Below are 231,916 nucleotides of genomic sequence, written 5' to 3'. Positions count from 1 at the left end.
GGGGATGGTTAAGGCCTTATAAAACTAGTTAAAGTGTACCAACCGCAGACATGTGACTGCCCAAAGTCAGGAGATGTTGGTCATTCATGTGTCTTCGTGTCGTTATTATTTTTAAGAAGTGTCGTCGTTCTATTACCGTTGATTTTATATTTATTTGTCGGGCCTTTCAGAGATTACTTAAAGGTGCATTTAAACTTTTCGGTGATCTCTGTAAGTACTACTATTTTTATAAAGGTTATATGTTCCCTTTGCTATTGTGATCGTCTAGTCTTGCAAATTATATAGGTCATACATTGTATAACCAATTTTGAATTAGGCTTGCTTTTCTACCAAAGAAAACCACCATTATATGACATAATAGTGTCTGTTGACGGAGAAGAAGATAAGTTTTTGGTGGTGACATGAAAAATCTCAAGAACCTAAAATTACTCTCCCCGAAGAAACTAAATCAACAAGCCGACCTATAGTAGATCTGAAAAAGCTCGACCAACCAATGGCCATGACATATATGTAAGTCTCGTCATGTGACTCCGTGGTTTCACGAGTCACTCAGAATGGGTCCTAATCTACCACTCAAATGCACGAAGATTCGTAATTTAGTGAGCTTTTAGTTCAGTATTAAAAGCAAAACATTTTTTGTGTATAAAAACTGATAGAATAACAAATATCTATTTCTACATGATAGGAACAAGAATATAACAGGAGATTTTGCATTATAAAACAGCGTTTCCAGATCCCGGAAGTAAACAATAAAATGCAGATCGGTCTTCGGTTTTCAATACGTTCTACATCGGAAATACCGTCAAGAAAAAAATGAAACTAGAAGAAGACTTACTTAGTATTTAAGTTAAAAATGCTTACAATAAAGTATAAGGAGAATGTGTATGGTGGACATTTCAAAGAGACACCAACTCCATGAATGGAATTTAAAGAGTCAGCACAAGGCCACTACATCGTCGGAAACCCACGAATGATTCTGATTCATAGCTTACTCCATCACCTGATAATACTGATATTACACAATTAAACATATGTACGTGTAAATTATCCGTTTCAGTAAATACCCATGAAAACCAAAAATAATTAACACGATTGCATCGTAATATGTTGACTCATTTTATTTGCAACTGAAATTTTAACTTCCAAATTAAATTTTAAGGTTCATCAATACATTCCAACAAATAAGGCCCCAAGTACACCACTAATTTCCCTCTGACTTCAGACAAAACTGTGCATCTAGATGAATTAAGGCATAGCATCCGGTAGATATGAGAAAGTTGCATTCATTAAATAACACTATAACAATAAAGTTGAAAATGATAGCACTTTCCGTATATTCGTTACACCCTTCATTTCGTGCGTTATAAAGCTAGGATATCGTGGCTACGAACAGATAATTCAACTGTCTTTTTAGATATAAACCACTAAAATCCCTCAAAATCTTTCGTAACACAGTGTTAGCCAATCAATCGTACGATATGAGTGAAGCTGTCCATCAGCTGACTGTTCCTATACTTGGTTTAGTAGACCCTTTTGTGCTAACTGGGATAGTCGATGAGCATGCCCAATATACACTTCCGCGAGAAAAATTCTTTTGTTCTTACCAAAGCCCTACCTCGCGGAAGTGTATATTAAGCATGTTCATCAAATTACAACAAAAGGGTCAATTGTCGTTTTCTTGCTAACGTACATGTATATACTCAATACTGTTTGACCTGGTTTGCACTTATATGTGGTATTTGTAATACATGACGGACTGAGGGGTTTCTTAACGCCCTTGGTTGTCATTTAGGGTCCCTAACGGACGGTGCAAAGCATCAAACCGGGGGACTGTGTAAATGCTTTGAAACCGTTTACAGAGTCCCCCGGCATAGTTATACCCGTGAATGTGGGTCATGGTGTATTCGGAGAAATAAGTTGTCCTGTGACCACGTTCATTCATTAAATTCATTAAAAGCATTACACGTGATTTAATGTCGATCCGTGACCCAGTGATCCAATTTGTGATCTTAACGCTGTACAGCCTATAGCATTTGCTGAATCTTTGACCCAGCGAAATGCTATTTGGGATAAAATCAGCACTTTCCAGTGCAAAAAATAACTTTGTTCCGATCACCATTCTAAAATTTTGTAGAGTCGGAAGGTAGGGATTTATTTTCATTTTTATATAAATTTTTAAATGAAATAAGTCATAATGACACCAAATCAGAATACGATGAAAACCAAATCTGCAAAGACTATACATATATATAAACATGTAACAGACTTAGTCCACGGCCTAATCCCTTTTGGGATTTGGCGCTGGAGATATTTTTTGTTTTGACTGTGTTGGTCAAAACAAAACAAAAAATTCATGACCAAGGGCACACTCCCGGCATGCGTGTTTACAAGCAATTATAAATACAATCAACCAGTATTTCTAACTCTTTGTTTCCATCTAGGATAGAAAAAATCTTTTGCTTTAATTTCTTCTTCAAAATTACATTTTATTAAGTTGAATATGGTCCATATTTCTTCACATTTTGCTGGAGGAAAAACCTGGGGTCCAAGGTTAAATAGGATCTCCCTTTTATATGTCTTTTATGAGTTTACGTACATGCGCATATCATGCATATGTCATTGAACTTTTTGACGTTTTGTTGCAAAAAACATGGCATTGGGGAATCTAATAAGTCGGGGTAGTTCCAATTAGATGCCCGTTACTGTAACGTGAAGTTTCGGGACTCTACATTATACATATAGAGGTTATGTACACGTAAAAGTTTAGTGTACATGTAAGTACATTCCATGCAAAGAGCTCCAACGATTTTTAGTTTTGCTATATATGTACATGCCAGAGTGCATGTACTGACAACACTTTATATGATTTTTCATTTAACCATTTTCTGTTTATGACTTCGTGCCAATAAAGTAAAATTTGTACATGTACATAAAAATATAATATAGTCTCCTTCATACTTAAATATTGTACACGTAAAAATTACTGTTTTGTTAAATTGTGAAGAAGATTTACAGGATTTAATGAAATTGAGATTCTAAAGAAAAGTTAATGACAGTGTTGTGAAGTGCTGAATGTACATGCATGTTATGTTTGTTCTGAAACTAAATAATATTGGCAGTGCCTCTGGATATATTGTGTACAGCTGCAAAACAAGTACTATAGTATACAGTTTTTGTCCTAGGAAATATTTTTCAGGCTACAAATGTATATATTTAGATGTTGATGAAATTGTTTGATACAAGATTTAGTTGAAATATTGACTTTGAAGTGTTAGCTGTGAGCCAGTATGGATGGATTTACCCATTAAGGCGATCGTATACCGGTATTGTAATTTTGTTTCAAAAGAATTTCGAATGTTTTCTGTTGAGTACGTGACTGTAACAGTTTTTCCGTTTTGCAGTTTTATTATCTTTTGCTAGAGAACTGTTCAAACTAGGGCGAATGTGAAAACAAAGACCTTATAGATGTAAATTCTTAGCAAATCACACACTACTAATTTGTATATATATCTAAAAAACACGAAAAGGGGTAATGTATTCGTAAGGAAACGTTTATTTCAATGCAAATGAGTTTAACTGCTACGCTTAATTCATATTTGAAAATAACGGTTTTATTATGAAATTAAGGTATCAGCATTATTAATTCAACTGAAATCCAAATAATTGGAGGAATCAGTTCATGAATCCTGTTTGTTGTGATATCAGGGAAAATTGCACTTTACACCTTTCAATGTTTTCATTTCTAGGAAAACTTGGACGTGAATATACAGCAAGAAGACAAGCAGTGCTTCAAAGACGAGAGGAAAACCTTATCCTTAAAAATGAAGTCGCCAACGAATAAATCAGAAGTGAATTCAGGCGCTTGAACCAAATATCACAAAACTGAAAAATGAATATCATACTAATTTTGTTTATTTGTTTTGTTTATTTGTTTTTTGTTTTTGTTTTGTCATAATCTTGTAAAGAAAACATTAAAATAAAGATTACAACGATAATTGTGTTGTGGTTATATGCAAGGTTAACAATTAAATATCATTCCGTGTAAGAATCAGGCAATGGGTGGCACATCATTTTTTCTCATATATTGGTCTTTTTTTTTGCCTCAAATTTAGTCAGTACATCTAGTTGACAACCGAAAAGCATGGTGATTTACAATGTTTGATTTACATTTAATATACCTATCTAGAGTTAAATGGTTCTGTCACTTTGAAAATATTCATTGCACGAATATTTCCTATATGGTACAAAAAAGTTCCGATTGATTGATTGATCGAACAACCCCGAACAGACACAAAGCTATATTTTGAAAACTGCTACATTGCAGGATTAATCCGAAAAGGGGGACGCTAATTGACCTAAGAGGAGTGATTTCCAGAAATGTTTGAGAGTAATGGGGCTAGCTGAGTCCTTACCCCGATTTTAAAATACAGCGAAGAACAAAAATCTCTATATAAAACACGTGAATCCTGGTTAAAAATCGTTATTACCAATATCCCGTATTCAACTATTGTAACATCTGTCACATGACCTATGAAGCGACGTAACAATCGAAGGAGTTGCACTGCTCCGTAGAAACGTCGCCGATCGACTCCGTTGATCTGCAACCGCAGTATCAGACATGGGCGCAAAGTTGGCTAAAGTCAGCTGTTTTAGGTGTTTAGACAGGGTAAAGAAAAAACGAAAGAATGCAGGCAATAATGAAAGAATCGAAGATCGAAGTAAAGAATGCAATTCAGAAGAAATACTTGAGCAACTGAGAATAGAAGGAATTGTCAAAGTGGAGAACACCACTACAGCCACGGCAGGTGTAGCCTTCGACGTCGTTGAGCCTCATGATGAAATTCCAGCTAGACCACCTCGAAGGCTACCATCATTAAAAAGAAAGAATAAAGTCCATCCTTCAGGTTGGTATCTTGAATGTCAAATTACAATGACAGTAGAAATGATCATTCAATATGAAGGAAAGTGTATATATTTCTTTATACAAACGAACTGTCTGTAAATGTGACATTATTTGATGATTATTAGTTACCATGGAAATGTTTTATGGCTGTATTTTGTTGAATTTAATAGGAATTTATCAGTGAAAACAGTGATAAAAATTGCCGGTATATGTTTACATTAAATGCAAATTCTTTTAAATTTCCATTCCAGTTGTCTATACAAACGCTGAGAAGATGATAATGGCCGATATCAGACGTGATGAAGCTTTGGCAAACCGGGGTAAGTTTTCGCCATTAATTCATTATTGTGTTACTTGAGTATATAGGGGCAACTCTTTCGATGTACCTGTGTACAATGATGTTCTGGAGCCAGCTGCAGCCTGTCTTATGGATTCATGGTTTCCACGTCGTTCAATGGGTGGCTTTGTGTTGACATTCTCACTCCGGTGGGGTTTGCTGTTTCTTTGACATATTTACCATACTTGTTCTCATTATATAGTTAATGTACTTTATCACCCCCAAAATTGAACCCGTGACCAATACATTTGTATATATCTTTAATAAAAAACACGAAAAGGGGGCATGCATTCGTAAGGAAAAGTTTATTTCAATACACGCGAGTTTAACTGCTACGCTTAATTCATATTTGAATATAACGGTTTTATTATGAATAAAACATCAGCATTATTAATTCAACTGAAAGCCAAATAGTTGGAGGAAATAATTCATGAATCCTAAATGTTTGTTGTGATATCAGGAAAATTGCACTTTACACCTTTCAATGTTTACTTTTTTAGGAAAACTTGGACGTGAATATGCAGCAAGAAGACAGGCAGTGCTTCAAAGACGAGATGAAAACCTTATCCTTAAAAATGAAGTCGCCAACGAATAAATCAGAAGTGAATTCAGGCGCTTGAACCAAATATCACAAAACTGCAAATGAAAATCATACCAATTTTGTTTATTTGTTTTGTGTTTGTTTTGTTGGTGTCATAATCTTGTAAAGAAAACATTAAAAATAAAGATTACAACGATAATTGTATTGTGCTTATATGTAAGGTTAACCGTTCATTACTTACAATTAAATACCATTCCGTGTAAGAATCAGGTAATGGGTGGCACATCATTTTTCTCATATATTGGTCTTTTTTTGCCTCAAATTTAGTCAAAACATTTAGTTGACCAGCGCAAAGCATGGTGATTTACAATGTTTGATTTACATTTAATATATCTGTCTAGAGTTAAATGGTTCTATCACTTTATAAAAAAATACATGAAAAATTGTCCTGACTTTTATCAATTCTGCAGAAAGGGCGAAAGTGAATTAAGTGTGGATAATGTTTTGATATGTTCCCTGTGTATTAAATAAGATAAACTCTATTCACATTGACATGCTTCTCACTTTTGGTGATTAAAACTGTGTTAATGGGTGGACCTAATCAAGTGAATCGCATGTGTTTGAATGTTTATTTCTGCACTCTCTGTGGAATTGAAAAAAAAAAACAACATTGCAAAGTCAGGTCAGTTTTTGATACAATTTTACATAAACTTGATGTAATTTTTTTATATCTAGGGGATGCTATGCCTTAAAAATGTTCTCAAGACTTCAGCTGTTACATGTAATGGTTTTGACAAATCAAAATAAAAGAAAAGCATGCAGTAAGATTCTCATTTAGTTATAATATAATGCATACTGAGCATATAATTCTGTAATTCGTATGGACACACTATCCAAATATAAAGACTGGTAAAAATTCTTCATTGTCAAAGGCAGAATCGAACACAGAAACTTGGACATAGCTAATGAAAAGAATATTAGGTTCTTAAACGAGAGCGTAGTGAAGATATCCCGGATTTTCACTATTCATGAATACAGTCAAGAGCCCATTTCTTTCATTTAAAATTAAACTATATTAATGAATAACGTTGAAAAAAAATGTGCCCGTTTGAAATGTGTGTGTGATGTCAGTTAAAATAAATACCTTAAAATAAAATCCTCAGTAAAATCAATTATTGTGTAATTGCTAAGAATTATCAAATAGAGACGCAATGGTAATTCAATAGAAGAAAGTTTTGGAAGATTGTTTTTTCTAAAATATGGCACTACAAAACATTATTTTTTTTTACCTTTTATTTATTTATGAATATTTTTGAGCTTTGCCGGGACTACTTTTGATTGGTTGGCTTTGCTAGTGAAGACCGCTGTCTCCACTGGGCTGTTTTCACCGGAAATCGATCAAAAACGAAAGAAAATACTAATCCGTGAGTGAAATTTACAATCACCCACTCCAGATAAAATCAGACCAAACTAGCATGCCGAATGAAGCAAAAATTGAGAAATTTCTTAACCTTGCCAATAAAATAAAGCCGATTGGAAAGAATCTACTTAACAATACTGTTGTTCAGAGAAAAAGATGTTAATAAAGATTTTTTTTTGTATAAAAATAGCAAAACATATACCATGTATGTCATAGGATTGAAATTCCAGATTTAATGAGCAGGAACATTCCATATCAAGTTCATATCCAGTTGGTTATAGGTAGTTTCAGAGGAATTATATATTTTAGACATAATAACAAAATAGCATAAAATGTCAAAAAATGCTATTTTAGATGAAATATTTTTTCTCCATAAAAGACCATCTGGTTTTTTAACAGTTTTGTTGGATCGGAGGTATCGTCCTCTTTATGGTAATACAGTTAACTTATTGAAGTTAACTTATATAATGTATCGGGTATCATTCTTCCTGTTTGTTTGTTCGTTGGATTTTTCTTTTTTGTTTGTTTTTTATTTTGCTTTTGTTTGCTTTGGTTTTTTGTTCTTCTTTTTTTTTTGCTTTGTAATGTTTTCAGGACCTGCGAATCTTCCTACAACTAGACAGTTGTCAGTCGGTCACGACCTGCAGATAATCCTGCAAGTAGACAGTGGTCAGTCAGTCATGACTTGCTCATCATCCCACGGCTAGACAGTTGTCAGACGGTCACGACCTGCAGATCATCCTATAAGTACACAGTTGTTAGTGGGTCACGACCAGCGGATCATCCTACAAGTAGACAGTTGTCAGTCGGTCACGACCTGCTGACCCCCTTCACAGAAAACAGAAGATAGTTACGTGATCATGACATCTCAGTGCCAGTGAAAAGATGCAGGTCCACGAAATTTTGCACCTACATTACCGAAACCAGAACTATATCCAAATTCCCATAGTCGAACCGAGCACGCTCATATGGAGCTACCAAGACATAGGACACTGATATAAAGGCATTTACTTTTGAGTAAACCCAAGTTTGGCGGAGCCAACTTTGATAGATTACTTTGGTCGTTTTTAATACCATCCTTTTTTGTTGTAAGGAGATTCTAAACAAATTTAGGGGGAGTAATGTACTGTATACATTTTACTTCCATATCTCAAACTCTAATAAATATAGGCATAATTAATCAAATATATATCAAATATATATCATATTGCCGATAGCCCAGTGAGCATAGAAAATAATCAAAGAAAGGGGGGTTAGTATGAAAGAAAAACAAAAATTTAAAGACCAAGTTTCTGTGAGACTGACATTCTCTATCTAAAGTGTCTTCGATATAACCATCTTTTACAAAATCAGTTTTCCATCTCCCATGTCTCGTAATGCACCTTTCATTAACATCAGATATGGCAGCGGCCGTAGCTCCACCGGAACGTAATGAATGAAGACCTAGATTGAGACTAGGTGCTACTGACTTAAGCCTATTAACAATATTCTCTTTAGCTGTAGTATAACTAATTGGTTTATTTTTATATATAAGTTTACAAACATCTTTAGATCTAAATATCGGTTTAAAAACAAATTGTTCAGATTGAGGATCTAATCCAGTTAATCTTAAATAACGAACATACATTTTATATGGACAGGCAATAGTTTGACCTTTTGAAATATAAATCTCGTTGCCTTGTCTGTATTGATCTGTTTTACTACTACCAATCGTGATTTTTAAAGAGTAATCAAGGGAACCAAGGTTATAGCGGTAATCAAAAGAATGTAATCCAGGGACAAAGACCAGACATGGAAAACAGACATACACAACAAAGAACATAAAGTAACTAAAATCATACATACAAAGTAACAAAAGTAAATGAGCAACTCGGACTCCACTAAAAACTGGGAGCATGGACCAGGTGCACCGGTAGGGTAAGCATCCTCTGCTTTTCTAGAAACACCCGCCGAGTTGCTCATAAAAAGTCAAGTCCGGGGTAGACAAACGAGGAAAAGAAACTATGACCTGTTGAATAAATAAGTTTTCATGGTGCTGATGGATACACCATAACGATCCACGAGTTCATGATGACGACCGTAAAACTTCTGTAGTGATGACTTCAATCTTGTAGCAACATAACCCTGTTCCAGAAGCCTATTTGTTAGAGTTCCAGCGCGATACAAAAAGTCTGCGTAGTCCCGGCAAGCTCTGGCATAACGTATGAGTTGTGATATGAACACTCCATACGCAGGAGCCGAAGGGATGTTGCCACAGATGAAAGGAAAGTTGACAATTCTGAATGAAAAGTCATCACGTTTGTCGTAAAGTTTGGTCAGTAGTTTTCCTTTACCATCGATTTCTAAACGTAGGTCAAGATATGAGGCTGACTTCACAGTGTCTGTAGTATCTTTTATCTCAAGTTCTTTTGGGTAGATGCGATTATCAAATCCCCGAAATTAGGATTGTTTAAAGATAACACGTCATCTATATAGCGGAAACTGAGATTGAAGGATCTAGCCAAACAATATTCTTTCTTTCTGATCAGATCAGCTATAAAGTCAGCCTCATAAGAGTGAAGGAATAGGTCAGCTAGTAAAGGAGCACAATTCGCTACCATCGGAATGCCGACCGTTTGTTGAAAAACACGTCCACCACACTGAACAAATATGTTGTCGATTAAAAATTCCAGCATTTTGTAAACATCTTCCTCTGTATATTTGGAAGATGATTTGGAATTATTTCTTACAAAGTATGAGGAATCTCTACCAAGAACTATATATTTGTATCTAGGTGTACCATCTTTTTTTGAAAAACAACGATGTATAAATAATTGTCAAAAATATGAATATCTTTACATTTGATCTTACTGGTTTCATCAAAACAAAGAAAACCGGTATAAGACAATAAAATCTTAGTAAGGTCTCTGACTACTAAAATGTCCGTAGAATGTCCGTAAATAGAACAAAGTTCAATGAGCATGTCATTATTTACTGGATCTTTTTTGTTTACGGGTTTACCGTTAAGTCTTTTAACTGATTCTAATAATGATATAACAAAAGAATTGTTTGTAGGATCAATGAAACCGTTAAGATTGTGTGCCCATTTCATGGAATAAACAGCTGAATTTACTACACTAGATGAACAGTGTTTGTCTATTAATTTAGTTATATAAAGAGCTATATGTACAGGTTCAGCTGGTAAATCGGATAAGTTATGTTCTTTTGCAAACTTCTTCCATCTATTAGAACTATAGAAATACAATAAAAGGTGTCGTTTTTCCGGCTAACATGTACAATGAATCGTCTATGGTAACACCACTCTGAGTTATCGCTGTTTCCACATTTTGTCTGATATTTAGTCCTAAAAAACGACATAAGAAATAATCAAAATACAATTTTAAAAGCCATCATATTGAACTTAAGTTTACGTTCGCCAAAAATCCCTTTACTACAACTTTGTTTTCTCTCAGATATTCCATATCTTTTTATAAAGTGAGCTATTCCTTTTTGTGTGTAAATGAGAGGCCAAAAAGGAGCAGATTTCCATTCTGGAATTATTAATGTACATTATGCCTGGTCTTGTTCAGCTTTTTGTAAAGACGAAACAATCAAGTGAGGGGTGGAACAAGCCAGTTTATTTCGTTACTCCAATCTTGTGTGAATGTATCTATTGCTTCCGTGTCGGGGCACCAATACTTGGAATTAAATCTCTTACATTGTGTGTTATAATGTGTAGCAAATCTATCGATACTGTACGGTCCCCATTTCTTGTTAAGATATACAAAACACACACATCATGGTCTGATTGTCTGCTCATTGCATCAGTTTCTTTGTTTTCTTACCTGGGAACCCATTCAAATTAAGATTCATATCTCTATTGAGATATAAGTTGTGTATGTCTAGCTACGCTTTGTAATTTGGATTTTCTGCTACCCACCTTAAGTATATGGTGAACATTCATATTGTCTGTATTTACGTCTATTTTCTTACTTTCTAGAACATTTGCGTTAGTACGCAAAACTCTCCTGACGCATTCTAATTCGCGCCATGTTGAGCTCTCTGATTTTTCATCTCTAGTCCAATTACCTGTTACCTGACCTACGAAGTAATCACATACTTCCTGGGACTGACAAAATCCCGCAAAGCCTACATCTGAGGCATCACAAAACATGTCAAAGTCTGACACAAAATTTACATCCACACCCGGTCGTTTATCTTTCTGAGTTATCCCAAAACAAAATTTCTGTCAATGCTGACTGTGAGATTTTTACTTGAGCATCCCAACCTGCTCTACCCATAATACATTCATACAAATATCTTGTGTAAAATCTGGCTTTGTCGCCAATGACAATTTGCATTGAAATTAACTGACCAACTATGCTGGCTAAAAATCTAGCACTAAATAACCTGCCATTAGTAATTTCTTTGCATAACTTTCTTATGCTGTTTTCAACTTTACTAATTCTTTCTTCTCTGGCAAAAACTTTCCCTAATTTTGTGTCCCATATGTAACCTAACCATTCAATTCTTTGACTTGGAAACCAATGACATTTTTCATGAGCTATTATTAAGCCCAATTCTTGTAATTCATTATTGACTTTAGTACTAGTTTTATAGCAACTATCAAAATCGTCATCACCTCCTAGACCGTCGTCTAGAAACATGACTATACGTTTTCCTTCTGATCTCAAGTGTTTAACTACCTCCCTCAATACTTTTGACAATATATACCCTGCTGTAGCCAAATGGTAAGACATAGAAAACAAAATATCTAGTTTTTGTGTCAAATTCAAATGAAACCCAAGAATGTTCTATGTATATCAATAATTTCAATATGATGATAAGCAGATTTTAAGTCATAACTAAAAAGGAAATCATCAGTTTTAAATAAATCTCTTGCAATTTTCGTATCTTCACATTTGTGTCTAAATCTAAATAGATGTGGATTTATATGTCTGCAGTCTAATACTAGTCTAGACTTATTTTTATTGTAGGCCACAGTGAGTGGATTCACAACAACTGGTTTTTCTGTTACTTCAGTAATACATCTTTTCTTTATTAATGTCATAATCTCAGATTTTACAAATTCCGGATTATCTAAAGAAGATTTGTTATTCTTTAAAAAATTGGATCCGGTTCTGTTCTGAACGGTATTCTGTATCCGTTCTCGATAACATCAATAATATGTGTATTGCTATTAATTGATTTCCATTTACCTATGTGTGATTTCAATTGACCCACAGGTGTGATGATAACCGTTTCGTCTCTCGTATTTTTTACGTTTTTTGACAAGTGTTCAGTTTTGTCATCATGAATACAAGAATTTGAACATTGTGTGTATTGACTCTCATTCTTGAGCGACTTGTTAAAATTATTTTCATGTTTCATATCACCAGAAAAATTAGAAAAACTATGATAAAATTTAAAGTTACTTATCTTTTTCTTTTCAGGACAGTCATCGGCCCAATGGCCTCTCTTGCCACAAGTAAAGCATCTCCCTGGTTTCCAGGATGTTTTATTGTCGTCTTTTTCTTTTGAGTAAGGAACTATCCTGTTAGTCTTCAGTTTCTTTGTCTTTTCAGCTTTCTGTTTTCGTTCGGCCCTGTTTTGTGCTCTGATCATCTTCTTTTCGTCTTCCGAATCCTCGGCTATAGGATTGGCAACATATTCCGACACTACTTTCCATCCTAATTCCGATGAATCGGCCAATTTAATCAACTTTTGTCTCTCTCGAATTAAATCCATACATTCTACGATTTTCTGTTTAGCGGTTTGTACTGATTCGACACTCCAATCCGGTCCCTCGAGTTTAGCGTCAGTCTCCTTTAACTTAAGTAACATTTTTGCTTCGTTTCTGTATTGGTTTTCGTTTCCTTTCCTTTTGAACGTATAACTGTCACCAATTGTCTGTTCTATTTTAGTCATTTGTGACTGCGAGATGTCTTATTGTGACTGTTTAATGTTAGTTTGGAAAGCGGACAATCTACTATCCAATAATGTAGAAAAGTTCCCGAGTAAATCTTGTTGAGCATTCGCGACGGCACTTTTAACTTCCGCGGAAATGGCTTCCTTAATCGTGGTGTCCATCTTGTGAGTTGCCCTCACTGACTTTGGCTAGATAGTGACAAACCGGGAAAAATTTCCCGCTCAAAATTGATAACACGTGATAAATATCACTACGCCAGGTCTCGTACCGTTAAAACAATAATTTCTCCCTATACTACGAAACGTGAGAAATTATACTTATCTGTTTTAAAGTGTCATGTTCACTATTTCCATACCTCCAGTTTAATATATACATGTATAAATTTTCTGAGTTATTTTATATGCCATTTTCATAAATGATATTAATTGGAGACTGATACCTTAATCATTGCCCTTACCAACTGAAAAAGAACTAGTGGAGTAGCTTAAAGAAATTTGAACTGGAACTTGGTGCAATACAAATTTACGTTTCAACTAGTTTTCTTTAACAGTTTCTTTCGCTTACAGAAACAGCGATTATTCTTTGGGTACAGCTTGTCTTTTGTTTGATTTGTGTATTCTACATTGATCCCAAGAGTTAAATTCAAATTCGACAAATATTAGTGTTTTATTGTTGTATTTTCCCATCACTGTCCCCGGTTAAAGGGGGGTGGCCGCCTACAAACATTTTTAACCCTTTCATATATTTTATGCGCCTGTCCCAAGCCCAGTGGTTGTCTTTGTTTTTTTATGTTCATTGTTTTTCGTTTTACGTTTCTTTGTATAGGTTAGGTTGCTGTTAGTCTTTTTCGTGTGGTGACCTGTAGAAGTTTAATTGTTCGTTACTTTGTATTGGTAATCATACCACATCTATTTTTATATTGTGAGGATATTATTACGTAAAGAGATTTTTTTCTGATTTCAGAGCTTAATTGAAGGTGTTTTTACACGTATTGAAGACCTTTTGGTGATCTCTATAAGTATTTACTATTGTCTAGGGCGCATATTTTGAGTTTCATCATATCTGTTCCTTTTTCTGTGGTCTAAAAACTACTTTCAGGTCATGTTAAATCTTGACAGTAGTTCAAATTCGCTAAAATACTATTAATTCTTTCCGCTTCCACGGTTACGCTAACATAGATCAATAACAATAATCCGGAATTTAAATACTAAAAGAAAAAAAAGATTACGAGCGTAGAGTGATTCACATAGATTCCTTTAATACAACAATTAATCACTTAGATGTAAGTCGCTATCTCGATTTATCAACCCTAAAAAATGTCACATTAACCTTGCCTACGGCTTGGTGAACATTTTCTCCTGTTGATAAATCATGATGGGGACTTATATTAAATACACAAAATGTATCAAAGTCATTAATTATTGTATAATAGTAGGCTACTTCTCGGGGACACTCAAGAGTCTGTCTATGAGAAAACCATGCAAAACTGGAAAAATCGTCCGAAAGTCATTTCGGAATTGCCGTAAATTTTATATTAGGAATGAAAGAAGGTCAAACTAAAATAATAAATCATATAAATTATGTGTTCTCCTCCCTCTTTGTATGATTTGGATATTTAGTGTTTACATATCGCATCGGTGAAAATGTAACACAATTTTTCTACCCATACATTTTATTCATTTTCTGGTCCATGTTATTGCTACATGTAGGTTCAGTGACGTCATTAATACATGACTTATTATATGTCCCCGGATCAATTCTGACATAACGAATTGTAAAATACATGTACCTCTAGATCTTCACTTAGAATTGGAGTGTATTAGTAAACATGTAGTTAGTAGTGGGAACTTTGTTGACCTTATCATCGAGTGATGGGGTTCCAAAAGTATTGTGTTATCTTTAGCATGTAATGTCACCTACACAAGCAGCACGTCTTATCACCCGAGAAATGAGAATGTTGTACGTTGCACTGGATGTATTATCAAGGGAAGTAAACCAGATGATTTAGTTCCTGGTTCAAAAAGGTCACATTTGCGTTGGTGATCAAATCACCATTAATGTTGAAAGTCTTAAAGGTCAGAAATATATCAATTTTTAGAGTTTTGAAATATATGTATATTTCTACATTGATTTAACACCACATACACAGTGTAAGAACAGAACTGTACAGGTTTGCTGTGTATAACACAAATTTGTTGATACTCAATGACAATGTATATTTCGTACAGTTATTTCAGTTTCGTGAAGGTATTTTCGAAAAAAAATTCATGAAACTGAGATCCATTCTGGGCTCCTAGACTCTCAAGAGACAAAGGATGTGTGGCAGAAATTATGCTTCTTGTCCGTTGTTTTACATCTCCGAATCAAAATGTGAATGCTGCATTTCGATTTTTTCTAAATAAACATTCAATTTGAAAGGTCATTTAATACTATATATATTATTTATTGTAGTATTATTCGTATTTTTTAAGCGTACACGAATACAGAATGAATTTCAGTTTTGTGATTTCAGGGGTATGACAGTTTACAACAGCTTTTCGTATTTCTTTGTCACGACCCAGGGCAGTTTCAGTCAGGATCTGTCAGGGAATAAGGCAAAATATATTCTGACCCAGGACAGCTTCTGCACATGTCAGACCTTGTCAGGTTCTGTCTGGATTTCTGTTCTATCTGCTGTCATAGAACAGTTTTCCTGACAGTTTCTGACAGAATTAAAGAGAGACTAGAAGTTATCGCATCATTCTGTAAATTGATGAAAAGAATAAAACAAGGATCAACGAAACATTTAGTCTTATTAAAAGCCAGATGACAGTGCTCCAATTTTCTGTTATGTCGCGTGTGACATAACAGAAAATCTGGGACTTCGGGATCGTCTTATAACTAGAATGTGAAACATAGAATGTGAAGCATGTATGTGGGATTCTATGTGTACAAGATGTGTGCAAGAATATTACCAAACATTGTTCTGGAAAACTAATTTGCGTACGAAATACGCAATAAGTTTACAAGAATAAATTGAATGAGTTTGTTATTTTCTATACTGTAGTTTACAATGACCAGGCTTAATTTAAGAGTCAATTCATTAGATATTGTATTGCTACATGTATGCTACATGTTTTATAGATTATAGATTCATGACTCAAGTAATAGATCAGGCAGACTCTATGATAGGGGCAGAACAGAGTTAATTTTATCTCAACAGTTTATTATGATGTCAAAAGAGGAACAGGGATTTTCTGTATAAAAAGTGGATGATTAAGAACATGTTCAAAGTTCTCTAACAAATCAACTTAATTATGAACAGACCAAGAGTTACGTTTGTGTATTGAATACACAAATTACATAAAAAGCACTATAAAATTTAGAATGAAAGAGTAATCAAGGAAACCAAGGTTATAGCAGAAATCAAAAGAATGCAATCCAGGGACAAAGACCAGACATGAAAAAAAAAACACACACACACATAAGAAAGAACACAAAGCAACCAAAATTATACACACAAAGCAAAAAAAAGCAAATGAGCAACTCTGCTTTTCTAGAAACACCCACCGAGTTGCTTATAAAAAGTTAAGTCCGGCAGACGAAAGAGAAAAGGAAAATTATGACACCTTGAACAAATCAGTTTTCATGTCGCAGATGGCTACACCGTAACGATCCACGAGTTCATGATGACGACCATAAAACTTTTGTGGTGATGACTTCAATCTTGTAGCAACATAACCCTGTTCCAAAAGCCTATTTGTTAGAATTCTAGCGCGATACAAAAAGTCTGCGTATTTTCGGCAAGCTCTGACATAATGTATGAGTTGTGATATGAACACTCCATACGCAGGTGCTGAAGGGATGTTGCCACAGATGAAAGGAAAGTGAAAGAATTTATTTCATTCAAAATTTTGCAGTGCTTTGTAAGTAATTTATTTCATTTTTAGTAAATTACAAAACAGGATTCATTTTGTTTAAGGAAAATGAGTATTGATCTCTTACATTGTAGGAGTGAACATCTTGTGAAAAAAAATGGCATGGTTTTACCTGAACACCCTCTAAGATCTAAATGGGGCTGTCTGTCTGAATAGAAATTATATATTTAACAAAAAGTTAAGTAGCAGTCTTTGTAAGAATTATGCAAATTCTGTAAAATGTGATACACCTGAAAATGGCTACATGTTTTTATTTCTGTTATCAAATTGCTTTATAGGTCTTTATGATGAAGTGTACGATTATATGTATAGTTATAAAAGTGTCCAATACAGAGTTATTTCCCTTAATTTTGAATTCTACAGTACATTGTATAAAATTTTCATCTCCTATGAACAAGGATAATATGAAAGGCTACACATTACTTTCTATTTGCTATACAGGAAAAATTATTTCACGTAATTTTCACATGAATTTCACATGATTTTCACCAGAATTGAGCAAATAAACTTCGTGATAATTTTCACGTTAAATTCAGGTGAATCGAGTCTTCACATGAAATTCACGTGAATTGATAACATGAAAGTCGTGTTAAGTGAATTTCATGTGAAAATCACGTTAATTTCACGTGAAGTTCACATGAATTTCACGTGAAACTCGATTAACATGAACTTCACATGAAAAATATTTGCCTGTGTATGACATTTTAAACAAATTGTCGCAGGGCATATGGGCTGAGACTAAATCTTCATTGCCAGGACAAGTTCCACCAACCATTAAGAGCCAAAATCTTTTTAAACTGTAAATATGAACAAACTGGACATATTTATTCATATTTCGGTTGTTGGTTTGTTGGGATTTAACGTCCGAGCAGCAATATTTCAGCTATATTCAGACGATGAACATGAAATTAATAATAAAATGAACATGAAATGATGATGAAATGAAAAAGGGATGGGACACAAGGACAATAGGGTCGACAAATTTTGATTGCCACTGGAAATAGGGAGAGGTGGGTAGGGTCGGGCAATTTAGCCTCCTGTGGCGGAGCCCTATGGTTCCTACTCCGGGAGAATACCACAGTAGGGTTCTTTAACGTGCGAGGAACTTTGCATCTTTCCCAACACGGTGCACCACTATGGTTTGCGGTCAGGTTTTCCGTATTATAGCCTGACAACCTCAGCATGTAACACACCAGGGGTACCCCATTCAACCATCTGGGGCACACATCCCAGTTGCTCTGTGGGCAGAGCGCCCTAGCCCCCGGCTAGGGTTCTGAGCACTATTTAGTCGCCTTTTACGACAAGCTTAGCGCTGCTGCAGGCCTATTCTTTTAACACCTGGACCAGCACGGGGCTATTCATATTTCGGAAAACATTCAATAACTCAATTATGCACGTTTCTATCGCAAATTTCAGCAAATATCTGAATAATTCCTTAATATAGACAAACATCGAAATGTAGAATCGCAAAATAAAACAAATATCTCATACTAAACCGGAAACTAAATTATAAATGAAACTTTCATTAAACTTTAGAAAAACAATGCAAATTAACTATACCTGTAACTATATTGCTTCGGCATTGCCCAGTCGAGCTATGCCTGGGTGCGCATAATTCATTTCACCCCTAGCGTGCAATGTTATTAAGTAATATGCATACGACAATATAAAAAATGATGGGTATGATGTATGATATAATAATACGTAATGAAATTTACACATCGGTGACAAATATAAAAAAAAATATGTAGGCTTTCCAACCATGAGTCACATTTTGCATGATTCTTATGTGGAGTATTATTTTAAAACACAATGATCGAGCAACCTACAAATCGCATTGCAGTTTTATAAACCCCTGTTTATGTAATGTTTCTCTGTTTTCCATTTGTAGTAGATGAATGTACTGTTGTCATTGCATGTATTATATTTGTTTTCATACATGTGCGATATGTAGGATCTGAAGAAAGGTTTTACATTTTCAGGGATAACTTTGTAAAACCCTTAAAATATTACAATTGATCCTTCATATTATTTGTACGATGAATTTTATATTCATGTTCAATTTAAATTCGTAAATAAATTAATTACTAATATGACCTTTTTTCAGAATGGCATCTTCCACCAGACCATGTGATATATGTAGTGAGCAGCACCAGACATCCACAGCAGTAGCCTGGTGTGCTGAATGCGAGGAAAGTTTATGCGATCAATGTAGAAAGCATCATGATGTAGCAAAATTAACAAAAAAACATGACACAATTCCAATACAAACTTTTGAACAACTACCTGACTTCGCTAAGGAAATGAAAAACGAATGCTCAGAGCACGACTTGCGTTTTGAATACTTCTGTAGCGGGCACGATATTTTGTGTTGTGTCCAATGCTTGCGGACATCACATATCGAGTGTCGTAGCATCAGTCCCATACACGAAGTTATTAGACGGGACAGGTCAATGACAGCATTAGAAGAAATAGAAAACATGTTTAAAGATGTATCTGCTGATGCAGATCTATTGATTAATGATCGCGAAGATAACTTAGAATCCTTAGCAGAGCAGAAGGACAAATGTATGGATAAGATTGAAGAAGTGAAAAATAACATTTTGTTAACTCTTGACAAGCTTGTCGAGAAACTTCAAAATGAACTCGAAGATATTTACGAAGAAAAGAAATCCGCTATAGTAGATGTTATAAATGATTTGGCAGTTCAAAAGGATAGCATACAAACAATGATACTACAAAGTCAGACCGTTCGAGACTTTGGGTCTGAATTACAAATGTTTCTTTCTCTATCAGCTTTTCAAAATAGACTAAGCGAAAAAGAGAAGTATCTTGTGTCTGTTACGCAGCTGGACGCATCTAAAAATGCAGTAATTGACCTTACATACAAAGATATAGAGAATCTTGAAAACTCGATGTCAGGTTATTACGATCTCTCTATTAAAGAGAGCTCATGTAGGATCAGACTTCCTGGTAGAAGGGCGAAACAAGCACAACTGTGGTCGATTTCCGATAAAGATATTGATGTTTCAAAAATAAGTTGCACCCCAGTGATAGAACATATGTCGATAGACACTTCCTACAAAAAGCATACTATATATAGTAATTGTTTCTTAGACGATGGTAGATTTGCGTGCTGTGATTACGAGAAACAACAAATATTGATATATAAAGATAAACTATTCGACTATCTTATTCAGCTGTCAATCAAACCAGGGTGCATTGCTCAATTAGATGACGTTCAAGTCGTAGTAACAGACTACAGTAATAAACTCCATATTCTAAATATTAACTCACGGAAGACCTCCATTTTATTCGAGATGGATGACAAGCTGGACTCTGTTTCGGTTCATTCTAAGGGGTTTTGTTTCAGAGCAGGGTCCGAGTGGTTTTGTGTAACAGATTTCTCCGGTATTATGCTACATAAAGTAAAATTTGAAGGCGAAAACATTCTTGCAGCTGTTTTTGCTGAGGAAAAAATCTTCTTCTCTCAGTGGTCAACGGAAAAGGTTACATGCTGTGATTGTACTGGGCACATAATATGGGAATTCAAAAATTCTCTATTGAATACACCGGTCGGTATATCGGTCCACAGAAATATTCTGTTTGTCACTGGATTTAAATCCAATAATGTAGTTGCCCTACAAAACAATGGAATTTATTACAAAGAATTGTACTCTAATTCTCTTATGGGAAAAACAGTTAGAAGCGTAAGTTATGACAAAAACAAATTGTTAGTGATAACCGAACGTGGGAAGATTTACTTACTGAACCTTACCTTTTGAATCAATGAAGTTAGTGCAAACTGATTCTTGTTTTTCCTTTGGACCCAGGATGAGCAGCATTAAAATCAATCAATGTGGTAACGAATGCCAGTGTGAACAATCGCCATAACTGTTGACCTGTCATTGTCTCCTGATATCATAGAATTAATCGCCTATATCCACTGCGTAATGTATTAAAATGTATACACGTATGCTGACCAGCTGTAACCATGACTGCTTATAGTTAGATAACTTATTTACATTCTTCGGCTCAGTGTTCTAAAAAAAATCAGTTAATGTGCAGAGAGTCTACAAGAGATAAAAAGCATGAAAAGCAAATATAATACACTGTACATAACATTCATGAGCAATTATTCTCTCCTACATATTTTCAAAATTACCGTGTTTGTAGCGATGTTTTAGACTTTAAAAATGAACGAAATATCTGTATTAAGTCAAGGTTTTCGTTCCCATAAATTAGTAATAAGGGACTTCTGGTTGTACTTGCCGTAATTTAACCATACAAAGCCTGAAGTCTTCAAAGTCGCTAATCGTCAAATATTCTCTGTCACTGATTTTGGCTTACTTTCAAGATCCGAAATGGTACGAATGCGATATGCTCTAGAATTGGGTGATTTCCGCTAAAATCTTGGTTCCCTTGATATTATTGCGTATTCTTTCGTAGCGGTGATGTCCCGAATGTTTTCAATTACACGGAACCAGATTAAACAGTTGGCAATGACTATTTATAGATATTCGGGTCCTGATAATATATTACTCCTTCAACGTAAGAGGTTGGAATTCCATTCTTCCATACCCCAACCTCTTCCGAGCGCCATTTTGCATACCACTCATTCCGACGTTCTTTGAAATCGGCAGAATTATAGTAAAACATTTACGATTTAAAACATTTTATACAGTTTCTTTACCCAAACACGGATGAAGGTGACTAAACTGAAGATACCTGATGAGAAAATCCAGCAATCCAGGAAATCCTTTGTAGTTTAAACGTCACCTTTGGTTTTCAACATTTGTAATGGGGTACATTCGGTTGATAAAATTACGGATTTTAATTTGCGAAACGAAAATATTGAATTAACCAACGAATTGCCGTTGTCAACTTGAAATTCGTTTTGTCAAAATATATTGTATTTCGTAAAATTATTGACCTAATTCAAAATGGCTGGTCACTTTGATAACTGTCTTCATTACAAATGTTTTCTAGGTATTTAACACAAATTTAAGATTTTTATCGCTTGATTTCCGGTAGTTTTTTTTATGTAAATAAAAGACGAAAATATCTTGGTGTTTGCACGAAGACCTTGTATTTCTTAGACATTTTATGATAATTTCACTAAATCCTGTTGGACGTTTTTTATTGATACTTTTGTCTGCAAAAACTAGATGTGCTTGTTAGTTGCATTTTTGAACTGTTTCGAACACTCGGTGTAGGTACAGCTTGTTGCCTTTTGTAATAATTATTAAGGTATTTGTATTACATGTATGTACTGATCTCAAGAGTTATAATATCCGAATTCGACAAATTTAATGGTTTGTTTTATTTTCTCACTTCTGTCTCATGTAAGGGGGAAGGTTGAGCGCTCACATATTTGTTAAACTCCGCCACATAACCGTCTGTGCCTGCCCCAGGCCAGGAACCTGTAGTCCACTGGTTGTCGTTGTATTATTCTTTTTCCGTTTTGTCTATATACTGTAGATAAGGTCGATTTTCGTCTTTTATGAATAGTTTCACATCTGTTATCTTGGAGCCTTTTACAGCTTGCTTTATGGTATTGATTTTTCCCATCTCTGAAGACCGCATGGTGACCTGTAGAAAATTAAATGTTCGTTGCAATGACATTTGGTGGATGGCTGTCTCATTGGTAATCATACCACGTCTCCTATTATTATATTTAATACGGTCATTTTACATTGTAACCATAGCCACTTGTATTTCTTTACACTTAAAAAAATGTAAGACTGAACCAAGATAGTTACCTTGTAACCGAAGGTTGCTCACTAGATTTATTTCAAGAATTATTCCGGGTCCTGACATGTATACCAGTGCCACCTTTGCTTTAAACTGCAAGTAATATTAGAAGTTTATTATACGTGTAACTATGTTGAAAAGTTCGTGTTAATAAAGCTAATCTGACAATTCTTTTAGGATAAGCGGTCTTAGTAACAAAAATAAAAATATGTAGTCTGTTTGGGGCGTATCACGCATTACATAACTTACGCGATTCTTTCATTTTTAAACTTGAATTACCTCGCTTTAAATGACACGCTAACTTGACATGAACTCTATCAAAATTCAGTTGATAAAATTATTGAAACCCTTATTCCATTTCAAGTGATAGTTTTTGTTTTAACCACACAAGTATTGTACATTTATGGGAAATATCTGATAAACGCTATAATTTACGTGTATTTGCGATTAAATGAGTACTTTTTACTCAATAATTACAAAATATAGTTAAGGCAGCAACCATTCGATTTACTGGAAAGGGGGTGGAGCGGGGTGGATTGCTGCGGATTTTTTTTCCAGAGACGAATTTCACAACAGGTAATTTTTTTTCAGACTAGTACGGTTAATGCTATTTATATATAATGTAGGTAAGAGTAAAAGACACATACTGACGACATTTTTGTTTAAAAACTTTTGCCCAGGAAAATCCAAAGCTCTCCCGCAATAAGAGTACGCTTAGTGCAGAATATTGCAGATGTGTCAAAGCTTTGAAATACCAAATAAAAAGCTACACACGAAACGTAGAATATCCATATGCCCGCCTCCCCTTTTGCGTTTCTCAATCAAATAACTTTTAAACTTAATTCGGAAGCTAAATCTGTGGTAATTTCAAAATTTTAACTCCACATCGAATTTTCTATCCTGCCTTTTTATTTTGAGTAAGGACATACCTGGTAGGCCCCGCTTTTTGTCGATTAAATCTACCGAAATACTATTTAAAAAAAAAAATAAAAGCTACAATGTAGGACATAGATAGAGCCTGCCATTTGTTTTGTCGTACGACCTGTTCTTCCTTTTTTTCAAATTCCATTGTACCATCCAATACAAATCTTATCTCTTATACGACAATGGTTGTTAGGTTGATGTCAAAATCAAAATAGTAAGTGGTTAAATTTGAAAAGTTAAAAATGGAGTTACAGTGAGCTGGTAATATTGGAACAAAATACAAATCGTACGAAAGAGAGACAAGGTTTAAAATACATTTAAGCATTGTTGAACAGTGATTTTGCGTTAAATTGTGTCGAGGCCTTTAATAAGTAAACAGTAAATACAAAGGAGTAAATAGACCAGGATGTTAAGTCGGTAGTACATTCAAAGTGTATTTATAGGGACCTTGTCATCTAGTTAATAATAAAGGAATAACGGTAAGTCTTAGAGAATTTATATATAAAAAAAAAAAAAAAAAAAAAAAAAAAAACGTCTGATATAGATGAGATGCCACCATTTTTTTCCGTACAAATTCATTGCATATTATTTCGTAACATTAGAAACAATCCACAGTCGAGGGAGCTAACATGTTCGGAGTCTGGGTAGCTATAGCTAGCTTGGGTATCCGTCCAATTCGGTATTACTAGTACATATTTGTATATGGAGAAAATCTGTCATGTGATATGCAAAACTTCTTCGATGTTCCGGTCGCCATAGCAACGAATGGAGAGTACATACAATATAAACCTATACAATCGAAAGTCGCATTGAATATCTTTATCAAGAACAGTAATTATTAGTCGAATTTCTGATTTTTGAAACAAAGCTAACATATAAATGTTTATATTGGTAGTAACGGGTAAATAAAATAAATATTAAAAACTCTGAATATCAAAGTACAACCAATGACAAAATTAATGTCTTTGTATCAGGAAACCCCGAAAGTCATTTAGATCATGTTACACTATGAAACGCCTAAACTGTCTGATGAGATACACATTTGTTTACGTGTTGTCAATTTTATATTACTTGCTGTGGTTTTATAATTACATGTTGTCATTTTGTATTTACGTTATATAGGAACATCTTTACATTATGTCTTTTCGTCTTTACGTTCTGTCATTTCGTCTTTACGTTCTGTAATTTTATCTTTACGTTCTGACGTTTTATGATTACGTTATATCAACATTTACGTTATGTGGATTTATCTTTACGTGCAGTGGTTTTCTTATGACGTGAGGTCGTTTCATCTTTACGTTATGTCGATCTCTAAATACTTTATGTGCATTTTCTTTTCTTCACGTGCAGTGATTTCTTATTTACGTGATGTGGACAAAAATTTCACGATGACGTGTGACCCCGGAACTGTTCGATCATGTAAACTTCAAATCAGTTCGTTAAAGGCAAAACAGACGTCACAATGCCGATTAGAAAAAATGCTGAACGAAATACACTTGGGCATGTTATCCAGTCACCCTAGAGTATTTATTCTATAGTAAAAATAGCTTACTTATTATTTACGTTCAATATTACAATTGATACACCGGGGACTCTGTTGATGACTTGTGGCGATTTTCGTAATCAGAATATATTTTTTTTTAATTCCAAAAACATAGGAATTTCGACTCTACAAGTAATTGCGTGACTAAATTAATTTTCTGCATTAATAAACCACCAAAACTAATTTTCAAGAAAGAATTTTTTAAAAATGTTAAAAATTTTATCCCTATCCCTCAGTATCAAACATAATTTTCATTCACAGCATACCGACAGTGTAAAACTCATATTTTAGGAATTCACAATTAAGATAATGATTTACTCAACATATTTGATCAATCCAAAACAAAATTTTTTTTGTATTTTGGCTACTTTTTATACCTCATTGAGGCAAAAATCATTGTTTAGCTCACCTGCCCCAAGACCATGTGAACTATTGCCATCACTTGGCGTCCGTCGCCGTCCGTCGTCGTTAACAATTATACAAAACTCTTCTCCTCTGAAACAACTTAACCAATTAGAACCAAACTTGGTATGAATGTTTCTCTGGTATCCTACATAGAACTGAAATGGGGATTTTTGTTCCGTCGAAAAACATGGCCGCCGTTACTAATAATAGAACAGAGGGGTCATACTGTATTTTTGCACATAGATCTCCATAACCGTTAAATTTAGCCGCATTTTGACAGGCTAAAAGTATTTTGCATGTTTAGATCTATCTGTGGTAAATTTTTCGTCGTAATCTGTTCAGCCATGATGGAGTTACACGTATTGCCATTTTTCGATGTTTTTTTTGCTTATTTTAATGTTCAAATTATTTATTTCCAAAATTTTTTCCTCTGACACCACTTGACCAGTTGCAACCAAACTATGTTGGAAAACACGACCGCGGATACAAAAAATAAAACATAGGGGTTAGACAATAGTTTTTTGCATATATTTCCAAAACCGTTAGGTTTTTCCAAATTCCTTTTATTGATGAAATGATCCTTATTATAAGGCTTACTAAAGTCTCCAGGGAGAAAAAAAATTGTCAGACGTTTCCTTGTAAGAGTTATTGCACTTGAAAGGTGAAAAATGATTATTTTTTTTACAGATTTTAGCCAATATATTGAAAATTATGATAGATAGAATAAAACTTTAAATTGTTGAAATGATCCTTATGACACGACCTATAAAATTTTGTGGGGATCAAACTTGTTGGATGACTCCTTGTTAATTTTTTTGCCCTTAAAAGACAAAAAATATGTTTTTAGCAGTTTTCAGCCAATATTTTGAAAACTATAATAGATAGAATGAAACTTTCAATTGATAAAAGGATCCTTCTGATAAGTCCCACCAAAGTGTTTATTGAGTCAAAATTGTTGGACAGCTCCTTGTTAGAGTTGTTGTCCTTGAAAAAAAATACCTAGGTGAGCTATTTAGGGTCATTGGAGCATCTTGTTTACGTTTTTTATACTTCTAACTTCTTTTTTTCTGCAAAACGAAGTAAATTCACATATGTATGTATCAATATGCTGCCAAATGCCTCAGCTTTACAATGATACCAAGAAAGTTGCGGTAACACTTGGGTTTTGTATCAAAATGAATACAATGGGACTCCGTCTCATAGAAATCGCTTGAATTGACACATTTTTCAATGTCAAAACACCTAGAGTATTCATTCTTCAGTAAAAAATGGCTCACTAGTATTTGTTATTTATGTTCGGGATATTCACAACTGATACTTCTTAGATTGTGTTGGTGACTTGTGGCGATTTTCGTAGTCAGAATTTATAAAACCAAAACTAATAATAATAATAAAAATGCAAGAAATGGGAATTTCAATTTTCTCGTAAAAAGTTGCATAACTTCGACTCTACAAGATGTCTAGATACAAGACTCTAAACTATCTGAAAAATTCAGGCGTGTAATTGTTTTTATAGGGTTCCAATTACTATAAAATCGTGAAAAGTGGAATTTACAGAATTTCAGAATTTCTTCTATATCATCCATTATTATCTCTTTTCAGAATACCGTAGTTTAAACAACTTTTGTGTGATAAAGTAGATTTGTACAGTGTCTAAGGTTTCAAATCGGCCAGGTATATAATATTTGAACTTTTCCAAGTAAAGTTGGTGCAAAAATTACCACCCCTACCCATGAAAAAATACCTCAACATGAACCAAAATGTTAATTTTTAACATATAAACGGCGTACACTGGGCATGTTGCAGGCGATTGCTTTCATTATTGATGCATCCAACATATATGCTAATTTCAGGAGCGTAGGCGACAATAATGTGTTTTTGCATGAAAAGGGAAAATTCCGGAATTTCATTTTTCTTCCATTTCACCGTTAATTGGCGTATTTTTTTTTCAAATACCGTAATTCAAAAGAGGTTTTGTATATAAAAATACAACTATATAGTGTAGTAGCTTTTTAATAAGCCCAAGATATATAAGTACTTGAACTTTTCCAAATCAAGTTAGTGCAGAAATTGCCCCTACCCACGTTAAAAATACCTTAATACGGCTCATCGCCTATGCTTATTAGAAAGCTGTGATGCTGAATAAATATGTTCAAATATGCAAATGCATGTTTGAAGTACGGTGCTTAAAAAATTGCACATAACAAGTTTTAAAACGAAAGAAAATATAAAATTTAAAAAATCCTCTCTTTACTATGAAAAACAATATTTTCACATTGGAACTGGAAACAGCACGCCCCTGAAATGAGTAGATATGTTGAATACGTCGATAATTAAAACACTAGTACCCAGCATGTCTTTTTAACATCGATTATATGCTAAATATAACATTTTGGTTCATGTTGAGGTATTTTTTCATGGATAGGGGGTACTCCTTGTACTAACTTGACTTAGAAAAGTTCAAATATTTATAACCTGAGCTCACAAGAAAGCTACTAAACTATATACATGTAGTAGTATTTATTTACAAATGCTTTTTTGAAGTACGTATCTAAAAAAAATATGCCAATTAAAAATGGGATGGAAGAAAAATGAAATTCCGAAAATTCCCCTTTTTACGAAAACGCATTATTTTCGCCTTGAAACTAAAGTAATACGCTCATGAAATGTGCAGTGATGTTGGATATATCAATGATGAAAACAATAGCACCCAGCATGCCTAATGTACTCCGTACTAAATAAATTTAAAACTAACATTTTGGTTCACGTTGAGGTATTTTTTTTTCATGGGTAGGGGTGGTAATTTTTCACCTTATTTGACTTGGAAAAGTTAAATTATTAATTACTTGGGGTCATTTGAAAGCTAAGGCAGTATATACATGCACTGTATCACACAAACACTTGTTTAAACAACGGTATTCTGAAGAAAGATAATAATGGGTGATAAAGAAATTCTGTAAATTCCCCTTCTCTTGATTTTATAGTAAATGCAATCCTATAAAGAAATTCAAACAACTAAATTGATCAGATATGTTGAGTAAATCATTATCTTGATTATGAATGCCTAAAGTATGAGTTTTACGGTGTCGGCATGCTGTGAATGAAAATAATGTTTGATACTGAGACCAGTTTTCTAGGGGTAGGGGTAATATTTTTTAACATTTTTTGAAAATTCTCTCTTGAAAATTAGTTTTGGTGGTTTATTAATGTAGACAATTAAATTTAGTCACGCAGTAACTTGTAGAGTCGAATTTATGCAAATTTTCGCGGGAGTCGAAATTCCTATGTTTTTGGAATTAAAAATTATTCTGACTACGAAAATCGCCACAAGTCATCAACAGAGTCCCCGGTGTATCAATTGTGATAATATTGAACGTAAATAACAAATAAGCTATTTTTTACTATAGAATAAATACTCTAGGGTGACTGGATAGCATACCCAAGTGTATTTCGTTCAGCATTTTTCTAATCGGCGTTGTGACGTCTGTTTTGCCTTTTTCGAACTGATTTGAAGTTTACACGATCGAACAGTTCCGGGGTCACACGTCATCGTGAAATTTTTGTCCACATCACGTAAAGAGAGAAATCACATCACCTAAAGAAGAAATCACTGCACGTAAAGAAAAGAAAATGCACATAAAATATTTAGAGATCGACATAACGTAAAGATGAAACGACCTCACGTTATAAGAAAACCATTGCACGTAAAGATAAATCCACATAACGTAAATATATGTCGACATAACGTAATCATAAAACGACAGAACGTGAAGACAAAATTACAGAACGTAAAGACGAAATGACAGAACGTAAAGACGAAATGGCAGAACATAAAGACAAAACGACATAATGTAAAGATGTTCCTACATAACGTAAATACAAAATGACCACATATAATTATAAAACCATAGCAAGTAATATTAAATTGACAAAACATAAACAATTGTGCATCTCATCAGACAGTTTAGGCGTTCCATATTACACTCCTTGAAACGTTCACGTTTCCCATTTTAGCGTTCGTGCATCGTTCATCGTGCGTCTACACATCATTTTTCGTTTAAACGCACGATAGAGCGTTCGTTTATTTTTGTACTTTCCTTGATTTAAAAGTTATTTTTATATTTTTTTTCTATTATTGTTTTATATAATTTCATTAATTTCATTTTTATTTTTTTCTGTCTATATTATATGTCAAAATTATTATTTTTCGTCGTTCGTCTATCGTGCGTTTGGGTGTCGAGTGTGTATAACAACAGCATAATATGCCTAATAGGTTAATTAATTGGAAAAAGTGAATAATTAACCAAAATATGACCACGAGTGCCGAAGAACGCCTGGATTTAACGAGTGTGCGGAACTTGTTCCACGCACGAGTTAAATCTTAATGCGTTCTTGGCATGAGTGGTCATATTTTGGTTATTTATGATAATCGATTGATTATCCTATTTATTAAAAAGATTACCTCCATTGTTCATTGTTATTTTCAACATAAATTCAAAATCTGCTGAACGGCGGATTGATATTCGTGTTGTGACGTTTTGGTGGGAGAAAGCGCGAGAGTGAAATTACCGAATTCATTTCACAGTGTGCATTGTCGAAAAAAAAACTACAATGGGAACATCAGGTAAATCACTGCTTTCTATATAATAAACTACTATAGTAAGCAAGATAAAACAAAAACATGGCGCTGGGATTATTATGAAACAAATATATATTCCAAACTTGAGCAAAATACTTCTGTATTCAGTCATGACAAAAAATAAATATAGTATTCAACATTACTTACGGTTGCTGCTGAAAAAGAAAAAAAATCACCTTTGTGCGAAAATAATCTTCTAACTCAACATAAAATTCCAGTTCCCTCGAGAAGAAAATGTTATGTGCCTTAAAATATTCCTTATGCAATTCTAAGTTAAGCCACGTAATATTATTTTGTGTACTCCTGTCGCCAGCTTTGACACAATAAATGGGTTGGGCGTTGTAAGCATTAAGCGGAAGAGCAGATTAACTGTTTATTGGTATTAGTATTTAATTTCGTGATTTTTTCGGTATCGTATTCAGGGTATATCATGTAATGAGTATTATGTTACATGTACATAATTAAATGCAAGGTTTTGCGTTTCAGATGCTACGTACACATGTACTTTTACTGACCGCAGTGATTTACATTTTTCCGCTAGTAGAGGGTGGTATCAACTGGGAATACTGGGACAAATGTAACTGCTACTGGGGAACGTGGAAAGCATGGAGCACGTGCAACAGCGAGTGTAACGGGCAACAGAAACGGTCCAGGAGTGTCTGGCTATATGAGAACGACCCAAACTGTCCATTTGAGTTCGAAACTTGTGCTTCCGGTGATATGGGTTGGGATTATTCCAGATGTAATGCATTTTGCCACAATGGAGGAACATCCGATAGCTACTCTTGCTCATGTGTAACTGGTTTCTATGGGTCATGTTGTGGATTCCGTAAGTAACAACAACAAACAGATGGTTCTTAAAAGCTCTAATTCTCAATATTTGATAACAAGTGTATATACTATTTATCATAAAAAAAACTATTTACACATATAACTGTAAACATATATGCCACCAAGATAAAATATTTTAGAAAAAAATGTTTAAAAAACTATATATGTATAATGTACTCAAGTTAAAAGCCTTTTCAGCCCATGATATTAACAACGTATTTGATCTAATGATATGTTTCAGCTTTATAAAACTTATTATACTTACAGAAACTGTCCCATAGTACTAGTCGTTTATTCGTGAAATAAAGCACTGCATAAAACATGCAGATAAAGTCCAATGGATGGTTCAGGAACTGTATTGCACTGTTGAATTATTAATATTGTTCTGCATGACGTTCTTGATTGGTCAATACTTACGTGTATTTAAGAGTACGTTGTGGCGGCGTAACGTTGCCTATACCAGGACGGAAGTTGAATTTCTGATGTTGTCCTTAAATATCAACTTTTATCTTTCTCTCTTTAGACATGTTAGAAGGTATGTTGAACTTTTCGACCAATTGGCATAAATCGTCAGGAGAACGACCCTAGCATTGTCCTGCTGAAAAATAAAGAATGGTTTGAGACACCATATACATGTATGTGACAATGCACATAACAAATCCTGGCGATTCTAGATATTAAGGACAATCCATGACGTTTCCTGTATATTTCTGACTAATCTAATGTTTGACTACTTTCACATTCGCCATTCAGGGGGATACCATTTGATTTTTATAGGAGCGGCTAGGATCAAATTTGAAATATAAAGGCAAGAAATAATAAAACTAGGACAGGCCATAAGAAAAACAAAAAGGCAGGATCTGTTTTACGACCCTCCTTTTTATAAATCTAGCATTGTCCTGGCTGACCCCCATGACAGAACTGTGTCGAGGTTATAGAAATAATCAAAACTGTATTTCAACATGTAAAATATGATATGAAAACTATAAATGTCGGTGTTTTGATTATCATTTCTTTCCAGAGGTAAACTGTGGTGATCCGGGCTCTATTACAAATGGATACAAACACGGAACAACATACACTTATGGGAGTACTATATCTTATGGGTGTAATACCGGATACCAGTTGATGGACGGAAGTACCACAAGAACGTGCCAACTATCAGCAACTTGGAACGGGACAAAGCCTCGCTGTGCATGTAAGAAAATGTGGCAGATCAAGAATTTCAGAAAAAAGGGACCTGCTGACAGGCTTCAGAGGGACCCAGTACTAGTCTAGTGATTTCCATAGGTTTTCTATATATCCAAACACATTTTCGAACAAAAGGGAGGGGTAGATCAACCTGTGGGTAACAACTTATTGGGGTGCGTAGCACCGTATATTCATCATACATTTGTAATTATGCTTGAATTTTGTAGTATTTTAGGACAGATTTTATATGCTGTCAACAAACAATATATCTTCCGAGAAAGCGTGAACTTGCAAGTTTTTTTCAGATATGGACTCTTGCTCCAGTAGTCCCTGTAAGAACGACGCACCATGTACAAACATACCTGATGATTTCAGCTGTACATGTACACCTGGTTGGTCTGGGAAACAATGTGACGTCGGTGAGGTTTCATTTTTTAAAATGATTCAGATCCAGAAATTTCACAAACGTGGAAAGGGGGCGTTCCAGTGAATTCAATAGATTTTCTTTTGACCACCCTCCAAGGCTTTATTTTTATTTTAGTTATGGACTCAAAACAAAAAAAAGATAATAATCCGTACACTTACTTAAACATAGCACAAGGTACTTATGTGACATTTGGAAAAAAAACTGGCTCAAGATTAATGAGATTTTTTCAATCGATCAACAACGTCTTGTTTTCGATATAAGCGTACTAAGCTTTTTCTAATACCAAAACTATGTATGCAACACAGATCAACATATCAAAGAATCACTCAGCCATCTTTCCAATCTCTCATTGATTTTGAAATTTTCTGTCCTCCTCAACTGTTGCATTGAAATTTCGATCAAACTAGATATGGAGGCTTCGCAAATGCAGTAAGGTAGTAAATCGTCGATTGTTTGCCTGACTTGGGGGGATGGTTCTCATTACTCGTACATATACTTTGTATGTACCTGTTTATATGTATTCAAGCGGGATAACTGTTGTTTAAGTGTTACCTTATACAGATATACAGCCTCCAATTGTTACAAACTGTTCGGAAAATATTCTTGTGAGAACGTCGTCGCTGACTGATACCGTCGAGTGGCAGATACCGACGTTCACCGACCCGCACGAGCTTGATGTAACTATCTCTGGCAACTATCCGTCAAACAGATTCGAGTTTCCGTGGGGAGACTTTGTTGTTAGCTACAATGCACTGAAACCAACCAATGGACTGACTAAAGATTGTACATTCGACATCAAACTTCGACGTGAGTTGTAATTGGGGTGGGGGGTGTATTGACCTGTAGATTACAATTATGTCATGGAAAGTACTTTTATACTGATCCACTATTTCCCTATATATTTCGAAGTTCAAACATTGAAATTACATGTACTTTAACATGTAAGGGCGCTATATTTAATTCCTGAAAATCCACATATTTATTAATAATTCACAAATAATTCTTCTTTTCAATGATAATGATTTAGAAATAGAAAAGAGTCGTTATAAAATAGCTTATGAGTAAGTTATGTAAAAACGTGGGGAATGCAGAATACCCCACGGGGAATGACGAACACTTACATGTAGTCTTTCTGTTATTATTTGGTACATGTATACAGACTGTGAAAATGATTTATTTTTGTGTGTAGTCAAACGCCGTATTATTTATTGTTTTGCAATTTTCAGTTCAGTCTACCTAACCAGAGCACTTCGTTTTCTTAAATGGTGCAATGTCAGGTTATTTTACGCTTTAAATCTTTCAGCTCACCCATGCGATCCTTTAGAAGTACCTTCCAACGGATCATTAATATGTAACAACTGGAAGACTGACTACGGCATGATATGTATACTCTTTTGTAAAGAGCACTACACAGTCCCCCGAGGAACAGACCCCAGCGACTTTTACGTTTGTGGAGCGTCTGGTGCCTGGACACCGCGCAGTCAGATGCCTAATTGCTCTGGTAAATGCTTTCAAAGGGTTTTTATTTTGTTCTTTTTATAACTCAATTTTCCAGTTGGGAAAGCTTGTGTAATATGTATATATAATTTGTTTTCAGAATAGTTTTTACTTCTCGTCTCATTTGGAATTTGTGAATGATTCGGATATCCCGCCAATAACATACGAAAATACATGTATATGACCAATTCGACAATTCATATTCATGAATATTTTTTTTCTTGTTTTTTATTTTGTTTTTCTTCTCAAGTGGGATTTGTTCAACCTGCGAAAAATACGAATTACATGCACAAAAAGTACAACAAAAAAACTTCATAAAAGCATGTTTAATATTGACAAGTATACCAAAATGATAACGCGTGTTTCTTTTTGTAGTTCGCCTTAGTAGCTATGTGTCGACCACTGGCTACAAATTAGCTCAGACATTTGCCAGTTGTTCCAGTGACATCCGGACCATGCAGGAATATTATATAGAAAAGCTTAAACAGTCAGATTTCAGTTACTTTTGTGATAAATATACGGATGAATGTATTCCTGAAAATGTAGACGTTCAGTGTTAATCTTTGTTTCATATAGATATTTGTCGAAAGTGCATTTTGTATACACTACCGTCAACCAAAATTACAATTTTTCTACTCTTTACAATGGAGTCACTCCACCAAAGTAGAAACTGGGATAAAAATTCTACATATTAACAATTACAATATATTTTCTATCCTTTACTGAAATATTATTAAACTGCTAGAACCATTAAATACACTTTGGTATGAAGACAAGAGAAGTTTTATATTACAGACAGTTTTTGAAATGGTGACAAAACTGTGGAGAGTGGAGACTATAGTAGTGTATATGCATATGATTATCGTATAGTCCACTTGAACATATTGTTTAGGGAAATTGACTTCGCAATATATTTTGCTAATTTTCTAGTGATTGTTACTAAATGTTTTCCTTGTGAAATAATGATAAAAACAATAACAACAAAAATAAAATAACAAAACAAAAAGAAATATCATCTGATCTTCCTTATTCAGTTAAACAGGAACATAATGATTATCAAGAAGGAAACTAATATCCTGTTTTAAAAGAAGATGATACACCTCTGAAAGACATTTGGTTAAACTAAAATAAATACAGAACGTAGAAAATTTAAGCACAAAAGATATCGTAAAATGTCAAGGAATAAAATGACAGAACGTGTCCCATTAGACATTTGTCCAGTGTGGTGGGCGCGTTTGTCAACAAACGGTCGGCATTCCAATGGGAACAAATTGTGCTCCTCTACTTGCTGACCTTTTCCTTCACTCTTATGAGGCTGACTTTATAGATAATCTGATCGGAAAGAAAGAATATCGTTAAGCTAGATCCTTTAATCTCAGTTTCCGTTATTTAGATGACGTATTATCTTTAAACTATCGTGATTTCGGGGATTCGATACATCGCATCTATCCCAAAGAACTTGAGATGAAGGATACTATAGACACTGTGAGGTCAGCCTCATATCTTTACCTAGACTTTTGAAATCAATGGGAAAGGAAAACTATTGACCAAACTTTTTAACAAAAGTGATGACTTTTTATTCAGAATTGTCAACTTTCCTTTCATCTGTTGCAACTCCCTTCCGCACCTGCGTATGGAGTGTTCATATCACAACTCATGCGTTATGTCAGAGCTTTCCGAAATTACGCATACTTTTTGTATTGCTAGGGTTATGTTCCTACAAGACTGAAGTCATCACTACAGAAAGTTTATAGTCGTCATCATTAACTCATGGGTCGCTACGGTGTATCCACTAGCGCCATGAAAACTGACTTGTTTAACGTGTCATAGCTTTCCTTTCCTATTTCGTCTACCCCGGACTTGACTTTTTTATGAGCAACTCGGCAGGTGTTTCTAGAAAAACAGAGGACGCTTACTCTACCGGTGCACCTGGTCCATGCTCCCAGTTTTTAGTGGAGTCCGAGTTGCTCATTTACTTTTGTTACTTTGTATGTATGATTTTAGTTACTTTATGTTCTTTGTTGTGTATGTCTGTTTTCCATGTCTGGTCTTTGTTCCTGGATTACATTCTTTTGATTACCGCTATAACCTTGGTTTCCTTGATTACGCTTAGTACTTAGTTAAAATTCCAGTAAAATCACTCACACCACGATTGATAAATTGTAAATAATGTTTCCACGTATATAAAAACATAATGCTTAAACCTAAATTCCATCAAAGTCAAAAAGTGTAAACTTTGAAATGTTAATATAATCACTCTTTTACAAATACACTTATCTTTTGAAACACAATAGATAGATAGAACTAGAACACACCCGAGCTATCGCGGGCATTTAGAGCTTGGTTGAAAGTATGTAAACTGTAAAAGAATTTATGAATGTAGAAATTCATGAATGTCTTGTTAAAAGCCCTTTTTCAAAGAGAGGTGTGCAGACCAGATAACGGAATCGTAAGTTCATACAATGTACGTTACACAAAGTACTGGTTCATCGGGCTGGGGTCCAAAGAAATCGTATTTTTCTCGTTTCCAGGAGCCGAAGAAATGTTTGATACCGGTTCCTATAGCTCATATATCCAAAATATTCTATGTTATCGAGTTAGAAATTTAAGGTGGCTTGTAAATGTACAAACATTCTGTGTATACCGATAAAACAGGTGCAGTTAGACGAAGCGGAAGTGTTGTCAATGAATTGATAGTCCGACCGATGAAAGAAAATATCCGGACGCCTTAATTTTTGCTTTTCTTCCAAAATAACCCACACAGAATGATCATAAGTGAGAATGACAAATGCGATTATGCATGGGTCCTATAGCACTCAAAGGCATACTTATTAATTTATCGTGGAAGGGAGAGAAGCGACACACACAATGAGGTCATCTCTTTTAAATGTATAGATATAGAAGTGAAAACTGAATAAAACAATCATATTTTCAATTTAAGTTGCATCCCCTTTTAAGCTTGAAAGTCTTTTTACATTGAAGTCTGTATATTAATTACTCTCATCCTAGGGCATACATTTACAAATACTTACAGCTTTTAAGATATGAAATAGTTATAAATACGTCAAAGCACAGCTGGAAACTTGTCTGGATGCTTTCTTGAAATTATCGTAGAGTCAAACATATCTCTACTTCGTGTAGCCTTACTTCAGAGTAGCAATCAGTCTTTCACGACCCAAGCCCACAGGAGCGCTAATTGGGATATTCAGAGTACGCAAATTATCATACAGCACAGACTAAGAATCACACAGTGATGAAATGGCATGACATTTATTGTTGAAATCTGTCCATTCTTCATAATGATCAATGATATTAACTACTACAACTTCTTGAATTATCATAGATATCAAAATGGTATGACAAGTTACCTAAATTGTCATTTTAAGTAATTTAGGGAAAATATCACTGAAGGGGCATGATATAAAAAAAAATGACCACTTCTTTGTAGTCCCATATCTGATTTTGATAGTTTTGTTCTTACTAGACTTGGTATACCACAAGCTTTCATAAAATGTAAAAAAAAAAATGAAGACATAAAATATCATAAAATGTTTTTAAGGTCTCACCAACCACTTCCTGGTCAAATGGCCACCCGTATGTAGTACCAAAAACACACTGAACCTAGATCTATGCATTGTAAGTGCATTATTTGTGTGTATTCTGGTTAAAAGTAGTCCAAATAAAGCTGAGGATGTGTACTTTAAAACCATATATGTAATTTACTACAAGACTGTATGAATATTGTTTACATGTGTGAGTAATTTGCCTCCATGCTGTCAGTTGCAGAAAAGGTAAAAATGTGGAGTTTCAGTATTATTTATTCAAGTAAATTTGGGAAGAATTTCTACAATCATCGTACCATTAGCATAATGATTTTAATTTGAAAGCCCTATTTTCCAGGCTTTGCAATGGTATACAACTTTAAGATGTCATTTGTTCTGGGAATTCACAGTAAAACTTTGAAAATTACTTTTCTATTATGTAAAGTAATGGAAACGTTAGAAGTGGTTAGCGAGACCTAGAGTAAGCTTGTAGGCTGAATTGCCCGACCTTACCTAGCTCTCCCATTTTCTAGTGCCAATCGAAATACATCGATTCTATTATCCTTGTGTCCCATCCCATTTTTCATTTCATTTTCATTTCATGTTCATTTTGCATCCATTTGATGTTAATCACCTGGATAAAGCTGAAATATTGCTGCTTGAACACCAATCAATATATCAATCAATCAAGCAAGTAAGATCCAAAACATAAGAAATTTCGTAAACGACATTTTATTCGTGTTGTTATGTTCAATCAGTATTTACGTGCATTTAAAAGGAGGATTGTTATATTAAGGGGAGTGTAAATAGTACGATTTTATTAACCTTAATAATTTCTGTATCAGTTTTAATACCTTAATGTTACATAATGTTGTGTGTTATCATAAAATTACACGAATTATCTTTCTTTCGTCACAGATAATCCTTTAGCTATTTATTACTGAAAGATGTTTGCATAAATAAATATATTATTCAATCTTGAAGGTGTAAAAATGAAAATAAAAACAAATGAAATAAAATAGATACATGCAATGAATTACTTCTGTTGATTAAGAGTTCATAGTACACTGGAACCTGTCGAAACCGAACCTCTTAAAATTCGAATGTTTTGCTACGTTTAAGTATTTGTTTGTTTGCACAGGTTGAAAATGTGTTAAAACCTATGAATATAAAAATAAACTGTATCAGAATTTAACAATTGAATTTAAAAGTTTTCCATTAAATTGTGGCATTTTTCATCAATGAATTACATTTATAAATGATTATGTTCAAACTTTAATATATATAAGAAATATAATCAAGCGCAAAACTAAATAAATAAAAATAAATGAAAAACATACTGCAAAGACGGATGCAAACTGTAAATAATAAGAAAAAAAATACAAAACTAATATGACAAAATGTATATGATATTTGAGTAGTGTAAATTATGAAATGGGAACAGACCAACTTTTGATATTGTCTTGCCACCGATATTATACCTCACACGTTTTGTTACAAATACTTAGTAAATACATGCACTACTTAAAATTTTAACGTTTTTATATGTATTTATAGTAAACTCACACGTATACTATATTTAGTTTCATGATGAAATTGAAGATTGGTCCACTCACGAAGATGATTTTACAAAGGAGGGCATTTCATGCACTTATTATGTTTTAAATGTACAGGTAAAGTGGTGCTGCCTTTTGTTTAGCGACTCCAGTTAGGAAAAAATATAATACTTTACAATTCTCAAGAAAAAAAACCAATAGAAAAAATATACCTCTATAACATTCAATGGTAATTATAATTTCAGAAATGGAAACAAATCTCCTCAGTATCTACATATATAGCACTAGTTTTGTCGATTTTTTGCCTCTCATTCAATATCATGATGATATAGGACATGAATATCATCATAATCAAGTATTGAAACATTATGCTAAGTATGGAAGCTTTTAATCAGTATTTTTTTATGATTAAATGTTTTGTAAGTACGCACGTTAACTGGTTCAAGTATCACTGAACGTCATAGACCGAGTTTTATGTAAAAAAAAACCAATAGTTTCACTTCTAATTCTGCACAAAAGCCATTATACAGAGTTACTAAGGCTGTAAAGAGTAAGATGAAAGACTTTTCCATATTTATAAATAAGTCAATATGCATTTGTATGCATAACGAGATTTATGACTTCAATAAAACCAATTCAATGATCAAACCAGGCGTCTTTGATCAATATATCTCTGAAGCAAGAACAATGATTGTTTGTGTCTAAAGCAAACATTAAACAGGTGGTATATAGATTAATTTATAGGAGTTACACGTGCTATTGTACAACTTGATATTTATTAGAGCAAAATTTGCCCCCCACAAGTCTTTGAACTCTGTACCTTTATTTTAACAATCATCAATTGAAATGAATATAAAGTGATCATAAAGTATAGCTGTGTATCCTATAAAGGACCAACTAATGTTTATATTTGTGTTTTTAGTTTGGTGCTGAATATTTTTACATGAATTAAATTTTTTTGACACATCAGACATGTGAAAATTCTGGTGCCCCTAAGTTCACCACTGTTGTTAGTGCGGTGTGTAGTAATTATTTATGGTTGTTTTTCCAGGTCTGCAAAATTTTAATATATTGTGTACCAAATTTATATAGACATCTTTACTATTTTCGCCATGTTGAATAAGTAAGATTGTCCAGAAATATCCTAAAACACTTATTTAACCTTTAGATATTGGTAAGAGAAGCAATTGATCAGCTGCAAATCTTAAAGATTCAATAACTACGAGTAAAGTCTGAGGATAATACAAAGGCTAGTTGTCTGGTTGAGAGATTTGAAAATGGTATACATGTAACAATCTAGGTTGTTTGGGCACGGTAAGCAGTAAACAATGAACACTTAATGTGCATTTGTGCTCATGTTGTGATGACACACTTAAACTCAAAAGTTGGATGTAAAAGACGTATAATTCTTTTAATGTAAAGACCAACTCAAAGTAGTCAAACACTTAATATCTTTATTGTTTATCATAAATTAACAACGCAAAGTTTTTCAAAAGTTTGAATAAAGCCATTAATAAAAAGAAAGTTAATTGTTTATTTCATATATCAAAATAGTTGATATGCGATTGGTGCGATATTTATTTTTATTTACAACCCATTTTGTGATGAGTTCAGTTGCCGAGACACGTATTGTATACAGCTTTAGAAACAAATATTTACTCCCATCGTTTAAGAACTTGCTATTATTTGCATACCATTAGATGCATATCAGATTGACCACTCGAATGGTGCATTGCAACTTAGGATTGGTGTATCAATCAAAGCTTTTAGAAACGCAAATAGCCAAAACTACATTGGTATACTTATTTTATTTTTGTTTTTCGGTGTGCAATAAATAGGTCAATGACTAAGATTATTCAAAAGGGACATAAGTATATTGATGCCCGTAAAATTACATGGCATGTCAAAATAATTCGAAACGTTCCATATTCTGATGATATTGGCAACGTTTCTTGACGCATGTCTTACGCAGGAATGTCTAAAATACAGCAAACACATTTCGATGATATGACGTTACATAGAATATCAGTTTGATTCTTCATATCAAGCGTCAGGAAGAAGAAATCGATATGACACTAAATGTCGCGCAAAGTATAGAAAGGGGAAGACAGACGAATCTGACTTATTTACTCGATTTAAACAAGTGAAGCATGTTCTCATATTATCAGACTTATGTACGTTCGATGGATATTCCATCATACATTAGACGAGCCTTGCGTTCGTTTCAATTTTCGACCAACGTGCGGGAAACTAATTGAGAGTGAGTGTAGCTTACCTCTGACGTTCGTCTTACACTTGTCTAACGTACAAACAAAACATTGGCACACATTCAAAAACCGTCTTCGAAGTTCAACAATGTATGATAACGTGTTTTAATGTGTTTGCAACGCGTTCAGAACGTGTCAGTTGTTTCATATTAGCGTTTTGGAAAAGTATTTACACGTTTGGGCTATGCGTTATCACATGAAAAGGCCATTAGTTACATAAACGCACAGTTTAAATGCATTTGTATTTAGCGCTAATACATTGGAAACTATAAATGCGTCCACCGTTCATTGGGCAATTTTGTTGAGAGTTCCGAATTTTTGTACAATAAAGTTTAATTAGAAGTGTTTGGAAGAACCATGCACATTCTGTGAAATGCGATACACCCCATACAAGGCCACACGACTTTTTATTTTTGTCATTACGTTGCGTTATGGGTCTGTTTAATGAAATGCATAATTATTTATTCTTCTAAGAACAAGGTTTATATGAAAAGCCACATGTTACTTTCAAATTACTTTATTTTTTAAAACAAAAATTAAAATGTGGGCCATCTAACCATGAAAAACACTTTGCATTATTCTTACCTGGATGCTTCAAAGGTTATTGTTTGCTTATTTTTGTTTTGTTTGGGTTGTCTGTATTTGTTTGTTTTGTATTTAATTGTTTTAATATTATATATCAATATATGTTAAACTTATTTTGGGGTATCTTTTGCTTGCACAATCGTTTATTTTGAATTACATAGAATAGTTTTCAGTTGAACAAATATGAAAAAAAATAAATGTAGATATTGATTACTGAATTATGTTTTGATTTGTAACAACATATCTGATAATAAACATTTGTCACTAGTACTTTATATCAAAGAAGACCGCATATCCATCTATTTTCATTGATAATTTTTCAATACATTGACCCAACATGAATTGTGTGTTATTTTAAAGTTCAAAACTTAATTTACACTAACCTAGCGCTATTACATACGCGCATGTATGTTAGTTTATTTTCATGACTGAAAGTGCTACATATGATTATAATAGGTTTGTGACACATATAATTGATAATGTGATAATCATATGAACTTTATATGTAAACTGACGTATACGCTAATCATTGTAAGCTTGATTCATTTGGTACTCATACACTGAATTATGTGTGGTGCTTAAGCTATGTACCAGATACATGCGCATTCTGAATATTCATAACTATGCATAAATCGATTGCACAAAGTTGCTTGAAAACTTCCTTCAAATCCAAATAAAATCACCAGCATAAAAACTTTGCCATATATAGCAAAGATGAATACACAGGCAAATGTGCCACACATGAGAATCATATGGTTTGCAACAAATGCTTATCATATAAATCGCGCACCATTTATAATGAAATGTTTCGGTTTACATATGATAGTCGCATGATTATCATATGATAATCATACGTTTTTCACAAACATATGATAGTCATATGTTTTCAAGCCAAAATTAACAATGAGAATCATATGATAATCATATGACCATATGTTAAATATAATATGATTGTCATATGATTACCATATGATTATTATATGTAGCACATTTGCCTGTGTATTACACATTTTTCCATTGCTTACAATATTTTAAACAAAAGTATCAATCTGTCAAAGAAAAAAAAAATAGAAAAAAAGTCTATAAATAATAAAAGTTTGATTTATGACAGTACAATACCGTTCGATTTGATTTGGCGAAGGTTATTTTGTTAACAAAAGAAAGTGATATTTCAAGATTAATAGGAACTATATAATATTTTCATTTTCCTTGTATTTAAGTCTGGTAGATTAGCATTGAATGTCTATTTTCAAAAACATGGTATGTACAGACTAATTTACTTTCAAAGAAAAAATGGGCAATTTGTTATTTAAATATCAGATCACATCATATTTAACAGATAAATTATACTTCTTCAAAAACGTATTCAGTTACTTTAAAGATACAAAACTTAACACTTCGTTTTACTAGTATTTCATACTCTTATGTTAGTTAATTCATTACATGAATCATATTACAAAAATGTATGTAGATATAAATAAACAGAAAGACTATACATTCATTACGGTATCTAATACATCCACATGATTTATGAACTTTTTATCCAGAAGTCCTGACTCTCGTTATTCAGGCATATTCTTGAAATGTTGTGTAGTTATAAAACATGTAAAAGATTTCGTTTTATTTCCTATTGGTGACTATTGAATACTTTTTGTTGGTCCAATACTACTTTTTTTTTTCTTCAGCGCAAAATTTTTTTGTACATCGACTGTAAGTGTTAACTTCCAATAATTTCCATTTTTTGCACTTTTTTAAGTTGACAAAAATGTGGAATTGGTTTTGTTTCATTCCTCGTTTAAAATTTTACAAATAAAAATTTTCCATGTCATGAACAATTGAGTTTGAGTTAATATGATAAAAAACGTTGTTTTACGCTGAAGTATCAACGTGTTTTTCCTAGGCAGGATAATGAAGGTTCCCCGACTTTCCTGGTGAATGGCAAACACACCTTTGTTACTAAATATATATCATTGCTGGTAAACTACAGTTGTAGACTTATTTAATATTTCCGAAGTAGAAGCAACAACAAAGGAAGAGCAAGAACAACTAATACGCACATACACATCAAAATCTCAACACAAGAATCGGACCGCAAGAACTGCACTTTAATCTAGGTCAAGTTTTTGGAAGAAAATGTATAACAAAATATTACCCTTTACAACGGTCAAACAAATCATAAGGACGATCGCAGAACTTTTTACATGACGACTTTATTCCATGGGCAGCATATTCGTGTACAATGGTTAGTTAAAATGTATAGAGAGCCCCTGAAAGCCCGTTTAATGATCTCAAATTATATTTCACTTGCCGAAAACGTATTGCCGATATCAAGGGAACAAAGCTTATAGCGGTAATCAAAAGAATGTAACCCAGGAACAAAGACCAGACATACAATACAAAGAACATAAAGTAACTAAAATCATACATACAAAGTAACAAAAGCAACTGAGCTAGTCGGTGTATTTATAAGTGTCATCATAATGTATAATGAAAGATCAAACTTTCTTTTGAATTGTTCTTATTTAAAGACAAATTGCCTTTCTTAAGTTTAGGTAAATGTATAAAATACCAGCATTTTAAGGTGGACAATTATTGCCCTTATTTGTTGACTAACTAATCATCCAAAATATATCATAAACAAGTAGTAGTATTTCTTGCATTATCTGCTTATTTTGATAAGTCTCCAAATTATTTTGCACAAAGTAAGATTGTTTTTTGGACAATGTAAAGTTCTGTTGCCTGAGTTTCCCGTATTTTGAGAAATCAGCATCATAGTATTAAATTTTGTAGTCTGTCTCTTAGTTTCGGAGGCTCAAACACTTATATGTGTGGTCCTGAAGGGACTGGGCTTGTCATGTGACATGGGACATCAAGGCTTCGGCTAAAACAGAATATTCGAGGAGCTACAGTATTATGAAGTTTTACGATTTTATGTATTAATGATTAGTTTTGTCAATACCTCTTGATTATAATACCTTTTGTGTTTGGATGAAGTGTCTTTATAATGTATAATGTAAACCTATATTGATAGGAAAGAAGTCTTCTGATAGATATCTGCTTTTCTACTTCACTTGTTGTTTAAAACGCCTATAAACATGAATACGTAATCACTTACACGTGTAGTAGAAGGTTCAACACATTTTCTGACTTCCTGGCTTATAAGGATTCAACAAAATCTGGGTCGTTTTACCTGTAGGTAAGATGATCGAATTATCCTCATATTAAATGTAACTGTACGAAATTATCTTAAGTATTAGAATAAGTTTGTAATGGTCAAAAAGAAAGATGATAGACTGTTATGATTATTTTAAATAAATATAAATGATTAAGTGTAGACCACTCAATCAACGATTCGCCAATGAGTTATTCAAATTGAAGCTTACATTTAGCGGGTGCTTCTTATTTTTTTTTTTGTACTTTTAGACTAAGAAGAATGATTTTTGCGAGAGAATTGATTTCATTGATATTGATAGGCAGCTTAAATGCGGAAACAGGTCTACTGGAAGCAGCGGTAAGTGGTGTTGACTTATAGAACATGATATCAGATCAACAATACATTTAACTTGCAATTAAATATCAAGTGATATTTTCTGTTTGTTCATGTATTGATTTTGTTTGTTTGTTTGGTTTGGTTTACAATATGTTTGATGATTGGTTTTGTTATGTTTCTTTTTTAATTTTTGTTTGCATTTATATTTGTTTAAGTCTTTAGCGAAACATGTCAATGAATATGTTGATATGTAATGTAACTGTCAAACTGATGTCTTTTAAAAAAATATCAATGTTGCTTACTATCTATATGCAAATAATCAGTTTGACATTTTAAGGTTATCAAATTTGTCTGTTATCTGTACCAAATAGAGAATATACGGATCTTTTTACATAATGTCATTAATAATTGTGGTTATAGAAAATGGGTTTAGGCATGGGAACAAATTCTGATTCACTCTTAATTTTTTCCTTCTAATTAAAACAAAAATCTCGAAAAGTTTTTATTGCGAATTCTTTTTTCTGTATATCATTTTGGCTGAATTTTTTCTGTATTTCTTTTTTTTGTCTGTGTGTTTTTTGACTTGCCGGCTATATTTTTACTACGAATTTGGACATTCTCGCATTAACCACTTTTTTTCGTTATAGATATGTACACGATGATATGTTTTGATATAATAAAGTTTGTAATTTCGTATAAAGTTTTGATAGAATTGATAGCATGCATTAAAACTTCGGTTACATAAAGCGAAGTAAGAAACATGCTGTTTTTAATAATAAAGAATGATTCTCGTTTATACTATAATTGTAGAAGAGATAAATCTATTTTTTCATTCAATTTGAAAAAAAAAGATTTTCTCAGATTTATACTTTAAACTTTGATTGTCGAATGGCTGTTTACGCTGCATTACTCATTCAAAAACAGTATTGTTGGTTCTGTAAAAATTATATATGTACATATGTCATGTAAAATATTTTTTAAAGTTTTAAAAGTTATTGCAGCATTATGTCGAAATATACCTTCGCTTAGAAATGAGGAAATATATAATCAATTCCATTTTTAAACTGGATAGTTTGTTGCAAATACTCAACATTCCTGTAGGATTATACATTTGCGTTCCCTATGATTATTCATTGAATTATGTTTTCTTGACTGAATTATGGAAATTACGTGTTTTCTGATGAAAGGTGAATGCTTTCTTGACCTTGGCTATAACCTTGATATCTGAACAGACAAAAGTCGTACATGCAGTGTTTTGAATTCGTTTAGTGAGATAGTTTTTAAAATTAACGGTTACTTCAGAACTTATTTGTACAGCATGCATATTTTGACAGGAATCGATTAATCCATCTGCTTGTTCCCTTGAACAATACCAGACTTATCAAATACAGTGTAATGTTCCTTCGAAGCAAGGTATCATAAAGCACAGGGGAACTTGTATGTACACAGATATGAAAGGCATAAAAAAACAATTATATTGTATGAATGGTTACTGGTTTGAACAGAATAGTAAAAATTCAGGTATGCAGAACTAATGATGAACCACTTCACCCCATTAACTTAAAAGTAATGATTAATGGCAAAGAAGGAATATATGTTATATATATATCAAATGCATCTTATAACTATTTTCGCGTCTTTTTAAATAATACTATAATCGTCGTTTTATCATCGTTCCATTTTCTGAGAATCGACCGTTTTAACGTCCTTATACCGACATTGAAAATATGTGTTGAAGATAATGTATTTTTAAATAGCCGGTGATTTGCTTACTATCTGTATTGACAATTGTGGAAGCATTTTTTTTTTATAAAACAAGTTCTATGACCCCTTTATACAAACGTTCCGAACAGAAATCCGAACTATAATCACTAAATTGAAAAAAAAAGGAATGTAACACAATCAGTATTTTTTTTACAGTGAGGCGAAAACGAGGATTTCGTCTATCCAGGTTCACCAAACCTTTAAAGAGAGTTGTAAATCTTGGAAATAAAGTATTTGACGGAGTTAAAAAAACTGTAAAGACAGTCAGTGGGTTTGTTGGAAATACACTGTCACGCACATCTTGTTTCATTTTTGGTTGTTCATCTTCGAATGTTGAAATCAGAGGTAAACTTATAGCCTTATAGCAAAGTACCTTATAAGATATGTTGATTTTAGTTTATTATGCGCTTGATCAATCATCGTATTAACAGAGTGATCTGGATTGGTCAACAAAAAATGGCACAGTTATATGTCGACAATATTGTTTTAATCAAAACACTGATGTAGAGAATTGCATTGACATTCAAGTCATGCATTTACATTAAAAATTTGACTAAATTAAACTGCAGGAGATATTTTCGAACAATAATCCAACATTTAGCTAATCAGAAAAGTAGTAATTTGTATATTATAATGGTAATGGAATGCTGTCATAACAGTTAGCTTGATTAAAGCATAAGAAGCAAGGTTACTGTTGTTTTTTTTTCAATATTTAAAGAAATGTATGCAGTTAGTTCTGACTTTTTTCAGTGAATCGTCCACCATCAATTACATGTCCTGCACCACAGCCTTCAAAGGATGTATTTGCAGCTCCATTAGATAAGTTTGCAATCGTAACATGGTCTAGTCCTACTTACAGTGACCCAGAGGGAGATGCTATTAGGTGTATAAATACACATTTCCTTTTATAATATTCAGTCATTTGTTGAACCATTTTCTGCGGATTTCGTAACTTAAAGTTTAACTTATGATCGGTATAATCGAAATTCTATAGCAAACCAAAGTGGACAAAAGTCGATATTTTGTAATAAAGAAAATAATTTCTTTAATATTACAAAATCATTTTTTAATATCAGAAAACATTTTCAATATCAAAAATTCATTTTGTAATATTTAAAAAAAAATCATATTCTAATATTACAAATTCCTGATTTAGTAATATTACAAATTGAATTTGTAATATAAAGATCACTTTACAATATTGTGAAATTGGTCACATTTTTTAATATTACAACAAGATTTTTTTTATATTAAAAAAAAATCAATTTCTAATATTAAAAGTGGTTTTACAATATTAGAAATACAATTAATTTTTTCAATAATAAAAAAGGGTTTTGTTATATTAGAAATCAAAAGTGTAATCCATTTGTATAAGAAAACGAATTTGTAATACTAGAAAATGAAATTTGTAATATTAAAATTATTTAGAAAACATTCTTTTTTGGTTTTACAAAATCATTTTTTAATATCAGAAATATTTTTAAATTGGAAATTCATTTTGTTATATTAAAAATTCATTTTGTTATATTAAAAATTCATTTTCTAATATTATTAAAGGACTACTTTTAACTAGAAATCTGTGAGCAATCTCAAAAAGAGAATACCCACGCTTTAAATGGACTCAAAAGTAAAACCTTTAATTTTGATTTATCTCCCTATTGAGTCACCCAACAGTATTTATAACCCTTCATGGACATCTGCATATGATACACAACCGTTTTTGATAACATCAAAGTTCTTTGAGCGGTTTAGGCGGAATTGTGCTTACAAGTTTTAAACATGTAATGAATTATCTCCCTTTAGAGTCTTCTGACTGTAATTATGCACATCTACATCGATCAAACGTTACGACAAACGTGATGACTTTTCATTCAGAACTGTCAATTTTCCTTTCATCTGTGGCAACATCCTTTCAGCCTCTGGAACAGGGTTATGGTGGTACATGGTGCCAATAGTGGACCGTTACAGTGTAATAGTTTGAGTTATTGGTTAGACTGGGAGAATTTTTAAACAATTGCAACATGCCAAATCTTGACACATGTACCCCGAACTATCCGTTTGTTTTCCCAAAGTATCCGTGTAACTCAAAATTGAAGTAGGTACCGACAAGAACGATACTTTTGCGCTTTAAAAACAGCGTATGAGTCAGCTCTAGTAGAACTTTCAGAAGACTTTGCTTTAGTATTGTTCTATGACATATTCATAACTGCCCTAGAGCCGGATCTTCTGACATGCAGTTGTGAGGTCAGAACAGATATCATCTGTAGAGTGTCTTACGCTTAAGTATTGACAGAAGAGGAATCTTATGGCCTACATTGGTCTAGAACTCACTGTTAATAATTATAGATAAGATGTGTTGCAATGCGAGTCAAATTCTTTCATAAAGGGTACAGCTTTTGTTAACTCTTTCAGTACTCCTGATTATAAATTTTGCTTTTATATTGGTGGAAATTAAATTTAACAGTTACTTTCAATGGTTTTCTGTTTAGTTTGGTCCTTGTTTTTGACTTGTTGATCAACTTATTTTCCGTCTTTTGATATTGTAAATCAACTTTAACATAAGAAACTATGCAATTCAAATTAGACATCCATAACCAAGAATGCTAATTTATATCAGAGTTAGTGGTGGACATCCAGCTTCAGGTTCAGAGTTTGAACATGGATATCATACAATACAGTATACAGCCACCGACACACATGGAAACAAAGATTTTTGTACCATTAAATTCCGTGTCATCGGTAAATGTCTGCAATACAAGTTTAGAAATACCTCATCAAAACCTTCCAATTTCGACCCTTCTTATTTGTTCTATATCTAGCAGATAATGCTTGCTATAGATAAAAATAAATACCTTGAATACTTATTAATTTTCATCGTTTATTTAGTATTTGATTTTGCAACACTTGTTGATAACAATAATAATGATGATGATATTTTGTCAGGAATAAACATTATGAAATGTAATCATTAAATAAAACATTTACACTAAAAGAATAACTCTTTCGAATTATTAGATTTAATTTTAAATAGAAATAGAAAAAAAATCATTCAAGAAGTTTTTCCTGAAAAAACAAAATGGAGCTTGAATTTGTTACTTGCTTCTTAAGACAACGGACTTTAATTCTGCGTTATCATTCATTTAATAATACATTTGTTTAACTAATGATGATTCATGTAGGGTTTTTTAAGCTGCTAAAATTTGTTTTTCTTTTAGTCCAGTACTGTCTCCAAAGTTTATATGTACGCAATGGTCGAGCAGTATGTGATAGGGTGGATAGAATTCACGGAACAATATGTAATTTCTACTGTGATGATGGGTATGAACTTACTGCTGACAGTGTTAAGATGAAGAAATGTGCAGGAACATCATTTACAGATGGGAAAATCGAATGTAAAAGTAAGTATACTTGCTCTTGGAATGAATACAAATGCCCAATACTTTGATAACAATTGAATCTGCCCACACAATTTTACATCCCAGTGTTAGTATAACCTATTTTAAAGCGATGAGATCGAAGGCTTTGAAAATGGGGTTCCATATTATGTAAATCCCTTCTCAGTCGTATTACAGCCATGGTGTTATTTAGAGTGAAAAGCATACCGTTCGGATTAGTTAATAAGGTAGAATGCCAAACGATATGTGCAATGTTTAATAACATTTATACAGTCAAATATTCAATAGGTCTTTGTTATATCCTCATATGAATACTGAACATGGTTTATTACTTGATAGTTGTTATCACCACTAATTTTAATCTTTTATTGTGAACATTTGCCTCAATTTGTAAGCTTTTTTTTCTACTTTTTTAAATCTTTGCACAGAGAAAACATGCAAGGCACCTGGGACTCTTTGCAATGGTGAATTTCTATGCAGCAATGACGATTATGCTTACGAGTCAGTGTGTTTTCCAAATTGCGATTCCGGATATGAAACACAGCTAAGTCGATTTCTGAAATGCAATGGCGAAAAATGGGACGGTTACAATACAGTATTAGAATGCAAAGGTATAAAGTACAAAGATAGTTTGGTATACAATTTGATTTAAATGTTATAAAAATGTACTTTACGCATTTTGATAGCGTTCATATCAAATTATATAAATACGGGATAAGAGTGAAAGTTTCGTGTCTCTAAATAAACAATATGTATCAACACCTTAAACAAATCTAAGAGTGATTTATGTTGGGAGCACTGGGGTCTAGAATACGCATTATGCGAGGGAAATAGTGAACAAAAGCATGTTACACAGAGCTAACATATTTTTTATGATAAGCAATATCAATGTGGAAATTATTCATAACTTTTCTAGATTCTGAACCACCGACGTTTGACGAATGTCCTTTGATTATAACAAAATACGCCGATAGAGGAAAATCGAGTGCTTCAAATGTAACGTGGGACACTCCAGCAGCAAGTGATAATTCCCAACATCAACAATCCTGTAGTAAACAGATTTCTACTGATATTGTAGTTACACAAAAACTTGGACTTCCCCAAGGATCTAATTTTCCGGTAGGTGTTTACACGATTTCCCATGAGGCAAAAGATGGGCAAGGCCTGACGTCGATTTGTACATCAATTGTTAGTGTGACAGGTACGGAAACCTTTTGCAATACTTCTAAAAAGTTATTTCGATATTTTTGATATTTAGAATAGTGTAAATTAAACATTTTTAAACAATTTTCTAAAATCAATTTTAAATGATAATCTTATTCTAATCAGGAATGTACTTTGTGTTAAAGATACTGGTGATTTTAAATGAACATGAGATGAAAATAATTTTTTATTCAGCAATATCATGTGACCCATTATTGCCAGCAGATAGCTTTCTCAACGTGAGATGCCCTACAGGATACACATACGGTTCTACGTGCTTCTTTTCTTGCTTCATGACATATGTTGTGAAAGGTGCTAAAAGTGTAACTTGTGAATTAGACGAGACTGGTCTCCATGGTCGATGGGCTTGGCCAAATGATATCGAAACTTTTTGCGAGCGTCTAAGTAAGTTTTTTTTTGTGAATATTTTTTAATACAATAGCAAAATTACGATACGCAATTTTTCCTTTAAATCGTTCATCTTAAATTTGTTCCACATTGATACAGCTTGTACAAAAATATCATTGAAAATTGTAAGCCTATCTCACGATTAATAATCAAACTGTTAACAAGACAAGAACATAAATTCATAACTTCCTTAACAGGTTAACATTTTTATGTCTATTTTGTTGTCTTAAATGCAGAATGTCCACCTCTGCCCCCTCCTGTTAATGGAGCACTTACATGTTCGACAGTTATGGGACATGAAGTCTGTACAATGGCTTGTAATGAGAAATTCCAACCTCCTTTAAAACCTCATGCACAATATGAATGTGACGACAACCAGGAGTGGTTTCCCGGACTGCCTCCTAACTGCACAAGTACTTATCGTTAATATTTCAGGGCCAATAAAACAACTTACATTAAAGGGCCTAAGAGCATTAAACAAACCTTTTGTTATATGACTAATATGTCAAATAACTGTGATACATTTCATCAAATTAGTTGCGTCGGGAAATTTTAAAGTTTATTCCAAAATAAACAAGTTTTTTAGTAGACATTATCAATCGCAAAATTTCACAGTTTACTATAGGGAGACACATGAAAACACACATTGGTGCAAGACAATGGAAAACTGCATTGGTGGCACCCTTGGTGTAATCTCCCGGCACATATCTTCTACGCCTAGTGTATCTCGTAGTTTTTTCTGCCTCTTTATCAAAAAAGGGGTTATCTTTATGTTTTAGTAGGAAAAAAAACTAATATCTTTGAAATTATAAATTATGTTGAATATACAATTCAAAATTTAAAGACAAACATTTACATATATTGAATGGCTAGAAATGATAAACTATAGAATATTAATACACGTTGTCTTTTAGAGAAAAGAAATCCGAACTTAGTTGTTACTGACGGAGACCTTGTTTACTATTATTCTGGAGAATGTAATGATATGGGAACACAAATATTTCTAAAAGATAAGTTTGAATCCGCAATGAACGATTTAGCAAACCAGAAGAATTGGTCAAGTACCTGTCAGTCAGATTGTAAAATTAGTGACATTACTGTGTCTTGTGGTCCAACAACTGGAAGACGGAAACGGGAGCAACTGCGGTGGTACAACTTCTATCGATTTAAGAGGGCATCCAATGAAATTAAGATATCTTTTAGACTTGAGATGAAATGGTTGTTAGATGGTGATTATTGGTACAATGATGACAATATTGTCCTTGTGAATAAGGAAATTGAAAAAATCGTCAACAATGGCACTATTGATTACAACGGGCAAACACCTAATTTCGACTATTCTTATAGCTCTTTTAATTGCCTCCAAGGCTTAGTACCAGACTATCATACTGATTCCTGTCGTAAGTTTTTTGTTCGAAAGTTATTATAAGCGTGTTCAAGTTTTAACCCCATTTTTAAAAATATTTTTTTAGATATAATTTAGCGATTTTGTACATAACTAAACCCTATGCCAAGAGCTGGCGAATTGTACTTCATGATTAAAAGATACCAAGCTAATCAACAATGATGTAACACATACTTTTAGCACGCTAAAAGGTACATTTTCTTGACAGGATACCACTGATTCATAACTACCATTCACACACGCTTTTTCGTGTTGAAAAAAAAAAAGAAAAATACAATATATTTTCTTTGTTTTTTATGAACATATTAACCCAGACTTTAGGGAAAACCACACCATTTCAAGTGTTAAAACCAGACACAGCATTCTATATATATCTGTATGGTAATGAAATGTTGTTTCATAACACATAATTCAGGTGGTTGTGTCCCTGGAACATACCTAGATGTAAATTCCGAACAATGTAAAGATTGCTCTCAAGGTTCCTACCAAAATGAAGAATTTAAAATATCATGTATCGCCTGTCCACCAGGGATGTCTACTGAAAAAGAGGGATCTACTAGCCCTTTTGATTGTATAGGTAATATAAAACTCTATTACAAAAACCGATAGCGTTCTAAAATTGTGGACTTATCTTTTACACTCTGATATCCTTGTATCGTGGTCTTTTTCCTGAAAGAAAAATGATTTAAACTTTAATGTGTTATAGAAAAACTATTAACGCTGCTTCATGTCATTGATAGTAGTTCTTAAAATAATGATATTTTAATGATTTATTTTACATAAATTTCTAACATTATTATTATATGGTTTGAATGTAGGTTTTATAAGACGCCGAACTTCTTTCTTCCATTGCTTTGGGAGTATATCGCTCATTCCAGCATGCTAGTGTCATTATCGGTAAATCTGTAGTCACATCAGCAAAGGAATAATTTACAAAAGTAATCTTTATTCATTGTTTTAGAAGAATTTTTCAACCAGCGAGTGATATCTAAAAAGAATTTGATAAAGACCTTTTGAGATCCTTTTCCTCATACCCCTGATTTAGGAGTCTTGTACGCAGATATTTATATCATTCAAGGAAATCAGAGTAGTTAGTACTTGCTCCAGAGTAGAGAATCAATCGTGAAATATAAACACTATATACAAGAGATGAAGGTATATTGTTTCACAGGTAAGGAAAACTTATAATTATAAAACTAAAGTCGTCATTTGAGTACTTAGATAATCACTGCTGTCAAATTCAATATGTAGGTAAATCTGTTTTGATTTAATATACTCCTCAATCATTTTTGTTTCTATTTTGCTGGCGCTGTAGAAATGTGTGAACCAGGATCTTACTCAAATACAGGAGTAATTCCCTGCTCTCCTTGTGTAGTCGGCAAATACCAACCCTCAGAAGGATCAACTTCGTGTCAGCAATGTGATAAGGGAATGTCTACTATAGCCACAGGTTCAAACGATTCCAACAACTGCACAGGTATGTGTTGCGTTTTTACAAGTACAAGTAGATACTTTATACTCCATTATTCTATATGATACTAGTGGTACAAGTTACCAAGAAATCAATTATGTTTTAGTTGAGTATAACATAAATTAATTTGACATTGACGATCCCAAGTAATATTGCTAGATGAACTTAAATTACATGTACTTTCATCTACATACGATGGATATCTTTTCAATTTATTTCGCTTAAAAATTAATGACATTTTTATATGTGTTTGATTACTAGTATGTCAATTCTTATTCCAGCTTTTGATGTTACTTTACCTCTAAATGAGCAAACAGCATTCAGGCCTATACAAAGACATTCTGCTGATTTTTCTCTCCTATTTTGGATATTTGCGACCAATATGTCAAATGATATAGCAACATTGAATTTGGGTGCTTTCACCTTTTCCATAGGATCGGAATGTTCGGTTTCGTATTCAGGGTGAGATAGCATTGCGCTTTTAGTTACATTATGTAGGACTACTTTATTACAACATTGTTTGAGTGTTCAATGGAAATTTAAGACATTACACTCAGAATACGTGTACATCACACTCAGTCGAAATAAAATAAACAAATAATATATTTCGGTAAGCATATTATCATACTCAACCTTTATTTTAATTTGTTTCTATGTGACTTAATACATTAAAGAAATAAATGTGCAGAAAAAAAAACTTCAAAGACATTTTTGATTTATTTAAAAAACAAAACAAATACAAAAGTGTGCAATAAAGTAGTCTTTCATTCGTAATTAACAGAGAATTTTTTGTTATATGTAATTGTTATGTGCTTGTTTGTTTTTGTTTATATATTTTTATATTGGTGTTAACATAAGACTTAAATTTGTACATTGTCACTCCGGCTTTTTTTTGTGTGTGTGTCATTTCAATAAAAAAAAGCGCCGCAGTCACTACATTTTTACTCATTGAGTCATTAAATATGCTGTATATCATAATTCTAGTTTCATTTTTATTACAGCAACAGAAAGGCACAAGTTGTATACTTAAAAGAGAACACTTGGATTCAAATTGCACTTATATGGACAAAAAAAGAAAGCAAACTAGATTTCTATATTGATGGATCATTGAAACTATCAAATGCATTTAGTTATAATGCTAGTGCACAACTTTTCATCGGTGATATGTTAACAGTTCATCCAACTAACAGTGCGTTTTGTAATACAATATTGATCTTTTTTTTTTCAACTTTTATATAATAATAATGATACGATAGAAGAAAAGACAAGCGCAAACTATTTACATTATCAGCTCAAGTGGAAACACATTTTTCAAACAATGTCTAAATTACATTATGTAATAACATATAGTCTATATAGTAATTTTTGTTACTTTTATAGCATTCAAATTGTCTGGGTTGATTCTTTATCCGACCAGTTCACATAACTTATTGAGGACATGCTTTCCAAATACGACTGATTCCATGTTTACAATGTCAGAAATCTTAGCTGTTACGGGAATCAAGGCAACCGAATCAAAATGTGATGGTATGTTTTTACGGATGCAAAAAGAAGTCATTAATTCTTTAACATTATAATTCTTAGATTCTTACATATAACAATACGAGAAATGGAACACCTTGTGAGCAACGTTCTAGAAATGTAATTTGTTTTTTAAATTCTTTACCGTTTATTGAATTTAAATGTTCGCAAGTAGCATTATTAAAACAGTGAAATGATTGTAATTAAAACTAATTAAATTTTTTTATCCGTCTGTCAGTCTGTCCTTTTGTCCGTCCATCCAGCTTTCAGTCACAACTTCTTGTCGCCTGGATAGCACGTATTTCATCCAAACTTAGGTGAATGATTTTAGCAATAAAATCTTGGACAGGATCGAATTTCTAAAAAAAAAATGTGAGAGCGGGACTTTGTAAAACATCAATCAATATGGCTTGTGGTTTGGAGAGCGACTCCATTTTATGACAGAATTCCTTCAAACTTTGGTGAATGATTAGTATCAATAAAATATTGAACAAATCAGAAAAGAGCGACCACTTTTTATTGTGTATAGGAAGAAGTTTTTCGCAAATGGATGCGCATGGGGAATTGTGATCAAGCTCACTAAAGTTTTTAATTATTTATAAAGTGTTGACCCCCGTTTCACATTGAAGCAAACGAGTATGAGATAAATTACAAATGCAAATGTTAGCTGTTTAGCTAAACTAATGAAGCTATGGGATACAAGTGTAAGTCGGAAATGAAAAATAAGGATATTTTTTGTTGTTGTACATATCGTACATTGTACATTATATCTTTGTAACACGGTTTTTATGACTACTTAACAACCAACATTATTAACCTACTATGCTTTGCAGAATATGATGAATGTAGTTCTAGTCCTTGTAGTAATGGAAACTTATGTATAAATGGGATAGGTGGATATACATGTAAATGTAGTAAAGGATTTACTGGGGAACATTGTGAAAATACAGTTGATTTCTGTTCAAATAACGTCTGCAGAAACGGAGCCACATGTAAAAGCTTCAGAACCAATTATACATGTTCCTGTAATGCCGGTTACAAAGGTCATTTTTGTGAAAAAGCAATTGGTAAGTTTGTACACATTATGATTTAATCTCGATTCACGGGGTTGTATAGAGAAAAACTGACGAATAGCCCCCACTTTCATTGAACTTGTCAAAGCCAACTCAACCTCTTGAGACTTCTGATAATACGACAGATATACCGATTTTTTGGCATTTAGCAAAATTGATTGCAGGATGTTAAGTAGCAGTCCACCTATGAATCATGCAGCGGGTGATTAATCGATGTCAGACAGATGTTTGAACCAAATTAGCTTGTATGATTTAATGGAAAAACAAGAATTAATATAAAAAAATGAAAAATGTTTTTTATCGTAACCATAGCAACGATCATTCCTTAGCAATCACCAATTTTGGGCCTAAAAACACAAAAACATCACAATTTGAATGAATTTTTATATCTAATGGTGGAAATTTGTCAAACTACATAATTATATCAAAAAAGTATTTCTTAGGAAAAACAATTTACAATAAAGTACAAAGCAATCTGATTGGTTTAGATCTGGTTACCATAGCAACCAAAATTCTTAATTTTGACAATTTGAAATGTACGAAAATAGGCTATGTTCAGACCCCTTTTGCTAACAAAAACAAGAAGATGTTAATTAAATGTATGCATGGATGTGTAGTAGGTGCTTTCCGCTGAAACATATCAAAAATAAAAAGTATTGTTTTTTTTCATCTTTCTACCAAGATATCTGATTTTTGGAATGTAAGTAAATCACATTAAGGTAGAGTGTAATGTTCAAGATAGGATAACTTTGACCTTGACTTTTGACTTCGAGGTCAAATGACATACAAAATTTTGTCTGGGCTAAAATTGTTTTGTATTTTCTTTGAGACATCTGATATTTGGTATGGGATTATAAAACCTGAAGGCCAGACATCACAAACAAGGGTGGTTGACGTTTGAACTTGACTTTTGACCTCAAATAACATACCAAAGTTTGACGCCATTCATACAAAGTTTGTTCATACCATAAAGCTTTTTGTCTTTTAACCTAGACTTCTAATATTTAGTATGTTGGTACATCCTCTCAAGGTGGAGTGTTGCGTACCAGAATTGGTAAAAATATTTTTGCCGTTTTACATTTGGTATGTGGGTATTTCACGTCAAGGTTACGTGTCATGTACAAAGGTGTGTGACTTTTGATCATGACCTTTGACTTATGGTCAAATACGATACACAATTTTGGCGTACGTTAATGACTGATTTCATGCAATATTTCACCTCAAAGTATGCCCTTTATCACCTGATTGTGCGTAACTCCAGTAACAGTACTAATCTTTTACATCTGTTATGGAATTTCAAAGGAGAAGAACTCTGAGCTTAAGTAATTATACCCCACGCAATGCAGTTGCTCAGGGTATAATGTGTTTGACCCGTCCGTCTGACCGTCAGTCCATCAGTCCATCTTAAGTTTTCCGGACTTTTTAAACACTTGCAGATATTAAAATATTTTTGTTTGGTTAATAAGTTCACCTTGATATGTTAAAAGTCAAGTTTACTTTTCGATAATTTTTACCGAAATTACGGGCTTTGTACTCCTCAAAATTCACAGAAATAACCGTTTTCCAAACATTTTTTTCCTGAACATTTGCAGTTATTGACATGATTTTTATTATAAGTGATAAGTTACAATACAAGCTTCGATGATTTTACTGATATTACGGGCCTTGAACTTAGCAAAATTTACAGAAATAATCGTTATAAGGACTTGTTCCTAAACGCTTGCAAATAATGACATGATCAGTTCACAATGATAAGTTACAGGTCAAGTTTACATTTTGTTCCAATATGATGATACTTAATTTAGATTAATTAAAACTTAAATTAATCAAAGTCTGGCGTTTCTGAGTACATTCTGACATTCTAACATTCTGAGTAACAGAATTTAGGTTGGTCGTATATTTAAGCTCATCGGGGACGAAGGTCAGTGTGAGCTATTGCCATCACTTTGTGTTTGTTGTCGTTGTCTGTTGTCATTGATGACGTTTTTAAATTTTATTTTGTCGCAATCTTTTCTAATGCCTATAAAAATCATTTTCAAAAATCTTTTTTTAATTTCATTTTTGTTGCAATTTTTTTATACCTGATTTAACACTCTAATTCTTTTTTTATCTAGATCCTTCTAAATGTATTTCTCATATAAATCTACCTACATATTTATGTCTGTGTTCCAACATAGTTGAAAATATGAAAAATATATAAAGGAATATGCCAAAGAAGACAAAAAAACGTATATTTTTGTAAAAACATCACGATTTAGTACTTTTTCTATCATACCTCATTAAATATAAATATTAAATATATATACGGATGCATCAAGGATATTGAATCAGCATCCAAACGAAGTCTGCAACTTCTGCAACTTTTACATTTCATTGACTGTATTAAAGTTTACTTCTGATTTCATGTATGGGCAATAATAAGTAGAAAGATCATGTAAACTTGTTGACTATAAACTAGTATTCTGCATTTACAATTATGCAATTTATTCTTAAATGCCACGACAAGATGAAATGTATAATTTTAGGTTACCCATGTTTGGTTCTCACATAGTTTCTAGACAGCTACAAGTCATAGATGTAGGGTAAAAGGCCAGTAAACAAACATTTGTTATTTTTAGCTCTCCTTGCCAAAGACCAAGTAAGTTTATGCCACCACTTGGCGTCCCTCGTCATCGACAAATTTTCGAAATTCTCTTCCTCTAGATAATTGTGCACAAAATGACCGTTGGAATTTATGATCAGTGAAAAAAAACATAGCCGTCGTCACTAGAAATAGAACATAGGTGTCTAAAGGCATTTTGTTAAATAACAAAAAAACCCGTTGCCTCTTGCAAAATTCTGGCAGGAGATAATATTGTCAAGGATTAAGAGAAAACCTATGCCGAAATTCTTCAAACGATATTTACAACTGATGTAGGAGTTATGGCATTCCTTGTATTTACACTTTTGAAAATATTCTCCTCAGAAACAATTGTTCTGCTTGGTATTCCACACAAAATAAATGTTGGGATTCTTGATCCATTACAAAAACATAACCCCTGTTACTACAAATAGAACATACTGGTCAGAAGACAATTTTTTGCAAACAACTCAAAGGTTGTTGCCCTTTTTTGGAGGGTTATATAGTTCAGCATTATAAGATTGACCAATATCGACATTTTCGAAACGATTCGTCTACTAATGTAGGAGTTATGACTCCTGAAACAATTCCTAATTTTTCCACATGTACATGTACAATTATGAAAATATTCTTCTCTCAAACCATTTAAGATCAGTTAATGGAAATGAAGCATATTAATTCTTTAGTGTATTGTGTTTTAAATGACTAGTGTTTTTTAATCCATTCAAAATGTATATGGCTGCCTATACTAAAAATGGACATAGGGGTCAGAAGAGTTTTGTTTTTAAATAATTCAAAAATTGTTGCCTTCAGCAAAATTCTGGTTCAGGTCATAAAATGCTATTAAAAGCATTTCCTGCATTTGACTATTCTATTAATTTTAACTTAGCCTATCTCATTGCCATTTTTTCTAATAAGCAAATGGTAAACCAGGTGAACTATTCAGGCTCTCTTAAGCCTCTAGTCATCCATTTATAATGTTTCTATAATATATCTTAAATGTTGATTTTCCAATTGTTCTTATCTAAATTTCTGACATAAAATTCCATGTTGAGTAAGTCACAGTACTGTGACATTATGTTTAAACAACAAAATTATAAAACATTTTGAAATATTCTGTAAACAAGAACCAACATGTTCATGTTTACAAGAGTAATCATGGGAACCACGATTCTAGCGGAAATCAAAAGAATGTAATCCTGGGACATTTTGATAAGAAGATATGCATTTAAATAAAACAGGTGTTGAAAATGGAAATGGGATATAATGTCAAGAGTTGATCAACAAAAACAAGAAATATTTTTCTTGGGTCTGATTGAATTCTCTCAAAATACAGAAATTAATAAAAACAATTTTGTATCAGTCATATGACATCATTCCTCATTAACATTCAAGTCAAAATTTGATTAGTTATTTGACCATGAGGTCAAAGGTCAAGTTCAAATGTCAAATGCCTCGCCTTGAGAAAACATAACTCCATACCAAATATCAGATGTCTAAGTAAAAATACAAAAGAAAATTATGGCCCGGACAAAATTTTGTAGGATATTTGGCCAAAATTTTGTACTTTACTTAAATGTTAAACAGGTCAGATATCTAAGTAAAAAGACCAAAAAGTAATGGCACAGACAAAATTGTGTATCGTATTTTGCCAAAACTTGTATGTTATTTGACCTTGAGGTTATAAGTCAAGGTCAAAAGTCACCCACTCTGGTACGGACACTCTGCCCCGAGAGGATATACCAACATACCAAATATTAGACGTATAGGTCAAAAGACAAAAAAGTTATGATCTCGACAAAGTTTGTATGAAAAGCGTTGAGAGGAAGAAAAGTCTTTACGAGGGTGAATTAAGGTCCAAATGAGCAAAAAAACAATGATATGCTACATATTTTTATTTTTGATATGTTTCAGTGGAGAGCATCTACTACACATCCATTCAAATATTTGGATAATATCTTCTTGCTCTTGTTAGCAAAACGGGTCTGGACATAGCCTATTTTCGTATATTTCAAATTGTCAATAATAAAGAATTTTGGTTGCTATGGTAACCAGATATTAACCAATCAAATTGCTTTGTATTTTATTGTAAATTATTTTCAATAAGACACACTTCATTGATATAATTATTTAATTTGGTAAATTTCCACCATTAGATATAAATAAATACATTCAAATTGTGACATGTTTGTGATTATTAGGCACTAAATTGGTGGTTGCTAAGGAGTGGTCGTTGCTATGGTTACGGTGAAAACATTTTTCATTTTTTCATTTTATTCATTGTTTTTCTTGAATATCCAATTGATTTAAAGTCAATTTGGATGAAATATCTGACATCAATAAATCACTTTCAGTGAAAATTGCATGATTCTTAGGCGGACTGCTACTTAATAATAATAATAATAAAATAAACTTTAACTATTCTTGTAAGAGCATCATTGAGGTTGGGAGTTCATGAAAAATCCACTTAGTGTAATATATGGATCATGCTTCCCAGTCCTTGAACATGTTTGTAAGTGTTCTTGTCCTGTTTGGTTTTAGTTCTTTGATACTGCGACATGTATGCTATCTTAAGTCCTTCGTCCATTCTTCAGATTTATTGAACAGCGAAAAGAATGTTATGACATCTTCAACCGAATAAAATTGTCCTCTCTGGTATTGCACTCTAATTACTGACAGCGGTATTACTTTTTTTCGAATTTATTCCTTGGATATTATTTTCTCTAATGTAAATGCAAACTTAATTTTAAAGTAAAGTCCGGATAAATTTCTTTTTTGTAGTAAACGGGGGATGGTCGCCATGGTTGGAATGGACTGATTGCTCTAAATCTTGTGACCATGGAACAAGAAATCGTATCCGCTTTTGTGACAACCCAACACCGGAAATTGATGGACAGAATTGCTTTGGAAATGCTACAGATATTCAGGAATGTGCGACATATAGCTGTCCAAGTAAGTACTTCGTTAAAAAACCTTGCGTATTGTCTTTATGAAAACTATTTGTATTCAAAACATAAACATTTACATTTGTGAAAAGGTATAAATTATGTATTTCTTATGTTCAGTTTTATTTCAGTGTGGGGATTTGCATAGGCTAGTTTTATGGTTAAATATCAGCAAAGTATAGACACAACATTTATACCTCTTTTCATTATCCATGAGCAGTCCGGGTCCTGGTGTAAATGAGTTCATCTGAATTTCATAATTAAAACTATGTAAAGTTTTGAAAAAAAAACTGTAAAAAGACAATATAATTATGATTGTTTTATTTATTTATTTTTTTTGTTTGTTTTTACTTCTGCAGCTTGTCCATCTTATGAAGACATTCCAGGAGCCAACAGAGCTCATGAATTTAACTGTTCTGACAGTAAAGATCATATCTCTTGTAAAGTCTCTTGTCGAGATGGCTTTATATTTGCACCTGAAAATTTACCCCCAGAAAAATATGAATGTGGATATAACACATCATTTGAATGGAACAGTGCTAAACTACCACAATGTACAAGTAAGAAAAAAAAAGAATTTTTATTTGATTTCGTTTGATACTATAAATAAGATTGTACTACAAAACAACATCAAATCATACACATGTTTGCAGCGCTATTTCCATCCATTCATGATATAATTTTTGTTTACGGTCATCTGATAATTATACATAATTGCATTACATTTGATACAGTGATAAAGATTTAGGATATGAAGTATATTTAAAAAAAACAGATTTCACAGAAAGAAAGTGAACTATAAGAACAAAAAAAGCATATAAATATTTAATACTTTCAATATTGTATTTGTAGGATTTAAGTTGCCGAAAGAAGTTGATACAAAGTTTACAATTTCGTACGATGCTTCTGCCTGTAATGATAAAACAGGTATAAGAGACGAATTAAGTAAAAAGATTAAAAAATTGGACTGTGTTTCAAAACAAACATGTAATGCTGAAGTTAAGTACTCCGGATGTGAATCTGGGAAAAGGATGAAACGTGCCACATCGGACCTAGCGCTGATTGTTTCTTACAATGCGTCATTTACCAGTGCTAGTGATGACGAAATTAATGATTTCTTTGAATCAAAAATAGGTATGATTAAAATTTTAATGCTCCTCAAATATATATTTCGCGATATCATAAATATAATACATGAAGTTTGCAACGATGAGTCAAAAGGATTTCTTCCTAAGGATAATACTCAATTTTATAATGTGTAAAAATTGGCTTCTACATTAAATCATTTTGCCGCTTCCTTGCAAACAAATATGAGGACACCTTCAAAATAGATCAAAATAAGCGAAGCCACTAATCGAGACTGGTATTGAATTTCTGCATGCCATAAAGTAAAATCAAATATGTCATGTTCTTCTGTATACACAGTATCATGAGTATTGTCAAGTATTTTTTTTTTGTCTGATCGTTATAATTGTCTGTTCATTGGTCCGTTGTTGCTTCTCTTTTTGCACAATTGACGTATTTTCATTTGATTTTTAATAGAAAGTGTTTCATGGAAATGTCCTATGAACGTTAATTTTTTTTCAGTTTCAGAAGGATTAGCGGAATGGTTAGAAGAATACTCGGACGTACTTTTAACCACACAACAAATGATAAACGACACAAATTTTTACACTGTATTGGTGAACGGCAAAACATTCGAAACAAGTCTCTCAACAGTTAATTTAACTTCAAGATTTAAATGTTCAGTTGGAATGATTGCTCATGATGCAGTTTGTGGTAAACACACATGTTTTAAGATACTTTGAAGTAGTTAGATTCACAAATTTTACAAGTGCAATTATTTAAATTTTAATTGTATGTGGCTATTAGAGACACAATATAATGCGTTAACATACATTTGTATATCAATAAATTCAATATGTGATAATTTGTTATAGTTAAATAATATAATTCAATAAGCTTCCATCAATATAAATAATCGATTTCATAATGCCAACAGTATTTTGTCCTGCTGGGACCTATTGGAAAGATGGGCTTTGTGAATTGTGTCCTATTGGTACATTTCAAGATCTTGAAGGAGAACAACACTGTATTACTTGTCCAACAGGTTTGACAACACAGTATGAGGCGTCTATTAACTACACGGACTGTTTATGTAAGATTTTCTCTTAATAGCTACTAGTTTACCGTAATTTTTAACTCTAAAGTTGTTTTATCTATTAAAGTAATATTTCATTCGACATATAATGATCAGCTTTTCGTTGGATTGTAAGAAAATACATATTATTACCGCATATGGAAACAAAGTTTAGCCAGATGATAATCAAATTTACATGAAAATATACACAGTAATAATGCATCGAATGATCTATCTGACCCTTAGATGAAATCAGACGAGTATTGATAACTCATGCATTGTGTATGCTTCCATGTATGTATTCGGGTTTACTTTTGATAACTGGGGAAAATAATCAAGACAATACATCACCACAAAACATTTTTAAAGAAGCATTTGATATAGTAAATATTTCATGACTCAATGTTTTGAAGATTGCAAAAAATATGACATGGCATATGAAGTTAGGAAATTAATATATAAAACTTCTTGATTGCTTAAGGCTTATCCATAAGGGTATGATCGCAGAATCCGGCTAGTCATTGAAAAAAAATGAACATTTATAATGAATTTATAGCTGATCAGAAGTGTACATTACTAAATAAGAAAATCTTAGTACATTTACCGATTAGCGATATGCAAGAATTTTATTTTTCGTTTAAAATTTTTACACTGTAACTTTTCATAATTGTACTTGTTTAAACAGCATCAAATAAATACTTTTTTCGGAGGAAAGTATTTTGCAAAGATGTAAGGAAACATTTTAAAAAGTATGCAATTCATATACTGTATCAGCACATAATAAAACTAATCAATGTATTTTAACAGTAATAGCGGATGTCGTTAGTTCAACACCATCAGAAGATAAAAAAGTCAAGCTGGACGATGACAAAGGATTAGGTATGAAATAAATACAAAAATCCTTTCTTATTCATTAAACCGTTAGAAAAAAAATTCATATAAAGTCTAAAGTAGTTGAGAAATACGATTTTAACTTTAGCATTCTGCATTTGTATATATTTTTTTATCAATGTCAATGACCCATCAAGAGCTCAATGTGTCTTTGAAATGTCACTAATACACATAGACTTCTTTCTTTAAGATACAATAGTTCTGTTACCCGTTATTGTCAGTGTCACTCTTGCAGTTATAATTGGTATCATTGTTGTTGCGCTCAAGAAATATCAACGTTCTGTGAGGTATTATATTCCTATTTAAAAACATACTCATTTTATGTATAAAAACACATCTCATTCATGATAAAACACGCTTGAATTAGTAGCGTGTACATGTGACTTGTTAGTTAACAAACCCGTATTACGGAGAAAGGAAAATAATTCGCCGCCAAGCATACAGACATTCTTTACCAAATTATTTTACATATTTTCGCAAGGTAATGACTATACAGCTAAACTAATATCCAACAAAAAGGAATTTTTGAAAACACAACAATTTTTATCATTTAAATGATTGTAAATGTTTTGAGATAAAGAAATATAAATCATAATGCTCTGGATGCTTACCCTACCGGTGCACCTAGTCTATGCTCCCAGTGTTTAGTGGAGCACGAGTTGCTTATTTACTTTTGTAACTTTGTATAAATTATTTCTGTTTTTTTTTTATGTTCTTTGTAGTATGTGAGTGATTTCCATGTCTGGTCTTTGTCCCTGGATTACATTCTTTTGATTTCCACAAGAATCTTGATTCCCTTGATTACTCTCTCTGAAAGATGACAAAAACAAACTTCATTACGGATATCATTATGAATTTAACATATGACCTTAGAACCACTGAGAGTCTGATCTCAGTTTGACCTTTAGCGATGAAGTACTATGCAAATACTGATAAAAACTACTCACCTTTGCTGGATACACAAAATTTAGAATGGTCTAGTAGTTTATTATGTAAATCATTTGATAACTTAGCCCCAGGCTAGGTGTTCCAAGTCTAGGCCAGAGTTTGGATTACTGACATATATCTATCACTAATTCCTTTCTAGCTTTTAACGTCGTCCTCTTACAGGTTACACGGAAACACGTCTTAAACTTTTTTCATTATTGTAGACAGAAAAATGTAAATAGAATGAATAATAGTGTGGCAAGCCTAGCAACAGTAAATAAGATTTTCCCTACGTTATCACCAAGAACAATCAACGAGTCGCTACGTCCGATAAACCATCGATCAACATTTCTACAGTCAGATGCATGATTGTGTTTATATATTGTTTTGCTGAACTGACACCCTAGATATATATATATTCGGATTTACTTATTATGTCAATAATTTATATAGATTAACTTGTGGTTAATGTACTCTGATTCATTATAAATAAAAAATGAATAAATATAAATACAATGAGATATATAAAAAATATTAAGCAGGTAATTTGTTTAATGGTTAATTTAATAAATAAATATTTATATTTTGATTTGTTTCATTATCAAAGTGTTGTTACATATTAGTTTTACATGAGTTGATTATATTAAAAATCCTTTGATTGTATGATTTTGCTTTTCCAAATCTTTATATAATTATTTTAAAAGTATTAATGTATAACATTTTATACATTTGCTCATGTACATATGAACATATTGCAACCGACATTTTCTTGAAATATTGTAGAATTACGTTTTATGACTTATTTTGTATCTATTCACATAATCCTTATTCTGCACACAGGCAAAAAAAACATTATTTCTGAAGCCATGCTGATATTGTTGCTACTTTATTGAAATGCACTGGCTGACAGAAATAGAACAGTATTATAATTGTTTAATTATAACAAGAATGTATTAAGTAACTGTCTTTGTAAGAATCATACAAAATCTGAAAAATGTGATACACCCCAAAAAAGGTTACATATTTTTATTTTTGTAATTAAGTTGTTTTATGGGTCGATACTATGAAATGTGTAATTATTCATTCAAATCTTCCTGCTCTTATGAGATAATCAACATTGAAAATTCAATAGATTCTATTGTATTTGGGTGTCATTTATAGAGTTATATCCCTTAATTTTGAAATCTACAGTGCATTCTATATAATTTTTATCTCCTAAGAACAAGAGTTACATGAAAAACTGAATGTTAATTTCTGTTGACTATGGCAATTCAAACAAAATATCAAAAATAAAAATATGTAGACTTTTTACCCATGAATCACATTTTGTATGATTCTTAGCTGGAGTTCTACTTAAAATATTTAGCTGTGTACTTACTTGATTAAAATGTGTTACAGTTTGATTTGTTTCACTATGGCAAACTGTTCTATAATGATTTACGATTCATCACTTGATAGGAAAATAAATATTCATGGAACTGTTCGAACCATTACTTTAAAATTCTGAATATACGTCCTGTTAAAGTAATAGTGTAACACGAATGGGCCGATCATACACCTTAAATCAACGGTTTCGAAACTGATTATTTTGCAAAAGAGTAATCAAGGGAACCAAGGTTATAGCGGTAATCACAAGAATGTAATCCAGGGACAAAGACCAGACACGGCAAACAGACATACACAACAAAGAACATGAAGTATATAAAATAGTACATACAAAGTAACAAAAGCAAATGAGTAACTCGGACTCCACTAAAAACTGGGAGCATGGAGCAGGTGCATCGGTAGGGTAAGCGTCCTCTGCTTTTATAGAAACACCCGCCGAGTTGAATGAAAATTCATCACCTTTGTCGTAAAGTTTGGTCAATAGTTTTCCTTTACCATCGATTTGTAAGTGTAGGTCAAGATATGAGGCTGACTTCACAATGTCTGTAGTATCCTTTATCTCAAGTTCTTTGGGGAGATTTTTTTTGTAAAAACAACGATGTATAATGCTTTTAAGTCGGGATTTTAACTGAGTATGGGGAATAGAAGTATACAGTGTTGAAAAATCATAGATTTTACTGCCATTATATTCAGATATTAGTCTTGAACTTATTGTGTCCAAAATATCTTTCGAATTTTTCAGGATCCACATTGAATTAATACCACTACGGGAGTAACAAGTATTGTGGTAGGACTGTAGACCCTCTTTGACAGTTGTAAGTAAAGAATAGTAGTTAAAAGTTTTGAAAGAGGTTTGGTGGTACATTTTGCAGATCCAGCTATGAAACTACTATTCGGACAAAGCTATATTTTTTCTAAAAACATTTTTTGCCGAGTTTGGAAAGCTAGACTTTGTTGACTTTTAAAATTGAAACAAATTTAAAAGTTGGAACAGCTTTGTATACCTGAGTCCTTGTGATGATAATAAAAGATTCTTGGTCTACACTTTCAAGCAGAATAAATTTCATATATGTTAGCAAAACGGTTTAAAATGATCAAATACCCATTTACAATGAACGAACTTATATACCGCGTTGTGGCAATTGAGTAAAAGTTAATGAGTTCAAATATGTGTAAAATATATTTACATATATGTACTTAAAAATCAAATGAGATATAGGAACGTTGATTCAAAGAAAAGGCAATATTTTTTTTTGATTTATTCAAAAATATGAGACAAAACGAAAAATTTCTTATGTAAAGCAAAAACAATAGATTCATTTGTAGCCAAGTGATATGTGAGCCTTACATTTATAAATTAGCTACTTCACTAAAATTGCAGTAAAGAATATTTGTCCGATATATAACTGCATGTATTATGGCCATCTATTTATTCAATTAAAACTGGTAGGGAACTATTTGTATATAATTAGAACAATTTGACCAATACTTCTGACCTTGTTGAGCTGGATAACTCCATAAAAATACCAGTTTTTTCTAGGACGAGTAACATGGAAGCATAAATTATGTGATCATTTAATTATATTCATTAATTCATGCAGTTTAAAAGCTGTAAGCAGGAGATTTTACCTACGAAGTAGGAATTTGTTTTATGCCTAGGTTAAGTTGTCACCAATGAGCATTGCTTGCAGTTCTTTTTACGATGGCTCACTTAGAAGTCAGAAAAGAAGGATATACCTCCGCAATACCTTAGCAATTGAGAAATAAAGGCACTATATGCTATATGTTGGAGAAGCTGGTGCATGTGTATTACTGCACATGAACATATTAATAATTAAAAAAATCAAAATAATTTAGTTTGTCACATATTATGGTACTACTTTTGTCGTCAAATTCGAAGAGACAGTCTTAAAATGAAGAATGTTTTTCATTATTGTCTTTGATTCCAAGTTTTTTTAAACATGTTTGTGTAATAAAGTTTGTTGAAAAGTAGAATCAACGCCATCAATAAAATTGCAAAACTAAACAAAAGAACAGAAATTGTTACAAAGGCGTTGGAATTTAAGTAAATTCATTCGGTCTAAGGCAATTAATTAAACATTAAAGGTAGGAAACATGATTATATTTTGCAATTTAAACTTGTGTTCAAATATATAGACACATCAGCGGCAACAAAATTACATTGCGTCGTGTAATTCATCTGTGTATACATGTAACAAGATTTTATCATTGTAATTTTGAATTAACAAAGAAACACAATCTAATCGGGGACCAGTTGATAATCACATTTCCATATGATTTGGTCGATGTATCAACTATTAAGACGACTAGATAATTGTACAATGCAACAAGTGATGAAAAGTGATATACGACTTGACCTTTTGCACGTAAAAAATCTTGGGACGTCACAGATAGTCGATCGTTAAAATTTCAACCATTGTGATACGAAATGCGAAGCTGTCAAACATTCCAGGGAACATATAGAAAAATATTGAAAACAAATTATAACTCAATTATATAATTATAACTGAAACTGGCTGATTACAATTTCAATAGCATAACACACTCACTGAAGCTCTTTTCTTAAGATGTTATAATCTAACTAATTGGGTCTGTATTCTATGATGTCTAACTTTAACTCATTCAAACACAAATTATTTCGATTTGCATGCAAACACTAAGGTTTATGTTCAGATGTATATACTATAAACTTTCAACCGATACCATTCCCTCATTTCCCTATTCCCCATAGCAAAATTCCCATTCCCCAATATAATCTCCATGGCATCTTTACTTTATAATGTCATATTTTCAAATCCGTCAATATCAAACTGTTATATTGAATTAAATTTTATACATTTTTCATATCAATAGATACTTTAAAATCTTATTTCCCCATCATCCCCATTCAAATCCTCATACACCACCCCAATGCCCCATTCTCAACTTTCCTATTCCCCATTCACAATATATCAAGGAATGGAAAGTTTTCCCCGTACAAGTACTGAATAATGTGTCCTTACTTTGGAAACAAAACAATTTCGCAATTTATTCAAGCATTACATGGAAACCTTAGTGAAAAATGCAGCCAAAGTATGTAAATTGTTCAAAATTGGGGAAAACACTTGAATTCATACCTTGTTTCTTTGCAGGAGTTTCGACAACTAAAATATTACAACCATAAATACCTATTTTATCAATACAACATTTGACAACAAAAATAATTTTTGAATCATGTGCCAAAAATTCCAGATCGGGAAAACAGCGGCTAATCCTTATATTGAAGAAAACTAAAATAAAAGCTGCATATAATCAATACTTTTGTTCGTATATTTGACGTGTAAATGTTTTACGGTTCGTAAGTCTTCATTGTCTGTATTAGATATCTTTCAAACATAAACAATATCCCAATAAGTCCTTAATTGGTAATTTAAAGTTTGCAGTAAATATCAGAGCAAGGAGTCGATATAAAAGAATTTATCCTTTTATTTCGACAGCTTCTCGATTGTTTGAAGTTTTAATGTTACGATTGTACAAATATATAACCAAATGGAAACAAGTGCGATAAGAAACAATATTTTTTAGACTGTTTCTGGAAGTTTTTTAGCGTACAAATCGCTGACACTTTGTTTTAGATAAAGAATGAAACACAAAAAAAAAATTTTTAAAAGAAATTACGAATTTTACCGATGATACTACATGCCTGAATTAGAAAATTCCTATATAGTAAGTACGATAACGCTATTGACAGTATTTAATATATGTTATGTGTACTTCCTTGTTAGGAGAACAAGTTGATTATAACTTTGGTGTTTAAGACTGTGTAGGTTTAAACAGATTATTTGGTTTGAACAGAATGCAAGGTACAGTAATTTGTTACATTTATAGACAAATACGTAGGTAGACTCTAGATCTTTGATTATTATTTATAATAAAAGATTAACTATACAATACTTTTGCCGAAAGGTCGAATTGAATAAACAACTAATTTTTGTACATAAGACAGTAAATGAAAGAATACAGTATAAAGGTTATGTTTCAATTGTATATGCATGCGTACAAAGCGCTTTATTCTGTAGTTGTATAATTATTTAACTTAAGAAGCATTGCCATGATGTATATTTTTCATATCTTGAAATTAGTCGGTTTTTCTAATACCATCTGCTTTGCGGGAACATGTAGTCCGTTCGTCCGTCCCCTGTTATTATTCGCTTTTCCTCTGACACCACTGAATGGAATTTGATAAAAATTCTATATTTTTATATTGCATGATGACAATGTGCATTTTATATTATGGAGTTTCTTATATGGTTTCTAGGGAGGAAAGCGGCGGACATCATCCGAAAATTTTGTGTACTTAATTCTTCACGCAGGAAAAAAAACATTATGTATGAAGTCATGCTGATTTTGTTACTACTTTGTTGTGATGCATTGGCTAACACAGAACGAACAGTATGTTGCTTAATATATTTGTTTTACTAAAAGTTTGATTTAGTCACGTCACCTTGAACAGATTGAGAGTTCTACTATATAAGAACATTGAGTACATATATCACTGATGACCCGGAATGACCACCCGACCAAATCAACGGTTTACCCGAATACGTCATTATTTCATAATTTGTCCTCATGCGTTTGTCAAAACGAATATGATATTTTGGTACGCTCATCTCTCGGCCTGAAAAAATATTTTTATCTTCTTTCTGATATAGAATATCAAATGCATTGCATAGAGAAGTATTTCCATGAACCGAAGCAGCAAGAAAACTAGTGAATTTAGTTTCATTTGAAGTCAACCTAATTGACAAATTTGATGTTCACACATCCATTTACACTTTAATCAAGTTCGTTTGGAACATGCTTTTACATGCAATGCAACTGACCAAGACTTCCATTTACGGTTTATCATGCATGTATTGATTGATATTCCCACGATTCAATCATCATGTTTTCAGTGCAGTATAGTTAAACTGACGACTGATTATCACGTTCGGCAAGTCAGAACACCAGAGAATAATCTCGTTAAATCTGAAACAGCAATCACACTGCGATGATGTAAGCGAAACAACGAATTTACATGGGCATATTGCAAAGACGGAGTTTGGATATATGGAGACAAAAACACTTGTAAGAGTATGGATATTTATTTCGACAAAAGAGTACATGAATATCAAATTACGTTCCTTAGATTCGTGTTTGAGTTTGTATTCGAGAATTGGTAATGGCTCCAAAAACGAAGTTTAGGAATCCTATTGATTTTATTCCGTTTCTTCTTCTTATTATTATTCTAATTGTAATTCTTCGACATTCCACTCAACATTCAACAAAATTTTGTTAGACCAGAAACTCAGAAATCACACAGTGAAGTCTCACAAATTTTTGCAAACTATGCGGTACTACCGTTAAGTTCTGTCTAAGCGTTTAAAATTTCAAAAAGGGCAACCGTTGTGAAAGGGCGGTTAAAAAAGGTGAAAGATCAATATTTAGGATATTGCAATATTTCAAAAACCTAGATGGCCAAGAAGTTTAAACTTGGAAAAGTTGTAGAGTTCTACATGCTGAACAAGATTATGTAAACAATTATAGCCGGAAATGATATATTACCTGTTGCTGTTGCAACTGATTTGCCGGTTAAAATGTCAGTCTTGTATAGTCCAAATTTTGAGGTACTTAGATGATTAGAAAGTCGCTAATGCATGGCAACCACCTTTTCTGCCAAAATTTCAATATGTTCTGATTTGACTGAAATTTTGAGGTTTCTAAGAGGTTTAAAATACACAATTGCTATGACAACTGATTATCCCGCCAAAATTTATAAAAGCTCCGATTTGACTGAACTTTGGCTTTTATGGAGAAACTGATATGCTGAATCAAAGTATGCAGTCTTTGAATCTATTTGGAGTAACTCATTAGTCTGGTTTAGAGAGACTTACATTATCCGTTAGATCAGTATCATCTCTTGTTGTTCTGAAGCTTTAATGAATCCCCATATAGTGTTTTGATTAAGAAATAAATCATGGAAACTCCATTTTATCATTGTTTTATAACGGGCTGACCATTTATTTGGCTGTACACTTTACGCTAGCTATGTAAGTATTGGTTTCATACACGATGGATCACGTGACACGTTGCACGTGGCGAGTGCTATCGAGTATGTGTGCAAGTGATGTTTACGAAATATAATATAACTTTCTAAAAACATGACATTTAATATCATCATTGAATATTTAATAATTTGATGTTCATTCACGCTACTGAAAGCAGCTGATACACATCGGAATGCTACGTGTGTTTGTTTACATTTTTAAATTGAACAGTAATTTACAAACATACAGCCACGCCCAAATCTTGGAGCTCCCAAACTCAATGAACGGCCACAGGCCGCTCATGTTATGTTTGGGAGTGGAGAGATCCGTTTATACATGCATGAACGACCGAAAATAGTTGTTTAATCCTTTTAATTCTATCCGGCAATCATAGTTAACCTCTGGGAGCCTCAGTCACATATATTGATACACTGTGTTAATGTTTACGCTTCAATACACACACTGCCTTGTACGCGTATGTATATTGTTTACTTTAGATACAAACAAAGTTGTTCCGGTAGTAAGCGTAAAGTGTTCATTTAATACTTCCGTGCTGAATATTAAAATTTTATTTTAGTCTTTTTGATTCCTTTTTAAAAGGCATCGTTCCAATACTACACGCCGGTCATATTGGTTTCAATTTGACCGTCGTTTATGCATGTAGGAACGATCTGAAGAAGTTAATGCAAGTATGAACTTTCTGGCAAAGACTTTCTTGACTAATCAAAAACGGCTATAAGAATGAAGAATCTTATGATAAGAATTATATTTCAATAGACATGGAATGACTACGTAAAAAGTTTCAAGATAATAAAACAAGTACTATGAAAGTATTATTGTTCGTGGGGTAACAATTTTCGTGGTTTTCGTGGGTTTTGTAAACCACGAAAATTGGTTCCCAACGAAAAGGACCTTTTCAATTAGTTTGCATGTGTCGAATCCTCGAATTTAAGAATCTATGAACTGATAAATTTTCCTTAAACGACGAAAATTGGTTCCAACGAATAAAAGAACATTTACAGTAAATTTAATGGTTGATATAAGTCTAAATGTAGAACAAAAGTAGATTGTGGTCATTACAAGTCTGTTTTTTCGACGCAGTCGGTATAGTTTCGCTTTTTACCCATTGACGCGCTTCCATGGAAACGCAAGTCACCTGATCGCAATTCTGTTTCCCGATTGGCCAAATACCGATAAATTAGTGACGTTTGAAAAAAACTATATCGAAAATTAAAATTGCATGCCATTTGTTATTTCCTGGTTGAATTTAAAAAAACATTGAAAAAATTTTACTGCGTCGGTTATCTTTTTTTTTAAGATAGTACTTGTTTTCTTTTAGTTTTTGGTTTTTTCCTTTATTTTATTTAGGTGCAATTGATACAGGAGAACCACTGGAGAGGCATAAAAGAGGCTGGGGGCGCGTCAGAGTGAGATTCAGACGTGTCAGAAATGAGTTTAACAGGTTTTCGTGCTCTCTCTTCAGATGTCCGAATCATTCAATGAGTAAGTTTACATTGGGCATACGATTTTATAGGTACAAAATGTACGTTCGTCTATTAGCAAATCGTTAGTCTGGGAAGATGATTATCACTTTGTGGACATAAACAGGAGCACATACAAAACGTCTAATGGGAAGTCTAACGGAAAGAGTGCATACATTTAAGGTTAGTATTTTGTATTTAAATGCATAAATGTAGTAGGCAAAGAATGTGAATATGTTTTAATAATAAGGAAACGAAAAACCATATACAATTCATACTATATCACCATTTTAAATTATTTACAGGAGACAAGACCCCACCCGAAATACGAGGATGTCCTAGTGATCAGACTGTGTATGCCCTTCCATTACAACGTCATGAATTTGTGCGCTGGATACAACCGGTCGCTTGGGATAATAAAGATGGTCAAATAAGGCAATAGTGTTTCATTAATATATCAACATATATTGACTCCCACAAAAAGCACTTGATAAAATTTTTGCGCATTTTTTGTGCCTGTCCCAAGTCAGGAATTTCTGGCCACTGTATATATTGCTTCGTTTTCGCTTTCAGTTTACTTTTGTTTTGCTGTAGTATATAGGGACGACTATTTCGCAATGTAAAAAATAAAAAATAAATAAATAAAATAAATAAAAACAAGAAAAGGGGTAATTTATACAGTCAAATAGAAATGTTGATAATGCCATATTTTAATTTTGTTTATTCAGTGTGCATTTGAATGGCCGTAAAGGACCAGGAAGTCCATTTTTTGAACTAGATGACGGCAGACCAACTCCTGTAGGTTACTGGGCAAAGGATAGTAGTGGGAACATGGCCACTTGTAATTTTAATATTTATATTAAAGGTACTTTATTTTCTAATGAAGGTAAATCCAATTTGTTCTTTCGTATACATGAATAGTAAATTCTACAAAGAAAAATAGTACCCCCAGCTTTGTTGAATGGGAATACCTACTGGTTTCTATGTCATTGTGCGTTATTAGTTGTCGTACCATTGTTATGTTTTTTTCTATATGTTGAAAGAGTAACCAAGGGAACCAAGGTTATAGCGGTAAGCTAAAATCTTACATACAAAGTAACAAATGCAAATGAGCAACTTCAACTCCACTAAAAACTGGGAGCATGGACCAGGTGCACCGGTAGGGTAAACATCCCCTACTTTTCTAGAAACACCCGCCGAGTTGCTCACAAAAAGTCAAGTCCGGGGTAGACAAACGAGGAAACTATGACCCGTTGAAAAAAAATAGCATTCGCTGTTCTATATTCAATTAACTGACTATGTTATTTGGCAGATAAAACCAAAGTGTGAATGTTGTGATACGATGATTTGAACAGTGTATGCTAATAGGTCATAACATGTTGATTACTGGTCAAATAGGTGCAGGAAAGATTAACCTTCTAATTTCTGATTCTCGTCTATTTTGTTTGTTTTTGGTCGAAGTAACTATTGAAAAAAGCCCAATATCATATTTTAAACCTTTTACTCGTTACCAAATCCTAGTGATGTACGATGTTGAAATAATGGTAATTCTGTTGCAGAAAAGCAAGTGTTATTTTCGTTCATCATATCTTACAAAAGGGGTTGACCATGAGTGCATAATATTTTTTTTCACATCTACATTATGGTTAAAGCGCAATGCAATTCATACCTCTTCCACTAGGACCATTTTTTGCGATATTTTTTTCAGTCAAAAGATGCAAGGTTCGACCAGGTTTTGTACAAGACGGTTACCGTGTATGCCACTTAAACAGTGACATGAGACTAGGGACGGTGTGTCGTTATGGGTGCTACCAAGGACATACATTGAAAGGAGCACCCTCTGTTATAAAGTGTTTAGATGCCGGTGGAAGTCATGCGATTTGGTCTAGTGATGCTGAGCCTTACTGTGAAAGTAAGTGAATAAATATCTTAACCATTACAACCATTCCGTACCTAGCAATGATTTGTAATTTATTGTTTTTCATAATACGCGAGAAATGGTGTATCACAGCATTTTGTTACGATATATATTTGTTAAGTTTTTCTTCTGTAAAATCTGAGGAAAAGTGAGCCGTGTATTATACAATACTTGAACGTTGAGACTAAGAGAATGTCTATTATTTTTTTGTGAAGTTTTCGTATTGCTTGATGTTTGTTTTTAATTTATTTTAAGGTTGATTTATGATATTGACTTTAACCATACTTAATATGAATAGCTAAACTCAAAAACATAGAGTATCGTTAACGCTTCTTTTTGATGTAGAAAATCAATGCATGCCAATTGTTGAAAGAGGACAGCTTGAATTTTCATGCAGTGAAAACTTCCTATTTAGATCTATTTGTGTTTTTCACTGTGGGGATGGATACGATATTCCTACAAATCAAAGGAGAACAAAAGTTTGTCTTGCATCCAAAACATGGGACGCAGATGATCCTGACTGCATTGGTAAGACGGTTGTAACTAAAGAAATACATTATTGTTGTGATTGAATGTTAATGTTATCTTTATGCAATTATATTTATAAAGGAGCTATCAATTCTTTCACGTTAGTTATATAAATCTAGAAAAGTCAACTTACCCCTCCCCCTAAAAAAACAAATGAAAGCAAAAATATGATGTGATACGAACAAGAAAATTTACATCTATATACGACGTCCGAGGCGTTGCGCAAAGCATATGAATGGCACTGTTCTGTTATCATTTCACATTGATTACCATTTGTTGTTACCGTTTTGTTGTGTTAATGTAAACTCGGGTTTGGCATTTGCATACGCATATTTACTGTATCTTCGCAACACCACTCATTGGAATATCCATTTCTGCACGATCATTTTTATTTATTTTCGACAGGTAATAAAAAAGCTAGGCAAAAGGAGTGGTATTTGTTGTTTGCTGCATAAGTCAATCGAAATTAAATTCTTTCTATGTATATCATTTCACAGATATCGAAAAACCAAGGTTTGAGCAATGTCCTGGTACACTGATATTTTATCCCGAAGACAATGAGGATATTGCCTACATCCACTGGGATAAGCCATTAGTAAAAGATTACAAAGATAGTGGACTAACGGCATTTCAGTTATCAGGCCCAGCTCCAGCTTCACAAATGGGAGTAAACTCGTATTCGATCAAATATGGAGCATCTGACAGAGCAGGAAATGAAGCAGTAACATGTCAATTTGACGTCATTGTTAAACGTAGGTACATGTATAATGTAAGTGAAAACAAAGCTGTGCGCATTTATATCTAGTAAAAACAACACGTAAAGCATAAATTTACAATTAACATAATTCTTTCCACAAACACAGATATGCTGCTTTTCTCATTAATCTTGTATTCAAATCCATTAAAAACCTTAAACTGATGTTCAAAATTGTGAGTTTACTATCTGAAATATCACTTTGTAAGCAGCTCTGAACTTTTAACAACTATACCGATTTGCATGATTTGAGAATTCATTCATATTCTAAGAACTGAGGTGCCCAAGAATGTTTCCTTCACCTTACATGACACTTAATTGTACTGGAACTAGACGGGGGTCTGAATGCTCATTTGCTTGCATTGAACATGCCAAAGTAGTTGGAAAAAGAAACACCGTATGTAGACGTGATAGGGATCTTCCATACGCAGAATGGGTCATGGATTTTCATCCTTACTGCGAACGTGAGTTCAACAGATTATATAACTTAATTTGTGTTATAATTATTAATCAAACCAATGCTCGCATCCATTAGAATGTTGCTGAGTAGGACACAAAATATCTAACACAACGTTTTTGTGCGTTGAAATGGACAACTTTTGTCTACCATAACGCAAACCGTGTTGATGTAGATATTTTTTGTTTAACTCAACACAAAAAGCGTGGGCATTGACATTCATTGACTAATTTATCCTAAAAAGTTTTGACATTGCCAAAAAATGTCTACATGTCACGTTTCATTTTGTTTAGACTGACTAAAAATAGACAGATAATGTGTTGATTGAGACATTTTGTGTTGGTAACAATAAAAAAAAACGACTGACGATGGTCATGTCAGTCAATATTTTGTCTAGAAGTGTTAGATTGTATTAATAGCTAGAATACTGATGAAAACAATCTATATCAGTCTATATCCCATGCACATACCTTAATGTGTTACATGTAGTAGTAATAATATCTTCAAAAATTCTGACTACTTGCCAAAAACAAATTAAGCCGTTTTGAGTTTTTCGACCGATTAAATTGCAATACCTAACGATTTTCGATTTCATTTACCATTTTGAAGTCATATTTTTGTTTACAACTCGGTTTACGTTTGGTTTACGTGTACCGGAAAACGAATATTTTGTACTTGCAATGAAGTCATATCAATCCATATTGATCATTGATATTTATAATATCCTGTGATTGAAAATCTACGTAATGCATTTTTTATTATTGCAAACTGCTACTAAATATATGTATGGTTTTTATTTTACTGGCAAGTGTCAAAAAGCTGTCCAGATCTTGAGCCTCCAGAACATGGAGCCTTGTCATGTGACATCTGGTTAGGCGGTCGTTTTTGTCATCCCTTATGCGCTGATGGTTATTCCGTGCATGCTCCACTACCAAATCTGATGATATGCCAGGACAACAGAGAGTGGACAAAGAAAGACCAAATGTCTGACTGTTTCAGTATGAAATTTAGCTTTCGCACCCTTCTCTTATTGTTATGTTACTTATATCGCTGTCCATTGTGCAGACCATTTGACAAGATATACCAAGGATGACACAAAATTTACACATTCCTCGAATTTCAAATTAACGTTATATTTCTCCTCCGATATCAACAATAAGACTGTTTGGTTCAAATGTAACCATAATATCAGATATTTAAACTTTTCTTATTACATTTTATGATTAGATCTTCATTTTTATAGAATCATCATAAAAATTGTAAAATTTGTACGTAAAATAGTTTTGTGCGTGGCTAATAATTTCAATTCATGACTTATATTTATTACATAAAGTATTCCGCTGGACTTTCAGCAAAATAAACATTGCACAATATGTTTAACTTATTAAATTGTCACTGTGTTTCAGGCATTACAAATCCTAGAAGACATGTCACGATGTCAGCAGAATTTTACTTCAGTGGTGACCGCAACGACCCTGATACACAAATGCAGATTAAAGAAAAATATATTGAAGCAATTCAGAATTCAAATTCTTTTATTGTTAAGAAAATATGCCAAGAACCTGAATGTAATATCGGAAACGTCAAAGTATTTCATCTCCAAATTTTTTATTTATTTTTTTATATAATACTGATCAACATGATAAAGAAAATATTTCACAATATTTCTGAATTGTCAATAAGCGTTCGATCTAAATACTCCCAAACTCCTGGGTCAAGTATAATCAAAACTGTTAGATATTTTCCTCTAAGCAAATATCACGTAGGAAAATTGTGTTCGAGTAAGTATGATATGCCATCCTGCAATATGTTGAAAGAGTAATCAAGGGAACCAATATTCTAGCGAAAATCAAAAGAACGCAACCCAGTATTTAAACAATATATCTAAATAAAAGGTGAACAATACATTTGAAGCCTGGTCTACTTGTTGGTTAGCAAATTGATCCACATATGACAAGTTAATAGAATTACATATATATTATTCAAGAGTTTGGTAGAATAAAAAATAATTGTACGTACCGCATTTACCGTAGATGAGCAATTGTAGAATATTTCATTATTTGGACATTTTTTGTATCAATTACAATGTTTACTGTGTTTTAATTCCGTTCTATATCTTATAGCGCGACTTTTTAATCCATTTCACCAGTTTCTTTCTTGTTTACGAAGAACTAATTGTACGACAAAATATTTGGCAGGTTGTATGTGGAACTTCCAACACAAAGAGGTCAACAAATAATTTGGTCATTGAAACTCATATTCACTTTCTATCAACTAATAAAACACTTACATCGCAACAATACGAAAGTGAAGTTCAAATGATTTCAAGACTTATGTTGTCACTGGAAAACGAATTCAAGACCAATAATTTTACAATCGACAATGACAGAGATCCATTCTACTTTCTTGATATGACATCAACCAACTTAGAGTTGGATTGTCCAGTTAATTCAGTACCAGTATTTAATGATATTGTGACTTGTAGTAAGTAAATTTTATTTATCTGTTTTACCTACTTTTTTATACTTAAATATCAGGTGGAAAGCACAATAAAACTATCTTGTCGTCCAGTGCAAAGGAAATGGCAACAATTTGTGGTAACAATTTCTATACTTTGTCAATATGTTGTTTTCATGGACTCGCGAATCCATAATAGTTGTTGATCGGAATATACTATTCTGTTGGCAATTTGTTGGAAAAAATATTTTCCGTAGTGTAACAAATTTTATGGTTTGCAATGTCCGTTCAAGGTGAAAATTCAAATTGCCAACAGAATAGTATATTCCGATCAACAACTATTATGGATTCGCGAGTCCATGAAAACAACATATTGACAAAGTATAGAAATTGTTACCACAAATTGCATTTTGACGATTTTTTTTTTTTTTTTTTTTTTTTGTTAAGAAAATAACAATTGGTGTTCTCAAAGTGTTTTGAATGTTTGTTTGTGAAAACAAAGAGTGATTTAAGCGAAAAAATGTTTTTTTTTTGGTTGCAATTGATCACTTACTTTAAATAATGTGATTTGTTGAACGGAAAATATCTCCACAAATACGTTATGCTCGTAATTTATATTTCAGTCCAATGTCCCATGGGAACGTATTATGATGGATTATTTAAGACTTGTAGTAAGTGTCCAAAAGGTTCTTACCAGCCATTTATTGAACAGGGAGAGTGCATTCTGTGTCCATCTATGACCACAACAAGTGGAATAGGAGCCACTGAATTTTTGGAGTGTGAAGGTAATGCTAATTCACTATTAATTTATTTATGTCTTGACTATTTGAGATAAAAAAAATCTTGTACCAAGTCACAATATAAAACGAAATGAAGAGCTCAGCTACATCTATTGCAAATAAATGGTAAAATTTTAAAGTTTTAATCTACAGAAACATTATTTTTCGATATTCAAGTTAAATTTGGTATCTACCTTATATGCTAATGTGAAGTAAATGTTATCTGTAAGCAGATACTAATTTTTGACATAATTTTCATTTCAAAAATCATTTTGTTCCTTTTCTATCTTATAAAAATAAAATAAAATCCCTAAACATTGAAATCTTTACTCCTATACTAGTCAAACCACGTGGTATCCTGATGATATGAATATAGCGTTTTAACAATGTGATAAGTCGAGTCACACGGATTTTCAATTTACCTCTTTTAGTGTTTTAGTTTGCAGTGTTTCCTTGTCATACTAAAATTAGACGGCGGTAATTAAACAGTTGTGTGCTAAACTTATACAGATTATCGTAATGAGAACGTTCTTCGCTGTAAATATGATACACACAAGAATAAATTAGTGGACATCAATAAAACGCTCTTATTGCTTTGCGTAAAGGAATATTATCTTTAAATGCAAAGAGAAAAGATAGTGAGTGAAAAAATACACGTCAAGAATGAAATTAATTCTGGAATGTCATGTTTTTGACGCTTCGGTACTTTTTGTCGAATTTTTATATTTTATTTACACTTTAACGTTACACTTTACAATATAAAGGAAGATTTCATATCAATGAAATAACACTTGTAGATGCGTGTCTACCTGGTACATGGTCAAAAAATGGTCTTCCACCTTGTGTTGAGTGCGATATAGGTTATTATGAGAGCAAATATGGATCTTCTGGGTGTAGAAAATGCCCTGGCGATACTATAACGCTTCACGAGAGGGGTGACAATGTTATAGATTGTGTTGGTAAGCTTCACATTTTGCTTTCATTTTTTCCATTTCTTTTATCTGCTCAAGGGCGAAAACTGAAGAAAGGTACTGTTTTCTTAATCGATAATGACATTGTTGCAATATTAACAAATTCTGTACTCGAAATTCGAAATTCTGTACTCGAAATAAATAGAAATGACTGTTTGTAAAAATGTAATTATACATGGATTTGTATTTATTGTTTTTTAATTGGCAGATTTCGACATTGTCTTTTCAACTGGATTAGAAACATCAACAGTACTGCAACTTGAAAATGCCAATCTGATGTATCCATTTGTTATCCTTTTCTATATAAAATGCAGTATTGCTAACAATGGAACTTTTTTTAGACTCGCTTCACCTTCAGGGTACACAATTCAAATGACTTCGGAGTATTTTAGTCTTAATGAGTATGTTTACGTCTTCATACAAAAAACATGTAAACGTAAGAGACTGTTTCTGCGAAAACCATGCAAATCGTCAAAAAGTGATTTCAGGAATTACTAATAATTTATAGTGAAGTGGGTAGGACCCCATGTGAAACAAAAAACTGCAAAATATTTTTTCGTAAAATCCAAGATGGCCGAGATATCGCCGCTATTTTGTTTTCTGAGAATTTACAAGGAAAATGACAATTTTCAAGTAAAAAACATGCAAAATTAAGACATCATTTATTTAGAAAGTTTTGAATATATGATGAATGAACTTAGTTTACTGAATAAAGTATAATGAGCCTTTGTATAAACCAACAGGTCAATTGTTATAATCAGTGACCAAAAGTCTATAAATAGGTTTGGTTTTAAAATTTGGAAATTTGACAAATATTAAAAATTCTTTATTTTAACCACATTTTGACTTCTTATAATTGCAAAAGTAACGCTTTTAATTTTTATGGAAACATGAAGATGCATCCTAGTAGTATAAAGAAACAAGGGCTTCAGCTGGGAATTTATCAAATGACAATTTCATAACATGATGGATTTGGCATGGTGGGGCGGAAATTGCTAGCAAACAAAATCATTCGGGTGTTCATCATTGACCCTTTACCTCATTTAATTTAAAGTGTCCTTGCAAGTAAGAAAATCTACAAACAGTTTTGCAAATTCATACTTTATGCTTATAACATAAGTAACTTCTATGTACTGACACATAATAGCAAAACATAAGCTGGGAAGGTGTGGCCTCAAACACCGAATACCCAATTAAGGTATTCTGCCTGCATGTTTTAACAGAAAAGAAATAACCATGAATAAAATGTATATATCTACCACAAAATCAAAAGCATTCATCATCATTAAGAATATTTTCACATAAAGGCACTTATATATGGTACATTCATAAAACTGACAATGAATCTTTAACAATATCATGTGTATCATTTAAGAGGGAAATAATTTCTTCAGAATGGATTATAGAAATGTAGCAGATTTGGATTTACATGAACAAGCTGCACAACGTGTGTCCCCAGTGGCAACTTACTATACACGGCGTCACATAAATAACATACTGTTAAAATTTGAATAAAAATATTTTCTACGACTTTATTGACACCTACCGTCGTTTAAATTGTCTTAAATGACTTGCTCATTCGTTTAGCCAAACGGCTCTCCCTATACAATGAATCGTTAAATTCCGGTCAGATTTTAATTCTCGGTGCCAATATTTACATTGTAAAAAGTCGACCATGTTTACAGTGATCTAGTTGCTAAGAGATGTTCTTTACGTTTAAATGGTTTGTCCAAAAACCGAAGAACCCAGAATGCATTTCGGCGTTATTTCGGATATCTCGGATTTATTTTACGCGAATAACGTACAATACCGAGAAGTTGATCAAGCAGACGATTGTCACCGGAGTTCGACGGGAACTTACGAACTTCGTTTGTAAACAAATCGCCCCGTAGAAACCAACATGGCGGATATTAGTATTGGATTTTCCCGTAAGGATTTGTTACGCATGATTTAAGCTAATAAGCGACTCGTTGGTACTAACACGTCATGCATATATGCGAACTATCTTCATATTAAATAAAAGAGAGACAACTCTAGCGGTAAGTCCCGACGGTTTAAAAAGTAGAGCTTCAATTCGAAAATATGTTGTATGTGACGTCGAGTATAAACTTCTTTATAATTAAAAGGGAGATTCACTTTTAATTTCCATAACATGACATACATGTACATTTATGTAACACCGTTTGACAGTCTTACATGTACATATATATGTAACTGTAACTTTAACATGTATGTGCAATACAATTTATAAATTTCAAACACATGAATATTTTATACATTTGTTTTTATAACAAGGTTGGTAATGTTTTATTCAGTTTGTTTAAAAAATCCCATTACAAATTTCAGAATTCAAAGTCTGGATTTATCCATTTTGTCCTTTTTTAATTGGAGGCTCTTAGCATTTTAACCCTTTCTACTCCCTCACACTCTCCTAGAAGACTCATTTGCTTGTAATAGAAATGGACAAGCTCATTATTTTGCATGTTTGTTTAAAAAAAATCAATTTTTCTTTTATAAGCAATGCCATTTGATAAAGAAATTGTATTACTCTGAATTTCAATGAATACTAGGAATCACCATTACATGTACATTGTATGTACATGTACAAGTATAACAAGTAGGAAACCTCATGAACATTTATTATTGATGAAGTGAATGATAGATGGGGAACTGAAATTCTTCAATCACCTTCTTGCATTCCTTCATGCTTGTAATTCAAACTCATTTCTTAGCGAATGACATTTTTATTATAATCAAAATCATTAAGGACTTAATTCATTTCAACAAAAGATATAATGATATGGACATTCATATGTCCAACGTATCAGCTTTAAAATATATTTACAAATGCAAAATATATGGTGGATATTTTGCTGTAGGTTATATTTAATCCTTTTTGGCCAGTGGGCGGCCAAATCAGAAAAAACAGCCACTCACACTGAATCCCAAAACTGAATAGAGGTTAAGTTATACTGTAAGAAAAAATACAAAGAATATTCACCACATTGTTGGGATTAGGCTTATTCCATGCCTATTCAGTACATTGTTCAATACATAGTACATTTTTGTACATGTGCAAATATAAAATGTACATATATACCTTTTAGTAGTAATCAATATGTTTTGGACTATAAGATTTCTTATTGTTTTATAAAATAATGATTAGATCTGTACATTTGTCTTCCCTGTCTTTATTGAATCCATTACTGACGTAAGAGTTTCCGTTATTCTGTCCACATTTATAAATACAACATTTTGGTCTATCCTTCACACACATATATCGCAACATTAAAAAAAAATGTTGTGCTGTGTTCTCTCAAAGCCTTTTAAGCATTGCTATAACTCATGCTAAATGACAGTCAGCGTTGGGCTCAGAACTAAATTTTTGAATGGTTAAGCTGTGTTTCATAACAACCCACGATATTCACCACTCGAGCATTACCACCCATAATTACGTCGATATTTGTTCGTGACAAAGTTAGATACAGACGCTTGATACAGATACTCAAGTTCGAGTTTATAATCTTATTTAAGCCGTGTTAGTTTTATTTTTTCGTAGATTATGTACATTTTTCAAACAAACAAACGAGGAACAGAATGTAGGGATGGGAACATCTAATTTTTCAATTGACCAAGTCGGTACACAGTTATCTCGTTCCAAATATTGCTTTTATATAAAATATTGTTTTTCAACTTGTATTTAAACGATATACGGTGTTTCTTTGATTTGAATCGTTTTAATGTACATATTGTACAAACATTGGCATTGGGCATATAAAACATATGAAAAAAACTGCCTAACAAATTTCCAATTTTCACGAAAAATACTTCTTTTTAAGTGCATAAAAAGTTATGGAAATGTAAAAATCTGAGCTCGACATTTTGCAACTAGGTAATTTAAAGCAACACTGATCTTTTAAAAGTAACTATAGTCAATTGTAAGCATTACTTTGGCTATGACATACTTCCAAGTTACCAATATCAAAACAGAAGGAAAAAAAACCTACAATATTCATTAATTGGCAGCGTGCCAATTTTCAAAATAAACTATAAAACTGACTTTCTTTAACTTAAAAGAGCCTTGTTTTACACTTTTTCAAAATTATTTTGTGTTCAACATTCTAACACTTTCATTTATTTACAATGAAAATAATCTAAATTTAAGGATGAAATATGGTGGAAAATAAAAAAAAAAAAGTAAATACCTGTTACTATAAATGGCACAATGTTTGACAAGAATAATTAGTATTTTTGGAAATCTTAACTTAATATCTTCCAACCCAATTTTCAGTCAATGCAAAAATGATTTTTGGACAAAATTTGAGATTTTGCATGGTTTTCTCAAAGACAGCCTCTTGATAACAGTTATTGTCGTAATACAGCAATACAGTATACTGAAAATACGTATACTTTAATACACATGTACATAGAATTTGTTACGGCATACGTTTGGATGTTCATGTGTTCCAGAGTTAACTGATAAATTGTCAGGAAATCTTTAAGAAATACTCTTTTGAACTTCCAATTCAATTGACCTAAACGAAAACTTTATGAAAAAGCGAGAATTTCAAATACTGCAATGCAATCAATCATTACCGATACAAAGTCTAGTTCATAAAGATGTTTTGCAAAATATAAAAATGAAAACATGTATTTTAGACATTATAATTTTGTGTTAGAATTTTTGCTTCATTAAAAGTGCATTATTTCCAAAATGTCGGTTTATTTAAATTTTGTAACCCATTTCAGTCGGTCATTTATGTTGGACCTTGATAAAGAAAAACTCACAAAGAAATGGTATCACATAGAGCTTCATATTGACGCAGAAAGCAGTTATTTTATTTTGGATGACGTTCTCAGAAAGACCTTCGACATTCGTTCAAACTTTACCCTGACTTCAAATTTGAATATCAGTCTGGGAGGTATGTGTAAAGTACATGATTTGGTAAATGAATTTCAAAATATAAAGTATTAGTTATAAAATATTTCGCATGATAAAGTAGAAAGGGAACTTTTATGAAATTCAAAAATATGTTGTGCTAATTTTTTTCATCTAATTTCTCCGATGCAAGATCCTGTTTTTCTTTCTTTGTTTATAATCCTAACATTTTGGTCTTGTTAGGTTTAACAATTTAATACTGTTTCATTTTGACTGAATGAGTACGTAAATTTAGACACATTTCCTATATATATTAAATTAAATACCCGTAATACATTGTCTATTTGCAGGAAATATGTTTGCTGGTATTATCTCGCAATTCATGGTGTTGTCTGACCAAGATTTTGAAAGCCACAAACATACTTTTAAATCATGTAAGAGTGCATCTAGACCTACTGTAATTATCAACTGGAATGACTTTGCATATAGCAGTCTTTGGAATGCATATATAAGTATACCATCGGATTGTGACGGTAAATGTCATTTACATAATGCTTGAATTGTATGCCGTTTCTAGTTAGATTGTGCAATTTATTTGGTAATATTATGAGATATCGTCAACTTATTCAACAAGTAATGTCATATTATACGTTACGTTGTACATTATAAAAAATATTAACATTTTAACATGATTTAAAAAAAAATTTCTTAGTTGTTGGTTTCTTAAAAGACAGAGGTCTTAATGTCTTTCATAAGAAAAGAGCATGTATTCATCACAGCAAATGCATTGGCTTATAATAAGCAGTTGTCCTTATTTGTACTGCACTCGGCTCATTGTTTCTATTTTTGCAAGCGATTAATTTTCTATTTTTCCGCAGTGAATATAACACAACAGAAATTTCCGCGACGCGGAATATTGTCTAATACAGTGTCGTCTACACATATCTTTGAGAGTACAAAAATACGTGAGAAAACGAAGTTGAAAAAAATCAATGAGTTTATAATAAACGATTTAATTGAATGAGCCTTGTCCTGTGATAGTAAAGCTTTACTGGTATCAGTCATTGTATTTCATTGTAGACTTCGACAATTGCAAACCAGATCCATGTCTCTATGGGAATTGTACAGACATGATTGAAAATTATTTATGTGATTGTGAAAGAGGCTTTAATGGCAAAAATTGTGAAATTAATATAGATGACTGTGTAGCACATGCTTGCCAAAATAATGCTTCTTGTGTTGACGAAGTTCTGAAATACTCATGTGCATGCAACTATGGTTTTACTGGGAAACTATGCGAAATAGCTATGGGTGAGTTTTTTTTTGAAAATTTAGGACTTGTTTTATATATTAACTTAACTCTAAAAGTACCATGATATATTTCGCAAAATACCAACTCTGTGCGTGGTGCACCACAGCATTGACCAGAATTAAAATCTTCTGCATGTTTTGTGCCTCAAAATTGCAAAATTGTACACCTGCTATACGGTATTACAAAAGGTAAATGAATGGGGAAATGATCTTACAATGTCTTGAAAAAACATAAAATTCATAGAGATAAAGAAACTCTCCCTCAACCTAGATGATGAAGTTATGGCTTACAGTCATATCGGAAAACAAAGCGTCTTTGTTATAGTATTAATGCATGGCCTTTTCCATATTGGCTCTGCAGCATGCCCGAGGCCATTATCAATAGCAAGGGCACGTTACAGGGCCAATATTGAAAAGGCCATGCATTGATACTTTTTGTAACCAACTTTATTTCAGGACATAGTCAGAGTCTACTATTAAAACATATGATTTCTCCATAATTTAAAATAAGTTTACATCTCGATGAATCAAATATTTATGAAAATAAAACATGAAGGTTTTGTTGTCTTTTCCAAAATAACCCCCCTAAAAAAATATAGTAAATTTATAGTACAAGATTAAACATACCTAAAAATTTAATATTCTCAGTCCCAGTACCATCTTTCAGCGACTTTATATCTCATAATCTTATTAATTGAATAATTAGGTCACTCTTAATTAAAGTTGTCACTTATTGTAAGAAATATATGCCATTTTGATTTAGTCCATAATGGTCCCGTATTGATGCCCCGTTTTAAAATTCGTAATGTATGGCTGTGATTTCGTAATGACCGGCAGTAGAAATTTCCGGTTTGTAATCACCAGTTGTCGAAATTTTCGGTTCATAAAGGATGTGCATTTGTAAACATATTGTAATAATGTACAATATTACGATTTAAAAAATAATATATAAATGTTTGTAACATAGTTCTTTGCTTTTTGTTTGTATCTACTAATATTTTTGTATTATATTGTTCTAATATGTATATCGTACGTTTATATTTGATGGTCATTTGTTTTTTTTTCTGAGTGTAGTAGACGGTGGTTGGTCAATCTGGGAAAACTGGACAGAGTGTAGTGTCTCTTGTGGTAATGGTACAATACAGCGTAAACGTGCATGTGCCAATCCTCTGCCGGATAATGGTGGACAATACTGCAATGGTTCGGATACAGAGGTTGCAGAATGTAACATTGAACCTTGCCAAGGTATACTCGATTGCTTAATTTTGTGCATTCTTTATTTTCATTATAACATAGTTTTACTGTGCATAGTCATGTACGGAAATTCGAATGTTAGCGTTTGTTTAGAGGCTTGCCATGCATGTACGTCGTTACGTGCTTAATCTCTGCTATGCCTATTGTCACATAGGGCGATGAATAGCTTGATAAAACTTGGTAGAAACTTGGTAATAACAAACTATTCTTCCGTAAATGGTGGATTGTTGCACGTAATTAGACCTTACACGTGAGCTCATATCGCATCCATACACTTCATAGTTTATTGAGTCATAGTTTGTAATTGAAATGCCTGAGTCAGAAAGAAATATTTGAAAAAAGTGTTGTTCTATGTAATTTGCTTTAAATATATTTTTTTTGCGGTTTAAGTAAATACTCTGGAAATATTTATATCACAATCCATTATTTCCTAGTAAATTTGATTGGTCATGTATTTGTCAGAATGTGAAGAATTAGTTGAGCCTCCGAATTCTACTCTGTCTTGTGAAACAAATGACGAAATGACACGCTGCCAATTAAAATGCCACGTTGGGTTTGATTTTGACCATGACGCACAACAGAGATTTCACTGTGGGAATGAAACTTATTACCAGTGGGATTTTCAGACAAACAACAATCCATACGGACGTTTACCATATTGTATAGGTACATGTACATCGTATACTAGTTATAAATTTTGAAAGGTGTGACCATGTAAGCAAATGATAAAAAAATATTAATAAACTAAAATGTATTTGACTAAATACGGGTATAACTACCAAATCCATAATTTCATCCTATAGGACAAATACCAGAATCTACAAGGCAAATACGGAATGTTTCCCTTTAAACCCAGGTTTTAAGTCATTATTTATATATTCGAATACCTCTAGAATTACTCTTGAACTTTTTGATAATTAAAGAGAGTTCTAGTGTGTGTCGTCTATACTATAATCGTTACTCATTGTTTTAGAAGAAACTGAGTATTTTTCAACCAAGGACTGATATCTAAAAAAGAATATGGTAAAAAACTTTTTAAGCCGCATTTCCTCATACCCCTGTTTCAGGAGTCTGTAACGCAGATATTTATTGCGTTCAAGGAAATTGGATTAGTTAGTACTTGCTCTAGAGAAGTAGTGAATCAATTGCGAAATATACAAATCATATTCAGGACATGAAGGGGTATTGCTGAAGATGTAAAGATTATTTATGATATTAAAATTAATGTCGTCTCTCTTATCATAAATCTTAGTGCTGAGATGATCACTCTTGTCAAAACGTATAAGAAGAAATCTGGCCGATGACAATTGAGATTAAAAGTTGGAGCTTGAGGATATAAACAATTATCCGACGGCGACTGATTACAACTTTTACAGGGAGATCGATGAATCAGACAACGAGTGCCAAGAAGTTTCCATCTGTTACCGACACAGACTCTTTTCTATCTTTATGTATAGACTAAAACCCTATCAAAACTAAAGAGTGACATGAAAATCATACTGGAATTTTGCGGAATTTCCTTGGGTTCTGAAGAAAGACGGTGAGGAATATGAGCCTGACTCGTTATCACCCTATGCGCAAAAGACATTTGAAGTACATGGGAGGTGTTTTCAACATCAACATATACTTCGGGGAACAAAAGAACACTATAAAGTGCAGTACATACATTGATTTAAAAGGTTTTAATAAGTGATAAACTTGTAGATTCTCAGGCAGTCCCGCATCAGTCCAATATGACTGATTTCAGACATATAACTAAGCCAATATGAAACCTCTTTTACTTTACGCAATAATACTCAAGTATGTTACAGGTGATACGGGTTTACTGATTGCCGTCCGGAGAAGGCTTTGTCACACTGGTTTATTTGTGCATTATTTGGCAATTTTCTTTCAATTGTTGTCGCTTCCTAGTCAGTTTGTATGATTATACGTTCCTTTACTTTGTTCTCTTTCATCTTTTTCCAGAAACCACTGTAGCAGGTGCAATGTATGTTCATCATGCTGCATTTTACAATATAACAGATTGCAATATTAATTCTGCTGAAGACGTCATCAACAAAATACAATTGACAATTAAATCGGTTGTACAACAACTCACCTGCTATAGCTCAAATATCTGTTCTTATACAGAAAGTGAAGTTTTTTATTGTGGCAAATTAAGGCAGAAAAGGGAAATTAAACAAACAATTTTCGGATTTAATGTTACGTTAATGTGCAATCCTGATAAACGTAAGTATTAAACTTTTGTCTTTGAATTCCAAAGTATTTGAATCTGAAGACTTATAAATTTGATGTATGACAGAGGTATTTTTAAAAGTTATTTATTTTTCTTTCTTATTTCATTTGTTTTGGTTTTGTTTTGTCCTTGTTTTATTTTGTTATTGTTATTTTTGTATTTTGTTGTTGGTTAGTTAGTTTGTTTTTGTTTTAGGTGTTGGATTTTGGTGCTACTTTTTTATTTGCTCATGTATTTCGAATGTGTAGTATCTGTATTATGATCTACGAACTGTTGATCGTGCCTTATACAAATGTTTTGCAATTTTATTTACTTCTACATATTAAGAAAAAGAGGTGTTTACCCATGCGCATCAACTGAAGCTTTATCCCTCTATACAGGTGCACTTTCAATGACATTTTTTTTATTTACACAACTGTTCAATGACAGAATTGTAGGTCAATCAAATTTATTTGTTTTTTTTTTCATCCTTTTCATAAAAGATTAGGAAACGTGACCTGTATGACACACCATTAGTTATTGCTTATAATATATGCAGAATGTATGTATTTACAGTTAGTACAGGTACTTGCTTTCATGGATTTGAAGATGCAGTCGAAGAGTTAGAAACCTTGGAATCAGGAGACGAATTTAATCTTTTTCATAACAACAAAATATACAAAATCATTCGAAACTTGTCACAGTCGGACGCAGAACTGGATTGCCCAATTGGAACGGTCCCAAGCATTGCATATTGTGGTAACATTAATATTTGTCAGTGAATATCGTTTGTATCAGTAATTTAACATTAATATTTGTCAGTGAATATCGTTTGTATCAGTAATTGTTATATCTAATTCATATCAGTATATTTATAAACGATTAGCAATAATCAAAATTAATGACTGTGTTTATATTGGTAGGTTATGTGTTTATATTTGTTGCAATTTTTTATGCAGTGTTTACTCATTGACTGAAGAAGCAGTCTTTATAAAACTCAGACATGAGGTGAGTCTTTCAAGGTTTTTTCTACACCATGAATCACCTTACCATAAACAGTGTCGGGATTGTATATGGACTAGTACTTCATATTTAAGTTTTTGTTAGGATATAATTTTCTGTTTTTAAAAGGTGACATTAAAAACTCACTAGAACTTATGTGAATCTACCAAAATATGCACAAAATTGGACACGTGTACGTCAAAAGCTATGTATTTTTTTATTGTAGTCCCATGTAGTTTTGGACATTACTACTTGAACAATGAATGTTTATCATGTCCGATGGGGACTTACCAGGATGAAATTGGACAAATTACTTGTAATCGCTGTCCGGACGGCTGGACTACACAGGGCACAGATTCTATATCTAGAGAAGATTGCAAAGGTTTTTATCATTACATATTTTTCTTTTTTTTCCTTTCCTTTATAGGGAAATACTAAATATGATTGCGATTACAAATATATGCAATATATTTGATATTCATATAAGGAGTGGTTTCTGCAAGTTCACCTTGGGTTTTATTATGTCAAAATTTATCACAGTTTGCATGCTTTGTTCGTTCGTTAAAAAAAAGTTTTTTTTCTCTTTTTTTTTAAGTTGAAATACAAGTTGAAGGAAAGGGCGAAAAAGCAAGTAAGACATTACATGTATATGTTTGCAAAGTAAGAAAAACGTGTGAATGATTTTTAATCTGCACTAATAAAGTCCTGCTGTGGCCGTTCAACGGCTATTTTGATTTCTTAAAGAAACATGCATTTAACAAAATACATATATTGATTTCTTATAAAAAAAAATTACAAGAAAATAATTAGCCGGAGTAGTTATGGATTCTTTTCACATTTATCAATATATTGCAAAGTGCAGTACGCTTAAAAGTTCAGTATTTGCTGTTTGTAAGTTCATGCTAATGCTCATGTTATCTTAAAATACCTTAAAAAGTTTACTATTGCTTACACTATTTCATTCATGGTAACATCTTGTGATTTTGTAAACCTGCAATGCTATTGGTATCGCCAATTTAATGGTATATGTTTATGCTTAAAAACGAATCAGTCTGTTTAAAGTCGAGTTTTATTAAGGAATAAATTTCAGTATGATCTTTTATTTTTTTAATCAAACCCATGTTGTTTTCGTCTTTAATTGTAGTTGGAGTCATTGTTAGTTTAACAGTCACGATCCCGGTGATAATTATCATGGTTGTTTCTATATTAGCATACTGCAGAAAAACTAAGTGCGTATCTATATATACTTATGTTGAATATTGTAAATAAATCACAAGATAACAAGCATTCTTAAATTGAAGAACTGAGTTACAATTTTGAGAAAGCAAGCATTTATTAACATTTGTACAAAGAAAATGTTGAGAAAGGGAAAAAAATTATTAGATGCATCATGTAAAAAAAATTACAAGAAATTGCTTATATCTGAATTATAAAGAAATTCATATTATTAGCTTTGATGTTTGTTTTCAAATCAGTTCTTATGTAACGACACGAGTATAAAAATGATGGCTTAAATGATTTACAGTAATTGTACAAGTAGTGCAAAGTATTCAAAACAAAAAAAAACTGGACCATAAATACAATTTCAATGATTACATTTTTTTGTAAATTTTGACCCTTCACAATTATTACTCAACATTTTTGTTCAAGATTTCGGAAACTAAACAACCAGCTGCTTGATCCAACACTTCAAGATAAAGACAAAATAATGTAAGCGTATATGAAATCAGATTGTATTTAGCAATCTATTTAAATGTGCAATTAATTCTATTAAAATCACTGAAAGGGTAAATACATTGCGATTCCTTGTTCAAGTAGTGTCCAATGACAGCCTGTATGGTTTCATGTCGGCTTTCGAACGATGGCATATGACATATATAAACATTCTTCAAAAAGGCGCTTGCTTTTTTGTTCTTGATTTTTTTTTTTGTAAATTTTTGCCTTATTTGGAAATTTGTACATGTTGTAAATAGGAAAGTTATTTAATATTGATGAGAATATTAACACATATTGGTTGTTTCTAGGGAAGCGGTGGATACTTGCACAATCGAAAACCTTCTAAAAAGTAGTGTATGTTCTTTTTATCTTTGTAAAGTCTCCTTGATATTTTATTGTAAGATCGTTTCTCCCGCTTTGTGTTTCATTTTAGATCTTGTGCTTTTTTTAAAAATAATAACGACCTGCGTGTTCGAACGTCTGTTGTGATAACACATATACGTCTTGTTACAAATATATATACTAATAATTTTTTGTGTTTAATTTTTTTTTATCAATTTATTTCAGTACCGTTGATAATGAATGTTTCAATGACCATTATTTGGAAACCATTACTTTAAGGGTTAACGCGCCGCCACCTTTACACCGTTGCCTCTCAGATAGAAGCATTGTAAGGCAGAAAACCTTTGAAAAGGTTTCAAGAATAGAATGCTGGACACCGGAGAAATAGGTTGCAAAAAACTAAAATTTGTACTCGTTTAACATAAAGCTGTTTTTAGTGCTAATTAATTAGTGATAGTTCCTGGGTTGTGATATGCTGCTTTCCATGTTCTCTTCGTATAACTTCTGATGTTTGTCTCAATGTTTATGTTGTTTACATACATATCTATAAAATACGATTCTTGAAAAGATACTGGCTTATGATTTGGATTCATTCAAAGAAATAATAAATGTGTGTGTGTTTTTTTTCTAATTATTATTTGTCTTATCTTTATGCCGTGGTACTCTACCATGGCCACATGTCCTGAATTTTAACGTTTTACATTAAATTTTCCAAAGAGTACCAACAATTTATTCTTTGATCAGAGAAACAACTGAAGCCCGTCTAAAGACTCTTTAGTCAGAGGGCATAATTCAGTATTGCAAAATTAATGTTCTAGATGAACTAGATGCACTGTTAAACCTATGAGTTTGTGACAATTACTCGAAGTAACTAACATGAGATAATGTTCGTATTTTGATCAAATGATACAGACTGTTTAAAATTGTGTTTAATGCCTAGGCACATTAGTACTTGAATTGTCATAATCCAATGACATTTAAATCCAGTCTCACAGTGTTTACAATGAAAGTCAAATCGGCCGCGATAACCAGGACAAATTATAATAAAAATAAAAAATTAAAAAATAAAATTAAAATATGACAAATATATATGTAAATCAATGAATTTTAATTCTGAAAATCTCTTAAGTTAATTAAGTAGTTTTGATAATATTTTATTTTTGAAAAAAAAAAAAGATTTATGCTGTACAGTAACAAAGAAAAAAAAGGACGGATGTGGAGACTGCAAAACAAAAAACAAAAAAAAACTCCAAAATAGTAAATACTTTTAGAGATCACCAAAGGTTCTCAACAAATATAAATACCTTCAAGTGAGCCCTAAAATTCACGGAAACAAAACAATGAAAATTCTTCAAATTCAAATTAAAAAAATAAAATAATGACACAGAGACACATTAAAGAGCGCAGGAAAAGCTCATCTGTGGTATGGTAAAACTAGTTTTATATAGCCTAAACCAACCTCCATTACTGTAAGGTCATAAATGTACTGAGAACAACAAACACACTACATTCCCTCAATGCAATTCATCAACATACACCATAGACACAATATGAGATATCACCTAATAGAACGCTTGCAATTACTTAAAGCTAGTTCAAAACATTCAAGAATTATAATACCCTCAAATTATTAGAAATGATCGGGCACTATTATTCCAGTGAGCTGGGTTTGGTTTGTTTGTTTGTTTGTTTGTTTGTTGGGGCTTAACGTCCGAGCAGCAATATTTCAGCTATATTCAGACAATGAACATGAAATTGATGATAAAATGAACATGAAATGATGAAATGAAAAAGGGATGGGACACAAGGACAATGGGGTCGACTAATTTTGATTGCCACTGGAAATAGGGAGAGGTGGGTAGGGTCGGGCAATTTAGCCTCCTGTGGCGGAGCCATATGGTTCCTACTCCGGGAGAATACCACAGTAGGGTTCTTTAACGTGCGAGGAACGTGGCATCTTTCCCAACACGGTGCACCACTATGGTTTGCGGTCAGGTTTTTCGTATTATAGCCTGACACACGCATGTAACACGCCAGGGGTACCCCATTCCACCACCTGGGGCACACATCCCAGTTGCTCTGTGGGCAGAGCGCCCTAACCCCGGGTAGGGTTCTGAGCACTATTTAGTCGCCTTTTACGACAAGCTTAGCGCTGCTGCAGGCCTATTCTTTTAACACCCGGACCTGCACGGGGCAGCTGGGTTTGGAGTAGTAACCTAAGTATACGTACTAGAAAGGTAAGATTTGGTGTGATGCAATACTAAAACATGACTTAGTTCAGACGTAGGATGCAATAAGGGATCTTATATCTCTCTTTTGAAAACGCAAAAGATAAGCTGATGACAAACGGCCACTCGAATTCATCGAATACCGCCTGTTTTCAAAAATTGAAGGTAACCAAAATGAATGCCAGAACTTCCCTGTTTGATACGGCAATAATTCAAAAATGTTTTAACCGTTCAGCATATCGCTAAAACATGATTTTTAAAATTATTTTACTTAAAGTCCTTAGATTCGAAAAATAGTCGCCAATTCCTTGACATGATTCTAGCAGTGATGGAGGGCTTTTTTGTTTTTGTTTTTGTTTTGTTTTTTGTTTTTTGTTTTTGTTTTGTTTTTTGTTTGCTTGTTCCATTCAAAGTGCTTTCTTTGTGTTTAATATAAAAATTGGGTTTTTATAAGCACAAATTACAAATACAAATATTCCTTGTAGTTGATTCAAAATATAGATGCAATATGCCTCAAGAATTCAATTTGCTGAAGGTAATAACACAGTCTATAGCAATTCATATTTCAATCATTTTAGATTAAAGATCGGAATTGATGCAGCAGTCGGCAGAGCTTTTAGATTTGTAAAGCCTATTACCTTCTACAACTATCTCTTATACCACCACAGGAAAATAATTTCATTTGCATGCCCCTTCTCCAAATTCGCTGAGTGAAGTAGGTAGACATCCTCCAAGTGGCATGGTTATGCCTGAAAAGACTGTAAGCAGCATTGCGGAATGACTGCTCATAGTCGATGAAGATTGTAGTTGGTTGGTTGCAAGTTATAATGTTAACAGATCTGCTTTAGTTGTCTACATTACCTTGTGTAGATTATTACTAGATAGAAATGAGTGAACTGTTGGGTAGATAACAAAGGCATGCAGCATATGCAACTGAGTAAATATGTATAGAGACATGCATTTTTTATTTATGTAGAATGCTACAACAGCGCATATTGTGTCGTTCATCTCACCATGTATTGTTGAGTTGAAAATACTTATCAGAATCCTGTCAATTTTGCTTAGACGAAGGCATAGGAATATTGTGAGGAAAGGTGTCAGCCTTTGGTCGGGTGATTTTGCTTTTGTTTGCAATATTCATTATAGTAAGCTATATGGTCATGTGCCATGTGTACTGAAAATAGAGCTGTAGGTCCTACAAAGACTTAAATTGAAATCGAATAGTTCAACATTAACAATTTATAACAATAAGTTTGTGATTAGATGTGTTTGAAGTAGATGCCCATTTTTCCATTTCTCTTATCTTTTTTTACAATTCGGCGATTATTTGAGGCGAAAAATTACAAACAGTGATGTAAATTGATTCAGTACATGAGTACTTTGGTTATTCATTTAAATCTATTTCTGCATTATTGAACAGCACCGCTTTTTGCGTTTGTTTATATATTGTAAATGAATATATATTATGTGAGGGACTTTTAAATTACAAAACGTTTGGTAGACCAGGAAGTTTACTAGGCAGAAGTGTATTCAAAATTTATAAAAAAAAAAAAGATAATACCTTGTCATCCAGGGATTATTCGTAAAGGAAAAGTAAGCGGTAAGATTAATCATTAATTTTTATACAGTGAAACTCGTCTAAATCAAACCCCCTTGGAGTATAGAATTTATTCGGTTAATACAGGTGTTCAGTTTGCACTGGATCAAAAACATTAGAATTGATGCGATAGGTGAATGGTGTGGTGTAGAAAAGTTTGCGTTTTCTTCAGGGTTCGGTTTAGACGGGTTTGGCTGCATAAATAAATTATCATGGCCATAAAGCAAACAGAAACAGTTCATTTTATAAAACTATTTGAGCACATGTATCTGATCAATGGTTTCTGCGTTGTAACTGTCGGCACGTTTATTTATTGACTTTAAATTGAAAATTAATTTATTTAGTTAACGGTTACTTACCCTACAACACTCAATATTTAGCACTGTGTCGATACAACTCTTCTTACCCTCTGTCCCCGTTGCACCCACCTTCTTTTCATCATTCGTTTCAACATGTTCAGACTTTTCTTTCAACTCAAAGAACAGAAGGTTTTGTTTTATATTCTCTGTTTGCATGTCTATTAGTTTGTCTCGAACAAATATTGTGTCTGTTTTTGTGGAATCAATACCATTGCTGATATAATCTATCCTCTTTTTAAGGGTTATGTGTTCATCTTTAATGTCAGATAAGAATTGTGCACTTTCTTCCAACTTGCTTATTCTGTCTATGCATTGGAGTATTTCGTTATCAAGCCTATTATGTTTTATGTCCATCTTTTCTAAACGGTCTTCAATTTTATCTAGAGTGTTTAGTTTTGTCTCGACTCTTGCCATGCGATGGCAAAGCTGTTTAAAATAAGATTCTATAGCAGGCAGGATGGGGGATGGTGGTATTGGTGTGGTCATCATCGGCGGAAGGTACGACATGTATTGAGGTATATTTTGAAATCCCACATTTGGTGAACTTGTCAATGGTGTGCATTGGATTCCCTGATTTAATGAGTTATTCATTGCCATACTAGATTATTGATCGATACTTGAGTTGTCTTCACTTAGGTGTGTTTGAACGTACCTTGTTCTTGTTCTTGTGATTGTTTTCGTTGTTTACGTCCGTACAATGTCTTTTGTACATTAAACCAGATTGGTCCGTTGAGGAAGAATTTTCATACTTGTATTTATAAGCTGCTGAGCGCTGTGGTCGTTTTTACTTACTCCTGGGCATCACTTAAAATGTTTTATTACAAACTGAGTTCATTGTGACGCAGGAAACTAACAATAATCCATATTTTCTAAGTATTTTTTCAGCTATTTAAAATTCCTGCCATTTTCACTGACGCATGCGCATACATTTTCATTTCATGATTTGTTTACGTTGTAGATAACATTAATATTCAATACATAGACCACCCCCGTAAGAACGCCCCAATTGTTTAAAACTACATTACGTGTCATGGAAACGTGTTTCGATTTCATAGGACAATGCTCGTGCACAAACGTCTAATCGTTTACCTGATATTTTTGTGATACAATTAGTACGAAAAATATACAAAAAAGTAACAGGTAGAATCAAAGAAAAAAATGGACATATTTACGATAAAAAAAACTTTAATTGATAGCTATGATAATATCAAAAATACTCTCCGATATGTGACAGAAACAGTAAAAAAACTCTAATTTATGACTTTAACACGTACACTGCTCCAAGATAAACATATTCTTTGACAGATACACGTAGTATTTAAAAAGTTACTGTAACATATATTAGCCAAATTTATCCGTATTTAGCCGTATTCACGATATTAATATAGTTAGGATCTAAATTATTTCAGATGCTACCAATAGTTTCGCTAGTAGTCGCGAGTTACTTTATACCAACTGTGGAAGGGGGAATAAACTGGACTTATTGGGATAAATGCAACTGCCATTGGGGTACATGGGAAGCATGGAATACATGTAACAGCGAGTGTAATGGCAGACGATCCCGATCGAGAAAAGTCTGGCTTTATGATAACGATCCAAACTGTCCATTTGAGTTCGAGACATGTGCCTCCGGTGATATGGGTTGGGATTATTCCAGATGTAATGCATTTTGCCACAATGGAGGAACATCCGATAGCTACTCTTGCTCATGTGTAACAGGTTTCTATGGATTATGTTGTGGATTCCGTAAGTAACAACAGTTTCAACTCATTGTAAAAAAAAACTATCATTGTTTAAACATGTTTGTAATTAATAGCAGGAGTACAAACTATTCAATACTTCCACTATTGACATATTAAACTCGCAATGATATATAAACCTAAGCTTGCATAATATACAACAACTTTTCTGGGTCAAAATATAGGTCCAAATAATCCGGGCTAATAATATTCTACCCCTTCCCCTAAAAGTGTTTAGGCTGATCATTACAGAACAGTATAGAAAATATAACTTATCCAAACTATATTTAAATATGTAAACATAACATTGAAACTGTATATAACGGTATTTTGAATTTTTATATCTTTCCAGAGGTAAACTGTGGTGATCCGGGCTCAATTACAAATGGATATAAACAGGGTTTTATATACACTTATGGGAGTACGGTAACATATGGTTGTAATACCGGATACCAGTTGATGGACGGAAGTACCACCAGAACGTGCCAGTTGCTGGCAACCTGGAGCGGAACAAAGCCTAGCTGTGTATGTAAGTATGACAAAGAGTTAATACTCCTGTGAGTAACAACTTATGGGGGAACGTCGTATTGCATGGCCGTCTTGTTCCAGTTTGCATTTCGCCTTTGCGTAATGACAACAAATGATCGCTTACACTGGTACATCTAACTATCTTACATATATATAATTTATATATTAATATAACTTATCTAATTTTCAGATATGGACTCTTGTTCCAGTGGTCCCTGTAAGAACGACGCACCATGTACAAACATCCCTGATGATTTTACCTGTACCTGTACATCCGGCTGGTCTGGTAAACAATGTGACGTCGGTGAGTTTTCAATTTAAGAACTTTGCATGCGGATTTAGAAATTCCAAAAGCTGGGTGGTTGGCCTTAGGAAGGACACGCTCCTGTGAATTCAAGGAATTTTCTTTATAAAAATCTCTTTTAGCATAAGGGGAAAAACCATCGGCATATATCTCCGTCCCTGGATACGCCTATAATTCCTATGATTCCACTCCTCCCTGCGATATAAACAGTTTATTGGTTTCATTGTACAGTACAGAAGTCTCAAATATGCTCATTTACGACATGATGTCAAAATGAAGAAAAATGGTCGTCGTTAACGTCCGGTAACTTTAATTAATTAACGATAACTTACATAAACCTTGTCCGGTTTTTTTATATTCCTATAGTTTTTGTTTTGCCCCACTCCTTTTGGATATAATGGGCTTGAAGGGAAAAAAACTGTTGATCATTTGAATTGTTAGGAACAGTTTTTTTATCCGATTTTTATGATTCAAAGATCTCAATCTATTCCTTTTGAAATTTTGTTTTAAATATTGTTACAAGGTAGGCCTATCATTTACCGTTTTGGAGGAGGGGTCACAACCTAAATTATCGACTTTTTTATGTTTGGTCATATTTTGAAAATTGTTCATTGAATTTCAAATTCAAATTTTCAATTTCAAAATCAGTTATTGTGTCTATAATGAACTGAAGGTCCCAATGATTAAATGTGTCAAAACAGTCCAAACTTGCCCTAAATAAACATAGTTTGACATGCTGTGGTCATATCATGCTGCGCTCCGCGAAGCTATTTATTTTTGAAGCTACATCTAAGTTTTTGGTAATTAAAGTTTTATATTATATTTTCTGTGTAATCCAATACATGTTAGAATTCTGTCTTTTGTTATGCAGATTAACATTGTATATCTCTTATCCGTTTTGCGCAAACACCTTTGTTGAACGCTTGCATCGTCATTGAAGCCCTGATTAAGTGGAGAATTATAGATCTAGTATTTTTATTTCTAGCAATGTCGTACACCTATATTCTTATACACATAAACTCCTCCTGAAACATTGTATTATGGTTCTATCAAACTAGATATAAAGTTTATCATCCTATGGAAATTTGCACTAAGCAAAATAATTTTGTTCTGGGTGTTCGCAAGGGCATACAAACCGGTTTAAAGGTATTTGCATGTTTAGAGCGTTCACATGCACACATCAATGCGAACTCTTCATAAACAGTTCAATTTACACCGTTTTGCGATGAAACTTAATAGAAAGTTTAGTCCTCATACATTGTATGCGTATGAAAACAGAATAATATAGTTCTTGTCGATTATTTTGCAACATAAAACATCTACTTGTTAAGTATGCATATTAAGCGGGGTATCTTTTTGTGAGCTTGTTCTCCTTATTTCTAATTGACTGTACATATACTTTGCATGTTGCTGTTGTGCATGGCTGTGGAGATAATTATAGTAGAAAAAATCTTTTAAAACAGATGTACAGCCTCCGATCGTTACAAACTGTTCGGCAAATATTCTTGTAAGAACGTCGACGCTGACCGATACTGTCGAGTGGCAGATCCCGACATTCACCGACCCGCATGAGTTCGATGTGACTGTCACCGGCAACTACCCGTCAAACAGATTCGAGTTTCCTTGGGGAGACTATGTTGTCAGCTACAATGCACTAAAACCTACCAATGGACTGACTAAAGATTGTATATTCGACATCAAACTTCGACGTGAGTTGTAATTTGGGTATTTAGTTGTAATTTGACGTGAGTTGTAATTTGGGTATTTAGTTGTAATTTGACGTGAGTTGTAATTTGGGTATTTAGTTGTACTTCGACGTGAGTTGTAATTTGGGTATTTAGTTGTAATTTGACGTGAGTTGTAATTTGGGTATTTAGTTGTAATTTGACGTGAGTTGTAATTTGGGTATTTAGTTGTAATTCGACGTGAGTTGTAATTTGGGTATTTAGTTGTAATTTGACGTGAGTTGTAATTTGGGTATTTAGTTGTACTTCGACGTGAGTTGTAATTTGGGTATTTAGTTGTAATTTGACGTGAGTTGTAATTTGGGTATTTAGTTGTACTTCGACGTGAGTTGTAATTTGGGTATTTAGTTGTAATTTGACGTGAGTTATAATTTGGGTATTTAGTTGTACTTCGACGTGAGTTGTAATTTGGGTATTTAGTTGTAATTTGACGTGAGTTGTAATTTGGGTATTTAGTTGTAACTTCGACGTGAGTTGTAATTTGGGTATTTAGTTGTAATTTGACGTGAGTTATAATTTGGGTATTTAGTTGTACTTCGACGTGAGTTGTAATTTGGGTATTTAGTTGTAATTTGACGTGAGTTGTAATTTAGTTGACATTTATGTCAAGGAAAGTATGTTTAAGCTGTTTTATCATTTCTTTATACATTTCGAAGTTCAAACATGGAATTTAAATGTACCTTTACATGTAAGGGTGCCATATTTAATTCCTGAAAATTCACACAAAGTGAATAATCATTTTTTTTTCAATGATAATGATTTAGAATAAAAATGAGTCGTCATAAGATAGAGTAAGTTATGTAAAAGCGTGGGGAATGCAGTGTAGTCAAACTGCGTATTATTTTATTGTGTTGCAATTTTCGGTTCAATCTGTCTAACAAGAGCATTTCATTTTCTTAAGTGGTACATTTCAGCTTTATTTTACACTTTTAATCTTTCAGCTCATCCATGCGATGCTTTAGAAGTACCTTCAAACGGATCAATAATATGTAACAACTGGAAGACTGACTATGGTATGATATGTATACTTTTTTGTAAGGAGCACTACACAGTACCCCGAGGAACAGACCCCAGCGACTTTTATGTGTGTGGAGCCTCTGGTGCCTGGACACCGCGCAGTCAGATGCCAAACTGCTCTGGTAAATATAGAAATGTTGTTTGAAAAGAACGAAAAAAAGCCCCTTGACATGAATGCATAAAACTCGCTATTACCATTTCAAGATGTAGTTTTTTATGAATGTTACACGTAGAAGGGGAGATAATCGTAACATCACTCCTCAGGTTACTACGATTTTCTCACATTCAAAATAAAATTCTACTAAAATGTGTAAATGCGACTTATTCTGCTTATTTTGAATCAGTTTCAAATATTTGTGACAGATAATCATTTATTTACCTATTAATGAATAATTCAAAATAAATTGACTCTCAGTGCGTTTTTATTTTGTTGATTTATAACTCTATGTTCCAGTTTGGAAAGCTCGTGTAATATGTAAATACTTTTTTTTTCAAAATAGCAATCTTTAACTTCTCGCCTCGCATGGAAGTTGGGAATGATTTGAATATCCCGCAAAGAATATACATCATATAAGACTAGTTCGACAATACATATTCATGAATACTTTTGTTTCTTGTTTTTTTTTTGTTTTTTTTTTGTTTTGTTTTGTTTTGTTTTGTTTTGTTTTATAAATAGGACAATTAATTGGAAAAATGCCGAAGAACGTCTTGATTTAACTCGTGTGCGGAACTTGTTCCGTGCACGAGTTAAATCCCAAGCGTTCTCGGCGCAAGTGATCATATTTTGGTTATTCACGGTAACCAATTGATTATCCTGTTTGTTGTATGGATTTTCTTCATAATTTAACATGAATTTTAAATTACGTGATTAGCGGATTGATATCAAAGTAGTGACGATTTGGCGGGAGAAAGTCCGAAACTGGAATTACGGAATTTATTTCACAGTGAGAATGATTGAAATTGTTTACATTCGATAACACACTGCTACATGTATCCATATAATAATTACATTTCTTCTCGGAATTTGTTCAAAGATTCAACCAACCTAAGAAAAACATTTAAAAAAATATGCACGAAACAAAATCAAAAACAAAACGTTCAAAGGTAAAACAGTAACACGTGTTTCTTTTTACAGTGCGCCTTAGTAAATATGTGTCTACATCTGGCTACAAATTAGCTCCAACATTCTCTAGTTGTTCCGACGACATCCGGACCATGCAAGAATATTATATAGAAAAGCTTAAACAGTCAGATTTCAGTTACTTTTGTGATAAATATAAGGATGAATGTATTCCTGAAAATGTAGACGTTCAGTGTTAATCTTTGTTTCATATTGATATTTGTCGAAAATAAGTGAAAATGAACATTTATTTTATTTACATGTAATTGAAGTTTTTAACGAATTGTTTTAGTAAATTACTCCGCTTTAGTAGATCATCTTTTACTAATATGTCTATCACAATAGCTATGATTAGAATTATTCGGTTTTCATTGTTTGATAATAATAATAATAATAATAATAATAATAATAATAATAATAAAAATATTATTATTATTGTTGTTATTGTTGTTGTTATTGTTTTTGTTGTTGTTTTTGTTGTTGTTCCTCCGTATCAGCGGATTGTATTTATCAATCACCTTGTCTGCTCTAAGATACTCTAAAAAAAATGCTTTATGGAATCTGATGAAACTGTTTTAAATTTTTTATCACATGAAATTATTTTGAACCTCCAACTTTGTTGACCACCTGAATGATTTTAGTGGTTTCTTGGTGCAAAACATTAACTTTGGGGTTTTTTTTGTCGACCAAGGACCACATCTTCCACAAAATCTTTATCTCATGATGTATTGTGTCCCCTATTGGTTATCCAATACGGTTCCAGGGGAGGGAATCGAGGGATATCACCCGGTGTGCATTGCTCATCGTTTTCTTTTAGTAAACAATTGTTTTTCTGTTATCATTATTATTTTTTTTCATAATTATAATTGCTTTATGTAGAAATCGGACATGTCCTGTAGTAATAGAGATGCATTAAAGTAAGTTTAACTTATTTACTGCTGTGTTTACTTCACTGCAGACTTTATAGGTACATGTTGACCTATATCCCAATAGATGTAATAGCACACTAATATACTCAAAGGCAAGCCGACAGTGGCTCAAAGTATTTCTACAGATATTTAGTATATTATGATTAAACTATTGTATTTAAATATACGCGTGTGCTTCTGTCTAAAAACTTTTCTTTCTGAACTTTGCAGCCACCCTTTCGTATGAACAATTTGCATTTTGGTATGAATCTTCAACTTAATTGGTTGAAATATTTGGGGATCGGTCGCATTAATAGAATTCTTCATAAGAACGATTTTATAAGGCAAGGTCAATGATAAGTAAATTTTTGTTGTAACTGTTAAAATTTGTTGTGTTTTTTTGTAATATGTTTTTGACTTCATCCTGCTCCTGTTTTATGCTTCTTTGTATTTGTGAGATGGAGGGAATAATAGTGTCTCTTCAACTGTCACATATCGCTTCTGGTACTCGTATGATCCTGAACGGAATAAAAGCAGGAACGCCGGAGAGGATGAGACATCCAGCGGTTACCAAACTATCATGATTTTACTAGTAGAAAGTCAAAATCTACATAAACATAAGGTAGTTGGAATGCTATAAATCAACGCCAGAGAGTAATCCACTAATAATATCCTTGAATAGCAAGCTGCGATATTTACATTTGTCATTTGAGTACTAAATTAAGATCTAGAACTACTCTGGTGTCATGGTCTTATTACAAAAAGTAAGTGACTTTACTTTACATGTAACAGTGTACATTTCAATGGCGTTCAGTTGAACGAGAATTAGCCTTGTAGATGACGGATCAAGGTCAACAGTGCATAAAAATAAACATAAACTACGTTAAATCGGCATCCCACTGCTCTTCCTTTGTTTCGCTAATTAAGTTATTGGCAGTTAAGTACCACGATAATTAGTCACTATAATCCTATATGAAATAATCAGTACGTTTAGAGCATGAAACGTCATAAAGCATAATTTTTTGTCGACGTTCGTGAACTCTATAAAAAATTACGAAGTACAAGTATTTGTAAGATTCATGGTATACATGTACGCTGCTCCGAAAAAAAACCTGAAAGGGGTGTATTGAGACGTATTAATTTTGACACCTACTACACTCTTTGTTGTCTAGTCACACAATATTTTCTATCTACTAAACTTGTAAATTCGGAAATTTAAGTTGTTTTTTTTCGCGCAGAAGAATAATCTGTCCTTAACTATATAGTACATGTACTCTGACTTGAATCTTAAATGTTTAAGGATAATAAGTATTACACTGTAATACCTTGTAGCATAACCATGTTTTCCAACAAACGGCCTGACTCTTAGGGAGACGTCTATCATGTCTGGGGTCAAAATTTTTATTGCATCACTTGGGGTTCATTAAATACATAAAATAAAGAAACGGACAATTATCTTTTCTGATACTTTCCTCACTATCTCTTAAGCAATCAGCAAGATGTCTTGGAAATTCTCCGGTTCCGACCGTGATGCTAGATTGAAACATAACTCTGCGGTAAGCATTTTTATACTTTAAAATATCGCTCCACTTCGAACATTCAACTAATTGCAGTTTTATATAACAAGTGTAACGTCCGTCGTACAATAATTCGGAAGATGACTTAAAGCACGTCTAATTTTCCACATGTATACATGTAACAATTTGGCCACCTTTTCCTATTTTCGCCCATTAAAAATGCAGTGGGTAGTTATTACAGTGCATCTTATATATGATATAAATAACAGTGATTCACACTGTGAAAAAAAAATCGGTAATTTGGTAAATTCACTCGCCAAAAGTCACAACGCAAATATAAATCCGCAGATAAAAAAAATCAAAATTTATGTTGAAAATCGCCATTATTATTGGCGAGAATCTGTATGATAAATATGATAATTAATTGGTTATCGAAAATGGCTAAAAATGATGCATTAAGATTCAAACTCGTGCGCGGAACAAGTTCGAGACGTTTTGATTATTCACTTACATGTACCAATTGATTATCTATTATTCACTTACATGTACCAATTGATTATCCTATTATTCATTTACATGTACCAATTGATTGTCATATTATCCATCACAGCATTGAAATCAACTCGCCGGACGTACATCTATTTAATTTTTAATTTTTTTAATTTTACTATTTAATTTGTTTTGTTTTTGTTGGTGACATAAATGTGTACGTGTATTTCGCTGCTCTGCATTGTACTTGCTTTATTTTCTTTTTAAGTTTCTTTGAGGTGACCATACATGTGAATAGTATTTCAGGTTAGAACTTATCGTTGATTTAAAAGCCACACTTTTTTGTTTCGGTGTTTTAAATTTACAGGTTTTTTCTATAAAATTAAGTGATGTTGTTAACTTTTGAAGAGATGTTGATAAGTGTGGCTCATCTCATGTAAATTGAAGATGTTATGCCCATGTATCTTGCTGTCATGCAGTAGAATAAAAGGTCAAGGCCAAACGCACCGAGGGAATATCATGCCCTGCTATTTATGCTCTACCAGATAAAGTGTAGAGATATAATGTGAAACCCTCTGACAAGTTGCTTGTCCGGTCTTCCGTCTGTCCGTCTCCCGACGGTTTTCAGATTTTAAATTGAGAACGGGCGATTTTTGTTGAAACTTTGCACACACAGCAAAATCCAAAATGTAGTTTTCGAGTAAGGCTATTTTAAACATTTTGTCATCCTTTGATTACAATTACGTGGCGGAGTATCACTTCCTGTTCCATCAATGCCCCTTTTTTTTTGCTAATACAAGTATATACTTCGATTTTCATAACGATGAAAATAGCTAACAAATTAGCAGTCGTTAATAGTAATCTGTAATATAAAATCGGAGGATTTTACAGAGTTTTAGCCCACGAACTTCGTTTTTTCATGATGTAAAAATTTCTCACTATTCGAGTTTTTTTTGTAACATGTTAGTTTGATATATTGACTGAATAGAGACACACTTTTTATGACGGTAATTTAAACGAATATCCCTCAGCATCACATAGGGTCTGATTAGGTTTATTACCACTATAGAGGGGAAGTAACCAGTCGTCTGCACATATCAGAAGTAGGTCCCTTCTATAAAAATACTTATGCCTGTACTATAAAGATTTTAACAAACTTTAAAAAAATGTAAGTCAACTAGGTAATTTCTGAATTTAACACAGAAAGCAACGGGGCTTTCAACAATGGACATTACAACCATTTAGTCTGACAGGAAGTGATCTAATATAATGAAATATGAGACAACTCGGTCCGCAGAAAGATGTACTAAGTCTGCTAGGAACAAGAACACCCAACCTATCTACCGACAAAGCCTCTCTACTTTATAACAGTGTCCACTTCCGGGTCACACCTGGCTCATATTAATTTATTTTTACGTGTAGTAAATAATCTTTCTTTTTTCAAGTATTTTTTTAATTAATTACCATTTAATGCACAATTCATTTTACTAATTACCTGTAACAATTAATTCGACTACATATGTATTTCATTTTTTCTTATCGCTTTTTTATCTAGAAAAGAAAACAATGAAAGTATACTAATAATATATACGTATAGAAGTACAAATTAAATTTAGATGTTAACTTCCAACATTTGTTTTTACAACTTTTTATAGAATGCATTTCAATCTATGGTTTTATACAGCGGTTGCAAAAGATCTTCTACTATGCACGATATCTCCATAGCAACTGATTTAAAGATGAAGATGCCCCAAAGAATTCATCACTTGCGTAGGATAGTAAATAACGTGTATTATTTGTGACATTGACTACAAGTAAAACAAAAGGAATTTTTCTTCCGCTGTGATTTGTCTCTGTGTGATAAGTCGTGCCAAGGCACAAAATAGTTCCTTTTCTCTGTAGCGTAGCTGAGATCGAGGTTTGTGCTGACATCGCTGATATTTCAAAGTAAGACTTTTATCATTTCTCGCTTAAATTTTTTGTTATTTTTTGTTATAATTTTACCAAGCAAGATTTTTTTGCCAAATTCATATTTTTTTAAGGCGGAAAATGTATAACAAGTATTGACCTTGAAAAACGATGCCAATGTATTTCGATGTACAATTTACAGGTACATGTAGACTGATTGATTTCATTTCTTTAGCAACAATTTTAAATTTTAAAAAGACAGCTCGATTAGTAAAGTAATCATGCGACAAAAATAACAAACTTTCATTAATGTACATGTGAAATGGAGATAGGTTAACTACTAGGTTTACAAGTCTATTGCTTACTTTATTTAGCTAAATGCGCCAACAGTAAAATGAAAATGTCATAATTATATTGGTATCACTCAAATGTAAACCAATTGTTGATCATTGCATTTGTTTTCAAATTAAGTTACACACATAAAGAAAATATGTAAAAAGATGTAAAAAAAGGTGTTTACAATTGAACTCATTCGCTTTATCGTCTAATGATGAGGCACGTGCGAAAGCTCACGAAACTGTCAGTTATTTAGCGTTTTCTCCTTCGCTAATGGGTTCATATTGTTATTGCAAAATAGAAATATTTTTTTTATTTTCAAAAATGTACCAATATTTACAAATTAATATATATTAAAGTCGCAAGATTACTTTTGAGACTAATTCCATATAAATCTTCAAGCAGAGCGTAATAGTATAATTAATAAGATGCAGACGATCAACAGCCGCGTGCGATATATACTGTACACAGGTATCTGCTTGGCTAATTATAATCAATATGGCGTATTATGACTAATAACGAATTTCCATGTCTTCTAATAAAGAAAATTGTTTTTGTGCATTATTTGTGAAAATAATCTTCAATTAGCTTGATATTATCTGTCTGTATCGCTTACCCCTTTCTCGCTCAACTGAGACTGAAGCTAGGTAAATGTCTAGTATTTTGTTTACATAATTGTCATGCTAATGAAATTAACTGATTTTGGCCACACCGCTGAATTATTTTTCTTCTCCGTTCCATAACTATCATTGCACGTACTTTTATTTCCTGTAATATTAGTAATGCTTAATGCATTTTTTCAGTTGTTCATGTACATGTAGCTATAATGTATGTATATACGTCAAGATAAGTTTGAAAAAATTGACCTTAAAACATAGGCGATAAAATGCGAAATTTGGCTTACTTTTTATTATTCACTATTTGCAGCAAGCAGATCATTTTGTTTGTTTCTATCGCAAGCAATATATACCTATAAAGTCTTATAAAATTCGCAGTTTTCTTAAATTCTTGTGCGGTCACAAAAGGATCCGCCCACAAATTGGATCCGCTTCTACATGGATGTGCGTGCATATAGTTCAATGGTTAATCTGCTTTGCTAGATTAGTACTGTAACATATTTTTTTTATAATATGAGCCATGTAAGCTGAAAGTGAGGTTTATTGAACGGGTGAAACCGGCGTTCTTACCTACAAAAGTCGTAAAACTTTTACGACAATAAAATGGAAGCCGAGATACTACAATCCGTAATTATATTATTACATAAACACCTTACTTCCACTTAACTTGCTGACTAATGTAGCGTTCTGCTCAATATGAGAGGAAACAGAAGCACTCCATTTCTTACATAATGCGGTTAATTAAAAGAAGTATTTGTTATAAAGGCCCCATCGTCGTTGATGGGTTTTGACAGAAAGAGATTGGGCTAATCCACTGTCTTCTATCAGCGTACACTGCGCTAATTAAAACCATCACCGCAGACCCCCCATTTATATTTCTGTGGAGGTATATAAGATAGCGACATTTATATTGAGGTAACATTCCCAATAAATAATTTGGAGAGCGAGCTACACACGCTTAGGTATGTCATACTTTATTTATAGAGCTACATGTAGTATATAAGTATAGTTTGACAAAATAATTCGCATACTGATGCTTTTTTTATACTAAATGAATCAAAGAAATTAGGTTCTTGGTCACTGATAAAATAAATCGTTGTTTATTCATAGCTAGATTTTCTATTTTTATAAACTGTAAAAAGATAGCAATAGAATAGGATTATGTGACTTAAACAAGATTCAGAATTATTGAAGATTTGCTACCGGAAGTAGTTTATGTCCAGACCTAATTTCACAATTTCGTTTTGGATTGCTTTGATTTGGTGGCGCTTTGCTTTTGTGCAAAATATCACTTCATTTGCGCAAAAAATATTTTTTATGCTTCATTTTGTTTCCTTACTAATGACATGAAAATGTATTGAGGTATACCAAACAAACAGTTATAAAACCAACACTTTGGTTTCGAATTCCAAACCATTTACAGTTAAAATCAAAGTCAATCTGTTGGCATTACCCTGTGTTCAAATGAAGATAGTTTGTTATTCTTTAAACCAATATACTTGTATTTTAGTGTGATTTACCCAATTTAATATACAGTATTCATTTCCACCAGGCTGACATATAGTGCCTATTTTTCGCCAAGTAGTCTTTCTCACCTTTTGAACTCGGACAGTGTTTTTTCTATCCATTCAGAAATCAACATACAAATGTATTGTCTACGTGTTTCAAATATTATTTTAAAGCGAAAATGCACATTAATATTGAGGAGTGTCTGAGATCTCTCTATAAGGCTTTACTTACATGTAACCATTGAAATCATGTGAAAACAATCGTTTGAAAAAAAAGCTCCCGTATGAACGATAATAGCATTCGCAAAAACTTTTTTTATTTATTGATTTCGAATTTGCGTGTCCTCATTTCAATAAAGTTTTATTTTAAACATGGTCTCTCCTTTCACCTCAATGGGTTCAAATGTGTACTTTAAGACATGTACATATCATTATGTTCTCTTATTCTTAGATTGCGCCATCGCTCGCAGGAAAAAAAAACATGTTTGTCAGCATTCCGAAAAGGATAATCCTATTATTAAACAATAAGTGATATGGTTAAAAAACAATAAATCTCATAATGACTGACTAGCAAGGAAAATCACGCCGAGGAAATATAGACATTCTATTTCTTTATATATTTGAATCTTCTCCTGCATAGTTTGTACTAGTGTATGTGTAATAGTTTATTATTTTTCGCTCTATTTCCTTTGAAAGCAATTTCAACACCCGGCTACAAACAAGTTAAGTCCGCGGATTCTATTTTAATAACCAATCAGTCATACCATTCAACACACCCCTCATTTTAGTATGTTCCACCGAATACTACTTTGATGATATTAGTGCTCATTTGTCCAGTATACATGTATCTAATCACTCGAGTTAATCGGATTCGATGGGTTGTTAATTTAGATAATGTAATTATTGTTATGCACACTCTCTCTCTCTCTATAATATTCAATGTTCATGTGAGTGAAATATTTGAGTAGGTTTCAGGACACTTGTTATCCTTTTGCTATTACCGTAATCTATGTTCAGATAATTTGATTTGATATTATTTTCTACACACAATTTATCAAAAGGAGGCACACCAAATTAAAATAAAGCATATTTATAAGATATTTTTCTTTCTTTTTCGGAAGAATATATTATAGGGGAATTTAATTTTTGTCATGCTTCTGTTAAGATCAAAGATAAATATTTAATTTGTCATATATTCATGGGTTACACAGTTTTGAAGAGCTAAAATTGCCCTTTACACTCCGTTAAGATTTTTATCATTTTTTTTACCCTGCCTAAATCGAACCCTTGTTGGTATAATCATTTGGTTCATTTAAGGTCATTTGGATTTAATGGGGGTTTGACGTTAATAGAAGCTACACCGCTGCAACTATATACGACAGGTTGTTTGAAGGGTTATTCTAATAAGACATCCTTAAAAGGCTTTCAGACCACAACTGGTTGTTTTTCGATTGCTATACATGTATGAGCAGCACGCGACTTATTGGGCATGGCTTGTGTATGTAAATTACAGCCCACCTGAAATCATGTAAACAAAGAGTAATCAAGGGAAAAACACACACACACACACACACACGTAACATCCCGATGTGTGTCAGATGTTTTCATTCATTTCGAACATTGAATTCATAGTTAATAAAATTATTAAATGTTATGTCTTAGAAAAGTTATATAATATTCCGTAAAAATCACTTACACATGTACACGGTAGCACTCGCCACGTGCGCCATCATGTATGAAAACAAACATTGTAATCCGTTTTATTCTGAGTTTGCTTAAGACAGATATCAATCTATATGTACTAAAATGTTAAAGTACGATTTATGGTTCTTTCAAGACTATATAGAACCTTTAATTTTAATCTAATTTAATTTTAATTTAATTTAATCTTTGACTTTAAAAGCATCAGTCTTACAGGAAGTTAACATTTTTATACAGAGTAAGGATTTTTCTAGTTTCGTATCTTCAATACGAACAAAGTATTAATCTGCTTAAGGATTTGTTAAATGAATCCTAAAAGTAGTTGATTCAAAAATTGTAAAAGGTGTGCATACAAATGTACATGTATATATGTAATTATTCATAAAATATCAATTTATATTTAACTTCATCCTCTTACAGGATACACATGCTTCATAATACTTTTTAATCCAAGCACAGCAGATGCCATTTGTCTATCGATTACAAGCATAATCAAGTCTTGGTAGTTACATGTACATGTATTTATGATTAAATATGCAATGTATACAGTCTAATCCAAAACACACTCAAGTCATTTGTCAGAATTAATCAAATGGCTTTGCCATTAACATCTCATCATGGCATCAATGACTTAGTGACCTCTCTATACTGTCGTGTTTATAACTCTCGTCAGAAGTTACCTTTGTAGAACACTGACATCAAAGTATCGAAGATATGTAGAAGCATGTATATTCTCTGCAGCAATAATTGTGTACACACGTTTCCAATTATGCTATTGCTAAGAGCAATGTAAGAGAAACTTGCTACATCTCTTTTGCTGACTATATGATGAACAGTAAGAGACATTAAGTATGGCGATATGATTATAACACAATGTCTTATTCCGTAATGTACTTAGATTAACACAGATTCTAGTCTCACAGTCCGCGGTCTAAATATGGCGCGGTGATAGTTGCGGTTGCACCTTTTTTGAAATTGAATTTCAAATATTCGAGTAGTTCATAGTTCAAAAACAGCTGAATACTGACAAGTTGCCTACTTTAAAACATTCCGATCTGTCAAAGTATGGTATTTTTCACTTTGAAATATTTTGAATCACTTCTAAAACATTTCGATAATACTTCCTGCCAAAATTGTTAGAAATTTATACAGTAAAACATGTCTCAACCGAAGCCTGAAAAATACAAATACCTGTCTAAACCAGACACTTAGGAAATTTCTTTAATTAAGTTTAATTGACTTTTGAACCTCGGTAAACTGAACACTTGTCTAAATCAAAACAAACTTCGGATTAGACACGTTTCACTTTCCATGGTATATTTATTTCCTTTACATTAGAAACTCCGGTATGTGTCAGTTTCAAATTCTTGAGAAATCACTGACAACTATTTCAATTTCAGACAGAAATAGAACTGAATACATGTACGTGCTGGTCATGAGTTCACCGATGATTCAAGATTCAACTTTGTTTTGAGAATAGAAGTCACGTAAATCTGAATAGCCAATCAAAAGTAGCGTTTTATAATTTAAATTACATAACAATGTGTAGTACATTGAAACCTGCATTAACAGAACCTTTTGGAATTCAAAGTTTCGGTTTAGACACGTGTTCATTTTAGCAAGATTCAAAATATCATTAAATTTATATTGGTTTAAAGGGACTTTAGTATGTGTCTGGTTTAGACAGATCTTGACAATATCCAGGGATCAATTTTGCACAGATTTTACAGTTCATGTTTATTTGCACACGCGTGTAATCTTTTCAACTTCTAACAGTGTGCAATTATGTAGTTTTAGTTCTCATAAAGAACAGATAGAAATTTAAAATTAACGATCTTTGTCAGGCCATTCTTACATTTTTTGGTAGTTGACAAGAACTCCACTAAGGCTTGGATATGCATATAGAGTTGACCGGGTTGTGTTTGCGCATTATTACACTTCCGATGGACAGTGTTGCCAATGTATAATGAAGACCATGCCTATATACTTTAAAGACTAGTATAGAAAGGGCAAACTCAAAGTTGTGGCATATTATTTGTGGTCTAGTTTCAGTATGTATTGTTTATGCTACAGGAGGTTGCATTCATTCGTGTACATATAGACGGGTAAATGGCAGTAGACTGATTCTACACTACATATCTATATAGACAAAATTCGAGAAAATTGAGCGGCAACGCATTAACTATAAAATACAGAAATATGGCTTTGTTTTATATTTGCGACTAGCATTCATGGTTATAATTGCAGTTGTAAAAACTTACAATTAGAACAATTTAATTTATGTAAACGAAGGTCTTTTTTATTTCGACCCCCCCCCCCGAAATTATTGAAACGCGTTTCAATTTTAAAATAAAGCAATCATAATTACATGTATGATATATACAGTTTATCAGTGTAAAGACTAGAAATATCGCAGACAACTATTTCGTCATATGATATACTTTTGAGAGGAAGTGAGCGATTGAAAAGAGATAATTGTTAATGCCAAGATAGCATGCAGTCTGCACCACGAAAAAAAAAAACAGTTTCACCACTAACATTTTGGCTGCACTAAATGAAATCTATTATTACATTCACTACATAAAGACAATAATAATAATAATAAAAAAAAAAACATATATATATATATATATCAGTTTTAAATGGAGAGATAGAGATTAAAAAGCCGACACCACGAAAAATGCAGCTGCACTATGCATAGTTCGAATAGACTGCTTGTAGTGTTTATTGCATCAAAAGAGTAAAAAATACTGGGAAAATCAATATTTCATCTTAACCAAATCAAAGCAGTTTTGGCTAGTCTAGACCAGCGACTACTGTTTTTTTCGTAGAACAGGGCATGCAAATTATTGCTTAGGTGAGCTCATCTCATTGGAAAACACCATATATGGTGACTCTGGTAATTTAAAGTTGATTGAAATAAAATCGTAAATGTACCACATTGAAGTCTTCATTAGTAAGTGATTTTGGATGATGGATGTGGTTTCACGGTTCTGGTATGATTTTGTTTCTTGAGGTAGTTGCCATGGTATTCACAGTTTTCCTAAAAGAAAGTTGAACTTGATTGTTTCGAAATTCAGATTGTATTGTGTCGATAGGGAAAGATAATAAGAACCATTAATTTATCTTACTCATAAATTTTTGCTTATCGCATTCATGATATTAGAAACATCTCATATTAGCACCATATTATGCTTTTGAATAATAAAAATGCATTTCATTTAATATTAAAACACTATATCAATCAAAAGAAAATATTGAAATCGTTAATTTTCACCCATCGGAAAACCATCTAAATTCTCTTTGATGGTATCACAGATAATGCAGTAAATCACATTAGGTGCACAGGTACCACATTATCTTTGATCTCTATTTCAACGACCGCTTAATCAAAAGAGTTTGTTATCCTTTCTCAAGACCTCGGAGTAATTTAGTAAAAGTTATAATGTGTTAACATTCGATTTTGATATAACCCTCGGCTGTTAATGAAAATGTGATAAAGCTGGAACAAGAGATGTATACAATGCGTTACATCTGTGAACATTACGAAAGAGGATCTACATGGAGTAATGAAGATAACATTCTAAAACTTATTACTCATAGATACCATGGAAGTTTAGAAGTATAATATCTAGCTATTATAGTTTCATGTAGATACTAAATGTGCAAAGTTAATTGCAAATTACAGTGTAACTTAGCTTGGTAGTTGGGGCGTAAACTTGCCTAAAAAGGGGGAGGAGCGCTCCAGATATTTCAAGTATTTTTTACATGAGTAAAACATTAAAGCATCATTGAGCAGCCTCCCCATCGCCTTGAACCTGCCTAAGACTTGGTCGAGTTGTACATGTACGTTTGACAAAAATGCCAGTTTAGGAGAGCGAGGCAAGACTGTTTTAATTTTGCATTGGCCATACAAATAAAAACAATTCTCTCAACGCGTTGTGGAATCTAAATTTGTAAATATCAGGTTGTTTTACATGTATCTCGTGTCTTTTTAGAGTTACACCCATAATTATATATTTGGGTTTTTGGTCGGTTTTTACTGATACTGACTTCACTGATTGTTATTATTTTGTTTTTGTTCCATAATGATGCGATACTTATACTACTCAGTGAAAATTCAAATGTGAACTGTCAGTCATTCAGTTGCACAATTTGTATTGGTGAACATTGCGACAAGTCATAATTATGCAAAATATGCTCTCTGGTCATTTTCTTGACTAATTTTACCAGGGATCTGTCCATTTTTTTCTGTACAGTTCATGTATTTAACAGCGTGAACGGAGCATGTTTTCACTTTTGCCTGCTGAACTGAAATAGAAAGTTAAAACTGACTTGATATGAACTTGGTGGGCTAATTCGACATTCATCACATCATACTGTTTTAAAACCATGGGAAGCGTCCTTTTGCGGCAATTACATAATCTTAGAGGTATCATTTACGCCATAAACCTTTTTGATAATTGTTTAAACTGCACCAGAATAGGATATTCATTTGTGCCAGTCTACCTGTACAGGTATCGTTCATTATATTACGTTTCTGTAAAAGTAGATTGCGCAAATGACGCACTGGCGATAAAAAATTGTGGCGCAAAGGACGCAAATTTGGCGCTAACAGGTATTTCACAAAACATCTGGGTTTAATTCCAGCTTATATCTCTCTTTTACTTTACACCGACTTAGCTATCATGTAACACGAGCTCTTTTAAAGACCCTCAGTTCTTTTATCCGAGTAGTAAAAGCCAAATTGAAAGCAACTAATCTAGAATTACAAATATTTATTTTAATTAAAGATTATCAAGCAAACATCACTATAATGAAAAAAACGATGAAAGAGGTACTTGTTTGATCTTCGTTTTGTTCGCACCATATAAAAAGTAGAAAATTCCTGTTAGATTCACTCTTTTCTTTTCGCCAAATGTTTTATGTTGCTATGTTATTTTGTAGCAAATAATTTTAAAGACTAAAAACGTGTTTTGAATTGTTAAATAAATTAATTATTAATAAAATTAGAAGAAAATTGAAAATTAGAAGATAATTGAACTAATTCAGGTTCGCCATGGCTTATATGGACTATTTAAGTTTTATGAGATATAATACTAGGGATTACCTTCGAGATTTTGTAAGTAAGTTTATTCATTTAACTGTGTCTCCTTAGTTAATTTTTATGAGTGATCTTGAATACGGAAGTACTTTTGGAATTTTTTTGTCATCGAAGATTAGCATTTATTAATGTAGGGCTAAATCAAGTTTTACTCCAGTTTTATGGTCCTTTTCAATACCTGCAATACTTTACATATAGTACTTGGTGGACAATCATGACTGTGGATTGGAAAAAAAAATGAAATAAATATTTAGACTCAGACTTTTTTGAAAACCGACCTCCCAAATCACTCTGATCTGAACATTACATTGTACGTTTTTACATAATAACAAAATAAATACTGGGAAATTTGGTTAATTCTTCATGTACACAAATCATAAATAAACCCGAATAAAAAAAACTTTCTAATGTCTACAGTTGCACTTTACTTTCAAAAACTGAGATTTCCTTTAACTTTGTGGACGTTTCTCGTTTTTGCTTTTCAATCTTTTTAACAGTTTTATTAAGCAAAACACAGTACCTTAATGATAGAAAACCAATACTCATACAACTATTTTTTATCAAACCAGACAAAGTATTGAAAAGATGCAACTAAAATCCGTTAATTTTTTTTTCTTTTCTTGCTCAATGAAAACAGATTTATGTTTTTATTAAGTTCCTTAGATCCATAATTTGTTTCATTAAAAAGTTTGTATAATGGCTTTTTACCAAACACACCACTTAGTATGAACATGCAATGTTCAAATACAAAAGCACGAAAGCGATATTTGTTCAATACAAACGTCCATATGTTTAATTAGGAACTATCATATTCAGTTATTTTGCCCATAACCCTTTATTTTTTTTTTGCGCATTGTACATTGCTAAATTATGTACTTAGGTTTAGATTTAACGATGACCAAATTCTCCTAACGAATGAAAACGTCTTAACTATGCAATTACAGGAATCTCATAATTGAATTTTTATGCTTACCTATGGTTTGCAGCCAAATGTTCGGTGCAAGTAAAGTTTAACGTACGAACGTTGACATGCTGCTTTTCATAAGATGGTCCAATATGCATGTAATAGTCATATATTTTTTCGGACAACCACGCCCTTTTGTCCGGTCACTTCCAGGATTTGGTATAAACTTTCTGTTCTGCTGTGTCTGCACAGATAATGCGATGTTTTCCTGCCGCAAAAATGTATACATGAACTGGCAAACCTTTCCTTATTTTAATTGCGAAATAATAACTAAAATGATAGATTATTAAAAAAATAGGAATCGCATAATGTCCTTTGAAATACAAATGTTAACGGATTCATTGTTTAACTTGTTTAATTTTAAATAAAGTTTTAATATTTATTTATGTACAGATGTAGTTTTTTTTATACAAAATCGTGAAAGGATAATGACGATGTGGTTTGCTTTGTTCAGAAACGAAATTAACACAAACCTTTGCTATGTATAGAAACTATCATAGATCACTGTCTAATCAGAATAATGATAATTGTTCATGCATGGATATCTGACATTCCTCTCTTTAGCGCATTGAATGGTAGATTCAATGCATTTAGACTTCCCTTGATTTGGTTTGTTATCATATGTCTGCAGGAATATAAATTTTGAACCCACGAATATTCAATGCTTTGCGTAAGTTTTCAGACAAAGAAACTGTCACTTTTAAACAGTGTCAAAACAATAGCAAATTATTGGCTATATACATTTTATATCTATATGAGCTCTTGTAAATTTATTTATTTTTTTTTTACATCTTTTCGTTTTAAAGAGACGGTCTGCCTAACCAGTCTTCTTGTTATTAATGATATTACCAGTGATTTAGCTATCATATTTAAAGTATTTTTCCCAACGTTAACAGCCTATATCTACAGGTAACCATCAAACTCAGATTTGGCTGTAGATTATTTTTGCACTCGAAAGTTCTTTTTTTACTTCGAAAGATGTTTATTAATTACATGTATAATCTTCAACTCACTTTATTATTATCACTTTAAATAAAGAGAAAACGGCCCATATAATATTTGCAAGTACATGTAAATTAAGTCGACTTTATATCGCTTCTGCTAATGGTATGTAGTTGTACATATCTAATTATGTAAACAAGTTTTGGGCTAGTTACAGTGCATTCATTGATGATGTTCACGGGATAATTGGTCTTGTGTACCATCTGATAAATTTCTTAGGCAGTTAATCGGAAAATTGAGAACGAGATTTACACCTTCTATATTTTCAAATGTATTTCAATCTGAATCTGGTAGAAAAATGCATTCATTGCCCATGATTGTCAAAGTAAATGCATCTGAAAATCATCATTGCATGCACTATAAGCGAGGTGGTGATTTCTGTGTTGTTGTGTTATTGGTTCGAAGCCTGATGCTTCGGTCTGAGAGAATAAATCTGTCATATAAATAGATACCTATTCGTTTTTACAGTACAAGATGCCTTCTGTCGAGGGACTAAAGCCGGATATTAAGGACTGTGACGATGGGTCCATTATCGTACAGTACAAACCATCCAAAAGTGGAACCCATGAAGTACAGATGGCCTATGAGGGTTCTGCCACAGAGGGTAAGTTTGGCTTAATTATTTTCGTTGTTACAACACTGTACGAATAATGTACCAGGATTAGTTAAAATAGCTGTTATGCATGCAGGTAGCTGCAAGGTCGAAATGAAAGAGTGTTTAAAGTTTTCATAATGAAGAAGAAATTATAAACATAGAAACATTTTACATAGTACGTGTACAGACAAAAACTCGAGCTTTACGGTAACGCTTCACCAATAATTTTGTCGGTCATTTGTCCCTGTTCTACCCATGGTAAGTATAATTTACATGTACGTCAGATTTATATTTTGGCTATGCTATACGACAAAATAGAATGCTTTTATCAAGCCAAATATTTGTTTTGAGGGGCATCAGAGTTGATCCATCACGCTCTTCCATCTTAGTAGTATTTCTGTATATTTTATACTTAATAACCCAAGTCTGCTCTTTCAGAACCGTGGCGTGGTAATACACACAATCCCATTCTAATCCTGGGCGAATCTAATACACAATGGCAGACATAAACTCACTAAATCTTTCATTAGTTAAATAAACAATCGTGTTTGATTTATGTTTTTGCTTTATTGTATTAATGCCAAACGTTTGTTTGTGGGTTGCCTTAGCTTTTCATTTTGTTCAGCTTAAATTAACAATAATTGAACAATAAGATCTTCGTCTCCGGATAGAAGTAAAACGCCAGTTATAAGATGTTTCTTTAATTTGCTTTTGAAAGTCATAGACTATACATTCTCGTTATGTGATTTTCCATCAGAAAGATTAAACATCACATTTCATCACCTATGATTTTCAAGCCAATACATTTTTTAGTTTTTTATATCCTTTTGAACACATCATTTTTTCCATTGGACTACGTGGGTGTTTTTCAGATTAGCATTTTTACTTCATTATTTGTATATTACTAGTTTGTTGATGGTATCATGGACATTTTCCATACACATACTTAAATTGTTAATGTTGTTCGATATTTGTTGTGGCAATACAGGTTTCCGATTTAAACCGATTCGTAATAAGAAAGGACGCGGTAGATGTGTTAACACATATTTACAATACATGTATATCGAAACACAAGGAAACCAGTGCATATTGGCCATGGTCCCAGAATTTTATTGAAGTCCGAGTTGCTTATTTATTTTTGTTTCCTTGTATGTATTATTTTAGTTACTTTATGTTCTTTATTGTGTTTGTCTGTTTTCTATGTCTGGTTTTTGTCCCTGGATTGCATTCTTTTGATTTCCACTATAACCTTGGTTCCCTTGATTACAATTAAATACCAGGTCATATTCCGCATCCTAAAGCCATAAACATACATGTATTTTCGGTGTATCCAGATTTCAGTTTAAGACAAGTTTATTTCGGTAACACAGGCACAATTACATGCTACAAGAGCAATTATATAAAAATAAAAACATGTATATAGCAATGTGGTAAACAGTAAGAAAGAAAACATGGATATAGTTTAGACGGATGTTTGAAACATTTGGTCGGTTTAAAGACAACGGCTGTTATTCCGACATTTCGCATCCTTTTCTTGATGTATACAGTACATATCAACTTCTATGATCAGCTGCTTTCTATTTTCCTACACGTGTAGTTTAGTTCCTACACATGTAGTTTAATTCCTACACATGTTGTTTAGTTCATACACATGTAGATTAATTCCTACACATGTAGTTTAGTTCCTACTCATGTAGTTTAACCCTACACATGTAGTTTAATTCCTACACATGTTGCTTAATCCTACACATGTAGTTTAACCCAACACATCTAGTTTAATCCTACACATGTAGTTTTAATTCCTAAATTCCTACACGTCTAGTTAAATTCATACACATGTAGTTTAACCCACCTTCAGCATGATTGCTTTTGTTGTACATGTGTGCTGACATATGAAAGTATAGTACTCCTTAGGAACCCGACAAAACTCAATCAAACGAAGAAATATGTCATAATTATTAAAAGTTGCAGAAACTAACTATGCAGCATCTATGTTTTTAATTTATTTGTAATAAATCGACAACGGATGCCCATTTACACATCTGTATGCTCTGCAATAGTTTTGATAAGCAACCGGAAAGATCTAGTTTTAAAAAAGAACAAATAAATCAAAAAATTATTTCAGGAAGAAATATATAGCAAATTGAATGGAACTGTACCTAAACCATGTTTCAATGGAGAATGATATCAATTATTCTAACGATAACTTCACGAATGATATATCTATTATTTGATACCGACCTTGAGTTCGAAACGCTGAAACAGCAATCAGCGATATTTATTGAACTTCGTTCAAGTTGTTAAACTAGCAAAAACATATGGCGACCCTATTTTGTTAAAACAGATCCTTCTGAAAGAATAAACGTTAATTTTAAGATTAAAATGATTAAGAGGAGCAAAAGTGCCGATGTAACAACATTTTGTGGTAATTGCATTTTATTTTAGATTTGATATCATCTATGTTTTGAAAAGAAGAAAGTCATGATGCAAGAAACAACGACATAACGCTACAAAGTTTAACAATCTCAAATGCAGTTTTAAATTAATTTTAAAAGAAATAATGAAAAACTTAAGTTGCAGTCTTTGTAAGAATCATGCAAATTTTGTAATATGTGATAACCCCAATAAAGGTTACATATTTATATTTTTGTTATGAAGTTTCTTTATAGGTCTGTATGATGAATTGTATAATTATCTGCTCTTAGGAGATAATCCACATAAAAAATCCAATAGTTTCTATTGTATTCCAGTATCATTTTCAGAGTTACCACCTTTAATTTTGATTTCTACAGTACATTCGATATAATTTTTATCTCCTAAGAGCATTTGTTATATGAAAAGCCAGATATTAAATTCGGTTAGCTATGACATTTTAAACAAAGTATTTGTAGGCTGTCCACCCATAAATCACGTTTTGCACGATCCTTACCTGGAGTACAACTTAACACCTGCAATGTAACGTCAATCCTAGGCAACAATCATTTTAACAACCGGTTTGTTTTATACAGGTTCCACATTTAAATAAATTCTCGTAATTTTTGGTCTTTCTACACTATGTAAGAGTCACGTGAAACAGGTTCACGAACAAATTGATGTTTACTTGAACAGGTTTTATTGTACATGTGTACACATCAGCGCTCTTCACTTTGACCTTTGAGTAGAAAGTTCAAGATCAACACGTGAAATTATGTTCAATGAAATATAAACGTATGGCGAACTAATTACTTTTCAAAGTGCCTTTTAGAAGAAATGTGATCAAATACTCGTGATAAAAGTAACATGCTAATTAAGATTCAGAGTTCAATTAGTTTTTTTCAACTTCTTGGCAGTCTAATATATTGAGGTTTTTGTTGTTTTTAGAGCGTTGCCTGAAGCAACCATCGCACGTAGAACATTTATGAAGGCTTGTCTGTACTTTTAATTTTCGCAAAGTACATGTATCTGTGATCTTGTCGGTATCAAACAGTTTTATGTCATCTTTTTATCGCTTTTAACAATATGACGGTAAAAGATCTAAAACAAATATCTTTTGAACGATACGGTATTCTAATAATGTATTATGTAGTCTTTATTTAACGATTAATTGCATTTTTGTTTTTGGTTAAGAAAAATATTAATAAGAAGATGTGATGCAAAACAGAATTATCGTTTGATATGAACCAATTGTTTTTGCGTTACTTTAAATAATTAGAATAAACAAAATATTTTTTTATGATTTTAAAACACCATTTATGTATGAAATACAACAATTTCTGAGAAAAATACATTTAAAATTGTGAACGTTATTATACACGTACACAGCCTAAGGACATTTGAAGGTCACCATATACTCATCAACCAAAAAAACTTATAACATTTAAGTCAAGTTAATCCGAAATGCATTTGCTGTTTGTACGAGATGTAATGATAATGAGGTTTCAAGACACTATAAATGTTTTGTATAAAACTGTTGGGTGTTAATAAAGAACTCTGTGTTAATTATTACAAACAAATATTTGCAGCAATAGCAATTTGTCTGTCGAGGGTATGGATTACGTAACATGGTTTCTCAGTAATTAGAACGAAGCCAGAGTCAATATTTACATAAGAACCATTCTACCGTATTTGTTAATTTGATTAATACATGTAGTGTTATTTGAATAACGTCATGATATGACGCGAGTCAACGTCTATGACCGTATTTTGTCATTTTAGTCTGAACATCCAAGTGGTTTGTGTATATTTAGCACTTACATGTACTTAAATATGTATCGGTCTCTAATCAGTAATTCCGTTTTTCTCAGTCTTCTGTTCCAGCTATTTACTCAGTCATCAGTTGTTTTTTTAAAGAGTAATCAAGGGAACCAAGGTTATAGCGGTATTCAAAAGAATGTAATCCAGGGACAAAGAACAGACATGGCAAACAGACATACACAACAAAGAACATAAAGTAACTAAAATCACACATACAAAGTAACAAAAGTAAATGAGCAACTCGGACTCCACTAAAAACTGGGAGCATGGACCAGGTGCACCGGTAGGGTAAGCGTCCTCTGCTTTTCTAGAAACACCCGCCGAGTTGCTCATAAAAAGTCAAGTCCGGGGTAGACAAACGAGGAAAGGAAAACCATGATCCGTTGAATAAATCAGTTTTCATGGTGCTGATGGATACATCATAACGATCCACGAGTTCATGATGACGACCATAAAACTTCTGTAGTGATGACTTCAATCTTGTAGCAACATAACCCTGTTCCAGAAGCCTATTTGTTAGAGTTCTAGCGCGATACAAAAAGTCTGCGTAGTTTTGGCAAGCTCTGGCATAACGTATGAGTTGTGATATGAACACTCCATACGCAGGAGCCGAAGGGATGTTGCCACAGATGAAAAGAAAGTTGACAATTCTGAATGAAAAGTCATCACTATTTGTCGTAAAGTTTGGTCAACAGTTTTCCTTTACCATCGATTTCTAAGTGTAGGTCAAGATATGAAGCTGACTTCACAGTGTCTGTAGTATCCTTTATCTCAAGTTCTTTTGAGTAGATGCGAGGTATCAAATCCCCGAAATTAGGATTGTTTGAAGATAATACGTCATCTATATAGCGGAAACTGAGATTGAAGGATCTAGCCAAACGATATTCTTCCTTTCTGATCAAATCAGCTATAAAGTCAGCCTCATAAGAGTGAAGAAATAGGTCAGCAAGTAAAGGAGCACAATTTGTTCCCATTGGAATACCGACCGTTTGTTGAAAAACACGTCCACCACACTGCACAAATATGTTGTCGATTAAAAGTTAAGTTATTATTTACCAGCATGGATACAACCACTGACAGTTAAGTTGTGTTTTCTTGATCAGCTGTCTTTTTAAGTACATCACATACTCATACAATATAGACATGTACAAGTATTTATCATTCCTGATGCCGACCACTGTTTTAATTTTGTGTACTCTCGTTATGGGTATATATCATGTTGGACATATGTCTACAGTTCATGTCGGTATAGTTTTAATACACATGTATGATCAGTGTTAATCAGATTTGATTCGAAGTTTAATTTTTATCGACTATGACAATGGCGGATGTTACCACTGCCTCCTAAACGTACTCGTATAAAACTGGTCATCTCAGGCTTCTGCCCCTTTGAACTAAAATAGCCCAAAGTATAATCTCCGTTATTTGTAATTAACAGTGAAATTGTCATCTGCGTTTACTGTCGTACGGTTTATCATTGTCATCGTTTTTCAGTGCTGTTTTCATTGTACACAATTCACCATGCAGACAAATTTCCACCTTTGTCGAACTATATAAATATTAAACGAGATGCACACCGGGTATCTTGCATGAAACATTACATACTGTGTACCTGTTTTAATGCTATCTACACTATACATCAGATGTGTTTCCTCCTTGGCCGAACTGTTTGAATATTAAACGAGAAGCACGGTGGGTACCTTGAAAAAGCAAGAACTTCCCTTGCAGACCACCTGAGGTCACCTTAATTTTTATTGTGGTTCATGCTGTTTGTTCTATGCTACTCTGGCCTTTTTTTCCGACACAGTATTGAGTTCGCTTTGAAATCACGTGGCATCCATGATACTTAATCATGGCAACCTCGCCGATGTAGCTTACAAGCTCGAATTTTATTGGACAAATGTGATAGCTACCGTGAAATTTAAGACTCCACTGAGGGCATAGGTGTCCGCAATATTTTCAATCATGTTATTCTGTAATATTGAATAATAGGAAATACTTGTTGAACCAATATTATTGAAATACGAAACATAGCACAGTGATCACACGGTTCACCAAATGAAATCTTAATCAATTTTGGGCATTAACAAAGCCAGAACTTGCGCCGATTATCTTTTTTAAAGATAGTACTTGTTTTTGTTCTGTTGTTATATACGATATGTTCTATGTACGATATCATTATTTTTGGTGTTTCGGTTGTGGGGAATAATGTTCTTATTTGTCTAATGTGAAAGCTACAACTTATCGTCACTCATAAGAATTCTAGAGATTTACAAAAGGGGACATTTTTCAGTCTTATGATATAAAAATTATGTATTACCTTTAAAAATGCTCAAATTCTTAAGATGTTACGTATCCGCTCTGGATAAACGCTGATGGATCTCTAAATCTATCGTCAACATATTTTAACAATTTTATAAAGATTACACATTGTACCGAATACGCCCATTCGCTGGTAAAGATTGTTGATAACATTACGCGTAATTTGATTACTTAATCAAAGTTTAGTTTAATTGATCCACTTAGATGCATTGTGGAGTGTGTTGGAGTGCACCCATGACATTTGACTGTTTAATACTAAACAATGTTAATTTTCACACATTGCTCAAATCAATCAACGCTAAAATATTCATTGGCATTTTTGAAAGGTTGAAATAATTGAATTTGATGGTTCATAGCTGCATGCTTGACTTGGAGAGCTAAGAGATTAATTATCTCTCGTCAGATGTTCCTATGAGTATAACTCTAGTTGTCTATGGATAGTTCAAAAATCTACCGAAGCAATAAACATAGATTTGAAGGGATACCAAATTTGTTTTTGAGAGTAAAGTCGTATACAAAAATATTAGTCAATTATTTACTTCAAATCAATGACTACATCAACAGACTCATCGAACTTCAAACTTATCGTGAGGTGTGTTTTCCCGTCACGAATCATAGGAATTAAGAAAACTAAAAATTGAAACGTTTTTGACAATAAATGAAACCTATGATTAACTGATAAAACAACTGATCAATTAAAATCAAATTACAATGTTTAACTAGAGTTATCTTTTACAAACAAAACTTTTTTTCTGTTCATAGGTAGTCCATTCTCATGTGTGGTCGACGAAATTGGAGGAGGCTATGTTACAGCATTTGGTGCCGGCCTTGTTGGTGGAATGAGTGGCCAAAACCAGACTTTCACTATCACAGCTAAGAAAGGAACACTTAGTAAATATAACATCTCACTATTAATTGAAAATCATGTAAAAAACAAAATAAAAAATCCAATAGTATTTTAATATTTCAGAGCAATACTTTAGCCATTTGAATTCTAAGACGTAAGTGAGTTTGCTACAGTCCTTTAGACATATATACCAAAACATAATGTTCTTCGCGTGACAAGCATCTCATCACGAAGACGTTAGTATATTGAGCCGTTAATACGTCTGGATTATACAGAACTCGTGCAACTTCTCCACATTTGTTGAATGTCGACAAGTTGTTAAAATTGAAACTTCATTCACTGCCCTCCGTCATTTTAAATGCCAAACTCCATTGTATTATTTGTGTCATAAAATATATATGTATACATGAATCTTCATCGATTCGATCAGAAAAAAAACGTAATCCACTTACCATGTACGTCAACTTTACATTGGTATTTTCAAACACACATTTACAGATATTGTCTACTTTTAACTCACAGGTGATATTGATATCAACATCGATGGACCAACCAAAACTGAGTACAAGCGTTCTGATCATGGTGACCGATGTGATGTCACATTTATGCCAATGACACCAGGGGCATACAATATTAACATCAAATATAAGGGAAAGACAATTAAAGGCTCGCCATTTGTATCAAAAGTTTCAGGTACGTGTTGGTCTTTAGTACAGATTCTATAAAACATCGTTTATCTTTCCTCTGTTTGCTTTCTGTCACCCACCAGCTTTGTTTGCAAACACAGTATTCAACATATTGCTTATAAACTCAATTCGTATTTCGTTTTTGCACCTGGTCGTTTTTATAAAGCCGCAATAAAATATGATCGTATAATGTACGTGCTGCCATCTTTGCCTGTAGACATTAAGTGTCCAACAAATCATGACTATAAGTGTACGCATGTAGATCCCATGTATGAATTAGAAGAGAACAAAACAAATAAGAACCAGAAACAGTCAAGCATATTTCTGATGTCTAGACTAAAAACTTAGCAAAAGAGAATGGATCTAAATTGTAAGTCTATCTGTAATGCAATCAAAAGAAGATTTTGACAGTATTTTGTGTTTGTAATTTGAACCATTTGGTAATTAGATGACAAAAAAGACTTATTATGTGCAAAATATTCAAGTGCAGTCTTAATTGAGAAATGTAAAAAAACTTAAATGGTGTGGACAAATGGGCCTGTGCGGTCGTATCTAGCTACACCCCACAAAGCATTTGATTATAAATATAATTAAAATCCTTTGTTTTTTTTAACGTTTTCCATTTATTATTGTTGCGTTTAATAATGTTCATCACCTAAGGCAGCAACTATATAATTTTCATGAGGGTTGTGGTTTTGGTTTTTTCTCCGCAACGCGTCAAAACCATTTTTTTCTTTAAATATATGGTTCAACTTTTAAAAACTAATCACATTGTTTGCATATTGCTGGCGAAAACCTTTTTTTTTTCGTCTAAAAAAAATGGAAAACAACCCCCTCCAAATTCCATAGTCCCTTCCCCGTAAATCAAAACGTTGCTGTTTAATGCATTGTATTTTCATATTATAATGTAGCACACCTGAATAATTTCATTGCCATTACAAACGCCCACTTTATTGATGTCAGCGGCAGTGGCGTTTATGTATCATGTTCTTTAATGTCGAGTTATACTTTACTATTTTAATTAGCTCGTTCAAAAAAGTACAATAAGGTAATAATGTACGGATATAATGTCTTCAATACTTCCAAGTAAATTTTCGTACATAAAGTACATGCGTTCAAAACATGTTAGCAATCATTCGAAACTCAATGCTAGCCCATTGTTTATTTCTGTTATTTCTGCAAAGACATCTGTTTACAGGATAAATAACTGATAATATACATGTTTGTATATATGTATCTTTGTGAAAGCAAGATACATCCTACGACGACAATGAATACCACAAATGAAAACCTCCGTGTACATGTATTCGCTGTAAAAATTTCTTTTCTGTATTTATAACCAACGATGCCGATTCCCTTGATCACCCCGACAAAAGACTCCATATACTGCATGTTAATAAAGATAAAAAAATAAATAATAAAGATAAAAAAATAATCATGTCAGGGATCTAGTAACAAGACTACAGAAATGTTATACTTTTATGTTATATGTCAGCAGAGGTGGATCCAGTTTGTGAGAATTGGGGTTTAGAACCATGCCCCGTGTTGAATGATTATGTGGAATATGTTGTCCAAAATGACCAAAATGATGCTCTGAATCCCTCAGATCAAAACCACCCTTTTATAACTTTCTGGAACCGCCTCTGTGTTAACCCTGTTGCTGTTGTTGCTGTTTTGTATCATCATCTGCATATTCTCTGTCAGTTAGTTCTGGCGGTCTCTATCATAATGGCGTTCTCCTCCAACCCGGTGAGTGATACTAACCAATGCTTGTTTACTATAAATTACTATCCACTGCGATAAATGTGTTAATCGACAGAATCCTTTAGTTGAATTCAAATGCACTTTGCACTACATAAACATGATTATATTTTAATTAACGATAATTAAACGTGATTGATCATGATAAAATCGCTAGTTAATTGAATTCGGATTCAATATGACAGGAAAGCATTACTAGAGTTCACTTCGTATTTGGGTACTATTTAAAAAAATAATATCTATAATACTGGAAGTGTATGATGCATGTATAATACGCTAATTAACAATTTGATCTGTGAAATTAGTTTTTAAAGTTTTAAATTTCCAAAACAAAAATTTGATATCGGAAAACATTTTGTCGATTAGACACTTATCACAGTGATTATAGAAGTGATACTGCCAAAACATAAATATTATGAAATATGATACATTTTTTGTCTTAATAACATAGATAAAAAATTCAAACTCTGTTGGAAGGAGATTATCACTGATAACCTATAAACATCAAATTGCATTTTTTTATGTTTTGGTGAAAAGAGTTAAGTGACAGTCGTAGTAAGAATTGTGCAAATTCTGTAAAATGTGATACACCCCAAATAGGCCACACATTTTTTTATTGTTACTATGTTCCTTTGTAGGTATTTATGATGAAATGTATACTTATTCTTCTGTCTGCTCTTAGGAGATAATCCATATTGAACATCCAACACTTTCTTTTGTAGTTTAGTATCATTTACAGAGTTATCTCCCTTAATTTTGAATTCTACAGTACATTCTATATATTTTTATCTCTTAAGAAGGAGGTTTATCTTAAAAGCCACATGTTACCTTCTGTTTACTATGACATTTTAAACAAAATATCAAAAATACAAATATGTACGCTTTTCAACCATGTATCACTTTTTGTATGATTCTTAGCTGGAGTGCTACCTAATTTCACACCTACTAATGATGCTTCGGTATTTTTTTGCCGGTATTTATCAGATTGGAGTGTTTTTTAGCTAAAAATGATATTTTATTTTAATGAAAAATGTATCATAAAGAACAAAGTAGACTTCTTACTCATTAATTGTAAATTATATCTGTGAATTTTGAGTTTAAAGATTTTTTTCATTTGATTTTTGTAGAATGAGGTGCATATATATTGTACAATAACTCAGCGTTTAATTCTCTTAAGATAATAAACATATATAAATCTGCATGTTTCATTTTATTTTATACTCATTTTATAATGCATCATTTGTATAAACAGTAAACGGACACCTTTTGGACGGAAATTTGATACTGCCCTTACAGCTGTTTGGTTTACCACTGTTCAAAATTCATTTAAATTTATACAAGTGGGTGTCTGGTTTACATAGGGTTTGTTTTACAATTTAGGGTGTCAGTTTAAAGAGGTTTCCTTGTATAGATATTATTTTTTAATTATAAGATATACTTAAATGCATCTTACCTTGTCTTTGAACCAGAGGACTGAAAGAAACTGAAGAAAAAAACTATGTAATAACTCATTTGTACATATATACCCAAACGTTTATACAACAATTACAAAAGAATACGATTTATATAAAAATATACAATGTGAATAACTGGTCTGATTAGAACAGATTCGTTGATTTATCAAATATGTTGAAGTAATTTGATTTAGAATAAGAAAGAAAATCGATGTTTCAAGAGAAAAAAATAATAAGGTTAATTTCGTATTCCATGTTTTAAATACAAATCCATGCAATTCACGAATTTAATTTTAGGAGGTGTTTCATAATTTTTAGCACATTTTACAAAAAAAACCCAAAAAAACTGGATGGCAAGTTTCTAAATACATAATTTATTGAAATACACACTTCAATGATGTTTTTGTTTGTTACAGGCGAAGGACGTAAAAGGTCTCAAATTTCTTTGGGCAATGCAAGTGAATATGCTTTGAATGTTATGGAACCAGATATAGTCGACTTGGTCGGCTCTGTTAGAGGTCCAAAGGGTGGATTTGAACCTTGCATCTTGAAGAAATCTAAGGATGGTCATTTATGTATGTATTACTCAGAATGGGCTTTTATTGTGCATGTATCAAAAAGACATGAATAAAAAGAAACTCTAACCGTAACCTGTACCCTTTTTCCATCTAAAGTCATGCATAACTCTCGATAAAATAAATGCCAATGATTGCACTATACCAAAACTACAACTTCTGTACGTAATAATAAAAAGGAAATGAATTGGTTTTGATATTAATATAGTGCATTGTGGCAAACAATTTCGTGTGTAATTCTTTCTTTAAGTATACAAATACCAATCATATTTAAATTGCAAATTTTGATATTTCAAGACAAAAAATCAAAATAGGAAGCCATATTTATCACCAAGAGGTTCTGCCATTTGCAATACATGGAAAGATTTTACGGAGACCTTTTGGCAAGTGTTGTCCTAAAGGTACAAATCTTGATTTAAAGTGGAACAGTGGTGTTGATTTTCTTTCCTTGTTTCACCCACTGTCTGAATCTTTCGAAAGCTTGCACTGATACACATAGTTAATCATATGACAAACATCATGTATATCACACAAACCCTCCATTTGTTCGTCCTTTAGGTGTATCCTCCTTCAGTCCAAAAGTAGCAGGAGATTACAAAGTGCAAGTTTACAGAGACGAGAAGAATATCAAAGGCAGTCCATTCAACGTGAGTGTGTCAGATAAAGATATCGCAAATGCTGGCAAAGTTAAGGTCACAGGTGCTACAGAGAAAGCTGTCGCCAATGAATCCAACGTCCTCAATATTGATGCTTCAGAGGCAGGTAGGTCACACTTCTTCGCAGCATAGTGTAGTACTCTTTTTAGAGGTTTTATCGTAAATCAATTTTCCAATGTTTGATAGTAGCTATCTTGGAATTGAATCCTCACTAACTGATAGATAGACTTCAATAAAAAGCGTGTTTTGTAAACTCAGGATGGTGGTATACTTGTTGTAAACATGTTTTGTTAAGGAATGAAACCTTAAAAATAACGATATACCGGTATTTGTGCATATCGTTACATTTGTATAGAAATACGAATTTTTAGGTGAAGAAATCTTTGAATTAACGTTTTAAATACCTTAAAGGTTATGGTGGAATCACAATGGTGGTCGAAGGTCCTCACAGATCAGAAATGGACTATGAAGAGACCGGAAACCGCACCTTCAAGTGTACATACAGTCCACATGAACCCGGAATATACATTCTCAATGTTAGATTTGCTGATGAGCACGTTAGAGGTAGAGAGGGAGAATATTAACTGATTTATGAAAAACTCAATAGATTATCGACTTTGTTATGATGTATTGACTATAAAATATAAGATATATTTTACTGGCTTTGCACACAGCAAAAACTATTTTCTTGTACTTTTTTTAAAATTCAAGAAATCAATTTTTTTTATGTCATGTAGTGAAATATAAAAATGTACTTGGTATCTTATTTCAAAATAAATTGGATATGTATTCATATCAAAAGTTTGCATAATACTTCAATTTCACATTTTTTTTATTATACCGGTAGTGACGTGTTCTCAAGTGTTCTCAACAAAAGAATCGTTACTTATTATTTTGAATGCTCTGTTCTCACTATTTTACATGAAATAAATTAGTTCAAAGGCAGTCTTTTCTCATTAAAATAAATGCTCATTATATCATTTTGTTCACAGGCAGTCCTTTCCTATTGAATGTTGGTGGTCAGCCATCCGGACGTATTAGGGAGACTGTAGAAATTGACATGGAACAAGCAGAACCTGTCAAAAAGGGAACTAAATGTGAATTTTTACTTAAAATTCCAGGTAATGTCAACTATTCGTATTCCTAATTACAATGTATAATGTACAATGTTTATGACAACGAAAGCTTGAGTAGCAATCTTTATAGATATCAGACAGGAGATGATTTATATTTGTCAAAAACCCATCAAATTCATTTAGGTGTTTGTTTGTTGGGGTTTAACGCCCGAGCAGCAATATTTTAGCTATATTCAGGCGAAAAAAATATAATTCAGAAACAATTGCAGATCACATAACAATCTAATTTTGTCAGATGTTTAATTTTGGGACAAAAGTCATGTAGATTATGTATGGAAAAGTTATCACTCCTTCTGAGCTTGATTTAAGAGACAAAGATGAATTATGATTTTTTTTGTTTCAAAATCTTGGCAGTGTGTCTGATTGATGTGGATTTAAGTTAAGTTAAGTTATCATATATCAGTATATATAATTTTAATATGGTATAAAATCATTAACATATTTTTTATATTAGCTATGTCCTGTCATATCATTTCAAGTCTTAACATTTGAATACTAATAAACCATTTGCCAACAACATAATTTACTATAAAAAAAAAGGTTTAAAATTGCACTACCCTAATGATTTAACTTCTTAAAAAATACCTTACAATAGAAATAACATAAAAAAGTAACCATATATTAACATCAAAATTTCAGGAACCAATCCATTTGATATGGAGGCATCAGTAACAGATCCCGCTGGTACAACAGAATTGTGTGAGGTCATGGACGAGGATGACTTCCATTACAGAATCAACCTTACTCCACATAAAGATGGGCTCCATACACTAAGTATCAAACACAAAGCACTTCATATTTCAGGTAAAACATGGTAATGCAGCAATGTACTTAGGCACATCTGTGCGTTTCCAACTTTTTTGTTTTAGGTTTAACTCTGTCCTACAGGTAGAATGCAGATTTTTCGAAGTCAAAATTTAGTCAAATACAGTAAAGCAAAGATATTTGTTATTTGTTGTAAAAATTTTTTTTTTACATTTTTTAACCACCCTTTGGCGGATGCAGGAGGTAAGGATAGATGAATTTGAACCATCTTTTTTTGTTGGAAAATGTTGCCAAACGAGCTAAAATGAGCACGAGTTCACTCTATTCTTGATTTTGAACTCCTCCCTAAAGCATCCACACAGTGGCAGACGTTCGTTTCGTCTCTTGCTAAACGCTACAGACAGGCACTTAGAAATTTACGAGCGTTATCTTAATATCTTAATCATACATCGTTAGACAATCGCATAACGTCGCGTAAAATCATTCACTTTTCCCCTACTGCAAGATTCTTGCATTTTCTGAGAGGGCTGACTTTAGCATTTAGAGTAAATTTTGAACGTCAGGCGGAGCTCGGAGCTTGTCCTTTTTCTTGTAAAACATTAAAGATCTACCACTTGCAGCCGTTTGATATTTTTTATATTGCAAAATGTTATCGTATGGTTACCACAAAATTTTCAATGTCACTTGTTATTTCCTGGTTTTTTTCAGTTCTAATAAAATTGTTATCACCCTGTTCTTGTAGGATCTCCATTCCAATATTCAGTTGGGCAGCTGTCTTCAGGAGGCTACCATAAGGTACAAGTCGGTGGTCCTGGAGTCGAGAAAGGAGAAGTCGGAAAAGAAAGTAAGTTAGCAAACGTTAGAAACACTATATGTTCAGACTGACCCAAATATTTTCTGCTACTAGCCTAAACCCCTATTTCAATGATTGCGAAAGAGATTTCTACAAACCACTATTACCTTACTTGCCTTATTTCCTCTAGCCCTCATCAATGTTTATTACTCCCAGACATAGAGCAAATGATCAAAATCACAAATTGTTTTATGCTCATTATAGTTGCTAACAAACCCTCAATTGTGTCGATATTTGATTATATTTATTCCACTACTTATGGTTCTATAGTGTGGCTTAATATATTGGAATATGTACCTCAAATTTGGACTATTTCCAGGTGTTGATTTAACAAATTAACTTTTACTGTCAAATGTATAGATAACCCTGTTTTCTTTAACATTCCAGATCACTTTAATGTTTACACAAGAGAAGCAGGAGTTGGCAAACTATCTATTGGTATTGAAGGACCCTCACCGGCCAAAATTGTACAAGAACGTAGGCCTAATGGTTTCCTAGGAGTATCGTATAAAGTTGAAAAACCCGGTGAGAATTTGAAAAAAGCTTAACTGTTGTGATGAATATGGTTATTCAGTTTTGTATTTTAATAGGACATTTTTTATTGTATTTGGCTTAGTGAGTTTTTTTGACGGAAGACGCATTAATTCAGAATATGTTAGGAATCTGCAAAAATGTTCATCATTTAAGAGGAATCAATCCACGCAACACAAAACTACATGAATGATTATTTGTGTATACTTCAGGGGAATGTAAATACTGAAATCTAAAAGACACTGATTATGTTTTACTAAAGCAGTTACTAAATGTTTTTATCTTCTTTTATATCAAAGATTTTGGCAATTGTTAAATCAATTAGCGAATTCCTGAAGTTACACTTAAATTGAATAGTTTTAGATTTATGAGTGTAGAACGTCACGTAGATTTCTTCTCTTATTGTAATTATCACTGACACAACGTACCTTTTTCAAATCGGTAGTTTTGCTTTGTGTGTGGGTGGTCGACGGTTTGATCTGCCGTCGTCGCAAGAGAGCAAATGGCTAAGTGTTTGGCATTTGATAAATCAATCGTATATTCATTCAATACTATAGTATGTGTATAGGAAAGGTGGATAATAAGCACAAAATGATACATGCAAATTAATTTTGAACACACTGAAGCGCAAATCGCTTCTTAAAAGTGACAAAATTGATACCTTAATTTTTTTATGTGACAGAATCCGCAACATTGATATGTTTACAATGTAACGAAAAATATTATATACGCTATTATATGAAAATGATAACAATCGTGGAATATTTATCTTTCCCCGTAACTCATACATTACTGCAGGGTGTTGTTTATGACTAGCAGTAATTCCACGGGAGAGTAAAAAGCCCTTTAGAATACCGGAAACACGGTTAGAATCTTGCTATTAAAAGCATTAATCAATTTTATTTTATTGAATTCATCTTAAGATGACTGTTATACTTCATACAGGCTAATATCAGTGATCAATATCATAAGGACTGGTCTGTATTTCTTACTTTTTTGAAAAGCTAATGTAGATGTGAATCAGTTGTATTTTTTTAAGGAATGTACGGTATACACGTCAAGTTTAATGATGAACATATTCCAAACTCACCATTCATGGTCAACATTGCTCCAGACAGTGGTATTGCTAGAACTGTAACAGTCCATGCACTCAAAGACAGAGGTCTTGCAGTATGTAACATTTTTTTCATATTTTTATTTTGTTCTCTATGGCCATTTCATTTCCACTTTGATATGATGTACGCAGAGAAAAATAGATAGTGGAAAACATAACTCATTATAAATAGTAACATACAGAAAGGAAACACTTATTTTACTTGCAATTTTCTATTCAAAATTAGAATATACCTAGAACGAAAAACGATTTTGTTACATGCTTGTGTCATTGATATTTAATTATGTCAAGAGATGATTATGTCTTTTTTAATCATTTATATAACGGTTGACTAACTAAAAATTGTTGTTTATTTCTGTGCGCATACAGGTTGACAAAGCTACCACATTCACCGTTTCATACAATGGCGCCAAGGGTAGACTCAATGCCCATCTTAGAACCCCATCTGGCGGACATGAGGACTGTTTTGTACAGGAAATGGACGACGGTATATATGCGATTAGATATATTCCTAAGGAAAATGGTGTTCACTATATTGATATAAAACTCGATGATCACCATATTCCTGACAGTCCTTTTGCCGTCATGGTGGGTTCTGCCGCTGCTGATCCAGCCATGGTTCACGCCTATGGCGAGGGCCTGGAGAGCGGAAAGAGTGGTAAGTTTAGTTACTTAAACTAGCTGGTGAAAAACACATGGTCGGTTAAAGGTGTAAAGGTATAATTCCTGCTTTTCTTTTTTTGCACACTTGTTCAAATGTTCCAATTCACACACCAACAATATTAATCAAGCAATTTTACATAAACTACATGTTATATTAGTATGAGCTGGTTATCTATAATTTTAGAAATAAATACGTTTAACTTTATGACGTTGTCCGCCATATGGTAACTAGCATAATGAGCTAAGTAGGTATGTTATAGTACTAGTCATTTGATATACATTTAACAAATCGGAGTAGGAAAGGGAACTGATGCTAGGTGTATATCTAATATATAACTGAAAGACGAAAAGACGATGGTTGACTTGAAACAGCTGCAAATTTTGGTAATGTTTCTAACAATACCATCATCTTTGTTACAAAACCAATCCGACCATTGTGTATTTTTACCTTAGTTAATTTTTTTAAGAATTGTTTTCAGATTTAGTAATTTGAGTACCGTTGGTATTCGAATGTAACAATTAAAGAAAAGGTGTGCACGAAAAAGCTTAAATAAAATGCGATATCGATCAGATTAAAATGCTATCAGTGCGACAGTTAAACATAATAGGTGGCAAAAGTAATGTAAAATGTTAATATTTAATGCCCCTTCGTCACGAACCATTATATATATAGCATACCAAAGTAGGTTTGAATTGTGTTTTCATTATTTGCGTTTTAATAAGCGAACTTGAATTGGTTGGGACTTATTTTTATGAACTGTAATTTATGCAGAACCAGGTGAGAAAGATAGGTAAAGTTACAGGCATTTTCCATTTCCATTATATCTTACACGTGCACTACCTCAAATATATCATTCTCACGTGCCCAATATTCACTCATTTGTAACATGTTGAGAATTATCAATGATCATGCTTTATTTTTACAAGTGTACGTCTTTCTTTTGTCAAAATAGACCGTTTTGTTTTGCTCAACATGCTACAGTTCTAGTGTTTCACACACTCATTTCTTTTTTGACAAAACAATGCTCGTCAAAAACATCGCTCTCTCTTCTCATCCTACGGTTTCACAGACCTATTCCTCTTTGTAAAAGCTCATTTATGGCCGTGGACATATTTTGAAATAATAAAGATTCCAAAGCAAAAAGAAAAAAAAAATAAAAATTGGAACATAAAAGTCTTGTAACATAAGAAATAATCGGGAAGTAAGAAATGAGCTTTTTCAAAATTTCCAACCTGGGATGAGGCAATTGTATTTTCCACTCAAATTACATTCAGTTTTCTAAGTAAATATCTAAAGGAGGTAGACCTAAGGTAAAGGGCACAACTGTTACAAATCATTGGAGTGTTTGTGTTCATGTTCTTTCATAAATCTCATGTAAGCATCAAAGTAACTTGATTTTTTTTTCATTCTGTTGCAAATGGAAGCGTGATAGGCTTTAGTGAAATTGAATATGATACAAACATATCACTGATTTCAAGTTATGCCCATTAGCCGAAGTCCACCTAATTAAGTAACTCTATGTCATTAAATTAACGTGGTTCGGTCACATGTTTAAGAACAGATGAATTATTTAATTGTATGTTTCGAAATGCAACCGAAATTACTTTCCATATTTTTTGCTTGAATAATTCTGCATTTCTGTTCAATGCTAAACAGTTGTACGTATATTAAGGGTAAACTGCAATTATTTAAATACTCATTTCCATAAAGTAATAATTTTCTATTAATATCACTTGAAATAAGGAATATAGATCCTCGAGCCTTGTGTGTTTACGCATTACTAAATAATACTAAAGAACATTTGGATATACATATATATGCTAATCAGTGTTAGTAATTGTTGCATTTTTTCGTGAAATGACATTGATATTTGATATTTAATAGTTTTATTGCAAATAACATTTCATGACTGTAATTATTAGGAATGAAAAACAAGTTTGTAGTACGAACTGCTGGAGCAGGGTCTGGCTTCTTGGCCTTGACAATAGATGGTCCATCTAAGGCCGCTCTCAGCTGTAAAGAGGTCGACGAGGGCTACGAGTTTAGCTACACACCATTCTGTCCTGGAAAATACCTCATCGCTATCAAATACGGAAATATCAACATTGCTGGCAGTCCATATGTTGCAGATATCACAGGTACTTATTTGCATATGTAGAAATGAATCTTATATGCACTTTTTTACCAAATCAGCATGGACTACAATTTCTAATATTTTCAGCACAATACTTTCGTCTGCAAAACCGTACACATCCATTTCCTTCTCTTTCAGTTGGATGTGCTGATATTTTCTCTTGTCTTTATATTACATTGTTTAATAGCTGTTTTAAAAATATATTTAAAAAAACTCAATTTCCCCATCAATTTTCAAAGCAACAAGCAGACTTCTAACTACTTATCTTAATTATATCATTGAATTTACTTATATACAGCACAAAAAATGATTTTTTTTTCAGTTTCAACATTTATTTATAGATTTTTCATTTTCACTATCTTGTAATTATTCTTATTTTTTCTCCTGGTGGTACACGTACCGGAGTTTCAGGTAGGCACAAAGGGATTGTATCAATATTGCTTTGCAATGAATTGACAGTTCTGCAGCAAATGCAATGATGCAAATTTCCCCTTAAATGCCCCATCCCGATTTGTCTGTAGAAAGAGAATTTGTTTTACTTCCCATCTTTTATGAATTAGCCTTTTGTCGTTTTTAGTGTTAAAATACGAGCTGTTTATTTTTTTTTCATTAGCATTGTGCGTTTTGTAGTCAATTTCCCAAAACTATTTCTGTAACGAACACGACTGTAATTCCGGAATCTTATATGCCCTTTTATTTCCTCTCTTTTTCCATTGTTTGCTTTTGATTTTCGCAAGTTTTTACCTGTTCTACCTTCGAATATTTCTAGGTCTGTATTGACTTTAATGTTATAGTTGATGTTTGAACCCAGCTTTCTTTCAGCTTTTATTTCAGGTCTTAACAAAGATACATATTACAAATGTTTTTTTTCTTTTAATTAACCAGATGTACATACTTATCGACAAAGCAAAAACTATTATTACTTTTGAAATGTGCAATATTTATTATACTTTTTGTTAACGAAGCATGAATCTTTCTTTAATAATAATATATAAAGATACGTTTACTTAATATACCATATTATATGTGGTTGAATAAATTTCCTTCATACATTGTACTATGACATAAATGACGAAAACGTGTGTTCTCCATTTGTTCCAAAATGTTATAATCGTTATTATTCATACATGTATATCGATATGCATTTGCTGCTTTTCGTTCCATTTTTATCTGATAAATTTGTGCTTCTTTTGTCTTAGAGGAGACAGGTAAGACAAAAAAGCTAACAAACTAATAATTGCAATCCTTAATTAAAAAAAACATCATTTTTGGAAAGTAATGCAGTTTCATTTTTTAAGTTAGACCTATTTTTATTCTCTGGTCATGATACTGAAATGTGCGAATGAGTGGTTACAATTATTGGACTTAAAGTCGCACCTGTGAGACCTTAACCCGCTCAAAATTATATTTCTAGTTTTTATGGGAGAATTCGACACTACAACAAATACGACGCCAAGAGAAAATTTTTGGTTTGTTTTTGCATTTATAATGAACGATCAATTTTTAGAACCATTTCCTTTATTTTATTGTTAAGGATTGTGGTTCTGGCAGACTTGGTTAGGATTAGAATTACATCGCTTTCAATGCAATATTTTAGCCTTGTTTTAATTTGCTGAACATAAGCGTATCTAAGTATTAAAAAAAAACGAATTACAAAAAACTAGGATACTTTATCAGCTTTTTGTGCAAATGTCAAAGCTTAACAATCATAGAAGTGTACGCAAAGTACAGAGCTGTTTTTCAGCTTTAAATGCGCAATAAATGCTTAAAATATTAACAGAGCTGATCACTAGTCAATGCGCTGCATTGAAGTCGAGTTGAGAAAATTGCCTTATATGTGCATTTTCTGCAAAATCCAACGACCATTAAATGGTCTATAGCAGGATGGTTATATGAAGTATATGGGAGCAGGGAATTTTAATTCGATGCGCATGGGGGAATTGGTTAGAGTGGCATCAGTGGAGCATTGGTATATATTTTTTCTAACCGATGAAGTCGCGATAGTTGTATACTTGATTGTCTAACATTTCTTAATAATTCTTAACACTCGAAAAATAATGTTATCTACATCTTTCTGGTGTTCTAATGCGATTCAAGATTATTGGATTATTGGGAAAGGGTTAGCAAATGACTTTTCCATAAAACATTTCTGTTACTCCAAAATCACTATCTTGAAATGAATATTGATCCAACTTAGTCCATACTCAAAATCTTTATAAAATTGATTTTAAGGATGTTCGATGCTCATGATCAGCCATTTTGTCAGATTTTTGCGGACTTTTATGTTTAAACCGATTTCTGAGAGTTGATATTTTTAGCCAAGTGACCCCCATTTTTCTTTTCAACGCACCTTAAAATGTTAAAAAGGGAGTTTCCGATAGATGAAACCTGCATGCACCAGGACAATTCCGTTGAAAGACTAAGAGAAATCCTTTTTTCGCTTAAGTTTAAAATGTTTATACTTGTATACTTGTATCCCAAAAACGAGCTTACGGATCCTTCAATTCATTCTACTTATATTATATCTGTAATCCTCGTTTTTTCTTACACCGATCACTGAACATCCGCAAGATAATATGTTTATGGCGAAAGAAACAATATCCTCATTGCTAAGCGGTTGCCTCTCTTTATCTAAAAATGTCATGAATTTGTCTGTAATGTCGATTTGAACTATATCAGTACAAATAAGTGTACAGATGTTGTTTTACGTCAATCATTTATAGGTAATGATTATCTTACATCAACCATATAATTCATTGCATTGATAAATTATCGGCTTTGTGTTGTATTACAAAATTGAAATGCGCCTTTGAGGGAAATGAAGACCAATAATAAATATAATATTATACAGAATCAAAAAAAGGAAATCAACAGAATAAAAAAAAAACAAGTTAAAACTACTGGAGGCAATAAAGTAACTGAATGAATAAAAAAACATTTATTTGATACTTTTTATATTGATAATGGTTTATGTTATGTTTAATTTGATTGGTCAACGTCTTGATAATCAAAACGTTTATTTTTGTATAAACGCATGTGGCGTATAAATGCCTTCAGAGACAAAATAGTACAATCAACAAGGAAACTGAAAACGCAGTTTTTCGTCTAAAAAGATTTGAATTATAAGTAAATAAAGTTATTTACGGAGACCAAATCACTCCCAAACATTCCATTAAGTCTTGTTGGCCGTTTGTGAGTGATTCGGTTACGTTTACAAGCCAATAAACTCCTTCAAAATATCTACTGTTTATTTACCTCTCTATCTATAATATCTTCCTTCTTTTTAATTAGATGAAAAGGGTAAGACGCTTATAACGAACTAATCTAGTTTTTAACTGAAACTGAAACAATCCTTAATTGAAACAAATATAGATACAGAACGATAAATGACTTTGTCACTAATTTTACTGTAATTATTACACAAGAAATGATTTTAATCATAGGTAAAGATGTTTTCTTATTGAGTTATTTTACTTTCAAATATTATTTCATCAGTTGTCGATTGGGCTGTTCTGCAATCACATTGTCCTTCCATCCTGTCGTCCTTACAAATGTTTAACAATTTCGAACACAACTTTCTATTTTCTTGGAAACTAAATTGATTGAGTAAGCGTTTGGGCCGTTCGAATTTTTGTTTATTTCAGAATAACTTGCTATTCAATACTGAAGATTAGCATATTGCGTAATTTTATGGTTTTAAATCATGGTTCTGTCTGTAAAATTTAAAAGAAGTGGGTATTGTTAGTATGAAGTTGTTTGACATTTTTAGTTTTTGGTAAAGCATTTCTAAAAATTGGCCATTAAGGATTGTTGTAAACGACATTTGCCTAAGCTGTTAACTGTGCTTTTAAGCAAATGTTTCAATACCATGTTCTACTGCAGAACAGCAATCATCTTTGGGTATATTGTAGAGAAACTAAAGCTTTTATTGCTAATTTCAAGCTGAATAATTACAGAATGCATTGCATATAGAAGGCAAACCTATGCCAAGCCATCCTGTCATGAAATTGCGTTTTCAACTCTTCAATATGACAATAATATGGAAAGCAAAACCTTCCGAATCTTTAACAATGTGCTAGAATAAAAGAAGTAATTATCATAATGCTTAAAAACATTCCCAGGAAAATTAACTGTTTTATGCTGATCATATACTTATTTTAATTCTTTTTTAATTCCCTTGATTTATTTGATATTTCAATGTTTATGTTACACATTAACAGTCATCCTCCCAAGTCAGGGTTTTGAGTCCAACTTCGCTCCCTCAAACCCCTGACATCACTTATTCATACTGAGCGGTTATCCTTCAATGCCATCTAATGAGTTACCTAAATTTAACCCGGATCCAATATCCAGTCACATTACTCGTAATAGAAACTCTTCGATATAACTCTACAAAATGGATGCACTTAACATCTTTTTTTCTTCGGTAAAGATTCTACAGTTATCTTCTTTGCTCATATTGAATTATTTGTTACTATATCAGGTCGTCCATCGTTATATTGTTTACCTTTCCACTGACATTATATGTTAAATCGATTTTCATTGGTGCTTCGTGCCCAGAGAAGTAACCAGAGGTATTGGCTGGACGATACCCGTTAAATATAATTGAGTGATGTCAGGGGTATGAGGGAGCGAAGGTGGACTCAAACCTCTGACTTGGGAGGATGATTAACAGTCGGACTACTTCGGTCATTTTAATTAACATTAACAATTCTATTTTTTTTAGTTTTGAAAGCAGGGTAACCATACATCGTTGACATTTTTTGTCGTATAGGTATATCCGTCACAATTTAAAACTTGTTAGACATACAAAGTAAAGCATGTTTATTTGTGTACAGTAATAACTTCTAGTGGTTTATTTTGAAACCTTGAAGGTCCAGAAACTAGTTCACGAAAATGCTGATTTTTTATTTTTTATTTTATTTGAAATACATCAGAACCTTTATGTTTTCCCTTTTCTTACGTTTTCTAATTGTATAGTTTTGTTGTTTTTAATTTGCCAGTATCATATTTCGTCTTCTAATGGTATAGTTTTGATGTTTATTCTTAGCTGGTAATGGTAAGGTACTCATTTTTACATTCTTTATTACGCTGCCATAAACGGCTATACTCATAAAAACGCTAAATATCATTATTTCTTAACTACAATGAGAAGTATATTATGTCCATATCATAGTAACAAATATTTCTAAATCAGTAAAGGATGAAAAAGAAATTCTATTGACTCTTGAAGTACATGTCCTTGTTAGAATCAGGCAAAATTAGAAAATTTAAAATACGTATGTACAAAACAATGGATCTGACAATATTTGTTCCGTCAATAAATACTTCTGAATTGCAGCAATATAGAAAATTCTGTCGTTGCTTCCTTGATTTGGATGGTACAAATTGTGATATTACAGTATCAAAGAAGCGGGTTATTTTATTCAATGTCCTACCAACTGTCTGATTCTTACATAGGCTGACATTTAAAGCATTATTATAATTGTTGTAGTCTTCTCAACTGAAGTATAAAATATATTTTAAAAAATAATATTGAGAATTTGTAGTTAAGAAATAAAACTTGATAACAATCTATACAGCCAGTATGTAAACTGATTTAATCCTAAACAGACGTTGTCGCACTGAGGTCGTCTAATGGCCTCCAGAAATCGTGGATTCAATGATTCTGCTTTCGAATATGCGATTTCAATTGCCTGAAACGTGCCAACGAATGGATAGGTCATGTCATGTCCGGTAGTTTCAACTGACAAACTGCTAACACGAAGAAGGGGTTTTAGCCATTTATATCGTATCTAATACAGAAATGAAGAGAGTATGAACAAATCTTTGTGAATTAACATTGACTAATACTGCAACCATGTTATATTGACAATCAAAAAAAACATTGATTGTGTAAATGCAATTGATATACTCTTACTGACTGAATAGACATTTTGTTTTGAGGTCACAAATATATAAGAATTCTTCAAATGCCAAAATGTCGCCAGTCCCAATCAAAGCCATTTCCAGGAATATTTTTTTATTGTTGCAGTATAAGGGCAATAACAGTGCACTGACTTGTTAAAAAAACTTTGATTTTCACGAGTTTATTGATAGAAACGCTGCTTCTTTGCTCAGTTGCGTATTTTCCCGTGACTTTAAGCCTTCACATCGGTTTTATGTCAAAAAGTGCAGTGTTACTGGAAAAATGCGAACTACATTTATGACAACTGTACTATAAATTATATTATTTTTTTTGTTAAATTTAATAACTGATCCAACAATACAGACATTTGCTTATATGCTATAAGTATGCCTGAATGAGGTATGGATAATTGACGAAACGTTTGCATTTTGTGAATAACACTCTGTATTTGGATTTTACATTGTAAGTGGTACATAATACTTATTTACATTCTTTTATTTTTTCGTTTAGATTGTAAATTGCATGAACATTTCTTTCTTTACTTAATGATGAAGTTTTAAAGCTTTGTTTCATTAGCTGTTACTTTTTATTTTATTTACCTTTATTATTTAATTCTGGAGATTGTGATTTTGATCTTTGATTTTGAAGATTTTGAAAATGCAAACAGGAAAAAAGTCGACAAACATTTCCACTAGTAGATAAGTTGTGGTTTCTGTCAAATAAAGAGGGCGTGCAAAAAGCCAGTTAGTAGGTGGCACATGGTAAACTTCGTTTTAAAATATTTTTATATGTTTTATATTACAAACTTTCTCAAAGATGAATGCTTGGTTTTGATCAACCTCAACGATTAAAAAATGAAAATACATTAAACAGGATTCATTGATAGAGTAAACTAGAGAACTAAGATCGAACAGAAACCAAATAATATAATCCATTGATAAAGATCAGACAGGGAAACCATTCAGATCAAAGAAAATGGAAAAAAAAACAAAATAACACTTACAATAAAACACAATGGCAAATGAGCAACTCGGACTCCACCAAAACTGAAAGCCTTGAATAAGTGCACCGGTAGTGTATGTGTGCTCTTCTTATCAAGAAAACCGACCGGCTTGTTCATAAAGGTTCAAGTCTGGGGTAGAATTAATTAAAAAAGGGAGATTACGCACTATTTTGTCCAATTTTATTTTATTTTGGTTAAAAAAACCCTGAAAATCATTTTCAAAATCATCAATTCTCAATAATTTTTACAGTATTTGACATTTACATCATATAAAAATTAGACTGGATATACGTGGGAAAAATTGTTGTGCCACCATATCACAGGAATTCAAGCAGGATCAACAAAAACATCGTTTTAATACATTTTAATGACAAAGTTCCCATTCTTTGCATGTACTTGAATACAAAGCCCGAGTATGCAAAATCACTGTAAGATATTGCCGAATGAAAACTTAACATTTTTTAAACAGTAAAATGACCGAAATGTTTTGAACCAATGATTTTTAACAGTTTCTCTGAAAGATAAAATATATAGTTTATTTATATTAAATGTTTCTGTCAAGACTATGACTTGTTCAATGCAACATTTGTCAATATATAAAAGTATTTTTGTGTGAAAAAAATCAGTACATGTTAAAATTTATCTGTATTTCCTGTATCTTTTTTTGTAGAAAGGAGTACTGAAAATATGTGCAAAAATGTCCATAATCCTGAAATACTTTTTTTCCGACGCAGTCGGTATAGTTTCTCTTTTTACTCTTTGACCTTAAAGACGCTCTTTCATGGAAACGCAAGTCACCTGATCTCAATTCTGTTTCCTGATTGGCTAAACACTGATAACTTGGCGTTCGAACAAACTGTATCGAATATTGTGTCCCAGGTGTTATATTTCCTGAATGAAATGTAGAAACTTATAAGTAAAAGAAAGAAAAAAAATACTGCGTCGGCTATCTTTTTTAAAGATAGTACTTGTTTACTTCAAAATCAGCATCTTATAGGACAATGATTTTAACTCTGCCAATGTTTGCATAATATTGATACACTTTAGATGATTTTTTTTATATCAGCTTGTGTTATGAAAAAAGTATTAACCAATTTCAGGCAAATCTTTTTCTTTCTTTACACTCGAATGTCTTACTTGATCAGCATTTTAAACTCACATAACCTTATTGATAACTATTAACTAATTTTAATATTAACTGTTAGTTTAGTATTATATTAGGTTGTTCTACACTATATAAAGCAAACCTGCTTCTTTTCAGATTATTATCCTAATTTAATTTTGTTCAAATGCTTAATCATTATGTATTGAGTGAAATCTTTTATTATTTACTTTTACGCAATTTAAACCAAGTTATTTTATATAATGATCGTTCAGCTTTGTAGAGTTAGACATGTTTTATAACTATTACACATCTGTCTCTTTTGTCAGTAATTTTAATCAATTCGTTTTGCAGGAAGTGGTCGTAAGCCATCCCCTGTAAAGGAACAGAGCACAATGGTTGTTGAAACAGTTGAGAAGCAACCAGGTGCCAAGTCTTTGGCACGTTTTAAGGGAGATGCTGGCCGAGTTAATGTGCGTGGACCTGGACTCAAGAAAGCTGTACCTGGCCGTCTACAGAGCTTTACTGTTGATGTCAAGGATGCTGGTAAGTTTTGTAGTCAAACCTGATAGCAACTGGTGGTACACAATCTGAATATCTTAATTTGTTTCTCCTTTAAATGAAATTGATTATACGCATTGCTGTAAGAAATGACAAAATTGCTGTCACAAACACACATCACGATTTGAAAATAAGAATAATTGGTCAGTTTTATAAAAACCGACCGAGGGATATTTTTTTATGTTTTTACATTTCATTATAAAACCTTAAAACACTTCATCTATTAACACGTTATTAAATTTATCCATTCTATGCATCGTCACATCACAAACATTTAAAGATACAGCAAGCATCCACAGTGCAACTGCACCAATTTCTAATAAAGCATCTTCTTTCTCAGTTCTATTTACATTTACAGCAATATGTTTTTTTTTTTTTTTTTTTTTGTATTTAAACTTTATCATTTCCTCACATCCCACATAGGAAATAACTTAAAAGAAGAACATATCCATTTTCCTTTTTATCTGCTGCAGCAGCATTCCTTCAACTCCTGTGTATTGATTGTTTTATATTACAGCTTTAACATTATGTCAGAGCTACAGTGAACAATTCTTCGAGTGTAAACAATGTAGTCCTGACCGCTAAATTATTATTTAATGTTCTTTGAGTACTTTTACAGTATTTTAAGGGAGAAGGATTACGACTTGTAGTCTCGGAGGCCGAATAATGTGTCAATAAAAATTACAATAAAATAAAATTATTGATCAGTATATCGTATATCGGATTTGTACACAGGGGGTTCTGATTTGATTAGCAAATAGTTCTCATCCTGAAATGCATGAAATATCTGCCATAGTATGTGAAACCATAATCAATCAATCAAGTATATTATTTTATATTTAAATAATATTATAAATATCCTGTTAGCTTTCTGTTTATGGTCTCCCTCCTTTTCTTTCTAACTCCGAATTTTCTTCGTCGATTCTCCATTCTCCCGAAAAAAAAAGGTTAAGCTTTCCCAGTTCTGCACATGTATAGGTCCATTGAAATAGCTACATTATACTACTTTCCATTTTATTTCAGGGCATGCAATGCTAATGGTTGGCATGGTAGCCCCAAGTGGCATTGCCGAACCGGAACTTGCCGTGAAGAAAAACACCAAAACCGAGTTTACTGTTAGTTTCAAAGTACAAGAACTTGGAGACCACACATTATCAGTGAAATATGGAGATGAAGACATACCGGGAAGTCCTTTTGTTCTTCATGCAGCATAAATTAATAAAACAAACTTGCTTATGTGAAAAAAGTTGTAAATTATACAAAATTATTTATATTTTGCTACATTATGTAATAATTATTGTTCAGATTAAGTAATCGTTGGATTAATTCCTTATTTATTATAATCATTATGATTTTTGTCCATGACATATAGAATAATCTATCCACTTATGTGCATAACTAAAGATATGTTCTTAAACCTCTTGTACACAAAACTTATAACCGATTTTCCTATCCTAGCATTTAAACCTTTACCCTCAGTTATTTTAATTAAAGTATTTTAAAATGTGATATTCATTTTCTAATAGCAAAAAACACCTCTGAATCATAAAAAAAATGATATACGCAATCATTGGAAAGTAATAACTTTTGCGAGAATAAGAACAATTTATGATTGCGACTTTTCCCGTGTGGTAGTGAGAGATATCTGTTGGCACGTGACTCATTTACGAGTACAAGGATTGTTGTACAATACGTGAATAAAGATTGATATAAATGTGATTGGGTGTTCTTTTTTTGTAGTGTTCTAGATTCTCCATCTAAGTTTTATTCTAGGTTATTACGATTATAAATGTTATGAGTTCCTAATTCAACCCTTTTTGGGTCTACAATAATGTTTAAATCAAGGAAAGGCTTAACAACTTTACAACTTTATCCTTCATAAGATTCTAGATTTACTTATATGGCGAAAATTTCCTTTTCTATGGTATATCGGGAGATGGGTAGATTGGGAAAGATGTATGAGGGATTTTGTTTGGGAAGGAGGGAGATTTGAATTTTTAAAATGCTTATTGAAATGAACAATATATAAAGTTTATTACAAATGAAAATTAAGATGTTAAAGAATATGAAGGTAAAGAACTCAATTTCATACCGTAAATAATTGATAAAGAAAAAAACTATGGGGATTCTATGGGGGAATGGGGAATTCTCTAAGGGGAATGGGGGATGGTATATACTATACATAGGACGTTTATACTATTTCAGAGCTGTATGAGAGTTTATTTTACTGTGGTACATACCAATAACAACACTAGTATTATTGTAAACATTCTTTCTTTAAAAAGAGGCTTGTTTTTGAAATTAAAAAAAAAAAGATTTGATAACCCATAAAAGATCCCTATCAAGCGAAAACATCGGATGAGATTTAGGAATCAAAAATCGCGTATTTACACTGAAGGAGATACGAAACTTCACTTTTAAGCAGAAAATGGAGCATTAACAAATTGCATTCATAGGATGAACGTATAGAAATATTAAGAGAGGAAGACAAAAATATATGAACATGCATAAACGTAGACAATACAATAGGGAATACACAACATATCTTAAATAAGACACGAGTGAGTCTATACCCTTGTATACTGTAGTAACACCTAATTCGTCTATACCCATGTGGAAATCTGAACCGTTTACGATCCCCTATACCTAAATCGATACTGTAGATGTCATACCACTATTCCTGGTATCCATTACTTTCTTAGTTAAATTCAGTTTTTTATAAGGCTCCATTTTTTTTATATCACTGCAGATGATGCTAGAGGGGTATCATTATGATGGTCACCCTTTACCTTAACTTTTATATAAAAAAAAACAATACACCTTGTGTGCCTTCTAAGAAAGAACGGTAAAGCGGAAGTAGAAAGGAGCAGAAATCACTACTTTCATTTTGAAAATTTAATCAAATCAAGGGGCCTACAGTTTTGGTTCAGAATTGTTTTACCCTACACTGAACAAAGAAAAGTTTTTAGAGTATTGCTGATTCATTTAGCTTTCAGATGACACTACGTTTGTATACCTCTACTAAACAAGGAGAATTATTGGGTGCAATATTGGGACTACTTTCATTATGAACTACTTTCTTGTATGCTCAGATGACTGGTTTCCAAAATAGTGGTACAGTGAAACTTCTCCAAACCGGCCACCACTGGGACAAGAAAAAATGGCTGGTTTTGTGAAATATAGCAATGCATTCCAAGAGCTGTTTCCATTAATGTGTTCTATAACCCTACACCTTGTCAGTTTGTTGGTCGAGACATTGAATGCCAATTCAAAACTTTTGGCTTTTTATTTCATTTCATAGCTTGAATTATTTGTAAATGATTTGATTTTACAAACGGTAATGCCGATAACATAATGTTCGCGGTTTTGAAAGAATGTGTATTAAAGATCAAAGGGCTATTGATGGTAACTTATTATTTGTAATGTTTTCGTAAATTACTATCAACAAAGTCTAATAACTTCACCCCTATGTTGTTTTGGCTTGGGCATAGGTCACAGTAATTGACGGTTAAAAAATCGTAAAGATCGTACCATTAAATGACCCCGGTTGCCCGGCGTGTGTACACCAATTAACTGCCAACCAGTGACAAAATGTAATGTTTGGATTAAATGTGTTGTTCAAACTACTGTCCCCTTCAATTTTCATCTGTCCACTGATGAAGTGAATGAATTATTAATTACGTAATCATTGACCGTTTTGTTGACATATTTATTACATGTGAACAATAACCGAGAGAGGTTGTTTTATTTGAAATATGTAACTTAAACTGTGAAAAAAACGGCCGGTATACGGTTTTAGGGGTTGGCCGGTCTATTGACGAAGAAAAAACTCACAGGTTTTAAGGTATATCGGCCGGGACTTTTGAAATCGGCCGGTTTGAAGGGAAGACCGGTTTTCTGAGGGTCCGGTTTGGAGAAGTTTCACTGTATTACATTTATAGGCAACACCTGTAAAACCACAATCAAGTCATAAAATGTAAGGACTAGCATTTCAGTAAATGCTAAGATCAGCAATGCAATTAAAAATTAATTGTATTTATACTGAAATTGATAAAAGAGGATTACGTTTGCACAATATCGAATATTGATAGTTCTTTTTCAAACTTTAAGGCCGACAAACATCTCGATGTCGTAAAGTTTATTAACGTATCACTATACACAGTTCATAAATCTACTTTAGCTTTGAATAAGATTTCTGTTTTTGTCTTGCTTGTGCTGAATGTTGCGAAAGGCGAAACTAAGGTATTACTTTTTCGAAGTAGGCGTCCAGATTATGTTGTTTTCTGATTAGGTCAGTTTGATATGATCCGAGTGTGCTAGGTCAATATTTGGTATGAAGTTTTACCACAAACATGTATTCGATTATCACATTTGCCCCGACAGTCCCGTATGTAGACTTCAAAATTTCAAATTTCACGTGAAGATTTTATGTTTAGTTTTCTGATTTTAACAAACCAACATCCCCAATAGACTTTTTCTAAATTAGTGACTAGATTATTTTTCTCTGCATAACTAAAGTCTTCAAATGAAAAGACTTGCCGAACTGCAATATGAATAGTTTTATATATATTTTGGAGGCCTTGTACTGCATGATTTATAATTTTGATTTTGCCCATTATCGAAGACAGTGGTGACCTGTAGAAGTATAATTTTATTGCTTGGTATTTGGTGGATGACTATCTCATTGGCAATCATACCACATCTCCTATTTCTAGATTTTATATGAACACTAACGGGAAAGCCGGTCACATTACAGAGATTTGAAATTTCTGGAAATAGGTATGGTTTCGATCGTCCTCAATTTTACGAACAACTATCGTTTATGTCGAAAATGCATGTTTCAAAATCGGATAGTATAGCAAGCGCCATGTAGCGGAATTCAGAACAATCATCTGTAACCAACCGCTGCAGACAGCAGGCTTTTCGAAGTTCTCTGACATTACTTCAATCAAATCGCGCTTACCAGTCGAATAACGTCGCGTAAATCATTCACTTTTTTCCCGCCTTTGCAAGATTCTGGAATTTTCTGGGAGATCTGGCTGCAGCGACTAAAGTAAATTTCGAACGTCAGATTAATTAATCTTATTAAAAAGTAATTAGTGTTCACCTATTAATTTTAAAAGTAAAAGCATTAGAACATGACCGTACAATAAATACATTGTGCAGATTTGGTGAAAGAAAATTTACTCATAAAACATAATAACATAATAACACAAATTGACGATCGTTCCAAAATGCATTTCATTTCCTTCTGAAATTGCCAGTTGTAATTCATTATAATCATTTCGATTAACTGTAATGTGAGAACTACTTTGTTCGTTGACAAAAATGCGGAAGTCAGATTTATGTTGCAAGAGTTCCAATAAGAACGTTTGGTGGAATTAGAGCCATTTCAGTATTGATTTTAATATATTGTGGTAGATAACTGAAACATGTTTAAACACATACAAGAGATTACATATTATTGCATTTCGGTGGTTGTATAATACATTTGTATTCCTTGAAAATTATAATATTTCAGGCAGGTGTTATATTATAGACACCAATAAAAATGCAAAAACTAAGTATTGAATGACTTATTGTTTAGTGAAAACTAAGACTTGAGATATGTCAGGTGATGATGAGATCTCGTAAATGTTTGGGCAAGCCATCTGTATCTTATGCACTTCGACCAAGTAATGAATTTAACCAGTGATTATCAACTTAATTTATCGTTCCCATTTGTTCGTTTGGAGATGTGTATGCTGGTCTTGGATCATTCATTTTGAATAGCCCGATAACATCAACCCCGTATTCTTCATTGAAAACTATTGCATTCTATCTGCTTTAAATAGGGCAGCTGCTTGGATGGCTGTATCTTGGATACGATCATGTCATGTAAATATTGATTTAAAGCTAAGTCTTTTATTCGAGTGCAATGAATGTAGTAGAATAACAGAAGTATCAAATTTCGGCAACAAAAGCCGAAGCATCGGCTATGGGAAGATTCAAATACATTAAAATCCAAAAAACATAGCCTGAAGGTGAACATATGAAAGAGACGGTCTGCACGAACCGAATAAAAAAACTACACATAAAAGTTACATATAAGGGAAACAAGACTTCACACAAAAAGCTAAAGCACTTGCAGTATGAACTGACACTATAAACCGGGGTGACACCATATGCTCCGAAGGGAAAGCATGTCCTACTCCGCATGCAACACCCGCCATATAATAAATGAGTATAATCCAGTCATAAACTAGCAACAATCATGCAGCTGCACGGTACGTGTCAAACACTATTCACACTAGGGCGAAATCATTCATTTCACCTGAGACTCATGATGTAAACATAGTAAATTACTTTGAAATTGTGGAAAAATATCCGGAATTGACAAAAGTTGATTAAGGTAACAAAAAAATCACCGTAAAACTTACGCCATTACCAAATATTGCTTTAACACCGCGAATTTGATATCACAAATCAATAATCCATGCGATAAAAAATCAATATATAGCCAATTTTACACTTTAATGATGATTTCAAAAGAAATGGTATGTATATCTCCCTGAGTACACTAACACGACTTTTCAAAATAATAGATGAAACTAGTCTGATGAAAAAAAAATTAATACTTCTTTAATCCGGACCTGCGTATAGATATCCGTGCATATTGAATATATGACATAGTTTAAGAACATTTTATTTAATTATATATAGATTAAAACTCAAAATTAAATGCTTTTGAAAATGCAACGCCAGGGCATTGATACAAAAGCACATTTATTATCATAATGCACTGTGTCATGATTTTAAAAAAAATTATCAAAATGAAACACATCCATTACCTTGAATTACCATGAATCTTATCTCTACTGACATGGGCATGTAAACTTATTTTTTTTTTAAATTGGCAAACATTCAACTGACTCTGAGGATATCAGTGTCATTAATAATTGTAATAGAGAACCGTAATGACTTCTATGACCTATCTACTTTCACTTTGTGTTAAAAGAGCTACTTACTGCGGCTATTTGTTAATTTGAAAATATTTAAAATTTGCAAGATCTACCGTATTTAATTTGGTTAAAACTGTAGATTAGAGATAAATGCATAACTATTTTCAAACTACAGATCTATCTGCAGATAGAATTATATTAAGAAAGAGCATAGTTTGTACTGTGGGTCTTATAATATATTTTACTATTGGCAGTGTGTTGTATTAAGCAGTTCATTATTGAAGAAGAAATAAGCTGAAACCGATGTATTTTAATTGAGAGTTTCCTTGACTCAGTGTTTAAGTACTTTGAAATTTTCTTTCACACAAAAAATCTAAAGCTATTTGATTTATCAAATATCAACAAAAACTACAAGCTAGTACATTTTAGAGTACAGGGGAAAATGTAAAAATGTGAACATATGGTGAATTGAACATGCGCGCATTTGAACACGCAAACCAAACATTATCATGCAATCTGAATCATCGTCATCATGTAGAATATGAAAAAATACTGGTAGGAAATCAATCAGTTTTGGATCAGGCAGTCCATCATGACTTGTTTTTTACTAAATTTAGTATTGGTGTTAATGGGAATTTTGGTGACAGGACAGCACATTCATACGAAAAAAGACTCAGGTATAATTAATGTTTTTTGTACATAATCGTACGATTTCTTTAGATATATCATGTATATATAACAATTAACAATAGAATTCTTTGTCACGATGACATTTAAACTTGAGAATAGTTCCCTTAACTTGAATATTTTATGATTTACAAAATCAAAATATATTCTTGATTTAAAAGAAAACAGTTACAGTTGATAATGACATTTTATGCAATATTCATTTTCATATTTTTAATTTTTAATTCAGTCTTATATTATGTGTGATGCATAAAAATCCATAGTTTTTTTAGGACAAGAAAAATATTTATATTTGTCACATTTAAAGCTCTATGTTTTTCTATAAAACTTTTAACTCTCCCCTTGGCTACGTTCCTTATCCTTATTGCCCCATTTCAACACAATAGCCTAATTCACCATGACCTTTTCCACATTTTCCTTCCTTGTCGTAATTTCCCCTTGTCCTATACGTAAAAAAATATGGATTACGAATGTAACAAATTTAAGCACTTATTTTTATCAAATAAAATATTTTACATATTTCTATTTCAAATTTGCTTACCATCAATCAGTACCTGATTAACACTGAATCATCATTTCCGTTGTCTTCCGCACAATTCCCATTTGACTCATGTCTTATCCTCACTACCCAATACCCAATAAAATGGGGTGACGGTACTATAGAAGCTAATATAAACCAAAACAAAAAACAAAACAAAAACAAAAACAAACCCAAAACGGGTGCATGTGTATATCAATGTATTTATCTCACTTTCAGTTGTGACTTTTTCTGGTACAGCTGCAGACAATGTAGTTAAACTTCTGTCTAACAGCTGTAAATGTAAAGACCCGAACAGAAGGAAATGCAAGAGTAAGTTTTAAAATACAAGATTAACTCCGCTCAATAGTGTGTAGATGTATTTTGTTCTTCCTTTTTGTTTAAGTTATTTTACTAAGATTTCCACTTACTCATCAAGAAGGTACCAGGGTACATTTTACACTCAGTCACATCATTTTCTTATATAGGGCGAACAAATACTACTGGTTATTTCCATCTATATAGCTTATATACCTTTTTTCTATTTTGTTGCCACTAATTTCTTTTAAGAAGTAAGGCTTTTAACTATGTTATTTAATTGTTGCAATTCAATTATTTTTTTAGCTAAAAGACCTTCAGACTGTGGCGAACTGGACAAGAAAACATGTCCAAGCGGTGTTTACACAATTTTTCCTGGTGATACATCTGAGATTGACGTATTCTGCGAAATGTTACTAGATGGCGGTGGGTGGACGGTAAGAAATTATAGCTAATTTTCTTAATTGTTTGTCCAAAATTTTTAAAGAGTTTAAGCTAAATTTTTTGATGTTGCATATTTTTAAAGGGAAAGTTTATGGAATCCGCATCATATACATTGTACTACACCCAAAGGGAAACTCTTCTGTTTCTTCTCTACTGTCTATATAGTCCATGGGCCACATAGGGAAATTTTTTTTCCCTTTTTTAGGCAAAGCTGTAGCTTTATGCCAAAGGAGACAAGCAAAATTTTGAAAAATAACATTTTAATTGCTACTGTGTCATAATGAATTGTTAAAACTGACATTTTTGTCGTGAAAAGCTCAAAAACAATTTTTCTGTTCATTTCAAATAACAAATTTTGAGGATATGAATTGATTCCTTACAAAAAAGAAAAAAAAAGGAGAATTCCAGATTTTTAGCTGTTGCCATCATTTGGTCCGTTGAAAAAAAAACATGGCAGTCGTTTCTAAAAAGAGAACAGACAGAAATTTGTGACATATAATGTATGTATCTACAAAACCGTAAGGTATAGCAAAATTCTGAAAAGGGTAAAAATAATCTATCTGTGGTCAAATTTTCGGGTTAATCTGTAAAGCTAATTAGACTTATTAGAACAAAATTTTGTATGAATGTTCCTTATTGTGTTATTCAAAGAACGTACGTGGGGATTTGATCCGTTGAAAAACATGGCCGCCGTTTATACACATAGAACATAAGGGTCAGACAGAAGGGAATCTTCAAAACTGACAGAGTATAAGTGTTTAGCAAAATGAGATCTATATATGGCAAATATTGCATGTGGATCTGTTTAAGAATGTTTGAGTTATTGCCCCTATTCATGATTTTTTATTGTTTTCTTAATGTCATTACTTTTAACAATTTTCTCCATAGAACCTACTGAACGGAATCTTATAAAAAAAGATATGATTATTCCTTGAATATGAGCGTTAAGAATTATATCCAAGAGATAACATGGCCACTTTTACGAAAATAAAATGATGCTTATCGAGAAAGGTGTGCGACAAGAAAAAATATTTCAGTACATTGCTCCTTGAAAAATCTCATGATATATACTGTCAATTGATATATATATATATATATATAAATATATGTATATTCATTGCTGAACATTATCAAGTACTGCATATGATCCGTAGATAGTTATTGATACTTACAGTACACCATAAAATTGGACTCAACAAATAATGATTAAAGATAACTCCCTGCAGAAACTTTGAATAATTCTTTTTTACTTAAACAATAATGTGATAGATATTCACACATTTTTTGCTAAGTTAAAACGTAATTTTTGTATTTTCATGGTCACACAATACAAACATACAATTATATAAATATTGTAAAGTTAGGTTTGTTGTACACGTGTTTCAAGGAATGACGTCTCATCAGCAATATTAAAACCCAATGCCAAGAAAATGCTCTATTCAATATTAGAAAATTACAAAAAGTTCTCAATATCAAGAATATCGAAATGGGAAGCCAAAACCAGTTCAAAGGTTAAGAGAGATATGTTAAAGTGGAATAAACTCTCAATATTTTATGGGACTTACCGCAGTGGAATGGTGCCTCTGATCGATTTTCTAACGTAAAATGTTGTACTTGCCTCTCATCATCCATTGCAAATTTTGATATACTTCACACGTGTTTCGTGGCTAACCTCCCATCAACAGGACAAGAACTAAACATATAGGAAGGTCTAAATCGGAAAATTACTTGTATGAAGACTTACTCATCATCATAACCAGAAATATTTGAAAAGGAAGAAAAAAATCAGTACCGAGAGGTTCTACCAAAGAATGAAGCCTCAGAGATGAGTGGTGTGGTGATTTTTTAATTGGTAATATAATAAACTGCAAACTTTGGGAAATAGTCTGTGATATATTCGGGATTAGCCAATTGTCATCAATAGGCAGATAAATACCCCAAGGGACATTTCCACGCTGATTGTTATTTTATTTTGTTAATAGGAATGAATTGTAAAGGAGTTTTACCTTAACAAAATAAAATAAAGATTATTTGAAGCACGTGTTTGAGTAAAATTAAGGTATTAATTGATTTAAAATTAAATCATTTAATTACTGCTATTGTGGAAACGTAAACTATAATAAATATGTAAATAAAAGTACATCCAAGAACTCCAATATTGGAGTTTAACACATAACAAGACCTAAATAAGTTCTATAAATTTGCAATGTGTCGTTTCAGGAAAGTGAATAGATAGATTTTCAGCAATCTGACATGAACCAAAACAAAAATGAAATTTTGATGCTTGAAAAAATTTTTTTGTCTTTTATACAGTTGAAAACGACATCTTTTTGAATTTTGCGGTGACAGTATAAAATCATCGATTAAAAGCAATTGTTGCATGGCAAATATTAGATATACATGTATGAGCGAACTTCTAAGATGTGAAATTTCCTTATTTTTCAAAATTGTGCTTTATATTATGTTTTTATACTATAAAACTATACTTCTATACTCAAACTTATGTTTTTTACTGAATTTAATCTAGATGTCATCTACTATTGCGAGTTAAATATACAATCTGAAATGTAATTTTTTAATAAAATCACCGATTTGTTTTGGTGTAGGGGAAGGTTTTTCATTTCAACTGCCATAAGACGTGGCTAAATATATTTTAAATCGCCGTAAAGTAAAAATGCTGAAAAACAAACTTATTTAAAGAAAAAAATATAGAATAAAATGATCACAGCAGTGGAATATTTTGATATGAATATGTTTATACTTTGTAGTAACTGCCAGATGACAATCAGTTCAATACTTATTCCTTAGATAATAGAAAAGTAAACTAGAGTCGAAAATTCTACTGGTAGGATGGGTCACCTAGATTGTATCTTGTTCATTGACTATTATCAGTATGTTGCATTGTTTGAACTGACACCAGTTGCTTCGGAAGGTTAACTGAACTAATTTAAGTTAAACATTAAAATATAATTAACAATATCTCACAGGTTATTCAACGTCGTCGGGATGGATCAGTAAATTTTTACAGAAATTGGGCGACATATAAGGCAGGATTTGGTTCGTTCAATGGAGAATTCTGGCTTGGTAAGACTTATAATATGCTCAAAAACAAATTGTGCACGAACGAGTTTTGTAAAAATCTGTACAACACTTAATATATATATGCAACATTTAGTAAAGGGTGCCACATTGAGATATGATCTAATCAAGTTTCCTTCAACCACAATCAGTAATAATAAAGCACTACAATTAACTGGATAACTTCTTGGTCCCTCTTCTTATTTCAGTCTGATTTTTTTTTCAAAAACAATATAGATGTTTATATTAACTTCTTTTTGTTTCCCTTTAGTTTGAGCTGCTTGAACATTTTAGTACAATTTGTTTAGTTATTATTAGTTATTTCCTTTAAACTTTTTTATACATTTTGCTTTATCAAAAAGTAATTTATTTATACAAAACAAAAATGTTCAGCAATTTATCTGTTATATATTTTATTTCAAACATTGCCGATATGTTCGAAGAAAGAATAAAATATGAGCCTGATAGTTAATATTTTGTCAATTTAAGTTGAGAGTGTTAACTACTTTTTCATCGCTGAAATCAATCCTTTTCTTATGACCATGTTTTTGGTGTATGTACTACAACATCGTGCATACTTTCTGCAGAATCATTATACCTTTTATTTGATATAAATGCATTTTTGTAGGCAACGATCATATTCATCAAATTACGTCCCAAGCATCTTACACTCTGAGAATTGATATGAAAGATTTTGAAAACAACAAAAGATATGCCAAATATTCCAAGTTTTCTGTTGGGGATGAATCTAGTGGTTACATGCTTCACGTCACAGGATATCAAGGAAATGCAGGTAGTCTACTATAAGTTGCTATAAGGTATTTTTTTTAATCAGTATAAGTAGTCCATTGTTCAAGGCTGTATCCAATAAAGATGTTTCTACTGTATATCATGTAAAGAGTGTAACATATTTGTTGATGAATAAGTAAAAAATAGAGATTGCAAGTTACTGAATGATGTTATTCATATGGAGAAATATTTTTAAAGGAGCAATAATTATATTTCTTTAAAACGCCTTTGATCAGATTTTGCTTTATATATTTTTTTTCAATATTATTTCTGAGCTGATTTTTTATTTATCACTTAACGGTGTTCTGGACTTACCCAAATGTTTATCTTATAACTGTGTGTAACCGTTCATTATCTTCCTGCATTTTTACTTCAAATTTGATCCTTTACCCCCTCACTCCCCCATGAAATGAAATCAAATGGTTTCTCTCTTAGTTCTCAGTACATTCCTAATGAAAGGTTAAAGTAAAACCAAGACATTCCTTTCGCAGTGATTCAAATATTCAAATATATAACAGGTTTCTTTTGAAAAAAAAGATACATGTGACCAAGGTGGCACAGAAACTGATGAAAAGGCTTGCTCTCTTAATGGGCATGCAATACAGTTGCATTTCACTTCGTCACAGATTTGATTTGGTTACATATTCAAGGCTTACTAAATTGTGTTTTGAATATTTGTTTTAGCAATTCCAGGGTCAGGTGTAGACGTTGGCTACACGGTTTTATCTAAATTGTTACTGAACCGTGCATGATGTTAAATAGAAGTTAACTATTCGATTAAATATATTTTAAATTTAAGCGAACAAAGGCCACGAAATTATTATAGCGTAGTATTTGAGATTAAAAAAGTAGCTTTTTTGCATATTTTGTGCAAATGTTGTGCATATTCTATAACTGTATTAAGAGAGGTTTATGTATTAATTCCTTGAATTACTCAAATACAACAATATCTAAACACGTGTACAATTTCTAATAAACGTATATAGAATGAAGTGATATACCGAATGTTCCCTGTGTAATAATTTTCAAAACTTCAGTTTCAAAATGAATTCTGTGATTGCACTCTTAGACTGCTAAAACGTAACAACACGAAAATCACTTTGCCAATACAATTATTTTTAAGAAAATCCACATAATGGAAAGGTTAATCATCAATAACCACAATATAACTGCTCGTACCAAAAACGTTTGAAAATTTCCTTCTGCAAGGATCATGTTCAGCGCGCTCGTTATATCTGGGAGTTTGTAGGCAATCGTGAACGTATTTTGGATATTCACTCCTTGCAATAAATAATTCGGTCAATATTACCTCAATGTTCTCAATTCGTTTATTTACTTGTGAACAAACTAATGGTACCAGGTTAATCGTAAAATATCATAGCATGCTAACTTTCTTCAGGTGATGGGATTAAAAAGTACCAAAGTGGTCGTAAATTTTCCACAAAGGACACGGACAATGATGAATCACCAAACAGCTGTTCACATCAATATAAAGGCGCGTGGTGGTATGGTAACTGTCATTGCAGTAATCTGAATGGATTGTATCTTTCGGGAAATCATAGTTCATTTGCTGATGGTGTTAACTGGTGTCAGTGGAAGGGATACCATTATTCACTGAAGTCTACAACCATGATGATAAGACGAGGTTGAAACATTCTGTCAGATTAAAATAAAGTTTAAGTTTAATCTTAATCTACAGTTTCATCATTTAAGAAAGCAAGTATGGGTAATTAAGTACAACTCCGCCTTAAAACTAGACAGAGGCTAATATTTAGTGAAAATTGCATTTCTTTATTCCAAATATACTTTATTGGAAATCCTTTTGTAGGCCCCATAAAAACTATATAAGGAGTTCTAGCGCGATACAAAAAGTCAGCGTAGATTCGGCAAGCTCTGGCATAACGTATGAGTTGTGATATGAACACTGCATACGCAGGAGCCGAAGGGATGTTGCCACAGATGAAAGGAAAGTATACAATTCTGAATGAAAAGTCATCACGTTTGTCGTAAAGTTTGGTCAATAGTTTTCCTTTACCATCGATTTCTAAGTGTAGGTCAAGATATGAGGCTGACTTCACAGTGTCTGTAGTATCCTTTATCTCAACTTCTTTTGGGAAGATGCGATGTATCAAATCCCCGAAATTAGGATTGTTTATAGATAATACGTCATCTATATAGCGGAAACTGAGATTGAAGGATCTAGCCAAACGATATTCTTTCTTTCTGATCAAATCAGCTATGAAGTCAGCCTCATAAGACTGAAGGAATAGGTCAGCAAGTAAAGGAGCACAATTTGTTCCCATTGGAATGCCGACCTTTTGTTGAAAAACACGTCCACCACACTGGACAAATGTTGTCGATTAAAAATTCCAGCATTTTGTAAACATCTTCCTCTGTATATATGGAAGATGATTTGGAATTATTTCTTACAAAGTATGAGGAATCTCTACCAAGAACTATGGTAAAAACAACGTCAAAATTCGGTTATGTTCTACTACAGAATAAGTACAGAAAAATTTCCCGCCAGAGAATTTTTACACTATAACAAGATACAAGAACATGTATTGCAACACTGCCTGCACAATGTAAGAATAAAAGGGTCTGAAAATTCCCAACGATGTAAGAACTGTCAAATGCCCAAAGCAAATTTTTTGTGGTTTCCTCTGCGGCACTCGAATTCGTTCCGCTTCGATATCTATGGCAACACTGCCTGCACAAAATCCAGCGCCCTAGACCACTTGGCAAGCTAGGCTGTATAAAATATAGGTTTCGCTAGCCGGGTCATTCCTCCTCGTAGGATTAATCTAGGGATGTAACTTAGTACACGATGTATTGTAGTACGGGACAACTCATCTAGGTGTTGTTATGTAGGATAGAAGATCAAATTAACGATGCATGCAACAGCAAATTAATATTATATAAACGTCTCAGAATATGACGACCCTATTTGCTATACTGCTCCATAGGATCACATTGATACAAGGAAAACAAATTAAGTACAGAAGTGTCTGAAAATTCGACAGTTCTAACATCGTTTGGAATTTTGGTCGTTCCCATCGGTCAACGTTATCCAAAATGAACAGTTAACTGATACATACAAAAAAGCAAGATAGTTCAGTCTAACAATTTCAGCTTCCACTTTATTGGTGTTATTCTTCAGTTTATCAATCCTCGGAATATTCTAATCTGAGTTATCCCACAGAGCTCGATATCAATGACACTTCAGAACACTTAAGTCTACCTCGTATCTTGATCTTAATCTCGAAAAGGCAATGGAAGAACATAAACAAAACCACCACTTGACTGACGTGACAAACTTGATTTTTCATTTGGTAGCTATCTATTCCTATCTTGTATTATACTACACATGTAGCTGCTCTGGAGTATGGAATTGTTATTGAAAACCACACACGTTTTTAATAAAAATATAGTCAGTATGTTAATCCTCTTATTGGTCAGGAAGCGGTTCGCACAGAAACCGTTGGAACAAGAATACTGATATTATCGTATGAAAGACAACCGTCGTCACAATGATATCCTTGATCTTTATGGCCTAACTGATTCAATAATGACCAGTGAACAGCAGTTGTCATATATTGATTTCCTTTTCATCGAGAATGATCCTTATCCGTAGCTAGGCAAGTGTCGTGCAAGAAGCAGGAACTGTGCGCACTTCCAACACGTGTATTGTCTTTTGTTCTTTGTCGTTGATAATTCATATGTGCTGGAGCGCGTCTTTAAGCAGTGAACAACTTTTATATCCCCTTCTTTCGTTGTCCCTCAGGCATTTTTAGCATAATTTTACTTTGGCCAAGACATCTTCAATAAGATATTAGCTCTTGCCGGATTGAAATCTAGCCATGTGCATTAGCTCTGATTTTACTGATATGACCTTCTAATTAACGCGTCGATATATTTTGAAATACTTGAACAAGATTACGATATTTGTGTAGTTTGAAATTTTGGATTGATGCATATGCTCTAATGCCGTACAATATGTTCGAAATGATATTTGGCATATGAACATTTCTAGGGTCATTTTCAATTAACTTGAAGAGTAGTGGTCATCAAATGACTTAAATCTTGTTATAAGTATCTGAGCGGTACTATCAGTCGATTTTTTAATAACAAAAAAAATCAATATCATTATGGTCATGATCAATCTATTTGACTGCATGACTTCAAATCAAGGTAAAAAAGCTTTTTTTAGATACGGTGTCAGCTTTTGTCTAGGATATAAAATTGTATTGTATGTAGGAGACTTGAAATTATATATATAGTATATCTGACCGAATGGTCTAGGTTTGGTTTATTGCAAGCGATAATGCCAACGATATCACAGCGGTACAAGTTCTCCCAGAATAGGAAAAGACCAAACGTTTGGTTCGCAAATGTTATTCTAACATCCTTAGGGAATTTTTTCCGACATTTATGTACTTACAGAGGACGCTTACCCTACCGATGCACTTGATCAATGCTCCCATTTTTTAGTGGAGTTTGAGTTGCTCATTTGCTTTTGTTACTTTGTATGTTTGATTTTAGTTACTTTATGTTCTTTGTTGTGTCTGTCAGTATGTATGTTTGTTTTTTTTTTTAAACAATTTTATTATTATTATTATTATTATTATTACTATAATTATTATTATTATTTACGTATAGAAATGATGCAGTTGCTTCAGATGAGCAATTGTTTTTTTATATGTAACTTAATTACTGTTAACTGAGATATAAATTCACAAATTAGTTTGAACACTTACAGTCAAGAAAGATACTTACACTTTAATTTAGCCACTCATGAAAATGAACAATAGTGTAGATTTAACAGTACAAGTGGTGTCAAGAAATTAGCTAATTTGAACTTTCTTTGAACCCGAAATATTTTTTCTCACATCAAACTAATGAAAATTAAACTTTGATCATAGAGAGTTTACGACTCCTGTCTTTAGCGTGCCTTGTATGAGCATATTTTATTTCGTTAAGCATAAATAATTGGACTACGCTTGATTTCCATTTTAATTTACTTGGATTTTAATGCCATTTCAAAATGGTAATGATAATCACTTTTCTCATTTACTTAATGTAAAAGACTTCTAAGTAGTAAATTCAATTGTTATATTTTGTACATGTCTCTAACAAATATATACTACCACATCCAAGTTTATCTTTGCCATCAAAACAATCAACATAGAAATCACACTGTCTACTTCCTCCAATAGTTTCCGGACAGGTTATAATCTGACGTAAAATAGATAGGAACAATCTTAAAATTCATGAACTGAAACCAAAAAATAATATTTTTGACAGCGTTATAATCAATATTCTCCTTAATAAATTTAATTATTAAATATACTAAATATCGCTTCTACCAACTATCGAATGGTGGGACGAATATTTGTAAATTCATGGAGCTTTGAAATTTGTGTAACCTGGTATGATATCAACGAAAACATTTTGTTAAAAATTCTAATATTTGAATTGAGTATACAAATTTGGTGTCATTAAGAAAAGGTTTTTATATTTTATTTCGAAACAAAGTATTTGGACGTATGTCAATGTGCAACGTAAGTACATTTACCTAGGAAAAGGTTAGGACGTATGTACCCGACCGTCTATGTACACCGTAAGTACATGTACCTAGGAAAAGGTTAGGACATATCTACCCGACCGTCTACGTACATCGTAATTACATAAACCTGGGAAAAAGGTTAGGACGTATGTACCCGACTGTCGGTGTGCACTGTAAGTACATGTACCTGGGAGTAGATTTAGACGTTGTATGCGACTTTGGATGTAAACTGTAAGTACATGTACCTTGGTAGGAGATGAACATGGGCTTTAATTTAACACTTAAAATCTTTTGATGCTGTTTATGATTATATGATTAGTATAGACGTAAACGAAGGTAATTAGTATTTTATTTACGCACTACCAGGTGTTTTGTTTACATTACATATCTAAAATCTAAAATGTCTTTCCATTGCTAATTAATTTTTAATTAAAGTTATAATAAATTTTAATTATAACTGTTTAACTTGTTTTTGAATGCATTCTGATTTCGCATAATAAGCTAACCCACATCAGAAAAAGACTCTTACTCCTAACTTGAATGCCAAAATATAGACCATTTCAAATTTGTTTCGGATATGTCAGAGGAGTTTAGGTAAAACTAGTATTCTTGAGAGCTTAGTCTCATACTTATGATGATAAGTAATATATGTAATATAGGTACCATTTTAAACATATGTCATCATATAAAAACTCACGTTGACAACTTTGCTCGTCTGATGTATCTGAACAATTAACAGCACGTAGAAATCCAACAAAGATACATCTATTATCACTCTTACAGCGAAACTCGTCGGTATTGCAACCTAAAAAAGAAATAGAACTTATTTGATTTGGTGTGCAATTTGAAAACTTTTGATACAAATTTGATTGATAGTAAGTAAATTTTATGCAAAATGTAACTCACATCCACATCCAAGTTCATCGTCCCCATCAGAATAATCTATATAGAAATCACATTCACATAGGATGGGAAACAAGTTCCATCTTTACACTTAAATTTCCCATCTAGACAACCTATAATAAATGGTAAATTTGAGTGAAAGGGAAAAATGTTGTTCATTTTTATGTTTTATTGTGATATTAAGTTGATCACATTTGTACTTTTATTATATTGTTTAGCTATGTTAGATAACTATTTTTCATTTTGCCCAGAATGTTCTAACATTGAAATTAAGTATCTAAATGGACCGAAGAGAATTATGTTAGTATGCATTAAAAGAGGTTTCCAGGAGCAAATACAGACGACAAACGTCTGCGATATCCAGCTGTTTCGGATCTCAGTCTGAATCTGGAGTATTTATTAGAATCTTTCTTTTTTATGAAACAATTTTTTTTTCATTTTCCCACAGCATCGTCCCAGGTCCAAACTACAATACATTTCTCACTACAGAGTTTTGCTTTTTATTGAAGTGTGACAGTTTTACCATTACAGCCTCCTTTTCTGTCCATAACACATTTTGTTTCTTCATTGTGTCTTCTTCCAAAAGTTGAATTACAACTCGTAAGGCGTACGACCATGAAGCAGAAAAATGATAATATACTTAACTTCATTTTCTATTTTAAATCCAGAAATAGTGAAAAATCCAATATTATCATAATTTTGAATGTAAAATTCAAACACATTTCAACTGTTTATTTGCACTTAAATTAATGCATAGATTGTTTATTCGCTCCACATCCCATCCCCACCCACGGAATTTAAAAGAAAATAATTATTTAAGAAAACCTCTTATTGTCGACTATAGCATTTGTATCTTAATGATTCGATAAGCACATATAGATTCAGATTACTGTGAAGGTGTCAAGAGGATTTTTTAAGTAATTTTTGTTTATGCGCAAGAAACTTTGCAATAAACATATGTTTTCAGGAAATCATAAAGAAAAAGAAATGATTTTCAAAATTATATAGCTACACAAGCTGAAAAGTCATTCCAGAGACCTTGTGTATGAGGCCTTCAATATATCTTTTTCTCAAAATGTAGTGATTTATGCGAAACAGGTTGGGCTGGATATAGTGAAAAATTCAATATTACCATGATTTTTGAATGTAGAATTTAAACAAATTTCAACTGTTTTTTTCCACTTTAATTGTGGTAAATTGTGATTATTCGTCCACCTACCCCCATGGAATTCAAAAGTAAATAATTATATGAAAGAGTAATCAAGGGAACCATGATTATAGCGGTAATCAAACGAATGTAATCCAGGGACAAAGACCAGACATAGAAAACAGACATACGCAACAAAGAACATAAAGTAACTAAAATCATACATACAAAGTAACAAAAGTAAATGAGCAACTCGGACTCCACTAGAAACACCCGCCGAGGTGCTCATAAAAAATTAGTCCGGGGTAGACAAACGAGGAAAGGAAAACTATGACGCGTTGAATAAATCAGTTTTCATGGTGCAGATGGATACACCATAACGATCCACGAGTTCATAATGACGACCATAAAACTTCTGTAGTGATGACTTCAATCTTGTAGAAACATAACCCTGTTCCAGAAGCCTATTTGTTAGAGTTCTAGCGCGATACAAAAAGTCTGCGTAGTTTCGGCAAGCTCTGGCATAACGTATGAGTTGTGATATGAACACACCATACGCAGGAGCCGAAGGGATGTTGCCACAGATGAAAGGAAAGTTGACAATTCTGAATGAAAAGTCATCACCTTTGTCGTAAAGTTTGGTCAATAGTTTTCCTTTATCATCGATTTCTAAGTGTAGGTCAAGATATGAGGCTGACTTCACAGTGTCTGTAGTATCCTTTATCTCAAATTCTTTTGGGTAGATGCGATGTATCAAATCCCCGAAATTAGGATTGTTTAAAGATAACACGTCATCTATATAGAGGAAACTGAGATTGAAGGAACTAGCTAAACAATATTCTTTCTTTCTGATTAGATCAGCTATAAAGTCAGCCTCATAGGAGTGAAGGGAATAGGTCAGCTAGTAAAGGGGCACAATTTGTTCCCATTGGAATGCCGACCGTTTGTTGAAAAACACGTCCACCACACTGGACAAATATGTTGTCGATTAAAATTCCAGCATTTTGTAAACATCTTCCTCTGTATATTTGGAAGATGATTTGGAATTATTTCTTACAAAGTATGAGGAATCTCTACCAAGAACTATATATTTGTATCTAGGTGTACCATCTTTTTTGGAAAAACAACGACGTATAATGTTTTAAGTCGGGATTTTAACTGAGTATGGGGAATAGAAGTATACAGTGTTGAAAAATCATAGGTTTTAATGCTATTATATTCAGATAATAGTCTTGAACTGATTGTCTCCAAAAGATCTTTCGAATTTTTCAGGATCCACATTGAATTAATACCACTACGGGATAAATGAAAGAACCCCATAATAATTTATAGCTTAATGACTTGATAAGCATATAAAAATTTAGATTGCTGTGAAGGTGACACAAGAGGAATATATTTTCTAATTAATACAGATACAAACTTGCAATAAACTTATGTAATCAGGATCAATTTGGAAATATTTGCGTTTGTTCCAAAATTATAAGAATCCCATATTCTTGTCATGAAAAAGTCCTATGGAAAACTGTGTTCATGCCGTTCTCGTATTTTCTAGTTGTGGTGTTTTTCAAAACATTTTGAAATCATATGTTGATTTTGTAGAGGGCGTTATTTCAAATCTTGGTCTATAACAAACATAAAATAATTTTGATATGTTTTATATCTTTGTCCTTTATAATCACAATGGAAATGATTTACTGACAATATAACAAAAGTGAACATTAATTCATGTGCAATTTTCATTTTTTTTCAATAAAAAATGTTGATATTTGTGTTTATTAAAATTAAAAATTTATCGTAAAAACAAGACTTTTAAAAAATGTACGATTTAACGCAATAAATGAAACTAATAAGTCCAGTACAAACAATTAGATACTGAATTAATTTTAACTTACATCGAAAACTTTGGTTTTGACTGGTCAATAAAGCCCAATGTTGGTGCTTTAAATATGTTTCAATCGGTTATGTGCATTCGTAGGTAAACATGTTGGCCTTCATGATTGGACGGGTGTCCCTCCGATAATTTATTCATCCCAATTTGAAGAATCTTATTAAAACTGTTTTTACATTAGTCAACATTTTTTAAATACAACAGAATCATTCGGGCCCGTCGATAGAAATTATAGTTTTTTAGGTATGACGAGGGTTGGTTTGGCAAAAGGTTGTGAATTGATTTCACTTATTTCTAGCTCGTTCTGGTTTAAATCTTTATACGATTTAACTTCCAAAGGATTTAGCTTTCTAAGGAGGAATCTTTATTTCCTGTCTATGGGTATGTCATTAAACAGCCGAATACTTCAGAAGCAGTCTAATAAAAATCAGAAGGAGGTGATATTTGCATGTAAAAAAATCCACCAAATTCATTTTTATTTCTAATTCAGAATCATATACGGACAACGTACCAAGTCTAAGTTTTTCCTTAGGGTGTTTCTAACTTTCTATTGAAAAATTTATAAGCAAATCCAGATAGTAAAAAACAGCTATTTTCAAATAAAGAAAGCATCCTTGATACGAATTTATAATGTCAGGTCAGTAGATTTGTGATAGACATGTTATTCCTTTATTTTTTCTATTGTGTCTGATTCTTACAAAAACATAATTTTTGGTTATAATACTTGAGTTTGTGTTTAGATGGCTGAAGGTGATTGATGTTTTGTAAGTGGTTGCTGAAGCCGACATCTCAAATCATAGGTTATTTGTGAAAAGTTATAGATAAAACTACACTGTGAATATTACCGATGTATAATATTAAAATCAAATCTATGAGTTCAAAGCACGACTTTTTTTCCAATTTTCTAAGAACACGAATTCTTTGTACATGTATTTGATGAATATTCTGGAACATCGCCCAGGAATCATAAAAAAATCCTGGTCAGAATCACTGAAACTGAAATCTCTTTCTAACAATCTTTTTTAAAGTTATTTTATATTACTATTTAAACGCTTGAGTGTTTGTTACAATAAGATTGTTCTTGATGTTGAATGTTTTTTCCGGCACAGTCGGTATAGTTTCGCTTTTTACCCTTGACCTGAAGGACGCTGTCCTATGGAAACGCAAGTCACCTTATCGCAGTTCTGTTTCCCGATTGGCCAATTACTGATAACTTAGTGGCGTTCGAAAAAAAAATGTATCAAAATTGTTATTGTGCATAGTGTGTTATTTTCTTGAATGAAATGTCGAAACTTATCAGTAAAAAAAACAACATTTTACTACGTCGAGTGTCTTTTTTAAAGATGGTACTTGTGTTTTTGTATAAACTTTGAGATTTTTATTATTTTATTTGTTAAAGAGTAATCAAGGGAAAACAGATTCTATCGGAAATCAAAGAATGCAATGCAAGGACAAGGACCGGAAATGGTAAACAGACACATACATCAAAGAACATAAAATAAACAAAATAATACCTGCAAGGTAACAAAAGTAAATAAGCAACTCGGACTCTAAAAACTGCGAGCATGGATCAGGTGCATCGGTTGGGTTAGTGTGCTATGCTTTTCTAGAAACAACCACCGAGTTGCTCACAAAAAGTCCGGGGTAGACGAAAGAAGAAAGGAGAGGAGAGAGTTTGTTAAGAACCCCTAATTTGGACATTGGTGAAAATTTTAATAAAGCTAATTTTTAGGTAGTAGTAGTATACTAAAATGTGCACAAATACTGAATATAAGATGTGACGTTATTTAAAAAAAATAACAGTATGCATTTATGTAATTTTTACAATAACCTTCAATTTATAACATTTGTGCAATATTTAAGATGGTTTTTGTTTGGAACGGAAGTGGCCACTCATTTGTTGACTCAAAATATTTTTACATGAGTTATAACTGACAACTATACACAAAATATATGAAGCACGAATGTCAACACGCAAGTGGCCATTGTTAAAAGAGTAAAAGAAATGCACAAAATTTGGTGTTTTCTAGCCTTTTTAGCAGATTTTCCTAATCTCAGCCAAGTTTGAAGAGCATATCTGACCGTATATGTTCAAATAATGACCACTAACCAATCGAATCAACTATAAAACACATTAAAGACCTTGAGAAACCACATAATATTTTATTCATGAAAACTGTGTTTTTTTTGGCCAAATTTTGCCCTTACCGAACCAACTTCTTTATGGAATGTTGAACAAATCAGTTTGCAAGGTGCAGATGAGTACATCGTAACAACCCATGAGTTCATGACAACGACTATAATACTTCGGTAGTGATGTCTTTAATCTTGCGGCAACATATCCGTGTTCCAGAAGCCTAATTGTAAGAAGTTCGCGTAGTTGCGGCAAACTCTGGCATAACGTATGAGTTGTTATATGCAAACTCCATACGCATATGCTGACGAGATGTTGCCACAGGTGAAAATCAAGTTGACATTGTGGAAAGAAAGGTCATCGCATTTGTCAAATAGTTTGGGCGATAGTTTTCCTTTTATTGATTTCTAAGTGTAGGTCAAGATATGAGGCTGACTTCACAATGTCTGGAATATCCTTTATCTTAAGTTATTTGGGGTAGATGCGAAGCATAAAATCCTCTAAACTAGGATTGTTTTTATTGATAATATGTCATTTATAGAGCGGAACTCGATATAAAAGCATCCAGTTTAATAATGTTCCTCATAAAAGTGAATGAAGAGGTCAGCAAGTAGAGGCGCACAATTTGTTTCCATTGGAATGCCGACTGTTCGTTGAAAAACGCGTCCATCACACTGGACAAATATGTTGTTGATAAAAGAATCCAGTATTTTGAAAACATCTTCTTCGGTTTATTTGAAAGATGATTCAGAATTGTTTTTTTTACAAGGTACAAGTTTGCATTCATTTGAAACTGTAAACGTAACCTGTGGATCACATCCCTTTTCGGGACATTTATTCAATGTATCGGTTGCGGACCTTCTTCCTACTCAAAAACACAAATGTCAATAAGATGTTTTGTTATGTTTTTTTATTCTCTGTTTTCTTGTATTTGTAGAAATCTCTTCCAAGAACTACATATTTGTATCTTGGCGTACCGTTTTTTTTTTTAGAAACAACGATACCTAACAAATATATATGCAAAAAATATCAAAGCGTCTTCTCTGCAGTGAGAAGGTTCAAATACGTCAAAATCAAATAACATTGCCTAAAGGTGAACACATGAAACAGAAACGATCTACATACAGCCACCCAATACAAAAGAAATTACTCATAAAACTTGAGATTAGAGAGACAAACCAATTCATTGTAATAATATCTACAAGTATCTTCTTATCTGTCTAAGCTTCACCATGCTATATACCAACAAAACAAATAGAAGCGTTAGATAATTTTATCGCATTTGTTTTATTTTAATACTGCAATATATGTATGCAAATACACCTTTGCATACCACTATATTTATATTAGCTTGCTCGACTGTTGTTTTGCTATAAATCAATGCTGAAGTGAATATCACCATCTAAACATGAATTTTAATAATACTGATTCCGAAAATTAGAGTCGACAAAATACTTCAAATTACATCCTTATTTTATCTAAGTACATTAAACGAATGTTGAAAGTGTACCCTGAAGGTTAAAAAAATATGTTTACCTTTTTCATTTCTTACAAGAAATCATTCAGAAAATAAAACAGCTCAGATTTTATTATTCGAATGACATTCGTAAACCACGTATGTTTAGGATGTTGTAAAAAAACCGTGTCATATCTGTCAAGAGAATAATAACCAGGACTATGGATAAAATGACAGTTCCAACATATCCAATCACACGTGATGATAATCTTTTGTCTTCAGCTGAAGAAAGGCTACGCATAAAAGCACCAGTCTCCTTCTTTTTCACTTTTAAAATTTCTTCAATTTGTCGTAGTTTTTCCTCGTCAAAAATTAACGGCGCGTGTGTAGTTCCACATGGGCATAGGCAAGATGGATTGATTTGTTCATGAATATTTGGTGACGTGTTTGGTGCAGTGGTTGGATTATTGGTAGATATAGTTGATATTGAAGTGGAGGCAGTGCTGTTATGGGTAGTCGATGTTGTTTGTATTGTTGATGCTGAAGTAGTTTCAATGGTCGTCTGAGAAGTTGATGTTGATGTAGTCGTTGGTATGTTTGATGTTGAAGTGGATGTTGAAGTGATTTCAATTGTTGTTGGAGAAGTTGATGTTGTAGTTGTCGATATTGTTGTATCAGATTGATCCATCAGGGTAGATAATGTTGAAATGGTGGTAAGAATGTCTGAAGTTGATGCGATTGTTTGCATTAAAACCTCGATCGGAGTATATGTAGACGATTGTGTTGTCAATTTGTCATCACTTGCTGTGGTGTTAGGTGTTACTGAAGTTTTGGGGTATGTGGTGATTTCAGACGGTTCGGTGGTTAAGAATTGTGTCGTTTTTGTATTGAAATCCGTTGAAACTGATGATCTATTCTGAATAGATGTGTGAGTGACTTCTGTATGAAAGGAACGTTTAGTTGTTGTTTTATCATCAGTTTCGTGGGTGATATCTATTGTTGGTGTTTCCTTGTTTGTTGTGTAAGAATCTTTGGTTGATTTTTCCTTGTTTGTTGTGTAAGAATCTTTGGTTGGTGTTTCCTTTGTTGTGTAAGTCTGTTTTGTCCGAGTCTGTTTTGAAGGAGAGTTTTCTATCAATGTGTCTTCGTTCGTTGTCTGAGATAGTTCATTTGAGGTCAAAAACTTGGTCGAGGTGCCTTGTTTTGTTGTGAAATTTACTGAAGTGGGGATGTGCGTGAATATTCGAAGGGTTGAGTTAAGGCTTGTTGTTGGAATTGTTGATGTTGTCATGTTGATCGTTTCAAGGTTGGAAGCTGGCCCTTCAATATAGAAAATCACATATATACTGAAAGGGTAGCCAGTAAGAAATAACTTCACACTCAAGAAGATTGAAAGCATCAAAGCACCAGGACTCATTTGAGATACTAAAATCTAAGTACGTTCCAAAAGTGAAAACAAGAAACAGAGATATTCTACATATTTCCTACAAAGAAACGGAGTGATATTCCGTACTCCGGAATGGTAATTAAATCTTGGTCTGCCAAAGGTATCCGCCGTAATGCAAGTGAGTAGAACCGGACAGCGACCAGTTCCATGTGTCTTTAAACATGTTTGACTTGAGATAAAGATTCTCATCTACGAAATGACATTTTAGATAGGTCGAACAAATCCTGATGACGACTTTTAACTTTTTACATAGAAACCTTGTATTTGCTTTATACGGCAATCAAACATATATATATCAATCTCAGTTTCCGCTATATAGATGACGTATTATCTTTAAACAATCCTAATTTCGGGGATTTGATACATCGCATCTACCCAAAAGAATTTGAGATAAAGGATACTACAGACACTGTAAAGTCAGCCTCATATCTTGACCTACACTTAGAAATCGATGGTAAAGGAAAACTATTGACCAAACTTTACGACAAACAGTGATGACTTTTCATTCAGAATTGTCAACTTTCCTTTCATCTGTGGCAACATCCCTTCGGCACCTGCGTATGGAGTGTTCATATCACAACTCATACGTTATGCCAGAGCTTGCCGAAACTACGCAGACTTTTTGTATCGCGCTAGAACTCTAACAAATAGGCTTCTGCAACAGGGTTATATTGCTACAAGATTGAAGTCATCACTACAGAAGTTTTATGGTCGTCATCATGAACTCGTGGATAGTTATGGCGTATCCATCTGCACCATGAAAACTGATTTGTTCAACGGGTCATAGTTTTCCTTTCCTCGGCGGTTGTTTTTAGAAAACTAGAGGACGCTTACCCTACCGGTGCACCTTGTCCATGCTCCCAGTTTTTAGTGGAATCCGAGTTGCTCATTTACTTTAGTTACTTTGTATGTATGATTTTAGTTACTTTATGTTCTTTGTTGTGTATGTCTGTTTCCATGTCTGGTCTTTGTCCCTGGATTACATTCTTCTGATTACCGTTATAACTTTGATTCCCTTGATTACTCTATCAAACACAACATATTGTATTCTCATTCTAGGTGTAAAGTATGTGTAACCTAAATTATAAGACCTAAAACAAAAAAAAATTCCATTAAATATTATACAACCACTAATGATGATTGACAACTGTAAAATGAAAAGTAAGTATCCTTACTTTTAGTTGAAACAGCGGAAACTGTACGATTAGTTAGTTCGTCGAAAGCTGAAAGAATAATTCTGAATATTATAATTGGCCATTTATTTATGTTTAAGACAGTCTTGTGACTCAAACTTATGCCACTATAAAACATTGAATTATTCCTGATTACAAAATATATTTATTGTTAGATGAAATTTTAGTACAATTTAGTTTTATCATTAGCTTTATCTCCTTCTACGACATCTATCTATCTATCAAAATATAGTTTCCTTCACTACACTTGACGTTCAGAATGAATCATTATAAGTGTATACAACTACGGGAGCAGTTTACACTTTCATATATAGCACCTTTTTATTGTTTACCTTTGTGTGTAATCGTTTCGTTCTATTTTCTAGGTATATTTCCCTATACATGTAGGTTTTCTCGGTATTGCTTTTTCAACAGACTCCGTTCATACTTTTACCTTTAGTATAGCTAAATTTGCTGTTACAAAGGTTAAATGACATCACTAACTTTTTTTTCATATGTATTTCTTTTTGTTTTAATTCAGTCTTCTTACACCATGTTTTACAAAAACTTTCATTTATAAGCTGTTTATGATATATATTTCATTCAACAGAGATAGAAGATGAAAACGCAATAACATTGACAGGTTAAACAGATATTTCATTGACGTATCAATGAAATGGCGTTATATCAACTTCTCTGTTCGTTCTCAACTCTCCCTGGGCGATCGCTTGTATTTCAAAAAAGAACATTGAAATGGCTGATATACACATTGAATAATTACTTACAGCCAATGCAAAGTATCGGAAAAGGCCTGGTACACTTTGCAGTTCTCCATTCAAACATTCTATAATCTACCTGCGTCATTTTGACACAATGTTGGTCTGAAATACATGAATGATTACCAATGCAATCTGGTTCCCCACTTCGCCAATATGTATATAAACTCAATGCATCACCATCAATCCAATTAAACATATTTTTGTTTTCATTCCATGAAAGCCCAATCCATGCACTGTGTTTATACCTGAATAAGCAGAAAAAATAAGATAAAAGAGATGCGTTTATTTTGTATGAATGCAAAATAAAGTTTTTTAGCTTATTACAATTCATATAAATGTGTGTGTTCTGTGAAAACTTCAAATATTAGGTGTGTTTGATCATTACATTAGAATAATGCATTGGACACAAAACATACTCGTCTTTTAATGATAGAAAGATTTCAGAAAAATCCCGCATGGTAAAAGGGTTCTTGATTGTTGCAAATTCCATTCCATAAAGTTCACAATTTGATGATCCATTCACCCAGATATCTGCTGGTAAAAATCTGTATTGGTTGGACAAGATGCAACCTACAATGGCAAACAGACGTTTATGAAATATGTTCCTTTAAAATAAAAGTAGTTTTTTTGGTATTTCTCCAATACTGTGAATACAAAAATAATGACTAAAACATATTATGAAAAAAACTCAAAATTTAAAAAAATCAGTAAAATTGATTCTTTTCTCAAAATTCCTTTTTTGTTTCTATCGGCGAAAACATCTTCTGAATTTCTTATTACGTTTTAATTTTTATCATATTTTATCATATTTTATATTTATTTATTTTTGTTAAATAGTACAGTCCTTATCAAAAAGTATCCAATTTAAACACATTGCTATATTTGCTCAAGAAAACATTTAAGTTATATTTTATTTTTCATCGTCAAAATCAGAATATCACAACAAACATTGTTTTACGTCATATGTAATTGGAATTTTGTTTTTTTTTAGAAATAAATGACATAAGAACTATTACTTGTATCATTTCTACTAATAATTTACACTGTACCGTTCTTTTTTTATTAACCATAGCCTAGTAGAAATATAACAACTTACCAAATATTTGAAACAAAATCATAAAAGTGTTGACGATTGCCATGTTAGGATGAGCATATAATACTATGAGGATACTATTCCATAATCGACTTTTGGGAGGCAAAAGAGAAATTGTTTCCATTAAATTTAAAAATATACATGTACTTATATCAAAAGAACAAAGCAAACACGTTTTATTTTGTAATACATACTCATCCATCTAAAAGCTTTCATTATCTTATATACATGATCCTAACAGATGTTTGATTAGAACAAAACTTTTCAATAATTCTGCATTGTAATTTGTTTTCCTTTTGACGCTACGAAACATTTCACTGAAGTTGATATTAAATAAACGTACAGTAGTTTGTATGTCGATTTGATCTATATCAAGCCATTAAGAACTTGTAAAATTGGTTTTATTTTATAAAATGCAATCCATAAATATAATTTTTCAGAAATGTTCCTATTGTAATGTCATTTTAGACTTAGAGATGCACAAAAAGGATTTTATCAATCATCTGATGATTCCTTTCACATACTGAAAACCAGGAGTTCGTTTTAAAGATTGTTTGCACGATTATATCCTAATGGCCTTAATATTTATAAACTAATATTCCAATTAAACTAGTCCCGATTTTGGATAGGGATATAAAGGCAAAAATGAGAGAAAAAATGCTGAAGTTTTGATTAAGTGGTGATAAAAACCAATTTTAGTCCATACCAGACGATATTATACTCACTATTTGTTCTATTATTTTATAGAATAATAATTCCAATATAATTAGCACATGTCTTTTTGGTGCATTTGATCGGTTTTTAACATTTTAAGACCTCGGCTATGACATGTTTTACAACAATGTAAAGTCCATGTACATATCGTAAACAAGCATAACTAGCATCTCTTTAACAAAAGGTATACAATGGTCGATTGAAGCGGTATTCTATGTTTTATTCAATTCATTTTTCGGCCATGTATATTCAAAACAAGCATCATGGAAGAATGTGGTTATCAGTAGTTCATATTTACTTCGAATATTAAAATTAGCAACTATGTCACTTTGTCGGATGAATACAATCATTTCAATGTAAATTTTTGGCGTCAAATTCACTGAATCGGAGTCTACAAGAAAATAATAATTTAATAATAGTATAAATATATTTTAAGTAGTTTGGATTGGAATTATAAAGATTAAACACTGTTTGTCCAGAATTTATGGATGTGTACAATCGAACTATTAACTCACAGGAATAATGATCTACTGAACAATGGTCATGTTTAAAAGGTAAAAAGGAACTAAATACAAATAAAATGTGAATAAAATATAAAAATATTGAATATGAGCCAAATTTTTCGGCATTACAGCCTTCGTTAGGGGCAAAATGTATTGACGTTAAAACTGTCTATCCCTACCACAGAGACAAGGTATCCTTCAAAACTGATCTTGATCATTATGAAATACGCGTCAAGTTCAAGATGAAAATTTCTAAAACGAAAAGCAGTTGAAAACCGGATTATGGTGTCTAACCATTTACTGATAAATCTGTCATAAAAGTCGTCGGATTTTTGTTTGCTTTGTGAGTGAATGGTCCGATTTTACACATTGACATACATTCTAGAAAAAAACGTGTGTATTTATATAGAACATGCATTCATCTTTTAACAGTTACATGTTGTAACCCAGTAGCAATCATGTTTTGTAAGCATTTAAATGACGGAGCGTTACTTTCTGTCATCTTACAAAATCATTCAGATACACATATATGTATTCTTAACTAATAAATTGTGCTTAAAGAGTAAGCAAGGTAACCAAGATTCTAGCGGAAATCAACAAAATGTTATCCAGGGACAAAGACCAGACATTGAAAACAGACAAATACAACAAAGAACACAAAGTAACCAAAATCATTCATACAAAGTAACAAAAGTAAATGAGCAACTAGGACTCCACTAAAAACTGGGAGCATGGACCAGTTGCACCAGTAAGTTAAGCGTCCTATGCTTTTCTAGGAACACCCGCCGATATGCGCATAAAAGGTCAAGTTAGGGGTGGGATTCAGGAAAGGTAAACTATGACACGTTGAACAAATCAGTTATCATGGTGCAGATGGATACACCGTAGCGATCCACGAGTTTATGATGACGACCATAAATTTTCTGTAGTGATGACTTCAATCTTGTTGCAACGTAACCCTGTTCCAGAAGCCTAGCGCGATACAAAAAAGCTCCGTAGTTACGGCAAACTCTGGTTTAAAGTATGACTTGTGATATGAAAACTCGCAGGTGCTGACGGGATGTTGCCAAGATGAAAGGAATGTTGACAACTCTGAACGAAATGTCATCACGTTTAAAATGATGGTAAAATATATTTTTATAGTAATCGTAAAAAGCCTACGTAAATTAAGAGAAAATTCTTTAAAGGGGAGTTTATTGACGGATAAAGTATTTTAAAGTATTGTTTTTTAATTTTACGAGGAAAAGAGTTCGATTACCCCAAGTTTTATTTCCTATTTGAAGTATGAATATACCAGTTCTTGATAGTTTCCGAAAAAGAGAAAAATCCCTACAGATTAATTTATATGAAATGTTGTAAAAAATATTTTTAATATGGCTCAATTGTCTCGAAATCAATGTCGATGATCATTTTTTGTACATTGAAATTCATATGTTTATTCAAGAACATCATTTAGAAAAATTAGGAAAGCATATTTCTTTAATAAATTAGATATGATCTACTTTAAAATAAATTTACTAACAGTAAGGATCTGTAAGCATTAAACATTATTTATTAACAATTATTCCATTTGGGTATTCAGCATGTATAATTCGAGATGTTTATTGAAAATAGTAAGTAGCAATCAATTTCCTTTTCATCTTTTTTATTGTAATTTGAAAGTCACAAAGATTTTTTTAAACTCAGATTTTGAAACTTGCAAAATTGTTGGATGACATGAAAATATATTCATGCTGCTTAATATTACGCATATACGTTTAACGGGATGTCTAGGATAAAGGGACATTGTATGCATGTCCACGTTAAGGGGATGACCCGGGATAACCTACCAATCAAGTCAATGAGATACCTCATTATTACACGTTTACTAGTTGAACTCACATGTTTGTATATAATTTCAAGGCACATTTTCAATTGATAACACCTTTGACTATTGTCTTCTTTTTCACGTAGAATATTAAATATAGTACAGTATTTCTAGTGGTCTCAACCTGTGTGTTTTGTGGTGAAGAAAGGGACTGAATCAGGTGTCAATTACTCACTTGTAACTATATTTACACATTTAGGCCATCAACTGTGATTACTTCGTGTACATTAAATGCCAATAATTGTGTTGGAAGCTTGTTAATGGATCTGTTGGTAAAAATATTTTTTTTCTTGTTTTGACTTTACTCCTTTCCTTGTTGAAAACTAAAACTTTTTTAAAACTGTTTAAAATATGTTTTGTAGATTTTTCCAAACTTTTTATTTAACTTTTGATTTTTATAGGACAAGACAATTGTTCTTATTGTTCTTAATGTTTTTTTTAAATCGATATTTCAACACGTGACTGTATATATTGACTTTAAGAACCATTTAAAATTTATCCAGTTCTATGAAAATCAAAAGTTACAGCAATAACCGGAATATAGATCTCACTTCCGAAAGTCTTCAAGCATGATGATTCTTGGGTTCAAAGGAATCAAAATATTCGAATGATATTGTCTTTTCTATATATGGACTTTATTAGCCGTCATCTTTGTGTGATAACATTAAGCTGTAAGAATGTTTCTAGACTGTAAAATTTTGTTATACTTGTATTTTAAAATCACAGTGAAACCTGTCTAACCCAGACCCACCCCTTTTTTGAGAGATCTGTTCAGGTAAGGCAGGTGTTTGGTTTAAACAGGTTCAAAAAGTATTGAGACTTGTTTGGTTTATACAAAGTTCCGATTTGTCAGTGCAATTGTGTAAGTTAACAAAAAATAATAGAAAATTTTCCACCATTTTGGTTGATTAAAGGAGAGTTACATGGTATAGCCTGTACTTTTGATTATAATCTTAACAAGCAAAAGCAACGTATTTTAAATATTAGAAAACAAGCGTAGTTAACAGATCCTACAAAATATTCTTTATACACTTTTTAAAGAAATTCTGCTTTGTGAAATACAAAAGATAATATTACAATTTATCATAATATTTGAAACAAAATTATAAATGTCTTGAGGATTGCCATGTTTGGATGAGAAAAAAAAACTCTAGGACCCCTTTAAAAATCAGAGATACTAAATATATTTTGTTTCTTAAAAATACTGATTTGAACTGATAATCATATCCAAAGTGGAAACGATTTATACACAAACATTTTCTATTTATATAATACGTAATCGGCCTAAAGTTTTCTTTCCTTTTTTTTTTCTTATATAAACTTGCAACTTCAGAATTTTTATTGTATTTCCTTGTTTAATAGAGCAATTTAGATATCTTTCACTATTAAGTTTTAAGGAATGATAAATTTTAGAATTTGAGGAAATTCAAACAGAAATCTATAAGTTCAAATTTCGGTTAAGGTTTGCAATAAGCTAAATTCTTTATCGGAAAGCAGCATAGACTAATACCAACTGGAACATTTTCAACAAATATGCACAAATGTTTGTTCCAATTCTAAAATGATTTTGAAGAAAAGCATAGATTATACTATTATAGAAAACTGAAACTACACACCATTTATTATTATTATTATTATTATTATTATTATTACATTTTAATCAATTGGTAAGTAACATGCAAAGTTGTTTATCCTTAGTCAATAAAACATGGGTTTACGTTAACTTCAATAAAGCCCCGATAAGATTAGAATTCAGAATATGACTTATCAAAATAATTGAAAGAATAAATCTGTAATATTCCTCAAACTGCAAAATTTTGGTCATCAAGGGTAAGTAAGACAAATCAATCAAAAATATTGCAGCTACTAGAACAATGGAATAGATTCGGATTTATAGTTATATTAATACAAAAGGGAAAAAGTATGGTTCAATCAATAGAACCTGGATTACAGCCTCTAGCAGATTTTTAAATCTCGGTTTTACCAGAATAGATTTTGTTTATGAAATGTACATATTTACATGCATCAGGTGCCGCTAGTTGAGCAGAACATGCTGACCTCCGGAACACCTGATATCACCCCAAATTCTTTATATTCATATTACTGGTGTTTTGGGTTTTCCTTATTTCCATATTTATTTGTAACCTATTGTATTCGGTTCGCAATTTGTTTGTTTCCTGCTTTGACGTTCAAGACATGTATGTGGAATGTTATGTATTTGAATTGTCAAATTAATGACACATTGGTATTTTGTGAACGATATTTTGTAGCCCAATAAGTGGTGCAGTGCACACAAACTACCATTTACTTGTAATAAATGAAAGTGAGCGAATTATTGCGAGCTAACACTGCAAATCTCGTTCTTGACAGCTTAGGATATATTTCAAAATATGTTAATTTTTGTTTGTTGTTTTTGTTAGCTGTTCATTTTTAGAAATGGTTCATGCATGCTTAAAATATTTTCTAATAAAATATGTAAACATTAAAGTGTTGGTCTTTTTCAAGGTATTACACTAAATAAGAATCATGCAAACTGGATAGAATTGAAAATCTTTTAGCATCTTCCTATCCGTCGAATATATAATTTATCACTAAAACGTACAATTTGTTTTCAAAGTCTATTAACACTTAAGTACATATTTACATCCTAGATACATGTCCAATGATCTATGAATTGCTGTGACGTCACTTTTGCATCCTTTGAATGAACAATCAGGTTTCTGTAATATTTGATTCTTGATATGTGTGCCCCTGGAGTGTCCAGAGTTGAAGCTGGTAAGTCTTCTTGAATGTCAATGTCAGTGAAGTTTTTCAGAAGACAAACCATTAATGTTATATCAAAATTAGCTGAGATAACTTCTTCACCTAATTAATAGATAAATAGTGATTAAAATGTGACAATAATTTGAAAAAACAAGTTATAAAAATACAAGATAAATCTCTACAGAAAACATTGGAAAGGTGAACAGATGTATCATCGTATAAACTTTATAAAAAGTAAATACAGAGATCACCATAAGGTCTTCAATAAGTATAATCATATTTTACATGTACTTTTCTAAAACAAACGCTACTGTACAGATTTACCAGGAACATGCATATACAATATAATAAGAGGTTGATACAATGGCTTCTTCTCTAGTTTCTTAATCACAGCTAGTCGACCGTCCCCAGAAATCGGTAAGGAATAATTCAGATTGTATCGTGTTTACGTGTTATAGTATTCTGTATTATTAGTACTTACCATGTAACGGGTATAATAAGTAAAACTGCTCCTTTGTAGTTATTCTTTTCCTTTTCAGCTCATTTATTTTGCTACTATTCTTTCTCAAAAACTCACCAAGTTGGGTTGGGTGAAATTCGATGTCCACTTTCGAACCGCTCCTGGACCTATCTTTATTAGCAGGCAAACTAAACGTAAATAATCTCCTCTTCAGTCAAAGATTTAACGTAAATAATCTCCTCTTCAGTCAAAGATTTAACATAAATAATCTCCTCTTCAGTCAAAGATTAAACGTAAATAATCTCCTCTTCAGTCAAAGATTTAACGTAAATAATCTCCTCTTCAGTCAAAGATTAAACGTAAATAATCTCCTCTTCAGTCAAAGATTAAACGTAAATAATCTCCTCTTCAGTCAAAGATTTTTCATTTCTCTCCATTCTGAAACTTTAAATATCAACTGAAAGGGTAATCTACATATTGTGTAAAACATGGGGGGGGGGGTAACATGCAAAACTCGTTCTAATAACGTATTGGGCCGTGTTTAATATGAAATGGGAATGATATTTGGGGAATTATACATGACAAATCGGGGAATGGAAAATCAGACAATTGGTAATCTGAAATGTGGTATAAGGAACGGGGGAATGGTAAGTTTTAACCCCAGAGAGATGTATGGATAAGTGAAATTAAGATATTTCCTCCGTTAGCCATCCTGTATTTCACAAGATTTTGAAGAAACTCCAATTCATAAATAATTCATATTCCAACTGAATAACGCAAAAGAAGGACAAGGAGAGGGGCGCAATTAACGCTCATTGAAATATTGATATTTTGCTGAAAAAAAATTGACAAATATGTTGCAAGGAAGAAACTCAAGAATACAGATCACCTTTTGGAATAATTGAAATAATAAACTTAAACAACATTTTTTCGTAATAAAGTGAAAAGAAAGGGCGCTTTCCTGGTATATAGACTTCAATGATAGACTCTCTATTACGCATACTTTAATGAAGGAAAGAATTTGTGTAATATTTTAAATCTTAAACAACAAGAAGCATATGTAAAGAAGAAACTCAACTTGACCCGAAAAAAAACAAAAGTACACTTTCCTTTCAAAACTATCAATCCTACACTCCTTGAGACGTTCACCATTCCCGTTTTAGCGTTCGTGCATCGTTTATCGTGCGTTTACACATCATTTTGCGTTCGTTTAAACGCACGATAAACGCTCGATAGAAGAGTTCGTTTAAACGCACGATAAACGCACGATAGAAGCGTTCGTTTATTTTTGTACTTTGATTATTTCCTTGATTTAACTGGTTTTTTTTTATATTTTTTGATATTATTAATTTATATAATTTCATTAATTTTATTTTCTATTTCTTCTGTCTTCATTATATGTCAATATTATTATTTTTCGTCGTTAGTCTATCGTGCGTTTAAACGCATGATATGAGTGTTCGCTATCGTCGTGCGTTTAAAATTACGCTAGGAGTGTTCGTTTATCGTGCGTTTAAACGCACACTTGGAGCGTTCGTTTAAACGCACGATAGAAGCGTTCGTTTATCGTGCGTTTGGTGAGCGTTTAGCGTGCATTTAGGTATCGTGCGTGCGGGAAACCTAACCGTCTCAAGGAGTGTATCTACCTAACAGTAAAATAACACTTAAGTCTATATATTTAATGCCAGTCAATGAAAATATAGAAAAATACATATAAAACATATTCTTCGTCATAAAGCAATTTAAATCTACTTAACAATATTACTTCCCTAACATCGAAATTTTTTGTCATATTTAAACACCAAGATTTGAAGAAATTATAAACTGAACCTTAACCCTCACAAGTACATGATAAAATTCAATAGTCTACATGATAACATTTCGTAATTTTTTAAGTTCAACTTAAACGATGTATTACGACATACTATGTAGTCGTACTATATGATAGGGAAAGGAACTGATATGGTGAAACGCGGCACAGCCACCAATGTCTAAAATACGATATAGTTAACACCTTCAGAGATCACCAAAAGGTCTTCATAAATCTTAATACAACCAAATTTAGGTACGCCTTTAAAGGCTCCAACAACAAAAGCAGTATAATTTACGGTAACAGAACGATGACACATTTAAAAGAAACTTTAAAAAATAAATAACGACCGAAAAGACACATTAACTCATTTTGACTGTTGAAAGACGCAACCATGCAGTGGGGTAAAATAAAGATTCTCATCCAGTCTCGAGGGGATTACAGGATTTCTCCACAGGAGATATTTAAATTTTTAGATTTTAACCCACGAGCTATAACGAGTGCTTTCAAATCTAAAATTCAACTATCGAGAGTGGAGAAATTCTTTAATCCCCTAGAGAAATGAGGGAGAATCTGTTTATTCTATGAAAAGAATCACAAAAAATAAATCTCCCCACATCAACTACATCATCAAGGACCTTCCATTCAGTCATTGCGTCTTCCATATCACTACCATTATGATTAGTTGATACACTACCAACTAATCTTTTAAAATATGAATAACATTCGTTAATCAACAAGTATTTAATTGATAAACAATATGAATAACAACTGTAAAAATGGTACACATGGAAAGCGTGAAATACGTGGGAGTCTTTAAGCAACATTTAAATTTCCTGGCATGAGGCGGGAAATTAAATATTTTTAGTCACTCGCTCGTGTGATGTGAGAGATCCTATGAATGGGAGAAACTTGTTTTATACGGATATTTACGTGATATTACACGGTTGTCTATTTCGGTACAAAAACGTTTGTGTTGCATTTCACCATATATTTACCCCTTCCCTGTTTACACATTCCCAGACAAACATTGTCCTTCCAAAATAAGAACTGTTGTGATTTTCTTGTTTCTTTTAAAATTATTTAAAGGTTCACTTTATGACAAAAAAATTGACGCATTGAATACAAATAATCCATGCTTTCGGCTTGAAACAAGCAACACAGAAAGAAAATGTTATACCATTGCTTTTTGCTTTATACATGAATATGTCAATTTCTAAGATCGTCATCACACGCCCATGAAATTAATATGGAGATAGATGTAATTATTTTATTTAGCAATAGGGACCAAAATAACCGACGGAATTAACGGAGGTAGGTGTGTGGACAACGGACAAAACAAGATATTATGTTTGCGTATCAAGTGCAGTTGGCTGATTTCCCCCTTTTTTTTAATTTTGGCAACAAAAAATGACCAATATTTGCTTGGAAACTACCCTTTTTAGTAATTCTTGGTAGTTGATCCCTTTCGGCATTGATCACTATGAAAGTAATATAGACTTCCTATTTTGAAAGTGACTAACTGATTTTAATTTGTCGGTCTTTTTCAGTGCAGTTAAAATTTGATCTATGATGTTACGCGAGGTAACATATAAAACTTTGTCAAATGCAAAGCTTGCGTTTCTGTAAGTTGTTCAAAGGCGTTGAATTGCATCATTAAGATTGCTCATGTGAAAATCTAGAGACAAAACAACCATACGATGTGGTAATGTAAAGGAGACAAAGCAACATTGTTACAGGTGATCTATACGAAAAATTGACTTATTTATAGAAAATCAATGGAGCAACAAGTATTGTCCATTTCGAATAGTAAAACTGTATAAGTGAAGTAATACAAAGGTGGCATGCAGAGTAACTGCAACATCAATTGTCAACAGACGATGACAATACTTCAAAAGTTGTCTCATGACAAAGTGTAGGTGTTCACATTCAAGCGCAAACAACTAGTCTTCAAAAATGCACAAATTTCCATTGGCGCCACATTGCCATGAACAAAAAGCAATTCTATCAACTTGAAAAAAAAGATCTTTTATTTATAATAGTCAGTAAAAATGGTCAAGTCCGGGGTAGAAGAAAAAGGAAAACAAAGCTATGACACGTTGACACGTTGAACAAATCAGTTTTCATGGCACAGATGGATACATCGTATCGGTCCACGAGTGAGTTCATGATGGCAACCATAAAACTTCTGCAGTGATGAATTTAATCTTGTAGCAACATAACCCTGTTCCAGAATCCTATTTGTAAGAATTCTAGCGCAATACAAAAAAATTGCGTAGTTTTGGCAAGCTCCGACATAACGTATCAGTTGCGCAAGTGCAGAAGGGATGTTGCCACAGATGAAAGGAAAGTTGACAATTCTGAATGAAAAGTCATCACGTTTGTCGTAAAGTTTGGTCAATAGTTTTCCTTTACCATGGATTTTGAAGTGTAGGTCATGATATGAGGCTGACATCAAAGTGTCTGTAGTATCCTTTATCTCAAGTTTTTTGGGGTAGATGCGATGTATCAAATCCCCGAAATTAGGATTGTTTGAAGATAATACGTCAACTATATAACGGAAACTGGGATTAAAGGATCTAGCTAAACGATATTCTTTCTTTCGGAGCAGATCAGCAATAAAATAAGAGTGAAGGAAAAGGTCAGCAAGTAAAGGAGCACAATTTGTTCCCATTGGAATGTCGACCATTTGTTGAAAAACACGTCCATCACACTGGACATATATGTTGTCGATTAAAAATTCCAGCATTTTGTAAACATCTTCCTCTGTATAATTGAAAGATGATTTGGAATTTCTTACAAAGTATGAGGAATCTATACCAAGAACTATATATTTGTATAACCAAGGGAACCAAGGGTATAGCGGTAAACAAAAGAATGTAATTTGGGGACAAAAACATGAAGTAGCTAAAATCATACATACAAAGTAACAAAAGGTGTATCTTTTTTAAAAAAAAAAACAACGAGTTAAGTCGGGATTTTAACTGAGTAACTGGAATAGAATCTCTGCCTCTACAACGATGTGTACTGCTTTTGAGTCAGGGTTTTAACTGAAATTCGAGAATAGTAGTATACAAAAAATGAGAAATCATAGGCGTTGATCCTTTTATTTTTCAATAATAATCAGTATTGAGAGTTTTCAGAAGATCTTTTGAATTTTCTATGATTCCATTTGACGTCCTCACGCTATTACGAGATAACCATATGTCGTGCTAAGAGTGGAGACCCTCTTTCACAACTGTTAGTATGGAATTTAATAGTTTTGAATTAGATTTGTTGGTACATTTTAAATATGAATTTCGTTGCATTGTGTGGAATGGTGATGGTGTGGAGTTTTGGAATTCAATACATGGACGAAATATCACAATCATCGTCTCCTGTAGAGAGATCAAAAAAAGATAAAAAAGGATTTATCATTTATTAGTATTTTCTACATCCCATTCCGATAATAAACAATTGACCTTTAACATCTTGCAAATTAAAACAATGCTGTTCTGGGCCTTGGCGTCTGATACAACAGCATACTTATCATGTATTGTAGACAACATTTTGGCTACATCGGGATCTATAAAAATTAATGTTGGATGAATACTTATTGACTTTCAATGTACTTACGTTCTAAGATTAAAAATATCATAGCTTTCATCAACTGACAGAGAATCACGGTCTTCTTATTTCTGTTTTGTCCTTTTTGTGGCAAAGTCCTCCAGAGCATCCGTTTTTTCTTCCATTGATGGAGTTTGGTTTGCATGGTATTTGGGATCTTTAGCGAGAACATTACTGGGGATTCATTTTCTACGATGTATTATTTCCCGTAATGGTGCAACCAGAAGGACCACTCAGGTAGCCATGCAGTCTTCAATCTTGATGTCCCTCCAATCATCTGCTTGGGGCATTTTGTTGAAGTATAGGTATATGATATATACAGTATAGATTTGTGTGTATAATACGGCGGGATTTTGTCCGCGACAGTTTTGTGTTGGGGTATATCCAAATTATAATGGCATCGATATATCTATTAAGCAACACAAGAAGTGTAAATGACAGTTTTTCTTCCTCGTGACTTTAAATATCAACGGTCTTAAAAAGTCTACGATAAACAATATCTTAAATATAATGACCAGTCCCTATCGGTAAAAACAAAAGTCCAAAATAAATCTGGCAAAATAAATATTACACCATCGGAGCAGCTGGTTCTGCTATGGTCCTGACTTGGTACAATCATTTCAAACGAAATAGTGGGTAAAATCTAGGTTTTACTGCGCGCTATACCTCCTTTTTCCATTGCGGAGTGATGATTAAAAAGCATTAGCATGATATTTCCATCATAAATCAGCGGTCACAATAGTACAAAGAACAATCTACAAAAAAAAACAATCATTACTTAATATTTTAGAAGAAACTAATGAAAGGCAAAGAGTAGAGTCAAGTGCGAAGGAAGTGAATTCCATGAGGTTTTTGGACTAAAGAAAGAAAACCAGCTATCGAGACTTCATACATATTTGGCAATGAATACCTCCGATTGCCATGACATCATATCTGACTTGAATCATAATCGAACAAAATTCAACAAATGTACGTCGTATTGACTTGAGAGATTTTCTGTACTTCTGATACCGTCATTGCATTCTAAAGGTATTGAATTACCTTGTCTGTGTATTCCTCTCTTTTCCTATGGTAGTTTTAACTCAGGATAGAACTCCGTACTATAGAATAAAGTATTCAATGATTTATTTTTGATTGAAATTTTGATAAATTTTAGGAAGTTTGTTGGCTACATGTAACAAAATATTGCGTATTTTGCTTTTTTTAATTCTTCTTTATTATATTGTAGTGTTGTTCTTCATTTTTGTAGTCGATAATATCATTCAAAGTAATAGAACATGGAAACACATTAATTGGATTTCTTTTAATATGCTTTCAACACTTGAATTCCTGTTAGACAATATTTTCGTTTGCTTTGACGATACCGTTTTGTCGTTAAGTCATTGAAATTCTCATGGGGACAATTGTGCACCACTTCTTGTGAACCTTTTTCTGTATTGTAACGAATCACAATTTATGTCCACTTCTCACCACCATGTAGTGTGTAAATGTAATATCACAATTGTTTCGATTTGCTTGTATTTGCAACAATGTTTCGGATTTTAACGAAAACAATCTTTAAAAGTTACTACATCAAGGTTTCCAATATTAGAAGGTCGTAAAAACATTCACAAAATTGTTCAACCGATACTGGGTACTCATTCGCAAATGTAGATGTACTTGTAAAAGATTGATACGTGCGGTTACTTCTCATCCTATATTTTATGTCAATATTCAACACAGAACACGGAAAGCTCAATACTCACCCATTAAGTTGACTAAACGTTGAAAAGGTTTATTCGAAAGGAATGTAATTATTGTATTGTTGAAGACAGCATTTTTATGGTATCAACATTTAATCGCTCATATTGTCTTCACATAGAAACTAATACAATATATTTAAAAGCAGTTGTATAAAGGCATCCTTATTGTATGACTTCTGATGTACCATGGTTCTTAACCCCATATGGAAAGAATTGAGATTGATATTTCATACGACGAAGACATCACTTTTTATCAGATTGAATGGTCTGGAGCTGACATGTCAATTTACTGCTGGTAGTCCTTTGTTTGTACATTTGTGTAAGGTAAAATCATTTTCATTATTCCGCCTTCAACAAGGGACTCAGACCTTTTTGAAGTTTTAAGGCATGTTTAATTGTAGTTTGTAATATTCTTCATAGTGGTCAGATTTAAAAGATGGAGGGTTATGATCACGCCAAAGTACTTTAACCCTGTTGCTTTTTTTGTTTTTAGTTTAAGGTAGGTCAATGAATGCCAAGGTTACATCGGTTTTCAAAGACCCCGATGTAGAAAAAAACATTATCTACTATACATGACAAATATGTTGTCGTACCAGCAGATAAAGCCCAAAACAACATTGTTTTTGTCTATGTTTATTATCAGAGATAGACGTAAACCGTTTTAGATACACACAAACTGAAAGCTCCAAATTGTTCAGAAACAAGGGGCAGTACTATTTGACAAGGTTTCGTAAAGATTTGAGGTTTCCCTGGTAACGAGTTTCCGCGACCTATAATTCAGTTGTTCACCTAACTTTAAAAACGTAAGTCGTACAGACTTGGGACCTTCACTGTTGATCTTAGATGATATGTTGTATGTTGTATGATGAACCACATTGTACCATATCAAAATGTGGTATGAAAAATGGCAAAACATGCAACATTCTTATAACCTACCCTTACTTCTCCAGTTCCCTTACAAACAAAACCTTCCATACAAGAAGTCACGATGACGATGATTGCAAATCAACAAACTTAATATATGGATTAGAAAGCAATTTTTGTGGTTTAATATATGTCGGAGAAACGCAAGAACGATTAAATAAAAGAATGTGCGGTCATCGTTCGGGAATTAACACCACAAAATTCCCGACAGTTTATCAACACTTTAATCAACAAGAACATTCAATCTTCTCCATGACAGTTCGTATTTTAGAAAAAATTTTACAATCCTACGGATAGTCCCGTTCTAAGTAAAAACTATCGGTAGGGAAAGAGAGGAGTACTGGATACGCAGACTAGGTACCGCAATACCTTACGGATGCAATGACAACATCAAAAGTATAGGAAACCGTTCAAGCCAATATAACAATAGCATAAATGTGATGAATTTATTTGACAAAAATCCAAGACGGGAAAGAAATCATGGCCATCGCCACTATACGTCACCTAAGTTAGATGGTGTCTCCATAGATAGTCTCTTTTCTTTCATACAGAAACCTCTTGGACTTCATCACATTAGAACCAAACTGTATTCTATACCTCTCACTGTACTACACTCCCTTTACAAAACAAGTCTTGACCTCCTGTTTCTGACCCCACTTCATCATTAAACAGACTTTTTGCCATCAATATGGATATTGGTTTCCACAGACTCTTTAAACCAGTTTGTGTGAAAAGTCCAGATGAAGAAAAACGATCATTTCTTCCACTACCGTTAGTCAACAAAGTTATAGATGCAATTACTTTGGCTAACATCCTCCATCACAAAAACGTTACCAACAAAATTCCCCCATATTTCAAAGACAAATCCATACCAATTATTTCATATTCTTATACTTCACCCATTGCATGCAAAATTCTCAATTATAAAAGGTTATTGCAGCACCTCGAGATTGAGGACTTCAAGGCTAAACCACCTGACTGTTCTTGCAAAACCTCTCCATTCAAATATGGTCCTGGTCACGTCGTTACGGGAGATTTAACCATTATCGAAAACGAATCTCTGCCTAATATCCTTTTTAAAGGTCCCAAGTACCGTGAACCACGTTCCATAAATTGGAATTATAACTTTAAAGTTCTTATGGATGCCGTCGAGGACTATGCAAGAAAATGGATAAAACGAGAAGAAGGAGACATTGATTCTCTGTCAGAGTGGTTAAAGGCCGTGAGGTCTTCAAGTTTGAATCGAATGAAAGTTTTAAGTAGGTCAATGAGTGCCAAGGCTACATCAGTTTTCAAAGACCCCGATGTAGCAAAACATTGTCTTCTATACATGAAAAATATGTTGTCGTACCAGCAGACAAAGCCCATAACAACATTGTTTTTCTCTGCAAAACGTTTTATATCCAATGTTTATTATCAGAGGTAGACGTAGAAAAAAATAGCAGTGATAAGACCTATACTGCTACCATTCTCTCCAAAAGAAGAGATTGTGGAAAACCATAAATCTGTGCTATCCTTTTTTGGTCTCTCTACCAAGGACGATGATTGTGATTTACCGTCTATGTACTGGATTCCTAAACTCCACACGAATCCATACAAACTACGTTACATAGCTGGATCTGTAAAATGTACCACCATATCTCTTTCAAAACTTTTAACTTCTATACTCAAAACTGTCAAGAGGGTCTACAGTCATACCACAATACTTGTTACTCCCGCAGTGGTATTAACTCAATGTGGATCCTGAAAAATTAGAAATGTCTTTTGGAGACAATCAGTTCAAGATTATTATCTGAATAAAATAGCAATAAACCCTATGATTTTTCATATACTTCTATTCCCCATGCTCAGTTCCAATTGGAACAAATTGAGTTTTTCTACTTGCTGTCCTATTTCTTCACTCTTATGAGGCTGAGTTTATTGCTTATCTGATCCGAAAGAAAGAATATCGTTTAGCTAGATCCTTTAATCTCAGTTTCCCCTATATAGATATGACGTATTATCGTTAAACAATCCTAGATAATTCGGGGATATGATACATCAAAGAACTTGAGATAAAGGATACTAAAAACACTTTGAAGTCAGCCTCATATCTGACCTACCACTAAGAGATCGATGGTAAAGGAAAACTATTGACTAAACTTTACGACAAAAGTGATTACTTTTTTATTCAGAATTGTCAAATTTCCTTTCATCTGTGGCAACATCCCTTCAACACCTGCATATGGAATTTTCATATTACAAGTCATACGTTCTGCTAGAGCTTGCCGTAACTACGCAGACTTTTTATATCGCGCCTGACTACTTACAATTAGGCTTCTGGAACAGGATTATATTTCTACAAGATTGAAGTCATCACTACAGAAGTTTTATGGTCATCATCATGAAGTCGTTGGTGTATCCATCGGTACCATGAAAACTGATGTATTCAATATATCATAGTTTTCTTTCCTTTTTCGTTCACCCTGGACTTTATTTAAGTAATTCGACGGGTGTTTCTACGAAAGCAGAGGAATCGTTACATCTAGTTCATGCTACCATTGTTTAGTGGAGACCGAGTTGCTCATTTAATTTTGTTAATTTGTATGTATTATTTCAGTTACTTTGTGTTCTTTTTTTGTGTTTGTCTGTTTCCCATGTCTTGTCTTTGTCCCTGTATTACAGTCTTTTTGTTTCCGCTTGAGTCTTGGTTATCTAGGTTACTCTTTCAGCATTTAAAAATAAAGTTTTAAAAGAATCAATATATGCTTATATAAACATTTATTAAAATGAACTTCGCATTCCGAATTTTCCCTTCCCATTCTTGAATATCCCATACGATGGGATGTTGCCCTATACAACGGTTATAAGACGAATTTAGGGAATGGCTTTCGTTTATTTATCAACAACCTGAACTAGAAATAAACGACTACTGACACAGCTTCCTCTGCGTCATTTTAAACATCCCCCTAGAATTCGAACAGTAGTCATCTCAGTACAAATATAAATAACAAAAAATTACTTCCTTATCTACTTTCAGGAGTTCTAATAATCTCTTAAACTCTTCCTCCTTCACGACAAAAGGGTTATGTGTTATACTACAATTACACTGACAAATTGGTGTTGTTGTGGTAGTCTTAGATGTAATTGCTGAGGTTGGAGAAGGTGTTGCTGTGGTAGTATTAGGTGTAGTTGCTGAGGTTGGATTAAGGTTCAGATTGTTTGGCCCTGTTGTACGAGTTGTTGACAGGGATGGTGTTTGCCCTACCACAAAATTATATGATTTTATCAACGTCATATTTGACACATTTAGGCTATTTATGAGGATGTCCATAAAATAACTAGGTATGCGGTGTCACATACCAATCTTTGTTTCAAACAATATTACATACACTACAAATCACATTTCTATGTACTCTGTTGATTTGTATGTTTTTAAAGGAAGAATGAAATAAATCACATTGAACACACTTTAAATTAGGGAAAATAACTCCTTGATATATTCATAATATAGTTGATTTGTTACGGAACTTTGAACTTTTGATACAGAGAAATCCATGTTCTCTCTGACACCATAGTGAATGTGACTTTTCGTTGAAACGGAAAAGCTTACATGTCTTCCATATCATAGGATCTGTGTGGTTTCTACGTGGACAGTCTCCTACATCTTGTATTATTTCAATTTCAAAGTCAAAAAGTATATCATAGTATATATAACTTTAGCTTATGTCGACCATTTTTGTTTTACTTATTATCCTATATTTATTCTTTTTTACCTTTGTATATTAAAACGAACAGTTATAATATGTAGAATTTCATAGCTATAATTATTCCTAAGAGAAAAATACGTTAAATTCCGGGAGGAGAGGTGGATGTCTACATGTAATTTTTAAAGGCCAATCTCACCAATAGTCTTCGTTCTTGAAAATATTCAATACAAATATGACGAAATCCAAAATGAAATTTTTTACATGCATAGGTCATGAAAATTAAGAAGAGAATGATGTGGTCGTACAATGTAGGTTCCTGGTATATTTGAACATGAAACGTTTAAAATACTATAATATTTGCTAGGTAGACACCCCACAAAACAAAGGCAAACGTTAAAATTGTAATTTCATTAACTACGCTCATATTTAGGGTTAACTGAATGATCAAGAATGCTCAGAAAATACATAAGTATTTTAACAATAGTAAATGTTATGACTGGGTTCTTTTCTGGTCCTGCAGAAAAGAAGATACTGTTATTAATAAGATAAAACATGCTTACATAGAATAAGTACTTTCTAACAAACATAAATTTTGGAAGGATTATGTTGCTAAAAGATTAAAGTCATCACTGCAGAAGGTTCATGGTCTCATTTACTTTTATTTCTTTGTGCGTGTTATTTTGAATATATCATGTTATTAGTTGTGTGCGTTTGTTTTACCTGTCCTGGTATGGTCCTTGGATTGTATTCTGGTGATTTCTGCTCGAATCGTGTTTCCTTGATTACTCTTTAAAAAAATTATCTGTACAAGAGAGTGAAACATCAGTCCGCCTTATGTTCCTTTGTTTGTTCAATAACACCTTAAGTAGGAATTAAATATGTGTTTTAATATGTATAGAGAATGGTTAGAGGATAAGCATTTGGTTCTAGGGGAAGGCTGGCAGATTTTGAAAATAAATATATTGGCCTTTAAAAAAGGCTGTGAATATATTCAGAACAAAATGCATTTTTGGATACCACAACAATCCACACCCCATGCAAAGAATCGGAAATTCCATTCTATGTTCTTTAGTACTCCAATATGGCATTGCAATTCGGACACAATTTTTAGAGAAGAATCCTAAAAACTGTTCCATATGATTTGGCCCGTCAGACCAATAAAATGCGTCCCTGTCGGTATCCCAAGCCAGTCCGAACCAAACTTTCACTGAATCATTGCTATAATAAAACAAAAAAGATCATATCATGTTCGCATTATATTCGTGTCTTTTTAATAACCATACTATAAGGAGGCAATCTTTGATTGTTATTGAGAGAATGCTTGGGTAGTATTTTTTTATATCAATAATTGTTTTTGAGAAAATATCTGCTCAAGGCCAACTATGGATCTGTAATGAACGACGATGAAACCCTTACACCACAGGGCAGGCTGCAGCCGGCACTAAAACAAAATTATACACAGGTACAGCGACATAATTGCCGATATATATTCGAGCATTAAAAAGTAAACTGAACGTAAATACGAAATAGGACACACAAAAAACCAGAATTTCCTGACTTGTGACAGACCACAAATGCGGCGGGGTTAAAGTACTTTTGCGTGATCACAACACTCCTCGTGGCCACTTTGGGATAAATTTTACACAATTAAACACACATAAAAATCAGTTCAAAACGATTTAAGTCCCTTTTTGAATCATATATTATAAAATGATTTAATGTTACAAGATGCAAACTAAGGACTAATAGCAATAAACTGCCATGCATGCTCAAGACCATCTCAAACCTACAAAAAATTATGTAATATCAATTCCATTTGGAATATGTTTTAATAAATATGTGATAATTTGTTTAAGGTATGATACATACTTATTGTAATTTTGATAAAACTCTTTGATAGCGACGAATACTTGCGAAATATAATAATTCAAAACAGATGAAATTTATTTCAAATTAAAATAAAGATGTCTATTTTCTAGGGAAAAAAATTGTGATCAAGTGTAATAATGAATTGCATTGGTCATATGAAGAAAACCTAACGATTTATAGTGGGCAAATGTGTTAGACAGCGCCACACTTTACCCAAGTTAAAGATTTTGTCTGTAAATTTCTTTCAAATTTTTTGTCTCGAATTCGAACTCGTACCGCTGTGACATCTATGGCAACACCGCCTGCACAAAGTCCAGCGCCCTAGAACACTCGGCCAGCTAGGTTATATAAAAATATAGCTTTCGCTGGCCGGGTCATTCCTCCTCGTAGGATTAATCTAGCGCTGTAACTTAGTACACGATGTATGGTTGTACGGGTCAGTTCATCTAGGTTTATTATGTAGGATAAAGGATCAAATTAATGATGCATGTCACAATAAATCAATATTATACAACGTCTCAGAATGTGACGACTCTATTCGTTACACTGCTCCTTCGGATCAAATTGATACAGGGGAAATAATGTAAACGTATAGAAAGGTATGAATAATTCCCAACGATGTTTGAACTGCCAAATTTGCGATGCAAATTTGTGGTCGTTCCCTCCGCGGGACTCGAACTCCCGAAACGGATTATGCTGTGGACTAAGTCTATTATATGTTTAGTCTTTGAATATTTGGTTTTCATTGTATCTATATGACTTATTTCATTTCAAAATATCAAATGAAAATAAAAGTCCCTAGCTACCGATCCAACAAAAGTATTTGGCATACACCAATACCTGTCTTACATGCACTGGAAAGTGTTGATTCTATTACAAAAAGTATTTTGTTGGGTCAGCAGATGCTGCTGTAGGCTTTACAATGCTGTATATAGCGTGTATATTACAAATTGAATCATAAGGTCACCGAGCGACATTAAATCACGTGATAATGCATTAATTTTAATGAATTTAATGAATGAACGTGGTCACATGACAACGGAATTTCCCAGAGTACACGATGACCCACATTCACTGGTTTGACTATGCCACGGGGACTGTGTAAACGCTTTGATGCTTTACATCGTCCATGTGAGACCCCAAAGGATAGCCAAGGACGTTGAGTTGAGAAACACCTAACCTGTCATGTATTTCAGGTTTAAGTGCGGTCCGGGTCTATCAGTGTTGAGTATATATGTTAGCACGAAAATAAAAATTAAACCAAGTACAGGAACAGTCAGCTGATTGTCAGCGTCACTCATATCGTGCAAATGATTGGCTAACACTGTGTTACGAAATATTTCTTTGAGCTTTTAGTGTTTTATATCCACAGACAGTCGAATTATCTCCTAGAAGCAACAATGTTCTAGCTTTATAATGCACGAAATGAAGGATGTAACGGATATACGGAAAGTGCTATCATTTTCAACTTAATTGTTATAGTGTTATTTAACTAAATTGTATAAGATCGTTTTTATTTTTGTTTTTGTTTTTTGTTTTTGATTCTTATTTCGTACTTTTTAGATTTTTTTTTCATGAAATCGCCATTTCCCATTCCTTTCATAGATCTACATGTGTAGGGATAATTTACCACCACTGTCATTCCAGGACCATTGTCCAGGAATGTGCTTGCTGTTGAAAACTACAGACCAGTAGACGATTGTTCTGGACAGTTGCGGTGGTTCTCCAACTTTCCAATTTTTGCCCTGATATTGCCATTTATTATACGGACTTTCCGTAAAGATTTGATCAGTTTTCTGTAATTTTGTTATTACCCTCCAGAGATAACCATTCTTGGTTCCGACCTCTTGAAATTAGCGTCGTAATTTTCCATATGTTCTAGAATGATTCATACTTAAAAACACTGAGAGTGTTCAATTGTTAACATGTATTTAAAGTAGTACTCCAGCTAAGAATCATGTAAAATGTGATACATGGTTGGAAAGCCTAAATAATATTATTTACATTTCGATCTGATATTTTGTTGTAAAATGCTTACGTAAACAGAAAATAGCATGTGGCCTTTCATAGAATCCTCTTCATAAGAGATTTGAAGTATGTAGAATGTACTGTAGAATTCAAAATTAAAGCAGATAACTCTGATAATGACACTAAAATACAACATTTTAATTTTTGTGAAATTCTGGATTATACACGTCATTGAGCAACATTGTCCATTTCGTATCACCAAATTTGGTATCTTAGCCACGCCACCGAATCACGGCAGTACTTCAATGGGGTATCCCAACACACTGAAACCATGCATGTAACTTACAAATGATGCAGCCAGTGTTGATCCGCGTTAACAAAGATGTTGATTTCATATTATAAAAGCAATATATCGCTATTTTACTGTGTTTCCAATTGTTGGATAGATTATAAGATATAAACGTCTTTGGGTCGGTTTACGCTGAAAAATGTGTAGCTTTTTTGCGGAATGTATCACATATTACAGATTTTGCATAATTCTCACACAACGATTATTACTTAAATACTTAGGACAAAATGAATTCTTACAAGAAAAACGTTTTACGGGTGAAATTACTAGTGAAGTGGCAGAATTAACATTGTATATCTCATAATTAAATTTGATTTTCAGTGTGAATTATTTCCTAAGAGCAGACAGATTGAAATAAATAATTATAGATTTTATCATATTTACCTACATTTGTATAGAGCAACTTAATTAAAAAATAGAGATTTGTAGCCCTTTCGCGGGGCAGATATTACAGATTTTGCATAATTCTTACAAAGACTGTTACTGAAATACTGAGGACCAAACACAAAGTGAATTCTTACAAGAAAAAAGTTTAATGGAAGACAGTACTAGTGCATATTGTATTGTATTGTATTCAAGTGAACAATCATTTTTTGAAACATCATTCGTCTTTTTAAAGCGTGCACGAATGCCGAATAAAAGTTTAGTTTAGGTATAGAATAGGTTTGTATTTCAAAGAGACAACAACTCCATCGGGATGGAAATGTCAGGCCACACATTGGTTTTCAATTAACGACGAGGAAATCCTCGTACCACAGGGCAGTCTGGCCTCAAAACATCATTATACACAAGAAAAACTAAAGGGGTGCCCTATATACTCAGGTAACATAAAAATAAATTAAAGGTGAAAACGAAACAAGACAAACAGAGGCCAGAACTTTTAGAACTTTTTGAAAACCTGGCCACTGTGGAAAACATATTTAAACACACCTAAAAATCAGTTCAAAAAGGTCAGAGTCCTTTGTTGCAACGGAACTAAAGTAACTGATTTAGAACATAAATTTCACAAATGTACATATATTAGTAGCAGTTAACTGACATGCAAACTACGGACAAGTTAAGCATATACTAAAAGTTATGTCCCCATCGTATTTAAATTCAATCACAATTCTTGCCATGTTTGGTTTTTGGTATTTTTTCGTCACTACAGAAGTATTATGGTCGTCATCATGAACTCGTGGATCGTTATGGTGTATCCATCTGCACCATAAAAACTGATTTATTCAACGGGTCATATCTTTTCTTTCCTCGTTTGTCTACCCCGGACTTGACTTTTTATGAGCAACTCGGCGGGTGTTTCTAGAAAAGAAGAGGACGCTTACCCTACCATGCTCCTAGATTTTAGTGGCGTCTGAGTTGCTCATTTGCTTTTGATACTTTGTATGTATGATTTTAGTTACTTTATGTTCTTTGTTGTGTATGTCTGTTTTCCATGTTTGGTCTTTGTCCCTGGATTACATTATTTTGATTACCCCTATAACCTTGGTTTCCTTGATTACTCTTTTAAATATCTACAAAAAGCTGATATGAATGTACAATACATATATGTTGTCAACAAAATTATGGATAGACACAAAATGTGTACGCTTCTGTTGTTCCTATACTGTAGTTATACTAAACGCAAATATATACCCAATCTCCTCCTTAGACCTATAACCGCTTCCGGATTTACTATGTATTACTCCGCTATCTTATAATGTAAAGCTTTGAAATAACGAATATACCCTATGTTCCTATATTCACACCGTATCACTCCGCTAGCTCTAACACACAGTTGACGGAGAATCAAAATGCCCTAAACTTTTACTTTTATTTTTTGAAGTACGACGTGATCAATTTACTTTCCTTGAATATGTATCAAACAATAGGTAAGAAGTTAAAAAGAGATAAAATCACCGAAAATGACGACGGAAATCATAGTAGCTATCCATATCATATTAGCACCGTATTTTTATCATATGTGAACGAATTGTTCACAATTAAGATCTAAAACATGTATTTTTCCTAAAAACTCTGTTTTTCCGAAATGAAAGCTTTAATTGATTATATGTAATGCAGATTTTGTTCAGATATCAAATTAGAAATAGGCTGACAATTTTGTACTTCTATATGTGTTGTATGTCGTTTGACAATAATAAACTATATGCTTTTAAAAAATAGTTATACGTAAATTGGTATTACTTTTGTCTGATCCATTTGTTAATTTTCCAATAAAAATGTCAAAATGAACAATCAATGAGCAACCCGGACTCCACCAAAAACTAGAAGAATGGACCAGGTGCATCGGTAGAGTAAGTCTTCTGCTTTCTAGAAACACCTGTTGAGTTTTTTTTTTAAATGTCAAGTCGTCCGGGATAAGCGGACTTAAGGATAAGGATCAATTTTTTCATATTGATTTTGTTTCATAACTTTAAAAGAATAATACTTTCTCGAGTATATGCTGTTAGTTCATGTGAATATTCGTCGGTAGATGTATAAGAAAACAATTCTAGATATGATTTATCACGTTGTATGGACGTATAAATTCTCTTTATGCGAGGCATATTTATTGAAAAAGAGAACTAACAGATAAAGCAGTATACTAGAACTATTTATCAGGGAGATTTAAAATGTATTGCTTTAGTTCTACGTCCTTAGATACAATGATATTTGTTATGATACAAACCTTTCTGTCGACATGAATTTTATTTGCTTTCACTGAGTTTGGCTTAAAGTTCATGAGTTCAAAGATTAAAATATTCTCCTTTCTTTGATTTTTAGTACTAGAAAGATTAAAATGATTGACTGCAATTCATATCCCCACAGGTTTTTATCCTTCATTTTGTACTAAAACACAAGTTCCTTATGAGTTCGCATTTAAATAGTTAAAACGGATTTGACTTATATGTACAGTACTTGTTCTAAATTTTTACAGGGGGAATATATTTGTTTGTGTAGATCTTATAACTAAAGAGGTATGGTTTAACTTCTTTAATGGTGGTTTTGTGGAACCATTCGAGTTATGGTCAGAAAAATTTCAACATAACATAAATTTATTCTTTTTTTATGGTTTAGTCGTGATAATTCAATGGGTTTTTTTTTATTGTTTAAATTGTTTAAAATGTAATTGTTTTCCAAGTTCGTTTATAAAGTTGACCACGTCCATTGTATTTAATAAATTTACAAAAAATATTAAACTAAATGTAAATGTATCGATTTGTTCATTTTGTAGGTGCAAAAAGTTAAATTTTCTATATTTGTCTTGTTAACTTTTGGTTGTTTGTGTTTATTATTTTTGTGTGTTTGTTGCATATTAATATTTAGTACAGAATTCCTTTAATACGAAGGTCGGCGAGAGTTGATGGAAATAAAGTTACATGTACATTTTTTTCCAGGCAAAGTGTCAAAATGGGAGGTTTGTTGTAAGTATGTTTTGTATTCGAAATTTGTCTATATCGGTTTTGACAAATATGTCATACGTACAAATGCTCAATAACAACGCATTAAGCTATTAATGATTGGTAACTAAAGATAATGTTTCAGAAAGTTCTTTAAAGTTTATATTCAACTGATAAAAAAGAAAACAAGGAAGCACAAGTACGCTACTTTTTTTTTCAGTAATAAACCTGAAAATAAACCTAAACCGAAACCTGGAGCTGGTTATCATGGACCAATAGAAATTCCAGACAGAAATAATGAGTATGTACCATAACCTTGAATTTGATAAGTATTTTATACAAAACATTAAAAGCGAAAAATCGGCATGAATCAAAATACAACTATACATAAATATACGCGCCCAAAATTACCACATATGGTAGATTTATGTTGATCCATTCATATGATAATCATGTGGTTTTATATAATAGTATTACACTCGATGTTGCACTTTATGTGATTCGCATGCGTAGCACCTTGGAGTGTTTACTGCTCAATTTATTTATTTAGTGTAGTTTAATGCTTTTAATTATGTCATCTCAAAACACCTCCATTGTTTTTTTTTGTTTTTTTTTTCTGATTATATTTTAACCGAATTATCGCCTGCCTGTTGTAGTGAAATAAATAAGTATGTTTTCAAAATTACGCGGAACATGCTTGGCCGAATAAATCGAAACTAGGTAGCAACTTAGATATTAAATTTGCAAAAAATACTTGTGTATTCATACGCGTAAACTGGTTGCCATTTAATGTTGCCATTTGAAGATGCTTTGCAAAACATTTTTTTAAATAAACTTTGTCCAATTTAAGAAAATATTGAAATTATGGGGACTTAAGAACGTGCCGATCGACAATACTGAAACTTTTTATCTGCTTTCTTTTTGTAAGAATTAACTTTTCCGTTCCTTTTCATGTAGCGTTTGAAATTAATTGTTTTATCTCTTCCACCGCAAAGATTATTTTGCAGAGATAATAGCTCAAATATCATGCGTGATTGTATATGGTCACCCCAGATAGAAACCCGATTTTAAAAAAATCGCTGCGGTACTATCAAAAACGTGTAATGCTGATTCTACATCCGGGTAAACCGGTTTCGTTATGTTCTTAAAAATGTGAACTATTATCGTTTGATGACAAAGTAACACCAAACATATAATTCTTGTTATCTGCGCATGGAATGACTGCTTCGGGGTTAAGCAATTCCGCTGATATGATGAGAGTAAGAATTATGTCTTCGGTGTGGATAGTGGCCATCTGAAAACATTAAAAAGAGGTTCTTGCAGTTCCAAATTTAATATTCCAAAGGTAGTTTTGAAAATTTAACTAGAAAATAACTTTCTTAAATCTAATATTAAAATGATTTTCATGGTATCAGAGTATACAGTGTACCATAGGATGGCAGAATTTGCCCTAAGTAAATGCAGTTTTCCTGCAATAACTGGCGAGGAACTCGAACAAAAAATTTCTAAAATCATGTCAGAATATTAAGCTCGGGGTAAAATAATGCGGCATAAATGGTCAGTCAGTGGTAATACTGTGATAAAATGGAGTATCTTAATTTAAACCCACCATAATTTTTCAGCTGATAAAAACCCGATGTATGTGGTTCAGATGTGTCAGACCTCAGCCTCTTCGTCACCGGGAGAAAGAACATTTTGGGCTATCATTTTTTGCCAAACACACTCTATTACTGTCCAAGATTTGAACCTTTTTTTTTTCTTTGCTGATTTAACTGGGTTAGTTTTTTAGTTTAACCTATGCCTTTGGAACTTGCACTTTGATAATTTGTCGACCTTTACCCTTTCCTGCCGGAAAGGAAATATAGGAATGTAAGTTACTAAGGCCTGGACAGTTTCATTTTCATCTTTTTATAACGTAGAACTATGTGCATTATGTTTGCCTTTGGTCCTTCCGGTTCGAGCTCCTTTGTTGGCCTAGCTTTATTTTTGAGCGTTTTCATGCCATGTCTTTTTAATTGTTGATCAATGAGATAAAAAAAACATCAACATCGACCTTTTCCTTAAAAAATTGGGAATCAATTCACACAAATTTAGAACTTAATTTTAGCCATATTTACCATTTCTGCAAACTTCTGCGCACATCTTGGGAAAATGACAACTCGATCAAAGAAGATACGAATGACAAAAAAATATAACGTTACCGACATCATGGTATAATGTATAAAAATAACCATGTAAAGACAAATTACCACCACGTAATAAAAACAAAAACACCATATAATAATATCAGTCAGCATAAGGCAGCCTTGGCGTTCCCTAATATGGAATACATGTTGGAGTCTAACATAAAACAGGTGTTTCTTAAATCCACGGTGTTATTGTGATAATAAATAATATATAGCCGCAGCTTTAGAGTCATCATATAAAATATGGGCTGACTGAACGTTTTAAAACTTTCAATTACAAATAGGAAAACAAAATTCTTTTCTTCCGTTCTAAGAAAGACGAATTTGATGTTCATGTTCTTTATGCGTAGAGCAACATACAAATGTACCAGCTTCCCCTGCATACTGTGTTTATGTCACACAGTTGGTTAAACGTGCTAGACGTAGATTTTATAAATTGTCATCCGACTTACTATCCAAGGATATGCGAAAAGGCGCTTTGTCAACTATCTAAAAATTTCTTTTGTCGATATCAAAATCTTATATTAGATTTTCAGTAACAACGGAACAAATAATCACAAATGCGTATTTCACAAAACAAGTCGTCACGAAGAACGCTGAGTTGACTACTGTTTTACCTAACTTGAGACTTTGTGAGCGTACGTTTTACATTTTTTTAAAGTTTTATCTGTAAATTTTACTGTCAACTTTCAGTTCATCTATTGCAAGATCCCTTTCAGCATATGCGTATGAATTTTTTCATATCATAACTCAACTGTCTTGTGTGGCGGGCCTATTTTTTTTTCAAAAACGGTCGACATGAAAATAAAACTTATTCCTTCACTACTGTGAGACTGAAGATTATAGCAGATCTGATCCAAAAGTAGAAACATCGTTTAGCCAGATACTTTGACGTATTGTCTTTAAACAATACTTATGTCGGGGATAAAGCACACCAAAGACACCTTGAAGTTAACCTACTCTACGAGATCAATGGAAAATAATCCTTCAGCACACGCGTATGGCGATTTCATATCATAACTCATACGTTTTGCCATAACTTGCCGTAAATAAGCTGACATTTTGTACCGCGCTAGACTACTTATAATTAGGCTTCTGGAAAAAGTTGTGATGCTACAAGACTGAAGTCTTCACTACGGAAATTTTATGGTCGTCATCATGATTTAGCGGATCGTTAAGGTGTATCCATCTGCACAATGGATAGCGATTTGTTCACTGTATCATAGGTTTTCTTTCCTTTTTCATCTACATAGGATGTGCCACTTTATGAGCAATTCGGTGCGTGTTTCTAGAAAAGCAGAAACGATTACCATACCGGTTCACCTGGTTCATTTTCACAGGTCTTAGGGGAGTTCGAGTTGCTCATTTACGTTTGTTACTTTGTACGTGTTTTGATTTTGTTTTGTTTGTTTGTTTGTTAGTGTTTTTTTTGTTATTTTGTATTCCTTTTTGTGTGTGTCTGTTTCCCTTGTTTTACCTCTATCCCTGGAATATATCTTGGTTATCTTTATTACTCTAACACACCAGTGTTTTTGAGTTAGTTAGCAACAGAGTGGGCACTTGCATCAGCAACAATTTGACATGAATCACAACTTATTACTGTTGTCGTATTCCTTTGCAGCGTGCTTTAATGTATTTTTTATTATATGGATTTGTTTCTGGGTTTTATCTGACATAGTCTTGAAAACATTTATACTGTCAATTCTTACAATTATTATTTTTCTTTTAAAATTGTACATTTACGACATATACATTTAAAAACCTAAAACCTAAATTCTAATTCAATGCTATTTTATGTCCTCCGTCTATGTATCCCTAGGTACATGTAGATTAGGAGTTTGATACACTCCCGATAGGGGTCGTAAATGGCTGTATTATCAACTGTGTCCTGCATACTGATGGGCAAAAAACGCATCAATATCCGGTTTGTGCATGTAAAATCGGCAGCTTAAAAACAGTATAATGGCACCTTCATTCTCACACATTTGGTTAATACGATTGAGGATCACACCAGTCTAGGAAACATAAACTACCTTCGATGATTAAATACAAATCAATCTGAGCTTTTTTAAGATAGCGATGGTCAAAACACAGCACTCGAATGTTTACGAAAATGAAGTTATCAAGACGGACAATTTGAACATTCGAACCAAAGGCCATGACAACCTACAGTTCCTTATCAAAGCTGGACATTTCGACATATTTCAGACCAATAAAAACCGTATATCAAGTAAATGAAAACAGAGTTGACAAATTATGAAAGGACTAATAGATTTCTGAATTCATTTGTTTCTTCAGGGGCGTTTAAGGTTTCACCTCATATTTGTAATTTAGCATTGATACATGTATAAAAGTACATAACTAATCGGGTTAGGTATGTAAATGTCATCACTGTCTTGCTTCACCTAATGCAGGTGTCTTATGTACTTATGTTCTCAAGGTGTCATATACCTAATTTTCAAATACCAAATACATGGTGTAGATGTAACTAGATTGCAAAAGTATCATATCAGTTTCAGAATCGCACAAAAACTGTCGAAGTTTGAGCAGATGGAAGCTGATCTTCGAAAAAAATATCCAAAGATAAGAACGTACGTTTACTTCTATAATTAGACGATAACAGTGTATTGATTAGAAATAATGAGACTTAGAATTGGAGGGAAAAGGCGAGGCTTAATTCGCCAAATACTTTTTTCCGATTCGTGCCGAATTCGTTGATCGTTTTTATTTCTAGTCAACATACTGTTCTTAAAACGAAAACACAAGCGAAAGAACCTGTAGAGCACAAGTTTCTTTAACCCGATTAGGTATAAACATCAAAATCCAAATGTATGCCAAAAATTGAAAACATATTACAGACATCTATCAAATAGATAACAATATAAATGCGATAACATATAAGAATAAATACAAAACTACCAGTCATATGTATTGCAAATTTTGATATGCTGTACACGTGTTAAAAGGGGTCACCACTCATCAGCAGCATTAGAATCAAATATATAGGAAGGTCTAAATCCAAAATAGTTGAATAAAAAAAAAATCCGCAAAACAAAACTATCGAAATAGGAAGCCAAATCCATTACAATACAAGTGTTTCGGGTATTTTGAAATAAACGGGGGATAAGGAAAATAAGAAAACACACTTACAATTTGAACTACAATACAAACAACTGGGAGTGACTTCAGGTGCTCTATTTACGTCCACATGTCTTGTCCGCTTAAGCCCAAAAGAGCACGCTATACACTTTCGAGACCAAAAGGGGAGATCTTTGATACATGTATTCGTTTTAGCCCTCTCGTGAAAACTTATACCAGTTTTTAGTGCAGTCCGAGTTGCTCATTTACTTTTGTTACTTTGTATGTATGATTTTAGTTACTTTATGTTCTTTGTTGTGTATGTCTGTTTTCCATGTCTGGTCTTTGTCCCTGGATTACATTCTTTTGATTACCGCTATAACTTTGGGTCCCTTGATAACTCTTAAGATTATTACATATTTGTTTACAGAATAGACATCGATTCGGATGTAAAAATAGTTGGTGATTTCCCATCAACAGTTGACTTTTCGTTTAAGCCTGTTTCAGCTGACGAGCGAATCCAGTTGCTTCAAAACAACACATTGACCAACAAATACAATTTGCAAACAGATGTTTATATAATAGAGGAAAAAGGGAATGTAGAAGAAAACGATTTTAAGAGAAAAGAAATGATCATTCATTGGAAAAAACATGTTGACACAAGCAATCTAATATACTACAATTACCTCGCAGGCGTAAAAAATGCAAAATCAGAATGGACCATCATAGAAATTGAATACGAAGTAGGTTTAACGTTTTTTGCGATAAATGTAGTATAATTGTGTAGTCGGACCAGTTAAATTAAACTTTGTGACAAATTTGAAATTCTCTGAAAACTGAGTTAACCTTAACCAACCCCATTTCGGTTACGATTTTTTGTTCGGTTAAGGCATGTGTTCTAGTTCTAAGATGGTGAATATCACTTTTAAAAGAGAGTCCCATTAAATTGTCATTAAATTTCACATTTCGACGAATTCATGTCAGAGTTCAACACTGGATACATAATAATATTGAATATTTTCCTAAATAGTTTTCTTTATACTACTTTATTTTGAAAGTTGAAACTATTCTATTCTATGCCTTAAAGATACTTGTCGAAAATCGCAGAGGTTTTTTAACCCTTTTGCCTTCTACGCAGATATTATTTTTGAGTTACTATTGTGTTGTTCGCTTCATTTGAAAAGTCGTATTCCTTGTGACTGCTTTGAATATTTAGTTTGTATGTGTATATTATACTATTATGATAGAATTCAGCCTTTATATTCATGACTACCTACACTGAAAGAGTGTGTGTATTGTACCTTGCAAAAGAAGAACAGCACACAATATCAAGTACTGGGAGTGTATACACATCTTCAGTTGACAACGATGTCAAAATTACCTTTCCCGAAGGAGCAGTAAGTGAAAATAAGGATATCGATATCCAGGTAAGAACTAACAAATCATGTATAAATGAACGATTATATTTCAATTTCCAAAACAAAATTGGTGTACGTCCACAAACGTATTAATCAGTGTTTCTCTAATATTACTACAAATGCTGAACTTCGAATGCATATTACACTTACATGTATCATTCAATATTTCTAAAACTCACCATCCACTAAATTTTAAAAATCCTCCCATTCTTCACAATATTTCTATATAATCCTTTACTTATACATCTGCCCTATAAATGATTATCAGTTCTATACTTTTTATTAAAATATACATCATTTGAAAGAAAGGGGAACTTTAAAAACAAAAGCGTTTCTGGGGGTAAAAGTACTGTTGCTTTTTTAAGTTAAGTGAAGGTGTACTATACTCGACAACACTTCAAGCCAATTTTCGTTTGTATTCATAATTTTCTTCAGCCTTTCTTTCATCCAGGCGGAGTTGCCTTTCTTTTTATTTGTTATGCGTTTCTAATTTTATGAAAACCATACATCAGTACTTAAGATTGATGTGCACAATCAAAAAGAATTTCAAGTTATATTTAATTCCTTTCGAGAAATTTCATTGTAATTCCGCCATTTGTGTTGCTAAGTGTCGATTTTTGACAAAATACTGAAAATTGTACCTTTTTTTCTAATTTCTATTTCACAAAAATATAATTTCTCTTGAATATGAAAAAAAAAATTATGTAGTAGTAACTCTAACCTTCAGAGAAATTTTCGACACAAAATAAGGCGGTGAATATAATTTTATTTGTTTTCGTCGAACTACCACCAACCGAAAACCGTCTTGATAACAAACTCACGAGAGATTTTAAAATGTGAACATTTGATCTGGATTTAAAATGTCATCGTATTTGAACAATTCGCATTTTACGAATAAGCCATTTTGTGATATGAATGAGCAAGTTATTTAACACATTTTAAATATCAGTAGGTGTCAATAAAACCGTAAATCAGTTTTTTTTATTTTAATTTTGAATGATATGTTAAATATGTGACGCCGAGTATAGATTGTAAAAATAAAAAAAGTAGCTGTCTAATTTTTTTCTGCAATAGATTGATCCAGTAAGCCAAGAATATTTACGCAACGCTCAGGTTCCCGTACCAGAGGTGCCTGCAAATAAAAAGGATGATTTAGATTCCAAAAGCAGAGTATTAACTGGCGTATCAGCTCGAGTGTCAGTCACACATATTTCGTTTTCGAGACCTGTAGAAGTACAGTTGCCAATGACTTCAATATTTGAAACGGGACTTAACGTAGATATGCAATTTGTTGTGTTCAAAATTACAGAAGACAACACAATGCAGCAAACAGAGGATAAAGTTTTCCAAAAAGACGGAAAATTTTTTATCAATGTTAACTCCTTCAGCAGGTAACTAATTGTACGCTCAGCTCCGTAGAAAGGGGTTTTACTGTTTTACCTGTGTCCGTCTTTCTATCTTCTCCCTGTTGCCCCTAAAAACTTGAATTTTCCTCATACAGTGGTAATATACAAACTTTTCGTCACATTTTCGTGACCACAATTAACCACAGTTAGTTGATATACTGTATTAAGCATTCTAAATAGATATTGTACACCGGGATGCATATTCGTACTAATATGACATTTACTTCCCTTCTGCCGAAAACAAACATAATTTTTTATTATATCGTGATTGAAAGGAGGTGTATCGCTAGTGAGCCGTCGCACACAGATTTGTTGTTTAGCAGAATGATCTGTTCATTATTTTCTTAACAGTTAGGTGTAATTTACATTTTCGTAGATATTAAATACAAGGATAAAGTTCTTCTATAAAAAAATGAAGTTCATTAGAAGTCTACAGAGATGAAGGTCTTATCAAATAGATAATTATATTTCCATGCATGTTTTTTTTTTTTTTTGTTTTTTGTTTTTTTGTTTTTTTTGTTTTTTTTTTTTTGTTTTTGTTTTTTTTTTTTTTTGCTTTAGTTACCTAGTATCTGCTGCATCATTAAATGCATCCACAGAATCAGTAAAGACTGAAACCGAAAGAGCACATGGTATAAAGGATGTTGCAAAAATATTATTCTTTGTCAAGAGGATTGACCAAAGAAATTTATTGATATTCCTTGAATGTGTACGAAAAGATAACGTGGAGAATGTGAAAGAAGCGCGACAAAATGAACGGAAATGCGAGTACGTTAAAGAATGGACAAGCCATGATATCGAAGTTATACCAAACAAGACCATTTTTGCTGTTGACATACGAGGCAAGTTCAAGGTGCACAAAGACTCACAGTGTAAGCATCCGCAAATATCTTATATTCCAATTGCTTATGAAAATTTTTGTCGTTTTCAAGTCGAGCTCGACCCTTCGCTTGGAAAAGAGTTTGGAGTACTTTCTATTCGTAACTCAAAGGGCATCGTTTATGAAATATTTTACGATCCTAGAAGATCCTAGATCCTATTCCAATTCCACAAAATTTGTTAGGTAGAGGTCTCAAAAGTGCTCCTTTTGCCAGAAACCCTTCTGCACATCCGAGACGAGACGTTGAATTACAAAACCAATCATCGTTCAGAACTAAAAGTAGTGGGAAAAGACAGGGATCTGTTATTAACCAATTTATTCCAGATGGTAAGTTGTGTTATGAATGCAATTAAATATAGGTTATTCAGAGCTACTGATTATCAAATAAATATCAAATGAATATGTGATGTTAGCTCTGTGGATTGAAAAGATTATGTGTGAATCTGGTATAAATGAAAAAAAAATATTGCCTTTTGTTATAATAGTTATCTTTAATACTGAACTTAAACTTTTCTAACATATATAATTTCTTACTTTTTGTGTTTGTATGGTTAATTCTTGCTGCCTGGTTTTGTTTGTTATACCCCACTCTCCCCCAACTTATGACAATGAGGAGGTACATGTATATAGTGATAGGGGTATCCGTCCTTCCTCACTTCCTTCTTTAGTCTGCACTTCCTTCCTAGCTCCTTTCCGCTGCTCCTCCTAAATGACTGAATGGAGGAACTCATTCACACAACTCAATTGAATTTAATGAAACTTTAACAGAATCTGTATTTTAACATTTTGCACCGTCTTTTATGTATAGTTATTGGTCTACATCAGATTAAAGGTCAAAAGGTGTGTCTTATTAAAGGGGGTGATGGTATCAATTTAGTGAATATTGCTTACAGTTTTTTTTTTTTTTTTTGTTTTTTTGTTTTTTTTTGTTTTTTTGTTTTTTTTTTTTTGTTATATGAGATTGGTGTTTTCTTTTGTTTTATATTCTTTTCTTTCCTAAGCCTGTTTGCTTTTAACACAGTATTCGAGGTATTAAACGGGATTAAACTGAAGATAAACGATTATGACTTTTCTTGAATTATACCACCTGGATAACAAACAGTCCACTATGGGTAACAACAAAATTACCTAACACTAATCCGATTCATAATCAGGTCAAGTCCAAAATAAATCTGGCAAAATAGATATTACAAGCTTTTGAATGTATTGGAGAAAAAAAGACTCAAAATCTGGCAAAATAGATATTACAAGCTTTTGAATGTACGGGAGAAAAAAAGACTCGATGTCTTGGTCCGATTTAGTTGAATGAATAGGCTAAGAGCATAAAGATATGTATGGACTTAACACAAGTTTACATATAACAATTTTATAAATGAATAATTTAATTTCAGAATTCCTCAACGAAAATGGATTGATTATAGTTGCAGAAAAACTTGATATATTCAAAGTCTGCATATCAGTTGGTATGAAACAGGAGGAGATTAATGAAATAAGCCACCAATGTCATTTCCAAACAGGCAGGTATATGATGCTATTGAAAGAAGCAATTAAAAGACAGAATGGTTTGACCAATGCAGAGAAACTGTTGAATGTATTGGAGAAATCAAACGAAAACCTTCTTGCGGATAAGATAAGACGACTAAAATAAAGTGGGAAAGAACTATCAAAAATAGATGAAACAAACTAGAATGTCGGACACTATATTTTGTATCCCTCTTTTCATAGCATTAAGTTTCATTTATTTTTTGTTACTTCAACATCTAATAATTCTTCTTGTGCGTGTACAAAAACTACAAAAAGAATGTTATTCACGAAATTAGTAGCCTTCGTTGATATAATCTGTTGGTTATACCTTTTCAAAGTCTTCATGGTACCTTATAATAACAGTATGATTGCCAATGAGACAGTCATCCGCCAAATGCCAATTAACGAACATTTAAACTTCTACAAGTCACCATACGGTCTTCAATGATGACAAAACCCATACCAGTTGTAAAAAGCTCCAACATAAATGACGAAAGCCGACCTAATCTATAGATAAAATGTAAAACGAATAACATTGGACATAAAAAAAAAAACAACGAGTCTTAACGACAACTGTCGAATTCCCCCACGTGACCTGACGAAATGTGGGTTCTACTATGAAGTGCTTCAAAGGTCTTCCAGGAGGGGTTAAATAGTAACATAAATGGCGAACCCGTGGTAAACCAATGATAAAGTGGAGTTTCCGTGATTTATTTCGATTCTTGTATGACGTCTTAAAACTTTTCGATTTCCAGATATAAGAAACGTGTGATAAAATGGGCTTTGGTTTATGTCTGTGTAAAATGCATACCTTATCATTCTGATCAGTCTCCTCCGCAGACGCTATAGCCACTTCCTGTTTTATTCTATATCACTTCGCTAGCTCTGCTATACAGAATGTAAACATGAACATTACTCATGACAAAATCTGAGAAGCTGTTTCCAGTGTACTTTACTAATTTGCATAAAGGGTGAGAATTTAGCATTGAGTATTGTAGAGGTGTAAAGCTTTGAAATAGCAAATATATCCATATGTGCAGTAGAGTCGGATGTGTATATGCTTGATTGCTTAATCAAAACAACTGGTTACTAGAAAGTGCGGGTAATTAATGTTTTCGTTTTACAAGTTTCTCTAATTTTTTAGCGATCATTGGGTCGATTATTATATTGACCAGGGAACCAGATTAGGAAACAGATTTAAAAAATGGCAATGAATTTATATAGATATCAGGGCCCTGATAATGTATGACAATGTGGTCAATTGTAACGAGCCCCTGTATCTGAATCTGTAAAGTTCAATGCTAACCATATCTCAGCACTTCAACTTCCTGATCAACTGACTTCAAAATATTCTCCTATTTATATCAGATGAGATGTCTGACGAGTATGACGTTGAAATGTTTACCAAGGTTCAAAACTCTTTGATACAAAGCAAACGCTTCAAAATAACAACCGAAATTACACAGTTCCTTCTTTTGAATAATTTTGATAATTCCTTATGACCTGAGTTAATACATAGAGCATTAACATCAACCTTTTCACTTTGCACCAAACTCACCAAATGCACGTTATGAGAACTAGAGCACTACTTCCTTGAGCTATGCTATATGATATAATTATTATTCATGTTTTCAGACGGATTGATATAAGACTTTAAGTCTTGTTTCTGAATCTCCTGTGATTAATTTACTATTGTTCGTTTCATTCTAAGTTTTGGTCTGATGTTAAAATATACAAATTACTTAATAACTGAATAAATAACCGATTATTTCATATTTTAATGTAAACTTCCCGTTTTAGGGCACTTCATGATAAACAAAGTGCGATATCTATGATCATGTTGTTTTTTTTTTTTTTTTTTTTTGTTACGTTCCACGGAGTTGCGGGCGTGTGTTCAACAACAAGGTATGGCGAAAGTCTAATGTTAACTTTGGTAACAAAAATTTAAAATGCACCATAACCGAAATAATTCACGAATATTCCAGGCGGGCCATTTATTCAATATTTAAGCATGTTTGCTCGTCATATTCAGCCATTTTGTTAAATTGTTGGACTCTTTTGGTGTTATCCATTTCATTAAACACACCTTAAAATGTTATTTCGGTAGTATTTTTATTATTATTATTATTATTATTATTATTATTACTATCATTAAATCCTAGTTATTTCTTCAATAAGTACAACCTACGAAGACAAAACCTATGGAAAATCTGGAGAAATCATTTTCCTGCAAAAATGTCAAATGGTTATACCTCAAAAACGAGCTCACGGACCCATCTATTTTCCCTTCTTATATTGTTCTAGCCAGAAAGATCTTTAAAGATTTCACAAACCTTTGAAATCCTTGTTATTCTTAAAAAATACAGCGAACATCCTTAATAAAAAAAGATAATTCGACATAAATGACTAACCCTTGGTTAAAAATCAAAGTACTCATGTACTGAATCAATTTATTCGATTGTTTGAATTTTACACCTCAAATAAACTGGCGACTGATTTTAAACGTATCTAAACACAAGCTTATTGTTGTAAATGATGTATATTGAACTCTTTGATTTATTTTTAAATTCAATATTCTGATTACGAAGAACATTACAAAAAACACACACCATATGCACGATGCATCGTAGCAGTGTGCCAGTTTGCGTATTATTCAGTTTCAATGTCGGTTTACATGGAACACTTAGATTGATAACCAAAAAACTCACCGATATACTGCATAATTGAACTAATAGCCAAATAGAATGATAATTACAAAAAGCAATATCACCAGACCACAAACTGGCACCATTCCCGCGAAATGCATTATCGATATTACTATATCATCGAGTAAGCACAGTTTCATTTTTTTATTTGTCATCTCCTGGCTTTTGGTGTCAAGAGGCGGTAACCGTCATAAAATTACACGATACAGTACAAAATAAGATTCGGGGATTATGCTACCCTTTTGTAAAATTTGGCGAAAAAATGAGCGGCAAATAATTGCATGGAACCCATTTCTTTAAAGTAAGTTCCTTGATCGAATCCACTGCCCCCTTTTTTATAAATATTTTGATCCGCCTGATGAACTATCTGAAGATAGCTCTTCCAATTGGTTCATTTCTCTTTATATTTCATTTCTATGGTTTATATGTCTAGCTTAATATCAAATGGCTTATTATGCGCATAAAAAATACAGGAAACTTTGATCTAGGCTTGCAAACTTTGTCATGTTAGTGTACCATATTGAGGTAAAATATAATTGTGTACCACAGCATCCCGGTGACTCACATGTCACTTTGCCTTCAAGGTAAAAAAATCGGCAAGGAATACCGAATCCACATAAAATGCAGACAATAGAATAAAATACACTTACAGTACAAAATTACAATGACAACATAAGAAGTCATCAACTGTGAAATGTATATGTATAAAATACAGATCTTTTTCTGTTGTTTACCGTTTACACTTTCAGTGCCCTTAAATTCTGCTGTTCTTGATAAACTTTTATAGTTAATGAATTATGGAAACGGAGATACATATTTCAGTGTACTTACTATGATGTAAGACATACATTCGGGTATGTATGTAGAAAGACGCAGACGAATTGATATTATTGGTGCAATTAGCAATCTTGAGCAATACAATGGAATGGCAAATAATCAGTTCTTTTGAGGTTTGAAAGGCATCTCACAATGGGTTTGGAACTATTCCGAAGTTAACCATATTTTCAATCCGATATAAGTAGAAGTGTTTAAGAAAAGACCTTAGTCCCAGGTCGCTATAGAGGCAAATATTATGCACATTTAAATTTAAATTTATAAAAATAAAATTGGAAACAATTTTAGATCATCCGTGCTATAGTGATCTGTCTTTTTATACAGAAAAAAATCTCTGAACCCAACGTTTTCTATAATATACTTAACTCATCAACCTCTCGTTTGAACTACAGTTAAAGCCATGTTTATTAAGAAACAAAAATAGAAAGGATTGAAAACGATATGAAGCTTTCCAGTGGCTGATTCAGACATTTAAAAAAAAATTTCGAGCATAAGGAGTGACTCCTCCGCCTAAGATTCGCATGTGCTTCCTTCTGTAAACATATTAGAACACAAATATTTATTTTGTTCTTCTTGGTTTTTTTTATATTCTGCATTGCTTATTTTTGTCTTTGTATTTTTATTTGTTTTGTTTTGTTTTGTTTTGTATATTGTTTTGATTTTTTTTTCGAACGGGCTTGTTAAATGTAAGAATCACAAAATTGCACTTCACCAAGAGACGTTAAGCTTTTCATAAAAGTTTCGTAATTAATTTTGTAAATGATTATTCAGTACACAGTTCTAAGATCCGGCGATCGGGGAATAATTCTCAGAACGTGCACGGGGTGGGGTGAAGAAGTGTTCAGTCCAGTAGGCTGTCCATTATCATGTTCCATAATCAAAATATAATATTGAATTTTCCTAGGGATTATACAGTGTAGTGTATAATATCAGAATAAATAATCGCGACACTGTGACTTATATTATGGAGCTTAAACATAGTCACCTAATCAAAGATTTCGAAACCTAAAATTTTTAGAGTCGCCTGAGGCTCATTTTAAAAACACGATAAGACCTGAATAATAATCAGGGAAAATCCACACAAACGAATATGATAACTTCAATGGTGAGAAAAATACATGAATCAATGTACCTAAAGGTAAAATACATAAAACAATGAATATTACAAAATTTGGAAAAACGGCGACCTCGAAAAGAAGATCAGTGAAGTAGATGGGGTATAGCAGAGTGAAAATCTGTTCCTGTTATCTTCCATGGCCGTGATCAATAAGCAGACGTACGTTATTATTCAGCAATTACAATACAACAGCAACGTACAAACAATAAGAAGAGAGAAAGAGTCAGACGACTCCATTCGTGAGGACGAACCCTCTTGAACTTGAATCTCTGTCTTAGTTCTTTTTCTAAAATCTTTTTTTTTATTTCTTTATCTCCCTATATATACTAACGATTATGTAAAACAACTATGTATTAGTCAAACTCCCTGTTCTTGTCTATGTTATGATTGATTCATTATGTTTATTTCCTCCCTTTTAATTTGTCATTTATTTATTGATATTACCCTCTTACTTGTAAGTGAACCTGTTCAACTACCATTTTCCTCATGCACCTTTGTCATCTTAATGGTTGTTTATGTATATGGATATGTCATATGTACATGTAACACCATTTTGATTTGTACAAGTATGTGGTTAATATTAATTTGTTTTATTATCTGTTGTCCCCATTGGAATTTTATTATGACATTATATTGGTAGTTATTTTGTACCTGTTCTCATGGTTTTGTATAGTTGTTTTACCCCTTATACGTATTAATTCAGTCTAAAGTTTACATAATAAAATATCAGTTATCAAGTCTCAAAATGTCCATACAGTTTCCTCCCTTTCTCAATGCGGAATATCTCTTAAGAGCAGAATGAATAAATATACATTTCATAATTTCGCCCTACAAAGCAACTTCATTACAAAAATAAAAATGCGTAGCCCTTTTTAGGTTGTATTACATATTACAGAATTTGCATGATTCTTACAAAGACTGTTACTTAAAAATTCAACCAAATTATGGCCAAGAACAATTTATTCCTAAACGTTTAAAGAAATACAAAAAACAATCAATTTCTTCATTATGTCAATGGTTTATTCTGATTGTTTTTCTGTTTGTTTTTGTTTTGTTTTGTTTTTGTTTTTGTTTTTGTTTTTATAATTATCAAAATATGTTATACTTATTATTTTCATAAACAAAACCGGCTTTAATATTAGAAACCTCTACACCCTACTTTTACCTCTACACCCTACTTTTACCTCTACACCCTACTTTTACCTACACATAACTAATAGCTATTTGCTTTCCATAAAATATTTATAGCATTTGTTAAATTATTTAACTTATTTGTCTGATGCATCTGATACAGAATTCAGCTTTTATATTCATGACTACCTATACTAAGAGGATATGCATATTTTCCTTTGCAAAAGAAGAACATCACACTATATCAAGTATTAAGGGTGTATACACATCTTCAGGTGACAACGATATAAAAATTTTATTTCACGAGGAGGCCGTAAACGAAAGTAAGGAAGTGGACATTCAGGTTAGAGTTTACATTTAGGTTTAAGGGAAACACTTGGTTTCTCTACTCTTGAAGGTATAACAAAAAAACTCTGTGTGATCGAGATCAGTAATTGGATTGGAGAATTATAGCTATTCTCTTTTCTGTAATGTGCGCTGAACAGCACACTTCTAATTATTATGACAAATCATTGTCGGGGCTTTTCTTCAGTGCCCATCTTCATATCTCATTTAATTCTTTTCCATTGAAAAACATATATATATGTATTATCATCATTAGGATTACGATACATAATCAAAGTTTTGCATTGTCCCATTAAGCAATCTTTATTCATATCAATAATTCCCTTTCATTTTGAACGTTTTTAGTTCACATCTTCTTTATATTACCACTTATTTCACAATTCCAATACATTCTATGTTTTGAAGGTTTAAATACAACAAGCTACTCATATTTCTTCCTCAAAACCAGTGGAATTGCAATTGCCTTTGACGAAAATTCTAACGACCGGGCAGAATGCTGATCTGCAATATGTGGTTTTCAACATGACAGAAGATAACACACTATTAAAAATTGACGTTATCCAAAAAGATGTTATGAAAAAACAGGAAAACGGGTAAATTGTATTGTAAACATTTTAACACTTTAACACTTGATTTAATTTGTTAATAATGACCTTGTAACTTCTTCCTTTTTCGAAAATTATGTTAATTTTGTGTAAACGTCACACGGAATGTGCAAATAGTAATGTTTAACCCTATTTGTTCTGGAAGGATTAATCAAGGAAACCAAGTGGTAATCAAAAGAATGTAATCCAGGGACAGAGACCAGACATGGAAAACAGACATACACAATACAGAACATAAAGTAACTAAAATAATACATACAAAGTAACAAAAGTAAATGAGCAACTCGGACTCCGCTATAAACTGGGAGCATGGACCAGGTGCACCGGTAGGGTAAGAGTCCTCTGCTTTTCTAGAAACACCCGCCGAGTTGCTCATAAAAAGTCAAGTCCGGGGTAGACAAACGAGGAAAGGAAAACTATGACCCGTTGAATAAATTAGTTTTCATGGATACACCATAACAATTCACGAGTTCATGATGACGACCATAAAACTTCTGTAGTGATGACTTCAATCTTGTAGCAACATAACCTTGTTCCAGAAGCCTATTTGTTAGAGTTCTAGCGCGATACAAAAAGTCTGTGTAGTTTCGGCAAGCTCTGGCATAACGTATGAGTTGTGATATGAACACTCCATACGCAGGAGCCGAAGGGATGTTGCCACAGATGAAAGGAAAGTTGACAATTCTGAATGAAAAGTCATCACGTTTGTCGTAAAGTTTGGTCAATAGTTTTCCTTTATCATCGATTTCTAAGAGGTTTGGTGGTACCTTTTGCAGATCCAGTTATGAAACATTGCTTGTATGGATTCTTGTGAAGTTTAGGAATCCAGTACATAGACGGTAAATCACAATCATCGTCCTTGGTAGAGAGACCAAAAGAGGATAGCACAGATTTATGGTTTTCCACAATCTCTTCTTTGGAGAGAGTGGTTGCAGTGTAGGTCTTATCACTGCTATTTTTTTCTACGTCTACCTCTGATAATAAACACTGGATAGAAAACGTTTTGCAGACAAAAACAATGTTGTTTTGGGCTTTGTCTGCTGCTGGTACGACAACATATTTGTCATGTATAGTAGACAATGTTTTTGCTACATCGGGGTCTTTGAAAACTGATGCAGCCTTGGCACTCATTGACCTACTTAAAACTTTCATTCGTTTCAAAATTAAAGACCTCACGGCATTTAACCACTGACAGAGAATCAATGTCTTCTTGTTCTCGTTTTATCCATTTTCTTGCATAGTCCTCGATGGCATCCATAAGAACTTTAAAGTTATAATTTCAATTTATGGAGCGTGGTTCACGGTACTTGGGACCTTTAGAAAGGATATTACGCAGATTCGTTTTTGATAATGGTTAAATCTCCCGTAACGACGTGACCAGAAGGACAATATTTGAATGGAGAGGTTTTGCAAGAACAGTCAGGTGGTTTAGCCTTAAAGTCCTCAATCTCGAGGTTCTGCAATATCCTTTTATAATTGAAAATTTTGGATGCGATGGGTGAAGTATAGGAATATGAAATAATTGGTATGGATTTGTCTTTGAAATATGGGGGAATTTTGTTGATAACGTTTTTGTGATGGAGGATGTTAGCCAAATTAATTGCATCTATACCTTTGCTGACAAACGGTAGTGGAAGAAATGATCGTTTTTCTTCATCTTGACTTTTCACTAAAACTGGTTTTAAGAGTCTGTGGAAACCAATATCCAAAATGATGGCAACAAGTCTGTATAATGATGAGGTGGGGTCAGAAACATGAGTGTCAAGTCTTGTTTTGTAAAGGGAGTGTAGTAGAGTAAGAGGTATAGAATAAAGTTTGGTTCTAATGTGATGAAGTCCAAGAGGTTTTTGTATGAAAGGAAGGAGACCATCTATGGAGACATCATGTAACTTAGGTGACGTATAGTGGCGATGGCCATGACTTCTTTCCCGTCTTGGATTTTTGTCAAACAAATTCATCACATTTATGCTATTGTTATATTGGCTTGAAAGGTTTCCTATACTTTTGATGTTGTCATTGCATCCGTTGCCTCAGGTAAGTGCCTCGACCTAATAAATTTACTGTTCTTCGAATAACTATTTTACAAATATATACATCTTGTGTACTTACAGCTCTGCAGTACTCAGTACTTCACCCAATTTTTAAAGCAAAGGTGACAGTAAACAGGAATTTTGTCAAATCATGAAATTGTGTTCACATTAAAGATGGCTGAGCAAATGAGGTAGTGGATTGATAGTCAGAACGAGATTATGAGGCTGTTGTGATTTTGTGATAAAATTGATTGGTCATAATCAATCTTAATATTTTAATGTTGACATACAAGTTGTCAAAAATTGAGTCTGATTTTGAGACAACGAAAAAATGCTTTTTATCGCTTACATGTAAATGACAACTTTCTTTTCTGATAATTTTAGAAGTAATAGAACCTTAATGTCCAAACATTCATTGAATCCTAAAAGAATGGATTATGCTTTGTTGTCGATAGCTTAAACAACACATCAACGATGTAAAACTAGACTAAATACCTTGATCACAAAAAAAATCTTATTTGACATTTAACTGTACTTAAAAAACTTTCAACATATAAATTGCCCAAAAAGTTATAGAATTGAATCGAGGTTTATCAAAGTTAAAAAAGAATTTCTTGGCAACGAAAGTAAATTTCTCTTCTTTCCAGATATTTAATTGAAGTACGAAACTACAAACAACGTGACATGATGGTTACCTAAATCCCTAGCCCCGTGCATGTCCGGATATCAAAAGAATAGGCAATCAGCACCGCTAAGCTTGTAAAAGGCGACTAAACAATGCTCAGAAACATAGCCGGGGGCTAGGCGCTCAGCTCACAGAGCAACTGGGTTGTGTGCCCGAGGTGGTGGAATGGTGCAACTCTGACGTGTTACATGCTGGGGTTGTCAGGCTATAATACGGAAAATCTAACCGCAAAACATAGTGGTGCACCGTGTTGGGAAAGGTGTTACGTTCCTCGCATGGTAAAGAACCCTCCTGTGGTATTCGATAGGGGTAGGAACCTTTGCGCTCCACTACGGGAGGCTAAATATCCCGACCCTACCAATCCCTCACTATTTTTAGTGCCAATTAAAATTTGTCGACCTTGTTATCCTTGTGTCCCATCTCATTTTTCATAATCAACATCATCATCATCATCATTTCATATTTATTTTATCATCCATTTCATGAATATCGCCTGAATATAGCTGAAATATTGCTGCTCGGGTGTTGAACCCAAGCAATGAATCATTCAACCTTAACCCCTAAAATCGATGCAAAATATTAGCACAAAAATACCAGTGTCGGCAATGGTGTGATTAAAATACTAAAAATCCTATGGCCTACATGTAAACACATAAAACATAGACGATCTAATAAACAACTGAGCGAGCCGAATAAAACAGATAACTGATAAACATTTAAGATAAGGGAAACAAGACGTCACAATAAAATGTTTAAGCCAAGCTCCCACATAAAAATCGTGAGTGACACTAGGTTCCCCGAAAGGGTAAGCATGTCCTGCACTACCATATTGAAAGTTATTATTAACATTTGATTACGAATCTTATTTGAGACACCGTACGTATTAGTTGTTTATACTGTTTCCTCCTGTATTAGCGTTCTATCTTTTTATTTGGGCTATCGTTTATTCTTTCCAATGCTCTTACATTCGCTCTCTTGTGCAATTCCTAGCCTTTATATTGCCTGAAATATATGAAAATATGTATATTTCTTAAGACAGATATCCAGTTTTCAGATAGTATTACTCTTTTTTCATACAATTTTCCCAATTTAATGTATGACACTATTACTCTAAAACAACTCAACTGGCAAAGATACTGGACGCGAAAAATTTTGTTTTAAAGTTAAAATTTCCCTTTCTTGTGCGGTAATATATTACCAGCTTCCCCTGGGTATGACGTATATATTTCGCAGATGCTCGAGTATGGCAGCGCTAGTAGCAACTATTCTGACTTCTTAATCCTCCACGTATGGCTTAGTAACACGCGTTATGCAATGTCCTACATCCAAAAATCTTATTGAGAAATAGTATGTTTCTGGTAAAAGAAAATGGGTTTTCATTATGTCAACAAATCAATTTTCTGTAGTTTTTGTTTGTACATAAATATTTGACACGTCTTTTCAACAAAGTTAAACGACTTATAATTAAGTTGGTTTCTTAGTCAAGAATTTATTTCATTTTGATTTAAGTCCCCTTAAATTAAACTTATCTATGCTGATTCTATCAATATTGAACGGTAGCAGATTTATCCTGCCTTTTTTTTAAATATACCGAGTATTATTAACCGTGATGGAAGCGAGAGTTTAAGCGAACTGTGAAACCTGATTTAACCCATATTTTCCATTAAAGATGTCTGTACCAATCCGGACCCTTTCAGTGGTTTTAAACTTCATGGTTTTTACTTGGATTTCGTTATAAAGATATTCCTTTTTAACTTTTCGTTTTGACTATTACCTATAGGTTTAAAGTTCGGTAATTTTATTATTACCTTTCATTTGTGTGTTGTGAAGATACTTTGAGCTGTAGGCATTGTCAAAGATCTGCGACTGTTAATTTGTTACTCTTTTCTTCAGGACTTGTAATAGTGTGTTTACCGTTAATAAAGACATTGTCGTGATCTCTGAACGCATATACTGTTTTGGGATAGTGTTATACGCTGCTGCTGCATTTGATTACCATATCATTTTTTTCAATTCATGCAAGTGTTGTTTTAATTAAGCATAAATTTTGTGATCAATGGGAAATAATTGTGCCTTCGGAGTAGCAAAACCCCTTTCAACGAAGTCTATTATATTTTATGACATTATGACAAAGATTTATTTGATTTAAAAAGGTAAAAACGATGCTGGCTATAAAGCATAAGATAAGATTATGTTCAACTAATGCTCTTTATGGTAAATATTATGTAAAATGAGACTTTGAGTGTCTAAGTTTTGAACCTGTACTAGACATTGACAATTCTTAAGTCATGATGCAACAAGAAAGCGGTTGATTTTTTTAATGCATCAGCATAATCATAATTTTTTTAATGCATCAGCATAATCAAATTTTTTGAATTCTCAATGGACTAACTACATTTTTTGTAAAATTTTATGTAATTGTGCTGTAAAATATGCGCTGCTACATTCATTACAATACAATTTTGATGTCAAAATGAGTTTTAATGTACCAAAGGCTGTTTTACTAGAACTTTGGAGAATTTTTTTGCGGAAACAAAAGATGTGTGTTTTATTTGAAAAGTTGTTGACAAGATACACATAAATACCAATGATATATATTGCAAATTTCGATGTACTGAATGCGTGGTTTTTTTTTTCATCAGCAGAATTATTATCAAATATTAAGGAAGATCCATATCCAAATATCCAAACAAATTTGTATACACGAAGTACCCAATACCAAAGCTATCGAAATAGTAAGCCAAAGCCGTCACTGAGAGGCTCTACCATGTGCAATAAAAGGAATGAAGCCTCAGTGTTTAATGTATTTTAAAGTTTTGTAATACTGCAAATTTTGATAAAATGATTAATAAGATCTAATATGACTCGGGGTGAGATACATGTGTTAACATGTGTAATATGATTTGGTTCTTCAACAATTAATACGTTCATAAGATATGCTCCCTTGGATATAATTAACGGATTCACGATTGTAGTTGTTAGGCATTTACCATCAATACCTTGGTATATAGTTCCACATCCAAGTTCGTTCTTATCCTTTGGGCAGTTTTCATTAAGTATTACATTTTTCATATTTTTGAATAGAAGGTTCATCTTCACATATAAATGGTTTGTATCCGCAAATATCACTGACATATGAGGCTTGTGTCTGTTTGATTCGTGGTTGGAAAGCCTACATATTATCAATTTTTTTTTATGTTGTTATTTTTTTTTTTTTTTGTAAACAGAAAGTTACATGGGGCTTGTCATATAACCGTTGTTCACTGGAAATAAAAACCTATATAGAATATTCTGTATAATTCAAAATTAAAGGAGATGACTCTGTAAATGACACTAAAATACAATAGAAACTATAAGATATGTATTAGCTCCTAAGTAAGAGCAGACAGTTTGGAATGAATAGTT

At 32.7% G+C, this 231,916-nt stretch overlaps 10 protein-coding genes, 2 long non-coding RNA genes and 1 pseudogene across 25 annotated transcripts; 9 read left to right on the top strand and 4 right to left on the bottom strand.

The window, feature by feature from the left end:
• The first annotated feature begins 4,586 nt into the window (after positions 1–4,586).
• Positions 4,587–5,980, top strand: LOC148620400 (uncharacterized). Its single transcript, XM_088577002.1, has 3 exons — positions 4,587–4,904; positions 5,155–5,223; positions 5,741–5,980. Exons 1-3 carry the CDS (start codon positions 4,619–4,621, stop codon positions 5,833–5,835), a joined length of 450 nt encoding a protein of 149 aa, XP_088433128.1. The 5' UTR covers positions 4,587–4,618; the 3' UTR covers positions 5,836–5,980.
• Positions 5,981–10,457: 4,477 nt separating this feature from the next.
• On the bottom strand, positions 10,458–15,626 carry LOC148620399 (uncharacterized; annotated as a pseudogene).
• LOC148620398 (uncharacterized) lies at positions 15,100–22,091 on the top strand. Of its 2 annotated transcripts, XM_088581254.1 has the most exons (3): positions 15,128–15,184; positions 17,101–17,203; positions 19,134–22,091. In XM_088581254.1, exon 3 carries the CDS (start codon positions 19,135–19,137, stop codon positions 20,809–20,811), a length of 1,677 nt encoding a protein of 558 aa, XP_088437380.1. In that variant the 5' UTR covers positions 15,128–15,184; positions 17,101–17,203; position 19,134; the 3' UTR covers positions 20,812–22,091. The 2 variants fall into 2 exon arrangements, with proteins under 2 accessions (XP_088437379.1, XP_088437380.1); XM_088581253.1 differs by lacking the exon at positions 17,101–17,203 and having other exon boundaries at positions 15,100–15,184.
• Positions 22,092–22,229: 138 nt separating this feature from the next.
• On the bottom strand, positions 22,230–30,600 carry LOC148620397 (uncharacterized). The gene is made up of 3 exons (XR_015921802.1): positions 30,439–30,600; positions 22,789–22,873; positions 22,230–22,618 (listed from the first exon to the last, which is right to left on the bottom strand). It is a non-coding gene; the product is annotated as an uncharacterized LOC148620397 (long non-coding RNA).
• Positions 23,977–35,166, top strand: LOC148620396 (CUB and sushi domain-containing protein 3-like). Of its 2 annotated transcripts, none has more exons than XM_088581255.1 (7): positions 23,977–24,183; positions 30,778–31,120; positions 32,144–32,320; positions 32,619–32,732; positions 33,287–33,547; positions 34,044–34,241; positions 34,613–35,166. In XM_088581255.1, exons 2-7 carry the CDS (start codon positions 30,778–30,780, stop codon positions 34,795–34,797), a joined length of 1,278 nt encoding a protein of 425 aa, XP_088437381.1. In that variant the 5' UTR covers positions 23,977–24,183; the 3' UTR covers positions 34,798–35,166. The 2 variants fall into 2 exon arrangements, with proteins under 2 accessions (XP_088437381.1, XP_088437382.1); XM_088581256.1 differs by having other exon boundaries at positions 24,019–24,183; positions 33,302–33,547.
• An 8,240-nt stretch (positions 35,167–43,406) lies between these two features.
• Positions 43,407–68,840, top strand: LOC148620395 (uncharacterized). Of its 3 annotated transcripts, none has more exons than XM_088581240.1 (26): positions 43,407–43,447; positions 45,611–45,698; positions 47,012–47,198; positions 47,598–47,786; positions 48,192–48,324; positions 50,059–50,180; positions 50,657–50,839; positions 51,265–51,447; positions 51,753–52,037; positions 52,235–52,444; positions 52,684–52,860; positions 53,362–53,847; positions 54,268–54,429; positions 55,168–55,329; positions 55,605–55,785; positions 56,325–56,512; positions 56,704–56,850; positions 57,678–57,911; positions 63,319–63,489; positions 63,842–64,042; positions 64,335–64,616; positions 65,070–65,261; positions 65,485–65,640; positions 66,430–66,501; positions 66,704–66,800; positions 67,665–68,840. In XM_088581240.1, the coding sequence occupies exons 2-26, from the start codon at positions 45,621–45,623 to the stop codon at positions 67,807–67,809; spliced, it is 4,623 nt and encodes a 1,540-aa protein (XP_088437366.1). In that variant the 5' UTR covers positions 43,407–43,447; positions 45,611–45,620; the 3' UTR covers positions 67,810–68,840. The 3 variants fall into 3 exon arrangements, with proteins under 3 accessions (XP_088437366.1, XP_088437365.1, XP_088437367.1); XM_088581239.1 differs by lacking the exon at positions 43,407–43,447 and adding an exon at positions 45,272–45,383; XM_088581241.1 differs by lacking the exons at positions 43,407–43,447; positions 52,684–52,860 and adding an exon at positions 45,272–45,383.
• A 3,714-nt stretch (positions 68,841–72,554) lies between these two features.
• Positions 72,555–97,597, top strand: LOC148620394 (uncharacterized). Of its 2 annotated transcripts, XM_088581243.1 has the most exons (28): positions 72,555–72,689; positions 73,145–73,278; positions 73,782–73,953; positions 76,281–76,415; positions 76,699–76,828; positions 77,122–77,258; positions 78,102–78,305; positions 78,657–78,839; positions 79,337–79,591; positions 79,866–80,057; positions 80,860–81,048; positions 81,457–81,638; positions 82,249–82,534; positions 83,131–83,292; positions 84,084–84,245; positions 84,466–84,658; positions 89,007–89,179; positions 89,487–89,669; positions 90,217–90,447; positions 91,522–91,692; positions 92,164–92,367; positions 93,667–93,930; positions 94,493–94,675; positions 95,145–95,300; positions 95,514–95,549; positions 96,063–96,147; positions 96,569–96,628; positions 97,202–97,597. In XM_088581243.1, exons 4-28 carry the CDS (start codon positions 76,412–76,414, stop codon positions 97,362–97,364), a joined length of 4,188 nt encoding a protein of 1,395 aa, XP_088437369.1. In that variant the 5' UTR covers positions 72,555–72,689; positions 73,145–73,278; positions 73,782–73,953; positions 76,281–76,411; the 3' UTR covers positions 97,365–97,597. The 2 variants fall into 2 exon arrangements, with proteins under 2 accessions (XP_088437369.1, XP_088437368.1); XM_088581242.1 differs by lacking the exons at positions 72,555–72,689; positions 73,145–73,278; positions 73,782–73,953; ... (1 more) ...; positions 76,699–76,828; positions 95,514–95,549 and having other exon boundaries at positions 76,853–77,258.
• A 3,048-nt stretch (positions 97,598–100,645) lies between these two features.
• Positions 100,646–108,544, top strand: LOC148620393 (P-selectin-like). 2 transcript variants are annotated; one of them, XM_088581250.1, is made up of 7 exons: positions 100,646–100,804; positions 102,570–102,906; positions 103,252–103,428; positions 103,618–103,731; positions 105,195–105,440; positions 106,418–106,615; positions 107,629–108,544. In XM_088581250.1, exons 2-7 carry the CDS (start codon positions 102,570–102,572, stop codon positions 107,811–107,813), a joined length of 1,257 nt encoding a protein of 418 aa, XP_088437376.1. In that variant the 5' UTR covers positions 100,646–100,804; the 3' UTR covers positions 107,814–108,544. The 2 variants fall into 2 exon arrangements, with proteins under 2 accessions (XP_088437376.1, XP_088437377.1); XM_088581251.1 differs by having other exon boundaries at positions 100,651–100,797.
• A 1,397-nt stretch (positions 108,545–109,941) lies between these two features.
• LOC148620391 (filamin-A-like) lies at positions 109,942–154,286 on the top strand. 5 transcript variants are annotated; one of them, XM_088581245.1, is made up of 17 exons: positions 109,942–110,077; positions 124,136–124,271; positions 131,580–131,708; positions 132,187–132,357; positions 135,982–136,140; positions 136,699–136,902; positions 137,208–137,360; positions 137,789–137,917; positions 138,572–138,736; positions 139,440–139,541; positions 139,938–140,075; positions 141,121–141,251; positions 141,565–141,853; positions 143,782–143,999; positions 144,383–144,404; positions 152,361–152,552; positions 153,591–154,286. In XM_088581245.1, the coding sequence occupies exons 1-17, from the start codon at positions 110,021–110,023 to the stop codon at positions 153,779–153,781; spliced, it is 2,586 nt and encodes an 861-aa protein (XP_088437371.1). In that variant the 5' UTR covers positions 109,942–110,020; the 3' UTR covers positions 153,782–154,286. The 5 variants fall into 5 exon arrangements, with proteins under 5 accessions (XP_088437371.1, XP_088437372.1, XP_088437373.1 ...); XM_088581246.1 differs by lacking the exon at positions 109,942–110,077 and adding an exon at positions 112,372–112,474; XM_088581247.1 differs by lacking the exon at positions 109,942–110,077 and adding an exon at positions 112,372–114,350.
• Positions 119,559–130,950, bottom strand: LOC148620392 (uncharacterized). Of its 4 annotated transcripts, none has more exons than XR_015921799.1 (6): positions 130,816–130,950; positions 126,504–126,612; positions 124,120–124,360; positions 122,675–122,873; positions 120,828–120,908; positions 119,559–119,640 (listed from the first exon to the last, which is right to left on the bottom strand). It is a non-coding gene; the product is annotated as an uncharacterized LOC148620392 (long non-coding RNA). The 4 variants fall into 4 exon arrangements; XR_015921801.1 differs by lacking the exon at positions 119,559–119,640 and adding an exon at positions 123,139–123,290 and having other exon boundaries at positions 120,466–120,908; XR_015921798.1 differs by lacking the exon at positions 119,559–119,640 and having other exon boundaries at positions 120,466–120,908.
• Positions 154,287–160,050: 5,764 nt separating the features above from the next.
• LOC148620390 (microfibril-associated glycoprotein 4-like) lies at positions 160,051–167,033 on the top strand. The gene is made up of 6 exons (XM_088581238.1): positions 160,051–160,185; positions 160,953–161,045; positions 161,337–161,467; positions 164,462–164,558; positions 165,181–165,345; positions 166,741–167,033. The coding sequence occupies exons 1-6, from the start codon at positions 160,101–160,103 to the stop codon at positions 166,989–166,991; spliced, it is 822 nt and encodes a 273-aa protein (XP_088437364.1). The 5' UTR covers positions 160,051–160,100; the 3' UTR covers positions 166,992–167,033.
• Positions 167,034–178,448: 11,415 nt separating this feature from the next.
• Positions 178,449–179,726, bottom strand: LOC148620389 (uncharacterized). The gene has a single exon (XM_088577097.1). It carries the CDS (start codon positions 179,724–179,726, stop codon positions 178,569–178,571), a length of 1,158 nt encoding a protein of 385 aa, XP_088433223.1. The 3' UTR covers positions 178,449–178,568.
• A 28,429-nt stretch (positions 179,727–208,155) lies between these two features.
• LOC148620388 (uncharacterized) lies at positions 208,156–221,157 on the top strand. Its single transcript, XM_088581237.1, has 9 exons — positions 208,156–208,194; positions 208,565–208,591; positions 208,788–208,868; positions 213,267–213,344; positions 214,262–214,574; positions 215,079–215,258; positions 216,324–216,640; positions 217,217–217,862; positions 218,927–221,157. The coding sequence occupies exons 2-8, from the start codon at positions 208,578–208,580 to the stop codon at positions 217,686–217,688; spliced, it is 1,455 nt and encodes a 484-aa protein (XP_088437363.1). The 5' UTR covers positions 208,156–208,194; positions 208,565–208,577; the 3' UTR covers positions 217,689–217,862; positions 218,927–221,157.
• The last annotated feature ends 10,759 nt before the right edge of the window (positions 221,158–231,916 follow it).

The sequence above is a fragment of the Perna viridis genome, chromosome 4 (genome assembly GCF_037379345.1).
Source record: "Perna viridis isolate PV_CMFRI_1.1 ecotype Kerala chromosome 4, ASM3737934v1, whole genome shotgun sequence".
In the NCBI taxonomy this organism is placed as follows: domain Eukaryota; kingdom Metazoa; phylum Mollusca; class Bivalvia; order Mytilida; family Mytilidae; genus Perna; species Perna viridis.
The sequence above is the reverse complement of the archived record's forward strand: the minus strand, read 5'-3'. Positions and strand labels throughout refer to the sequence as shown.

Coding starts and splice junctions, on each gene's coding strand:
- LOC148620394 (XM_088581243.1), top strand. Junction 79,592..79,865: donor ATTTGACGTCATTGTTAAAC/GTAGGTACATGT, acceptor TCATATTCTAAG/AACTGAGGTGCCCAAGAATG. Junction 95,301..95,513: donor ATCTAGAGAAGATTGCAAAG/GTTTTTATCATT, acceptor TTTTTTTTTAAG/TTGAAATACAAGTTGAAGGA.
- LOC148620395 (XM_088581240.1), top strand. CDS start 45,621: ATGATTTTTGCGAGAGAATTGATTTCATTGATATTGATAGGCAGCTTA. Junction 53,848..54,267: donor CTATCATACTGATTCCTGTC/GTAAGTTTTTTG, acceptor CACATAATTCAG/GTGGTTGTGTCCCTGGAACA. Junction 63,490..63,841: donor TGCGACATATAGCTGTCCAA/GTAAGTACTTCG, acceptor TTACTTCTGCAG/CTTGTCCATCTTATGAAGAC.
- LOC148620396 (XM_088581255.1), top strand. CDS start 30,778: ATGCTACGTACACATGTACTTTTACTGACCGCAGTGATTTACATTTTT. Junction 31,121..32,143: donor TGGGTCATGTTGTGGATTCC/GTAAGTAACAAC, acceptor ATTTCTTTCCAG/AGGTAAACTGTGGTGATCCG. Junction 32,321..32,618: donor GACAAAGCCTCGCTGTGCAT/GTAAGAAAATGT, acceptor AGTTTTTTTCAG/ATATGGACTCTTGCTCCAGT.
- LOC148620391 (XM_088581245.1), top strand. CDS start 110,021: ATGTCTTGGAAATTCTCCGGTTCCGACCGTGATGCTAGATTGAAACAT. Junction 137,918..138,571: donor ATTTTTACTTAAAATTCCAG/GTAATGTCAACT, acceptor TCAAAATTTCAG/GAACCAATCCATTTGATATG. Junction 140,076..141,120: donor GTATAAAGTTGAAAAACCCG/GTGAGAATTTGA, acceptor TATTTTTTTAAG/GAATGTACGGTATACACGTC.
- LOC148620398 (XM_088581253.1), top strand. CDS start 19,135: ATGGCATCTTCCACCAGACCATGTGATATATGTAGTGAGCAGCACCAG.
- LOC148620400 (XM_088577002.1), top strand. CDS start 4,619: ATGGGCGCAAAGTTGGCTAAAGTCAGCTGTTTTAGGTGTTTAGACAGG. Junction 4,905..5,154: donor GAATAAAGTCCATCCTTCAG/GTTGGTATCTTG, acceptor TTTCCATTCCAG/TTGTCTATACAAACGCTGAG. Junction 5,224..5,740: donor TGAAGCTTTGGCAAACCGGG/GTAAGTTTTCGC, acceptor TTACTTTTTTAG/GAAAACTTGGACGTGAATAT.
- LOC148620389 (XM_088577097.1), bottom strand. CDS start 179,726: ATGACAACATCAACAATTCCAACAACAAGCCTTAACTCAACCCTTCGA.
- LOC148620390 (XM_088581238.1), top strand. CDS start 160,101: ATGACTTGTTTTTTACTAAATTTAGTATTGGTGTTAATGGGAATTTTG. Junction 160,186..160,952: donor TCATACGAAAAAAGACTCAG/GTATAATTAATG, acceptor TCTCACTTTCAG/TTGTGACTTTTTCTGGTACA. Junction 161,468..164,461: donor TAGATGGCGGTGGGTGGACG/GTAAGAAATTAT, acceptor AATATCTCACAG/GTTATTCAACGTCGTCGGGA.
- LOC148620388 (XM_088581237.1), top strand. Junction 208,869..213,266: donor ATTCCAGACAGAAATAATGA/GTATGTACCATA, acceptor GTATCATATCAG/TTTCAGAATCGCACAAAAAC. Junction 216,641..217,216: donor AATGTTAACTCCTTCAGCAG/GTAACTAATTGT, acceptor TTTTTGCTTTAG/TTACCTAGTATCTGCTGCAT.
- LOC148620393 (XM_088581250.1), top strand. CDS start 102,570: ATGCTACCAATAGTTTCGCTAGTAGTCGCGAGTTACTTTATACCAACT. Junction 105,441..106,417: donor ATTCGACATCAAACTTCGAC/GTGAGTTGTAAT, acceptor TTAATCTTTCAG/CTCATCCATGCGATGCTTTA. Junction 106,616..107,628: donor TCAGATGCCAAACTGCTCTG/GTAAATATAGAA, acceptor TTCTTTTTACAG/TGCGCCTTAGTAAATATGTG.